This window comes from Myotis yumanensis, unplaced genomic scaffold (genome assembly GCF_028538775.1).
Source record: "Myotis yumanensis isolate MYYU_CA2020_CCGP unplaced genomic scaffold, mMyoYum1.0.hap1 SCAF_15, whole genome shotgun sequence".
Taxonomy (NCBI): domain Eukaryota; kingdom Metazoa; phylum Chordata; class Mammalia; order Chiroptera; family Vespertilionidae; genus Myotis; species Myotis yumanensis.
In genome coordinates, this window is record NW_027223766.1 from 17,329,634 (window position 1) to 17,617,991 (window position 288,358).

The 288,358-nt window shown below is 41.5% G+C and overlaps 1 protein-coding gene, 1 long non-coding RNA gene and 1 pseudogene across 6 annotated transcripts; 1 reads left to right on the forward strand and 2 right to left on the reverse strand.

The window, feature by feature from the left end:
* Window positions 1-4,437: 4,437 nt before the first annotated feature.
* LOC138993103 (uncharacterized) lies at window positions 4,438-10,232 on the forward strand. Its single transcript, XR_011468227.1, has 3 exons — window positions 4,438-5,534; window positions 7,386-7,444; window positions 7,584-10,232. It is a non-coding gene; the product is annotated as an uncharacterized lncRNA (long non-coding RNA).
* On the reverse strand, window positions 6,066-164,399 carry SULF1 (sulfatase 1). 5 transcript variants are annotated; one of them, XM_070392193.1, is made up of 24 exons: window positions 164,123-164,399; window positions 153,172-153,272; window positions 130,619-130,713; window positions 83,025-83,097; window positions 82,473-82,704; window positions 71,859-72,098; window positions 62,231-62,382; window positions 59,775-59,944; window positions 49,546-49,696; window positions 48,259-48,434; window positions 46,506-46,634; window positions 46,178-46,234; window positions 45,300-45,429; window positions 32,144-32,360; window positions 29,333-29,585; window positions 27,741-27,837; window positions 27,237-27,331; window positions 26,847-26,912; window positions 23,437-23,609; window positions 20,769-20,911; window positions 20,551-20,674; window positions 18,366-18,399; window positions 17,056-17,121; window positions 8,196-8,324 (listed from the first exon to the last, which is right to left on the reverse strand). In XM_070392193.1, the coding sequence occupies exons 5-24, from the start codon at window positions 82,642-82,644 to the stop codon at window positions 8,294-8,296; spliced, it is 2,676 nt and encodes an 891-aa protein (XP_070248294.1). In that variant the 5' UTR covers window positions 82,645-82,704; window positions 83,025-83,097; window positions 130,619-130,713; window positions 153,172-153,272; window positions 164,123-164,399; the 3' UTR covers window positions 8,196-8,293. The 5 variants fall into 5 exon arrangements, with proteins under 5 accessions (XP_070248298.1, XP_070248294.1, XP_070248297.1 ...); XM_070392196.1 differs by lacking the exon at window positions 17,056-17,121; XM_070392194.1 differs by lacking the exons at window positions 153,172-153,272; window positions 164,123-164,399 and adding an exon at window positions 138,099-138,435.
* A 47,173-nt stretch (window positions 164,400-211,572) lies between these two features.
* LOC138993394 (ribosomal protein eL42-like) lies at window positions 211,573-211,899 on the reverse strand (annotated as a pseudogene).
* Window positions 211,900-288,358: the final 76,459 nt, after the last annotated feature.

The window sequence follows — 288,358 nt, forward strand, 5'->3', positions numbered from 1 at the left end:
TGGTCATCTTTGCTGAGCAAGGAAAGAAAGAGCCCAGAGAAGGCAATGGCCTTTTCTCTTTCTCAGCCCAGAAGTGACACTTGTCACATTGCATTGTCTGAACCAGTTGCACATCCCTGCCTAACTTCTGGGATCCTGGATGTGTACGGGAGCAAATGGTGAGCATTTGGTAGGTATTCGTTTTTTTTCTTTTTGCCACACAGTTGGCCATGACAAATTAAGAAGAATTCCCAAAGGAATCCAATTCATTCTTCTAAAAATTGGTAAACAAGGGAAGTTCCAAGTCTCAAGCATAAAAATGAATGATTTCTGAAGGAGTGACTGTCCAAACTTTGCCAACAAAACAGTTAAAACTCCCTTTCCCCAACCTCCACGGATGGAGTTCATCGCTGCTAAAGCGCCCACGAACTGGTCTGAAATTGGAGCAGGAACGTGAGCTCAGACTCCACCCTTGGGGGCAAGCACTGGGTTTCCTGGTCTCTTCCGACGGAAGGCAGAGTTTTGCAAGGACACTGGCATCTGAGACTTTTGAGTGAGAGGCGGAAGGAGGTAAAGGAGCGTGGAAGTAACAGCTTGACCCATGGGCCGAAGCACAGAGTGGTTATATTTTATAGTTAGGAGGCCGCCTTGAGCACTGGATAGGTGGAGAGCGGCTAATCGATTTCCCTTTCTTACCTCGTCACCCCCTGCACGGCGGAACTGAAGAGTCACAGTGGCTCAAGATACATGCTATTGGGGAGTGCAGTATGTCTGTTGACTTCTGGATAAATGCTTATTTCTCACAGTGGCTTTGTGCATTCATCAAGGGAGCCATTATGCAAAGAGCACATAGTACCCCCTGCTCCAATCTACCAGCCTCTCCACAATTTTGTGTGCAGTTTAGGCAAAAGGTTCCTCTTTAATTCCTTTAATATCTCACACTTCCATGGGAGAGACAGAACCAGTCTGTAAATTGTGTTTTTTGTTTTTTTTGAAATAAGTACATGGGGAAAAGTTTCTTTTTGAGAAATGAGGGAGGAAAGATTATGAGGTAGCTACTGCTTTAGCCCAGACTTGGTCTGACCTCAGCGTTTTAAGAGCTATTAAAAAGCACCCAATTCCTCTCTTGTTTTTAAAACTGTCAGCTGGGCAGACAGGGCCTGTGGGAGCCAACAAACATTTTTAATTGCACAAAGTCATTGGAAAGCAAGGCAATCAATATTCGGTGCTCACTTTTGAATTTAAATGTCAAAGTTTGACATAGTTCCAACTCATGATATCCATATAAATCAGTAGAATGCTAAGACCGTTCATTGGCCTGCTGGCTTGGCTAGGATCCTAGGCACTGAAGAAAGAGCAAGCCTGCTGTGGATCATGCTGTTCTAGATGTGTTCTTGTCTAAGTGGTAGTGAAGCTACTTTAGAAATCAATTCAGTGGCAGGTCTGCCAGGGGCCAGGTCCTGGCTCCCAGCCAAAATGTCTTTAGTTGCATTACAGCGCCATCTACTGGTCGGTATGGAAACTACATGCTCTGCTAATCTCTGGGCTCTTCCGGTTCCTGGGCTTGAGTTGCCTGGGGCTCTTAGTTAACCACATACATATTGATTTAAAGTGGCAAATTGGATGACATCTCCCTCCTATTAGTGGTTGGATTGGTTGCACTCTGGTTCTGGGTCATGTGAACTGTTGGTTGTTGGGAGGTAATGTGGGAGAAGAGGATTGGGGTAGAGGATGCAGATTCTCCAGAGTTCTGGGAGGCCGACCCGTGTGAGGGCTGGTAATTCAGAACAGAAGGTAGATACCTCTGCTCACCACTCCCATTTGCCAGCAGAAAAATGAGGTGGTGCTCAGCACGAAAGACTTCAACTCTGTAGCTCCCTTTGTACCTACCCTTCTGCAGTGCTTCCCTAACATCTGGGATCAGAGATGTCCCAGCAGGAAAAAAATCTGATTTTTGAAAGTCATTCTATCTACTTCATACAACACTGGACTCACTCTGAGGCCAAGGTATTATGCTGGCAAACTGTTCAACATCAACAACACAACGAGGTGAGTTGATTAATACTAACCAATGGTCACATTGGGTACGTTTCTTTTATTATTATTATTTTTAAATCTTTACTGTTGAGAGTATTACAGATGTCCCCCTTTTCTTCCCCTTCTTCCCCCCTCCACCCAGTTCCTGCCCCACCCAAGGCCTTCACCACCCTATTGTCTGTGTCCGTAGGTAACGCATAGATGCATATAAGATCTTTGGTTAATCCCTTCCTGCCCTCCCCCCTTCCCTCTGATATTTGTCAGTCTGTTCCATGTTTCCATGTCTCTGATTCTATTTTATTCATCAGTTTACTTTGTTCATTATATTTCTTGTTCATTTATTTTGATTTTTAGATTCAATTGTTGATATGTATTTATTGCCATTTTACTGTTCATATTTTCTATCATTTTTTTTCTTCTCTTTTCTAGAATGCCCTTCAACATTTCATGTAATACTGGTTTGGTGGTGATGAACTCCTTTAGCTTTTTCTTATCTAGTTTGCTTGCTTCAATTTCATTTAGATATTTTTCTGGAGATTTCTTGTTCTTTCACTTGTGACATGTTTCTTTGTCTCCGCATTTTGGCTGCTTCCCTGTTTGTTTCTATGTATTAGATAGAGTGGCTATGTCTCCTGGTAATTAGTAGAATGGTCTTGTGTAGTAGGTGACCTGTAGGGCCCAGTGGCTCAGCCTCCCCAGTCACCAGAGCTGGGCACTCTAGGTGTACCCCTGTGTGGGCTGTGTGCACAGTCTTGTAGTTGAGTCTTGATTACTGTTGGCATCACTGGGAGGAATTGACCCCCAGGCCAATTGGCTGTGAGGACCAGCTGCGACTACAGTGGAAGAGCACCTGTGCAGGAGACACTCCTATGGAGCAGGACTTGCTTCAATGGGGCTTTGGTGCTCACTGAGCTTGCCCCTTCCCTTGAGTGTGTTGCTTGTGGGTGTGTAGAGTTGTAATCTGGTATGTTCTGAAGCTGGCCACTGGATGCGCTGGCTTTGGGAACTCCTGGGAGGTGCGACATCAACCACTGCCTGGAGCCACCCGGCAGGAGCTACAGAGATATCTGCAGATGGCTGCTGCTTGTATTGGGTTTGGAGTGCCCATCTGAGGCACAGCTTTGAAGTAAGGCAGGCTGGTGCTAGTGCTGGGTATTGGGTCTTTTATTGAAAGGTATGGGGTATGCTATGCCAGCTACTGCTTTTTTAAGAGAGATTAGCAAAGTCTGTAGCCTGAGGCCATTCATATGGCAAACAGCTTGAGTGGGGCTGCAAATTGAATGGGGTAGGGTCTCAGGGAATCACTAGGGCAGAGTGAACTGTGTGAGCCAGGCTGATGGAGACTCAGATATGGCTGCCTGTCAGCTCTGCGAAGGTGGAGGTGTCAGCGTAGGAAAAATGACCCCTGCAAACACCCCTGACTGGAAGAAAGCCACCCCCGAGTTCTTGCCCTGATGCCAGACAATCCATTTCCTCCCCGAATGTCCCTGGTTCCTTTCAAGCCGGCACCCCAGCACTGGAGCTCAGAGGGATTGAGTCCAAGTAAGTTCATGAGCCAGCCCTTTAAGAGGAACTAGGTAAGTTTCTTGGTCTGAAATGGGGGAAGGAGCAAGGCTATGCATGTGGCCAGTTATTCTCACTCTGTTGGCCCCAGACTTGATACAACATTGGTGTTTCTTTACCTGGGGGACCGTGTAAAATGGAGGAGATATTATATCCAGGGTTGGAGGAGAACAGGGAAATTTACATGGGAAGGAAAAGCAAAACTTCAAATAATATGGGAATTGAAGATGGGTGGGATTTCTATAGGTTGAGATGGTGAATGGGGATAAACCCCAGGAGGATAGATGGAAAGTGGAGAAAAATTAAGACCTGGGAAGATGGTGCCAATCCAGGGGAAACTGGTAGTGACGGGTGAGGTGGAGGGGGAGCAGGTGGGTGGATGAAAGGCTAGAGCAAACATGTCAAACTTGCGGCCCGTGGGCCACATGCCTTGTTTATTTGGCCCGTGTTAGCCTTTGAGTTTGACATGCTTAGGCTAGAGCTTCACAGAGGAAGTTACGAAATCATTGAAGATTTCTGAGTCAGAGGCTGAGATCTGAGCCACGGTAATGACAGGCTCACCTGGCAGTGGGTGTGGGATGTGTTGGAGGTGGGAGAGGCTAGAGATGGGAAAGGGGTCGAGGGGGCGATTGCAGCTTCCATAGCAGCTTCTATAAGTTCATATCCAATGCACCAGGCTAGTGGACCACATCATGGTATTAATTGCTCCAGATATTTTGATTATTAACTGAAGATCTTTGTTTTCTATTGAAATGAAATTTGAAAATATCAAGCAGAACTGGACTAATTTGGGAAATGGAAGATCTTCTTATATCTGAGACCATATCAGCTCTAAAGCAAGTCCTGAAAAGTAAGCATTAATTTTTAACTTCTTAAAAGGTATGTTTGGTGTGGAATGGGAGTGATAAGTATTCATTCCTTCTTTCTTAAAACACCCTGCAGATGTCGGTGGTTATAGGCGATTTCTTTATAGAAAGCTGGGAGGAGCCTCAGTCATTATCTGGTTTGGATAGGACAGGTTTCTGTCTTGCATGCCAACACCAGACCTGCAGTGTTGGTGGTAGCTGGCTGAGGCAGAGTGGGCATCGATGCTCTGGCTTAATGGCAAAGTGTCTACGCATTAGCAATGTCTTCCCTGGGCACATTTTGTGAAAAGCAAGCACATATGCTATGCATTTTCTATTTTAAATTCAAACCTCTCATTTTACAATTGAGGAAGCTATTTTCAAGAGGTTATGTGACTTTTCTTAAGCTCACACAGATAGTAAAAATTAGAGTTTGCCATGAAGTTAGGTCCAATTTCATGGTCATTGTTCTATTACTCCTAATCAAATGGGGTTCCCCTAACGGCCTTTCTTCCCTAATCTGGTATGTGTGTGTGAGAGAGGGGGAGAGAGAATGTGCATGAGCATATGTGTTGAGAAAGTGGGGAGGGGCTGGCCTTTGCCTCTGCTAGTCTCTTCGTCTTCTATGTCTGTACGGAATGGGCAGGTGGGACACTTGCTCAGACCTTCTGAGCATTAGCCTCCTCCCAGATCCAACTGAGGCCAGTTGGCTAGCCAGTCTGTAAGGGCCCTTTACAGATAGCTGGTACTCCATGGTTATCGAATTGAACTAAAATGTAATTTTCTCCAGGAGAGCAACCTTTGGCCTAGACACATTTTACAGGAAAGAAAGAGGGCACAATGACATGCCTTTGGACAACACCATTACCTGGGACTCTTGATGAAATGCTGGGGTTGTGGACTGGATTGTGTCTCCTCTAAATTCACATATTGAAGTCCTAATCTCCAAAGGTTAAATGAGGTCATCGACTGGTGAGAGAGAGGATGTGCATGAACAGGGAAAAGGCCATGCGAGGACGCAGCGAGAAGGTGGCCCATCTGCAAGCCAAGGAGAGAGGCCTCAAGAGAAACCAGCCCTGCCCCCAGGTCTTGCTTCCAGCCTCCAGAACGGTGAGAAAATACGTTTCTGTCGTTTCAGGCATCCAGTCTGTGATGTTCTCTCATGGCAGCTCTAACAATACAGATGGCTTCCTCAGTTATCCGAGGACTGAACTGGCAGCTCCCAAAGTCCTTTGCTTTTTCCCCCTTTACTACCAGAGATTTCTGATTTCTGGACGGGAATTGTTAGCAGCTCTTCCTGAGGGGGAAAGGTCCTCAGGAAATCTGGAGAAGGAAGTGCATGGACTCTGTCCATCAGAAAACTCGAGGTTTTGGAGGGTGGTTAGGTCCCCACCACAGTCCATGGTCCCCAAAGAACCCAAACTGCCTTTGGTGGGGGGTGTGCTCCTGTGCTGTCCATCACATTCTCCTGACAGCCATGAGACAAAAATCTATGCTGTGATCCCTGACCTGAGAATGTTCTGTAACACACGGACTTTCGGTCATTTTTACTGCTACGGCTACTATTCATGTCAATTGAGATCAGGACTTAGTTTTACTATAAGGAATGGGTGTACCTCAAGAACGTGGTCCAGTTCATTCCTCTGAAACAGGTAAAGTTTAAACACCTTTTATTTCAAGAAATAATGCTTCTAGACTTTCCTGAAGCCAGAATTGTTCTATAAAAGTATTACAGAATATTACACAAGATTTAAAAAAACAACATGGTATGCTTCTTAATAACTTGAAGCCTTTTTACAAAGCATATCATTCATGACCATAAATATGTTTCCTCTGTCATTCAGCCGGTGGCACACACATCTGATAAAGAGCTAGTGAATTTTAACATATGTACAGAGTCTACAATAAGGACTTAAAGTTATCGAAGATTCAGCTATACCATGGTAAATTATCTTTAAAAGAGTTTACCTTAAACACTTAAAGAAAACATAATTTACCTATGTGTTTGACTTATCTAAAAGGAAAATCACTGTTAAGCTATTACTGGGAAGTTGATTAGGATACTGATAACTTTCAATGAGGTAATCCTTTTGCTGGTCTTTAAAAATCTAATACATAATAAGAATGTTTTCAAGAACACGTTTTGAACTATGCCTTTAAAAAATCAGAACTTGGTGAAGGTCTTAATCATACAATATATGTGTTTAAATTATGAAACATTCACGAGTATGTTTTATTGGAAAAATTCCGTATATAAATTCAAAACAAAATATATTTTCTCAACACTTAAGCTTATTAGCCAGGCCGAGAAAACAAAACAAAGATGGAGGGGAATCTTTAGTCCTTTTATCCTGTTAAGAAAATAAAAATTTAGCTATCTTAAGTATATGATGAACACTTTGAGGCTAGGCACAGAGAGAGCAAGTGATCTTTGTTTTGCTTATTTATTTTTGCTGCTAACATTAGCCATGCCTTTCTGCTAATTAGTTTTAGCAAGTCAAGGGAAACCACATGCAATATTTTCTGGCAAAAGCGTATGTTAAACAATATGGGATCCATACTGTGTGTCATCCTTGGGGGTCTATTTTAATTTGTCACACTGAGAGCAAGCAGTGAGACTGTGACAAGCCTGTAAAAAAAAAAAAAAAAAAAAAAGACTAGCCAAACAGACGTGGCTTTTAGATCTCAAAGTGCAAAATCATTGACCTAAAAGTGATGGCATTGAAAAATTCCAGTGGTTAAAAATGAGTCCAAACCACATGATGCAGGCAGTGGGAAGTGTGTTGAAAGTTTCACCGAGGACATCCAGTTTCAGAAATGCAGGAAGGCACAATTCTAGCCATCTTGGTGGATAGCATTTGTATATGCAGGTCTCTACAACTTTGCAAAGTTAATACTGTTTTAGTATCCACTAAACCAACAAAAATCCACAAATTACCTTTCTTTCTCACCTTGACACAGTGAATTACAGCACCGGTTCCTTGTGCGTCCGCTCGCATGCGCACTGACGTCTACTGCAGGCAGGTACCTAGGGTAGCTTGGAATGTTGGTTGTCTCGATTGCCTTTATTTACTGATAAAAAGTTAATACTGTGTTTAGGGTAAGGTAACAATTTTGTCTAACCAGTCTCCCTTCTGTGACTTTTCTCCACCTCGTTAGACATGCTCTCCATGCCGCTGGCGTTACTAGGCTGCTCCGAGGTGGACACTTCGATCGTCTGAGGAGTGGAATCCGGGTCAGAATGCCCAGGAAGATACAGCTGATCTTCGGAAACATCTTCTCCCGGACCACCATCCCGGGGAAGGCCTTTCTGGTACCAGCTGATGGGCTGCAGCCTGGGGTCGAGTTTGAGCACCAGCTCTGGCATGTCACCACCACTGAGGTCAAGTTCAAGATGACTCACCTCTTCGTGCTCCATCCATTGGTCAGTTTTATGATTTCTCCAGTGTTCAGAATCCAAACGACTAACTTCTGGAATGTCGTTATTCCATTCAAGTTTACTCTCCGGACTGAATGTTGGTCGGTTCAAATGCAGGGTTTGAAGGTCGGCTGGCAACGTCAAATGAGGGGCTTCCTCAACCGTAGGGCTTGGGTCTTCTTCTGACTCAGCAGAGGCCATCTCTACCGGCACAGAGGGCTCAGCAGATACAGCCAGGAACCCATCACTTCGAGCAGTTGTAGTCTTATTTGTTTTCTTTTGCTCGTGGTGACTGTTCAGCAGTGCAAATACTCTATCTACATCCTCCAAGTAAGTAGTCCAGTCAGCCAGACTGAGTCTGTAGTTCTGTCTGTGCTCATAGATGCTTTCCTTTATGCTGTATAAACCCTCCAGGCCTTGCCCGCCGATGTCTGCAGTGGGACTGGGAAGGCTAACCTTCCCATCCATCCCATAACTGTCCTCTGTGGAGAGAGAGGAAGATGGATTATTAGTGGAGAAAAGATTTCCTACTTTCAGACAAGCAGCTGGCATTGTTTTTACAGAGCAAATCAATTTGAAGTATAACACTGAAACGTATCTCACCCTGGTAATTTATTATCAAGGAGTGGCCTTAGGGTACAAAAGTGATCGAATGAATGATATCACTTGTTTGATCTTCTTCCCAATTTTGTGTTAACGGCTACGACTAGGTGAAGTTAGAGGCTCATGTTTTACCCCTGGCTCTACTCAAGCCAACTCTGTAACCATGAAATTGTGTAAGTCTCTGAGTCCTGGTTCCCTCATCTGTCAAACATGGGAATGCTTGTGTGATAAAACCTTTATTTCTTCTGGGGTTGCTGGGTAAATGATGGATTTGAAAGTATTAGGCAGAGCTTAGGAAGATATTTTTATTTTATATCACCTGGTACTTTGTTTAACAAAATTGAATGCAACTAAACTCTTCAAATCAAATACTTAAATCTATTTCTTTGTGTGTGTTTTTTTGCCCTAAAAATCCTATGATAAATCAGTCTTTCAGTGGTTTTCACAGTATGCAGAGAATGCACCCCCTTTCTCTCGCTCAGATCTTTCTACATCACTGAGATGACCACAGTCCTGCAGAAAACACCATCTTTTCTCTAGTTGTGGCCTAGATTAATGCAGTAACTAGCAATCCAGATCGACAGGAAAAAGAACTAAAACTAAACAAAACCCCAAATCTCAGTTTAACTAGAAGAAAACTTACATAACCTTCAAATCACCTGTAAGCAAAAAATGTTAATACCAAATCTCAGCAGAACTGCATGACACATTTTGGGCACAAGCCCTAGAAAACAGTATGGACGAGAGCAGAAGGAGGCGAGGATGGAGCCAAGAATTGATTTGAAACCATCACTGGAAAGAATGTCACCTGAAGTATAAAATACGGTAGAGTCCTGGTACATCACAGAGGTGACCCCAAGGAAGGGACTTAAATGTGCATGCATCAAGGTGGCTGTGTGAAAGGCATGGCTTTTGGGAGAAAAGGATACAGAGGAAGGGAGATACACCCTTTGGAAACCAGATCATAAAGGAAAAAGGAAATAAAAGGAGGGACATTTCAGGTCCTGCAAGAAAAATAGGAATAAAAAATTGGAGGACATGCGATCTTTCCCACTCCCACCCCCAAATAATACACGAAAAAGTATATGTGGCTACACTGCCGGAAAAAGATCCTCTTAAATTAGAAATTGTAAATACTTCAAACTCGTGAAATTAGTAAAAGCAGCCTACATTTACACAAAATTATTATAACAGAAAATAAGGAATCCATCCTTTTATGAAAATGCCCCTGCCAAAACAAACTATAAAGTGAAAAAAGATACAACACAACACTGCCAAGTAAATGCAATCAAGCATCTGCGGAGGTGAAAGCCACATTCAGTCAGAAATTAGAGTATGAGCCAAGGCTGCTATGTCCAGACGAGCTCTCCTGCAAGTATCAGGCTCTAGAAAAACAGTTCCAAAAAAAATGTAAGCATGCACGGGATACTGTGCATGTCAGCTCTTCTCCAATAGTCTTCTAGCAGATGAGTTTCATTCAACCAAAAAAATCACTGGGGAAACCTCAGCCAAAGGATTGGTGGTGAGCATTTAATATGAGGGGCAGGCAAAAGTAGGTTTAGAGTTGTTTGTATGGAAAATAATACAATAAATAATAATATAAGAATAAACTCTGCAGACTGGTGCAGCCTCTGTGGAAAACAGTATGGAATTCCCCCCCAAAATAAAAAAAGTGGAACTCCCATTTGACCCAGTGATCCCACTTCTAGGAATATATCCTAAGACATTAGAAAGGATATATGCACCCCTACGTTCATAGTAGCGCAATTTACAATTTGGAAACAGCCTAAGTGCCCATCAGCAGGTGAGTGGATTAAAAAACTGTGGTACATCTATACAACTGAACACTACACAGCTGTAAGAAAGAAATCTTACCATTTGCAACAGCATGGATGGGCCTGGAGAGCATTATGCTAAGCAAAATAAGCCAGTCAGAGAAAGACAAATATCACATGATCTTATTCATATGTGGAGTCTAACAAACGGATGAACAAAAATAGAACTAGAGACATAGAAGCACCAAACTGACTGTCAGAGGGAAGGCAGGGCAAGATGGGAAGAGATCAACCAATTAACTTGAATGCATATATGCATAACCCATGGACAGACAATAGGTTGCTGGGGGGCAGGGGCAGGCTAATGGGGGAAACGGGATATATGTAATACTTTCAACAATAAAGATTTAAAGTAAAACCAAAACTCTGCTTTGAGTACTCAACTGTAAAGCTACTTTTGCCCCACCCTGTATCAGGTCTGGGGTAAAGCAAAGGTAGGAGTGAGGTAAAAAATATTTTATATGACAAAGTGAAACTAGAAATGAGAAGAAAAATAGGAAAGCGGAAAGAGACTGAGCTAATTCAGAGTATAGTTCAATAATAGTTGGGAATCAAAGAACTCTGTTAAAAACTGACCAAAGATGGAAAACTTGGATGCTAGTCAGCAAATTTAGGGTCTAGCTTAATTCATTTCAAGTTTTGGGATTATAAAATAAATGGGTTATATTAAGCTCGGCTGGTGTGACTCAGTGGTTGAGCGTCGACCCATGAACCAAGAGGTCCCTGGTTCAATTCCCAGTCAAGGCACATGCTCAGGTTGCCAGTTCAATCCCCAGTAAGGGGCATGCAGGAGGCAGCCAGTAGATGTCTCTCATCAATGTTTCTATCCCTTCCTCTCTAAAATCAATAACAAATAACAAAAGATTTATGTAGAAAAAAACTGACTAAAGAGATAATAAAAGATTAAATATGAAACAGGGACTAGGGACATTGAATAGGTATAAGTTCAAAGGCAACCGACAGGACCAAAATACTAACTCTATTAAGTTCCTAAGGGGGAAAAAGGGCAACCAGCTTTATAAAGAAGCAGCTATCTATTGAAAACACAATGAGAAATACACAGAGACATAATAGGAGATGCTCAATCCAAGACAGGTCAAGTGGACTAAAAATTAATACAAATAATAATCAGAGGTTTTAATAATGAAGGAAAGCCCTATTTATAATAGCAACAAAGAAGGTAAAGTACTTATCAATAAACTTAACAAGAACCGTGCAACACAGGTAAGAAAACACTTCAGAAACCTCCCAAAGACCCGGAAGTACCTGACCAAGTAGAAAGAGACCCTTTGTTCTTGAATGAAGACTCAGTATCTTAACGTTATGAACATTATCTTACAGCTTGGATGGGGAGCTTAGCTGGACCCTGATCCTGAGTGGGGTGGCCATGTGGTGTGAAGCAAGACTTACCCACCAGTTGGCGTGGCTTGTCTAGCAGAGCTCCTGCTGCATTTCCGTGCCTACTCGTCCCTCCAGGCGCACTTCTGTACAGGGTGCAAAGTGCACACGGTGGCCCGACCCACATCCTAACAGCTCAGACCCTGAGGATCCTCATCGCCTTGGGAGGCTGACCTCACTTCCAGCCCCTATAATCCCAGACCTTGACCCGTCTCTTGGTCAAGCACCTTAAACAGAAAAGCCCAGCAGTGCCAGCAAGGCAGCTTAAAATCAATGGAGTCCCGAGATGTGAGGGAGAGGAGACGCCAGGGAAGCTTCACCAGGGCAACGCGGGGCAGGGCAGTGACTTGAGTGTTTCCGGTGGAGCAGACAATGGGTTTGTGTGTGGAAACCTGGTTGCCAATGAGTGATGGAGATCGTGGTGGTGGTGATGCATAATTTCTCTGTGTTTCTTATAAAATATGGCAGCATGCTCTGAAATGAGAAGGGCACTATTCCCTTTCATATACTCTCCTTCATGTAAGTGTTGTACATCCCAGAGCACACCTTACTAATAATGCCCATCATTGATAGGGTTTGAGACATGCCAAACTCTGGTCTCAGCTTCTTACTCGCAAGGCTGGGGTTCGAGCCCAGGCTGGCTCCAGCGAATGTGCTCTAACCATAGTGTGAAACAGCCTCTAACACACAGCTATGCCACCCACATCCATCTGCCAGGCCTGGGCTGTTGCTATAGGGCAGTGATGGTGAACCTTTTGAGCTCGGCGTGTCAGCATTTTGAAAAACCCTAACTTAATGCTGGTGCCATGTCACATATAGAAATTTTTTGATATTTGCAACCATAGTAAAACAAAGACTTATATTTTTGATATTTATTTGATATATTTAAATGCCATTTAACAAAGAAAAATCAACCAAAAAAATGAGTTCGCGTGTCAGAGTGACACGCGTGTCATAGGTTCGCCATCACTGCTGTAGGGGAAGATGAATCAAAGAACCAAACGCAAGTGGACAGGAGCATGGTTGTCGAGGGGGAAGCATGCTGTGGTCCGCTGGCCTGCACAGAGGACCAGGGAGCAGACCTGTCGCTGTGTGTGCCCCGCCGGGTCCACACCACGGCCGCCAGGAGCTCGTGTTGGACACCAGAGGGCAGCAGCAGCAGCTCTCCCAGGCGATGGGAAAAATAAACACCCGGCCCCTGTCAATCTTATACTATTTTGCAACACAGAAATTATTGCTTTCAACTCAAGCCACAAATTATTTCCTGAGTTTTGGGGGCCACTTGCTGAGCTGTGTCCTTACTCTGAGCTTGTCCTAATGGCAACATGACCAGAGTAAGTAAAAGCCTTTCAGCTACCCCTGCCTCCCACACACACACACACACACACACACACACACACAGACCACAGCAAAAAACACATAAACAAGTAATGAAGCTGAATAGGAAACAGACTTGCTTTTTGAAGACCTTTTAAATAAGTCCAAGGATTCGTTTTTGAAAATACACACAACTGAAGGTAGTTTGAAAACTCTTATTTAGTCCATCTTGTACAAAAAAAATTTTCTAAAGTACACTTGAATTTTCAAATTTTAAATTCTTCAGGTTTGCTTGTCATTTTTCTCAAAGGCTTTTGTAATGATATTTCATGCTTAACAATGCATCCCAATTAGTTTTCTAAAAAAAAAAAAAAAAAAAAGATCTTAAAGAACCAAGGCTTATGGAACAAATATCTATTCTTCTCAAACTATTCCAAAAATCCAAGAGGAAGGAACACTTCCAATCTCTTTTTATGAGGCCAGCATTATCCTAATTCCAAAATCAGATAAAGACACTACAAAAAAAGAGAATTACAGGCAAATATCCCTGATGAACATAAATGCTAAAATCCTCAAAATATTAGCAAATTGGACCCAGCAATATATTAAAAAGATCATACACCATGACCAAGTGGGATTTATTTGAGGGATTCAAGGCTGGTACAATATTCGCAAGCCAACAAATGTAATACATCACATAAGCAAATTGAAAGACAAAAATCACATGATCATATCAATAGATGCAGAAAAAGCATTAGATAAAATCCCACACCCTTCTTTGATAAAAATTCTCAGCAAAGTGGGAATAGAAAAATTAGACCTCAATACGATAAAGGCCATACACGATAAACCTATAGCCAACATCATACTCAATGGGCAAAAACTAAAATCATTTTCCTTAAGAACAGGAACAAGACAGGGAAGTCTACTTTCACCACTCTTATTCAACACAGTACTGGAAGTCCTAGCCACACCAGACAAGAAAACATAAAAGGCACCCAAATTGGAAAGGAGGAAGCAAACCTCTCATTATTTGCAGATGACATGATAGTGTATATAGAAAACCCTAAAGACTCCACCAAAAAAACCCTATTAGATTTAATAAATGCAATTGGCAATGTAGCAGGATACAAAATTAACACCCAGAAATCCGTGGTATTTTTATAGACCAACAATGAATTCTCAGAAAGAGAAACTAGACAAACAATCCCATTTACCAGTACAACCAAAAAATTAAGAGACTTAGGAATAAACTTAACCAAGGAGGTAAAAGATTTGTACTCAGAAAACTATAGGACGATGAAAAAAGAGAGGAAGATATAAACAAGTGGAAGAATAAACTGTATTCATGGGTTGGTAGAATTAACAATTAAAATGTCCATACTACCCAAAGTAATCTATAGATTCAATGCAATCCCTATTAAATTACCAACAGCATATTTCACAGATCTAGAACAAATACTCCAAAAATGATATGGAACCATAAAGACTCCAAATAGCCACAGAAATCTTGAGAAAGAACAACAAAGTAGGAGGGGTCACAATAACAGTATCAAGTTATACTATAATCAAAACAACTTGGTACTGGCACAAGAACAGGCATATAGATCAATGGAAAAGAGAACCCAGAAATTGACCCAAGACATATGTTCAATTAATATTTGACAAAGGAGGAAAGAGCATACAATGTAGTCAAGATAGTCTCTTCAATAAATGGTGGTGAGAAAATTGGACAGATACATGCAAAAAATGAAACTAGACACCAGCTTACACCATACACAATAAATTAAATGGATAAAAGACTTAAATGTAAGTCGTGAAACCATAAAAATCCTAGAAGAAACCATAGGCAGCAAAATCTATCTCTCATAGTAATATGTTTGCAGATACATCTAGAGCAAACAATACTAAGAAGAAAATAAACGGGACTACATAAAAATAAAAACCTCTGCATAGCAAAAGAAACCATTTAAAAAAATGAAAAGGGAGCCACTGTCAGGGAGAACATATTTGGCAACGACACATCTGATAAAGGGTTACATCCAAAATATATAAGGAACTCAAACAACAAAACAAAAGGTAAATAATCCAATAAAAAAATGGGCAAATGACCTAAATAGACACTTCTCTGAAGGGTACATACAGATGGCCAAGAGACATATGAAAACATGCTCAAAGTCACTGGTCATCGGAGAGATGCAAATTCAAATGACAATGAGGTATCACCTCACACTTGTCAGAATGGCTACCATCAACGAATCAACAAACGACAAGTGCTGGCGAGGATGTGGAGAAAAGGGAACCCTAGTACACGGCTGGTTGGAATGCAGACTGGTACAACCATTATAGAAACAGTTTGGAGTTTCCTCAAAAAATTAAATATGGAACTGCCAATTATTTGACCCAGTGATCCCACTTCTAGGAATATATCCTAAGAAACCCAAAACACCAATCAGAAAGAAACACCTACATTCATAGCAGCACAATTTACAATAGCTAAGATCTGGAAACAGCCCAAGTGCCCATCAGCAGGTGAGTGGATAAAAAAGCTATGGAACATTTACACCATGGAATATTATGCAGCAGCGATAAAGAAGGATCTCTTACCTTTTGAGACAGCATGGAGAGACCTGGAGAGTATCATGCTAAGCAAAATAAGCCAGTCAGAGAAAGACAAGTATCACATGACCTCACGCATAGGTGGAATCAAATGAACAAAATAAACTGATAAAAAAAATAGATCCAGAGACACAGAAGCATGGAACAGACTGTGGACTCTCAGAGGGAAGGTGGGGGTGAGTGGGTGGTATGGAAGAGATCCACCAAAGACCTTGTATGCACATGTGCATTAACGCACACACAGACAATAGGGTGGTGAAGGCCTGGGGCGGGGATAGGAGTGGGGCTACAAGGAGTGAATAGGGGAAAAAAGGGGGACATATGTAATACAATAATAAAGATTTTAAAAAAAGCCAGGACCGGTTTGGCTCAGTGGATAGAGCGTCGGCCTGTGGACTGAAAGGTCCCGGGTTCGATTCCGGTCAAGGGCATGTACCTGGGTTGCGGGCACATCCCCCGTGGGAGATGTGCAGGAGGCAGCTGGTCGATGTTTCTCTCCCATCGATGTTTCTAACTATCTATCTCTCTCCCTTCCTCTCTGTAAAAAATCAATAAAATATATTAAAAAAAAAAAGATTTAAAAAAAAAAAAGAGCCAAGGCTTGTGAACCCGAGCAGTGCTATGGCTGGAGGGCGGCGTGCTGGTACACCCATCTGGAGACGGCAGCTTCCCGGCAGCTCCACACACAGTGGCTGCTTCTGCATTTGCTCCCTTTCAATCCCACAGGAGACAGCGAGCGGGGAAAGCCACATCCAGCTCTGCATTTGGGTGTCCAGTGAGTGCCCAAGTGTGAGAGGCAAATGTTCTCAGTAACCCTGTTCCATGATTTCCTGCCCGCAACACGGTAGCTGTGGAAAGGTAGCTTGCCTCCCCGATGATGGGATGGTGGCTTATGAAATGCCAGTCACTGTGACTTAGACAGTGTCCTTAGATCTGGCCTTCGGTAAGGAATTGAGGAGAAAAACCAGCAACAGGAATTCACCCTGCACACACGCTTTCAGTGGCCACAAGACCAGAGAGGGGACTCCACAGACTAAGGTTTTCAAAGCTGTGCCAGTCGACCTCAGAAACGATGGCGTTGGCCCCGTTTAGAGGTGGCGGCAGGGATGAGGGGAGGGAGAGCCCCAGGTGCTCGCATTTAACTCCAGCTGGAGAGCAGGTAAGCACTCTTCATCTCCAAGGTGTCCAGGGATGACGCGATGGAGAAGAAAGCTGATTCAGCTCTGACCAGACTGTGTCCTAAGTAACCTGTCACATATCCTTTACCTCTCCCATGAGAGACACAAAAGACGGCCACACCGAAAGCCCCTTAGCTGTAAAATCTGAGCGCATCACAAAATAACCATAAAGACAATATCCAGCATCAGGGCCACTTAACATGTCACACTTTGGAAGTGTCGTTAAGGGCCCCCGGGAGCAGTGCGGGAGTATGGGGTATTACCTCGTCAGCCCATATCCCGGGTGAGACCAGCTTAAGAGGGGGTTCTTCTGCTCGGTCCTACGTGGGCTACGGGTGATGCGGGTCGGGGTGGGGGCAGATCGAGGATAGGCGAGAGGACAGAGAGGGGAGAAAAAGAAGAGATACAGAAATGTTATCAAGTAGCCTCAGAAGTCCAGCTTTGCTTGTTTCATTTGTTTACATCTTCCCACCACCGTTCCTACTGTTTCGCTTCTGGTCCCACTGGAGCAGCCCTCTCAAAGGAGGGACCGGATGGTGGGGCTGGGTGGATAGGGAGCCCTGAAACACCAATGTTCTTTAGTTTCTGAGATGATACCAGTATGGATGGCACCAGTTAAGTCCACGTGCCTTTGATGGAAGTTTTTCTCCCCAAAGGATTCATTAACTAGGGTGCCGACACATGGCGCCTCACTTTCCCCGAAACAGAGGTGGTAAGGGCTGACCGTCTTGCCCCACATGGCACCTTTCTGACAAACTCACCTGAGGTCTATGCTTGGAGTGGAAAATGGGCAAGGAAGGGCTGACGATGCTGCGTGACCAAGTGACATGGCTACCAGGCATCTGGGGCCCTGGCCTGGAGCATGAGGAGGTACGAGGGCTGAGTGGGTGTTGGAAGGGGACAAGGTCAGTGGGCCGAGGCCTGTTTAGGAAGTGTGTGTGTCGGTAGCATCGTCTCCGAGCTATGGTGACACCTCCCTGCATGTCTTACTCCTGGTCACGTCCCCGTCCCCAGCACCTGCTCTCCAACCCCCCACCCCCTCTAGCAGAGCCTTGTGAGTCCCATCCCTGCTGCTTTCCAGCAGCAACGCTCATTAAGCAACGCTAACAAGGAACCGCTTCCACTTCCTCCCACTTCAGCTTGAGAAGGCTCCTCAAACCCCCATTACTCTGGCTGTGCTCCTGAGGTTACAGTTCATAAAGATCTCCAACCCGTGTCCATGAAGCCTCTCCAGTCCATCAGCGTGTAAGCACCACGAGGAACATAATCCCCCCACCCCCTCCTCAGGCCCCCGCTTCACATCACTCCACGCTCACAAGCATCGCTCAGCAAGCACGCGAGCACCGGAGTGAGTCAATGCTCCAGGCCGTCGTGTTGTGACAGTGAGCTGATGTCAAGACCCAAGGACAGATCTGGAACCAAGGGCGGGAGGTGGTGGCCAGTGCCGTTAGGAAAAGCATGCGCCCCAGCTATGCTCTGCGCAATGAGGTGAGAAACGGAAATTAGTCGAAATGGCTGGATCATGCAGTTATTGGGAAAGAAGCTGCCAGGGAGAATAAAAAAGGGTGAATACCTGTGTAGGTCATAGCTTCCTCCATCTTTATTCCCTGACGGAGGAAAATACAAGAGGAATTTATGTTACTGTGAGGACTCACAAAAACCGTTCACTACATAGACTTCCCATGCACAACACCCAAGTCCTAGAAAGAAACAAAATCTGTTAAATACCGACAGTGCCGAAGTCCAGCAGAGCTTTTCCACTGGGTTCAAAGTGAGGGTCAAAAGCTATAAATAAAGAGGTTTAAGATAAATCACATAAGAGCTTTCACATGAAAAGGGGGGGGGGGGGGGGGGAGAAAAGAGGAGAGGCCTTGTAAAAACAGCCAGAAAGTACTTCCAGAAGTCTGTGCAAGTCTCGGTAAAAGTTACATTTCGGTTATTTTTAGACAAAACACTTGGAAAAAAAGGGCCAATAATCACCTCCCTTAGGAACCGTCTAGAAAGTGGGGAGGACGACGTGAAGTCTGAGGGCAGTAACTGCGCCCACCTGGCGGGTCCCTTCGCCGTGAATCCGCTCGGTCAGGTTTCACTGAGCAGAGTTGTTATGTCATCACCAATAAGCGAGCTGTGCTCCTTGGGGGAGAAGTATCTGGGTGTAATGTTTCCAGTGCCTCTAAGAGTTGCTTTAGCTTCCAGGCCTTTGTGGGCTTTTTTTTCCCTTTCTTTCTTTTTGTAAGATTTGAAGAAAGGTTAACAGATAAGCAGGGGCCATGAAAAGATTTGAGCGGAGTGGGGTCAGTGACCAAAAGACCTAGTTTGTGAGTCAGGACTGGACTCTTCCGGCTGCCACTCCTTTCCCTGAGGTGCTAGCTGAGCGGTGTTGATGGAAGCTGACACAGGGCCCCTCTTGTGGGATTTATAGTTTCTTACGGGGCTCTCACGGCTCGAAAGCCTTCAGGACCAACGGTGGTGGGAATGTCAGGTGGGGATGTTGGCCCTTTTAGGGTTCCCCTCTACCCCCCACCTTTCAAGTCAATGACCCAGGGAGCTGCTCGGTTCCCACGGAGACACAGGCTGTGAAGGGCACAGAAAACTCAGCCTCACATAGAGGTTCCTGCAAATGGCTCCCTGCAGCCTGCGCCCAGCTCTTCACCCTTTGGGGTTGGTCTGCTATGCCGTCACCATGGCCTCGGCCAGCTTCTGGTGCTCCCCCTTCCTTCTGCGGACAGCTGCTATTTACATTTCTATGAGAAGCCTGAGAAAATAGGTATTCTCATTCATGGTGGGACGGACAGTGCATCCCCACGGGCCAAAGGAGAAATAAATTAAGCACTGCAGACCAGGGAGGGAACATCTGCTCGATTCCACGCAGGCCCTCTTATCCTTTTAGATCCCAAGACAATGAATGGCGGCTCAAGTAGCTCTAATTTCAGATAGAAAATCCCAGCGAAAGAAATCAATGCACGAGGTCATGGGCTTGGGTCCAACTGGGGGAGCTCCAAATTGTGATAAGCAAAAACAGGGCACGGTGTGCTTCCATCCAAATTCTCTCTCTCAAAAAAATAGGATCTCCTGGTTTACCTAGGTCAGCGATGGCAAACCTTTTGAGCCCGGCGTGTCAGCATTTTGAAAAACCCTAACTCAACTCTGGTGCCGTGTCACATGTAGAAATTTTTTGATATTTGCAACCATAGTAAAACAAAGACTTATATTTTTGATATTTATTTTATATATTTAAATGCCATTTAACAAAGATAAATCAACCAAAAAAATGAGTTCACGTTCACCTCTGACACGCGTGTCATAGGTTCGCCGTCACTGACCTAGAGTATATCTTATGACTGTTGACAGCAAAAATAAATGAGGAAAACCTAGAGAGAGCTCAGCATTTTCAAACAAAAAACCCAGAGGGAGCTCAGCATTTTCAAACAAAAAACCCAGAGGGAGCTCGGCATTTTCAAACAAAATACCAAAACCATGCTTTCATCCCAGGGAATGCTTCTATCCAGAACCGAGGTTTACTAACAGAAGCCCTGTGGGAGAGACTGGGACAAAACGCTCACCAAATCTCCTGGTGTGTTCCATTTTTCATTCAGGCACCCAGAGCTAAATTTACAGAAGAAATTGTGTTTGGAACTGTCTGGGCTCATCTCCCTGCACGTGTATGTTTCTATGCATATAAACATTTCCAAGGCAGGGAACTTGAAAACACAAAGAATTTTCCAGGTAACATAGAAAAAAAAATCGTGTTTCCTTACCCACGTCAAGGCCCTTAGGTCTTGGGTTGCACTGCTTATACCCTTGGCAGCTTCTGAGTTCCATGAGCTGGACGTGCAGCTGATTCAAAATGCCCCGCTCCACTGTGTGCACCGCGTTCGTGAGCTGTGGGCGAAGAGGCCAGGACGGTCCGGTTAGGCTCCTGTTCTGCTTATTCTGTTCTCAATCTCCTCCACGGGACGAAAACACTCGGACTTACCTGATAAGGATCTGTATTCATATCAAAATACTCCAAAAAGCCAGTGGCGAACTCGCAGAAAAGAAAATTATGCGTCTCATTAACTGTCCGCAAACACCAGTAGGTGTTGTTGTTAGAACTCGTGCAAGCACAGAAAGAGCCCACTGTGGGTAGAAAAGAAGATAGAATGAAAGGATGGAAGAACCGAGGCAGGCTAGCCATTCCAACGCTGCCTCATCATTACGCTGTAAGATTCACATTCTTTCTTAAAAGTCCTCTGTGGGTAGATAGTAATAATAATTAATCCAGCCCCCCGACCCCCCTTTTCTGTACAGATTTGCTGTGAGATGTGAGTTGATTTGACCTTGGACCAGGTGGTTTGCTTCTTTGTTTACTTGTTTGTTTATTCAGCTAATATTTATTGAGCATCTCACAGGCATGGTCTGGTCTCTTAAGAAACATACAGTCTAGTTGGAGAAACAAACGTTAAGCAAAAACAAAAGCAGAAATCTTAGAAAAAACCCCACACAAACCGTGTAATTACAGAAGTGCTAAGTTCTACGGAGAAAACGAATGGGCTGACAGTATAGAAAAGAGGCTTACGTCGCCCTAGGCACTGGGGAGGGCTCCGTGAGAAGTGACGTTACAGGTGAACTCTGAGCAGGTCTGTGATAGGCACAGGGCTTTGGCTAAGTGCTGGGTCAAAAGCCTTTCAGGGACCAGTGTGTGCAAAGGCCCTGAGGTGGGAGGGAGCTTCGGGTGCTTGAGGAAAGAGAAAAGCCGAGTGGCTGGTGTAGGTGAGCGTGGGAGGAGACGCGTCAGAGGAAAGCAGGAATGTGGACACAGGGCTTTGTTACATGATAAGGATTTTGCTCTTTCTCCTAAGAAAAACCGGATGTCATTAGTGATGACTGTAAATCCTCTGAGCAGAACAGACTGGCAATAGCCAGAGGAGAGTCTGGGAGTCACAGGTTTTGCAGAGGTTGAGGTAAGAAATGGTGGGATGGTCACAGCTCAGAAGGGTGCAGCTGATAGAGGTCTGAGTCACCTCCCGTGGGAGTTACAAGCAAACTGCAACTTCACATTTCTCAATACTCCATCTCTGAAGGGGCTTGACAGCCCTGACACAGCACATCTATCACTTCCTCAGGACCCCGCTCTTGCTTTTCCCTCTGCCTGGGGTGTGGCCCCCTCCTGCTCAGGACCCCTTCCACACCGACTGCTTCTTTGAATCCTTTAGGTTTCAGCTTAAATGTCACCTCTTCAGAAAGGCCCATCGGCCCTACCCTCTCAAAATGGTCCCTTTTAATAACGTCAATAACCACCTCCTTATAGCATCACCACACTTGGTAATTATTTCACTTTCTTTTTATGGTACCTCACCCTGCCCCCACTAAAATATAAGTGTCATGAAGTACGTCTTGTTCATTGTTGTGTCCGCAGGGCTCATCCCAGGGCCTGGCGGAGAACAGACCCCAGCCAGCTGAATGACCCTCAGAGATCCCCGCACCCGCTTCAGGAAAGCAAATTAAAAGTTAAATGCTGCACCTTGAAGGGTTTGCTCAGCCTTCATGCGACTGTAGACTTCAATGCAAACATGGACACTAAGATAAGCATCAAGGCAGTAAAACAAAAAGCTGCATAGGTAAACCCTAGGCCTCCCCCCCACCCCAGCCCCGCACTGCCCCTCACTCCCCGAGAATAGTCTGGGGTTCCTGCACATCTCCAAATCCCAGTTTGAGAAACACTGACCTACTGACCCAGGGGGTGTTTCAACTACTCCATGGGATGTCAGGCCTTCAGTCAGATAACATGCCACAGAAGTTAGGGTATTATTTCTCTGTGGCCCAAACCACTATAGCAATATAAGCATTCATTGAAAATACAGAAGTGTGGCCCTGGACGGTTTGGCTCAGTGGTTGGAGCGTTGGCCCATGGATGGGAGGGTCATGGGTTCGATTCCCAGTCAAGGGCACGTACCTCAGTTGCAGTCCCTCCCCACCCCAGTCTGGGCAAGTGCGGGAGGCAATCAGTCGATGTGTCTCTTTCACATTGATTTTCTCTCTCTCCTCCTCCTCCTCCTCCCTTTCTCCCACTCTCTCTAAAGATCAATGGGAAAAATATCCTCGGATAAGAATTAAAACAAACAAGTGCACAAGTGTATTCCATATCCTCAGAATCCTGTAAAACCAGACACTTTGCGGTGTCCCTAATAATCTGCAAGCACAGTGCCAGGTACTGAAGGGGTCTGACTCAGTAGGATGTGGACCCTGCCTTTGAGGAGCTTCACTTCCTGTGTTATACACAGAGTACGCACTTGAACTAGAGCAGAAACAACATATATTTGGGGCAAAGTTGTCATCGTTACTTAGTTGATTTGCTATAAAGCAGTCTTCTTGGGAGGCGGGGTACTGTGGGAAACATCAGGAGGAAAACCCAGAGAGAGCTCGGCATTTTCAAACAAAATACCAAAACAAATTTCTAAAAAATAAATAAATAAAAAGCAATGTCTGGCAAAATGATTCTAGTTGCCAGTATGGAAAATAATATGCGGCTCCTCTCTGGGATGATTCCAGAGTCCGGGTTGCATCTGCTGAAAGCCTCATCTCAATGCCTGCAGCTGAGTCATAGTGTCTCTGTGGCGGCTGTAGGGGCGGTAAGTGGCAGTTAGAAAGAACGAGGGACTCACGGTTCCAGAAGGGGGCCGTCTGCCAGTGGTTGTTGTCGTGAGTGAAGCAGGTCAGGCCGGGAAGGCTGCACTCCTCCCCCTTCCTCTGGCGCTTCTTCTCCTTCCTCTCCTTCCTCCTCCTCCGATTCTCCTTGAACAGCTGCAGCTTGCTGTCCACTTCTTGAGCGGCCTCCCTATTCCCAAAGAAGGGGATATATATATATATATACACACACACACACACACACACACACACACAGTGGGGCCTTGACTTATGAGTTTAATTCGTTCCATGATGGAGCTCGTAACTCAAATTACTTGTATGTCAAATCAAAAAGTGAACAAGTGAGACACGTGATGCTGGGCTGATGTTGTGGCGTTCACTGTGACGTTCGCTGCGCCAACTAGTGGTGGGGTATCTGAAGCTGGCTTGTAAGCCGAATTTTAGCTCACAACTCAAAGCAAAAAATCGGCTGAGAGACGACTCGTATCTCGAAAAACTCGTTAGTCGGGACACTCGTAAGTCAAGGCCCCACTGTGTGTGTGTGTGTGTGTGTGTGTATATATATACATATATATACACATATATATATTTTAACATTCCATCAAAAGACTACTAGATTTTATAAATGAATTCAGCAATGTAGCAGAATTATAAAATTAACACCAAGAAATCTATGGCATTTTTATACACCAATAATGAACTCTCAGAAAGAGAAACTAAAAAACCCCCACAAAATCCCACTTACCATTGCAACAAAAAAATTAAGATACTTAGGGATAAACTTAACCGAGGAGGTAAAAGACTTGTACTTGGAAAACTATAGGACATTTTAAAAAGAGATAGAAAAAGATATAAACAAGTGGTAGGATATACCGTGTTCATGGATTGGTAGAATTAACATCATTAAAATGTCCATACTACCCAAAACAATCTACAGATTCAACACAATCCCTATTAAAATACCAACAGCATATTTCACAGACCTAGAACAAACTCTCCAAAAATGTAGATGGAATCAAAAGAGACTCCGAATAGCTGCAGCAATCTTGAGAGTTGGAGGGATCATAATACTAGATGTCAAGTTATACTATAAAGCCACTGTACTCAAAACAGCCTGGTACCGGTGCAAGAACAGGCATATAGATCAATGGAACAAAACAGAATACCCAGAAATTGACCCAAGCCATTATGCTCAATTAATATTTGACAGAGATAAGAGCATACAATGGAGTAAAGACAGTCTCTTCAATAAATGGTGTTGGGAAAATTGGACAGATACATGCAAAAAAATGAAACTAGACCACCAACTTACACCAGACACAAAAATTAACTCAAAATGGATAAAAGACTTAAATGTAAGATGTGAAACCATAAAAATCCTAGAAGAAACCATAAGCAGCAAAATCTCAGACATCTCTGGTAGCAATATGTTTACCAACACATCTCCTAGGGCAAAGAAAACTAAGGAGAAAATAAATGGGACTACATCAAAATAAAAAGCTTATGCACAGCAAAAGAAACCATCAACAAAATAACAAGAGGATCCACTGCATGGGAGAACTTATTTGCCAATGATACATCCAATAAGGGGTTAATCTCCAAAATTTATAGGGAACTCATACAACTTAACAAAAGGAAGATAATCCAATTAAAAATGGGCAAAGGACCCTAATAGACACTTCTCCAAAGTGGACAAATAGAAGTCCAAGAGGTATATGAAAAAATACTCAAAGTCACTAATCACCTGGGAGATGCAAATTAAAACAATGAGGTATCACCTCACACCTGTCAGAATGGCTACCATCAACAAATCAACAAAGGACAAGTGTTGGCGAGGATATGGAGAAAAGGAAACCCTAATGGGAATGCAGACTGGTGCAGCCTCTGTGGAAAACAGTATGGAGTTTCCTCAAAAAATAAAAAATGGAACTCCCATTTGACCCAGAGATCCCTCTTCTAGGAATATATCCTAAGAAATCAGAAACACCAATCAGAAAGAATATATGCACCCCTATGTTCATAGCAGCACAATTTACAATAGCTAAGATTTGGAAACAGCCTAAGTGCCCATCAGCAAATGAGTGGATTAAAAAAACTGTGGTTCATTTACACAGTGGAATACTGTGCAGCTATAAAAAAGAAAACTCTTACCATTGCAACAGCATGGATGGACCTGGAGAACATTATGCTAAGTGAAATCAGCCAGTCAGAGAAAAATAAGTATCACATGATCTCACTTATATGTGGAATCTAATGAACAACATAAACCGATGAACAAAAACAGATCGAGAGACATGGAAGCATTGAACAGACTGTCAAACCTTAGAAGGAAGGCAGGGAGGGGGGTGGAAAGAGATCAACCAATGAACTTGTATGCATTCATGCATAACCCATGGAACAGACAATAGGGTGGTGAAGGCTTGGGGTGGGGGCTGAGGGAGGGCTGGGAGAGGTCAATGGGGGAAAAAGGGAGCATGTGTAATACTTTCAACAATAAAGATTTAAAAAGAAAAAAAGAAAACTTAAGGAAAAAAAACAAAGCTCATAATTAAAAAAAAAAAGAGGGGGGGATATTTTCAATGACCAGAAAGCAACTTCTTAGTTAAAAATAGGATTATTGCTATAAACCTTTCACAAGTATTTAGGCACACGATAACAGACATGCAATAACAGACCACTTTTATCTTCCACAGAGGCCCTCCAATGAACAATAGGACAAGTTCATTGTGAGAGCTCTCTCGGAATTCTCCCTCAACAACATCAGCGCTTTCTTCCTTGTTGAGCAGCAGAGTCTGCTAGCTCCCTCTCTGGACAAATGGCTTCACTCCCTGGTGGCTCAGAGCCGGCAGCCATGAAGTCAACGGTTGGATTAGATGGCTTGCATGAGAAGGTTTCTAAAATTCTCTGACCAATTCGACAATATAGGCTTGGGTAGAATTGTCGTCTTTTTATTATCTTGGTTTTTTCAGAAGGGCTCAAAATTTTGTTGAGACTCAAATACTAAATCCCTTTCCCTGGCCAATTTTACTTATTATTTAAAAAATATGTGTATTTCTTCCAACTTTCGGAATTCCCCATGATGGCTGGCTGCTCTCTAGAACACACTGAGCTTATCCAGAGAGGCCATCTCCCAGGCATCGTGCACAGAAAGCCGAGCCTACACGGAGTGAAATCCAGGTACCACGCAAGCATCAGCAAGAGCCCACACAGAATCAGAGCGGCACTCCGCTCGGCTGCCCCTAGAGGGGGCCATGGCACCGCCAGGCGCTTGGCAAGGTGTGGGCTTGCTTTCACCGTCTGGAGCTACATGCCTTCCCAGTTGCATCTACTTTTTTCCACGCAGGCTCACAGGAGTCCCTGCAGCCTTTCAGAAGAGCCTGGTGGACAGTCCTTCGCTCCCACAAATGAAGGAAACAGAGTCACTTACTTGAATGGGTGGAGATGGCTCTTTAATTTCTCTTGCTTTTTTACACCTTTTTCTTTATTGTAGTAGCTACAGGCAAGAAGATGAGAAAGTGAGTCTTCATCAGCATGCATTTGTAAAACACCTTATTTTATAACAAGAAAGCAAATAGAAGGCAGTTACTTTGTTATAACTATTTCAGCTAAATGGGACTTTTAAACGTGTTTTTTTTTTCCTTAACTATCTACTTAGGTTTATGACATTTAATTCGACCAAGATATTTTAGGCCATTACTAATATGTGACAATTCATTCTATTAAGCTTTCTGTTGGTAAGAGAAGCAGGCCTAATGCTAAACAGGCCTGTGGAAAAAATGAGTTTGGAAAGGAGACCACGGGAGGGGCCCACGCTCACCTCTGTTTACTGCAGACACACTCCTCAGGCTTCCTCCTCTTCAAGTGCCCTCTCACTTCTCTTAAATTCTTAATTTTATCCTGCAAAGCTTCAATCTGGGAAACAGGCAATTCAACAATTACATTTGCAGGATTTTCTGTGCTAACTACCTCCCTTCTCACCTTATTTCTGTGCTCCACAATCATAACCATTCACCTGAGATGATAATTTGGGGGCAAACTGAGCATAGAATCTATTTCCCTCTATATTCCAACGGATGTCTTATCATAAACATGAACAGAAGTCTCTTTTAGAACCGGATTATTTTCCCATAGAAATTTCAGAAGGTCATTGAGTCGGTTCCCATTCTTTCCTCACACCCTGTTTTTTGGCCAGGACTCTCACCATCTCACTGGAGAATGAGAAACACCTTGCTATTCTATTTTCCACATAATTATAAACAGATGGAGGGCACACACAGTATGTCCCACCGGTAGGACTTCCAATCCCGCGGCCATGGCTCACCTCTTTGTCAATGTATGCCTTGTGGTCCTTCCACGCTCTGGCTGACTGATAGAGTTCTCTCTCACAATGGATGGTATCGTTTGGAAGAATAAAGCACCTGCCAAAACAAACAAGAAGCATTAGAAGTAGGTTTATATTCTAAGATTAAGAAGAGCATTAGAAATAGCAAAGGGAACTTAATTGTCCTCTAAACCCTTAATTTGGGAACAAGCTATAGTTTGCAGCTGAGCCATGGTGCAGGCTAAGTGGGTGTGGGTAGAGCAGTGGTTCTCAACCTTGGCTGCACATTAGAATCACCTGGGAATCTTTTTAAAATCCTGATTTCTGGGCCTCATCCTCCGGAAATTCTGTTTCTTCGTTATGGGGTGGGGCCACAACATTAGTCACAAAGAAAGAGAATTTCCGGAGGATGAGGCCCAGAAATCAGGATTTTGAAAAGATTCCCAGGTGATTCTAACGTGCAGCCAAGGTTGAGAACCACTGCGGTAGAGGATGCTTAGTGATCATCACTCAGATCACCTTTTGAGGCAGCTCTCAACGTTCCCATCCCCATGAAAAGGTAACACTCAGGTTTTGAAAGCCCCACCAAATATTGTAGGAAAAAAAGGAGGCGTCCACAGCTATCATGGAAATGACTGGCTTGACGAGATGCAGTTCGAAGGGGCTTATTCATCGCATTCATTTCATTGCAAAGAGCCTGCCTGAAGTGCCCCGTTACATCTGAAGCAAAGCAGCAGCCCCAGGGATAGAGAGCTGGTGGGATATGAGGTCGACACATAACGTAAGAGAAACAAATCCTTGTCTCAATCTCCAAGCATAGAACTTAACAGCCACAGGCACCTGGGGACCAGTCCCAGAGATAAACATCTCAGCAGAGCTCATGGCATCCTGCCTCCCCAAAGGGATGAAATGAAAGACAAAACAAAAATTTTGCTAATAAATTCAGAGAGAAATTACTTCTCGGTCAAAGGAATAAGTCGTTTGGAACGAACTGAAAAACCAAGCTAGCCCATTAAAGCCGAGGGGAGCCATTCCCTCCCTCTGCCCCCCCCCCCCCCCCCCGCACCCCCCACCCCGTCTCAGCGACTCCCGAGGCCCTTGCCCTTCAGGATCCGGACAGGTGAGGTGTTCCTGCGTCGCACATCCATTCCCAGCCTACGCCATCTCTCTGGGAGCTTCTCCCTTGATCTGTGCCTCATTTCTGAGGCCGTGACTGCATCTACTCTGAGCCACAGTGACCACCAGCATGAGGAGCCCCTAACCAGTCTGGGTGACGGTTTCCCACCATTTTCTAGATGCCCACAAAGGTAGCTGCTGAACGCAGCACTCCACACCTGCTAAGTCAAGATGTGACAGAATCACTCTGGCTCAATTCCCAGCTGACCAGCCTTCAAGTGAAACTGAACCCAAAGCACACCCCCACGTCTACTATTGTTGGGGCTGCATGTTGCTTCCCTAACCCCCACTGTTATGGAGGAGGGCCCCGGACATCATCTTGCTGAATGACATTACTCTCCTTAAAGGGACCAAATGGTGGTCGTAGGCGGGGATGACTTTGAACTCAACCCTTTGAACACTCGAAGCCTTCCTACTTGTGGGTCACTCGGACGGTGGTGGGCAGGCCCACAGCATTGCCACTGGTGGCCAGCACGGCGTCCCCGTTGCCACCATTGGCAGCTTGGCGTCCTCCTGGCCCCTTGTGGCCTTCGTCATGACGCTTGGCAATGCTTCTCGGCTGCAACACTTGCAGTTCCTCTTCTTCCAGGTTTATGTCATATACTTCGCCTTCAAATTCGACGGACAAGGACCGTGTCTGCCGAGTGTGGACAAACCTGGGCTTGTACTCTGGAAATAAGGGAAGATACGTTAATACGGTGTCCAGATGTACCTTAGGAGAGAAGAAAATGATCACGTGGCTCGATGAGCATATTGGAAAGGGGCATACAGTACACAGAGGGGCACCATGGTGGTGTGATGGCCACCATGCTTCTCTGGCCTCGGGCCCTTCCTCACCACTGAGGGGGTAGATCTGAGTGATTGCTAAGACCCTTCCCACTAAGGGCAGGCTGTGAACTTCTACAGTGAGTTTCCAACATAAACTGCGAAGGCAGTGTGAATAAAACTATAGCCCCCATTATGGTATTAATAATGACAACTCATTTTTTGAGCTTTTGCAATGTATTATTCATCTCTAATCTTAAAAGACAGGTATTATGATAAATCTTTACATTAAAAAATATCAGATTATCCAAACAGGCTGATGAATTTGGTGTCCTTTTTTTATGGATGAGAGAACTGGAGCTTTGAATGTTATGTACATTTTGCAAGGTGATACAGCCAGTAAGGTTAGATTCTAAAAACCAAAGAGTCTTCCTACTACATTGAGATGCTCTTGCAAAAAGGCAAATGCTCTAGATTCCTGCTACTGGCACAAATAACAGAGGATTACCCTAAGGAATACTGAATTCGGCACATGCTTCCATCAGCCAACTGACTCTTAATACCCATCAGATGGCGGGTCATGCCAGGGGAGGCCAGCCTGTCCTCTGGTCACAGCAGACCACTGTCGAGGCTCAGTGTGCTGGGGAAGAGCTTTAATGTGCAAACGTTGGTCCCTGCTAACAGATGCGCTTTGTCTCTGTGGGGCTTGCTCACATGGCCTCCCCTTCCTAGAACAGGAAAGAGGGGAGGCTATTGGCTGCAGAATCAGGATCGTCTCTCTGTAGAATCCTGCTCTGAGGGCAGTTTCCAGATGCAGAAACACCCCCTGCTTTCAAATACCTAAGATTCCACGCAGCTTGAAAAGCGTGCCCCAGACTGTGGGAAACTGATATAGGGTTAAGCCTCGGACTGGCCTGCTGGCAAAGTCACAAACAAGTCCTAGCTTAAAGGGCACAGTCCTCTTAGCATAATTAGGCTTGACCTTATAACACTCCCTAGATCTTATCTGGGAAAGCTAATGGGATGAGGAAGTGCAGGAAGTGTAACCATGGTCAAAACAAGTGAAACTCACAAGAACTGTGTAACTATGGTAATCACTACCTTGTTTACCTCTCACTATAAAAGCTTGGTGAGGCCTGAGCACAGTGGAAGTCCTTCTCCCTGAGTTGGACTTGCCGCCTGGTCCCCCATATTCCCAAATTATCTTGTGTCTTTTCTATTTCATTTGTGTGCGGCTCCACTTCCAGACCCGAACCCTGAACCACGCGGGACGTGGAGGGAAACACTTACGACACCAGACTTCCTTAGTTTGTGCTCAGTATTGAAAAACCAATGCTCGGGAGCCACATCCAACTTCCTGGGAGAGAAAAAGCTGCCTCTATTTCTCAGCTGAACGTGATAATCAGTTTCAGTTAAGGGAGCGTCTCAGGGGTCCTTATCCCTTGTGGGTTTTACATGTGATATCTTCATAGAAATTATTAAGCCTAGAATTTTCTCTCAGAGAGAAAAGAAAATCTCCCAAATTAATGGTTCTTAGACTTCTGGGTTATGAACTCCTTTGAGAATTTGTTGGAAGTTATGAGCATCCCGAAAAATGTGCATGTACAGATAGAATATACTTAAAATTTTGGATATTAGAGGGCTCCTGGTCCCCTAAAGTCCACCTGTGGAACCGAGGATATAAAATCCCATTTTAAGGGCTTCCACTGTTCTACTAAATGATTTGATTTCCTAATTTCAGACACAGAATTGAATTTCTACATATCTTGGTTATTTCCAAACCAATATAGAAAGGAATGACCACAGAAACGAGTCACTGTTCATATTACACCACTAGATGGCACTAGACTCCCATTCTTTTATGGAGGTAGGAGACTGCGTTTTCATTTCTATATACTAGTAAAGACCATCTCATAGCTACCTGATAAGGCTTTTTATAAATAAAATACCAGGCAATGATTTTCCCACTTACTTCAACTAGTTTGACTCTGCCAGTCAAAAATAAGAATTAAAAAAAGAAATATTGTCCTAAAACAGATATGCCTTTAAAAATAGTATTTATGCTCCATGCTTCTCCTGTTAAAGGCTCAAGCACTAAAACTTTGCATTTTTCTTTTCTTTCTTTTTCTTAAAGCAACTTAAGGCAGAAAACATCAGGACATTAGCATTAAGGTAAAATAAAACTTACCGGAACTACATACACACCCTCGGCTCCTTGATCGTTTGCGGGCCTGTGTGTTGTGTCTGCTGCTGTTACTGAATACCTGTGCATTCTATGCTTAAGTGAGTGTTTACACAGCAAAAACTCAAATTATCTTAGCTTTCGTATTTTAAACAGAACTGTTATTGGCTTTTGGCCCTAAAGCTATGCATTGTCAATATGGAAAATGTAGCCAGAGCGGCCTTTGCTCTCTGGAGTGTAAGTCTAGCTGCCACCCGAGATGGCCCGGCCCGGGGCTTACTTGGAGCGCCCTGGTTCCTCAGGAACTGCCGCTGGCCCTTCCTCTGACTCCGGCCGGCGCGGTAAGCGGCCTCCCCGCAATGGCACTCCTTGTCCTTGTCGTGGAAGCCGCGAGGGTAGACGTTGCGCGTGCTCTGCCGGGCGGCGAGCAGGTCCCCGGCTCCTTTGCACTTGTGAATGCGGAGCTTGCCCGCCGTGTCCTCGATGCACTGCCACTTCTGCAAAAGCCACAGGTGTTTTCCATTACGCACGCGCTTCGGGGTGCAGCCGCGCTGGCCGCCCCCGAGGCGAGCTGCTAAGTGGCTCCCAGTCCTCGCTCACTGCAGCAAAGGCAGGTGACAACCAAATCACCGGCGATCAGAGCTACCTCGGTGACACCGGAGCCAAACATGGACACACAAACCCTTACCGGCCAGACTAAACAGAGCCTCGAATGAAACGCGGGGAAAGCCCTCCATCCAGCAAGCACAGGGCACAGCTGCCAGGGCTGCTTTCCCCAGACCCCTCTCTCCTTCTCTGGAAAAACAAACGTGGCTGCTTTGTTCTCTGCCCCTGAGTTCCTAACGGGAGCCGGAGAAGAGTGGCACACAGGGAAGACAGAGATGAGTTGAACCCGAGTCCATCCGGGGCGAGCCAGCTTTCCGAGCCAGGCCAGCTTTCCGCAGCGCAGACGCCTTGGGCCCGCCTTTCTTATTTATCCTGCCCCAGATGCCGCACACCTGGCAGAGCAGAGCGAGCTGCTCTTAAAGAGACATCGGCCACCTACTCAAGAGACGCGGGGGGAGCAGGCGCTGGGTTTTCTAGTTTGAGTTTTTGAGCAAGACTGGTGCATAGGAAATATAGTCAGTAACAGTGTAACAACTACCAGTATGTCCGGCGCCGGGTGGGTACTGGAAATATTGGGGTATATGATTGTGTAATCACTATGCTGTACACCTGAAACTAATACAAGATAATATTGAATGTAGTAAACTGTAATTAAAGAAAACTTAAGAAAATCTACCCAGCAGCTTTCAAAAGAAAGAAAGAACTGTTGCAGATGCTGCCGATTTAATTTTGGAGAAATATGACACAGGGGTGGGTCTCAGTGTCCCCCAACCCCCCCGTTTCTTGAGAATCAATCTGGCTGAAATAATAGTGCTTCCCCTGAGAGTCATTTCATAGGACCTTCCATATCTAAAAGACCTAATTACCTTCCTCTAACTTTTTATTTCCCCCCTTCTCCCTCCCTAAAATGTTAATTGGGGAAGCAGAAAGAATACTGACTTGAATTTTAAGTTGTTACAAAATGCTATCTGGTAGTGTTATCAAACTTCTTTTTCCTCTTCCATATATGAGTATCACCTGTGTGTAATTGTACCGAGATTTTTCTTTAAATGGACACATTTCTAAACTGCCGCCAAAGCAATGATAATTGTAAAATTATGTGTTAGTTGTGCCAGGTAGATATTTTCACACATATATGAAAACACATACAAAATTATTAAATAAAAGACGTTCTTTCATGCACCCCATAAAATATCTCATGTGGCCCCTTGTACCTGTACCGTGCTTTGGGTAACTTTTCGACTTGAGTGTCCTAAGGCAAGGTGAAGTTTGGTGAAGGGTCCTACATGGCTTGGTCAGCAGACAAATGACACTCACTCGTGTATAAAATGGTATGAACCATTCACAAACCAGAAACGGTTTGCTTTCTCTTACTGGAGCCATCTGCCTTCAGTGAGGGTTGAACTATCTCAGCTGCCTTTGCGTTTGTACGATATTGTTCCCAAATGCCAGCTACAGAGGACTGGCTCTGTGATTCTGCCTGAGCCCCCATACCCTCCATGGTGCTATGGAATTTGATTGCTTCAAGCCACATCACTTAGGCCACAGCAGGTCACCACCTTCCTCTGTGGCTTGGACAGAAAGCCTGGGACGTTCAACATCTCCATTCTGAGAGGCAGGAGCTCAAAAGACAAGGCAACTCACCACCTGCCTACAAAGCCATGAAAAGGCTACATCAGCAAGAATAGTCTACAGATGAACTAAATAGAGATGATGTAACTGAAAACAAACAGGCAAAAACCCCCAAATGTGAAGTCAGTTTGACCAGGCACACTGAGTTATGTCAGGTCAATGGTTCTCACACTTGGCTCTACAGTGGGATGTTCAAAAGCAGCCGTGGGCAAACTACGGCCCGTGGGCCGGATCCGGCCCGTTTGAAATGAATAAAACTAAAAAAAAAAAAAAAGACCGTACCCTTTTATGTAATGATGTTTACTTTGAATTTATATTAGTTCACACAAACACTCCATCCATGCTTTTGTTCCGGCCCTCCGGTCCAGTTTAAGAACCCATTGTGGTCCTCGAGTCAAAAAGTTTGCCCACCCCTGTTCAAAAGCTTCCCTAGTGATTTTAATGAGTCCTTGGCTTTTAGATTCACAGCATCTGGTTCCCAGGAGGAGGGCAGAAGGGATCTCTTTAGGTGTAAGTAGCTCAGATGCATGAATATTTGAGAGGGGTGTACGTATTCTTGGGTGTGGGTGTTTGAAATGTGTCTAGAAATGTAGAGAGAGTGACGCCAGTTGAACAGGTGAACGCTGCCAGCTCATCTCTACTGGCAAAACTAAGAGTAACCTGTTCTCACACTCTGTCCACAGTTAAGTTGATGAGTGACAGAACTGAGTCTTCCCCCGATCTTAGCTGAAAACTGCGTGTGTCCTTCCACAGTTCTGCCGTCTCAGGTGGAAATCAGTGCTGTCCAGGCCTGGCTTTTCAGCGCTCCCAGATACACCCAGTTAGCTTGAGGAGGTGCCATGAAACATTCTCGGAAACTCAGATACAACTCTATTAAGAAGTAATTAGGCCCTGGCTGGTGTGGCTCAGTTGGTTGGATGTCGTCCCCTGCACCAAGGGATTGCTGGTTTGATTCCTGGTCAGGGCACATGCCTGGGCTTCAGCCTCCATCCTTGGAAGGGGGTATAGGGGAGGCAGCTGATCTCTGTTTCGCTCATCTTTGTTTCTCTCTCCCTCTCTCCCTCTCTCCCCCTTCCCCCCCCTCCCTGTCTCTCTCTCTAAAAGCCAATGAAAAATATCTTTTAAAAAATAATTATATGCCACGTAGAATTCTTGCTGGTGAAAATGTCATAAAAATAGATGCTACTTTTATAGCTCCATAAAGTTTGGGAATCAATGGTGCTTGAGTGCCTGTCTATATCTGTCTTAAATCCAAATGGTTTAAAACGTATCCGTCCACCTGGGTAATCTCTACCTCAGTTTAAAACCTGAGAGTTGACTGCTTATTGTCTATAGAAGCAAAAGAAGTGGTCAGGGGACTCACAATCCAAGCCAAGCAGAAGCTTACAAAGTGCTCTACTTTCTACCAGTCAGAAAAACGTGGCTAACTTGATTTTTTAAAATATATTTTTATTGATTTCAAAGAGGAAGGGAGAGAGAAATAAAAACATCAATGATGAGAGAGAATCATTGATTGGCTTCCTCTTGTATGCCCTACACTGGGGATTGAGCCCACAACCCAGGCATGTGTCCCAACTGGGAATCAAACCATGACCTCCTGATTCATAGGTCGACGCTCAATAAGCCATGCTGTTAGGGCATGGCTGACTTGATTCTAGAAAAATGATGGCCTTATGTTTTTTGTGGTTCCAATTTATATCAACTTTAGTACAAATACTAATTTTAAAACACGCAACTATGGTGAAGACCTTCCTTTTAAATAATCACGATACATTAAAAAAAACAAACCTCTGCCTTTTTTTTTGGCCTGGAAGAGCTGAGAGTACAAGTAGATGCCTGTAGAACACAAAAGCGTAGGCAGAATCTTTAGTGACTTAGCCTATTTGGAATACAACCTGCATTTTCCATTAGCCAAATTCCTGCTAACTTCCTATGGGATAGAGATGAAAGGAACAGCTGTTTCCTTCCTGAAGAGCTGAATTTAAACACACCTGAGGCCTGGCACTGTCCTTGGCATTGATAAGGTATATGCAAAATCAAACATACATACATACATGCATACATGCATGTATATGTATAAACATGCACACCCACATGTACCCACATACACACAAATACCCACCCACATTCTTGTATAAAACAAGAGCCTTGGACAAAGATGCCAATTACTTTTCATACCATGTACCCTTTGAAAAAACCTTAGACCTCATTAGATAATTAGCTAAAGCAAGCATGTCAAACTCGTGGCCCGAGGGCCCCATGCCTCATTTATTTGGCTCATGTTAGCCTTTGAGTTTGACATGCTTGAGCTAAAGGCTTTGAAAATCTTCTTAGTGGCAAGCTTACTAGGAATTGTAATGAAATGTAATTGCCACACATTTGCCACAGTCATTTCAGTGTTCGATATCATGACAACTTTTTATAGCTGAGCAATAAAACCTTGAAATAGCTGCAGCTAAAGCGGTCATTTTACTGAGTGCATTTATCGAGGGAGGCGAAGAAAGAATCTTTTTTAAAAGAATTGCTCTGAAACTCACGCCGCGTGCCATTCAAATGGTGAAAATAATGAGCCGATTTTGCATTGCAGAAGTTTCAGAAATCAGATGGAGGCAGGAACTCAAGTGAGGCTAATGGGACTTAGAGATAGCCTCAGAAAAGGCCTTTGTTAAACAAGTGCCCTTGTAGAAATTTAGATGTCACAGGGTCTCACTGTTATCTACGCCCTTGAAGTTTATCAGTAAATCAGTTCATTTCCAAATCTGCTGGTCTCCAGCTTCCCTGACCACTCACTCCGTCTGCAAATTCTTTTCCTGCTCCGTGGGACGACATTGCCCGAACACTCCTCCTGCCTCTCCAACTTGGCCACTTAGCACGCATTCATATGTCTGCAACCCTTCTGTGGGTAAGGGACTAGATTAAACGATTTAAACCAGGGGTCCTCAAACAGGGGGCCAGTTCACTGTCCCTCAGACCGTTGGAGGGCCGGACTATAGTTTAAAAAAAATCTATGAAAAAATTCCAATGCACACTGCACATATCTTATTTTGAAGTAAAAAAACAAAACGGGAACAAATACAATATTTGTGTTTGCATGTGGCCCGCGGGCCGTAGTTTGAGGACCCCTGGTTTAAACAATGTCTTAAATTATTATTACTTTATTTTAGCCTTTCCAACGACACTCAACTTGGGATGGAATCACTCTGGTTAGTAATTATGTCTTAGCATTTTTTATTGGTTACGTACACCTGTAGGTAAATAACACCCGAGGAAGAAAAGGCTGGCTATATGGATTCCTGTGTGCAGCTGCTTGATGGAATCAACCCTAACGAGAAATATGTCAAATGCCTTTCAAATAATTCCATTTAATACCACCAGCAGCACCACCATTATCTGTAGCTATGAACTCTTCACTTGATGCCAGGTACTGGTCTAGGGCATGTTATGCAAGTTTATTCACTCAACCTTTACAACAACCCACTAGGCTGCCATAATTCACTTATTGGAGTAGGACTAGCACCCATTGTAGTAGTGACCATGATCTATATTCTGCCTAGGACTTGGGAATGGCATTTTACAACCATATGGATGTGGCTTAGTGGAAAAAAATCTAGACTTTCAAGCTAGAAAAGACTGGATTTGAATACCAGCTTTATCACATTGCTCTGTGGCCTTGAGCAAGTCAGCTAGACAGTCTAAGCTTTTGCAGGGTCACGAGCATTAGCCATGACCTAGAAGGAGAACTCAACACAGGGTGGGTACTCAACACAGGAGCTGCTATTATTCTCATCGCCACCACACACGCACACAGTTACACTGTTTATTACTCAAAGAATGTGACCCAATGTAAACTTGATAAGAAGTAGCCATTTTTAATGGAGATAAGTATTAGGTTAGGGATCTGAAGACCTCAATTTTAATTTTCTTTAGCTGCTACTTTATGGCCTTTAGCAAATTGCAGAATTTCTTTGTTCTTCCAGATTCCACATCTTGCTCCCCCTGGCCTCAAGGATATGTCATGAGAATAAATTGTTGAGTGTTTTTGGAGATCTGAGGAAAAGATGGCCTATATCAGTGATGGCGAACCTTTTGAGCTCGGCGTGTCAGCATTTTGAAAAACCCTAACTTAACTCTGGTGCCGTGCCACATTTAGAAATTTTTTGATATTTGCAACCATAGTAAAACAAAAACTTATAGTTTTGATATTTATTTTATATATTTAAATGCCGCTTAACAAAGAAAAATCAACCACAAAAATGAGTTCGCGTGTCACCTTTGACACGCGTGTCATAGGTTCGCCATCACTGGCCTGTATGAATACGGAGAAGTACCATTATAATTAATTGGCCCTTAGAGATGGTTATCCAGGCCCTGGCTGGATATCTCAGTGGTTAGAGCATCGTCCCAATATGATAAGGTTGCGGGTTCAATCCCCAGTTAGGGCACATACAGAATCATACAGAATGCATCAATAAATAAATGGGACAAAAAATTTCCCTCTCTCCCTTCCTATATCTCTAAAATAATCAATGAAAAATGGTTACACAATCCCTGGGTAAGCGAGTGTCTCCTGGGTGTAAACTGTGTATAACATAGTAATTATTATTTAGTGGGGAGGCTAGGGCTGTAGACCACATGGATCTCAGTTTGAACTGATACTTGTCACCTTTCCAGCTGTGTGACTTTGATCAAGTTACTTCCCTGAGTTTCAGTCTCTTCATACTTTGAGTGGACATAATGTCTATGTTATAGGATACTTTCAGGTATAAATGTAAAATATTAGGTGATGGTTGGACTGATTATTTTTCTTTCCTGAGTGACCACTAGATAATCATTTTGAATTGCATGTATTCCTCAGCTTGCTTCAGGCTGATCTATATTCTTATTTATACCACCTCATGCCCATTTTCATGAGTAAGAAATAAAAATTTGGCTATAAGTTTTTCTGAGGTACACTGCTATAAAAGCACACACACACACACATTATTTCTCTATTGTCATAAGTCCTATTATGTGAATTTGGCCATAATGTAGGTAAAATCATGTTTCTGAAATGTCACAACCATACAGCAATTTTCTGATGACCTGATTATCCTTCAGACCAGTACAGACAGCATGGAAAGCAGCTACCTGCACGTGGACATGCATTTTAGAATTTTTATCTCAACACTTGGGAACATAAGAAGACAATATATCTTTTTGTTCAAACTAATACTTAGCACAGACCACTATCAAATTTTCCCCCACAACATGCAATAGAGTTACTCGTGACAAGGTGATTTTTCTCCTGTTTCTCTGAGATGGGGTGACAGGGATAGGGGGAGGAAAAGTGGAAAGGAAGGAGAAGCAGGAGATAGAGAGCATTTCCTCCTCTATGTTTTAATCTGGATAAACATTTGTAAAAGTCAGTGTTGGACTGTTGGAAGAAGTATAGTCCTTGCAATTCAGGGAAAAGTAAAATCGGTGAATTGATCTTGGCCTATAATGGATAGCCAGCATTGGCTGAATGCTTGCTGTGTTGCCAGGTACAGTGGGGCCTTGACTTACGAGTTTAATTCGTTCCGTGACGGAGCTCGTAACTCAAATTACTTGTATGTCAAATCAAAAGTGAATGAGTGAGACACGTGATGCTGGGCTGATGTTGTGGCGTTCACTGTGACGTTCGCTGCACCAACTAGCGGTGGGGTATCATGAGCTGGCTCGTAACCTGAATTTTAGCTCGCAACTCAAAGCAAAAAAATCGGCCGAGAGACAGCTCGTATCTCGAAAAACTCGTTAGTCGGGACAGTCGTAAGTCAAGGTCCCACTGTATTTAGTATATTTAACAGGTCTAACCTTTGTAGCAGTGCTCTGAGACAGGTGCTATTATTAATGCCCATTTTACAGAAAAAGAAACTGAGGCAAAGTTAGATTAAGTAGCTTGCTTGTGTCCCGTACTAAGAAAGTGGTGAAGCTAAGATGCAATTCTAAGGCACCTTGACCAGGACACCAACCACAAAGGAGAAAGGTTAGGGAGAGGGTGTGAGGTGTCAGGTGGGCCTCAGTCAAGGGGCTGGCATTTGGAAGGCAGAGGCGACCACTTACACGCAGATGAGAAAGTTACAGTTAAGCGACAGGGAGGTGGGGGGTGGGGAGAAACCTGATCAATTGGGCTAAGCTAGGGAGTCCTGGGAGATAAGATACTGCAGCAGAAATCAAACAGGGTGGGGCTGCAGGATAGAGTTTAGTGTCTCTCCTTACATTTGTCTCTGACTTGTTGGGAACATCACTAAATATGGTTTGATGTTTAACCCTGCGGTCTGTATTCTGAAAAATGCACAGAAGCCAAAACATAGATTCTAAGCAGATGCACGGCTGTTCGGTGCAGGGGGAGGAGGGGAGGAGGCAGGGGTTAGAGGCTGAGCTGTCCACATGGGACTAGTCTGAACTCTGGGTGCAGACGAGAGTTCAGCCAGAGAATAGCACTGGGGCTCAGTCCTTCCGACCGCACCCTCTGGAATCAGGAGAACCCAGGAAATGTCTGGAAGCCTCGCTGTGATTTTAACCGGCGCTCAGGGAGTTCCTGGCAACAGGCCGTCAATTTCTGGCAAACGAACAATCTAGCCAGATCTTGCTGGTAAATGCCTCTTTATCTTTGCTCTGCAGCTGATCACAGAAGGTCTGAGGGATGAGTTTTGGATGAGACCAGAAATCCTGGAACTAAACCAGTTCACACTCAACAAGCTATCTTCTTATTTCCTTTGCTTGATGCTGGGATCCTCTTAGAATCTTACCAATCTTTGATTCTATATGGATACAAAGGTATAAAAGCGAACTACATTGCAAAGATGCTGGCACTCGACAACCCCACAAGGGGACATGGCATTTGCTGTATAAAAACAAAACAATTTTTCCTCTTAAGTGACAGAACATGTGTAAGATGTACTCTAGAATTGGAAGTGTAGGGAATTGCTTTTTATGTAACTCCTATTTGAGAGTCAATATCTATACCTAGGAAAAAAAAAAAAAAGGAAAACTATGCTGACCCCCACATGAATGATTCTCAATCTTAGCTGCTCATAGGAATCATGCAGGAGCTTGAAAAATAAAAACAAAACCAGAAACAACCACCCCTGATGCCTGGTCCCACCCCCAGAGGTTCTGATTTAATTTGTCTGGAGCAGGACTTGAATAGCAGCGTTTCCAACGTGTGGTCATGGTTGAGACCACTGTCTCAGGTGCTGGGTGTGGGTCCTACACCCATGCCTGCAACCAGGCAAATGCCATTAAGAATTTCCAAGGGAACATCTACTCTCTTATGTTTTTGCACGTTGTGGGGAAGAAATGATCAAACATGCAATGAACAGGTACAGGTTCTGACTTTGGGTTTGTAGCTTAAGTCCTCTGGCTCTAAATTTCCTTCTTAAGAAAATGATATCATCCAACTAGAAGATTTCTACTGTCCTGCCACCGCTGGCATTCTCTTATTCAGGGCCTGTGGTTCTTAACCCGATTGAAAAATACTGCTGCCTTGTCCTCCCCCTGAACGTTGTAATCTGATTGGTCTGGGGTGAGGCTGTGCATCAATATTTTCAAAAGCTCCCCAGGTGATTTTGATGTGCGGCCAGAATTGAGTATCACGGGTCCATGTTCTCTGTTGAACCAAAGTCTTTTCAGACGGATGATATTTGCACGAGAGAGAGAGAGAGAGAGAGAGAGAGAGAGAGAGAGAGAGAGAAAGTGTCGATGTGTGTAGTATCTTTGGACATAGATGTGCTAGGGGTGTAATTCCAGCTGAGAGGGTGCTGGGAATTCACACTCAGCCTCATATTAATTCAGGAACACAGAAGTCACACACACACACACACACACACACACACACACACACGGCCATGCTATCCTATCTAATCCCTGCTGATTGTTCTGTTCACATAGTGGAGAAGGGATGACAAATGTCTGGGATTCCAGCCCATTTCCATTCCCTGCTGGCTTCCTAGGAATGAAGACGACAGGTAAGACGGCCTGGCACGATACCACCGCCCGACATTCGCACACTGCTTTACGGTTCACCCAGCCTGTGCATGTACGATATCACTTTATCCTCGGAAGATTGAGATTGATTTTCTTCATTTTAGAGATAGAAATCCTGAGACTCAGGAGAAATTAAGCGTCTGGTCCAAGAACGCACCACTAAAAAGTAGTGGATGCCAATATTCTAACCCAAACCTGTGACTTCAATTCATCTCTTAAAAATGTACTTGACTTCATGCATCCACAGAATCCTTAGGAGACCTTGAGGGGTGGGGAAGGGAACGGGCTGATCGTGCTGTTTTTTCCTCTGTACCCCATGGAGGGTCAATGTCAAGAGGACAGATTCCAAGCTAGTTAGTTCTAGCCAACTGTCGCCTCGATCCTGAACAACATAATCTCCATGTTGTTCACCTATTTCCAACATGTGCTCCATCTACTTTTTCTTCTTTTTTTAAAAGTCAGTGATATTGTAACTAAAAAGATAATCTTCAAAGCAGCCAGATAGAGCAAAAAAGGCAAAATACCATGATCCCGTAGAACACAACTAAGCTATGTCAGGTTTGCCCGACAGGTTCAATAGTCGCCTTGAGGAGGCTCAACTTTTTTGAAGTTCTCAGACTCTTAAAGAAAACACCTTCAGGGGCAATGCCAGAAGCCGGTCCATCCTTGCTGCTTGACACAGTCACTGCAGGAAAGAAACATCTGCACAGCATATGTTTCAAGGGACCTGGCATATATAGCATATTGTTCTTAATATGTTTGCTCTCCTTAGTGCCATGTGTTTTAACCAAGGTCACCTCTCCGAGAAAGGTTGTTTCCCCAGGTGGGGATTTTTCCCTGAGGTTAGGGAGGAGATACAACCCCTTAATTAAGTGCCAGGCGGGTAGTTAAGCTATATAATCTTTACTCCCTGGAATGGAGATAAGAAACGCCTAACCTTTGTAATAGAAATTGACAGGATTAAAATCGGCTGGTATAAATACGGATGTAACAAGACAATAAACATCAGATCCTCATCAGATCCTAACCAGAACTTGGCTGGAGATCCCGACCAGAACTTTGGCTGGAGATCCTGGCTAGAGATCCTGGCTAGGCTGCTGATCAACTGAAGGCTGTCTTCGTGTCATTCCTTCTTCGCCGACTCCGTCCACACCTTTGGGGACCCCTGGACCTGCTGCGGTTGGACCCAAACAGGGCAAAGTCGAATTCCTTAGTCCATGACTTCGGGCTCTTTAAGAGAGATCACTGCTGAAGTCCTCATATATTCATGTGATAGAATCAAAATTCAGACTGCTTAACACAGAAATACAGCAGCAGAGGGAAATCCCAGGGAGCCAGATAGTGAAGCATCTCATGGGGGCAAGACAAGTCAAGAAAAATACGGAAGAACAAAGTGAAGTGGAGCACATGTGTGAAGAGTCTGGGCCAAAGTAACATAATAAATTTTATGCTCCATTTGCCCTTTAGAACATATATTCAAATTTCAGCATAAACTCTATAGAGAGGTTTACAGAATTATGTACTGAAAGGTAGGCAGTGCAAAATGGTAATAACGCCGGTCGCTTACAGGCCTAAAATAGTCACAAGATGACCCATTTGCATGAGAGATATTTCACACCAACCATTTCCAGCTACGGAACAGAAGTAAATTAGCCCATGGAGGCTGGCGCATGGAAATCATGCTAGAGCTACAAAACAATTCTGAGGTTTTAGTCACAATAATACTTAGAGCTTCCATAAGAAGGATTAGAAGAGTTCAAATTAAAATATAATGAATAGGCCTAAGCTTCTCCACTAAACACTTGAAAATGAAGACTTACTAGAATACCGGGAAGGCCTGGTGTTACCCCTTCCTTCAACAGCACTCCACCTCGCCCTGCTCTGTTTCAAAGGGATCCCTGTGTACAAAAGGCATGAGGAAATGCAGAGAGTGGAAGGATCAAGTTGTTTATTGTGAATGTCTCTTCAAGAAGCTGGATGCCATCTAAAAAGAGTGCAACAAACCAGGCCATTTTAATACTAACTAGGATCTTCATTTCATGCCTCTGATACCTTGAACTGGTGTTGGCTAATTGTGGGGATAGCTAGAGGTCAGGTAAGTTTTTTAATAAGAGGCTTAGGAGATTTAAACTTCTCTTCGCCTACTGAGGTTTTGAATCAGACAACTCATTTGGCTTCCACCTCTGCCACTCAGCAGCTGCCCATTGGTAAAACGGCGATGACTATGCCTACCTCACTCTGCAGATGTGAGGATTAACGTGAGCTAATGCATAGAAAACCCCGTGGACAGTGCCTCACATAAGAAAATGCTCAATAAATGTTATTTTTCTCTTTCCTCTGATCTGGGTCTAAGATGCAATGACTTCGGTCTAAGTAGGCAGAAATTCCGTTCCTCTCATTTCTACATAGCATTTCTCTGAGCTAGTAGAGATTTCAATGACAAGTGCTTAAAATAGTTTGTGTTTATATGTTTTCACTTTCCTTAAAAACAGGTCTGTGTTAATTCATCACCCTGCATTTCTTTAGTTCTTATTGGTAACAGATGGTGTTATAGGTAGCCCTGAAATCTATACTAATATTTTTATTAATGAAGATTCATTTTAATGAAATACTTGAGGTTGGAAATTTTGTGAGCAGAGGTAGAAACAATAAACAAACAGAATTTGGTTTCCCTTGTAACTCCCCAACCTTGGTCATAGAGTTTCACCTCCTCTCTGAGTTAGATGATGTCTGACTTTAGTCCAGGGTAGGAAGACTCCATCATGTCTCTTGGGGCTCAGCATCTGCCCATGAACTTGACTAAGTGGCTTTTCAACCCTCTCTTGATGACCAGTTAAGAAGAGTTCCAGGGAGGGTGCCTTATCCTCAGATGGAATGAGTCTCTGATCTTTCTAACGAGGCTACCATCTCGTGTATCTGGTAACCTGAATGGGTTTTGGCTAAGTGGGTGGATATCTAGAACTCTCTCTGAGAGCACCATCTCCTGTAACTGAAGGAAGCCCAAGCAGTGATGAGGAGGCCCAGCTTGGATGAGGTAGACAATTCTCAGTCAGGGGAGACGTGTAACTGTGAGCAATCCATGACTGTTATGAAAAATTGATTTATATGTAAATGCACATTATATGTTAAAAATACTTTAAATCAGAAATAGAGAAGCATATGCATGGTGGTGAAGAAAGTTGTGTACTCACCTGTCCAGGTTGTTCACAAGCTGTCTGGTACCTGGCCTGCTGGCACAGTTCTTTGACCCTCTCGTATTTGGGCAAGTGATTTGACTGTTGGATATTCTTGTTGGATTCTTCTTTCTTACGGAGAAATTTCCTTGGACAGAAATGGAAAAGCTTCTAAGTAAGAAGTGATTTGAGTTACCTTAACTACCACCTGCCTGTTCTCTTTTTCTTCCCTGTCACATGGCTCCACATTCCTCAAACAGCAAGAAATAGATGTTAAGGCTCTGATCACAGGTGTTCAACATTTGATGGGTCCCTCGTGATGAGCTGGGTACTATGAAGATGAGAGGTCAGGTATTGATTTCTCCTCAAAGCTTTGGACCTATATTTTAGCTTCAGAGACTCAAAATTCCTTTTGTTGAAAAGCAATTATAGAAATGCTTTCTCTCCATGTGTGTATGGAGAAAAACAAAGACACTGAGCATTATAAATCTAAAGGGGAAATCCAGAAGCAACTATGGAAATAATCACAATCTCCAATGTTTATGTATTTAAAACTAAGAATGGCACATCAGGAAAAGAAGTAGAAAGGTGCCAGATAGAACTTGGGAAGGAAGGTTAAGAAAGTCCATTGACTGGTCCAATTAGGAACTAAGGCTGAGAAAACAACAGTAAAATCCACAGCCATGTAACAGCTAATGAGAATTTATTCTTTACAGTTTTGATGTGACAATCATTATTCTGCTGGCCAGCGAAGAATGACTAGCAGACCATTCAATTTTGTTACTAGACTTATGAAATCTGTACGCTTAAACCCAAAATAAGGAGGGAGAGTACCCAGCAGGGAGCGCTTCCCACTAGGACTGGTTCCCAGAAGCACCCGAGCAACCAATAATTACCCTCTTTCCACGAGGAATGTATCACGCCAAATTTTGGCCTTCTTGTTTGTTCGAAACCTGCAAGCAAAATAATAATATTTACAGTTGGCAGCTGGACGTCTTTCCAAACGGGTCTGTGCTAACAGTTTGTTTAAAGGAACACCTCTCACTTCCCGCAGACCATGACTGCGTCTCCATCACATGCTACATGCAAACAACCGGGAAATTCTCAACGGGGCGTGATCCACGTGGGGGGAGAAAGCTATTTGCCTTCTACCTCCTTCAGCTGCTGGTTGGCTCTGCGAGCCAGTGTGCTTGGGGCTGGCTGTGGGAAAGAAAATGGACACACCTGTTTCCTGGCTTTTCCAGGTCCAGAAGTTTGAGGACAGACTTGCCGTCCACATCGGGAGGTGGGTCGAGTCCAGCGATGTCCAGGATCGTAGGGGCCAGGTCAATGTTTAGGACAATCTGCGGGACTCTGCAACGGTACAGGTGGTTATGCCGCAGAGCCAACGGCAGTGGAGGGTGGCACGTGGGGCTGCTTTCTCCACACCGTGACTCATTGGCCTGCAGTGCCTCTCCCCCTCACCTGGCCTCCGAGGGAGGGGAGCTGCATTTGGCCACAGCTGAGTGGTCAGCAGTGACGGCATGGAGAAAGATTAATTGACTGTCTCAGGGGTCACTGGGGAGATGCCCAGATCCCTGAGCTCTGGCCACACTGGCACACAAATGGAGGCCTGATAATGGTTTTTGTAAGGGTGTCTACTTTCTTTTAAAACCCGATAGCCTGGTCCAGCCGGCGTGGCTCAGAGGTGGAGGGTAGACCTATGAACCAGAAGGTCACAGTTCCATTCCCGGTCAGGGCAGGTGTCTGGGTTGTGGTCTCGATCCCCAGCAGGAAGCAGCCAATCAATGATTCTGTCTCATCACTGATGTTTCTATCTCTCTCTCCCTCTCCCTTCCTCTCTGAAATCAATTAAAAATATAAATATATATATTTAAAACCCGACAGCCTGTAACTTCTCTGTTAAACCAGGGCTTTAAAATCTATTTCTATATTGCAGAGAATGCAATATACAGATCATGTATTATTGAAATCTACACTTGAAAGGTGTATGATCTTAATTAACCAATGCCACCCCAATAAAGTAATAAAAAATAAATAAATAAAATCGAATTCTAAGGAAAGACAGAAGGTTTTTACAGATGAATCCAATCCACATCACCTAGACTTTTAAACGTAAAGCCTTCTAATTCTAGATTCCACAATGTCTAATGGTCTGAAGAGAATAATAATGTTTTCCCTAGAAACCCCTCTTTCTGCCATCACCTCCCAGGAGAGTCAGATATCTGGGTCTGGGCTCCGGTGCCACTACTTCTGGGACCCGGGACTCTGAGAGGGAGGCACTGTTGCTGTGTGTGAGTTTCTTCGTTAAATCGGGGGTCTAGGCTCGATGCTCTGGAAGGACCCTTGCAGCTTTTGAATTCTACTTGCATTCTTTTCTTCCACTTCCCATAACTGTTTCATGCACACGTTCTCATTTTATAGAAAACATTCTGTTGTGGTTGGCAGGGCACATGAACCCCTATTATGGTGAGAAAAGAGAGATGCAGTGGCTTGTCTAAGGTGACAGGAATGGAACACCAGTCCTTTAGGCTTCTTCTTTTTTTTTTTAAATCATGCTTTAAAATATTTAATTTTAAAAAGTTCTTTAGTATTAATTTAAGAAAACAAACAAAAAACTAAGAAAATGGATGGCATGCGTTAAAATAGTGTATCTCTGACTCAAACAAAGTAAGGATGATGTTTCTCATGCTCGTATCATATATCTGTGTACACAGGCCCACGTGACACCGATTCTGGTCAATTTCAGAGAATTAATCATCGGCCCAGTTATTTTTCCTCTTTAAATTGTATACTTTCGTTAAATTAACATGTGGCGAGGCAAGGGAGGTGTAGGATTTCGTCTTCTAAATTACCAACCTACATGCAATCTTTTTTGTTTGGATGAAAGGAAACCAGACACTGAGATTAGTAATCGAATTATCTCAGATGTACATGAGCTACGACAGCTGAACGTTGCACGTAGAGGAATACGTACATTGATCCGGGTTCTACACTTGGCCCACGAATAAAGAAAGGCACTCGGATATCAAAGTCATATGGCATGGACTTCCCCTTGACCAGTCCGAACTGCCCAATGTGGTACCCGTGGTCGGCTGTGTAGATGATGTACGTGTTCTCCAGCTCCCCAGTTTCCACCAGCATGTTGTACAGCTGCAACACAGCCCAGCGACAAGTCAGAAGCAGTGGTGATGGCCTATGGCAGCAACAGCATGGCAATGATTCCCCCCAGTTTTCCCCCCATTATTTTTAAAAGGCTAAGTGTTGCTTTAGTACAGCGGTTCTCAACCTGTGGGTCGCGACCCCTTTGGCGGTCAAACGACCCTTTCACAGGGGTCGCCTAAGACCATCATGCAGATCAGGTATTTACATTACGATTCACAACAGTAGCAACATTACAGTTATGAAGTAGCAACGAAAATAATTTTATGGTTGGGTCACAACACGAGGAACTGTATTTAAAGGGCCAGAAGGTTGAGAACCACTGCTTCAGTAGGACCGACAAAGGCAAATGTTAACTACACGTTCTTGCTGCTTATAATCTTGGAGGAAAAAAGTCCAATAATACAGTTGAAAAGTAACATTTTTTAATCTGGCTCATGCTCCGTAAATGTTTTTGTTCACCTATTTGCAAGGAAAAAAACACACAAAGCAACCTCCACCACCAAACTTATAAGTTTTACTTTGAAAAATTCATTGTTAAAGCAAATGTTAATATCATCACTCGTACAACTATTCATCAGGGGTTAAAAACAGGCTGTTTCTGAGCCTGACCCAGCTAGATTTAGCCTGTAGGCAGGTCTTGCTTAGCTTACATTGTTTTAAAATCAATGAAATTTCAAATAAAATGTTTGTATTTCTGGATCCACACTCTACATGCCAAAATTAGTTGGAGCTGAGTAGTTGCTCCTTGCTTTTTAGATGGAGCTTAATTTCAAGTTGATCACAATCCTCACCACTCCCTATTGTCTTCTGCTGGACCTGCTTTAGTTATATACACTATTCGCTTAATTCCTGAAGGTATTTGTGGGTGTAGCCCTGAATTTATAATGATTTGCTTTTTATTTCCTCTTTGCTATTGGCTCCATAAGAACCAAGCCTAGAGTGGTAATAGAAGGGAGCATAAGATAAGGGAGGGCTGACAAGTTTTCTCTTTCACTTCTCTTGAAAAAACAACAACACACAAACAAAAATAACAAAACAGGTCGGACAAGAATGGGAAGTTGGACAAAAACTTGTAAGTCAGGCAAGTTCATATGCTTACCCTTTCCACAGAGTCATCCACTGACATCAAAGTCTGAAGCCTTTTGCGATGTAGAACGTTTGTAAATTCCATGTGGATGGGCAGCATGGGTCCCGTGTACTGCATAATCCAGTGTTTATCCATATTTGGTGCATAGTTATAACTAGGAGTTCTGAAAATATCCAGAAAGGAGTCTTAGTATATATTTTTTAGCCTCTTAGAGAAATATCTCAAGTTAAAGATTGTGAAATTATCATTTAGGAAAGATAATTGAGACTCTGCTACATTATTTTTCTCTCCCATGTGTCTTTGTGAATTTAGGAAGATCTGAAGAATTCACCACCCCCAAATAGCACACATCCTCTGAAAGTATATGGATTCAACTTTATAAAAGCAAGACTGGCAGCTAAAAATCTAATTAGTGCAAGTTCATTTGGGTTCACTGTAGAAACACATCTAGATGATTATGGTAACATTACAAATCTACAGATAAAACTCGGTAATGTAGAAGGGAATGTAATGTTCCCAGGGTGATGTTAACTTGTAAAATTTTATTGCTAATTAGGCTATTAAATATGGTCACAAATATGTGGGATGATGAATCATAATTTCAACACATTTTTTCCTCTTGAATTTACTAGGGTGTTTTATAGATTATTAATTATATGGGGTGGGCAAAAGTGGGCTTACAGTTGTTTGTCTGGAAATAATATAATAATTAATAAATAATAATACAAGAATAAGCTCTGTTTCACATACACACAATTGTTAACCTACTTTTACCCACCCTTGTATATCTAGCCTCTACGAGTTTTTCTCATTCCTAACCTTGTATATATAGTATCTACCCTTAACATAATTGGATTTACTGGAATTATAACCAAGCCTATTCTGCAATATACATGCTTACCAATAAATACCAATAAAACTGTTCATTTTATAGACAAATCAATAGCGATGCAAGGCATAATTTTTGTTAACTACAGGGCAGGTCAGTGCAAGCCTATATTTAATCTATTGCAGAGATTCCCAGTGATATCCCATACTAGTACTTTCCACTGAAAACCCACAAAATAAGTCACCTTCTCTTTGAAGTTTACCCAACTCCTTCAACCAGGAGACGCTCACCGCACCTTCCCAAAGAACATATCTATGCTACAGCAATCCTCACACTATTATTTGTGTATATTTGACCTCTCCATCACACTCTAATGTACTTGAACCTTCTCCTTAGATTTTATTAAGCATGTAGAAGCAGTTTAATATTAAAACTTGGTATGCATCCAGTATTGTGCTGTTTTATGTACATTAGCTCCTTAATTAGGTTTATCATTCCCATTTTACAGCTGAGAAAACTAAGGCTTAGCAAAGTGAAATAATTTCTTCAGATTAACCAAGTTAGCAGCTGAAGAACCAGGATTCAATTCCAAAGCCCACTTCCTCCAACAAAATGAAAGAAAAGTGAAGTAAGGGCCACTTCCTACCTCCAAGGTTGCTTTTCATATGACCCACAACTTCACAAATAGTCTCACAGAACAAGCAACAGCTTATGTTGACTGAAAAATTTGGTTACCACCTCTGCCTGTTCTGGGAGTATCCTGTCAGTGAAAGGTTGTGGGTCATAATGACTGAAGGTGTCGCCGTGGCATTATTTATACCAGGGGTCCTCAAACTTTTTAAACAGGGGGCCAGTTCACTGTCCCTCAGACCGTTGGAGGGTCGGACTATAGTTTAAAAAAAAAACTATGAACAAATTCCTATGCACACTGCATATATCTTATTTTGAAGTAAAAAAACAAAACGGGAACAAATTCAATATTTGTATTTTCATGTGGCCCGCGGGCCGTAGTTTGAGGACCCCCGATTTATACTATACAAGACCAGAGAAACCATCAGTCACTGTGAGTCCATGGTTGTGCCCTGGGCATTTCCATGCACACTGAGCCCTACAAATGCCACCTGTTATTGTACATTTTCTTCTGCCAGGGGTTTTGCAGAACATCTGTTTTGGCACCACTGGTCTTCTTGGAACAAAATATGAGCCTGATGATCTGCAAGGATGCTGGTTAACATCAGAACTGCAACAATTTCAAAGCCAGTACAACACGGAGCACAGAAGACATTGTACAGCTTATGCTCATCTCCCTCTATTTTATATATATATATTGATTTCAGAGAGGAAGGGAGAGAGAGAGATAGAAACACCAATGATGAGAGAGAATCATGGATTGGCTGCCTCCTGCACGCCCCCTACTGGGGATCAAGCCTGCAACCCGGGCATGTGCCCTTGAAAGGAATCCAACCTGGGACCCTTCAGTATGCAGACCAATGCTCTACCCATTGAGCCAAACCAGCTAGGGCTCATCTCCCTTTTAAAGAGACACATTTGTAGAGTGCGAGAAGCTGGTGTGGCTCTATCTGCTCACCTGTAAATGGGTATAATGGCACCTCTTAAAAAGTTTTTTTGAGGAACAACTTGATCTGTCTGTGAGCCTGTATCTACAAATCTACACCCCATCTACCTACCTATTTCTCTACCTATCTCTATCACTTAAAGGGCCTAGAACAGAAAGCACATGCGTTTCCTACATGATCCATAAACAAATACATTTTATATAAGTAAGTGGGTGCAAAAAAAATCCCGTAGTATGAAAAAAAAAACAAACAAGCAAAAAAATAAATAAACAAACAAACAAAAAAACACAAGCGCTTCAGGTGTCACCTGCTATTCTTTTTAAGAGAAACTTTCAACATAAACTTTCTTCTCCTTTACCAAGTAAATGACTCATGATCCAAATGGTCCGTTTTTTGGCCTGAAAGGATACCTAGTATCTGAAAGGGAACCACTGGCCCAATCGGACCGGTATCTCAGGAGCCTGCGTGGTAGGAACGGACACCAGCTTGGAGTTTCTTGTTCTTCATGCAGCATGCCGAGTTACAAACAGGATTAGATTAAGTGGCTGAGGAGAAGAGAGGGGGCTTCTAAATCCCATTGGAAAGGGATTTTCGCCTGTGGGGGTAGGTTGAGGTCAGCAAGCTGGCTGTGAAAGGCCCCTAACCATTTACTGATACGTACCCTGAGAAAGAATACGGCTCTAAGAGATTACATGGGGTTTCCCCATAAAACCGAAACATCCTCCTCTGCCTGCCTTTGATGTTGGTCCGCCTTAATTTTAAAATAAATCTACTTGACTCTTTAAAAACCGCAAAACCTCAACACAAATAAAAATTACAATAGGGAACTGCAACTCGGGCTCACAGCGGGCAAATTATATCTTCCCCCGGTTACCTTGATGTGCTTGGCAAGGCTCCACCTCACTTGGAGGAGCAGCAAATTACAAGCCTCAAATTGGACTCCCGGATTTACAGAATGACATATGTTAAACCTGGCTTATATTAAAAGGGAGAGTTCAGGTCAGTTGTCAAAGCTATACTCCCTGCCCTTTTTTTTTTTTTTTTTTTTGCTTAATTTCTGGATGTGCGAGATGACCCCCAGCTCTGGGGCTGAAATCCCAGGTGGGATCTCAGCAGGGGGCAGGGAGGGGGAGGTATGCATTTGCCTTTTAAAAGAAGACAGACTGCCACTGCTTTCCACAACACAGCAGCTGTTCAGGGACCTGCAGGTGGAAGGTCAGGGGTCACTGAAATTGACAATGTTGTTGAAAAGTGATCTTTTGCCAAAGGCCTGTGGTTGCCTCCTGCTGGGGTCTCCCAAATTCCTGGAAGATGCAGCCTTCTGTCCTTCCCTCTCCCCCACCTCCCGATAATTAAGGACTGCTTCCCTAGCTAAGAATTGACTTAGAATTATTCAAACCCACTGGAGCGGTCAGCTGGAACAAAAGCCAGGGAAAGAAGCAGGGAATTGTTTTAAGGAAAAGTGGAAAACCACTTATTCAATTGTTCCAGAATGCTTTGAAATCAGACCCGAATTCTTATCCCTGCTCAGTTACTTATTAGTGTGTGATTGTGGGCAACGTTTTTTCTCTAAGCCTCTCTTTCCTCACCTATATAATGGGTATGACAACTTCAAAGAGTTCTTGTGAGGGTTAAAGGGATTTCAGAGACTGGAAGAACAAATCCTGGGACCACATGAGAGCCACACTTACAGGTGCCTGGGAAAAAGCTCATTGTCTAGCTCATTTGATGGTTGTGGCAACCCTGAGGGGCAGGCAGGGCATCTTAGTCCCATTTTACAAACCGGGAAGTGAAGTGGACATAAGGACATGCTGGGGCGGGTGCTCCTTCCACGACGTCACAAATGGCCACAGCCCCCAAGAAGCACCTCGAAATCCCAGTCAGCAAAAGGAGAACGGGTACAAACATTTCTTTCTATGGAAAAGTAAGTCCTGAAATCCTCCGCCTTCATCCTGATTTAAAACATGAGCAGTTCCTGCTTCCCATTCAGATACCTCCCACCAGATGCTGAGCATCTACTCTCGTGGCAAATACAGAATAGCATCTGAGCCTGCACGGCACCCTGGATGCGTCAGCGAGAAGGAAGGTAACGCTGGCTGTTTGCTTTAAAATTGAGAGGACAAAGAACCAACTTGTCCTTTTTGAGTTTCCGTTGCTTTTCTAAAAAACCCCCACGACATTCGTGTGAGTTATAGCCCCATGTGCCTGGGTTGGAGAGACTTTCTGTTGACTCTTCAGCTACGAGTTTTGCCCAGAACGGTGCGCTCCAGACCTCAGGCTCTCCAGAAAACATACCTAGAGCCTCAACAGACTATTCCAGACCCTGACAGTATTAACTTTCCCGGGTGAGTTTGCCTGCATCTTGTTTTTCTCTAGTCACTAGCCCCCGCATCGGTAAGTTCAGCCTTCCACATCAATGCCAATTCTCTTTGGCCTTTGATTCTCTTTCCAGTATTGCTTATCGATGGAACAGGAATAAGAATTCTGAAAATCAATACTGTCCCCTTTCTTTCTGATGGGTGGGTATTTTAGGAGAATAATTCTTATGAGCAAAGAAACAGTTTCAAGAAACGCATGCGCTGTAGATTAAATCCACACTTGGGGAAAGGCAAGGAACTCAGCAGTTCATTCTGACCACTGGTGGCCTTTGTTGTCACCAGTGAAAATAAAGATGTTTCTAGTGTGTTACAGTGGGACACGTGTTTTCTCCATTTGTTTAGTCTCAACCAACAACAAAATCCCCCAGTGGTCTAAGCCTTAAAAGGTATTGGTAGCGGAACCATCATTCCCTGAGAAATAAAATAGGTCTCAGTTCCCAGAATAAGCCAGTTACACAGATGGAAGACACACACTCAAGGCATTAAATTGGAAACTCTATACTTAATCTCCCAAGCCACACGGTCTCAGCTTTCACTAAAATTGAACTTACTTAATTGACTTTGTGGAGATATTCCCCACAAGAGTGCAAATGTCTTTTCTTAGGTAAAATTGAACACATGCAGAATAATAACAAATGATCTTGATTATAGCTACATTACCAAACTAATTTGAAGAGTTTTCTAACAATGTTGCCAACGCCAATTAGAATTGTGCCAATGCACACCTAGGAGCCGCTTCTAATATTAATTGTGACTTTGATGGGTACTGAGCAAGCCTGGTGGGAACATCACCTGGGTCCAAGAGAATCAAGTTTTGGCTCCAGCTTTGACCCAATCTACCTATGTGACCTGGGCAAAGCCATTTTGGGGTCTATTTGTTAAAAAAAAATTTTTAAGTCTTTTTTTTTTTTTTAATCTGAAAATTTATGGAATTATGCTATTTTTAGGTGTCCTTTTTTAATTCATAAAACCAATTATTTAACTATTTTTATACTAGGGGCCTGATGCACAAAATTCGTGCAAGAGTAGGCCTTCCTTCCCCTGGCTGCAGGCACCGGCTTCCCTCCGGCACCAGAGACCCAGAATTCTCTCGCAGCCCCAGCTTTGTCTGGAAGGTCGTCCAGAAGGACGTCCGGTCTAATTAGCATATTATGCTTTTATTATTATAGATTATTAAAAAAACGTTTTAATGTCAGCTAGTTGGAGGGGTTAGCACATTTATTTATTTGCTAACCAATGCACACCGGGCACTGGAAGGCATAGATGAGACACCTGGTTCTGTTCTCAGGACAGAGCCGCCTTGCATCCCCCCATTTACATGGTACTTGGTGTGCATGCTGCCCCCTAGAGTTGTGCACTTGGACTTCAGGGAACAGGATGAGCAGAAAAGATGGAGAGAACAAGGTGGGCAACTAGTTTGGCCCAAATCAGAAATTTTTATAGCGAATTAAAAATTCTCTGGCCTTGGAAAGGATTTCCTTTTACATATTTGTGGAAGAAATAAAGTAAGAACGTGCAACTTCTTGTTAAGGCAAGACTTTTTTCCCCCCCAACTTTAGATCACAAAGGTGTTTCAAAACCTTTGGAGGCTTACACAGAGATAGTTTCCCATTTAACACACCGTGTTCAGCCGAAAGCTCCACTTCCGGAACGATTCTCGCACATTAGCCGACACGATGGTTCTGCGGAGATTGGAGATTTCGCCTGAACCTGTGCGTTCACACACACAGTGACACATTCCCAGGTATGGGAAGAAAGGATGTGGAACTGAAACACGCACAGAAATATTTTCAGCTGATAGGCACATCGGTGGCAGGAAGGTGGTGAGGGAGCTTGGTCAGTGAGCCTCCCTGCCACGGGTGCCTATCCTGACATCCCTGAGGCCAGGGGCAAGAAGTTATGTCAAAGCCAGAGTGAGGTACAGCACTACTCGGAGGATACTGGCCAGGTAACTTACTGAGAAGTACAGCAGGGTCTTAGCCGTAGGGAAGGGCTCTGCGATAGGGATGCTCTGTGTGCTGTTATGATGGCGGCGCCCTCAAATGCCTGGGAGGCCAGGAGCGGCTGGGCTACTGTCTGCTTACACAGTGCCTCTGTCCCGAGTGGCCGGGAACCTGCTCTCATTCTCAGTCAGTGGGCATAACCTCTAGCCTCCTTTTGTAAAGCCAACAAGCCAGGGTTGGCCTGGCTTCATCCTTTGTCAGGACCGGCAAGCACCATGCAAACGTGATACATTCGCTCAGGGCTGAGTGGGTCACAGAGCCAGGACCCAAAGCCGATGAAAGGCGGCTCAATAACGCCTGACCACCAAGGAAGGCGACCTGGCGGAAAGCGTCCGCATTACTTGGGCCCCGCCGTGGGGGCGAGTCTGCAGCTTCCTGCTCTGTTGTCCCTGGGCCTGCCAAATCGTTCTGCAGCGCACGTCACTCCTGCCATCCCTTCGCTCCAATGTGTTGCTGATGTGCTAAGGACACCGGCCATTCAGCAGCTCCATGCGCCCCAAATGGCAGCTTGTCTTCCATTTGTCTCACTCCCTTTGTCTGCGGACTGAACTGTGAACCGGTGCTGTCACTCACAGTAACAAGAGATGCACACTGACTCTCTCCAGCCCCTTCCCCCAGCGGCAGCCGGCAGACCTTTGCAACAAAGACGCCAGCAACCCAAGGCCCTAAGGCCTGTGGGGACTAGGGACACCAGACCCCACAGTTTAGCAGCAGATAGAAGCTCAGTCACTCAGCCAACCCCACGGATTTCCATTTTCTGCGGCTAAGGCTGTGCTCCAAACTGGCGCTTGCCCGTAGCGCTGGTTTTGCACCTGGAAGAGATAACACAGGCCACCTCGGTGCTTATCCTGTCTGTGTTTTCAGAATGGCCAGGTGCGGGAGGCGCATCCCAAAGTGAGTCTTAGTGTGTCAGGAGATTTGTCATGTCACAGTGGGCAAGTATCAACCTGTCCTCTCACTAGCTGCTTCCCCTAAACATTAAGTTGAACCAAATCAAATTGCACTTTCCGTAGGTCAAACATAAAACAAGAAAGAGCAGTGTTGAGATGCATGCATACAAGCCCTTTGGTTGTATGCATCATATAAGCATAACCAATGACCACAGACACTAGGGGGGTGAGGGCATGTGCTGTGGGGTGGGAGTGGCTGGGGAGAGGTCAATGGGAGGGGGGAACTATATAACTCTTTATTCAATAAAGAATTAAAAAAAGAAAAAGAAAGAGCAGTGTTATATGGTTCATCTTAATAGAAAGAATCAACAAGAATTAACATCAATGAAGTGACTTCTATGCCCCAGGCCCTATCTGGGGACTTTAGCTATGCTGCTTCTCTTGATTTTCATGCATGACACCATGTCAAGGTGCTAATATTATCTCCATTTTGCAGATGAGACAATGGAACTTCTGAGAGGTTAAAGAAATTATCCCTGCCCTGGCCCGTGTGGCTCAGCTGGATGAGTGACATCCGTGCACTAAAGGGTTGCCAGTTTGATTCCTGGTCAGGGAACATGCCTGGGTTTCGGGCTCAATCCCTGGTGGGGGAGCATTGGGAGGCAGCCAATGGGTATTACGCTCTCACATCAATGTTTCTCTCTCTCCATCACTCTGCCTTCCTCTCTCTCAAAAAATCAATTTAAAAAAATTAAAAAAAAAGAAATTGCCCCCAGACTCAGTGAGGACAGCTGCGATGGGAACCCACTCTTGCGTGCCTTTAAGATCTGAACACTTTTCCCTCTGCCATGTGTAGATTTCACTTTATGAACTCACTAATAAGGCTTACAGGTGGTTCATCTGAACTAAAGAATAACTGACACTATTTTCATGTAAAAATGGCCGAGTCAGATATTATGCCATTACCCTACTAAATAACCCCCAGTGACTATCTGCTTACAGTTATGTTCAAATTCACTCGAACTCAATATTCTGCTCATTCTCTTTCTAGCTTTATCTCTCTGCACCGCCCCCCCCCCCCCCGCCTTACTTTCCTTGCATCCCATTCTCCACTTCCTAAGTCACATCTGAGATCACCTCACTTATGTGGTGACCACCTGTTCGAGCCACATTCTCTTCCTGAAATCATCAACCCACTCTGTAGAATCGGCTGCAGGAATTTTATCCATCATTTGAGGCCCATGTTGAATGCCTCCTGGTCCACGCATTTTTCCTGGTTCCCCCAAAAGATGTGAACACACGCTCCTCCAAATTTCCATAGTCCCCTCTACGCCTGCCTGAGGTCTTACCACTTCTGGTCCCACTGGTAATGTGGCTAATTGGACAGTTGCCTAGAGCAGGGATCTGGGGCAAACTTATTCTGTAAAGGACCAGATAGTAGGTACTATTTTAGTCACTCCAGGCCACCCAGTACCTGCCACAACTACTCAGCTCTGCTGTTGTATTGTGAAAGCAGCCATAGACAGTACCTAAATAAATGGATATGGCTGTGCTTCAATAAAACTTTATTAATACAAACTATTGGCAAGCTGGATTTGGCCCCCGTGTGCCAGCCAGTCCCTGTTTGGGCTTATTGGTTCTCCAATGTCAACAACTGTACCTTCCTCATGTCCATTTGCTGTGCAGCAGAGTATCACAGTGGCCCTCATAAATATTAGGCCAACTGCATAATCTATGTTTTTTTTTTGTCCAGGATCATGGGTAGAACATCAGTGTGGATAAAAACAGATGGTATTTAAGCACTAACAGATTAAGAATCAATTTTTGAGCTTTAAGGATAAACATATATCGATTCCTGTTCCCAACCTCCTTGAGGGCCAAACTTGCAGCAAACCCTGAGCCAAAGGCTCTGTGGGGAAGACTGCATATTATTACAACAGGTCGGAAGCAAACGTGTCCACAGAGTCAACACCAAAACCATGTTCTCTGCTGCCGAAGCACCCAGATGTTTCCCCCCTTGGCTACCGAGCACGCTCGGCATAACACAGCTTTCTGCTCTCTGCACAGCCCCTCCTCTCAAAAAGAAGCAGCAGGTTATTTTAAAGCCGTGACCTGGGCAGACCTCTTGGGCAAGGCCCCTCCTGCTGCTTTCTGGCGCAAACCTAACTGCACGCCTGCAGCAACGCTGTTTCACAAGTTTTCTCCTAGAAAACGAACCGTGTTTCTATAACCAGACCAGGTCACCACTCTGCTGCTATGAAAAGCAAACAGTTTGATCATCGTCATTATTAGACGATACTCATGAATATTAAGATAACAGAAGGGAACGCTTGATAAGAATCGCCTCATTCGCCCTGTGTGCTTCTTTGCTTTCCTTTTGGCAATTTACAAATGTTAGAAATGGGATTCCTAATCAGACGACCTAGCTAAGGCCCTTGGTTGCAAGCCTGTTCCACGCTGATGTTCCTGTCGTGTGGAAGGAAATGGGGTGAGGAGAGAGGCAGGGTGGGGAGCAAAGCAGAGGCCCATATTCAGCAGGTCCCAGAGCCGATGGTATTACTCACATGTGTTGGGAAGCATTGGGGTACAGTTTTGAAAACTGTGGGGCCGAGTCCTCGGGGCCGTGGGGCGCGGCGTGGCTGATCACCATCATAATGGGCCTATGGGGATACATTCTCTTAGACATTTTGAAGTAATTAATGCTCTCGTTAGTGATTAAGTCTGTGAAGTAGTCCTGAAACATACATTTGACACAAAACAGAAATTACAAAAGGTGACATTCATCAGATCACATTTGAATACTGCTTTCCTCAGAAGCAACTCACTGAATGACGAGGGAAGGTCTAAAGCGGGAAGGGGCACTGGACTTCCCAAGGCAACACGTCAGTTGCCAGGGACTTTCTAGGGTCACTAGCGTGGTAACTTGTATTCTGAGTAATGCACAACTTAGCAATTAGGCACGAAAAAAGTCAAGTCCTGTTTGCCTAAGATAATGATCAGATCTGGCAACCCAAATGCTAGAGCACATAAAACACCGGATACATATTTCATTCTCAGATTTCGTTGATGTAATCCATTGACAAAAATTTAATTACTTCAAGGGCAGGAAACACCAACACCCACTGCACATTCACAGTTCCAGAACACACAAACACACACACACACACACACACACACACACACAAGCAAAAGATCTTTTCTTTTAAATTAAAAATTCACCTGTAGGAATTATACAATAATTGCTAAAGAAAACCTTGGCCAAAATCTGGGTGCACAGGAAAAGCTGTAACATTTTATTAATTAATGTACTTGAAACACTAAATATGGGAAGCAGTTGATTTCCTGCAGATTATCCTCTGTTAATTGCACAGCTAAAATGATACAGCTGCTGGGATTAGAGCCTGACGTTAATAAAATGACTTAACCCCCAGTCCCAGGGGCTGATGCAAGTCTAGAAGGGAATGAAAAGGAAAGGCAAGATGAAAACTTAAATTAAACCACCTGCCCCTCTAAGTGTGTGTCAGGAGCCTAGAGTTGCAGCAGAAACGTCAGAAAGCGCCCGGGCAAGGTTCACAGCGGCAGGGGCGTCCCGGCCTGACGAATCACATGTAGATTTAAGGACCAGAACAGCTGCAAAAGCAGCGCCCAAGGGACGGAATCCGTGTCACATGCCATTGTTAGGACAAGCCCACAGGCTATCACCTTTTTCTATGGGAGTGTCTGTTTCATTCCTTTCCCCACTAAAAAAAAAAGATATATATTCTTTTTGGACACAGTTGTCTTTGACACTTAATCAGCTGTGGTAATGGGCAAGTTACGCTGATTTAGCCTTGGGAGGGAATCTTGATTACATCGCTGTCCTTAGGACAACAGGGGAAGAGAGGTTAATCGCTTGAACAAGGAGCATGAAAAGCATCCCCACAGATAAAAAATGATGGCGGTGGCAATCAGTGCGTTGTAGGATGCAGCTCAGATCTGCCTCCGAGGTCCCTACCAGCTAGCTCTCAACTTTGATGAGTCTGGAAACTTATTAGGGATGTTTGTGACCTCATTTGCATTCATTGTTTTCTAAAGGGTATGAAAGAGGAGACTTACATCTTATCTCCCACCAAGTTCCTTGTGCTTAAATCAGGCCAAGCAGCAAGGCAGCCATGTGCCCAAATTAAATCAAGTTCCCCCCTTCTCATGTCCACCAGCAGCTCTTTGGTAGTGATCTGTGCTACATAGAGCGGGTCCGAGGCTTCTTTTAGGTAAATGAGGAAGAGGTGAGTATGGCCAGAAGGGAAGAGGCTATTTTAGGCTCATGCGCAGGCTACATTCAAAGATATGTTCCCCCTTCACTCCTGTGATCTGAAAATTGTCGTGTTTACATTGGCAGTCACAGAACCCTGGGGAATTTTAAAGTCTAATCTAGGATCCATTTGCGAGGGGACCGTGGGGCATGCCAATTCCAGTTTCTACGAACTGATTTGGAAATCCTAGGATTGACAGCGTTAGAGACCCTCTCGGACTCGAGCTGCCCTGGGCAGGTGTCCTGATCTCATAGCTAAGGTTGGCCAGACAGGAGTCCAAGGGAGGAGTGTGGGTCCCCAACCTCTGATTATTCCACTTGTTTGCTCTTATTTTTACAGCTAAATCTGAAGACAAAATTGACTTTCATCTCAGTGAACAGCAAACAGTACAAGATGAACATTTGATTATGTGGACAAGTCCTCCGGGTGTGGGAGGGAAACCAGAAATTATCACAAGACAGAGTGGAGGCATCTATGATTTTCCTGATGATCCTTTCATCAAAGGCTGATTGCCTTGTGTTCTGATGAGGGGGAAAAATCACTACATAAAGTCAGTGTTCCTTGAGAGTCTTTTCTTGCCTGGAGTTTAAAATTACCTTAAAATTTCTCATTCTAACATTGTGAGAACATAGCAAGCCAATCTTGCGGATAGGTTAATTTGCTGAAAATGGCTGTTCTCCATTATGCACAAAGTAAATTGATGCCGTGTAAAAGTGCCTGAAAATTACCTTTGCATAATCAAATCCATGCTTTTCTTTGATGCCGTTGCGACAAACAGTGTAATTATAGAAACGAGAATTCTTGATTAATCCAAGCCATTCTCGCCACCCAGGAGGGATGTAGCTGCCATTATATTCATTGAGGTATTTTCCAAAAAAGGCTGCAATGGGAGGAAAAAAAGGATTATGTTCTCATGTGAAATGATTAATCATAAATAAATGTATAAATGCAAAAATATGAAACGATGGCTTGAAAAAGAGATGGTAGAAGAAAAGTTAACCCAGGTAACAGTGGATGTCAAAATAACATTAGTGTTATACCCTAATCCTTTGGCAAAGTGACATACATACACACATTTTCCTTTTGAGTAAATAAAAGTAGCCCCCAAGTACATGGATTATAATTCAATAAAACCTCATAATGATCATGGTACTCTGGGTGCAGCTCTGCTTGTGGTTTTACTGGGATACCAGCAGAACATACCCCTTTGTTAAGTTGATGTAACAACCAGAGAAGCAGTCAGTGCGAGACCTGGGATACTACCCCTGGGCACACACATATTGGAGAGGTGAAAGTTCAGTCCTTGTATTAAATTACGCTTTTTTAACTTACTGTTGGAGGGTTGTGCATTATAGAAACACTACTGAAAAGCGTGTCCTTCTTTTTACATATCCAGAGAGTACAAATCTTCTAAACCAAAGGTCTGAGGTACACTTTGTTTTTATGGGATGTGTTCAGGGTTTTCATGTGTCATGTATTTTGTGTCATCTGTGTTTACGTTATGTGCATTTTACAAATGTGAATGTCTATCTCTTCAAAACAAAAATAAAAAATTCTGGCAACACAGAGATGCTACATAGATGACTAATCTTCATAGAATGATAGGTAGTATGATTAAAGTATTTGCACCATGAATTCTCCATTCTCATGGAGAAGGCCACTGGAAGGACTGCACATGTAACTTCCACATGTCACATCCATGAAAGGCCACTGCCACACGGCTTACTGGTCCTTCAGAGAAGTAAGCCATGAACATGGTCCTCTGCCAAAGATGATGACTGGGGTGGGGGGGGGGGGTTGGTAGGTTGGGGTTTCAAGAACTAAATGGGTTCGATCTTGAAGCCAGACACCCTTTTTAATGATCAGAAGTGTATTGTTGGCATACTTTTGAGAGAAAGAGGGTGCCACTTGTAACTATTTTAATCCCATCAGGAAAACAGGTATAAATAAGCACTATTCAGAGTAAACCTAAGAGTTTGATTACCTGACTAGACACATACATAACCTTCACCTAAAGTATGAAGGACTAGAGAACATTTAATTTTATATATGAACTAGAGGCCTGGTGCACGAATTCGTGCATGGGTGGGGTCCAGCTGGCCCACCCCGATCTGGGCCAATTGGGGGCCGGGCTGGCTGAGGAGAGGGGCTGTGGGCGGTTGGTGGGCTGGCCCCACCCCCTGGTTGAACTCCCGGTTGAGGGGACAATTTGCATATTGGCCTTTTATTATATAGGATATATGGGAATACATATGTGTGTAGTGAAGTGTATGTGTACACACACACTTATATCTACACATACATACACACATGCATGCATGTTTTAATTTTTCTGATCTTTGAAAGGCCTCCCTCTTTAATTTAGGGAGAGAGCATGTCCTCTGCCTTCTAGGTCAAAGCCATTTCCTGGCTTCATTAGGCAGGTTTTACAATGAAAACAGGTGGTTCCCGGATGATTGGCTTGGGATGAAAACAGACTCTAGAATCCAGGCACTTCCCTGGTATTGTCTTAAAGCACGTATTTCTCTATCATCACCTTATCCACTGTACGTCATTTCCGTGTCTTTAAGGGATAGCTATTTACTTTGCTCTCATCTTTGATCTGCAACTACCTGTAGATTATCTCCATCTGAATGTTTTACTTGCCCTTTAACGCAGTCATCCAAATGGAATTAATCATTTTCCCTTCCAAATTTACTTCTCCGCTATCCTTTAATTCTCTGAGTGGTATAATCGCCCTGCTGAGTAACACGCTTGGCAACCTAGAGCCTTCCCTGATTGCACCTGCCCCTCACCCGGCAGTCGCCACCGCCTGTAGGTTCCACCTGGGTGATGGCTCTCGAACCTTGCCTCCCTCTCTGATTACGTGATCCCCCCACAGATACCCAGTCTCCTGGCCAGCTTTGCTTGCCAGGCTCCAGAGTCTTTCCACTCTCAGTACCGCCTTCCTGAAGACCAGCTCTGGTCACATCACCCTATTCTCACAGTCTAGATCAGCTGTGGGCAAACTACGGCCCGAGGGCTGGATCCGGCCCATTTGAAATGAATAAAACTAAAAAAAAAAAAAGACCGTACCCTTTTATGTAATTATGTTTACTTCACACAAACACTCCATCCATGCTTTTGTTCCAGCCCTCCAGTCCAGTTTAAGAACCCATTGTGGCCCTCGAGTCAAAAAGTTTGCCCGCCCTTGGTCTAGATGAACCCTTGTCACCTGCAGGATCCAGTTTAATTGGATAGAGTGCTATCCTCAGCCTTCCTTGGGTCTGCACAAAATCACTCTCTCTCCAAGTCCACCTGCACTTCTTGGATCATGTCCATCTCTGCAGCTCTAATTTGCATCTCTCTACCTCTCCTGTGCTACTGTCTTCATCTCCCTCTCTGTGTCAAGGCCAGAGCACATGCCATTTCACTCCTGGTCTTTGCCCCAATCCTGTAGCAATCTGTGTCTGTGGCTCTAAAGACATCCTCTCTTTCTTCCTAGTGGTAGAGTCAAGTTCATATGTGAGCCTAACCCTTCTTAGACTGTAAGGTTTTTGAGGACAAGCATTACCTTGGCCTCATCTCTGTACCCCCTCTCCATCCTTGCCCATAGTATAGGGGCTCCATAAGTTTTGTTTCTTGAACTGGGGTTTATGGATCCTCATGCATTCTGGGGATTCCACAGGTTCCAGACTTGTTACATTTCGTGTTTTCACTTAGATTATAATTTTAACACTGATTTGGTCTAAATATGTTCATACAATAGAGCTCCAGAGTTGCTGAAGTTGATGTTTCTCAGACTGATTTTTTTTTTTTTAAGAGTTGACTTCAGTCTGAGGAACAAGGCAATGTCTACTTATTGGTTGAGTGAATGTTTATCTGTTGAATCTGTGAGTGAGTGAATGGATCAAGCTGTCCCTTAGCCAAACGCCCACAGCCTGAGGATTCTGCCAGGGCCGCGGAGCAGCTCCGGGGGGTAGGACAAAGTGTCAGAGGCTCTCACGTCAGGTCTGACTCAGGATTTCCTCCCAGCTGACCGTGTAGTAGGAATTCTCCTAATGACGGGTTCTTGTCTTCAGAGACTAACCACCTTTTCACACAGAACCACAAGATGAGTTTCCTTTTCCGACAAGAGCAACATGACTTGGAGTCACAGGCAGCCGACCAGCACCACAGCCCAACAACGTCACTCCAGAAGGGGGCTGTTTCCAGAATCTTCCACTGAATAACCTCAGGCCCAGCTCTTTCCTCTGGCCTGCGCCTCATCCCTGGAGGTTTATTCTATTTTCCTCTCCTTTGGTTTTCAAAGAAGTAAAAGAGTATAATGGTTTGGGATATAAGCCCTGGAGCCAGCCTGCTTGGGTTCCAATCCTGGCTTGCTACTTGCTTCGCTATGTGTCTACCGGCAAGTTACTTAACTCTACCTCTGATTCCCTTTCCTAAAACCATGACAATAATAATAACAGCGGTAGCATTCTGGTCAGGATTAAATGAGTTAATGCAAATATCAAGTGCTCAACACAGTGCCCAGCACATAACAAGAGCTTTTTAAGTGCTGCTACTGCTGCTGTTGTTATTAGCATCACTATCATCTCTATCCTTTCGACTCTGTGTTCTGATTGTAAATAATTGACCATTCTGCGGTGCAAGGAACTCTCATCCCAGGTTTCTGCACTTGTGCGTTTGAAAACATTTCCTGAGAGGTTTTCAATATTTTCTTTTCCGATCTGATTGATTTTGTGGCAACACATGCTCTCCCATTTGGCTCCTTTCCCCCTGCTCGATTCGTTATAGAAGTGTTCCTATTCCTCTTAATTTTATTTTTTGTTTTTTCCTCCCAGGGCAGCCATGCCAAGCCCTTCCTTCAATTGTTTCCCTCGAAAGACTATTTTGTACTGTTTTCTACCCATTGCCATGGCTATTCACTGCCCTTTCATCCTCTTCTTATAAACTATTTCTACGAGTCTCTTTACTGTGCTTGTCATTCACGTCAGAACTCCCTCCAGGTTTTCGGTGTCTTTGTGTTAATGGAGTGTAAAGAATGTACTCAGTTTTCCAGATGTGCCCTCGCCCATCACACTTGTTCCAAGAAAGACCGGGACCTCATGCCTCACAGAGCGTGTTGGCAGCATCGAGTGACTCTGGCCTTTTTTGTTGCCTCTTGACGTTGAGACTCATGTGTAATCACCCCTGGCAACACTCTGCAATTGATTATCTGGCCTTCTAATGATTTCCCTCCAGATATATTAAATCTCTTCCTCTCTCCCTTAGGTGAATTTCATTTGCTTGTCCATATTGCCATTATATTATGTGGAGTTTGAAGTTTTTCTCCCCTTTGGTGCTGGCGTTCAACTTCACTTACTGCTGTGCTATCTGAATATATCACCAACAGGCCACCGACCCGCCCTTCCGTATCATTGTCTCTGGGAGGCCACTGAACACGTCCCTTCACAGCTGTTTAAGAAGGTGGTGGTGGTGGTGCCAGGAGAAAGATCACAAAGACTTGTTATAATTATTTTTTACTTTAGGCCATGCTACTCTGTCCAGGACTATTTGTGCCATAATACATAGGAAAGTTTCCTTGAGCTATTTAAAGCAAAGGTATTTAATTTTATTATTATTACTATTGTTGTTGTTATTAATCCTCACCCAAGGATATTTTTTCTATTGGTTTTTAGAGAGAGTAAAAGGGAAGGAGGCCCCAGCTGGTTTGGCTCAGTGCATAGAGCATCAGCCTGAGGACTGAAGGGTTCGATTCCTGGTCAAGGGCACATGCCTGGGTTGCAGGCTCGATCCCCAGTAGGGGGCATGCAGGATGCAGCTGATCCATGATTCTCTCTCATCATGGTTGTTTCTATATCTCTTGCCCTTCTCCCTTCCTCTCCGAAATCAATAAAAATATATATTTTTTAAAAAAAGGGGAGGAGGAAGTGGGAGAGAGAGATAAAGAGAGAAAAAAGATGTGAGAGAGACACATCGATTGGCTGCTTCCCACACACACCCCAACTGGGGCTGGGGATTGAACCTGGAACCAAGGTACATGCCCAGAATTGAACCCGTGACCCTTTGATGTGCAGGCCAACGCTCTAACCACTGAGTTACACCGGCCAGGGCAAAGGTATTTATTTGAAATCAGCAATAGTAACTACACAAAAGATTTCTGATGCTGTGGAAAAGTTAAATCTTATTCAATATAAAAAATGATGTGCTAACTGAGCTTTTTTACTCTATGTAACTGATAGATTTGGGTCACAGGATTTCACGGGTCGTAACTAGTAATACACATCATTTTAAACAAAGTAAAAATTATGATTTCCTCTTATGTCAACCCATCTGGTTTCCCCAGTTAGGTTGTAAGTCTAATGAAGACAAGGATCTTATTTTATATTTCTTCTCAGCCCAGTGTCTAGTGAAGTTCTAAGAATGCTCAATAAATAGCATACTGTGGAATGCTAGGTCTTCTGTTATGTACTCATAAAAAGAATATTAGTTTGTCTTACTTTAAGTGAACTCTACCTTTATAAAATCCTATATTAGAGAATAAATATACTTGCCATAAGTAACATAAATAATTTCTATAATATAAAAGACATGAAATTAGAAAATTTGACTAATTTGTATAAATTGTTTTGTTACAAAAGAATATTCTACAAAAAGTGGTACTGCAGATCTCTGTTAAATATTGCCCTTTATACTTCAGTGATAGGTAGAATTAGCAGAACTAAAATTTAATTCACATGTGATTTCAGGTATCATGTGTTCTGATTATAATCTGAACACTACAATTTTTTTTTCCATTATTCTTTTTTTTTTTTTAATAATTTTTATTTCTTAAAGTATTACAAAGAGTATTACATATGTCTCCTTTTTTTCCCCCCCTTGACATTCCCACGACCCCTACCCCCCGCCCCCCCCCCCACCCCGTGTCTTGTGTCCATTGGTTAATCTTATATGCATGCATATAAGTCCTTCAGTTGGTCTCTTAATCCCCCCCCCCCCCCAACCCTCCCCAGGCTTCCCACTGTAGTTTAACATTCTTGAACACTACAATTTTTAAGTGAATCAATATAATAGCTGCAGTGGCCATAATAAAATGACAGTATAATTTTGGACAGGAAAGAAAACTTAGGAATCCTTCTAGTCCAATCTCTACATTTGATCGGTTGGAAAACTAGCCTCTTTACAAGTTCTCAAAAACAAATGAAAGGCCGAATGAGCTAGGACGTGACACCAGGTGGCCTCAGTCTTTGTTCAGGGTTTTTGCTAATACTTGATGCTACCTCTGAAACATGGCTTATCCCCTTTACCTTAAAACTAGGCCAGGTTTCACATGCATGTCTATCCCCTCAGAAGAAATGCAAGCTAAAGAAATTTTGAGCATAGAGTCAGGCAGGATATTCATTTTTATGATCGATAACCCAATGTCATTCCCAGTTCACTTGTCAGAACATAAAATGCAATAGACATGTTACTGTATTTTCCCTTTCTCGAACATTTAAGCAGTTGTAGACTCATATTTTCCATGAGTAAGTTTAGAAAAATTTAGGCTATAGCCAGTCCAAAAATATGCCTCAGTTCTGAAAAAGAAAAATCATGTCATACAACAGTAAATATAATATTGGATCAATTCGATTCATTTAAATCCATGTATTCTGGATTCTTCCCAAAATAAACCTCTTAGTAATTTGTCTTCTCTGAGCTGTTCTTCATAAATCTAATTGCTGCTTTGTGCTTTTCTCTCGATGGATATTTATGTCTAATACATATTTCAGTTTCCTTCATTATTTTTCTTCGGTTCTCAGCTAAATGTTCCAAATAATATATTCATTATTAAGACAACAATAAAATCTTTATATGCTGGCTCTTTTCCGACTAGTCTAGTGGCTCATGAATAATTATGCTGGTTTAATACCTACTCACCAGTTCTCTTAATTTCCTAAGGTGCCTGTCATCTTGATATGCTTATTTGTTTATTTTCAAATGTGTCACTGTCCCTGGTTAGATCAATAATTATTGTCACAAAGACATCTTTGCTTCCTAATTGTCTCAGACACTTCAATATGCTCCCATCAAAGATAAATTTAAACTATGTAGATCCTATCACTGCCATTTTAGTCTTCCATTTATAATTTTTCTGATTTACTAATGGGCACATCAATATTTGTTTTCCACACTAAGTATCTGGATGAGTCCTTATTACCCGTGAAAAAATGCCTTTAATTTTGCAGGATGACTCACTATAAATTCCACTATTACCTAAGTGTCTGGACCCCCAGGGAGAAGGCTGGCTTCAGAACCTGTCTTAGTTTCCAAGAACATATCTCCTCTCCCTGAATGAAGCAGGCCTGCTGGGCTGAACAAAAGGTCAGACGCTTGTCATGGGCAAAGCCTTATGATGTGCAATTTCATCCTGGACCGAACCCATGAGTTAGAGTCGCACACTGGAGAGAGCCCCGAGGACCAAGGTCCTGACGCCTGGTCTTCCCATTAGAACATCGAATGTACCACTTCAGCGAGTCAACTTAATCTTGTGGGTCTAAGGGAATTGAATGAAATTATCTCTGAGTTTCATTCAAGTTCTTGCAACCCATTTTAGGGTGGATCCAGCAGAGCATGATTGAAACAAGTACATGTACAATATTGTCAACTATAGTCACATTGCTGCATACCATGCCTCCAGAACTTATCTTGTTTTCCCCCTTTCTTTGTTTAGCCCCGAAACAAATTAGCAAACCCTCGTTGGCTGCTCTCAGCCCTGCAGGATGCTATGACTCACCCTGCATCTCTACTTATCACGGACATTGTCCATATTGCTCTGGATATGGTGAGAGTCCCAACCCTCCAGGCTGTATGTACGCTGCTGGGAAAAAGTTATAGGGAGCCTGGGAGTTAAAAGGAGCCTGATCTCACACAATACTTTCCAGGAACAAAACAAAATTGGGTGGTTCAAATCAGGAACCATTAGGCATCAGGGGACCATTGCTGATTTTGCTTCTGAGCTGGTCACACAATTTTTGAAATCCCCACTTCAGTTATAAAACAGAGCCAAGTACATTTGCTGTCTACAAAACCCTACAGGGATGCTTGATGGATTTGCAAATTGCTTCAGAGCTCTCGGATAAAAGGTGCTATAAATTTAAATCACTTATGTGAGAAACAGGATAAGGGCCTCGGAGTAACCTAGTTTCTTTCCTCAGCAAAAGCAAACACCCCTGAGATTCCTGGGAGGAGCTTCCTCTGTGAGTGGCTATCTTGAAATGTCTGCGAATGGCAATGCTGTCGTATTCACAATGAATAGTTTCATCTACAAATAAAAAGTATTAAGTGCCCACGGGGTGCAGAGGAGCCAATGGCCACATGTTTCCTGAGATCAGTGGGAAAGATTAATTTCACTTTTTGAAGAGATTTAACAGAAAACATTTATCTGAAATCCTTTACTTTTAAATCTTTGGGATAGAGAATTTGTAAAATCATTTCCACTAAGCTTTAATGATAGGTGGTTCTGAAAAACCTATTTTGCATTGTAGCCCCTCTAGAATCATTCTTACTTCCTTTCATGAAGAAATGCTGAAAGCATCTAAATGTTGGAAGAATAAAGGCTTGGGTGAGGGTGGGGGTGGGCAGCCTTACTAGAAAAAGCCTTGCTTCTTTCTTAGAAAGACTGGCATGATGCTTATGACCTCTCTTGAAAGCGGTCCCCAATTTTCAAAAGACCAACTAACCCAAACCTTCCTCTTGCCCTATGTAGGTTAAACAATGATAGCAGGTATAGCAATTGCCTTCCTTTCTTGGAAGGTGGAGGTGAACATCCGAGACCTAAAAATGACCACAACTTAAGCTAAAGAAACTCCAAATCTTACTAAATTATGAATGAATAAATAAATGCATCAATAAGGTACACATCATTGATTTATGCATTCAATGATTTATTTATTCACTAAATGATTGCGATCATCTACTGTGTGCCAGACCCCGAGGAACAATCAACAGAAATTTATCAACATCTAAAACAAGCCTCAGGCTGTGCCATGATGGCCTGAGATTCGGGAGGTTGAGGTAAGCAGGCAAATGGGAAGAAAAATCATCTATTGTAGGTTCTCCTGGAAAATTCCAATTGCTGGCTCCTCTGATGAGCACAACATTTTGAGAACATGTCCACTGAGAATCATTCTGTCTTCTCTCTAAGGGGCCTCTCATTGGTATATCCTTCAGAGTGAAAAGTGAGGGAAGGGAAGGATATGATACAGAAGAGAATACCCTAAATACTTCCACTTAGGAGCTTATTGGATCTTCATGTATTTCACCGGGCACTGCGTTTTCCTGTGTCTAAGACGTTTTGTCAGAGGGTCACGGGTCAGAAAGCTCACCCTTTACCTGTTCTGTAGCCAGTGTTGTTGAGATACACAGCAAAAGTCCGAGGTTCGTGCATCGCCTGCCACGAGGGTGAAGAGCAGTTCTCGTTGTTGGTGTAGACGTTGTGGTTGTGCACATACTTCCCCGTGAGCATGGAGGACCGGGAGGGGCAGCACATGGGCGTGGTCACAAAGGCGTTGGGGAAAGTGGCCCCCCCATGTTCCATAATCCTTCTCGTTTTGTTCATGACTTGCAGGGACCCTGAAAGGCACAATTCCAGTGTTGTTTAGCCATTTTTGTCTTGTCACTCAGTGACTCTGTTCCCTTGATTTATTCATTTCCTTCCCTTGGCTTGAAGAAGTCTATAATTTCACCAGCTCTCATTTCCAGAACAAAATTAAAACATTTGGGATGCTACTATGTCAAGTATTTTGCAGAATAATAAACACACTTCAGCTTCTCTCCTCCTTAATCACAAGGGGGAAAATGCAGGCTAATCTGATAATTAAAGCTGGAATTCCAGATACGGAGCAGATTCAAAGGCCAGCCGCCCTTTGAAGAGCACAGAGAACGGTAGGCTCTTACATAACATCAAACCCCCCGCCCACCACACATGCACAGAGCTAGTGACATTGCAGCGATGCCTACAGATTGTGCTTTAATCTATGAAAAAAAGAGGAAAACATTTTTTTCTACTAAATAAAAGTCCCTCCAAAATGCCTGCATTTAATTAAGAAAACAACAAAAAAAGATGAATGGAACTTGGTATCCTCTAGCAAACTCCCCAAATGCCTGCCCAGTGTTCCTCTGAGGATAGCACTACCAGCTTACATTTTCACCTGTTTGCATGTAATTTCAAAAGACAGGTTGTTTGCTTGTAAGAGAGCCATGATTCTAGTGCACTCAAAAGTACTTGCGTGGTAGAAAAATATTCCGTTTTCACGGTCAAAGATGAAATTGTAACCTAAGATTGCTGAGGAAGAAAAAAAAAATCTATTTCGATTACTCTATCCAGCCAAACACTGCAGCTGAAACCCATCCAAATACTGCAGAGAAAAGCACAGGCCAGAATTCAATAGTCTTTTCAGGACTTGTCAAGAAATGCACTACAGAGCGCCACAGCCAAGCCCACTGCATTTGAATCCTGGAGCCTCACACTTCCAACAGGTCCCACTTCTTCCAAAGAAAGGGAGAAAGTCTGTGTAGTTTTCCAGCAAGGAAGGGAATCGTAATGCAAACCAGGCGAGCATTCACAGCAGAAGAGAAGCGTGCCACCGTCCAAAAAGCCACAGTCTGCCTGATTTTTTTTCACATACCAGCTTTTACCATTAGGCAAACAGGAGGAAGGTTTCTAATTGGGTCTCATTAGAGCTCCCTAAACTATGCTTCACTTAGGGGATCCCAACTGCTTCTTCCCCTGTGGGTGTCTTCGGGGGACCCCGCAACCTTTTTGTAATCAGTGAATAACATGTCATGAGCACCCATTTTATGCTGGGCATTTTTATCAGCCTTGCACTCTGGGCTGGGCCCCAAGTGAAGCATGAACAAAGGAAATGGAAAATTCTCTGCTGCCGCTGGTCTTCAGTAGTAAATGATCTAAAAGAAAACCTACATGACAAAAATCCTTGGGGTTAACTGCAAAGCAACATACACCTCAGAATGGAGGTACAGCAGTAGCAGTACCTCTGCGGTTAGAGGGGACCTAGAGAGACTGTTCAATAAGGGTTCTGAAACGAGAGTTGAGAACAGAGGGAGGGAGAAAAACATGCGATGGGCGAAGTGGATTGTTGGGAGAATGGGGAGGGTGCTAGGAAGTGGAGTGATGAGTACACCATAGTGGTTTCCTGGAATTGAAAAAAATATGGAGAAGTCTCTTGAAATGTGGGAGCCAGAGTGAGCAAAGAGCTGGAGGCTGGGTAGAGATATTTGGATGGGATAGAATGGACAAAAGAAAGGCAGAGTAGGTTATTTGCCAAAGGCATGAAGAACATGGTAAGAAAAAAGTCTTTGAGGGGTGTTGCTGTGGCAATGGGAGTACAGGCAGAGGAAGGAATAGGCTGGTCCATCACGGGTACAGCCAAGAGGTCACTGAAACCATCAGGCCACAAGGTGATAAGAACCTGAACTGGATTGTGTTGCTAAAATAGAGCGACTCTATGAAGCAGATCCAAAGACTTCATAATGCATCAGAAGGCCATGAGTTAACTAATATCTCAAAGATTTCAGCATGAAGAAAAAGACTGAAAAAATAATTGTTTCACTGTTGGCCAAAAAGTAAGTAAAAGGAAATATGCCCTATGGATCAAAGAAGTTCATTTTAAAAATGTTGCATTTTGTATTTGTGTTGGTTGATCCTACAGAGGGAAGCATCCTGGAGATAAGTAGATGACTAGGGACATGGCGTGGGAGAGAGTGAGAGGTACATGCTGAAGTCTCTCAGTCCCCTCTCTTCTTCAGACATCCTCAGTGCTTACTCATTGTAATATCCTGAATTCTGGGAAAATTTTCATTTCCTAATAATCTCTTTATTTCAAAGAATGAGCTCTCAGAGTTTTCTTTATGAGATTATCTGGATTCAAATTTTTAAAAATGCAGCTGGAAACCATCTTTCACGGTCCCAAATAACAAAGCTACAATCTCTAGTTTATAGATGCATTTGGAGTGAAAATATGGGATGGTAGGTGGAAATCGGATCTAAGTTCAAATAATATGAAAATAGGCTAAAACTTAGCCCAATCGAAATCTTCGGAATTGCCCCAGCCAGGACTCACCTCATTCTAAGTATCCTTAACAATTCCTGCCAATGCTCTGCTTCCAACTAGTCCCATGTCAAAGGGATCCATAAAGAGATTTGGTCGCCACCATCACTGTGACCACCACAGCTCCATCACTGGGGCTCCTGAAAGGGGCACCTAGCTTGAAGCTTCTTAGTAAAGAGAAAATTCTGAGACATCCTTCTCCAAATTTAAACATCATCTGGAGAACACATTAAATCACAGAATTCTGGGCCCACCCAAAGAAACAGACATAGTAACACCAGGGAAGGGCCTGAGAACTTGCATTTCTAACAAGCTCTGCGTCCATAGACCACACTTGGAGAAGTATTCTAGGTTGGACACAGAATTAGGGAAGCCTAAAGCTGGAAGTGACTTTAGTGGTTGCCTTGTTTTAAGTGATCTAAGTGGTTTCGGCCATGTTCAAGGCTATCAGATGTTGTGTAGACAGAAAAAGAAAACACTGATTTTATACTTCCTCTCAGGTTCTCCTCTAAGAGCTCCACTTACATCATCTCATTTAATCCTGACAACAACCCTTCGTAGTAGTGGTGCTGTTTTTATTATTCCCAATTTATGGATGTTAAAACTGAGATGTAAAGGCTTAAATAACATACATGGGGACACACAGAGCGCAGATGCAAATACAGGCAGTCTGCTCCAGAGACTGAGACTGAGCACAGACTCAGTCACGAGACTGAGCACAGACTGACACTGATGTTTTCAAGACAGAGAAAGAGAAATGATGTCTGCTTGTGGTCAAGATATGCCTCCCTTTCTGTAGTCTCATATTCTGCTCCACCTGGCCTTTAAGGGGAGATACTGACAGACACTAATGCCTGCCTCTTGCCCTCCCAAGGGTTGAAGAGATCTCAGTAGCTTAGGCCCAGGAGAAGGGTGAGTGGGCTGAAGACCGGTCTGTCTTTCATAGCTGACAGCCACAATGGTGTCAAGCTCAGCTTCTGATCTCAATGGATTCCCTGGTTAGACTCAGAGGATAGAGTGCAGGAATCATACCTCTTCTCTCTGTAAAGCAAGCTAGCATGCACCAGCGAGGTAAGCACAAAGCATCTTCTGTTTATGGCTATGCAATGATTAATATTGGTCAATAACACTTGCTTGCACTGCATCTATTGCCATGTGACTGTACCATTGATTTTTCATTGGGAAGCTCTATAAAAAAGTTTCCTGTAATAGAACTCATAATTATGCATTTACAGCTATTGAGAGGAGTGGGTGGGATAATGTCCTGTAGGAAGGGCAACAATGTCCTTTTTTTTAAGCTGAAGCTCCTCACCTCTCTGGGTTTCAGGCCTTTGGTGCCTAAAATGCAAACCATGCTGGTTCACAGTTATCAGAACAATTATTTCACAGAAATGATATGAAACTTAAGATGGAAGACTCATGACAATATTACCACAGCAGGGCTTAGGAGGATAAGGAAAAGAAAAGAAGGAGACTTGAACTTGTGGGACAACATCTGATTTTGCCACAGATTGGCTTGAGCACGTCATTTCTCTCTTTTCATTTGTGCTTTTCATCTGTAAAATGGAGCTAATAACAGTTCCCCTGCCCAGTTTACAGCATTGATGGGGAGCCAATGGCGCAGGGCCACAATTTCACTTGGTGCTCACCTCAACCCCACGTTTAGTTTTCTCATGCCTTTCCCATCTCCCTCTCTGTAACCTACATCTCAATTCCAAAAGCTGGGTTAAGAGTAGAGAGGTTACCCCAGCCTGAATGTATCCCTGAAAATTCGTACATTAAAACCTAAGACCCCAAGTGATGGTAGCAGGAGTAAGACCTTTGGAAGGTGATTAGGTCATGAAGGTAGAGTCCTCATGAATGGGATTAGTGCCCTTATAAAAAAGACTGCAGAGAGCTACCTTGATCCTCTGCCAAGTAAGGACACAGTGAAAAGACAGTCATTGATGAACAGGAAATGGGTCATCACCAGGCATGCTCTCTGCTGGTGCTTTGACCTTGGACTTCCCAGTGTCCAGACTATTTATAAGTCACTATACCCCCCAGTCTATAAAGGGTTATAACAGCCCGAATAGACGATGATTGAGGTCAACTACTTTTTCTATTCTTTAAGACTTAAAATGTTAATGCTGGCTTATAGTTAAAAATATCAGTCATCCCCCCTGCCACACAAACTGCCCTTCCCCCTTAAGCTAAAAGCCTGACTTTATTATCATTTACAGTTCTCCTGTGAGGTGGGAGCCTGACAGGGATGCAACGAAGGGACTGAAATTAGGTCCAGCAGCTGGCATAGGGGCACTGCTGACTGGGCTGGCTTGAGGACAGGGAAGGTCCCAGCCACAGCTGAGCCTCAGGATTGCCAAGAAAAGCTGTCCCAGTGCCAGAGTTCCAGGTTGGGACTGGGGAAGTCTGCTCCTGCTGTCACAGGGGCGGGGAGGCTGTGACAGCATTCGGCCGTGGACCAGAATGCTGCTTGGGCAGCGGTGACTGGGAGGGGAGAAGCGGCACCCTTTGAGAATCCTACAGGGTCCACTAGGTTAGCAAGCTTGGTGGAGTTACAAATCCAGCCTCCAAGACAAGTCCTTTGGATGGACTAAGTGATAGGATACTGGGGCTGGATGGAACCACAGCTAGGAATTTAGATTATTCTACACACGCTGCCTACTTATCCCCAAATCATCTGTGTGAACAGGTCATAGAGAAAATGTCCTACTAATCCGAATGACTTTACCAAAATCACTTTGAGAGCGTGAATCACTGTATTCACATGTTAAAGTTTACAGCAAAGCTTTCCCTTTCCTGATTCAACTATTGTAGCATTTGATTGTTCAATATTTTATACTGTCAAACATTAAATTTTTTATCCAGCCTATTTATCATGACCAGGAAATCTCACAAAACCTGAAATTCAGTAATGACCATTGTCATCACCATCCCTTACGGAAATCTCAGGCATGTGGGATTCATGCACACCTGGCTTCCTAGGGAGACACTTCCCCGTGTGGATCGTAATGGTTCATGTTTGATGAGTGACAACAACAAGCACACACAGCTCTTATTAATTGTACAGGGTTGTTTCTTGATGTCATTGTTTTGTGATGAAGAAAGGCTAGTGCTTTAAGTGTATAAATGGTCAGTACATCACTGTTAGTTCCTCATGCATTATGGAACCTTAAACAGTGACATTTCTCATATTAAAAATGGTTTTACTCGTCTATTGAATATTTTAATTCTGAAAGTATGAGAAAAAATAACATGATAAAACAGCATAGTGTCTTCTATCCCAACTATAGAATGGTAGAAAAAAACCAGATACTTCAGCTAAAACCAGAGGAGGGAAATCAAATTTGGGGAAGAAGGGACCAAGAAGCAGATAAGGAGGCAGGATGGGAGAGGTCAATGGGGGGAAAAGGGGACATAGGTAATACTTTCAACAATAAAGATTAAAAAAATAAAGAAATAAGAATGAATGAATGAATGAATGAATGAATAAATAAATAAATAAATCTATCCGAAATGTTTCCAGTCACTAGGATTCATTATCCCCCCCCCCCCCCCCCCCCCCAAAGAGCTAAAAGGCCATTAAAAGTGGAGACTAGTTTCTTAAGGGGATGGAACTTAAATGTCTACAGAGCTAAACAGAGAAGGTAGGCAAGTGAAGCCAGCCAGGTACAGGAAAAATCACAAGGCCTTTGTAATTTTCATATTCGATAGAAATGTGGGTGTACAGAACTCTTCCCTGACCAGAAGGAAAAGTACAGTATGGGTGTGATGATAAATGGCAGCTGCTCCTTGGTCTAAGTGTTGGGAGCAATGGAGAGCTGGGACCGTGATGACCTGGGGAGGACATGCGCACTTAATGGGGTCGGCTTCAACGCCCCTTCAGGCATCTAACAGAAGGCTGCCTCATGGGAAGGCAAGCCCTTATTCTTCTGGATTTAAAAAAGGTAGAAATCTGGATTTTTTAAAAAACATAAAATTACCTGATTTTTAAAATGTTGCCTTGATCTGAAAAAGTATGCTGGTCAAGTAAAACGAATCGATGGGCTAGCTCTGCACTATATATCCCATTTTTGATCTCTACTTTAAAGAAACAAGGTATTTCCATGTATTCATGGTTTCTTGATTCCACTATGACAGTGATGGCGAACCTATGACACGCGTGTCAGAGGTGACACGCGAACTCATTTTTTTGGTAGATGTTTCTTTGTTAAATGGCATTTAAATATATAAAGTAAATATCAAAAATATAAATATTTGTTTTACTATGGTTGCAAGTATCAAAAAATTTCTATATGTGACACGGCACGAGTTAAGTTAGGGTTTTTCAAAATGCTGACACGCCGAGCTCAAAAGGTTCGCCATCACTGCACTATGATCTAAGAGAAGCATTGGTGAGGTTAGCATTACTAAGATGTTAGCATCAGCCAAATTTCTTAAGAATATAAGGAATGCCACAGTGATTCAGATCAATGGGCCAATCAGTTCAAGATTTTGTTTCTCAGAGTGGCTCCCAGGAAGCATCTGGGAAAGATTTAACTCTCATCTCTTTGACTCAAGTCCTCAAAAATGAGGGTAGTTCCACAAGCATTTCTGATTTTCTTGTTTTTGATTCATAAAACATCTCAAGTGCAGAGATAGTATAGACAACACATTTCCTAGTTTTACCAAAGCTTAATATCATAGTCACTTCAGATATATTTTTTAAATTTAAAAGTAAAATGTGGACCCTGTCAATGCCCTTGGTTACCACTTCTTCCCTAGAGGTACCATCATCCCAAACTTCATGTTGATCATGTCCATGAATGTTTCCCTAGCTTTAAAAAGTGTTAATCTGCCCTAGCTGGTTTGGCTCAGTGAATAGAGCATCGGCCTGAGGACTGAAGGGTCCCAGGTTCAATTCCAATCAAGGGCACATGCCAGGTTGTGGGCTCGATCCCCAGTAGGGGGTGTATGGGAGGCAGCCAATCAATGATTCTCTCTCATCATTGATGTTTCTATCTCTCTCTCCCTCTCCCTTCCTCTCTGAAATCAATAAAAATATATAAAAAATAAAATAAAGTGTTAATCTTCTATCCAGTAGCTTAGTCTAAAAACCTGAACTATTTATAGGTATAGGCACAACCTGAACAACCTCTTAAGTTCTAGGAAAAAAAAATCCAGAAGTAAGACCAATGACCTTATTTAATATTTCCACATAATTAAGTTTTCTCCTGGAATAAAGATCTTTGTTTCTCCCACCCATCTTGAGTGAGATGACAACAAAATGTAATAATGAGAACAAATATTCTTTGGATAAAGATAAAGCGTTACCCACATGCAAGGTTCTAGCACTTTTATTAATGAATTCCTTATATGTCTTACTCCCTTCACAAAGTACTATTTTATTTTATTTGTTCTCAGACTGAATTGAGGGAGTGGCCCCCCATTCTTCCTGAATAAGAGTTTTCCTGCCAGCCTGAGTTCATAAACTTTGATTAAAACCCTTCTCAGCCTTTGTCTTTCCAGACAAAGAGGTAGAATTGTCTTATTTCCCCCCAAATGAAAAGTATTCTATTGCAATTTTCCAAATTGTTTTTTAAGCCTTTCCTAAGTCTGTTTATATTTCTGGAGGCACAGTAGCCAAGATTGCCTACAGTATTACAGGTGCAAAATGTTTTGCTTCGGTGAAGATTTATTCAAGCATTTGAACATCATTACATGTAAGTAAACAAAAAACAAAACAAAACCCATCCATATCAAAACACAATGAGATACCACCTCACACCCATTAGGGTGGCTACTTTCAAATACCAAATGTTGGTGCAGATGTGGAGAAATGGATACCCTTGTACACTGTTGGTGGGATTGTAGAATGGTGTGGTTATTGTGAAAAATATTATGGTGGTTCCTCAAAACATTAAAATAGAATTATCAAATTATCCACCAATTCCACTTCTGGGTATATACCCCAAAGTATTGAAAGCAGGGTCTCAAAGAGATGTGTTGTTTATACTGTCTCTTGCACTTGAGATGTTTTATGAGCCTGTATTCATTTCTGGGAATGATCTTAGCTTTTTCAGACATTTCTGGGTCTACTTCAAGTTTATTTCGCACCCACTGTATTTCCAGCACAGTCTCAGCATCAGGATTGCAACACAAACAAGCACACCTCTGCCCTCTAGTTGCTCTCAGTCAAGTGGAAGAGATGGGTATGGAAGCACACGGGGGATGAAGGGCCACACTGGCAACACGTCCATGGTGGTGCCAAGGTAAGTTCTGTGGACCCTGCTGGAGGGGAGGATGGTTTTGGTGAGGAAAGGTCCCTCTAGGGCAAGGAATTTGAACTGAGTCATAAAGAACAGATAGGGCTTCTCCAGGTGCAGAAAGGGGGAAAAGACAGTGGGGACCAGATGTGCAAAGGCATGAAACACAGGTGAGGGAGATGAAACCACAGGATTCCTTCAGGGAAGTGTCAGTTATCTCCACAGAGCAAAGTGGGGGAAAGGAAAGTAGTCTCACAGACACAGGCAGGAGCCAGATGGCCCAGAGCTCATTTGCTTCTGGAGAAGAGAGAAAAAAGCTGGGAGGGGAGGTCTATAGATCTTGGCTATAGCAAAAAGGATGGAGTTGAGAGATGTTAAGGAAGGCGCATTCAAATGTGTTTACATCATTTTACTTGCTCTGCAAGTGATTAAAACCTGAAACCACCAGCCACGTACATCCTAAAGTCATACCTGCAAGATGTTTCACGTTGGCATCATGCCTGAAATCTATACTCTCGTTTAAAAAGTGAAGTGAGAAAGAGCAGACCCTGTGGCTCATTACCCCTGCTGGCTGCTAGTGCATTTGCTTCCCGCTGAACCCAAGGAGTTAACTTTGATGGAATTCCATGGTTTGGTTTCCAATTGGAAATCAAAGTTCTCTTCCCTGGAGATCAAGTTCCCGCATGGAGGGTTTTCTCCTCGAGAGCACTAAGTCAGAGGACCTCTGTCATGAAGGCAGGTACCCTGCTAGCGCCACGTCTAGAAGATACCAGCGATGTTAAGTTGGGCGTGCTGGACAGATAAGCCTAGCTGAGTGATGCCCAACAATGAGGAATTTGGGTCCAGGAATGGAAATGAGAGGTGGTGACAACTCGTCAGGTCGAGTTTTTTATCTGTCCTGGGTCACCTGGAAGAACTTGACCCTCGGCATACAGACAAGACCATGGGGCTGGGCCAATAGAGAAGGTGAGAAGATAAGAAACCCAATCAGCTAAGACAGAAGCTAAGCTGGTATCCCCGGATTTGGGCAGGTTCTCTAAGTGCCCTAGAGTTAACCCAGCAGAGCTAAGTCTTCAAAAAGGCATCACATCTTAGGTGGTAGTAGTGAACTACTGCCAGAAAGTATATAAAATACTGTAAATTTCAATTTCCTAACAATTATTACAAGCTGTGAATAAATCATTCACTCTAATACTAATAAACCATTGAAAGTTCCTCAAGGATCTATCTAGGTTCATATATATTGCATTCCAGTCAGAATGTCATACTCTTTGAAACAACTTTGCCCAAATATTTAAAAAAAAAAAATTGACCAAGAGTTCCCAAGGTTCACTATCAAATCCTTGACTTCTATAATATTTAATCTGGGTTTCCTCCCTTCCTCCACCCTCCTGTTCTCTGAAGCCCCTCAGACTGTTTCAGAATTCTAAGACCAGAAAAGTCCTGTTGAAACACAAACCGAGTGCCTTATCCTCAATACAAGTTCATTTTTATAATCTAGGTAATTGGTTACGAAGGTATAATGAAGTGCCAAACCCCCAAATGTTCACTGACGGTTACTGATCGTGAGGAAGGTCAGCGAATCATTTGAGCAAAAGAGACTTTAACAAGTGAAAAATCGGGGGTCTCACCCAGCTCCACATCCTGGTCGTCGGTGAGCACAAGGATAATGTTGGGCCGGATGTTCTTTCGCTCCTGCGGTATCCGTCCTCGGAACCTCGGGGACCTGACTGTGGATCCGAGGCTCCCCAGCAGCTCCGCGCCCAGCACAGCCAGAACCAGAGCCCAGCAGGAACGCTTCATTCTGTGTGGTCTGCTGTCGCAAGCCCGGCACAGCGTCCCAGCCTCCTGGCTTCTGCAGGACTGAGCAGTCAGAGAGAAAGCGAGAGGGAGAGACTGAAATGAAATCCAAACCCCAAACACAGTTGCAGAAAAAGGGCTTCAGCTAAGCGAGACCTGGCACATTCGCTAGCAGGGAGCAGGCTGCACAGGAGTCAGAAGCCGCAAACCCTTGCAGGCAGGCGCTGGGTCTTTTTTTTTTTTTTTTTTAAAGCACTTGATTATTTTGCAAATTCACTTTCGTCCTTTAGTCTCATTCCAACTTTTCCTATTTCAGTTCATTGCCAAGATATCACTTCCAACACAGGGCTCGAATGCAAACGCTTTCTGACAAGGGCTAATACCTTGACTTAGGTATCCTGGTGGAAAAATCAATTTCTCTACTCAGAGGTGTTCAGAACATCTGTAGACGGGGTCCTGCAACATAGGAGAGAAAAATACAAAGAAAACATCGGTCAAGGATTTTGAAACAGGTTTTTGATCTGAAATAGTCTCTTAAAACAACATAATATGTGTGTTATATATTCATATATTCTATCTATCTATCTATCTATCTATCTATCTATCTATCTATCTATCTATCTATCTCATCTGCAAGCCAAAAGGGAGAAACAGAATTAAATAACATTCACAACTGCTAACAAATGACTTAAACATCTTCATTCCCATAATCAGCTCTATGAATGGCACTAAGAGTACCATCCCCACTCACACCCTAATTGCACTTTAAACATCCCCCCAAAACTAATGACGGGTCAGGAAGAGCCAGCGGTGCCTGTGAAACCACAGTGCATCTGCACAGCGCATCCATGGGGGGTTTGGGGAGAGGGGGCGTCTGGCACGAGGGGTTGTGTTGGAGGAGCGTTAACTCACCTGCATAATAAGATATTGCGCACTTATCAAGTAGAATGCAATGCAAAGCTGTCATCTGTCATCTGCATTATGTCACTCACTACCCAGGAGAGTTCTTTTTTGCTGACAAAGACTTCACAGAAAGGAGGGCAAATGTTCCCAGCCTCTGAAAACCTCCTAACTGTCCTCCATCAATCACCAGGGGGAGAGGCGCTTCCTCCGAGCAAGGCTGGTCCCTCTGTCCAGCCCGCGTCCTCAGCGCGCTGGCGCCTAAGGGGACAGAGCCCTCCTTTGACTGTCAGCACCAGCCTCACTATTATCAAGACCCGGTGCAGCGCCGCCAGCACAGAGGTTGCGCTTTGCTGCCGCAGATCTAAACCTGCAAAGCAAAATGATTGATGGGCTCCGAGGCTGGGGGTTAGAGGCTACTCTCCCACGTTAAAAAATAAATAAAATCCAGAGGGAGCACTGCAACATCTTGGCCAGCCTGTCCAGGAGGGGAGAGTTTGAAAGAGCTGGAAAGGCTCCTGTTGCTTTGGAACACAAACTCGCCACAAGCTTTTCTCGTGGACTTCTGAAAGATGGCAAAAGGGCTCATTAAAAGAAAGAAAAAAATCTGTCCCTTGGATGTCATGAGGCAACATCTGTACGGGAGTTCAGGCTGCCCTAACATTAACTAGGAGGCAGCCCCCTTCATCCGTCCCTCTGTTCCCACACACCTGAGGGTCTGTATTTTGATCTGCAACAATAAACTGGCATCAGATAAGTAAATATAATGAGCTAAGTGTGAGGATAGCGTAGCAGGAGGGAAGGGCCTCCATCGCTCACTTCTACGCCTTAAATTCTGGAGGGTGGCGAAGGCCGTGGAAGAAGAAAGGCCCTGTATTGTGTACCCCAGCCACACACAGCATTTTGTTTACATAAACACCCCCCCATTATTTTAAACTTTATGAGCTGTTTTGTAAACAGTTCTAATGCTTTTCACTCTGCAGCCTATAATTAGAGAGAGAGAGAGAGAGAGAGAGAGAGAGAGAATGCAACTCAACAAGAAATAAGCTTTTAAACAAAAATCTAGTGTCTGCAGCAAGGCAGTCCTGACTCCATGATCTGCCAAGCAACCAACAAGCTACCTCTGATGGCGCCTGTGGCTCTAAGAGTCCATGTGGAAGGGTTTTCTTGGTAACAGCCCAGGGTTATTTCCATCATTGCTGGGCATGCTGAACACTGGAAGCCACAATTGTTCTGCACCAACTCTTTGGTTTCTGTGCATTTGTTTTAAATCATGAGAAAACTGATACGAGCACAAAGGGACAGGAAAATGAAAGAAATACGGTGTCAAACAATGTCTTTCTCCCAAAGAGCGTGCACCAGGCTCTGTTAAATACAGAAATGTCTTAGAGGGTTGGTCCTTTAAGCAGCCAAACTTTTCCCACTTCTCAGACTGAGCAAGGGTGTGTGAAGAGAGTGAGCAGGGCTTTCTTGCATATTCTATCTTAGAAACCAACCTCTGCTGACGGCAGTGACTGGGAAGGACAGTCAGACTCACTGTGTGGGGTTTAGTCAGCCACACAGGCAACTGAAAATTCCGACCATTAAGATGCTGATAACATTCCCTGGAACCCAATCAACATGACTATTCTTCTCCTTATCTTATTTACTTTACTTCTTCCTTTAGGAAAAAAGGAAATTAGTATTAATGGTCCCTTATATAAACTACATTGAAAATCATTTCCTAATAAAGAGAAGGAGACAGAGTAGGTGGCTTCTTTTCTTTTCCTTCCTCCCCTTTTCTTTCTTTCTTTCTTTCTTTCTTTCTTTCTTTCTTTCTTTCTTTCTTTCTTTCTTTCTTTCTTTCTTTCTTTCTTTCTTCCTTCCTTCCTTCCTTCCTTCCTTCCTTCCTTCCTTCCTTCCTTCCTTTCTCTCCTTTTTTTTTTAACCTATAAAGTCACCTTCCTTTCTGGAGAGCTGAAGGTGCAGAAGAGACCTACATTTCTTCCACCACCGTTTATAAGCAATTGAGGGGATTTTCTGTAAAAGTCCGGAATTGAGTGGTGGAGAACTCCCTGACAGGTCTGGCCAGCAGGAGTGCTCAGTCCTTTATCTCCCCCCCTCCCGCCCCGCCTTCGTTCAAACATACAAAACACACCACTGTGCACAAACTACACACAGACAATTCTTTATTCAAAAATGACCTTTTAAAACCTGTCATCCTCTCACTGCCTGGTTTCCAGCCCCAGAAGGAAAAGAAGTAAAGAAGCAGAAGAAAAACACCATCAGACAAAATGCAGAACTGGACAAAGGAGACAAGGACGCAATGTTTGAATTGGATACTTTGTGGTGGACGGCAAGTGTCCTTAGAGACTAACAATTTGTCTTGAGAAAGAGTGGGAAATGGGAGAAATGTAAAAAGAGGGTTTTCTCACACATGGGAAGGGAGCTCGAGGACCGGTCTCCAAGCCCTAGAATGAAAACAGCAATTGTAGTTCTGGCCAATCGTGTGCAGTTTACAGGACTTTGTTCAGGGCAGGAAGCCAAACTCTGAATGTGACATTAAAAGTTTCAAGTCACATATAAAAGAAAAAAAGACTGGAGGACTTTAAGCCACTTAGAAAGTTGAGTTCACATATGCTCGGGTGCTATACCCCACACTCAATGTCCCTCCCAGTGGGTTTAAGGGGATCTCTGACTTCACCAAGCCCCTCTTGTCCTGGCAGCTGGGGCGGAGCTGGCCTTATGCTGACAGTGTCCTGCTCTGTCCACCGTAGCAGTTCTCAAAGTGTAATTTGAGAATTTGGGGGGACCCTGAGATCCTTTGGAGGGGACCATAAGGCCACAACCATACTGATAAGCATACTGACATGTTATTTGCTTTTTAAAAAAAATTGTTGATATTTACACTGATGGAGTAAGAGCAATGGTAGATAAAACTGCTTTTGTCTCAGGCCTAATGAAGGGAGTGTCATCTACAGTTTAAAAAAGCCAGTTTTATGTAAGACAAAGCAGTGAAATGATTAATTATATTAAACCTGGACCCTTGAATGCACAGCTTTTCTTTTCCATTTTCTGTGTCAGAAGATGGGAGGTACATAAAAAATAAACAACATATTAAGGACTTTGCCACCCGGGCAGGTGTGACCGCTGTCTCAGGGGAAAGCACCTGTGTGACTAGGTTGCGAGCTGAACTAGACACGAATTTTTCTCGTAAACACTATTTTTACTTGAAAGAATTATTTGGACTTAGATATTTGGCAGGCATTTTCTCCAATGATGAATGAAATGAGACTGTGTTTTCAAGGAAAACAACTGGCAGGATTTGTTGTGTTTGTTGCCAAGGATAGAAAGCTTGCTTTCAAGTTAAAATCAGAATTTTGGAGAACTTGTATCCGCCACTGTGAGCTTGGCAGCTTCCCGATACATAAAAGTTTGCTGATGACATTGGTGTTGATATTAGCATATTAACAAGTGTTATTTTTTCAGATGGTAAAATGAAGTATGTCAACATTTTAGAATATTTATGTAATTCAGGGACCCAATATTTTCCAAATGACCAAATACAATGCTACAAAAGTCATACATGAGTAAAAATGTCCAATCAAAGTGCAAATGACCATTGAGTATTGGAATGTTTACTGGTATGGTTTCAGATTTCTTACTATTTCTAACCTTTAATACATTTTTAAAAAAATTACTACTTGTCAAGTCTGGGTAGAGTATCAAAGAAGACCTACAGGTATCTGCATAAGCTATTAATTTATTTCTTCTCTGCCAACTCTTATCCATGTGAGGCTGACTTTTATTACTGTACTTCAAGAAAACAACATATTTCAAAAGACTGAACATAGACGCTGTTATCAGAACCCAGCCTTCTTCTATTCAGATAAACATGAAAGAGATTTGCAAAAATGCAAGGCAATGCCACTTTACTCACCAATAGTTTTTTGGCTTGGAAAATATAGGGATTTTTCATAAAATGTATTATTTAAGTTAGCATATACCAGGTAATAGATTTGTTATTCTTTTCAAAGGAATTAATAAACATTCTTCAAGTTTCTCAGCTTTAATGTCTAAGTGTCAATAGCTAGAATCCACACAAGCAAAGGCTCCTGTGGTCTTCAATAAGTTTTAATGTAAAGGGATCCCAAGCCTAAAGGGTTTGAGAGTTGCTGGCCTATAGTTTACCTGCCTCCACAGTTCAGCCCACTTTCATGTCGAAGGCTGGAGATCTGGCCTCATTCAGACTTCTCAGTCACTTTTTTCCCCCTAAAAGCCTTGAAACTGCCCTAAGTTCTAAATGCCTGGTGTCATACAGGAGTTATTAATAATGAATGATGACATTCTGTGTGTGTGTGTGTGTGTGTGTGTTTTAATCTGAGGGTAACACCAAACTTCACAAATGAATGCCCACACAGCTAAGCATGTGAGAGGCAGGATCAGAACCACAAATCAGCACAGACATACACCTCCCAGGGATGGGGCAAAGCACTGTTTCTAGAACAAAGCAATGCACTCCATAGTTAGGACAGAGGGGAAAAAAAGAGAGACACCATAACCAATCAAAATAGCCGGGGAGATCAGGCCAGCAGCACGAAATTGTTAGAAGCGGAATTTAGCCAGAACACACTTAGTTTCTGGTCAGAGTGAAGCAAAATAGGATTGTACCAGCAAAGAGTTGGTAATCACATCGGCCCACATACACCGCCAATCTACATCCTCACATTTCTTAACGCCAGTTTACATGGCCCTTTTCCCTTCATTCTGGCTTTCAGATTTCCCCAACATCACTCTTTTCTTTAGTGAAAGCCTTCGGGACATGCTGTCTTCTTTATGATATATGTGAAATGGTGAAGGAGCTAATTTCTTCGTTTAAAAAACCCCCTCACTTGCAAAGTTCATCTACGGTTAATCCCCAGAAAGCCTGTTTCCCAACCTAATTTATTACAACTCCAAGCAAAGAAGAGAAACAACCGTCTTCTTCTGGTGCAGCAATAATTTTTAGAGCCTCTAACCATAAATCTCCTCCAACAACTGGTGTCGGCTGGAAAGTGTGCATCTGACCTGGAGCACCTTTGAGAAAATACGTGGCGAAATGACGAGCGCCCCCGTGAACAATGTTTGCTTTTCTTCCTTCTCTTCCTCCCCCCAACGTTGCGAAGGAACCTTGAAAAGTCATTTATTCAACAAAACTGTTAGTGTCGGTTATCTGTGGGGTATGGTGAGGGTGAGAGACGGATTTTACTTTTTACTTCATTCATGCCTACATTGGATTTTTAAAAAATGCTTTATAAAGTAGAAGTAAGTAAATTTGAGTTTTCTAGGTTTTTTCTCTGTCTTCTCAAGAAGGAAGAAAATAGGAGGTGGGTGGTGATACGAATGAAGTGAGAGGCTAGAGCAGGAAATGCAGTTTTGAGACGTGGCCCCACAAAGGAAGGAACCCAAAGCACGTAAAAACGAGTATACCAAGGGCATTTAAGAGAATGCAAAAAGTCTAAGACTGAGATTTGTCCCACTTCTTTCAAATCAGATTAGCAAAACAAAAGAAAATGAAGTGACCTAAAAATTATAAAAAGAAACAGAAGCAGCTGATATCTCTGAAGCAGATGCTACCAGGTGTCTAAAGCAGTGGTTCTCAACCTTCTGGCCCTTTAAATAGTTCCTCATGTTGTGACCCAACTATAAAATTATTTTCGTTGCTACTTCATAACTGTAATGTTGCTACTATTATGAATCGTAATGTAAATATCTGATATGCAGGATGGTCTTAGGCGACCCCTGTGAAAGGGTCGTTCGACCGCCAAAGGGGTCGCGACCCACAGGTTGAGAACCACTGGTCTAAAGGGTAAAGGGCCTGACGATGGCCACTAGTTTCAATGGTGGCAGTGAGATCCAAGAGAATGAGAACAAAGAGATTATTGGAGTTTCAAAAGAGGGGGCACTGGAAACTTCAGTTAATATGGGTTTGGTGACTAGACAACAATATTGATGAAAGAACTACCGATGTGATCTTAGGCATCTTAGCGAGGGTCTTAAAGTGTATGGCTTATTACATTAAATGTCATTAAATTTGCCATTGGTTTTACATACTTAGTTTATTTGTATTGAAGTGTCTCGAGGTATTGCATCAGTGAGCAGTAGTTTGCTGTAATATCGATGGCTTAACATAATAAAAGCATATCAATCACTCATACTACAAGTCACACATGGGGTGCTGTGGTCGTTGGCTAGTGGGGGTCACTGTTGTCTTGTTGCTACAATAACTGGACCAAGAGGCAGAGGAAGAAAAAAATTGGAGAATCTTGCAGGAGGTTTTCTTGGCTTCGACTTGGAAGTGACTTAGTCACTTCCAACATTTCATTGGCTGCAACTAGTCATGTGGCCCCATCCAGCTGCAAGGGGGCTGGCAACCTGGTGGAGAGGATGAAGTGTGCTGAGCACTAGTGACTATGCCACAAGCATCACATTTTATTAGTACCTTATGAACTTATCTTTCTCTCTGAAACACACACGTATATATGCACACTTAAGGTATGTGTATAAATATTTTTACACACAGACACATATTTCAAGTAGCAAAGAAACATAGACTTCTTCGCAGCTTAAAGTTCAACCATTCTTAGGTACTAAAAATGTACTTTTAACAAATTTGGGTGTTGTTTTTTTTTGACATGTTTCCTTATAGTTTGTTTCCCTGATATACATAATTTGACATGTTTCCTTCTAGTTTGTTTCCCTGATATACATACACTTGTCACAAGACAAGTGTATTTTAAAGTTCAGCAATTCTTGTGATACATTTAAGTTGAAGAAAATATTTTGAAAAAGACACTTAGATGCCATATTTATATTTCAAAAGCATTCCTCCAAATATTGTCTTGTGTTAAAATCTATGTGAGGAAAGAGTAACATCTGACTTGACTGTAAATCAATCCACAAAGAGAATTTCACCAGGCGACTTTCTGTCTGGTCAAGCTCGCCACCAATAATGCTCTTTATCGTTTCTGAGGGTTTAAATACAGAAGATGGAGATAGGAGTTCCTTCTGAGGGATCCTGCTGGCCGCACACGTGATGACCAACAAAGGGAAGCCTGGGCAAGGAGAGGAAAGGAGGAACACTCATTTCAAAAGACAACGAAAGATTCTACTTCCTGGTTTAAGATTCAGGGGTAAAAATTATGGGAAAATAGCTGTTTCTTTTTTTAAAAATAATACGTTACTTACAGGAGAACCTTTAAAAAGCACACATCCACAGTTTACTCAACTCCTTAGCTCAGCGACATTTCCAAGGAAACCTTAAGGTTTAGATTAGTTCATGTAGTGATATTTCAAAAGTACTCCTTCATAACTTGTACTGGAAAATATTGTGCTGCAATTTTGTGTTATCAATTAAATATATAATTCCAAGTCTTTTTGTTGTTGTTGTTAGTCCTCACTTGAAGATATTTTTCCATTGTTTTTTCAGAGAGTGGAAGGTAGGGAAAAAGGGAGGGAGGTAGAGAGGTAGAGAGGTAGAGGGAAGGAGAGAGAGAGAGAGAGAGAGAGAGAGAGAAACATTGATGTGAGAGAGACACATGGACTGGTTGCCTCCTGTAATGTGAGAGAGACACATCGACTGGTTGCCTCTCATACACACCCCGACCCAGAGCAGAGAGTGAACTCACAACCCAGGTACATGCCCTTGATCGGGAATAGAACCCAAGACCCTTTGGTGCACTGGCTGATGCTCTAACCACCGAGCAAACCGGCCAGGGCTAATTCCAAGTCTATTAATGACAAAATCATCTTAAACGTGTATATGTACCCTGTGCTATGTACCTAAATCCCTGTGCTATGCTCAGATAATCATCTCTCCTTTAGCTGTATTCGCATCTCTCAATGATTAACTTGCATACCTGTACATTTACCAAATAAAAAGAGCAACTCTATGAAAATTTCAAGTGAAATTCAGGCCTGCAATCTTGGAAAATATAATTTTAGTAAAACAAAGTAACTAGAGATCTTTCTAGGGAAACTAATTTATTAATCTTAGCCATAAAGCATGCATAAAGCATACAATGAATGCTAATGGTCTATTTTTGTTGCTATCTTTTTGGCATTCTTGCCCAATTAAATTCATCATCTTACCTTCAAATTATTATGTATCAATGTCTTTAGATAGATTAACACCTGAAGAGATAAATAGGAGATTTTTAGAACCATAAATTCACTAAAATTTACTGATTCACAAGGTGCTACTTGCATCAAAGGTTTGTAATAACTCGAAATTTAAAACATGACTTCTGTCTTAGTTTATTGTCCAAACAGAAGTTGGGAAATATTTTAGCTAATGAAAGCTAACATTTCCCTCTATTATTATAAAAGAGTAAACTTTATGAAACTGTAAGCTGTGGAAATTTATAGAATGAAAATTTTAAGAGCCATACTATCATCCTTAACAGTTATTAGTCATATTTGTGAAATAATCTTCTTGAAAAGGCTCAGAATATGATCTATATTTATGGATGTTCGGGCAAGTTTCTGTTTATTGTCTGTATTTTTATAATTAGGAGGCTACAGTTGGACGAGTCCTTACGTTTCATCTAGACCTCTATTCTACAAACACACAAGCGTGTTCTACTTCTAGAATTAATTTTCCCACTAACTACTTTGTTTTAAACTTTCATTTCTCAGCGCACACATGAACAGTACTTGTCACACAAAAAGCTGATATAATTAAACCAGAGAATGTGCCCCACAAGTAAAATCAGCCATTCATGAAAGCTGGTCACCCGAGGCTCTTTCAAACAATGCATATTTCAAAGTAATCTACAGTAATCCCTTCTCTCCACTGATTTGGTTTCCATGAAATCTTAAGCACATGTGTTCTGCAAAAGAAGGTTTATTAAAACCTGATGTAATATTAGAGATTATAATGCAACAGGGTTGGGCTGATTTTAATATCTGAGTCTTCAAAAAGGAAAACAATTTTCAATTATATTTGTAAGCTTACTAAAACATATGCATACAAAGGTAGATGGTGTTGACTATTAAGGAAAAATAAAAGAATGTTACCTGAATTTTAAATTTACATATAAAAGTGTGTGTGGAGGTACTTGAACAATTTTCACTGTAAGATGGATTAGTAAAGCACATAACTATTTTGTAACTCTAAACAGTGAGGAACTTTAGAAAATTCTTTATAAAGTTGTGAATTTCTAGTTGATAATTCCTTTGGCTTGCTATAGTGAAACATTATCAAAATGTGTCATGAACAGCATTTGACAACTTCAAAATATCAACTGTCATTCTTTGTAGAACTGGATTCTTACAATTACTAAGTAAGTCTGGTTGCCTAAGAAGTTTACCAAGACCTCCAAGCTTGCTGGATTTCTGGATGATCTGTTTGTTTGTTTTTCTTGATCCTTTTTTATTTTCTATTTGATCTTAGCTTCAATCTTGGATGAGAATACAAAGGATTAGATAATTTATGTTTCTGGTCCTCCACTTCAAGATCTCCTGCATAGAGCTTTATATCCTTGAAACACACACACACACACACACACACACACACACACACCATGTACATGTTCATCAGCTGGCTTTGAAATTAGCAAAAAGCAACACTGTGGCACACAGATGTTCCTCATTGAAAGATCACTTCACAGACCAGATCACATATGAGAAAGGAGATTAGCAACCTCCACCTTAGCGAGCTAATTTGAGGGGGACATTCTAGAAAACACATTATAGAATCTCTGAGTTAGAAGATGTGATGGACTGAATGTTTATGCTCGCACCCCCCCCTCCCCCCACAAAAAAGTTCATATGTTGAAATCCTAACCCCCAAAGTGATGGTATTAGGAGACGGGGGCATTTGGGAGGTCATTAGGTCATTGGGCTGAAGCTGTTATGAATGGGATAGTGCCCTTGTGAAAGGGACCCCAGAGCATGCTCCCATCCCCTTTCTGTTGAAGACACTGAGAAAATGGCCATCTATGAGCCAGGTAGTGCTCTCACCAGACACTGAATCTGCTGCTGCCTTGATCTTGAACTTCCAAATTTCAGAACTGTCAGAAATAAATGTTATTTAAGTCACCCAGTTTATGGTACTTTTGTTATAACAACCCGAACAGGCTAAGACAGAGGGATCTTAAAGTTGACATGGATCACTTTTAACTTGTGAAGAAAACTTCTCTAGAGCATTGCCCTTCTAGGTAACACAGGACTTGTTTAGTTTTGGGACAGCAATTAAGGTTAGAAAATTCTCCCTTTTATTGAACAAAAATCTACCTTCCTATCTTCTCTATGTTTAATTATGCTCTCTTCTAAGCCATGCAAATTAAATCTATATTCTTCTATATATAACAAATGCTTTAAGTATCTAAAGATTGTTTCTATCTAACTACTAAATCTTCCTCTCTCACAAAACATACTTATGTGGTTGTTCAGTGGTAAATTACAGGAGAGTGGTAAAGGAGTTATTTTGGATTTGGCCACTGATTAGCTAAATATTGGATCAATAGATGCTATACAGTTATAGTTACAGAAATATGAAGCCAGCATATTTAATGCCCATCTGGCTCAAAAGAATTTGGACTACCAGATTAATCCATGTTTTCCAAATTCACTAAGAAAAATTTTCTCACAAACTACTACTTTCATGTTTGGACTAAATTTAATTTTAAAATGTTCTAAAATTTGCATAATTATCTTGTTAACCAGTTTTATTAGAGGGTTAAGCCAGAGAAGAAAGAGGAAGACCCATCCAGGCTAAGAGTCATAACCCAAGTACTGGATTTTTGTTATTACTTGACCATTTAATCATTGACTTCTCTCTAGATTTTGAGAAAGCTTTTCTTTCAAGAAGAAATATCTTCTTTACCACACTTGGCTTCCAATTTCAGAATACTGGCTACTTTACAAGAGCTATGTAAGACAATAACCATCATTCCATCATTAAACAAAGGCCAACTTCAAGTATTTAATTTATAAGGTAGACAGGGGTCTATCATACTTTTGTTACTTACTCTAGAGTTCAATTCAAGGGTGGGGCCTAAGGAATTGCATTTCTAACAAGTTCCCAGGTGATTGCTCTACCCTGACAGTACTGGGCCAGGGTGGAGCAATCAACCCACTAGTACTAGCAAAGGAAAGACGGCTACAGCCAAGCGGGGGCAGGTGCTTCAAGTCTTTTCAGGAAGGTTGATCTTTCAGGCCTTTGCATTGGCTGGAGCAGCTGAGCATTCACGAGACAAGACAATTGATATTGCCAGTTATGTCCCAGCTGAAAGGACTTTTGTAAGGCCATCTTTGCACAGTTGACAGGAAAGCAAACATTCCAATGCACTCAGTCCTCACTAGGCATGGGCAACTGGAAGAGTTATCCATTGAAGACCATTAAACTTCCCTCAGCAAATAAACAGAAATGTTCTTTTGAGCGGCTTTAAATGACCCTTTAATATCCCTTTCTAAATATTCTCCCTCAATGTCTGAAGAAACTAGGTTCCACAAATCCTCGACATCCATGAACTAATGGAGTCTGGCAGTGGCCCAGTGCAATTTTAACATTTATTAAGCAATTGTTATGCACACGGATGGTTTACCATCAGCACATTTTCTTTTATATCTTTAGGCAAATTATTCCTAGAGATTAAGGAGGCAGAGTGAGTTACTTGCTTTTGTTTTAATGAAGCCCTTCCTCACTCTTCCAATTCTGTCCCTATCACCCACGCTGGGCCTTTGACCCCCATCCATCACCTCCTCTGAGACGCTGGTAGACAAATACAGTTGCCATAAAAAACAAACTCTGACTCATTTCAACAACATGAACCAAAATATATATCAACCCACTGTGATGCGCAGGAGACATTAGGGGTCCTGGGGACTCTGCTTCTTACGCTGTGGAAGAGGCGGGAAAGGTGGGTGGCCACACAAAGTGAGCTGGAGAGTTGCACAGAACTCACGGGGGCTAAGTGTAGCAAGGGTTGAAACAGAGCAAAAGTCAGGTTTGCAACCTTCCCAACTATTTCATGCACCTGAATTCCTGCAACAGCCACTTCTCAGAGCCCCAGATGGGAACCCACGGTCGGAGAGCCCATTGAGAAGGTGCAACAATTCTGAAGTTTGGCTTTGCAGTTGCCCAGCTTCAGAGAGTGTATTTCAGGACCACGTGGACTGCTGCTGGGATCTGGACACGACTGAGAAGTGGCACATCTTGAGTGTGTGGCCTTTTCTTCTTTTTCCTTTGCCCCTTCCCCATCTTATCACCGGTGTCTCCTGCATTCCTCAGATACTACCACCCCAGTCTTCCTCCTTCATTATTCTCTTCTTTCCTTCTGCACTCGCAAGTCTCCACATTTCCACAACTTCCAACGTGTGGAGGAAACCTTACGTTTTATCAGAAAGGTAAAACATCTTTGTGAATATCCACTGAGCATGTAGTATGCTTTAAACCTCTCGGTTCATCAGTTCACTCTATCCCAGTCACCTACCTATGGCGTCGGTACTAACATGACTCATTGGAAACTGAGATTCAGGGAACTGAAGGAATCTGTGAAAAATCACATATCAAGGGCGGGACTGAAACTCCCTCCCACCAGAAACTTTGTTCGAACTGTTCTGTGTCTGTTTTCTCTCCTGAAGTGCGTGTTCACTTTAAGAGATCTTGTATGCCTGAAGAATTCCGAACTGGCAGACTTAATGGGAAGAAATTTGGGGGGTGAAAATGGGAGTCAGGTGTTGCTGGGTTTCCAGGCATCTGCCACTGTGCCTGACGGTATCTGGCCAAGGAGAACAAAACAGGGCATCAGTATTGCAGCCACACACCACGGACAGGTCCCTTTTCACCTTACAAACAGAAGGGGACCCCCAGAGCTCGGTAAAACAAAGAGTCGTTGCTGGGTGAGGGGGTGGACTGGCGTGGCTGAACATGAATATTCAAGACCACGAGTCACAACTCGGTGAATTCGAGGGTCTCCTCTATTTGTATTTAGCATTGTGTAGTCGCGAGACAACTTGCAGTGATTAATTAATCCCTGGTGCCGAGGCAGAAGGTGAAATAATTTGTGCACAGTCACGCAGTTGGTCATTTTCAGGCTCCGAGTCAGTTCTGGAGGGCTGCGTTCTCCAGACACAGAAAGGAGACTGAACCTGACTTTCAGCTTTGTGCCTGTGATCCCAGAGATTCCCCCCGCAACCCCTGGAATTTTCTATACGGAGGGCAGGTGGCTGCCAGCTGTCCTTAACACATTACCTCATGACCTCATTCTCAATATCCCCAGACCACGGAAATCCCCTCCTGAGTCCCCACCCCCAGCCAGCAGGCCTGTTCCCCAGCCTGGGGAGGCATGCCCACCAGAGCCCTCCCTGAGCTCGGCTTCCTGTCTTGCTGGGTGGAGGCGGCACAATCGGTTAATGGATTGCATGTGGCCGCTTGTGGCCATTTCCCCAACATGTCCTCAAGTGCAATGTTAACTCAGGCTCGTCACAGAAATACCTCAATTATCTACCACAGTAGGGGAAGGAGGAGTCCCAAGTGTGTGAATTTCCATGATACCTTACTTGAACTATTTAAAGGTGGGTGCTCCAAACAAACAAACAAACAGGAACCAAAAAAGCACACTGGGTTTGCACAGAGGCCTGCCAAAGTGCAGTGGCTTATAACTTAAAAGGACGATTGCTCCCTGTGTCCCATGGTGGCTGCAGGGGTGGTGGGGCCCTGCTTCAGGCTGTAGCTCTTAGAGTCTTCTCACCCCAGGACTGAGACCTCTGACCTCAGGACAGCAGCCCCTATGTGAGATGCGCCATCCTCATGACCGACACCAGGAGCAGGAGTGGAAACTGGAGAGAGCCACTCTACACAGCTGCTTGGACATGACGTCTGGCACACCTGCTTACCTGTCATTGGCCAAAGGAAGCCACGTGAGGGAACCAAGAGAGGGGTAGCTCCCAGGAAGGCTTTTTAAGTCCCACTGCAGTGGGTGAGGATGTTAAAACTATGTTCATTTCTCTGGGGAAGCGGGGGTGGGTGGACAGCAGCACTTTGGGAGTGTGATTTAATCTACCCCATGCACTTGCAAAAAGTTAATCAAGTATTTCCTCATCTTTAAAGACTACGGGGAATGATGTCACTGTTCTGTTTTGTTTTATGGCTCCAGGTCACCACTGTTTATATAAATATTGCACTTGGTTATAATTCAGACGTTCCTTTAGGAATACTGTACTTGGGTGTAGAAAGCTGTTTGCTCAACACAATGGGCTAATACTGTTCAGAATTCTTCATGGATGCTTTTCCTAACATTGCTTTTACTTCCTTTGTTATCAATTCTCTCTTCTGGTTATTATAAGTGTATTTACCTGTCATAATTCCACCTTCTCTCTTCTGATATGCTAGAGAGATATCAGGGAGATTATCTTGTTAGATCCATGTTTAAAATAAGAGCAAAGACATGAGGGTCTCACTCAAGTGCCATCTATTGGTGGGATTGGTGCATGGACTCTGTGACAAATGTTTGGGTGCTTCGTAGGATTAGATTTCTTTGTAGTTGTTTTTTTTTTTCTTGCCCGAGTCTGGCTGATTGAGGGTGTTGGATAAATGAAGTTAGGAGAGACCAGGTTTGGGGTTAAGTTCCACAGGAGCGCCCTGTTTTGCCATTCCCCATATTTAACAGGAATTCTTTCCTAGATAGTTGACTAAGCGTTGAAACTACCTGCCATTTCTTGTTCAATTCCATTGATTTTAATTGCCATACACGTTTAATTGAATAACCTTTGGCAGAACACCTGTGTGAGGCACTTTGTTCAGCACTATTGGAGATAATGGGTGAATGAATGAGAAGAGAACCCTGCTTTCAATCGGATAGTTACATACAGTGCTGGGTATAACGCTGTTCCAGACTGTGCCAGCAACTGCCCTCTTTGTGAAGGTAGGGCAGACAGCACAGTTTTAAAGGCCCCAGGGTGCCCTAAAGTGTGCACGATGCTCACTTTGGGTTGATATTACCCTGAATGTCACAGTGGAGTCTGATGAAAATAAACCCCAAAGAGCCATATTAGCCAGTCAAGGTATAGGGCAGTCAGATGTTTCCAACCTGGTGAGTGGACACCTATTTTAACTAACACTTTCCTCTACTATATTTTCCATTATCTTCTGAGTTCCTGGTCTTACACTGATAATAACTGTACAGTGAACAAGATTTTTCATATGCTTAGGTGGTTTCTTGTATCTGAAATCCCATTAGAAGATATATTTGTTCTTTCATGGATAAAATAACCCCATCTATGTTCACGATGCATCACAGCTCAGAAAATGATCAAATTTGCTCTTCAAACAACTTATTTAAGAAGGTAGAGCAGGCACCATTATTCTTTCTCCAATCCATCTCTATCCCTCACAGGAGGTTCGAAGTGCTGAAGCTGAAACTCACACTCAGATCTTCTGTTCTGAGGCTGGTGGTCCTCCCTCTCCCAATAAACCAATTCTTTTCCATTTTTATCTTGCCATTTTGTGAATAATTGCCAACTCGAGCACCCATGGACATAGGTGTTAAAAACATATAGACCAGCGGTTCTCAACCTGTGGGTCGCGACCCCTTTGGCGGTCGAATGACCCTTTCACAGGAGTCGCCTAAGACCATCCTGCATATCAGATATTTACATTATGATTCATAACAGTAGCAGCATTACAGTTATGAAGTAGCAACGAAAATAATTTTATGGTTGGGTCACAACACAAGGAACTGTATTTAAAGGGCCAGAAGGTTGAGAACCACTGATATAGACTAATGTACAAGCAGGCAAAGAAAAATGCATTGGCACTAGTTTCAAACTTTTCATTGCTGCTTTTCACTACAACTCAAGCAAACAGAATATTGGTTTTAGGTTTCCTTATTCTTTCTGCACAAACCCACCAACCACTAAAAATAAAAAGAAGTCATAATGTCCATAGTCATGGGAGTGGAATGAGTTAAAGAGTTAATGCCATTTTCTAATAATTTTAGCAATATTATTATGTTGATCAGAGTATCCTTATTAGACTCTTAGGTTAAAAAAATGGGAAAAACAACTTTTTAATTAAACTATGTCTATGAGATAATTTGGATTAAGTAATTTAAGGATTAATAACTTGAAGGAAGCCTTGAAGATATGTTGGTTTTTAACATTTTAATAGTCTCTTTACAAAAACAGACTAGAAAGTTAGATTCATTATACTGGTGAAAATGCATTCGTGTGTGACATGAACTGCCAACAGGAAAGGACTAGCTTGTAGGAAGTTAGCACCTTTCTCCGTGGACAGCGGCAGGAAAACGTGTAGCTTTCTAGGTGGGAATGCAGGAGAGGGCTGGTTATTCTTGGAAATTCACCTCATCTGGAGTCATTGCTTTGCTCAGCCATAGGGTTAAATGTAGAGGCCAAAACAGTATTTGATACAAAAAAGATAAGGCACAACTTTTCTTTATTTTGTCTGATGGAAACAACCTATTTTTCTCCAAATTCAGAGCTTATATAATTTCTGTTACCACTTATTGAAAGGAAAAAGGTATTTTTACTTTTGACGGATGTAAATAGTTCTAAATCATATGGCAGGGATTGCTCATTGCCTACTTCATCATTCATTGCCTTCTTCATATATAACAGGATCCTGACTTCGTTTGCAGTGGCCATATGCCCAGCTTTAGGTGACATCTCACTGCTTCTTTCCAAACTCTACATGCCCATGAGGCTGAATTCTTTCCAATGAGATGCAACAAAAAGACTGAGGAACATCTGGGATAGTTCCGTAAGAGTGTGAGTACCCCTGGCTGCTGTGGCTCAGTTGGTTGGGGTGACATTCTATACATCAAAAGGTGGCAGGTTCAATTCCTGGTCAGGGCATGTTCAAGAGGCAACGGATCAATGTTTCTCACAGAGAAATTTCTCTCTTTCTCTCTCTCAAATCAATAAAACATATCCTCGGGTGAGGATTAAAAAACAAATGTGAGTGACCATCCTACATAATAAAAGGCTAATATGCAAACTGACTGAATGGCAGAATGACCTGTCGCTATGATGCGCACTGACCACCACGGGGCAGACGCTCAATGCAGGAGCTGCCCCCTGGTGGTCAGTGTGCTCCCACAGGGGGAGTGCTACTCAGCCAGAAGCCAGGCTTACACCTGGTGAGCACAGTGGCTGAGGCGGGAGTCTCTCCTGCCTCCATGGCAGTGCTAAGGATGTCTGACTGACAGCTTAGGCCCTAAGCCAGGGAGTGGGCCTAAGCCATCAGTCGGACATCCCCCAAGGGCTCCCAGACTGCGAGAAGGTGCAGGCTGGGCTGAAGGGATCACCCTCCCCCCAAGTGCACGAATTTCATGCAACGGGCCTCTAGTTTGTCATATAACATGTCCAGAGCTTCTGCAGCCATCTTGGACCATTAGATACTCTCATTGATGGAATGCTCCATGGAAGAGCAGAAAGAAAAGAAGTCTGGGTCCCTAGTGACTACTGTCCCTGCCCTGAAAACCTGACTATGGATTTTTGTTTTGTTTTGTTTTGTTAATCCTCACCCAAGGATATTTTTTTCCACTGATTTTTAGAGAGTGGAAGCAAGGGGGAGAGACAAAGAGAAACATCAATGCGAGAGAGACCATTGATTGGTTGCCTCCCCACATGCCTTGACCGGGGCTGGGATGGAGCCTGCAACTGAGATATGTACCCTTGACTGGAAATGAAACCGGGATCCTTCAGTCCTTGGGCTGACACTCTAACCACTGAGAAAACTGGCCACAGCTGAATTTTTAAAAATTATTTTTTAATGTTTTAAAATTTATCTTTATTGTTGAAAGTATTACAGATGTCCCACTTTCCCCTCCATTGACCCCCTCCACCTGCTCCTGCCCCCCTTCCAAGGCCTTCACTGCACTATTGTCTATCCATGGTTATGCATATATGCATATAAGTTCTTTGGTTAATCTCTTCTTACCCTCCACCCTCCCCTCTAAAATACATCAGTCTGTTGCATGCTTCAATGTCTCTGGATCTATTTTGTTCATCAGTTTATTTTGTTAATTAGATTCCACATATAAGTGAGATCATGTGATACTTGTCTTCCTGTTACTGGTTTATTTCACTTAGCATAATATTCTCCCTGACTCTGGATTTCTTTATTTGAGAGAATAAACCTTTAGTGGCTAAGGTACTATTTTGATTTCTGCTATGTGTAGTCAAATTTCCAATTATATCTCCTAACTAACATTCTTGGGTTTAAAATGTTAAAAAAAACATAGCCTTTTAAGTCAAAACCAGAAGAATTTGATTTATATTCAGAATAGGAAAAAACAAAACCTGTGGTTAATGAGAGATTTGAAGAAATAAAGAACTACACAAATAAAAGTGTAATTACAACTTGTGATAAGTGCTGTGAAGTCCATGGGGACAGGTGGGGGCATGAAATTCTCTCAGCAGGCATTAATCTCCAAACTAATATGTAGCTAATATTTAAGCCAGTTTAAGGTTTTTGGGTCAGTTAAAGAATGTTAGAAATCTCTCATTAGCTATGGAAATAAAAAACAAATGGATTCCTTTATGTTTTGTAATTTCCCAGGATTCAGGGAACTTTATTATGGCATAAATTGCTCTTTAGCTTCTTAAAAAAAAAGCCTGCAATCTTTATGTAGACAATATACTAGTAGTTACCTGAGGCTTTTCCCCCTCAGCATGAATATTTTATATAACTGAGGGGCAAAAAGCCTCATATTTTGAAGATGAATTCATGGAGAAGATAATAGTAAATTATAAGAAAGAGATTTCTAGAATCAACTGACTAGTCCATTCACATTAAAACACTCAGAATTGAAGTTAAAAAATTTTTTATGTACAAAGAGCTGCTAACATTATTTCTTCAGCCAGGTAGTTATACTGGATGATCATTTTAGGATGTTCACTTACTCCAGCTCATGAAGCTAACATCCTTTGCATTATTTTTAGATCAGACTATGCCAGTTTGAGCAGATGTTGCAAGAGTGAGAACCCTGCCGAATTTTCTCAAATGGCTCCCATAGCGCTACTGGTAACCCATCTTGCCTTATGGATGCAACAAAGCAAAAGGCTACCTGAGTTTTCTTGAAATAGGTTGAATGGTCACCACCAAAGATGGATTTTCATATTTCATACCCAAAGGAGGAATTTCCATATGTTCAGAAAACATTGCTTAAGATATTATATTATTTTCTTATCTAAATGCAAAATGTTAATGTTGGGTATAAAGATAATAACAAAATAACTCTTCTGCAGGAATGAATGCAGGGACATGTTTATTCTTAATAATTTCAATTCACCTATAAACCTCTTCCCTTCTAACTCCTGCAGATATGACTTTTTTGGTTGAAAATAGGATTGATTCTGCCTTTACTTGAATAGCAAGAATTTCCTAAAAAATTCAAACTCCTAAAACTCAAGGTCTCTGTGCTTAAAGGAATGCAAACATGATCTGTTTCATGGATATGTTCCGGTTTTATCTGTTATTCCTTAAATTAAGATTTTGAAAACTCAAATGAACACGTACACACTCAAATGCTTTTAGGAGAGGCCAAGTGCCAACCCCAGATCACTGTTTCTCAAAGTGGAGAAGGAACCCCACGTCATGTGCTTTCTTTCCTACGACATCACATGATCGCCCCCTCTCTATTGCAATTGATGCAAAACTAACTGAAGGCGGTTTCCTTCTAGTTCCATGGATGTTTTCACTGAAGCCAGCTCTGTCTCAAGGAAAGGGATTTGCTCCAATGAGCAAATTGCATTTGTGCTGCGAAGAAATATCTTCTGCCCCCACCACACCCACATACCTAAAATGTGTGCAATCCTCCCCAACATTCTTCAGAGCATGTGGAACTCCCCTGGTTTTAAAGCAGGGACTCCCAAGAGAAGCTATGCCAATGAAGAAGGTAGTGAGGAAGAAAAGGAAATGACTATATCTTCAGCTCCCTGGGCAGAAGGTGTTAGAGAGCATGTGTATCATCTACTCCTTCCAATAAATGGCTCTGTGGTGAAGGAAGTGCATGATCACAAGTCTATATGCCCCAAGTTCAAGGAAGGACACCCCTTCCTCATACTCTTCCTTCTGCCCCCTCCATAACTCCTCCCCATCAATGGCTTGGATCCAGAAGTGCTGAGGAAGAAGGATGGAAAGTCAAATGTTTTCAGGGATCAACAGATTTGGTGGATCAGTTCTGAGCTTGAAACATTTCCATCTCATCTTTTAAAAAAAATCCATTGCTCTGGAAAACAAACCTCACTATTTAGCCACACATGTATCTACGCATAGTACCCACATATTTTATCAAATGGCTTGTTCCCCTTAACAAATATTTAGAAGGAAAGACTCTCTTTCTAGGTCCTCCTTCCTTTGAAAGCTGGGATTCTGTGACACCTGAATGCACAAGACCATTTCTGCTTTCAAATCCATGTTCAGGGATTTCTGTGCTTGCCTTAAAATATAACTGTTAGGCCCGGCTCAGTGGGTGAGCATCAACCCAGGAACCAAGAGGTCGCTGGTTCGATTCCTGGTCAGGGCACATGCCCAGGTTGCTGGATTGATCCCCAGTGGGGGTTGTGCAGAAGGCAGCCAATCGATGATGATGCTTCTCTCTCATCAATGTTTCTATTTCTCTATCCCTTTCCCTTCCTTTCTCTCTAAAAATCAATAAAAACTTTACATATATATATGTACACACACACACACATATATATATAAAACTGTTAGGAGTGAGTATCTCTCCTGCCTACTTTTTTCTTCCTTCTCATTTATTACATCTGATTGAAAACAAGGTCAGCAGAGCCAGGTCTATTTCTCCCCTTTGCTAGAAGAGTAAATATATAATAGTAAACCTTCAATTTCCCTTGGTTCCATTGCCTCAGTTTTTCTGAGTCAAGACAGAGACAAAGTTAGATGATCTTTCAGACTGCCCTCCACACTGGGCAGGTCGCTGGCATCATCTTCTCAGAGGAAATGCCCTTATGTAGGTTAAGGCTACTTGGGGGTGCTGTGTCTCACAAATAGCAGTCATTCCAAGTGAATATGCTTTACCATCACATTTCTGTATAATGTGGATGTCATTTCCATTCGATTGAATTCAGTGGCGGATTACTGCATAGACCTGGGGACTTTATCCTTTCTTCCCTATCATGGCCCTATTGCTAAACACACCATTTAGGTCCAAGCACTGCTGGTTCCCAATTATAATATCTGCCCAACTAATTCCACTCCCAACATTAAAACAATTTTTTTTTTATTGATTTCAGAGAGGAAGGGAGAGAGAGATAGAAACATCAATGATGAGAAAGAATCATTGATTGGCTGCCTCCTACACACTGACCACTGGGGGATTAAGCCCACAACTCAGGCATATGCACTGACCGGGAATAGAATTGTGACCTTTTAGTTCATAGGTCGATACTCAACCACTTGAGCCACACTGGCTGGGCCATTTTTTATTCCTTAAGACAGTTCACACATCAACAAAGTCTACCTTGACCTCCCTCTGCCACCTACCCACTTACTTCCTTTCTCCAGAAATTCTGTGTCCCTCCTCCGGAATCTAGCAATATCCATGCATCTGGACTGTCATTGTGCCTTAAGAGCCCACCCAGGATCTAGCACAGCACAGGCGTTTAGGAAATGCTTGTGGAATACAAGAATAATGGTCTCCATGGTAATATACTCATAGCTATTTCTTTAATCTAATGTAAAATATTTTAAAAAATGAATTGGCTATTTCACCCTTTGGTATTTTCAGTCACATCTAAATAGGACCAGATCTTTTCATATTTGCATATCATAGTGTAATGTGAGAACAATCAGGACATTTAAATGCCTCTTTCACATAATGTGTAATCTTTTATCTTTAAAGCCTTTCTTTTTTCAATGAGCTTCAATTCTAAAAGATCATTTTTATTCAGCAGACTCAAAAAAGAAAAAAGAAAGAAGAAAAAAAGAAAGAAAGGAAGAAAGAAAAAGGAAAGGAATAAAAAGCTGTGAAAGTCTGACTTTTCCCCCAATGGATTTGAAAGCCATTTCTGAGGCCTTAGATTGACCCTCCTGAGAAGAAAGGCTCAGGTATCTGGTTCCAACGCAGCCCCGCAGCCTGACAGCAAGCTGGCTGACAGTGGGTGAGTGTGGGCAGTGGGATGGATTCACTGAGAGATGTGCCCCTGCTCTTTTCAAAGACAGCCCTGGGCATGACCAGGCACCGAGCTGCAGGCGCAATCCTGGCTCACCTCACTTTGTTTTGGAAATAAATTGAAACTTGCAAAAGAAAAGAAGACTAGTGTTGGAAGGCTTAGACAGGACAGGATTTTCTCTCTTCTCTCATTGTCTCCTTTTCGCTCAGTACTTTGTTTCTAAACTCCTCTCCATAGAAACCACTATTAAATATCTCTCCCTCACCTTCTAGACAAGTGCTTTCAAAACTCACTAAGTCAGGGAAGACTCCTGCGTGCGGACGTAGCCTAGAAATGGGTTGTGGCCTTAGTGCCGTACATTCCTTTTCCTTCAGCAAAAGTGATTGTTTCAAAGACATACTTAACCAACACCAGGTCATTCAGAGCCAGTGACTCACTTCAGAGGCTTTGTTGTGTGAGCTGGGAGAAGGGGGCGCCGGGGGCGGGGGCGGGGAGCCAGTGCTCTGCTGTCCATCCACTTAAGACTGTGAGCGTGTGAATCTGGAGCTGCAGCAGCCACGTTGCAAACATGAGGATGTAAACATGCCTATACAGTGAGCCCTCCTCAGCAGGCAGAGACCAAAGATGTAGGAGAGGAAGCAGAGTAGGTGATTTAAACTCTTAAACTGAGCTCCAGGACAGCCCTGGCTGCAGAAGCCCTATTCCCTGGAATTAGCATTTGTGACCCAAACATGCACTTGTTGCCTAAGGCAATTTGGACCACTTTTTCCTATATCAACTCCAAGCATTCTAATACACACACACACACACACACACACACTCACACCATGTAAAACTTTAATTTTAAAAACAGCTTGCTTTTGTTATAGAAACAGTCCTTATGAAATCTAATACTCTTCCACTTCCAATCAGCACATTCTTATCTGAATTATGTAAAAAGTTTTCACTTAAGTGTTAATGAATTATGAATAGTGACTTTTGTGTTTAGAACAACTTAAAAATAGAGTTCGTGTTAACTGTGCATGACATCAATTAAATCAATGTCACACATTTATTTCATGGGGCTGAGAAATTTGTAATCTTGCCAACCTCTCATATTGGCTCTTGGATATCACTATCTTGTCTCATTTCTCTTACGTCTCAAAAGAGTGGTAAAATAAAGTCTTAAAATGCATGCATTTGTCAAGGAAATGCAGTCCACGACGTATGGAAGATCAAGCTGATTTCATTAATGTTGAAATTTGAATTGGTAATAAAACAGATATAAGTAAAAGGAACAGACTATTCCTGCTCTTCTGGCACTTATTCTTATGTATTATAAAACTTCAAATGACTGGTGATGCTTCTAGAAACATATCCCTATTCTTCAGATTGGTATCTTCAAGTGCACTGGATTCTTATTTCTTCTGGCGTATAAATAATTCCCTTAAAAACTGGTAGTAAGTCACCCAGAAATTAACCATGCACGATTTAGCAAAAGTAGCTATTGTGTAATTCTTAACTAAAGAGTGTCTCAAAGAGCCATTTGGCTCTAAAGATGCAATATTCCAATATAGACATTTAAATCATTGGTAAATGCTTCCTGAATTTTTTCCCATTTTCATCTGGACTTGGAGATTATCTATTTAATTAGCAGCTACTTCCTGCAAGAAATGCAAGTAAGCAAACCAGGGGTTGGATAATGTGAAATGTACATTAGCAAGTGTATTCAGCCTCAAGATGAACTTCCATCGTGTGGCTCTCACTAACATCATTAACAGGATATTTTCCCCCAAACCACTGACAGCTTCCTTATCACTCCCCTTCCCTGTCAGGAGGTTTTGTCACTATCATAGCAGCTAAGAACAAAACTCCCTTAGGCCATAGAAAATGATCAGCGTTACAAGTGACCCTTGCAAATATGTTTCTCCTAGTCTGTTGCTTGCCTTTTAACTTTGTTTATGGAGTTTTAGGTGATTCACAACAAGCCTTTGATTATTAATATCACAAGAGAAACAGATTGGGGAAAAAATAACTACATTCTTTCCAACTTGCTTGGTTTTGGAACAAGTGGCCCAAAGGTCTTGAGAGTAGACCTTACCACTCTGCACAGCCCAATGTGACCCAGGCCTCTCTGGGAATATAGATATCAGAGATCAGGTTTTTCAACTTGTTCCTCGTGGGGTCTCAACCAAGCATGTAGAAGACTGTATTAAAGACAGTAAGGACCAAATAAGCATTCTGAATCACTTGGCCATCAGGGTCCTAATTCATGATTTTTTTCTTAATATTTGTATATCCCGATTAATCAATTTGCACACTTAAAATCTTATTTGTATTCACAATTGCTCTAACTAATCTATGACGTCTACAGGTCAAATGGGTAGTTGTCCACTTTCCTCTCTATTATTTTCTTCATTTGCTTACTAGAGAATGCATTTAAAGATCCTGCCCTGCATTTTCTTCTTTCAGTGGGTTGTGAAAGCACTAGGTCTTTTGTTTATGACAGTTATTAATAGCAGCAAAGTATCTGTTGTTTGGGGAAAATAGGAAGGAGTTAGTGGCCTGTTTTTCACAAAGCTAATGCATCTATTCTATTCCTATTGCTGCCCAGATTGTTTATTTCCCCCTAAATACTAAAAAATTCTTTTAAGGCTCAGTGAAGCTTAAAGCTTTCTCATGTGTCTGTTTATTTTGAAACAATTACTTGAAGACACAGAAATGACTCCTGTTCCCTTGCAAGACCCTCGGGCAAAAGACTTTTTAATGGAAAGATACCAAGTTTGAGGTTATAGGGTGACCTGAAGACCAATTTTGTAATCTAAATGGATGTGCTCCTCGAAGGGCTGGTTTCTCAAAGTTCCTTAGTGGAGAAGCAGTAACTTCATTAATGCTTCTGCTTCCTAACCTCAACTTGTTCCTCTTGGAGTCTCAACAGAAGTAACTAAAAATTATCCTGTCACAGGTTAGCAGCGGGCAAGCGCGTCCCAGGTCTTCAGCTGGGGAGCTGGCACTGCTGTGAAGGATGCGAATTCCTGAGCTTGGCAGCAAGAATCCCCCCTCTCCCCCCCAGATGGGTGGCAGGGCACTTAATCAGCTTAGAATTCCCTTTCCTGTGGCGATGCTGAGCTATGGAGCCACCACACAAACAGAAACAAAGAAGAAAAGGTCTTCTTGGTAATTACAGACGAAGAGGAAAAGAAAGCACTGATTATAATGTGCCTGCACTTAAAAAGTGATTCCAGAATAAACAACACTTCTAAGATGACATTAAGATGCAGGGTTCCTTCCGTAGGGATCTGTCTTGGTCACAATACAATTGAATTTTCAGCTTCCACGTTAATTACTATAATCACAATTCTGAAGCAGACATGAGCGCTGAAGATAGTATTTGTTCTCATGGCAAATTTTCACCCAAGCCACTACCCTCTCCATCCATCTCCATCCCAACCCATGGAGTGTTCCCTTCTGGTGGAGAAAAAAAACGAGGAAAGTGGGGAATTAGCAAGGAATACTGATGAAAAGGAGATGGCAATATATTTGCAAAGTCTTCATTTGGACACGTATGCAAACATAAAGATAAAATCATTTTTTAAAGCTCAGCACTTACAAAGCCACATGGGACAATCTGAGGACAGCGCATAGGAGGGAGCTGGGCCTATCTGATGAGAAGTCGGTTTTACGGTGTACGAGTAGCTCCCACTTTTGAAAGTTCACTTTACACCACTTCATTTTTACAAAAAAACCCTACAGTAGTGCCTGTTTTCTGTAACCAAAAGAAATTCAAAGAGAATTTTTACTTTTAAAAATAAAAGGCAAAGCCCGGCCAGTGTGTGGCTCAGTGGTTGAGCATCGAGCTATGAACCAGGAGGTCATGGTTCAATTTCAGGTCAGGGCACATGCCCAGGTGTGAGGCATGCAGGAGGCAGCCGATCAATAATTCTCTCTCATCATTGATGTTTCTATCTCTCTCTCCCTCTCCCTTCCTCTCTGAAATCAATACTAATATATATATATTTAAATAAATAAATAAATACATAAATAAATAAAAGGCGGAAAGTAATAAAGTAGTGTTCAGCCCTGACCGGTTTGGCTCAATGGATCGAGCGTCGGCCTGCAGACTCAAGGGTCCCAGGTTCGATTCCGGCCAGGGGCATGTGCCCTGGTTGCAGGCACATCCCCAGTGGAGGGTGTGCGGGAGGCAGCTGATCGATGTTTCTCTCTCATTGATGTTTCTGACTCTCTATCCTTCTCCCTCCTCTTTGTGTTAAATCAATAAAATATATTTTAAAAAAAAAAGTGGTGTTCAGCATTTGTTTGGCAGTGAGCTCTTATAGAGGCAATATGGACCCAGAGCAGGTGGCCCCGCCAAGCTCCTTTCCTGGGAACCACACACAGCGTCTCAGCATCAAACCACCAGACCTCTAACTATCTGTGAAATCTGTGCTCCTCTCCGTGTATTTTGCACATCCGCTGGTAAGATGTGCTCCATGGTAATTGCTTCTGTGCTTTAAGCCATTTCAGCTTTCCCAAGGTTCCAGAGGTTCCACTTTGGGATAGCGGGGGACACCTGTGTTTGGACAGCTTGGTTGGGAAGAACACAGGCCCAGGCAGACCTGGATTTAAGTCCCATATCTGCTTCTTGATCCCCGAGTGTCCTACTCAGTTTTCTTTTCTGTAAAATGGGATAATAATCACACCTATTACCTCTTATCACTCCTGTAGGGAGTAAAGAGTTGGCATGGGTATGAAGGAGCTAGCATTCTGCCTGCCATACAGGGGACCCTCAAGAAGTGCCTTCTCCTCTTCTGGCTCTACTCTCCCGCCCCCCCCCCCCCCCCCCCCCCCATCGCAGCACCCACTTCTGCAGGATAAAACAGTTTCAACCTCTTTGGAAAATAAATGTTGTCTAATTCAATATGTGGGTTAAAGAGGACAGAAAGTGTTTACTGAGTTATGGGCCAATGCCAGTACTGAGGTTTAGTGAGACTTTCCTCTTTCTGAGATAAAGCAACCAGCTTATGTGTCCATATTTTAGCGGAATTCATGCGCCCTTTAGGCAGCTAAAATATCTTCCAAAATGAATTTGTAACTGAAATAGACAAGGAAGTCCTGTGTGAGAGAACCGCTGTGGTTCATCAGCATCTTGTCTGCTCTCCCCACTGCCTCCCCAGCTGACAGTACGTCTCATCAGTAGCTCAAAAGCTATGCTGTTATCTCAGTTCAGTCCCTTACCTACATGACACCATCTCTCGGGATACACTGACATGACTCTGACATGACTGTCTTCTAAGAGCTGTTGGGTTTTTGAAAGAAAAATTTACAGAACCAAATATTCCAGTTTTCTACGCAGTATTGTAAGAAAAAAAAATCAAGCACTTCCGTTCCAAAACACAATATTATGTTGACGTATCTTTGGAGAATTTGGTGTGACTTTTTCACTTTTTCTGTGGGAAGCAGAAAAGAGAATCTACTTCTTTCTATAAGATCTTTCACTCTCATTCCTATTTGGGTAATATTGGGAGAATTATGAAATCTAACCTATCACTGCAGGTGACTTATGGGAATTGCTGACTTGGGGATTTAGGCTGGGTCAGCATATTAGCATATTTATACACTCTGCCATTCTCTTTGAATTCGGGCACTGGGGAAGGGGAAAAGAGTAGAGTAGAGCAGCAGGTGGTTTCATCAAAAGCTCCCTGAAACTCTGAAATCCTCATTTTTAAGGTTAGGAGGCAGGGTGCCAAAGGTCATGTGGGGGGCAAAGGGCAAGAAGACTGAAAGGATTAGAGGAAGATAGAGGCCTGCTGTTGGCCATCAAGGAGTTACTGGAGAAAGCAAGAAATTGGCTGGATATATCACCTTTTTATTATTTAACTTAAAAATGTTATCCTTTCAAAAGTCGCCTTCCTTTAGTTGGTTGCATTATATTGGGGGTGGAGTGTTGTTAACCAAACTATTTTACAAATTCCCTCTTTCTCATCTCCCTGATCCTTGTTTCTCTCCGCACCTCTACCCCCGTGAAACACATGAGGATTTTGTTAGTCAAGCATCATTTTTCATCATGCATTTTTTCCTGCAATTCTAAAGAAACACACACACACACACACACACACACACACACACACACAGTCAGAAACCACACAATGAGAATCTCATTCACTTTTAAGTCTTCAAATCTGTATGGATAATGGTTGTTTATTTTTCGTTTAATCTGTCTATCCTTCTGTCTATCCTCTATTTACTTAGGAATGTGTGGAGAAATGCATGCATTGGCAGCACCTGCAATTCTGGTTTTTTTCATAACTGGTATTTTAAGTAAAGCAAAACCCTGCGCCTGCTTAGTCACAAAGCTGCCACCAGCCATCACCGGTCTCGGAGCCTCTGGAATGAAGTCTTTCGCTCTCTGAGCAGGGCCCTTTGTCTTTCTGACCTCCAGTTCTCTCCTCTTGCTCTACTGGTCATTCACCTTGTCTTTTCACTTGCCCTCAATGACATGCTATTGTAAGGTTTTTGTATTATTTTGGTTTCTACTACGAGGTCTTCTAAGAACAATCTGCTAGCTAGAGGTTTTCCCCCTCTTATTTTCTCTTTATGTCTTTTCTGTGGACAGCCAATTTACAGATTGAGAATATGGCTGTAAACCGCTAAAATAAAGCTCTGAAAACAAGCTACTTTGGCGTGTGAAGTGTCTGTCCTAAGAGTGCCCATGCGCTCTGCCTGCCTGTGATGGAGTCCTGGGAAAAGCAGAGTGGTCTGAGAACCAGACACGGGCTCTCAAGAACATCACTCACAGCTGAAGCCAAACAGAACTGGTCACGCTGACATTGTATTACTTGTATTTCTAGAGCATTTCAAATACTTTTGGATTAGTCCTACCTTTCAGACACTTGCAAGAAACTTATTTATTTTTTGCTATCTTTCTCATTAAGTGAACCCTATAACTTGAATGGAACTCAAGAGGCCTCTATAAGCTTTGGGAAACAAGTATTTTGAAATAGAAGACTTTTTAAAATTTTTAAAAATATTTTTATTTAGAGAGAGGGAAGAGGAAGGGGAGGAAACATTGCTTTGTTGTTCCACTTATTTATGCACTCATTGGTTGATACTTATGTGTTCTGACCAGAGATGGAACCTGCACCCTTGGAATATTGGGACGATGCTTTAACCAACTGAGCTACCAGCCAGGGCCTAGAAACATTTTTTTTTCAAAAAGGTTAGTCATTGTAATAGACTGACTGGTAAAGTAAAAGATAGGTTGGTCTTTGGAAACAAAAGTCCATAAATTTAAACTCTCCTTTGCACAAAAGCACAGCCAAGAGCCTTGAGGGGAAGCCCTTTATGTTTGCAGTGTTGAAGGAGAGCTCTCTGCACAGAATATTGTTGGCATTTCTAACATGGCCACTCGAGGAAAGGAATCTCGTTGGACTCAAAACACCTGGTTGGTGAGGTTACTGGGAAATACTCCGGCCACTTCCTAAGCGTCCCTAAGCTGGTAAGGGTGAGCAGAAGCCTGGTGTTTGGTTATGTAGCAGTTTGTACTTACAAAATTGACAGTTAGGGGCAGGATTTGGCAAATTTTCATGATTAAATCTAATCTAATCTTTTCTGACGTATATTCTAGCAAACAATGGAGTTGGAGTTATCATCCACTGAAGAGCTTTAAGAAATATGTACTAAGTGCTAAAGACTATTCATTGTCCCTTTAAAGATACCTGGTCTTTAGCAGTCATTTTGACAGGAAGCTTTAGTCTTGTGGTCACCCTAGAATGTAAGTTCCCTGAGAACGGAGCCTGCATGTCACATCGGTCATTATAGCCTCAGTAATGTCACTGGCCTCAGAACAATATCCTGAATGTGTAAGGCATGCATTGATATCTGTTAAGTGAATGAATGATTGACAATGGCCATTTTAGGCGAAGCCCACACATCCACTCTACATAGTATCGGCTGCCTGGGAAGTGCACTGCAATTTATAATGTTATTGCTATTTATAATAAAGTACTGGCAAGATCCTAATTTACTAAAAATCCCCCACTGAATGTTCTTTTCCCATCTGAATATTGCTTTTCTCCCCACCAATTGCTTAGAAAAGTGCAAGGAAGAAGGTCTCCCCCAGTTGACTGATTTTCAAAATGAGTCATTGAAATTGTTAAAGATTTTGCTTACCTTGGTTCAGTCATCAGTTGAGATGGACACTACAGCAAGAAATCAAGACAAGACTGAGACTCAAAAGGCAGCAACAGAAGAATTTGGGAGGATCTCCAAGAGCAAAGATGTGCCATTACAGACCAAAGCTATACCCTCGTACTATCAATTCCTATGTATGGATGCGAAAGTTGGACAGTGAAGATGGCTGATAGGAAAAAATGGATTCATTTGAAATATGGTGTTGGAGGAGAGCTCTACGGATACTCTGAATCACCAAAGACAAACAAGTGAGTCCTAGAGCATATTAAGCCTGAAACATCACTGGAGGCAAAACCGAAGCCATTCTACTTTGGGCAAATCATGAGAAGAAAGAGGTGTTTGGAAAAGACAATAATGCTGGAAAAAATAGAAGACAGTGGGAATAGAGGAAGACCAAATATAAGATGGATTGACTCCATAAAAGAAGCCATAGGAATGAGTCTATAGGAGCTGAGCAGGGCTGTTGAGGTCAGGACACTGTGGATGTCATTCCAGGAGTTGAAGCTAACACAATGCCACATAACATACATACCTGGTGTCATCCTCGCCATCACTCACCACAGGCAAAGAGATAACTTGTGTGAAAAGGAAAATTACTCCCGGGGAATTCTACTTGGCCATCTTTCTCATTTTCAGTCCAAAGAAAATAGGATTCATTTCCACCACAAAATTGAACTGACAATGGGATAATAGGCAAGTGACTTAGTGCCACTGAGCACTTTCTGAGTCTCTGAGGGGTCACATTGGGACAGAATCTGGCCACGGTGTCATTCCTGACTTCCAGGAATTTTTCCCCCCAAATATTCTTATGGCATCAAGAATGAAATGTGGCTTAACTACGAAAATATAAAAATTTGATCATCTTCTCTGAGCAATCATCAGGATGAATACTATGAATTACTTTTTTGCAGGCCTAAAGTCTGTACAGGGATCATCATCAAAATAAATTCACATTGGAATGATCTTCTGTCAAAGTAGGGACAAGACATAAAGCCATAAAAGGGGTAATAAAGCCACCACTATACATCTGAAGCACTCTTCATCGTCCTTCGGAGATTTCAGATCTTTTTCCCAGGGAAGATATTTGGTTTATTATTGCCATAAAGCAAACCTGGACCATCTATACTTCTTCAATGGATTCCTTCTTCTACACTATTGTTTGACACTTTTCTAAGGATTTTCTTATTTATTTCACTAGAAAACAAGAAGCAGCATCTTGATAGTCTCTGGTGGGGAAGGAAAAGAATCTCATTTTGACAAAATGTTCCTTTACACAAAATGTAATGATTTGTCCAGGTTTGTGTATAATTATCTTTAAGTAATATAATTCTAGAAAATGGAGTGCAATTTTGGGTAATCCATTAAATCAATGTTATGCTAAAATCTTTCTTAAAGTCACCCTGCCTTTCTTCCTTCCTCCCTTCCATCCTTCCCCTCTTTGCCCCTCCCTCCCTCTCTCTAATTTCCTCCTTAAATTTGTGTGTTTTCTTATTTCTTGCCTTATAAAAAAATTAGCTTGAGTCATCAGATTACATAGCCTACCACTTCCATAGTTATCGACTGACCCTAGGATATTCCTCCTCATTTATTAAGTGACTTTAGCTCCTGCCTCCCTCCAATACTGTATTAAACCTGTCTGAATTTTTGGAGATTTCAAAGTTCATGGATGTGAGCTCACCAGCATTATAGCCTCATCCTTTCTGGACCCTGGATTACCCTTTCTCTAATCTCTAGGCTAATCTAGTCAAACCCTAGCTCTTAGCAGTACTGGTAGCTGCCACCCGTCCCATCATCTCAATTTCTGGCATCCTGCCTTCTGATGTTATTCTTGGTCGTTCCATGTGCCAACCCCAACACTTCTTTGACACATCAGGGTGATTCAGGCCTTTGATCCTACCACTCCTTTACTGGCCCTTATTCCCTTAATGTCCTCACTTCCCTCATCAGATTAAATCCCACAGTTAGTCATTATGATCAGTCCTTTGTGAATACTCTCAACTCCCTTCCTCCACCATCACTTTGCCATCCTTGCTTGGCACACCTCAACCCTAGTTAAATCTAACTCCCTGCCTACGCCACAGCTGCACTTGTGCAACTGAACATGCCCGGGGACAAACACATCGCCCAGAATGGTCTTATGTCATATTCAGTGCTATTCACCTCAAGGAGGCCCTAAGTGCTGCCAGGCAACGACACTTGCTATCCCTAGTCCTGTTACTCCTCCTTTCTCCCTTTCTTTTGTCCATTTCACACCACCTCCTCCCTTCTAATGCCCATAGCACTCTTCCTTGACCTTCACCCTTGGCAAGGTATAACCCAGTTCATAATTTTCTGAGGAAATAAAAGCAATTGGAAGGGAATTTCCATAGGCTTCCCCTCAATCCCTCAGGCTGCTCATCTGCCAGCATCTGCTCCCCTATATTCTGCCTTCTAATTTTTTAAGTATGTGAATTACTCATATTTCCTCTGTCTGAAGCTAATTCTTCCACCTGTGTACTTGGTTCTATTTCTTCTCACCCATTCAAATACTATACTCCAGTAATGCTCCCCTCCTTTGCTCACATCATAATTTTCCTCTAAAATTATATCAGCATATACACATACTGTTATTTCTCCTACCTTTCAAAACCATTCTTGACCTAGCTTCTCTCTCACCAGCTGCTGCCCCAATTCTTTTGCTCCCCATGCAGCAAACTCCTTGGAAGAGCCATCATATCTCTGTCTTACTTTCTCCTCTCCTGTTCTCTATTCCAACTGCTACTATCAGGCTCTCTCTCCCTCTGCTCGACTGAACTTGCTCTCATACATGTCAGCACTGACTACCAAAGAGACAGATCCAACAGTTAGTTCTCAATCCTCATCAGACTGGACATAGTTGGTCATTCTCTCCCGCTTGAAACCCTATCTTCATTCAACTTCCAGGAAACCAGGAGCTCCCCCACCCCTATGTGTTGCCCATTTAAATTTAACTGGGCTCCTTCTCAGTGTTGTCTGCTAATGATCCCTCCTCTTCTATATGACTTCTTAATGTTGGAGTACCCCAGAGGCTAGTCTTTACTTCTTTTCTCTGTTTATATGGCCATCTTTGTTGATGCCATGCTAATTAATGACTTCCAAATGCAAACCTCTAGTCTCAAATCCAGAATCATCAATCCAACAACCTACTCAATGATACCTCCACTTGGAGGTCGAGATATCTCAAACTTGACTTCCAAAACTGAACTCCTGCTCAAGTTCTTCCCCAGAACTCTTCCAACTGTAGCCTTTCCGATCTCAGTCCATGGTGACTCTATCCTTTCAGTTACTTGGTTCAAAGCCTTGACATATCCTTGATTCTTTCCTTTTCTTTCCTCCACCCCACCTACCACATTTAATCAATTCGTCAATGCTGTTGCCTTTATCTTCAAAAATAGCTAGCATCTGACTCCTTTTTGCTACTTCCACTGCTATCACTAAACATGAACCACTCTTCTCTCAGTCTTGTAATAAATCTTCTCTTTTTACCTTTGCCCATCTATAGTCTACTCTCAACATGACAGATAAAGAGAGCCTTTTAAAATACAAGTCAAAATGCAGGGTTTCTTTACACAAAACCCCTCAATGGCTATGTTTTCATCTAGAGAAATAGTCAAAATCCTTCTCTTGGCCTACAGGTCATGTGCTGGCCTACTGTTGCTTGCTTAACCTTATGTTCTACCACACTTCTGTTTGTTCACTCCATTTCTGTCTGTCCTAATTGTCTCACTGTGGTTCCTCTAATATGTAGGAATAATTCCATGCTGGGGCTTTGCTCTAGCTGTTCTCTCTGTCTGGAATGTTCTTCCTCAAGATATCTGGTTGCTACTTCCTCATTTCTTTCAAGTCTTTGTTCAAATCTTAGCCTTTGAATGAGGCTTTCCTTGTGAATTATGTTCAATGCTGCAATCTACCCTGCTCTCGAATTTTACTCCACTTTCCCTCCCATTTTACTATAAATGAATACTCAGTACGTTCTAATATACTACCTACAATTGACCTATATATTTTGCTTAGTTTTATTTTCTGTCTTCTGCTATTAGAAAGGAAGACCCACAAAAGTTGGGATTTCTACATATTTTGCTCACTGATGTATTGTGAATACCTTAGAACAGGGCTTGGCATGTCACACGGTAAGGTGCTCAGTGACTATCTGTTGAATTAATGAATGCATAAGTAAAGGAAGGGACAAAGAAAAAAAGTGGATTGACCTGGTCTCTCTGAGCTATTTACTTGAAAACCCTTTTGTTGAGACTTCAAAAGAAATTCTTTCCCCTAAATGTTATGCCCGACACTAGAGCCTCTATTATTGAGTCTGTCTGGTTTCCCAATTAGAATGGGTTCCAAGTAGCTGAGAAATTCTCCCCCACATTATACTGAAACAAGGTGTTGCCACGCCTCAGCCTCTAGTGACGATTATACACACTCTGGGGACATTATAATAAGAGCTTTTAGAAAGACCGAACTAGGACTAGGTGAGTGGCCTCATTTTAGGGTCTGATATAAAAATCAAAATTCAGAGCAGGTTCATCTAAAGCTTGGCCAAGTTTCCTACAAACCTGGCTCACACTGAAAAAGAACCTAAGCTGATATATCATTTCAAATGGAAACTATGCAAAATTCAGTGGCTTCATGTGGTTTCAACCCCAAACCAGGTGGAACCTGAGGCTTTGGCAAGGGTTCACTTTAAATTCCTAACTGGGGAATGTAAACCAAGGGGGTAAATGCTGGAGAAAAACAAAGTGAAATAAAACCTTTCGTTCTGAACAGCTCTGGGACCACAAACTTAAATCACTGTGCTTTAAACGTCACCGCACGCAGGCTTTAAATAAGTACAATCATTTTGAAAGCGTTCCCTCGATAATGAACCAGTTTTTTGTTATCCTATATTAGAATTTCAGGGGTCTTTCACTCTCATGTGGAGATCAAATTATTATTTCCACCTGGTTGGTTGTGTAATCAAAGAACAAAGATGAAAAGGTGACTTGCTGAAGGTAACTAGAAGAATGAACCAACCGATTTGCTATCTCATTCACAGTTGAGTTCCTTAACCCAAAAAACTGCTGCCTTTCATTGAAATAAACCAGAAATACACTCAAAAAGAAACAAAAGGGAATTTTAAGAATCCTGTAGATCAAATGAGAGTAAGTATTAAAAGACCATTTTTGATAATAAAATACTGTGCAATACTGAACTGACTTATAGAGTAGGAATAACTTATCAGTACAGTAAGAGTGATTTGTGTGCATGTGCGTGTGTATGTATGGGGTGAGGAGGAGGCTATAATACTTCAAAATGTTGGAACTCTTTAAATAATTAGTAAAAGTATTCTAATTATAAGAAATGTACCCATATTCAAAGATTTTAAGCATCATCAATTTTTAAGAGACTCCACATACAGATATTTCTTATGTACAACTTCCTGTACAGGTGTTGCATTAAGATTTCAGACAGAACTCTCTACCATGTAAAGGCAGGACTTCTTTCCCACTCAGTTTGTGTATTATAAAGCAGTTTGATCATAATTTTAATTTGTAAATCTCCTTTTCAAACATAGGAAGAAAAACTAGATAGATTTAGAAAGACCAACTCAATGCGCCTCTAGCATAATGAAAAGCCATCATAGTCCTTTCAAAAGACTAAGGTAAGTAAAACTATAACCTAAAAGTTTATAATCTTGGTATATGCGTAGAGGGATATACTATGAAGGGATATAACTGCATTTGTCAACTTCATGGACTGAATATTAAAATCAGGCAACACTATTAATTCTAGAATAACTTGTCAGCACTGTCCTATGGGTACCTGAAAACCCGTGATCTCTGTTTCTGAATACTGGCATTTTGCAGCTGAAAGGAATGTTAAGTAGGCTCAACACAGAACTAGTCTACCCTAGCATTGATCTCTAGCTCCTATGAATTCAATTGTTTAACAGATCTTTCTCTGGTGCTTAAAAAAACACATTCTTAGATAGTTACATCAATATCTCAACTAAATATAGACACCCTACATACTGTGGATCAATTAAACAATAGTCATTCATTCTTTCATTCAACAACATTGATTATGTCTGCTATGTGCTAAATTCTATATCAGGCATTAGAAACAGAATTGAATGAGATCCTGTCACTGCCTTGAAAGGTCTTACTGACTAGTGGGGGGGGGGGGGGGGGGGGGGGGAAAGAACAAGAAACAAAGTTTGAATAAGCATGTGGGACTCCATTCTCAGTCAAGATGGAGTAACTGGTATTGCACTAATCCTCTTGCTATGAACAGCCAGAAAACAAAATATATGAAGCAACTGTCTGAGACATGGGACAATAGGCTGTGACCCCTGAGAAAAGAGACACGAGTGAGATGTGTTCCACAAGAGACATTTTTCTGGACTATGACACAGAATGTGGAACCCAGGTAGGGATGAAGATGGAGTACAATTTGGGGACGCGAGGTAGAATTTGTGGGGGTAGAGTATAAGAGGAGAGAGCAACACAGGAAAAAGCTCCAGAAATCTATATAGGATCCCCTTGAGTCCTCAGCTAAACACTAAGCTACAGATGTGTGGGGTGAAATTTCACAATCACCAGGGGGCTGTAAGATGAACAACTCGCATTACATGTGGTTGGGAGATATTCAAGTTCTGATCAGCCAGAGTGGAAAGAACCTGTTGAACACATATGCAGCGTTCATTGGAGCTATCAGAAAGGGCAAGCCTTAAAGGGAGGGTCAATTTGCCCTGGAGTGCTTTGTTCACATAAAATCACCCCATTTCAGACACTGACCACCAATGTGGCTTTTCTACTGCCTCCCCCTTGGTGTTTCTCAGCCATGAATGGTGGTACCATTGGGCTTGTAGTTGTCTCTGTAGTGTTCCATGTCCAAAGGATTCTGGTCTTTCAGAATGAGCCTTTGTAACAAGCTACTTTTAAGAGACATTGATGTATGGCAAAGAGATTTGGGGGATTATCCATTCATTATTCCATGAGGTTCTTGCCTTTCATAACAGCTCCATGTGTACCCAGTATCTTTCACTAAAACTCTAAGAGACAGATGCCAGGCCACAGGCTCCTACTCAGTATTTAATTCCGGGTTTATTTGCACAGGAGCCTTGTAAGTATTCAGATACTTAAGCAAATAGGGGGTGGGGGGGGTGGGGATGTAAAAGTGATTTTTACAATTTGACCTGAACCAACGCATGGATGCCTCCTTTTGACAAAGCTCAATATTTTTAAAATCAGAAGTTGCAACTTTGTCTTTTTAAATTCAAAACAAGCTTTTATTGTGCACTGAACTTGCAAAACACTGTGTTAAAAGCAGACAGAAATGGACATGTAAATGCCCGGGTGGTACAGATAAGATTTAAATAAATATGAACCATAATTAAAGTTTAAAGTGCACAGGAGTTCAAAAGGAAAAATGCTGGCTGTGAGGGAATCAAGGCATGCTTTACAAAGGTTATGTATGGCATTTTGGCTTTGCTAGCATGTGAAGGAAAGAGCGTTCTGTTCCTATGTAAATTACAGAGCTCCATCCATGAAGCATGTGCTTGAGGAAGCATGAGCAGCCTGGGGGAGGGGATGGGCGGGGGGAGTAAGGGCACGGGGATCCCAGCAGGGACAGGCTGGAAGTTATGCAGGGTTAAGTCGTGAGTGAGGAAGGAGGAGGAAGGCTACGTGCTAAGACGAGATGAGGAGAGAAACAAGTGCTTCTCGACTACATGCTATCCACGGGACCGTGGGCTTGGTATCTGCACATACCTGCTCTTTGGGTCCCTCACAACAACCCTAGGAGCTAAATGCCATTACCCACATTTACCCAAGGGTAACCTGAGACTCAAAAGGCTCTGCAACTTGCCCAGTTCCACAAGACAGTAAAAGGGCGGAGTATCTCCCTTGTCTTTTCACAGCACCATATTCTTCTCTCCTACTGAGATGGCCTGATACAGGTTGACACCTGATTCTTTACACAATGGGCCACTACTGCTCATTCAGTGCCATGTTAACAACCACCTTTAATGTTCACTCGGGGGATGCTGAGGGGAGATGATGGGATGTACGTACAATACTCACTCACAAAGCACTTTCTATACTATCTTCCATGAAGCAGGGGCCTGCCAGCTCTTGCTACACCTACATGCTTCGAAATAAAGAGAGAGAAGTGGAAGAAAGCAAAGCCCAAGTTTGTAAGATTGTGTCAATTAGGATTTTGGATTTTATATATGAAATGTTTTTCTAAGAAGTATAAAATACAGGCAGAATGAGTGCTCTCTACTATGTGGAAAAACTACAAAATGCGCAGGAAACCTCTCGTTGTGAGACTTCTACCCATCATTTTCTAAGGATATTTTTCTCTCTCCTTTCAACAAGGACCTAATAATAGCACAAGCAGAAAAGTAGGGTGCTTTATAGTTGTCGACCTGGAGCTTTGAAGTTACATCATCATTTAGACAGGGATAGCTTTAAGAAGTCATCAAATGTATGTACGACACGTTTTCATGAGGCAAACCACAATTCACACTTCTGTGGATCACAGCATCCAGCTCTGTGAAGCAGCCAGAAGAAGAGTCAAGACTAGAGAATGAACACATGTCCAGCCTGTTTGGGGATCGGAATCTGGGCCCAATGAATCATCAGAGCCTCTGTAAGGAGAATCTTTGTACTGGATTTAGTGATTATTAGTTTTCATTTGTTAATGTTAGTCACACCATGGTTGAATGGTGGGAAAAACTGAACCTAAGGCTAAACAAACCTAAAGGGAAATCAGGAATTAGAAAATTAAGAGCTGGTTTTTAAAAAGTTTCCCATATATATGCTGACAATATACTCCAAAAGTACTTTCCCATTCATCCTGTCCTCGACTCTCTCAAAAATGGTTACAAGTGTGCAAATGTACATTTTAAGTGTGTGGGTACACTACAGTTTAAAATTGTTACTGCTATTGTGGGAAGCATTTATGTCCTACTCCCGACCAGCACCAGTTGCCACAGGGTAGATACTGTGGCCTGTGACTGTTTTCTCTACAGTGCCTGGTACACTGACTTGTGTGTGTGTGTGTGTGTGTGTGTATGTAAGTGTATGAATTGTAGGCAGAATAACATTATGAAAACTTATCTACTTTGTACATTTCTGGATTTTTAAAATACCCACGAATAATAATAGTTAGCATGCATAAAACACTTTGCTAAGTGCTAGGCAATGTTCAGAGCCCTTTGGACATATGAAGTCATCTATTCCCTAAGCAGGTAAATGAAGTCGGTATTATTACTAGCCCCTATTTTTCCGATAAGGAAACTGAGGCACAATTAAATTAAATTACACAGTTAACAAACGGCACAGCAGGGACTCAAACCCAGGCAGTCTGGCTCCCAAATCTCTGCTTCTAACCACTATGCTACACTTCTGTCACGTGTCATTATAAATTAGAAAGAAAAAAAGAGTTTTCCATTTTAAGAAGCAAGATTGCCTTTGCTGGTAATAGCACTTGAACTTCTCCCAAAGGCTCCCTAAGGTAGGAAAGGCTCTTTTTACTTCATGGAGTACGTTCTCAGACTCCCACAAAGATCAATGGTTCAGCCTCATGATAGCCAGGAAAATGCGTGAACTTACATGAGTCACAGAGGAAAAAAAATCAGTGTTTTGATAGTCAGAGTTACTGTCTGTCACATTGAGGAACTGGTGTCACTGGAATAGTTATTCATACATATATACACAAGGCGCACCATAGAAACTCTGTCTTAATGTTTCCAAACCAGAGAGAAAGTCCTTTAAACGAAGAAGAACTTCCAAGTGAGAAATGTAAATTGCATTCCTCTCCTCTCACCCAGAAGGGACATTTCAGCACTTACAAACTGCTAAGCTGAGCCTGTAGCTGACATCTGAAAGAAATTCCTCTATAAATCAATGCTTGAGGGTGGAAAAAGCAACCAGAAAATTGAAGACTTCCCTACGAGAAAGGCTGTCTTGTGACAGTGAGCAGCGTGATGTCAACTTCTGTCTCTGGCCCCTGCCTGGGGAACGCACAGATGATGACACTGTCTGCATCCACGTTAGGGCAAAAAGGAGACAATCAACGCGACACTAACAGCAACAGCACGTGTCTGTGGTGAGTTGACCTTACACATCTCTTTTCTAGTCATAAAGATTTGGAGTCGATCCGTAGCCGAATTCCAACATCTACAAGTGTATGACACAATACGTGCTAATTTTTTTCACTTCTATGTTTAATGCGGCAGCCAGTAAAGAAACTTCACTCTGAAGCTTTTCTTTAAAATGCACTGAACACATAGCTATCACCTAAGTGATTCCATAGCCTCCCTTCCTTGCAAAAAAACATTTTTGAATTTTTGCCAACCACCAAAAATACACATTGGGATTAGTTTACTGGCAGAGACATAAAACTAAAAAAATAATGAGGGAGAAATGAGGTGCTGGGAATAGCACAGTGTGATGGGAACTAATGATTACCGTGAATACCTTAGCCTCGTAATATTACAACCAGAGTGATAGGTCGTGTTTGAGTGGCTCCACACATCTGCTCCCTCCAAATGGGCTCTTACTTTCTTTACCTGACATTTACCACAGCCCGGTGAGGGCAGTGGAACAAGTACATCTTAATTTTGTGCAAAGTTACATAGTAAATAAAATGTCTAAAATTGGAGCCAACGCGCAGTGCATTGTTCTTTGGACTGGTTTCATTATGGCATAGTGACCACCAGGAGCGATGCCCCAAACCCCTATAGCCCTTTAGCCCTTCTCCCAGGGCCACGGGGCCTTGCTGAGCACCATCATGTTGGGTTAGACCAGTGGTCGGCAAACTGCGGCTCGGCAAACCATGGCCCGCGAGCCACATGCGGCTCTTTGGCCCCTTCAGTGTGGCTCTTCCACAAAATACCGACTTCTGCACATGGGCCACGAAGTTTCAATCGCACTGTGCCTGCGTGCCCGCACATGGTATTTTGTGGAAGAGCCACACTCAAGGGGCCAAAGAGCCGCATGTGGCTCGAGAGCCACGGTTTGCCAACCACGGGAGACCCACTCCTAGGATTAAGTAGGATGGATTGAATCTGCTGGGCAGACCTACTTAATGTAATAAATAAGTACATCTTAATGCAGAAAATACATCAAATCTTTTTTGGAGGAGAGTAAAATGTTAAAAGCAAATAATTTTAAAATCAATTTTATGGTGAATCCCATTGTAGGAAGTCATGCCTGACTTACTGGCTTTGTATATAATGGATTTGCTTAAAGTAACACCTGCATTTTAGAAGCTACTCTCCACTGGCTGTGGACAACGGACTTAGATTTCTTTAAATTCTACTAGAAAATAAACAGAAAAGAAAATTAAACACTGTCTTAAAATCCTGGGAACTTTTGATGGGGTTGACCATTTGTTTGAAAATATTTTGGTTACCTTTTTTATTTTTAAATAGTTATTCTACTTTGAATGCCAATATAGCCTAATTACCTTTAATTTAAAAGGGAGGCAGAAATCACTGAAGTTCATGTTAGAATCTGCCCCCCAAAAGGCTCCTGCAAGATATGTCTCTTTCCATTTTGATGGCCACAATCTACCCCTTCCTTCCTCTTCACTCTAGATTACCATACAAAGTCCCCTAATAATTTGAGAGGAAATTGTAGAAATATGAATTCCCACTATATTCCACTTTTATTTTTACATTTTTGTATCGTCTACAAGAGAGAGAAGGGCCAGGTCAGGTCCCTGAATGCACCTGAAAACCAGTGGTTTCCCAAAATTGCACATTAAGTTTTGCAAATTCTCTGCACTGCAGATGCCAATGTAAAAAGCCTACACTGTTCCAGTTCTACTATTATAAAGGCTCACACAGCCAAAATATCCTTTAAAAAAGCCTCCATCAATGACTTACTTGTTTTAAGCACTATTAATGCAAAAACAACAGAATCTTAATAACAGGATTTGACCCTGTGACCTAACTAGTCCAGGGATAACATCTTAGAAAATCTTCATTTGTAATGATGATGCCCTCGTGTGAAACCTAAGTAGATGAATGAGGTTAAGTTAGGACACCATTGAGAGAAGGAACCTAAAATTCAATATATCTGCTTCCAGTGGCTCTAAGAACTCTGATCAACACAGATCAAATGCTTCCTCTGTCAGCAGAATTAATCAGCCCTAAAAGTGCCCTAACATGATACAAGGCAGTATTTTTTTTTCCAGGAAGTGCCAACTTTGTATTGAGAAATATATTCTGCCTTAACTTCAGATTCAAAATGATCCTGCAAAAAAAAAAAAAAAAAAAAAAAAAAAAAAAAAAAAAGCACCAATTTAAAATATCTGACCTGATACCATGTTGTGCAGTTGAGTTCTGCTTCATGAAATTCATTATGTTATAGGAATCCAGACACTTTATTTATCCTCAACTGTGGCTTAGTGACCTTAAACAAATGTTGCGGACCTAGTGTGGGCCTGCTCAGCCCTGGATGGAATGATGCTGCCCTTCATAGGGCTCTTAAAGGTGCCTTGAGGCCCTTTCATGTGAGCAGGGTCCTTAGACCCGTCCTAAAAAGCATTACCATGAAGCAATCTCTTGTAACACTTATGGTTCAGGGCACAGAATCAGACCATTGTGTGTGACCTGATTTCATTTCAGCGACTGTCCCAGGATAAAGAATGACATCATCCCATTCTTTTTTTCTTGATCTCCACTTGTGACTATCCCCCTCGCCCCTCCCCCCGCCCCCGCCCGCCCCTCAGCAGAATTAAACTGCTGGCTCCCTCCCTCCCACTCCCCAGCCCTCATCCCCAGGGGAATGGCTATTTTCTTCTTCACTTCCTGCCTGAATGTGTCCTTATGGCAAGAGCAAAGGGTTTTCCTCTGGTCGGTCCACATCCCTGGAGTTTGCTCCCTCGTCCTATTAGAGAAAGCGCTATTCTACCAGCAGCCCGAGCATACTGAGAGGGCCCATCTGCTGGGACAGGCCTCAGTCGGAGGAGACTGGAGAGGATCCCACTAAAGGCGCGCAGCCTGGTGAGGACAATGCTGCTCATCCCATTGGAGTTCGGTATTTTCTTTAAGCACACACTGGCCGGCTTGGCGGATGTATTGTCTAAACAGACCCATTTAACTGTGTCTGTACATGAGCGCAGAGTTGAATGCCTGTGCACGCCAATGTTGGCTTCGTCACTTAGGTTTGTATGCAGACTCACATGTGAAAGTATTTAGGTGCAGAGGGAAGAAAGGATGATGCAGGAGAAGACACTGGTTTTCGCTAGTTTAAAAACTGGCATTAAGAAGCAATCAATGAGAACGGCTGTGTGAAGGAAGGTATTAAGTGTGGAGTTTTCTGTTCTTTTACAGGAAAAAAGCAACTATTATGTCCCATATCCATCGTGAACATGACACATGAATGTCAACCATGAATTATGCAGACAATGCAGAAACGACACAGGTTTGATATAAAGGTAAATGAACACAAGCAGAATAAAATTGTTTTCATTTGGTGGTGCCATATGAAACTGCTGCTTTTGTAGGTCAAAAATAGTCTGATAGCAGCAATTTTCTATGATTCCACATAACATATAATCATATAGGAAAGAATTATGGGCTTGGGTAAAGTGTGTGTGGTTTTCTGAACTCTTAAAAAATTACGTATTAGGTGGATACTATATTGTTTTTACAGCAAATACATTATCTTAACTAACATTAGGACTCTGGGTAATAAATTGCCCTCTTTAATGAGAAATGTTAATGAGAAGTGATCACAAAGTTAAGACACTGCTTCTTAGCGCACCCCAATTCAGCTCCTAATATTCTGGACCAAGATTTGAATGCTCACTGGATACCAAGAAGAATATAATTTTAGTGGGTTTAATTATCCTTTTGGTGCCTTATTCTCTGTGAACACACATTTGAAATCAATTTCTTGATGACATTTAGTTTACTATTAGACTGTGAGAACTATTTTTAAAAAATCACTTAAATTGAAATGAATGTATTGAGTATAACTTAAATAATTAAAGTAACATAAAAAAAAGAAAAAGTGCCAGGGAGGCACAGCTAAGGCGGGCTTAGGATAAAATTTTCCATCCCAAATCGGCATCAACAGGGCTAGGAAACGTCTTAATTTCCTTACAAACAACATAGTCGCTGTTCTAGGTTATATATTTGTGTACACCTAACCTTGTCTGACAGGGCCATGTTTGAGTCCAGAAGGTACAATAGTGGCCATTCAGATTTTGGCAGGTGTATCTCAAGCCAACAACTAACGAGGCTCCACAAAAATAGCAGTCTGCTCCACAGGTGTGAACATTTTTGACAAGAACCCTCAAAATCTCCCCACAAGCTGTGAAATTTAATTGTCCTTTTGGTGCCTTGTTCTCTGTGAACACAACCTATTTCTGCTTGGAACAAGACAGTATCTTCTGGAAGTCGAACAGTCAGGAGGCCCTTGGGCAGCTTCTGAGATTTGCTAGTAACATCTCCTGGTTCTGTTTTTTGCGTTATGTATTTTGGAGATGAGGCCAAGTTCAATGAACTGCAGGTAAGCAGTTTTGAAAGCTGGAAAAATGTTAAATGAAAGAACTTTATACCCAGATGACACGAGCAGACAGGCAATCAAAAATGCACAGGGCAGCGTTTTGAAACCCGAAGGCCCATTAAAGTGGTCGTTATTCGACAAGCCTGACTGTCGGTGTGCACAGAGAAAGGCTGATTTCTTTCTACAGAATTGACCCACTGGGAGGACTGTAGGTCTATGAATACAGATGTGATGGTGGGAAGGAACTCGGCTACCTATCCAATCCTTCTCAAAGGAGAGATGAGGAGGGGCAGAGACCTCTGATGCTGGCAGCTGGTCAGACTTTGAATTTTCCAGTCCAAAGCCAGAAAACGCAGACTGGAGTCTGTTCTCGTAGGAGGCACACAGATTTTTAAGAAAAAAGGTGTCAAGAGTGTTAAATTTGAACAAGAGATTCCAACTTGGTCCAGTATTAGAGTAAACACATTTCTGTTTTCTCAAAATAAGGACATGCTAAGGAAGGGAAAGCACATAATGCTTAAAGTGGTGAGATTACCCATTGAAGGGAGAAAAGTGTGAAATGAAAGATGACTGGCCAGGTAATGAACAACAGGGCATCCCAGAAAAGTGGCCTCTCCACACACAGAAGAAACTAAGGCGGATGGCATTGAGAAATCAGGTCTTCAGTGACCTCCTGAGAAGACACAGGGGAGCTCCACTATGAAGGGTGTTCCAGACTCTTGTGTAGTTCATTTTGAATGGCACGATTTTGAAGGGCAATTCCTTTCTTTCCTACAGAAAAAGTGATGTGTTGGGCTAGAGCAGCCATGGGCAAACTACGGCCCGCGGGCCGGATCCGGCCAGTTTGAAATGAATAAAACTAAAAAAATAAAAAAGACTGTACCCTTTTATGTAATGATGTTTACTTTGAATTTATATTAGTTCACACAAACACTCCATCCATGCTTTTGTTCCGGCCCTCCGGTCCAGTTTAAGAACCCATTGTGGCCCTCGAGTCAAAAAGTTTGCCCACCCCTGGGCTAGAGGTTCACAAAGAAAAGGTTTAGAAAACTGACACTAGGAGATGAAGAATTCTTAAGAAATCACAGCTCTGTTCACTGACCTTATTTCTAATCAAGTATCTTGTTTTAGTTTCTGTTTTGGAATCATTTCCTCTCCTGTTTAAAGTTCTGAAGTAAGGAGACCTAAACTTCAGCTTATCTCCTCTTCCTGTTTTTGGGGCTTGTGGCTAACCAGCGTCCAATACATTACTGGTGATCCCCCAGACCACCTGCAGACAAAACTCAGCGAGTTATGGAAAAACTGCCAATGATCATGATTTTATGTCAAGGAACTAACCACAGTCTCCCATACACTTCCAGCCATTTCCTGTCATCACTTGCCATCTGTAGTTTGAAGACACAATGTTTAATTCTCTAAGTATTAGAAAGAGAAGTTGGTTAAATTCTTAAAAGACAAACCTGAAGTTCAGGCCAGACTTGTTAAAGGTTTTGTTTTGTTGTGTTGTGTGAGGTTCATGAACTTTTCAGTAATTAGGGGACTTTTTCAAGCCAACCTGAGCCAATACAAGGCTTGAATAAAATCAAGCCAAGGGCAAAGATTTTGAAGAGGTGCAGTTGGAAATCAAGAGAAACTCAACAGTGCCCATTGGGTTAGTTTTGGTTGGGGGGTGGAAGTGAACTACTTTCAAAGTTAACATTTGAGAAAATACTCTTGGGGGTGTAAAGTCATGTGACTCAACATCCCTAAGAACATTTCTGCAAGCAGGTTTGTATTGCTGAGGTGGGTCTCTATAACTCTCCCTGGCCCCACAACAGTCTTGGCACTAATATCGACATGGCCAAGGCAAGAAACCGTGAAGGCAAGCTGTGAACAAGACAGGTGACCACTGTACAGTTTTTACTCCTGAGAATGTCAATGATTGGGAGTAGCTGGTCTGCCATTCACTGTCCCTCGAATTCCCCTAAGTGTCCTGAACAGCTCATGACATGTTAATAAAGTTATGTGATTCTTTAGATACCCATTTTTCAGATGGTTCTTTTGTCATTCCCGAAGACTAAGTTCATGAAATCGCTCTGCCACATGGAAGGCCCTTTTTAGCTCTCACCCAAGAAGGATGACACCATAGGAAGGTGCAAGGCTCTTCAGTCTTAGAAATTGCCCATCTGTGAACCATTCCCCTTGTCAAGGGGCATGGAGTGCTCAGGTTTAATCAGCGCCTTGGGTCAATTACTCAAGAGATGAATATTTGATATGAGTACCTTTGAAGGTTTTCTATAATGACTCAGTCTTGGAAAACCTGCATATCATTTGCCAAATTCCCCTTCTTCAGATGATGGTTGGTGGCCGTTGGCACCTACAATGGAGAAACACAAAAGTGCTGTCAGTGCATTTTATCGATGATTTCTCGTATCTTTCAGATGTTGCCCTTTCACAACTTCAAGGGCGGACATTGGTAGGAATAATATTCTCCAAATTTCACCCAACCTGATTCTTTTTACAATCACTTGCCAGAAACCTTGAAGAATTGTGGGCAATTTAGTCCTTTTGTAGAAGTTTTCATTGGACTCTCTCTTCAAGGGAAAGACTAGCCATTAGATTCATTTCAGATTATTCTTTTGACTGGATTTCATAAAAACAATTAAAAAAGAGTTTCTTTTTAAAAGTTTACAAAGTGTTCCAGGTTTAAAAGTTGAGTGAGGTCTCATTTTAGGTGATGAGATCTATTTTAAAGGAAAATGGGCTGATAATAAAATCTTCTAATGCTGCAAGCTATTATTTGACGAACTGCAATGTAAACATTTGCAGGTGGTTAAATTTGTTTCTATTCTGCATTTATGGCAGTTGAAAAAATGTGACTAAAGCCAACTTAGATAGTTTGAATAAGAGGAAACACCTATTTTAATGCATTAAGTATTTCATGAAGCAATCTTGCTGCCACAAATAGCCCATTTTAACATGTACACATCATATATAAATGTGGATATGGTATATGAGATAGAAGAGGAAATGTAAGATATATATCTTATACAGAAATATAAGATACAAGAACAGGAAAATGACAAATATTAACAACTCAAAATCTCCTTTACATTTAAAAAATATTTCTCTTGCCCATGTAAATGTTAAAGCATTTCATTCAGAGCATTTATTTTTTATTTTTTTACCTCTTCACTCCCCCGGTATACAGCGGGGGGATCTCAGAGGAAACGAGGTCATGGGTGGAGATTGCTTCCCTCGGAACCGAGACCTGGAATCTCCTCCTGTTCTGAACTGGCCCTGGGGGTTCAGGATACACGTGGGCGGTTCCAGGTCCTTCCCTCTATCCCAGAAGCTTCCCTCTTACGGGGATTGTTGCAGCAGGGCCTCCCTGGCACTGGCTTGTTGCTGCAGGACTTTCTCTCCCACATCACTCTTATCACATCTCTTCCCATTCCCAACAGAAACCGACTCCTCCACCCGCTTACGCCACCCCCTGTCATCTGGCACGCCCAACCCAGGCGGCCCTTTGATCACTCCCCTGAGCTTCTTCTCTCTTGGGAGTGGATGAGTTCTAGTTTGTTTATATTCTCGATTTCCACGTCTCTGAGAACATTACAGATTATTATAAGCATCACGCAGATGTCCACTTTTTAAGTATGTTCCAGGACGACATAGAAATGTTGGTATTTACAGTTCTGCGTGGCCCCTCGTGACCTCCCGAAGTGAATGTACATTGGAAGCGACACTGTGAGCGCCCCAGGCCAGTAGAAACAAGCTGAAATCTGTGCCACACAGTGTAGCACTTAGCTATGGAGTCTCCACTCTCTCCACGGTGAGTGACAACCTGTCTCTCTGGGCAGGTCTTAGGGGTCCTCAGCGCGAGGGTTGTATCCCAGGCTCTGTCTACATGTCATACGCTCATTATAATGCGCCCCGGTAACTTCCATGAACTGAGCATTGCCGGAAAGTCAGGACCTAGTCACACAGTGATCCTTCGTTTGTTTTGGAGTTTACTCAAGTTTTGGCCAAAAAAAGCTGATCTGGGACCCTGAATGGTTCCTGAAGCAAGGATAACTTGTAGGCCCCCAGCTCTGAAGCTGGGCCACACAAACCTGAATGGATCAGGGGACCACTGGCCTAGCTCTGGGTCACTTGCCCCTTCTTTTTCTTAAGCCAGACCTGTATTTTCTGTAGGCAGTGACTCAGTGCATGACTCAGAAATGTGTGCGTGCGTGCGTGTGTGTGTGTGTGTGTGTGTGTGTTCAGAGAAAGAGAGGGAGGGAGCTCTTGAGTCTCAGTTTCTCTGTTGGTAAAATAAAATATAAGATTGGAAGACCTCCAGATCCTTTCCTGCTCTAAAATTCTATAAAACTTTGGCACGTATGCCCATTGATTTGACATCATCATCCATAACCAAGTGTGGGTGTGCGCCAGAATTTCACCTGCTGATACTATGGCGGGAAGTTAAGCTTGATGGTTTAAGAGCTGCACTTTAAAAGTTTGGTTTGGCTTCTCTCTCTGTATTAGTGTTATTGCACTTAGCACTTACGAACCCATGCCATAAAGCAAGTGGATGACTGAACTTCGCTCTCTTGGCTTTCTCAGTTGTTCAGAAACTGAGCTGCATTTCCTGGCTCTCTAACTTCGTAAACTCATCAGATTTTGCTGCAAAAAAAAAAAAAAGTCACTAAAATAACAGTCCTCAGTGTAAAACACTAGCGCCATTCAGAGGGAACTGCTGAACCAGTAACTGATATTTTTAAACTGTAAACTGGAGGCATTTTTCTATGCTGTACACACATATACATTTAGACAGATGTGTAAAGTAAAAGTTTATTTTTCTTAGGCAGCCGTCCTTTATTTGTCTCCTACAAATGGCATTAGTCTTGCTGCAGAAGTGCACGCTGTCCTTGCTCCCTTGTCCTTGTTAAGTAATAAATAACCAGTTCCAAACGGCCTTCCCTAAGGAGTTGGTGGAAGGTCCAAAGTGTCCTCGTCAGAAAACTTGCACTGAACCACACGAACCTTGCCATTGTGACGATGCACGCATGTGGGACTATTACTTCATGCACAATGACATGAGACCAGAAAACATGTGGACAGGAAGCCAAACCCAAAAGAGAGTTGGGGAGCTTCCAGCTTTCCTCAGAGCTCAGAAATAAAGCCAAATGCAAAAATATTCTGAACTCAGGTGTCTGGGGACAGCACGGCTGCACCCTATCCACTCTTCACTGTGTAGAGAGCACAGTGGCTCAGGCAGCACCAGCCTGGAGGGAATCATCATGTCAGCAAACCCAAAAAGCTTGTGAAGTTGCAGCACTTGTTTAAGAAGTTAAGACTTGAAATGTGGAATGGCCAGCACCATATATGGAAGCTCAGTACATTCTTCCTACTCTCAGCTGTGAGAATGGGAATTCCCCAAGTCTCTCTTGCTCCTTCTTTAAACAATAACCTTGCCCATGACGCAAGCTCATCTTCTTCTAAAGTATGTATTTGGTGATTATTTTGTATAACTGAGCTAGTAAAAGTTCTCTTTTTGGGACTCTTCATTTTTTGTTGTTTCACGGAGGAAGCGTTTTACCAACAATAGAAACCTTTTTCAGAGCCAAAGATAACTTCTGGAGTTTGGGAAATTTTGAAGTAAGCCATCAGAAACCAGATAGAATTCAGATTTTAACCAAATACTATCTTTCCCCCCACTCCCTTTTTATCCAAACACTATCTTTCTGATGAGCGATGAAACTCTCTATATTTCCAGGTTCTTAAATCTATTTGTAAATGTGTTGATACAGTTTACCCATAAGAAAGGAATATTATATATATGACTTTTCAAGACTAGCCACTAAGTCTGGGGCTAAGTCCCTTTTGTAATAAATGGTATTTGCTTTGAAGTGTTTAGGTGGGGTAAGAACTCTGGAATCCAGGAAACCTGATAGAAGCTTTGCCATAGAAGATTAAGCGCTGAGCGGAGGTGGGTGTAAGGTTATCAGAAAACTAAGGTTATCAAGTAATCAGACCTCAAAGACTTAAAAAGTCACAGCTTCCTGTCTGCTAATGAGATTGTTTTCTATTCATTCTAAATGTTAAAGTTCTATTTGTCATCCTTTAAATATTTGCAAATGTTACCCACCCTTCACTCCCTATTTTGCACCATTCAAGCATATGGGGAAAACTTCCTACTCACACTGAAGAAGGAGGAAATGGTTGTAGGCTAAGCAATGCTTTGGCTTAGAAATTACCTCCTTTACTGTAGTCTCTGACTGGGTCCCCCAATTCAAGGGAAGTGAGAAAGACCGGCTAAGGAAAAGACCGCTTCTTGATGAATACGCATTCTCTAGGAATATGTGCTCTTTATGAATAAATATTCTACTGGCCCACAGATTTTTTTCCTACTCTCTGCTCATTTCTGAAGGCTCAGTGGAAGTAACAATTATTTTTTTTGAGAGTAGACATAGTTATTGTCAAGACTGCCCCAGACATGGCCTTCCTGTTGAAATGTTAATGGGAAAATCATCTAGTCAACAGCAGGGATACAAGATGAAAGCTCAGGGGCCAGTGAGCCTGGATACTGACATTTATTGGGGACATTGAGCATAATGGGGAGAGTCCAGCTTTTCTCTTTAAAATTTCCAAGATATTTTCAATTTTATACTAAAAAAAAACCCTATTTTTGATTTTTACTCGGTGTTGCAATCTCTTGTGACACCTCAACCCAACAATAACTCAACTAACTCAATGTTCTTCTATAAACTTGTGATCCCTCTTGTTTTATGGTATTCCATTATAGTGCCCAGTTGCTCAACCCCAAACTAGTATCACAGATGTTTCCTTTTCCTTCATTCCCAAGTTGAGAATGTTCTGCCTTCTAAATATCTCTGGATCTGTGGCTTAATGTCAATCTACCCTGCTGAGGATCTCAGCATTTCTCACTTGTACCCTATAATCCTCTTTTAACTGGTCTCCTACCTTATAGTATTGTCACCTTCACACATTTGTCAAACCCACACTTCATACTGGATCATACAAGATCTATATAAAATCTTCCCTAAAACTTGGATAATATCTACTCTGCACCTGCTCAGCCCATGCAAAGTCCTCCCTTGTCTTCCCACTGATTAGTGATCCTGAAAGTGCCCAACCTGGGTGAGTTAAGGAGCTTGTGTTATAATGCTTGCATCACTTGAGATGAGTTTGCGACAAGCGAACCATAAATAAACAACATAGTCTATTGAACCAAATAATGTCTTAGCAAAATAGTTGATTTACATTTCAGCCTAAGCTTTGGATATAGATGTAAACCTACAAAACAAACTTTTTGTGAATCATGAGCTGGCCCATGCATGAGTTTGAGTTTTACTAGAGTAATTGGTCCAAACATCTTAGCATTAAGCACCTAGAAACACCCTCGATTGGGTCCCTGATGAAATCTCCAGCCTCCACTAGGTTCAATACTGGAGCACCAATTGAAACCAGGTCCTGTTCCCAGGCTTTCTCACCACTTTTGCTCCTCAAAGCTCCTCCCCTCTGGAATGTCCTTTGACCACCCTCCCCCCTTGCTGATCCTTTAAAAGGCACACAATCAACATCATCTTTGTGGAAGTTCCTGACTTTCACAGAGGAGAGATCATCACTCTGGCCTCATCTCTGTCACTTAATCTTAAATTATCTTCTATTTTTGCAGGTATTACACTGTTAAGAAAATTCCCTGTCTCCTCTTCCAGGGCAGGATATTAATCTTATTCACCTTCAAATTACCAGTGCTCAGCACAGCATGTAGTACATAGTAGATGCTCAATAAATGAAGGAATTGAATTGAAGATGAAAAAATAGAGTTAGTGATAAAGCCCTAAAGTTGACTGAAGTGCTGCTATTTTCAGACACTGTGCTGGATTTTTGTAAATATTACTTTCTTTCATTCCTTTCAACAATCCTCTCGTTGGGGTCAATAGTCTTCATCTTATTTAACAGATGTGAAACTTGAGGCTGAAAATCTTAAAAATCTTGATGCTGGTCATATAACCAGATGATGGCAAAAACAAGCCTCAGATTGGATCCCATCAGAGTTTGTGTTCTTTCTACTATGACCAAATATGCCTTTAAGGCTAACGTTGAGATTATGTGGCTGATTTGGTAATTAAATCAGCTAGAGTATAGAATTTAGTGTTGACAGATCACTTTTAAATTTAGGGGTAAAAACAACTAGAACCCAGGCTCACTTTCAACTTTAATTATGCCTTAGAATTTCTTGGAAGCCCCAGAGAATTCTAAGTGGAAATGTCATATAAACAGACTCTTAAACACAGACATAATATTATTAGGTTTCCCGTGTTTATTGGGTAAATAATGAAAAAAATAACTACTACATTCTGAAACTTGACAGGAAATCTTCCCACTTGGTCCATTTTGGATATTATACTATTAGGTAAAATACTGAGCTTAGACAAATTCAGCAAATGGAAGAGTTCAGGATAATTTAAAAATATATATATATACACATACACATATACACACACACATACATACATACATATATGTAGTTTGCACATCTGTTTATCTAAAGAGAAAAAACTCAGTGCATTAATCATAGCACTTATGTTACTGAAAGTGAGAAGTCTTGCGTTTCTACATTACCAAATTATATTCCTTACCTGAAATAAAGATAGTAATTTTCTGTATCTTATAGTGCACCAAGTTATAATCGTGGTTTTATAAAGGCAAATTGTACAACTACCCAAAACAGAACTTTACTTTCTTGGCTTGTTCAATTAGCAAATCATACTTTCTTTTTTTTTTTTTTAAATATATTTTATTGGTTTTTCACAGAGAGGAAGGGAGAAGGATAGAGAGTTAGAAACATTGATGACAGAGAAAGATCCATCAGCTGCCTCCTGCACGCCCCCCACTGGGGATGCGCCCACAACCAAGGTACATGCCCTTGACCAGAATCGAACCTGGGACCCTTCAGTCCACAGGCCGACGCTCTATCCACTGAGCCAAACCGATTCGGCCAAATCATACTTTCTAAGTGTGTAGAAATTACACCTTTCTCAGTATTATTCAAGAGTTTTTAAGTCCCCCTTTTGTTGAAAGACAGTTTCTCAAAGCAATGAGCATCATCCCTGAGAAAATTACTGTTAAATTAGCATTCTTTGCAGAGACTTAAAACTATGGGTTTTGCCAGTCCACGTTCTTTTAGTATCCAGACCCTTCGGCTACGCAGTGAAAAACTTAATAATTCACAAGTCCACTAGCGTTACAGCGTTTTGTAGAGTTTACACAAGCCAGTGCAAGTTTCATGCCTACAAGGAAAAGTGGCATCTATTTCATATTGTGAAAAGAAATTTCCACCAGTTATGTTTGTCTGAAATTGTGAGCACGAAAGCAGGGAAACTGAAGATCAAAGTTGTTGCACTGTTTGTCGTTGCCTCTAACCAGCCAGGTGAACAGTCAAGGCTCCTCTCTAGGCTGAGACGTGTGTACAACAGTCAGACACCCCCAGGACTCGGAGAAAGGGGCCAATTCCAGCACCTCGTCTGGACTATTTGGTTAAGTGTACTATCACAGGAACCTCATACTCCTCCTATGATTTTTAGGAGGGACCCCATTGGGTGGAGAACTTTGGCCCAAAACACACTTTCCATCACCTAAGAATATGGATGAGGGAAAGGACTGCAGTGAATAAACAACATGAAATGCACTAGACAGCAAGGAAAGTCTGCTTCCTTCATTTTTAAAGAAAAAGCAGAGCATCATACTTACAAGGGCTGCCTTCAAAATCTTCTCCAGAGGACACGCTCTGGGCACTGGCAGCCTGCAGAGCAGCAGAGAGAAGGTGGCAGCGGGACCGCCTTCCTCCTGAAGGCCAGAGTCATTGTTCTTATCTCCCCTGACCTCCCAGCAACAGGAGCCAGGAAGGCCTGGCCTCTGACCCTCGCTGCCCTCCCTCCTGGCCCCCTGGCCCCCGAGCCTCAGGCTGGGGTTTCCTATCTGCCGCTATAGCCACCAGTCCTGACACTGCCCCCAAACTTCATGCGGGACTGTCTGCCAAGTGCTTGCAAGATGAAGGGAGTTATATAAGCCGGAGGATTATTATCATCACACACCCCCACAGAACCAAGGCTGCCAAACAAAAGGCAGTTCCAAGAAGAGGAGGAGCCGAGGCAGAAGTTACACTGGGGGTGAATTTCGGGACACTGCTGAACTGACTGGAAAAAAGGCAACTCAATCTGAGTATGCAAACCTCCGCAAACAAACAGGGAGCTGCAGCTGGCCGCAGGCAGCAGGGGGGACAGGCGGGAGGGCTGCTGGGGGAGGGGAGGAGGGAATAGAGCTGGGTTTCCAGGCACATGGTCCGGCCCCTGCCCCTGCGCCCCACACAGTAGCTGCTTGTGGCAGGATGGAGTAGATGAGGAAGACGTGGTATTTGGAAAGGCAGGTTTTCCAGACACCAAGTGCTTAGTAAACACTGATGTTTCTTAGAGTCAGACCAGGTGCTTCTGCTGCTTCTCTGGATTCCTGGTCTCCTGTTTTCTTAATGACAGTTTGTAGGGAGTTCCCTGTGCCAGGGCCAACCCTCTATTTTAATCCTCCAGCCGTCTCTGCTCTTTCCTTGGTGGCAGCAACAACCCAGAAGAAGGGTTCTTTACCCCAGACCTTGGGTCACCTCTGCTACCTTCCCGCCCCAACCGTGGACCTCCTGTTTTCTTTAGATTATTATTATCCTGCCCTGTTCTGGGCACTGCTCCCTAACAGCAAGGAATCTCCTCCTCCTGGCATTCAAAGCTTCCTTTAGCCTCCACACTGATTTCCTGCTGCCTCACCTACCCCAGCACATTCAAATAGGAGGCAGTCTCCAAAATGGCCCAGCAGTTGACTTCCCACCCTTCCTCATGTCCCCCTCCTCTGCCAGGAATGCCTTCTTCACTCCCACTTCCTTCGAAGTTCAGTTCCAATCCCATCTTTCCCACAAAAGCCTTCCCAAATACCTTCCCTTTTCCCCTGCTGACTCTGCTTTTCTGTTGTAGTTCCTCACCTGTTGTCTGGCTTCAGAGGTTTGGGAACCTGGGTGATTCTCCAAGGTGGCTAGCCCAGGGGTCTGCCTAAAGCTGTTGCTTAACATGAGTAGGCTGAGTTTAACTGGCAGTCAACCTGACCTTACCTTGGCCATCAGTCTTGGAGTGAAAGGGGCTCTATGTCACTTCCTTGGACTTAGGTGAAAGCCACCATGTGATAGTGAAGTATTAATGTTGACACTGTGTTGTAGCCTTATGGGGGTTTGTGATATCCTTCACTTTTGTGTGTGTTCACAAATTATCATAAATTAAAAAAATAAAGCTTTATAAAATGTGGCAAGGAGCATCTAAACTTGGTGGTGAAGAATCAAGATGGCAGTATAGGTAAATGCAGGCACTCACCGCCTCCCATAACCACATCAGAATTACAATTAAAATATAGAATAACCATCATTTAGAACTGCCTGAAATCTGACTGAATGGAAGTCCTACAACTAGAGAAGTAAAAAAGAAAGCACATGGAGACTGGTAGGAGAGACAGAGGCATGGAACAGGCTGGATCGACACCCATGTATGTTTTTTTTTCAATCAGGAGAGATATCTCAGCTGTGGCGGCCTCCTGTGAAGAGCGATGGGTCCCATCCCCACACCAGCCCCCCAGCCCAAGGTTCCAAAACTGGGAAGAGAAGTCCCTGTAACTTTGGGCTGTAAAAACCAGTGGGGATTGTGGCTGAGTTACACAGAAGCTGCTGGAGACCCAGGCATTTCCTCTTAAAGGGCAAGAACATGAACTTACATGGACTCACTCCCTCTGATTTCCAGCACTGGGGCAACAGTTCAGGCAGATTCAGGGACATACAAGGAGGAACTGGATTGTCTAACATCAAAGCAAGCACTCAGAGGTGGCTTCCTCCCAGACAGGGACGCTTGCAGGGCACACTGTTCCTGTGCTGAGACCTCCACCTGTTGCTGAGCTGCCTGGAAGCCATATTGGAATTTACATCAGCCTGGCTCACATTGTTCACCCTGCCCTGAGACCCTGCCCCCATCCAATTTACAGCCCCACCCAAGCTGTATACAGTGGCTTTTCTATATGAATGGCCTGTCCTTGCTCAGGCTTCAGAATTTGCTAAAATCTCTCAAACAAGCATCAGCTGGCATCAGCGTTCCCCATACTTATCAATAGAAGCCTAAGACAGCTTGGCCTTGCCTGGGCACTTCTAAGTCCAAAACAAGTAGCAGTCATCTGCAAATCACTCTGTAGCTTCTGCCCAGTGGCCCCATGCAGTGGCTACTGTGCACCTCCAGGGAGGCCCCAGAGCTAGTGCACTTTATGGACAGCTTCAGACCATACCAGGTTACAACTTTTCACATCCATAAGCAACACATTCAGTAAGCACCAAAGCCCCACTAAAGCAAGTCCTGCTCCATAGGGGTATCTCCTGCATAGCAGCTCTTCCACTGCAGTTGCAGCTGGTCCTCACAGCCAATTGGCCTGGAAGTCAATTCCTCCCAATGACACCAACAGTAATCAAGGCTCAACTACAACAATCCTGTGCACACAGTCCACACAGGGATGCATCTAGAGCAGTGGTTGCCAACCAGTAGTCTGCGGACCACTGGTGGTCCATGAGGTCCAAAAGGTTGGCAATCGCTGGTTTAAGGAAACCTTTGGAGCAGCAGTTGCCAACTGGTGGTCTGCAGACCACTGGTGGTCCATGAGGTCTGAAAGGTTGGCAACCGCTGATCTAGAGTGCCCAGCTTAGGTGACTGGGGAGGCTGAGGGGCCCTTCCAGGACACAAGGCCATCCTACTAATTCCAGGAGACATAGCAGCTCTACCTAATATATAGAAACAAACACAGAAGCAGCCAAAATGCAGAGACAAAGAAACATGTCACAAATAAAAGAACAGAAGAAATCTCCAGAAAAAGAACTAAATGAAATGGAAGCAAGCAAACTACTAGATAGAGAGTTCAAAACAGAATTGCTCAAGGACCTTATGAGAACTTCAAGGGACTTAGTGAGACTTTCAAGGATCTTAGTGAGAATTTCAAAGACATGAAAAAGGACCAGTCAGAAATTAAGCATATACTACTTGAAATAAATAATAATTTACAGGGGTTCAACAGTAGAGTACAGGAAGTCAAGAATCAAATAAATGATTTGGAATATGAGGAAGCAAAAAACACCCAATCAGAGGAACAAAAAGAAAAAGGAATAAAAAATATGAAGATAGTGTAAGGAGCCTCTGGGACTACTTCAAGTATACCAACATTCTCATTATGGGGGTGCCAGAAGAAGTGAGCAAGCTATTGAAAACCTATTTGAAGAAATAATGACAAAAATCTTTCCCTACCTGGTGAAAGAAATAGACTTACAAGTCCAGAAAGCACAGAGAGTCCAAACAAGAGGAACTCAAAGGGACCCACATCAAGACACAACATAATTAAAATGCCAAAGGTTAAAGACAAAGAGAGAATCTTAAAAGCAGCAAGAGAAAGCTAAGAAGAAGAAGGAGGAGGAGGAGGAAGAGGAGAAATAAAAATATGAACAATAAAATGGCAATAAATACATATCTATAAACAATTGAATCTAAAAATAAAAATAAACAAATGAGGGATCTAATGAACAAAATAAACTGATGAATAAAATAAAACCAGAGGCATGGAAACATGGAACAGACTGATGAATCTCAGAGGGAAAGAGGGGGGTGGGAAGAGATTAACCAAAGAACTTATATGTATATATGTATTACCTATGGACACAGACAATAGGATGGTAAAGGCTTGGGTAGGGGTGGGTACTGGGTGGAGGAGGGTGATGGGGGTGGGGGGGGGGGAGAGAATATCTGTAATACTCTCAACAATAAAGATTTAAAAAAATAAATATATAAACTTTGGTGGCAAAGGGTTTCTAAACTTTGAGTCAGTTCTCTTTAGGATGTAAGGTGGTGAGGGTAGCAGGAATGTTGGCATTTACTGTATTGCACATTAGAGGACTGTAAAGTAGTGCTCGCTTAATAGAATGCCAGGAAAATTCCCCAAAGGTATGGTTTTCAGAAATCACAGACTTCTGGGATGGGATGCATTTTCTGGGGGAACTCCTCCACTGCAGAAAGAATGCAGGCTATCACAGCAGCTCGCCAAATGAACAACAGCTCCTCTGCTGAATTGTTTTATGACATGGAGTGAAATATCGAATGTGAGCTGTTAGGTACTGAGTGTCTTGTGGTTTAGTATTAAAAGGTTCTTACTGACATTTCCTCTATCATTATATGGTGAAAGCAATGTGCTTTAAATTCCATCAGTGGTGGTTGGATTGACCAGGGTGTCATTTAAGAGACTTGGGGTGTGTCTACACAGTACATGCTCTCCAAGGCATGCAGAATGTTCAGTGAATTAGGAGAATTTTCCCACCCCCACGAATTTGGAACAATAAAAACCAACTCAGGTTCTAAAGAGGAGTTTTAGCCTCAAGTTCTTGAGGTTTAGGCTTCAGGAATGACAGGGGTTTCAGTGTAATTTAGTAGTTCAAGTATAGGGTCTTCCCACACTTTGTTCTGCTCAAGTCAGGTTCGTAACCTTTATGATAGCTACTCCCCACTGGGTCGCGGGCACTGGTGAGAACTAGAGGCTTTATGTACATTCTTAACCTAGCAATTGTCCTACTAGAGAGCTGTTGATATCTTCACTTGACAGATGGGGAAACTGGACATAGAGCTTAGGAAGTAACAGAACTAAGGTCTGAGTCCAAACCTGTCTCACTCCAGCCTACGATTTTCTCCATTCTGCTGAAAGCTGGAAGGAACCTTGGATAGTATCTCACCTGCTGGCTTTCAAACTGGTTCCGAGGAGCCCTGCGCTTTCAAGAAAGTGTTTCAGGAATCTTGGGGTGAGGGGGCAAATGTGAGGGGGAGGCCAGGTCATTTGGGCTTGGGCTCCGTTTATTGGCTTCAAACAAGGAAGTTTCCCTTCTGCCTGTTTTATAGAGGGACTTTAAATTTTGTTTGAAATAAGGGTTTTCTACTAAAAATGATGTAAAAACTCTTGATCTAGTTTAATTTTCTCATTAAAAAGGTACAGAAGTTGGGGTGCAGAGAGATTATATGCTTTACCTGCGATTTTATAACCATCCCAACATTAATTTCAGATGCCTAAAACTACTGGCCTCTCCATGTTATTTCTCCTCACTTGTTAAATCACAGGGAAAGTGAGAGATAGTCTGACCCAGTTGTGTTTCCTGACAGTTTTCCTTTTAAAAAGTGGGAGGCAGGAATACCTTCACCCGGGCAAGCTAGACCATTTTATGGCCCTTGGCTGTAAGTCTGAAGTTGGTCAACATTCACAACCGTGACAAATTAAAATGGAGTAAAGAGTTAAATATGCAATTTGTCTGGGTGATTTAGGTCTCCCTGTTTTCATTCATGTCAAATCAAGTAGCAAAACTTCTGCATGAATCATCTAGCTAATTACATAGCCTTGGCCTGTGAGTGCTCTTGCTACAAAAGTGCTTAAGACCCCATGTTTACCAGCCGTCAAAGGCGACTCCTTTCACTCTTTTCAACAGGAGTGCAAAGACATTATTCTTAGAAGTCAGGTAGAGGCAGGGAACAAGAACAATGTATAAGCCCATGTAGCTTGTATGAACGACAAGCTTGTAAGGCCTAAGATTTCATGGGCTGCCTTCACATCTGGGAGCCTCCCGGGGTCCTAAAGGCCTGTGATTTCTCCTACTTTTACCTGACACACACCCCTCCTGCCCCCCATGGAAAAGGCTCCCCACCTGGCTAGTTCCTCTACAGCTGGGCGACCTGCACTCCAGCTGGTCTTCAACCAAACAGGTTTCACTCCCCTGACAACCCAAAGTCATTGAAAAAAGCCAATCACACGCTCCCCTGAAAATGGGGACATCTCACCCACTTTTTCCTACAAAGCATGCCCGAAATCGCTCCTTTTTGTTCCCTGTTCTTGAATTCATCCTCTGTGCGGCCCTCCATGGTATGGAGCGTCCTCCTTCCTTGGCTGTTAGTATAGGTGACTAATAAACTGCTGTTTATCCCATGTGTCCAGTGTCAGATGTCCTGTGTTTGGTCATCTTAGAACCCAAGAGCAGGTCTCCCTCTCTCACCATCGAGATGACCGGGAGGTGAACCAAACCATGACCAGACATTAGTGCGAATACTCAATGGAATTTTCGGAGAATGAGTGCCAAACACCACATCCTTTGGACGTTTGCTAAGTGTCAAGCTATTTGTAAATAAAAATGACTTTTAACTGGAATTATATCAGCTGGAACTTTCATTAATTTCAAGGCCCCTGGGCTTTCCCATCTGCTCTGTTTAATTTTTATCATTCTCACCTGGATATTTTTGGGAACAAGGCACTGTTCTCTTTCCTGAGATGGCTTAACTGCAGTCCTGCCTAAAGGCAAGGGAATGAAAAGTTGACCCTTTCAGTCCTGTCACTTACATCTTTACTAACTGCATTCTTTCAGTTAAAGGTGGCGGAAAGGATTTTTCTCATCTCCACAGACAAGAGATTATAATAAACAGATCTCTTTTTTTTCCCATTTGAAACACCCTAATACTGAAACATTTTCAAATTCTCAGTCCTTAGGAACAAAGCTCTAAAGCTGTAATTTCTTTCATACTCACGAGATTTACAATAAGAAGGTCATGTTTGTACTAGATTCTGGTTTGAAATTAATCTTCTTTTTTTCCTCAGAATTTCTATAGAGTCCAGGCACTTCATTATTTAGCCATTTCCAAATATTAAATGCTTGTCATTCTTGAACAACAATCTCATCTTCCCGTAATGGGTGGAGAAACAAAGTTGTGGAACTTGCAAAGCACTGCCAGGACATACATCATTCGAGAAGTTGTGGCTCTCCATTCAATTGCTTTTCTCCACACACTCTTAGACTACGAAACACTGTACATTTTTTCATGAGCAGCACATATGGCTTGCTCTGACCCCTAGAAACTATTAATTACAAGCTCATTTGCATTCTGCCTTCTGAGAGAAGCTTTATGGCGTAAATAACTATATTCAAACTCCACAACCGGCCTCAACACCAAGGTCATGCCATAGTCGCTTCCCCTCTTTTCTGGACTGTGCCTCATACAGATAAAAATATATTCTTAGTTCCACTGAACAAGGGTTTATTTGAACCACATCTGCTGCTCATCAAACGTCTATTTTAGAAGTGGGGAATTCTTTTTCAGAGATAGATTCTGTTTGAAAGGTCTATGGCAGCAAATAGTTCTTATTAAATTTCACAACGTTTTCCAACATATATACATTGCTTGTCTGATTATAGGATCCAAGCAAAACCCTGCACCCCTACTTCAAAGGATTCCTCACTTGACTAATTCTACAGAGTAAATTGACTTTCTCATCATTTGTTGTGTTCGACAATAGAAAAGCTGACGCAGCAACGGTGCTAAAATGACAGCTCATTTCCATTCAAGGGGAAGGAATTTGTGTTAATATTCTTAATGACTGGCATCTTTATGAGAAATGTGAAATCGTCTATCCCTAAGCAATAACCTGACTGGTATTAAAAAGCACTTGACACTCAGAATGGAAGTCATCTGTCAGGAAAAAGTCTTTAGACTGATGCGAATTAATGGAATAAATTGGCTTCCTGATTCTGGTGTGGATATTCAAGTTTGTTAAGAATTAGTTTGAGTCGAAGAAGAATTTGGAAAGGATCTTTCAAGAAGTGAGCTGACATTCTGTTGGAGGAAAAGATAACACATTGACTCGATACATTCCTTTCACATTTCCTAAGAATTTCTGGAAATGATTTAAGAGGCAAGGACATGTAAATCGACGGAAAACACATTCAGTAAGTGTCCGTCTTGTCTTGCTTACTCGGAGCAGCAGTAATGACGCCTCCCAGGAAACACCCAGCAGCACGTTAACTGTGATGCCCTAGCTTCTCGACAACTAACAGTGTTTCCATGGGGGCTGGTTCCACCCTCTCGGGGCTGGCTGGGGCCTGAGCCCAGGGGACACGTCTAAGACGAGTGCGTAGGCCAGTCCTTTACGAGCATCATATAGACCAGTCTGTGTTCTGGAGCGGTTGTTCTGGCTTAACAGGCACCGTGTTGTACACCAGTTAACACGTTTTTATTGGAGTCTCCGTCTTCTCCTGCTCACCAGCTTCACAGCCAACCTTCATTTAGGTCTTTACCCCGAAGCCTAGTAAACTGTGAGAAGAAGCACTTCACCGGCTTTGGAAATTAATTAGTCTGGGGGAAAAAAAAAGGTGTGAATTACAGGGAAATGTAAACTGCCTCCATGTAATTAATGAGTTTTACTGTAGAGCATTTACGTGGAACTTTCTTCTGAGACATGGCATTGGCTTTTGAAGACAAAGTGAGTTGGGTTCAAATCCTAGCCCCACTGGTGTGTGATTGTTCTTCGTCTAAGTCCTTTTCTTCTAACTGGAATGACCAGAACAGAAATAACAGAGTCTGAAAGTGAATAGCAGTGTCCAGCGTGTGGTGGGTGCTCAGCGACATTCAGCTTCTCCTTTTTCTGAACGTCCTTTGGGACGTTCATGTCCTAAGCGCTAGTACAGGACTGTTTGTCCTGAGTATTAAAAAACATGTTCCTTTTTTCAGTGAGCATTAGCCAAAGGGTGACTCTGACAACAGTTGCCTAGGTTTTCTGTGTTTAAATATAAACATTAAATGACATAAAAGAAAACTAATAGGGGTCTTTTAAAGAAGACAGTGATCGGTAATTATTAACAACTATTCGTGCACCGGTGGGGTCTCTCGGCCTGGCCTGCAGGGATTGGGCCGAAACTGGCTCTCTGACATCCCCCAAGGAGTCCCAGATTGCGAAAGGGTGGTTCTCGGGTAACGCACTCCAGAATCAGGCTCCCTCCTCTCTGGTTCCGGGTGTGTCACCCGAGAACCACAGCTGCCAAGTCACCACAGCTTGGCAGCTCCTGTGTTGAGCGTCTGCCCCCTGGTGGTCAGTGAGTGTCATAGCTACCGGGTGGACGGTTGGACAGTCGGAAGGTCGCTTAGGCTTTTATATATATAGATAACATAGACATCAGCCCTGGGAACAGTTATTCAGAGAATCAGGTAAATTAGGGTTGATGTTAGAAATCCTAATAAAGCTTTCACTAGGAAACAATGGGTTAGAGAGACAGAAAAAATGAGCAGAGGAAATAACATCTAAGAAATTATGTATGTACCAAATCCAGTTAGAGGAATAAATTGCAAATGAAAGAAAAACCCAAAAAACTAAGAAGTCAGAGAGGGGGAGCTGAGGCAATGGGTAGGAGCACAGACTGGGCAGAGAAAATGAAGAGAAGGCAGGAGATGTGGGGACAGGGCCCTGGACTGAACTCTGCTAGAGGATGTGCTGAGACCAGACAGGAAAAAGCCTCGTTCTGCAGAACCTGCAAGTACCCCTGTCTGAGGCTGGCAGGTACATTAGTAAGAAGAACCAGAGGCTAAGAGCCCGGGCCTGAGGCAAGGGTGATGGACAGCGAGAGGGTGATAAGGGGCAGCGCCTGAAAGGAATTGCTTTAATGCTTTAAAGCGGTGCCAAGCTGAGTAACCTGAGACTGATGTGCGACTGACTTCCACGAAAGCAGGTTTTGCCCTGAAATTCCCTTACTCTGCAGTAAGGTTAAGCTGTGCATGTCAGGTGTCTGCTGCGCTGGCATGCATGGGGCAGGATGGGGCTGTATTACTAACCGAGGAAGGTGGTAGTGAACGCGGTCCTCACAGCTCACCTAACCATTCTGGTCTGAAAAATGGAGACAAATGAATATTATCAGAAACGATGGAGAGGGAAGAAACCACAAACGGGGTGGCTGGAAGCCTCGGTTGTTTTGTTCTTCGAGAGAATGTCATTTTTTTCTATTGCTAAATACAGCATGAGCGCTAGAAGTTTTAGATATGGCCATTAGGGGTCTGAGAAGGCATTGGGATGTCAAGAGGATGTATTGGAAATACCGGTGCTGGAATTTGATACTTGAGTATCTGTCTGGAGAATATGACTCTGCCACTGGGTAGCTATGAACAATAATGATACAAGTAATTTTCATAGCCTGATTTTAATCTGTAGAGTGGGTCTAATAATGCCTGTGCTAGCTACTTCATTGAAAGTGCTATGAGGATCAAATAAAATAGGGTTACAAAAATGATTTGCAATGGTAATATGATATATAAATAAAAATTTTAGTTAAATAATAATTATTCGTTTCCCTGGGCTATGGTATTGATTATGAATGACTGATTGGCAAAAGGTATAACACCCTTAAGTAGAAATTACTTTTTAGTTTGTACAGTAATGGATTACAGGCTTGGAGGAAATGTGGAGAAATAGAAGACCTGGATTCTGGTTCTTCATTTTGCCTATAATCAGCTCTATTAGCATTTGCAAATTATTTAATTCCCCTGTGTCTCCGTATCTTTTAAAAATTTTTTGTATTTGAAAATAATTACAAAATACCCCTGAGGCTTGGAGAGTTGAGCTAACCTAGAGGAAGGTTGCAAGAATAATAGAAAAAACCCTCATATACCATTCATTATGGTCTTATACCCCTAAATATGTTTCAGTGCGTATGTCCCCTAAGTATGTCCTGTTTCTTATCCTTTAAAAGGGACTTAGTTGTGTGACATGCTCCACCGGGTTGTCAAAATGTTTGGAAGCACTTTGGAAAGTACACATTGTTATATAAAATTAAAGGACGTGGGGTTTATAAATTATGAAAAATCATATTACACAAAACTTTACAGTATTTACAAATTACTTCATTTGTAAATTGCAAACTAAGAAAGTCCATTGTTGCACAACAAGATTAGAGCTACTTAGGAGTCCCTGTGATGAATGAGAAAGACAAGAAAGATGCTCTCAGACTGTCATATCTTTTGGGTTATGTTTCTCTGCCTGGACTTGTATCTTTTTTTGTGCTGTTTTTTTCACTTGAACAACTTGCCATTTCATGTGGTATTTTGGGTGGAAATTTTGAGTATATTTGAGGAAAGGTTATAGAAACTGACGGGCAATTGCTACTCACTGTGAAGAGTTTAGTAAGAGCTCAGCTTTGTCCTTCTGGTCCTCCCTTGGAGTAGTGAAAGTATCCTGTTTTATTTTCATTAAAGACATCAACCAGGATACAAATAGGAAATAGGAAAGCAAGTCTTACAAAGTATTCAGTGCAGAAAACAGTATGAACAAAGTGTTCTATGGACCAAAGATGTGATTATTCATGGAAGCCTTTTTCAGCATTCACTGTAATAAGTTTAGCTAGATGACAAACAGATAATAATTCTGCTACATTATCTTCACATTCTCAACAGAATCCTTCCCTTTCATCAGAAGAGGTAATACTATTAAGCCTGATTTCGTTCTAATTCTAACCAGATTCATAATCGCATTCTCCAGTGGATTGAAATATGACCAATAACTTTAAAAATATGAATGAAAATCCTGTTTTTCCTGTGACATATTTCTTTCATGCCCTGACAATCATAATGGCTTCATTTAGATACTTATAATAATAACAAAAAGGGAAACATAGAGCATGTTATAAAAACAATTTTTCAAAGAGTCAAAACCAAACAAGTAATCTAAGTTAATCTTTGATTTTGAATTATTAAATTGTTATTCTTTTTAGTGCAAAATGTAAGTTAATGGCTATGAAATACATTTATAATCCAATAATGATTGCTTTTACTTCCTTGACAAAAGGAATCTGTTTTAAACATAAATTATATAGATACATAATGACATATACACTCATGTAATTTATGAAGCGATGAAGAATATTGCTCTTATACTTCTCTTGGGAAAATTCCAGTCCTTGAGAAAGTATTTCAGGTGTTTCTCAATGAGGTGACATTATTGAGAAATAGCTGAACTATCCTAACGGAAGAGGTTTCCCTAATATTGAGAAGATGCGATATATTTTGAGTCACTTGAAGCATGGGGCAGTAGGAGTTAGAAGACATAGTTGTAATGCGGATTAATCCACTCACTAGCTCTTTAGACTCAGGCTCACCCTCAATAAGATTGAGTTTTCTGGTGTGCCGAAGGGATGTATGAGTAATGGTCAATATTGTCATCAATATTTGGGTAACATTTTTTGTTGTTGTTATTTTTTTTTTTTTTTTTTTTTGCATGAGTCAAAAAAATGCCTTTACAAAGAATGTTCTCTGTGATAAAGCCACATACTTTCAGACCATCCATAGCAACATAGGTGTTTGTGTTAGAATGGATTTTCTGCAAGGAAGCCATATGAACAATAAATGCTTTTCCTAATATTTGTTTCAATCCCAAGAATTCGCTATAGTACCTAATTATTCATCCTCACACTCAGTAAGAGGGTCCGTGGTCACAAAGAGAGCTGGGTTCATACCTTCAAGTTCTTGTTAGGGCCTAAGTACAAGTGACACGTGAACTCCCTTTAGTCCGGGTAGAATTTCACTGATTTGCACTTTTTAAAACAAAGTCCAGCTTGTATAACTCTCTCTGGTGAGAATGAGTTTTGTGATTTTAGGCAGGTCTCTGAACAGACACTCCCCTCTTCTCCCCAGAAGGCCTCAGTTTTTTCAGATGTAAAAAAAAAAAAAAAAAAAAAATTTTTTTTACTTACATGACCTCTAAGGTATACCTTTAACATTCTGTGTTTCTATGGTATCTTACATGCCTTTCCTGAAAAATCATCCCTAATTCTAAATTATTTAAGGAAACTATAAGAAATAAGATCCACTGGCTTTGGCAGAATGTGTGGTAATTTCCTTTTTCTTCTAAGTAACTTAAAGCCTCTCATCTCATTGGCTGATTGTCCTACAAATGAGAACATGAGTCCTCGCCAAAAGAATTTTTACAATCAAAGCCCACTACAAAAATGTGATATGTAAAATGGAGTTTATAGGGCATTTAATGTTTGCTATGCAGCTGACAGTGAATATATTCTTTCAGGTCTATGATCTGGTGCTATCTCTGAAATTCTGGTCTAGTCATAATTTTAAGGTCCTTAAAAACAGAACTGTCAAAATCTCCTCTGTTCAGCTCTCAAGAGAAATTAATTGATAACATAGGATCCTGGCATGTGAGTGACACCCAGTTATATCATTTCACATCTAATCAAGGAAGATGGGGATTTAAGTTAGCTTATTGTCTGTCTGAATCTGTTGGAATCCAGCTGGCTCAAATTCAGCCTGGCGAGCAATGTGGACAGAGATGAGAAAAAAAAAAGACGTAAGCCAGAGAACCAGTGCGTGAGATAGCGCCTTCCACATTGTCAATAGAATTGCCTGGTGTAGCTGCAGATTCACTGCTGATTAGTTTCCTAAAATTTCTCAGTGACTAAGATGCAACTTTCTATCCCAGTGGCCCTTAAAAGTCTATGAAGAATAGCAATAAATGGAAAACTGTACCTGATTAAGAGCTAAAATTATATGACAAGCTTTTAAATGGTGAGAGAGGACTGTGAGAAGGAAGTTATTGATGGTTGGAATTGTTAGGAAAACAAAGTTCGATGGAGGTAATAACGAAAGTAACTTCGCCTTAAGGATGGATGAGATTTGGACACTTGAACCATGGTGGGAGGGCAGCCCAGTCCTTTTAGAAAACAGTATGAACACTTAGTAGTGTAAGTGAGTGATGTCAATTCAGGAGGTGCTGGACCAGCTTAGTAAAGAGCAGACAGAGAGTGTTATGGAAAAGGTGGGGTGGTTATAGGGGAAGAGATTATCCAGGTTCTTAAATGCTGGTATTTTATTTAGACTGGATGCTGTAGGAAGTTGGGAGATTGCTGTTTTAGCATAACAGAATGACAGGATGCAACAATGCTAAAGGAAGGTACGTTTAACAGTGGTATCTAAGAAAGAGAGAAAGTATAAAGCTCAATTTAGAAGCACGAGTGATGCAGAATTGGTTCAAGTTCTCCCCCATTTCCCCTTCAGCATGATTTTTAGTCTCAAAGGGATGCTGTATTTATTTAGGCCTGTCTTGAGGGAAGAACAGAATTCCCATGTAGAGGAGAATAATGTAATCTAGATGGAGAGAACGCAAAATAAAGGCAAAGAGGTTGGTGGGTGGCATTTTACCGAAAGGTTAATGAAATTGCTCAGTATCACACTAGTAGAGGCCCGGTGCACGAATTCATGCATGGGTGGGGTCCTTGGGGGTATCCTGTGGGGATTGGGCCCCAGCCTCGCACCCTCAGGCTCACAGCCCTAGCTTGCGCCCCCAGCCTCGCAGCCCCGCCTGGCACCCTGCCGTGGCCTGGTGCCATCCCCTCAGCTGCTCCACCATCCCGCCTGCAGGAAGATCGATTGGGGCTGGGCCCCACCCGGCTCCCTCAGTGTCATCTGCCGGGCAATTGGCAGGGTGATTGTTGGGGCAATCGGGTCCCCGCTTGCACCCACCTTGGCCTGGCACTGCCCGCTCACCTGCTCCACCATCCCACCACGGTCCCACTCTCATTGGGACCCATCAGGGCCGGCAGCGCCTTCACTGCCGCCTGCTCCCAGCTCCATGTCTCCAACACCTGCCATGTTCCACACCGCCCCCTGGTGGTCAGCGCACATCATAGCGAGCAGTCAAAGTTTCAGTCTCCCAAATGACCGCCAGAGGGGACACTTTACATATTAGGCTTTTGTTATATAGGATTAATGGTAGCCAAGTTCTGGAATCCAGGTTTCCAATGTTTTCTTCACTGTACCATCCTGCCTCTTTCTCCTAACTATAATACGACTCTCATTAGTTAGCACATTTTATTTCATTGCTAGTAATATTTTAATTTATAATTTACCCAGCATGAAGTATGATTTACCTGAAGCCACTGAGGTCCAGTGGGTGTCCTAAGCTTCCAAAGGAGTTATGACAGTGGCAGAAGCAATTGTAGGAACACCTCCAATTCCACTTCTGAGACACCTGTGGGTGGACCAGAATGGCACATCAGTGGATTGCTGTTTTGGGAGCAAAATGGCTAAGGAGAGTAACAATTACTATATGTGAAGCATACAGCTTATTTTCTCTGTTTTTTAAAAATGTATCTTTATTGTTAAAAATATTACAGATGTCCCTCTTTTTTTTCCCCATTGACTCCATCCACCCCGCACCTGCTCCTCCCAGGCCTTCACCACACTACTGTCTGTGTCCATGGGCTATGCATATATGCATCCTGTGGGTTTTGTTTGTTTGTTTGTTTGTTTTGTCCTTATGCTTATGTCAAAAAAGTGACTCCCTGCCTGGCTGGTGTGGCTCAGTGGTTGAGCGTCAACCTATAAACCAGGAGGTTGCTGGTTCAATTCCCAGCCCAGGTTGCATTGCATGCTTGATCCCCAGTAGGGGGCTTGCAGGAGGCAGCCAATTAATGATTCTCTCTCATCATTGATGTTTCTATCTCTCTTTCTCCCTTCCTCACTGAAATCAATAAAAATATATATATTTTTAAAAGTAACTCTCTGACAGAACATGTTTTGACTGCATTGATATTCTTTCCCCACCTTCTGATCCACACCCTAATCTCCGCTTGAACACATTAGGCCATTTGACCTCAGTGGGTACCAGATGAAGAGATCTGATCTAGCACTAAGCTCCGCACTAAGGCCAACTTTTGTGCTGGCTGCAAATGACATTCATTGCTCTAACTCAGTGGTTCTCAACCTTCCTAATGCCGCGACCCTTTCATACAGTTCCTCATGTTGTGGTGACCCCCAACCATAAAATTATTTTCGTTGCTACTTCATAACTGTAATTTTGCTACTGTTATGAATTGTAATGTAAATATCTGATATGCAGGATGTATTTTCATTGTTACAAATTGAACATAATTTAAAGTATAGTGATTAATCACAAAAACAATATGTAATTATATATGTGTTTTCCGATGGTCTTAGGCGACCCCTGTGAAAGGGTCGTTCGACCCCCAAAGGGGTTGCGACCCACAGATTGAATAACGCTGCTCTAACTTGTGGATATCTTTCCCCCTTGGTTCCTTGAAGTGGATATCTCAAGAACTACCAATTTAGTCATTAGCCATTAGTAGCTTCCAAATATAGACTGGCTCATGCCAATTAGACCCTCATGCATGGCAACCACGGATGAGAAATAGATTACAGGTACTGATACTTAGGCTGGCATCTCTCCCATAGGAACCAGGGAACATGGCTCAGAAAACTCAGTTGAGTTAAACAAATCAGGCCAAACTCTTCATTAAAAACTTGAATGGAACCCAAGTCTCTTTTGAGGAACCAAAATGCTGTCAAGTCTCCGCAGGTCAATGCTATTCCCACACATTTCTAGAAATAGGACTACATCTTAATTCCAAATCTTGCTGATTCAAGCAGCGTATGCTTTCAATCATGCTGCCTCCCAATATCTAGTGCAAGAGTTTGAAATGGTAAATATAATCTTTGACCTCTAATAAAATAGTATAATGAGGTGAGTAAAAAAACGACTGTCCCATTTTGAAGAGGATCTTAAAATGAAGTGTGACTGAAAGAGATATAAAAGAATAGCCTGGCTGGCATGGCTCAGTGGTTGAGTGTCAACCTACGAACCAGGAGGTCATGGTTCAATTCCCAGTCAGGGTATATGCCTGGGTTGTGGGCCCGATCCATAGTAGGGGGAGTGCAGGAGGCATTCATCAATGATTCTCTCTCATCATTGATGTTTCTATCTCTCTCTCCCTGTACCTTCCTCTCTGAAATAAAAATATATTTAAAGAAAAAAAGAAATAATAGAGCCAAGCAAGAGGTCATAGAAAGAAAAGCAGGGGGGTGGGGAAATCTTTTTTAAACTTTAAAATTAGGAATGATTTGTCTTTATGGCTAGTGAAGAAGGAAGTGCCTTTACCATTTGTAAAATAAGTTATTCATATATTCTACAAATGGATGCCAACCTATCTCTTCCAAAGTAGAAGCTGAAGGTTCATGAGCAGAAGCAATTTAAATATTTCATCTCTTCTTGTCTCTAGACTCTCTTTAAATTATATATCCCTCTCCACCACCAACTTTTCTGTATTCTATGATGTGGACAAGTTGCATTTTCTTAGTTCAGAGTTGGCTCCCCTGCATTTGCCCACATGGCCCACCATCATATGGACCCCACACACAATGGACTAATGGGCTATAACTAGCCTGATGCTGAACGGGACCTGGATGCAACACGGAACGGAAACTCTGGACACTGGCTTTGCTTTTAGCTCTACTGAATCCCCAGCTGTACTTCTTCCAGGACTGGATTAAGGGAAATGGGGCTTTAGAAACACAGAGATGTAATTCTACACAAATAAAAATCACCCGTCTTCCCATGCGAGTCTCAGAAAATTCTTTCTCTCCAGATATCGTAAGAACTCCACTCCCAGCACTCACTGGGGAAAGGGATCCCTCAACTTCCCCGATAACAAGAGGACCCTACTCTTTCTCCTCCTCCTCCTTTCTCTTCTCTGTCTTCTTGTCGTCGATCACTCTTTTCTCCCAGTCCTCCTACCTTTCCTCCTCCTCCTCTTTGCCCAGTGTCTCCCTTCATTGTCTTCCCAAACTGCATCTCTGCCAATTCTCTGATTTAAAAAATACTGTGTCTTTATTTGAAAATGTCACGCTCAGTTTCACTCCAAGCCCTAGCTCACCCATTCTTTTTACTTGTAAAAAAAAAAAAAAAGTACAGCTATTTGAGTGCTTACTATATTCTATGCTCTGTACTAAGCATTTTATTTTTATTATCTCATTTAACCTTTATAACAGCCTTTTGTGATAAACACATCTCCATCTTAGAGGGAGGAAAACAGTGAAAAAGAGGGTAAACACATTGTCCGCACGCAGTTTATAGGTGATGAATCACTGCTGATTCGTCTGCTTAGGGACATTGAGCAAAGTCTTGCCCAGCTCAGGTCCCAGCTCTTCCAATAGGGGGCTCTGTTGACATCTTTTACTTAATTAGTACTAATAATTGATATTTAACCACAAAATCCTTTTCATGATTACTAAGAGTTGTCTTGTGTTCATGTCTTTCCCCCACAGGTAAATTATATATATTTTTCAGAGCAAGGAGAATGTCCTTTATTATCTTGTATTCCTCCCTGCGCTAGGACAGAAATACCTACACAGGAAGTGCTAAAATCCATATGGAATAAATGAATTAACACATTGATGGAGCATTCTTAAGCCTGTCCCTTTGGGCTCTGATTATATTTAGAAGGTGCAGTATGGTTACTCCTTAGGGCATCAACTCAACTGCTAAAAAGTAATTTAAGCTGTTTGATATTGAGTAGGTTCCCCCAAGTCCCTTTAACTAAATAGAGATGTCATATATGAAAAAGAAGGTGATAACACACGTGAAGCCTCTAGTGTCTTAAATAAAATATATTACCTGCCCCGTGCTTTTCTTCATCTGCTACACTCAGAACACTTTCCTTTCTTTTAGCAGCATGAAGCTCTCAAGAGGGAAAAAGGAGCATATGATTTGTAGGGGCCTCTCTTTTCTGGGATGCATTTCTTTTACATGGAAGTTAAAAGCTGAGATTTCCAGAATATCTGGACGCACTAGCAAGCACATCTGTTTACTAGGACGTTCTATTTAAGGGGAGATTAATTATTGGCAGGTGAGGGTTAAGGGGGAGGCTTTAAACTGGCAGGAAGTCTATTCAGAGGACATGTTATATTATAGAAAGGTGATTTTGGTGTTAAGCCTTATTAGTGATCCGAGCTTGAAGATAAATCCACAGGTGCACACTTCTAAATTAACTTATCAATAAAAGCACACTCAGCATGCAATTAATCATTTCTCACCAGGACTCTGGGATATTTCACAAGGGTCTAACTTTCCGTTTTATTTTAAATTAAGGTAGCAGGCGTTGCCTCTGACTTACACCGCCATACTACAAAATTGGACAATATACAAAACTCTCTGTAATTCAGATTTCCATGTTGTTTATTAGGAATGCTGTGTCATGGCTCAGGAAGATGGGACGATGCTCACATTGGTATATTTTGGGCCTCTTTCATCATGGGAGAGGGTTCTGAAGGATTTTCCTGAGTTCTTGAGACAAATCTGTCCCAGGCCTTTTCCGTATTCTATGGCGTGGACAAGTTGCGTGTAGTTTAGTAGCCCTCTTTGCCGATGGGAAAAACCGTAACACAAAGTAATAAACGGCTGGTTCGGGGTTTCAGTTAATAGTGGCAACATAACTCATCTCTAGCAACAGCCATTTGTAGCTGAACTGAAGATATGGGCAATTCCAACAAATGATGGAAGCGAGACTGAATAGAATGCAACAAAAGCAAAAATACACAAAGGTAAATGGAAATCGCCATCCATTGAGCAGAAAATTCAATAACTACAGCTTTATAACATGCTCGGGTGTGTGATAAAACAAGTCCCCTTGTTGCTATGGCACTCTTCCCTTGCAAAGGCGTCTAGGCTTGCTCCTGGGTTTATTATCCAGATGAAACTTAACCAGAGCCATCTGGGCTCCTCTGGTTCCCAAACTGCTTCTTTGCAGCCACCTAACCTTGTGTGAGGATTTGATTAGTATTACCTGAATGAGTGTAGATTAATTTTGGGAGAGTCTACCTTTTCTCATGAAGATTTCTTACCCAGAAACATGATGTGACTGTTCATTTATTCACCATTGCACTTTAATATCAATGTCACCCACTACTGTTAAACAGTGACATGTCCAAGTTCCTTAGATTCACATCTTAGAAAAATGTAGAAATAGTTTTCTACTGATTTGTAGCTGTATAGTTTTAAAAACCAGTATGGGAAAGGATTTACCTTTGAAGGTAAGTGGAGAGCCACATTTTTGCTTTAATTAACAAAGTTTGAATGCATGATTGAACATGGATCACGAATTCTGAGGGCAAATGGAGCTAGTTTAGATGCTACAGCTGAAGACGAGTTCAAGCAATAAACTGTTATGCTTCGTTTTGAAAGGTTTATAGACACGTTTGCTGGGGAGAGGGAGGGGTCTTCCGAAATCCTGCCTTGCCCTTCATCCTAGCGGAGTTCCGTTCCGTTCCTCTCCCGGGCCTGGGGCAGGTGCAGACCAGATGATCAGGATCAGAGAGAATATTCTTTGATCTAACCCTAGATCCTGAAAACTGAAATTGAATGACTGGTGTCCAAGGACCTAGTTGCTCAGTGGCATTCAGGCTCTGTTAGGTGACTTCTCAGCCAGCTGCCCTGGTGGGGAAAAGCCACGGGTTGAAGGCATGGTGGATGGTGGATGGCGAGTTTGGGAACCGACCAGCTCAAGCTGATTGCTTTCAGCTTTCTGTTACATTTGGTTTGGACATGAGGAACGGCAAATGTCCAAGCCCCTTTGTTTTGTCTAAATGGTATCTTGCTTTACCAATTACTTCTGGAAGCTTGACCTGACTCTCTACAATGTTTTGCCAAGTTATTATTTCTTTCTAAATAGTGGGCCAGGAGGAAGGAAGAAGAGCACATGACCTTTGACGAATTCCACTCCCCGCTGGGGTCCACCGCTCAGTCCTTTGTTTCCCCAGCACTGCGGCCCAGCGCCTGCTCTTTATTATCCTCTCATGCAGGACCCAGGACTCTGCTCCTCCCAGCAAAGTGTATTCAACTGTCACCATTGTCCCTACAGATCCATTAACTCGGTTGCTCCAAATCCCTAAATGCCCAAAGCAGCACTCTCTCGCTCTCTCGCTCTCCCCCCCCTTCCCCCCCCTGTCTTTGGTGGCAGAAGATACGGCTAAAGACACACCATAAATAGATAGAATTAATGACTGACATACTAAGTTGAACACAGTCATGTAACCTAGATCCGTATCTCTATATGCACCAACCAGCCTTCTTTCTCTTCCATGTATTGCACGTGCAGCTGAGCCAGGTGCTTAATGCATTTTCTGCATAACATCCCCAAGGAAAGTATTCTTATCTCCACTTTACAGACTTTAAGACCTGAGCGGTGAAGTCACTGGTCCACAGCCACACAGCTAGTGAGAGGTGGTGCCTGGATTAGAACACCAGTCTGTCTCAACCCAAAGACTGTACCTTCCTGCTTCCAAATCATATTTGAAATTTTATAACATAGAAGGGCAGCTGATAGGTGTAATTTCTACCATAGTTATAGGAAACTGAAGTAGATAAGGATTTTTCATATGATACACACGCTTAATTTGGGGCAATAATATCATATTCTGTTTAAGAGGCATTTTTCCTAAGCTACCCCATTTACAACCATTCAGGTTTCATCATCCCCCTCCCCCACCCCCCCACCCCTTTCCTCTTGTAGGTAGAACTAGAGGGGAAAGTGCCTGGGATGTTTGAATGTCCCTGTGAGCTTGTCAACCTACAGATCCATTAACTCAATTACTCCAAATCCCTAAATGCCCAAAGCAGTTTCCTCTCTCTCTCTCTCTCTCTCTCTCTCTCTCTTTCTCACTCTCTCTTTTCTATCTCCCTGTCTTTGGTGGCAGAAGATATGGCTAAAGACATACCATAAATAGATAGAATTAATGACTGACATACTAAGTTTTCTGTGGGGCTCAAAGTGGACCAGGCCAGTCCATGTTTTAGGAGACTTCCCCCTATCTAAGGAGTCAAGGAATAAAAAGGCAAAGTAGAAAGCAGGATAAAAAAACAGGGTGATTTTGCTAAGTGTAAATCATAGGTAACTAATGCTCATCTTCAAGCTAAGGAAAATATCACCAGGAGATGTAGTAGTCAGGGGAGGCTTCTTGGAGGAGGTGGAATTTAAGCTGAAACTTTGCAGGACGTAGGCGTAGACGTGATGAGGACGTTCTACACACAGTCTTGTAACACAGAACTAGGAGAAACCACGTACATGATGATAAATTCTCATTTGGCAGACAACCAGATAGAAAACTGGAATGGTTAAGGATTAGAGAAGAGATGAACGGGGGACATTAATATGGCCACTTTAGCTGCAGGCAAAGGGGAGATTGCTGTTGCTATAGGAATTTGGTGGGAGATAGGGTCAGAAAGTTGGGGCCAAATAACAGAGGGCCAGCCCCTCAGACGGAGAAATTCAAACCGAGGGTGCATGTGGGACTCCCCAGCTGGGAAAAGCTTTGACAGAAGAAGTGTTTGTGGAAGCTCAGTCTGCCATGGTGGACAGAAGAGGCAGCGGACCAGTTAGGAGGTTGTTGTAATGAGCCACATGTGATACGCTCATCACACTGGAGTGGTAGCTGTGGGCCAGATGTGGAGGCATTTGAAAGGAAGGACTTGCAGAATCTGATGACAGATTAGCTATGGGGTGAGAAGAAAAAAAAAATAGCTACCAGGCTAATTCTTCTTCTTCCCAGCATATTGAGATAGAATTGAAAATATTTTAAATAGGAAACATATTTAGGACAAACTTTTTCCCAAAAAAATCTTTCAAATACCAATCCCCCTCCCCTCTCCACCATGGATCTAACCTAAAGTAGGTAAATTTACCATATGACCAAAATCTTAATTTTATATATGAGCCTCTTTTTCTTCAAAGTCAATAATTATGATTTTTTAAAAAGAATCTACTTAGAAACACCTTCTTAAAATTTTTAACTCCCTTAAATTTGCTTTATGCTCTCCATCCAAAAATATTGCACAGGGCAAAAAAGACCAGATGTCTTGACCTGACCCATTGGTTGGCCCCATCCACATGGTGGTGGTTGGGGAAAGCTCAATACTCAGTATCAGAAATCCACTTCATGGATCTTTAAAAAAAAATAAAACCATTTAAAATCTAAAACACAAAAGAACCAAGCTCCTACCCGTCCCCATGTGGATATACAGATATACTTAAGAAAAGTAATGCCAAGTGTCACATTTGCCATTTGTCTCTATTATTACAACGGCAATGACCACAACAATGTCCCTGACGTCACTTAAATTTCCTTGGGGAAAAAACAGAGTAGGACCCTTTTAGTTCTTTGATGAAGGTCCCTACTCATAATTTACCTTGAGTTCAGTGACTACCTGAATTGATGTACCCTAGTTTTCCATCCCACCGTAAACATGGATTTTGTAAATGACTGAATCCAGCTTTCAGGTCGCGTTCCACCTAGCAGATGCGTCCCCTTATGGCATGCCAGGATAGCGGGACGCATCAATAGCGCAAACTGAGATCTGCACCCCAGTTGTTCTTCACTCCCTGAGCCAGAGACCCCTGGTGCTCAAACACTTTTACAGCTGTTGGAACACTGATGGGAAATTCATGTGTGCTACCAGCCCAAGCGCTGTCACAAAGAATCCCAATGTCAAACTGAGGTATGCAGAAGTCACCATAAATATGCCTCTGCATGTGTACCATCTGGAACAGTCGATTCAGAATGTGACAAGGGACTGGGCTTGCCCTGTGGGCACTGTCTTTCAAGCAGACCCTTTTAAGTTTTGCTCAGTGACTTCATATTAGGGGGACTCGCACACAATGAGGTCTTCTCAAGGTGTGAATTGATTATTCCTCAACACTTCCTTTCTTGTTTCCATCTTTAAAAAAAAACATTTTTATTGACTTTTTTGTTTTAGACAGAGAGGAAGAGAAAGGGGGAGAGGGGGAGAGAGAGAGAGAGAAACATTGATGAGAAAGAACTTTGATTGGCTGCCTCCTGCATGCCCCTTGTGGGGAATGAGCCCACAACCCAGGCATGTGCCCTAAGTGAGAATCAAACCGGAGACCTCTTGGTGTATGGGTCAACGCTCAACCACTGAGCCACACCGGCTGGGCTCTTGTTTCCATCTTGCCTAGTCCTGTGCACAATTGACTTGGTGGCAGTGGTGGTGGGGTCGGGGTGGGAAGGTTGGTGATTGCCCCATGTTGTCAGACTCCCTGGGCAGGTGGCCTGGTGGTCAGTCTGCAACAATAGCAACATATGCTTGTGGGGCTCCTGTGGCCAACAAGCGACTTGCCTTTGTAAGATGCCATCACAAGGCACCTCACGGAGAAGCGCAGCTGTGAGGAGGAACATTTTCTCCTGAAATATTTCTGCGATAGTGAAAAATGGCATCTCTAGTCAGCACCGGACCTGCTATCTGCAGTGTGTAGTCCGAACCCGGAGGCAGCATGGGCCAGTTTCCCAAACCCCAGTTCCACTCACTGTAAAGCCAAAATGGAATGACTGGAATTCCAAAAGACTCCAGCTTCCGAACTGAACTTAGTCCTATTTGGGTTATGAAATATTGGGAATCGGATAATGCTCAGTCATAAGAACCGCCTGGCTACTCGTGAGGCTATGTTCTCATTGAACTGCACAGACCATATCCGGAGCACTTTCTGAATCACGAGTAAACACTACACTAAAATAGTGTCGGAATCATAACTTTTTAAGAAGGGAATTCAACACATCGACTATCTGGTTGTAAAAAGTGTACATAATGCAACTTGAAACATAACTTTATGGGCATCTTTATTCAGATGAATATAAAAATCACAAAGCACGAGCCATAAATCCTGTTATGCAACCTATTCAGCAGCTCCTATTTCAGAAGAGCTCGCATCCAGTATTATTCATTGAGCCTCTTCACCTGTGGCGGGTGAGAATGGTGTTGGGTTTCTCCACCCAACGTGAGAGTCCGCTGGGAGCCAGACTCCTGAGCACCGCCGGTACATGAATATTGATGAGGGAGGCAAGTCTGTGAGGGCGCAAAAGGAGTCCCTCACCAACTCCCCTAGCTTGATCAAACATTTCAACACTGAAAATTTAGTTTTTGATCCCTGTAAAAACAGGGCATCCATTTGGAAGGCCTTCTCTATACCACAGACTAAGCATAGTATGGAAATCCCACTGTTGTTTTCAGTTCGACTTAATTTTGGTGGGTGCTTTGGGCAGAGTGGTTACGTTACATATTAGGTTGAAAACTCATTATCTGTTGCTCAAGCATCGGGATGACCATTCATTTCCAATGATTAATTTATAATGAATACCTTTTTTTTAAAAAACAAAGAAAACACGCTTGTTTATAACTTAGCCAGAAAAAAATCTATTTACATTTAATTAACACTTCAGATAGCCCGTTTAAAACCCATAAATGTAGTGGCTTTAATGGTCCATTACAGAGATGCTGCAGCAGTTTTCAATGACTTGTAAAACTTTCACAAACAGATCTGCAAATGAATTACCGCCCACTGCTCCTTGCAGCTGCTGAGGGTTAAGTTAAAGAGCATGTTCCCACTTCCTCCTTTTCTGTTTCTCTTCTGGCTCTGAGCATTTTTGTTTTAAAGCTCTCCTATCAGCTGCTCGGAGGGCTGCGGCTGCTCTTAAGGAGTTTTCCAACTTCAGAGCCCCATCCCCAAGACGGTTTAAAAACACCGCGGCCCATCGTAAATCAGACACAATCAACATTGCAAAAATCAGTTAAGAAAGCATTTCATCTCTACCAGCCGCTCAGTAATAGACCCTGACAAGACTCTTTATAAATGGAGCGGTAAAATGCAACAGTTTGGAAGTGAATTTTCATTTTGAAAGCTAACACGGAGGCTTTCTTGGCCTCATCCATCCTGGGGGAGCAATGTCTAGCTCCCGCTTTGAGTCTGCAACGAGGATGTTAAAGGGCACACACACGGCTCCACAAGGCATTTCCTTAGCTACACCTTCGAGAGCAAGGCAGCAGGAGTGCTGGTTCTGCAAAGACAGCCAAGCCCAAGCGACGCTCCCTGTTATCTGTCAGCCGCACAATAGCAGCATTGAGAAGATAGTAACAACTGGCTTTGACAAGTGCGCTGTGCTAGCATTCCATTCAAACGAGAGAGAGAGAGAGAGAGAGAGAGAGAGAGAGAGGCAGAGAGAGGCATTCTTTGACTTTACCTGGGGGGACAAACCCTGCTTTTCCTGGGGCTGCAGAAAAGGAATCCCTCCTCCTGCTCCACAAGCAAAGTCGTTCTGATGCCTGCAACTCTCCCTTGCAGGAGACCACACAGCTCCAGCGAGGCAGCCTTCCTGCTCCTAATCCCCACTCGAACGTGATGACACACACTAACCCCAACCATCTGGTGAAACACGTCCTCGAGCACTCAGCACAGTGGTGTGTCAAGACGGGCTGCCCAATCCAATTGCTGGGGCCGGTGCCTCTCACCGACGGAGGCTGAGGGCAGGGCTGAAAGTGGAGGTCGGAGAACTCCCGGTCCGGTAACCTGAGCTTGGCTCAGAGAAAGGGCGGCTATAAAAAGAGAAGTGGGAGGTGCTAGCGAGAAGGTGGAGGGAATGGATTCTCCCGGTGGCCAGTTGCGCGTTACTTTTCACAACTCCCTGCGCTCCCCGGGGACGCTGGGGACCCTCCGTGGGACGCATAGAACCCCCCCCCCGCCCCCAAATCTTTTCCTGCCGACCTAGGGAGGGCAATCCTCTCCCCCTCGCCCCCGAAATTAAAGATTCCTCTTGACATCCTGGTAAAGCGTTCACGTAGGAGCGGTTTGCACGGAAATGTGTCATCTACATTTTGAAATCTAAACTCCTACCTTCCTTTGATTAAATCGTGGCTGCCTCCAGCATTCCTTGGGAGGAAGGGGGGGTGGGGGCGCAGCCTGGAGCAGAAACTTCTCTGATCCCACACACGGCTTCACTGTTTGCCACAGGCTCAACTTCAGAAACAGTCAGTGGAATTCCTTTTCGTTTCTACGCGTGGAAAATAGCACGCGCGCCCATAGGTAGCGGTGGCTTGAGCTACATCCCTTGCTGCGCCCACAGACATCGCTTTGTAAAAGCACCCGGTACCGGAGAGCTGCTCTCTGTCATTGATTATTTTTATGGGCTTCTAGTTAATTGCACTTATAACGTCCATATCGCTCAAACAGCTCATTAACAATTTTGCTTTGAAATGTTTGCCATTTTGGGTCATTTCAATACCACCTTCTTAGGTGCATTTCTTCCTTTCTTCTTTTCTCTAAACTGTTTTATAGAACTAATTACTTTGATAGCAGCCTGAACTAGAAAATGGCTATACTTGTTGCACCACTTTTAGGAGATACATGAAAATAAACTCATTGCCGCAAATCTCAGCTTTTGAAAAAGTTAATCAGACCTCGAAGGAATTTTGAAAATCAGGAATTTGAAATATTATCAACTCCCTGACAGTGTGTGTGGGAAGCCAACATTTTAAATTTTGAATTTGTTTGAAATGTGAGGGGGACTACTGGAAAAAACCCCCACCCCCAAATTTTAAACATGCTTAAAGCACTAAAATCTAGACTATAAATAGATAGCTATCAAATACTCAGAGCGCCAGTATCACAAACAAGTATTTCAATAGCTAGCAAAACTGACTTGACTAGCATGTTGTTGTTTTTTCAGGCATTTTTGTGTGATAGTATGTTACGATACTTAAAAATGACTCCTGGTACAATTTTTTCTGAAGCACAAGATTAGAGAACCATAATTTTCAGATAGTGAATTTTTCCTATCACTGGGCTGTGGGGAAGGAGAGAAAAATAGAACTAGAAGCTGACGTCCTGATTCATTTGCTCAGTTTCTTCCCAGAAGTGATTGTGAGGTGTCCGTTTCACAATATATAGTAGATTCACTAAACCACTGCAACTCATCAGCTAAATCCAGATACATAATCAACACAGAGACATTCAGCAATGGCAAGGGGTACCACAGGGCTAAAACTTCTCTTGGGCACCATAAAATTTTTAATTGTGCCAATTATTGTAAGGCAATTTTTTTTCATTTAAAATATATAGATATATATATATTTGTTAATCCAACCAGGCTCACGTCTGGAAATCTGGACTACCTCAACTGCATAGATTTTGAAGACCCCGGAGACATTATTAACGTAGTTTGCATTCTCTTAAAACTGGAAATTAACTTACAAAAGTAAAACCTAAGAAACTGTGAAGGTGTTTTATCAACCCTGTGCTTGTAACACACCTTTTTAAAGACATTTCCCAAGTGTCCCCGGCTCTGACCCACATTGTTGCTGAAAGTGCTTTTTAACACACTTTGCTTCTAACTTAATTGTCAACCTTTTCATTAAATCTCGGTCACGACTTCTCTTTGAGAACTTCAGCTATTTGTTCTGCTTAGAACTTGCTTTAAGAAAAGTACAAGTTGAGCAGTAGCTCCTGCCCATTTGCTAGGATCTTAATTCTTGCTCCCTGCAAGTGTCTGTAAACACTACCTTTGGAAAATGAGTCCACAAGACACTTTTTTGCGTGTGTGTTTTTGTTGGGGTTTTTTTTTGGGTTGCTGTTCTGAAATGCTTTTGTTGGGGAAAATCAACTCAAAGAAAAACCTGAAGCTGGTGCTGTAGGATAAGGTCCCAGCTTCCCTCTCCCTGTAGCCAGCTTCAGTGCTCAGCAGGGTCAGTTTAGAAGTTAAGAACTTTCCATTCCCTCCCTTCCTTTCTCCTTGCCATCTGAAAACAGTTTATTTTTTAAGGAAAAAAAAAAGTGAAATTGATTCTGTCTTGAAAGATCTAAACCTGAAATACAGCACATTTTAAAAGACTATATTCAGCATTTGAACGTAATGTTTGTTGATGAGGGTGAGGCTGTGTGCAGAGGGAAGAGCTTCATCCTAGGAATTAAGTAAGGATACTCGTACAAATGAAAAAATTAATTGTAGGTAACGGTGATATTGAAAAATAGGCCCTCCTATTCTGTTCCCACAGTTAAAATGTCCCTTTACTTATTAGCGCCAATTAGTTTCCATGGTAACCGACCAGCCCTTGTAAACCCGCACTCTGAGTTTCACTCATCTTTGTCTGGGCTGAGCTCACCACCCCTCTTCCCCCACAGATGGCCGTTTAGCTGGGTCTATATCTATAGCCATATCTTTTGCGCACACATAACTGGCACAACAGTGCCCACATCCACTTTATTGCTAGGACAGTGGTGGCCGAGGGAGAATGCAAGTGGCATTTAATCCCCAAACTGCACCGCCTGCATCTGCTGCCACACTAATTTCCCTCCTCTTGGTTATTGTTTCTTCCCGTCTTGTTCTATTATCAGCTGTTTGCTGCCCGTAATTTCTTTTCAGGGAAGCCAATACAGTACAATAAAAACCTCATTAAACAGACACACCTATCAGCCTTGGAGAAAGCCCTAAACTACCCCTTTTTGTTTAAAGAATCATTAAAGTTGAAAAAGAAAAACCACTTGTTTGTCATGCTTGAAAAAAAGAGAACAAAGCCAACACAAAGGTGGACCAAGCCAGGGGGCTAATACGAAGATTTAATGCACTTAAGACACCATGGTTCCCCCTTGGGCTGCCGGTTGGCCAAGAATCCTGACTTAGTGCAGTAAACAAATGATCAGCGAGGCTGAGAGCACTCCATGCACTTGGTGGGAGGGGAGCAACCTGGGTCTGCTTGTCACAGGCTGCCCTGTGCCATGGGGCTGTGGGCAAGCGATGCTGCTGAGTCCCCAGAAATTAGTGTGACCGGGAAGGATCTGCTGTAGGGGGTTGGGGGGAGTTTAGTAAATGGTTGGAATTGTGAGAACTCAGCAAGCCACGGGCTCTGATAATGTTGCTGACTTTAATTTGGACACAACTCGATTGTATTCAGTGTTATTTTGAGGCAAACCATCTCCTTCAAGAATTGAGAAGATATCGACAGCTGAGAAGCCCATCTTTTGTGATGGCCGTGTTTCACTGTGGATATACCTCTTGGGACATACAAATAATGCTAGAGAAATAAGATTCTCCTAATTCTGGTGAAATGCTTTATTCTTAAAAGTGTGTCCGAGGTTGACCCTGAAGTCATCTGTGATCTAAGTATTAACTAAGGACAAGTTCTGATCACCGGTGTTTTTTCTGCTAGAATATGGGAATCTGTGAGGCTTCTTAAATAGATAAATTCTTTGATGTTAACATTCCCTTCAATTTTTTTTCCTTTAAAACAAATGTCATCTAAAATCCAAGGTGCTAAAAATGTAACAATTAGCCCATCGCTATTCATATCATATAAAGTGTCTGTAGATACACAACAAATCTTGTCATTTCAAATATCATGCACTTCTATCTAAATCACTCACATTAGTGTCCCTCCACTAAACTCTACTGCCTTTACTCATATTGAACCAAATCCTTCTAAGAAAGAGAGGATAAGTTACTGCTTGTTAAAAGAAGTCACATGTTATGGAACAAGCATTAGATTTGCTCATGTTTTTGATGACTGAATAAGCTATATGGGAGGCGACATGGGAGCCCGTGGTGGCCATCATGCCAGATGCATGGTTTTATCACTGAAGTAATGTTTCCTCCAGGAAGCACAAACGTAAGAACGCTGAAGTCATGTGTAGCTGCCCTGTAAATGTTAGAAGGGTGACGTGGAGTGCTCAAGCACTTAGAATAAAAGTGACCCATAAATAGGGTCATTTAATGAAAGATAGTAGATACAATAGAATATGGCAACAAAGTAGCAAAAATTTTTTAAATTCTACTTAAAATACCTATTTGTGGAAATCGATGTTTGGGGCCTTGGGTATTAGTCCTCATTTGAGCAGATAACTAAATTTATGAGACATAATATTAGGAAGTATGGATAGCAAGTATGAGAAAAATGTGAGTTTTGGTAATAAGAACTGGATGTTGTTTGGTCTCCCTGGAGGTAGCATTGCAGATGTTTGAGGTGGAGTATACACTGAACCTAATGAGTCAAATACAGATAATTATCTTTCATTTTTAATACATATATTTCCCAGTGTAAAAAAAAAAAAAGGTAAATGGTGTGGGAAAAGGGTAGAAAACTGAGATGCAAGCATGGACATCACTTACGTCCAGGGAGTACAGAAGGATTTTGCTTCTGGAAGGAATAACAGACAATATTGAAGGAAGGGGCTGAGAACTTGCCTCCCCAAGATGTGCCACTCTGGCATTGGATTATTTTGAGCTGAAGGCAATCGAGACCCTGTGGGCTCAAGAGAAACTTTTACCTCTCCCTTAAAGAATTCAAATTAGGTGCCTTGCCTTTAAGAGTTATTAGCAGAAATAACTTTTTTATGACCTATCTATAGGGTAGAGCAAACTTCTAATTACTGAGCATCTGCTCTTATCATCCTGAAAATGACCTTCCTCCCCTCTGAAGCCCCAAGGGGCATTACCTCATCCTTGGCTCAGAATGCCCTATATACCTCATCCTCCTTTTCTGTCTCTGGCTCTTTCATGTATGTGGGGTCTCTAACTCTCTCATGTATGTAGGGTTTCCATACGCATGTATGCAATTAGATTTGATGCTTTTCTCTTGTGAATCTGTTAGATGAAAATTTAATTATTTGACCAGCCAAAAGTACCTTGGAGGGTAAGGGAAAGTCCCCCCCCACCCCCCCCAAAAAAATCTAATCCCTACTTTAGATTTAAGAAAAGCAAGGCTTGGAAAGGTTAAGGAATGTCTAAGTCATTGGAATAGGGAATAAACCCCGTGATTCAAACTATTTGTTCACATGTTTTTCTCTCCATAGTAACAAGCACTTTTATTAGAAACAAAATTAAAAATGCAAAGATTTTCTTAAACTGGAGTACTTATGTTTTATTGGTGTTACATTACATAACTTGAGAAGTTATGGTGAATTCATACGCATAAAATACCTTTAGTTATGCAGCATTTCTTCTTTAAGCTACCAGAGTATTTAAAGACATGAGAGTTGTTAGGTAGATATAATTATAAATTCAACAGAACTTTACTTAATAATTATTAGAGAAAATTATTTTTCTTGTGGCCATGCTTTATTGTAAAAAGTGAGATAGATCCTATGGGACACATCATCTTCATTTCTTACTTTCATGTTTTTTGGGTGAGTGTTTTTTCCAATATACAGGATTAGAGATTTGGGGATATGTCAATGACATTTTTTTTTTAAAATATATTTTATTGATTTTTTACAGAGAGGAAGGGAGAGAGATAGAGAGTTAGAAACATCGATGAAGAGAAACATCGATCAGCTGCCTCCTGCACACCTCCTACTGTGGATGTGCCTGCAACCAAGGTACATGCCCTTGACCGGAATCGAACCTGGGACCTTATAGTCCGCAGGCCGACGCTCCATCCACTGAGCCAAACTGGTCAGGGGTCAATGAGATTAATGTTATATTGATTTTGGAAGAAATGGACATCAGATTCTGAATTGAAATTTTTCCTTGCTAGGGCCATAAGACAATTGGCACTTAGGGCAGGAACATGTTCCTGTCATTTGCCTAATGTCTAGAAAATTAACACAGGCATGTTGGCCCTAAACCAGGATCATATTTTAAAAAGTAGAGTTCACTGCTTTTCTGACATTTATTTTAAAACTTTAAAGTGTAAAGCTGAGCCTCAAATTGAAGAAGTAAAATAATTTAGTGGCAAAATAGTAATCGCTGAACCAATACAACAGAAAACAATAAAATAATAGATGCATAGGGCAAAAGTAATTCCATAAAATAAAAATAAATTACTATTGTTAGAGGGAAACAAGGGGGAAGAGTTTTCTTCTCTTAGGTCCCAAACTATCCATTTTAAAATAACAAATTCTTTGGGAGCAAAAACTGTGTCTTATTCATCCCTTCTCCTTAGGACTTTGCACAGTGCATTTACATAATAGTGTGGACTAAAGAGGGGCCATATATTGAGCCTGACAAACTCAAGGATGGTCTGAGTGGTGGGCCTTGCAAACCCAGAGACCACAGTAATTTCACAGGGTGCTGTGAATGTAAGAATGTCTAACTAAAAGCCAGGCGTAGTACGTAGTCACGTCCTAGGCCTGGAGATTCTTTACCTTTGAAATTATCTAATGTCTTTGTGCATCTAAGATAACATATCTTTGAAATGTTAAGAGTAATCTCCTTTTTCAGACCAGATCTCCCACCAGAGCAGATCACATTGTTACCTGGTTTCCCGAATTCCATCTCTATGTGCAAGAAATGTGAATTATTAACTACTCTATACCCATCAATGTAAAAGAAGTAATTGCCTCTTCGTTTTGCTTTTTGTCCAGTCCGAGAGAGCTCCCGGCTTTGCTCTCTGCTGCCTCCCTAATCTACCATGTAACCATCTTCACGTCTCCTACTTTGATGTATAAAATGGGCTACAAAACTGCCATTCTCCCGAGCATTTTGTTAACCTGTTGAGATTTTGCTTCCCGGCAATTGTCGTCAGTTTGGCTCATATAAACTCTTAAACTCTTATCTGAGGCTGGATGCTCTTTCTTCGATAACAGATCTTCAATAAAAAGATTCCAATGCTAGTGGGTTGCTTGTCTTGGTAAAATTTCCAAGTACTGCTTGAACAACATAGCTCAGTTTGTCTAAGGAGATTAAGTAGTTAGCTTGAAGGCCCTTACTTCTGAATACACACAGACCTGCTGAGTATATAGCTGTTCAAAAGCAGAACATAGTCCCTTACATACCTGTCTTTCTCAGTTTAAGGAAGGTAATGTGGTTCTAGTACTCACTTAACATTACTGGGAAGTAAGTACTTGTGTCAGAGTTTCTGAGTAACAGCTGGTAAACAGCTGCACATTCATACTTAATACTCTTACGGTCTTTACTGAGAAACCAAAGCTTACAGATGTTAATAAAAATGTTTATTTCCATAAATATATAGTTTTTTAAATGAGCTGCAATCTTCAGATACTTACTCAATAGGCCAATGTAATTTCTGCAAGCTAAATAAAAGCTTAGATTTTGTTAGACCTTTTTAGGAATATATTTAACAAACTGACATTATTCACCCATCCTTAATGCTAATTTTTCTTAGTTATCACACAGTAAGATATACAAAAACCACAACTGTACAAAATCGAAAACTGTTTCTTTTTCTCTTGATAGTTGCAAAATGTAGTTTGCTTATTATTTTGACAACCACGTTTTTTTTTTTTTCACATCGGCTAAGTTTCCTAGGAAGACTGTCAAAAGAGCAGTCACAATATTTTTGCAGTTGCTTTAAAAGGCAGATTTGTCAAGTATTTTCCAACAAACTTTTTTTTTTTTTTTTTTTTAAATAGGACATCCCTAAACCAGTGTTAACTCTTTCTTATGCTAAGTGGCTCTTTCTGCTTTAACTTAACAAAAGCCTTGATTTCAAGTGTAAATATGTCAGAAGCTAAAGTTGAAGTAGTTTATTTCCTCTCTGATTTGCATCAATGCAGATTTCCAATTAATGGTTTAATTGACTTTCATGTCATCAATTACAACACTAAAGCCAGAAGCTATAAAACAATACACTGTAGAGATTTATTACTATGATTTTTTTAAAAAAAAACTATATTTTTTTGAAAGGATTTTATTTTTCAAAAGTATTTATTTAATTATTTTTCCGGTTAAAGTAAACCTTGCAAGCATTGACCTATCTTTTCATTTAAAGGAATTGCTCTTTATTTAGACTTGCCTTTTCCCCCTGATCTATACCGTTAAAAGGATTTTCTTCTTCCAATTCTTTTTTGTTTTTTCTTCTCCCAATTTTTACCATAATAATAATAGCTAATAGTCTTGGAACACTCACTACCAGTGAGGCTTTTTAATATATTCACGAGGTTAATTTAATTAAACATCACAATATGCCAATGAGGAAGAGCCTATAGTATCTGTATTTTATAGAAAGGGGACTGAGGTTTAGAAATATAAAATGCTCTACTCTAGGTCAAACATCCAGCAAGAAGCAGATCCTGGTTATGAACTCCCACATTCAGAGTTTATATCACTAATAACTTCTTCCTTGTTTCAAATTTCTAATTCCTATTTATGAGAATTTGAAGATGGGAGGGTCACTCATCAAAAGTCTCTATCAGTTTGCTAACTAAAGCCTGAGTCCTCTCATGTTTCTATATGTTTATGATGTCTAAGAGTACCTTAATCCAAGGAGAGGTTTCTATACATTGTAGAAATAACTCCCCATGTAAATGGTACAAGTAGGCCTCAGAACTTGAGTTCTGGTTCAGAAAAAATTCAGAGACAAGACCCAAAGTCACAAGAGAAAGTTTATTCAGAAAGCAAAGACGAACACTGGAAAGAAAGTTTCCAGCTGGTGTCTCAAAGAGCTCCCCTGGGTTTTGGGCTCGGGCTCCTTTTAACCTCTTAAAGAGGGTTAACTGCTTTTTTTCCTTTTTTTTTTTTTTAATGGCGATAAGTCTTAATTTTTCATGTAAGGTGCCACTGCTGTTTTCAGATATACGGAACGGAATAGAAGCATTCCAGGGCTGCCCGAGTGATTACAGTTCTGCTTCCTTCTTTAAGCTGACCTATCGGGGCCTGTCCCATCATCCCCTGTCTTTGTATGGAAGTCAGATGGGGCTTTTCTCCAGGCCCCTTGTTCTCCTCAAAGGAGGTTCGGGGGTCTATCACGTGACTAGCTACATGCCAGGGGAGAAAAGATCAGGGGGAGGATCTGACTTATGTGGCCAGGGATCATCTAGGGGAGGAAAGAAGCAAGGTCCCGTAACAATACTTATTTCCAAGGTCCTAGTTAACAATACTTGCTCTCCCAGTTCTGCCCGTTGCCAAAAATTCGTTGCTAGGTGTCCAGGACTTTCTGTCCTGGTGGCATTCTATACCTGGCCTATTGTTCCGCTCTGCTCATGCCTATCTGACTGCCCACCATAACCATTATTGCTCTGAAAGGAGAGACAACTGAACCCTGCTCAGAAAAAGACAGCAGGCCCCAAATGGAGTCACTTATGCTAAGCCCCATAGCACCAATCTGAGACTTAATTACAGTTTTGGCCCTTTCAGAAATGGAATCTTAAGCCAGTCTATTAGGAGTCTCCTGATCAATACTAGAGAGTTAATCTGCCTGACAGAACCCTGCCATCTCCTACAGAAAAGTAACTTTGCAATAACCAACCTACATTTTTTGTTTAGTTTAATTTCCTGTTCCTGCTACCTTTTGCCTATTAAAAAAATCATTTTCACTCTGGCCAGTGTGATTCAGTTGGTTGGGCATCATCCCATGCACCAAAAGGTTGCTGGTTTGATTCTGGTCCAGGCAAATGCCCAGGTTTAGGGCTTGATCCCCCATGGAGGGCATGCAGGAAGCAGCTAATTGATGTTTCGCTCCCACAGTAATATTTCTCTCTCTCTTTCCCTCTCCTTTTCTCTTGCTATAAAAATCAATGAAAAAAATCATTAAATAAAATAAAAACAATAAGATCAATGTTTTGCAGCTCCTTGGAGCTCCTTTCCATTTGCTAGATTGGATGCTGCCCAATTCATTAATTGTTGAATAAAACCAATAAGATCTTTAAAATGTACTAGTTGAATTTTCTTAACAACCTTAAAAAAGAATTTTCTTACAATGAATGATCTATCTCTTGCATTTAATGAGAGGGATTTCATTCCCCCACCTAGCCTACCCCAGGGCACTGGAGCATTTAAGACCCAGAAGATGCTCAAATGATAGATAGTACGTAATGTGGAGGCAAGTGCATCTGCCTATGTACACCTGCCCTCTCTATATCAGATCCTTTGTCATCTTTCATTTTTCTAAGCCTCAACATCTTTGGCAGGACCTAATCACCACATGCATCTGACATTTTAAAACATGGTAAATATCCCCATGGCAGTCCTTAAATCCCATTCTTAATCATCCCAACTCTTCATTAATCCTAGGGGAATTTTAATTGCATGCATTACTTTCTCAGGACAACACCATGCGTGATGCTTCATTTGGACCAGGAGTGCGTTCTAATCCCTAAAAGATGTTTGATAACAGTTTAAAATATTGTGAACTCAATTATGGGATTAGACATTAGATTTCAAAGTAGCCAAAGGGTAAATGTAAAGGGTTCTAGCATTTAAAAACAAGAATGTTTGAATGCTTCAAGTTCCATCTGGAAGTTTTCTGGTACCCCAGGGGCACTCAAGGACCCTCCACTAGGCAGCCATATATTACCAAAGTGTGGCTCCCAAATAACCCCCAAATAATCCTGGGAACTTTCACTTTGGATCAGATCTTCTATTTCCTTTGTACTGATATTGCTGCCCCATTTGGTGGGAGGAGCACAGAGAGTGCCTGGATTGTGAAGTTCTTCAAACCCCACACAGAGATGCACTTGAGTTCCCTGTTGTGTGATTCCATAGGACTCTGTGTCGGTGTAGTCCCTTCAAGCAAAGACTAGACCTGCTGACAGTCTGGGGTCATGATTATCTTGAGATTCATCCCTTATTACTTTTTCCTCCCATATCTTAATAGTCGGGGAATTGGCATGGACCTAGACAGGATATAGAGGTTTGCTCTGGCTCACACACTCTCTCTGCTTAGTAAAACAGATCTGATGATCTCCCAAAACCTTTCTACACAAGCCTGCTGCGGTTTCAGGCATGCTCCTTCGGCCACACAGTGCAGGGTGGATTTGCAGGCAACTGCCAGGAGGCCACCACAGGCAATGAGGCTGGAGGTGTTGAAAACCTGAATCTGGGACTTGGCAGTGGGGACGGAAGGGTGCAGGTGGATACAAAGACCATTTGAAGGAAAGATCAACACCGTTTACTGACTAGTGGGAGATCCTGGATGAAGGAAAATACTGCGTGAAAGATGACTGCAACCTTTCAGAGTTGAGTGCACCAGCTGTCTAAGTGGCTTTAACAACTCACATCTCCTGGGTTTTGGATTCTGTAAATTCAGATGACTAGCTAAAATGGTCCAAGAGAAAAGCAGCAGATGGAAGATGTTTTTAGGGAGAAATTATGAATGTGTTAAGCATGAGATGATGGTGAGAGAGTTGGAAATATCCATCTCTGAGCCCAGGAGAAAGGTGAGGACTGAAAACGCCTGCAGGATGATTGCATGTAGACAGCTGACGCTTCTGAGGGAGGTAAGGTAGAAAGAGCAGGCCGCTGCCCAAGGACTAAGATTAAAAGAAGCATTTCTTTTTCATATGGGAGACTATAGAAAAGTTTTAAGAAGCCCTGATTACCAACAGCATCAAATATTAAGAGTTTCCCCAAAAAAGGAGGATGGCTGGGCTTCACAGTAAATAAGTAATTTTTTTAGAATCCTTTTATATTGGTTTTTTGTTTTCATCTGTGTTGTTGTTGTTTTGTCTCCCAGCCTGTTTCTTTTCTTTCTGTTTCTCCCCCTCTTCTTTAGTTTTTAAATTTTTGTATAATATACATAACATAATACACCATTTCAACCATTCTAAAATGGTATGATTAAGTGACATTAACTACATTCATAATGTTGTGCAGCCATTGTCACCATGTAGTTCCAAAACATTTTCATCATCTCAAGAGGTAGCCTCTCACCCATGAAGCAAAATAGCACAAAGTAGTCACTCACCATTCCCCCCTCTCCACAGTCCCTGGCAATATTGAGCTGCTTTCTATCTCTGTGGATTTGCCTATTGCATATCCTATCTAATAATAGACAAACATGGTAATTGACCGTACCTTTGATACAGCTCTCATTGGCTAATCAGCGTGATATGCAAATTAGCCACTAACAAAGATGGCGGCTAATTTGCATACTGCAGGCAGGGCAGGACAGCGCCATCCCGCCTGCCCTGCCCCATCCGGGCCTGCTATCTGCGACCCGGGGTGACGGGCATCCCGTATGCCACCCAACCCAGGGCGGCCGGGTGGTGCAGCAGCGATCGCCCCCCCACCCCCCCGCCACTATCCGGGCATCCCGTGTGCGACCCGACCCGGGGCAGGTAGGTCGAGGGCATGCCCTCCAGCCTCCGTCAGTGCCTCAAGCCCCAGCAGCAGCAGCAGTGGCAGCAGCAGTAGTGGTGGCGGCAGTGCCCGTGACCTACCCACCCAGGTGTGAGTAGCCCCAAGTGGGCAGCGCGTTCCATCAGCAGCCAGCCAGGTGCACACGCATGCAGGTGAAGTCACCGGTGCCTGCTTTCCCACAGACCTGAACCCCCAAGCAGCCTGGGATGAGCTGGTGATCCCAAGGGCCTGATAGCCTGGCAGTGGAGGTGGTGTTGGGACTGGGGACTGGCGAGAGGGCAGAAGATGGCCCTGATTGGGCCAGTCGCTATGACGCCCACTGTAGCCAGCAAACCGCCTGATCAGGGGGTGGGGCCAGCAGCCAACCTCGCAGCCCCTCCCCCCTGCCGGCCTGCCCCTGATCGGACTCTCCCATCCCAATCAAGAGCAGGGCACACAGAGCCTGGACCCTTCCCTGGCAGCCCCGAGTCGGTGGGGCTGAGAATTCTGATGGCCCTGCCCAGAGAGTAGAGGCACCTGACGGTCAGGGACAGGGACCACAGGCCTCCAGGGAGCACCTCAGAGTTGGCAATGAGAGGAGAGGGCCTGCGAAGAGGGAGGAGGCGAAGCCAGCCGACATCAGCCCGGAATCCAGCCCTTCCCCTCCAGAGGCAGCAGGACCTAAATCCAGAACCCCAGCCCGAATTGGAAGAGCCTGAGGGAGCTTCAGGAAGCTCTATGCAAAGCTGCACATTGAGAACGAGAGACTTCGTGAGGCCCTGACCCAGACCACGCTGTGGCTGGAGCAGCTCAAGGTGGAGCTAGAGCGCACCACGCAGAGGCAGGAGCGCTTTGCAGAGGGGCCGGCCCTCCTGGAGCTGGTGAGATTTGAGTGCAGGGCCCTGGAGTGCAAGGCCGCTGAGCTGGAAGAGGAGCTGAAGGGCCTGTCCAACCTCCGAGCTGACAACCAGCACCTCAAGGATGAGAATGTGGCCCTGATTCGCGTCATCAGCAAACTGTCCAAGTGACTCTGGAGGACCTGCCCCTGCACCCGCATTTATACAGCTGCTTTTGCCACATGCACCTCTTCCCTTGTGTGAACACGAGTGACAGGACTGTCGAGGAGTCTCTGAGAAGCCATAACCTCCCTTGAGATCTCCAGGTTAGGAGGGGAGGACAGAGCCCCCAGGAGCCAAGGGGGCCATCTGAGGCGAGGATGGAGATGGGAGGCTGAGCCAGGTAGGGGGACCAGGGCTGCAGGCAGGACCAGAAAGGAACTGAGGACCAGGAAGTGCCAGGACCAGTAGCCAGGACCAGAGTGGTCACCCAGAGGTCCCCTCTCACGTGTGCTGCCACCAGTCACCTCTCCAGCCCCTGAGCAGGGATCTGTGCCAAGCATCCCGCTGGCCTGGGCCAGGTGGGCCTGTATATAGGGTCTGTGTGCAATAGGGAGGGACATCTTCTATTTTTTGCTGCCCCCTCCCCATCACTGTCTCGGGCAGGGGGAGAAGGTATTTTTCAGACATAGCACAGGCACCACAAATAAAAGTTATAAAGTTGCCAAAAAAAAAAAAAAAAAAGAGCAGGCCTGCTGGCCAAACACCCCCTCTCTTCCCACCACTCCCTTCCGGCCAGCCCTGCCCTTGATCAACCTGCCCCACCACAATAGGCCCACAGCCCCTCCCCGTGGCTGTCCGCCCCTGATTGCACCCCCCCACCCCAAGAGGGGGCAGGGCTGGGCGGCCAACCTCCTGCAGCCCCTCCCCAGACTGGCCCCACCCCTGATCCCCCCACCCCAATAGGGGGCAGGGCCGGCCAGCCAATCTCCTGCAGCCCCTCCCCCTGCCTAGCCCCACCTCAGTTCCCCCCCCCCCCCACCCCAATCAGGGGCAGGGCTGGCCGGCCAACCACTCATGGCTACTCCCCCAGGCCACTGGCCCCGATCACCACCCCCCACCCCATTTGGGGGGGGTGGCCGCCCAGCCCACCGATCACAGCCCCTCCCTATGGCCAGCTCCACCCCCAATCGGCCCCTCAACCTCAATCAGGCTGGTGGGGGGGGGGGGCAGTTGGGAGCAATCAGGCCGGTGGCAGGGGGTAGTTGGGCACAAACAGGCTGGCAGGGGGGGCAGTTGGGGGCGATCAGGCCAGAAGTTGGGGGCGATCAGGCTGGCAGACAGAGTGGTTAGGGGCAATCAGGCAGGCAGGCAGGTGAGTGGTTAGGAGCCTGCGGTCCCAAATTGTGAGAGGGATGTCTGACTGCTGGTGCAGGATCGGGCCTAAACCAGCAGTCTGACATCCCCCAAGGAGTCCCAGACTGGAGAGGGTGCAGGCCAGGCTGAGGGACACCCCCCCCCCCCCCCCAGTGCATGAATTTCGTGCACCAGGCCTCTAGTTTCATATAAATGGCTTATTTTATTTAACATACTGTTTCCCAGATTTATCCATGTTAAATGTATCATGTATTAGTACTTCATTCCTTTTTATGGCCAATTAATGTTATATTATATGGATATACCACATGTTATTGATCCATTCATAAATTGGTGGACATTTGGGTCAGCTACCTTTTGGCTGTTATGCATAATTCTGTTCTGAATAGTTATGTTCCAGTTTGTGTGTGGACATATGCCTGTATTTTGTTTCGTTATTTACCTAGGAGCGAAATTGCTGGATTGAATGGCAATTCTTTGTTTAACGCATTGCAGAACCACCAAACTGCTTTTCACATTTTATACTCTTGCCAACAATGTATAAAGGTTCCAGCTTCTTTTCATCCTCACTAATGCTTATTATTTTGGTTTTATTTTTTTTTTAATTCTAGCCATCCTAGTGGGTGTGAAGTAGTGTATCACTGTGGTTTTGATTTGCATTTCCTTGATAGCTAATGACATTGAGCTATCAAGGTTTATGTGTTTGTTGGACAACTGAGATCTCCTTTGAGTGTGTATTCATGTTCTTTGCTCATTTGTAAATTGGGTTGAGTTGCCAAAACCAGTTTGGCTCAGTGGATGGAGCGTCGGCCTGCGGACTCAAGGGTCCCGGGTTCGCTTCCGGTCAAGGGCATGTACCTGGGTTGCGGGCACATCCCCAGTGGGAGATGTGCAGGAGGCAGCTGATCGATGTTTCTCTCTCATCGACGTTTCTAACTCTCTATCTCTCTCCCTTCCTCTCTGTAAAAAAAAATCAATAAAATATATATTTTTAAATATATTTTTAAATATATTTTATTGATTTTTTACAGAGAGGAAGGGAGAGAGATAGAGAGTTAGAAACGTCGATGAGAGAGAAACATCGATCAGCTGCCTCCTGCACATCTCCCACTGGGGATGTGCCCGCAACCCAGGTACATGCCCTTGACCGGAATCGAACCCGGGACCTTTCAGTCCGCAAGCCGACGCTCCATCCACTGAGCCAAACCGGTTTCGGCAATAAAATATATTTTAAAAAAAATTGGGTTGAGTTTTTGCTGTTGATTTGTAAGAGCTCTTTATATATTCATGATACTAGGCCTCCCCTCCCCCTTTCAAACTGGGCTCTGAAGGAAAAGTGGTAGTTAACTTGGTAGAGAGTCATGGGAAGATCTTTCTGAGCAGAGAGTACAATGCATACCTGCTGTCTTAGTCTGCTCAGGCTGCCCTAACAAAACACTATAGACTGGGTGGCTAAAACAGTGGACACGTATTTTATCACAGTTTGGGGGGCCAGAAGTTTGAGATCAGGGTACCAGCAATGTCAGGTTCTAGTGAGAGCTTTCTTCCTGGCTCCAGATGGTTGCCTTTTCTCTGTGTCCTCACATGGCGGGGGGGGGGGGGGGGGGGGGGTGTGGGGGGGGGGGGAGAGGAGAAGAGAGAGAGAAAGAAAGAGAGACTATGCTCTATACAGGCATTAACCTGATCATGAAGAGTCAAACCTCATGACTGCCTCTAAACCTAATTATCTCTTAAAGACCCCATCTACGAATACCATCACATTGAGGGGTAGAGCTTCAACATATGAAATTCGGAGCACACAAATATTCAGCCCATAGCACCTGGGAAGGCTCTGTGGGGAATGAGGCATGAGAGTGAGGCTCTGAGGGTGTATGTCTCCCGCTGTATCAGAGGGATCCCTGAGAAGGCTGGTCTCAATGAGGCAGGAGAGCCAGATCACAAAGACTAACAGGTCTCAATCCTAATGTGCACAAGAATCAGCCAGGATCTTGTAAAAATGAGGTGCTGATTAAGTCTGGGAAGAGGTATAGATTCTGCATGTCCAAGTAGCAAGGACATAAAGCCCCAAAGAGCCTGCTCAGGATAGGATAGTGATATTTCCTAAGAGCAATTAATTAGTTAGCAAATGGCTTTAAAAAAAGGAGAGTAACAAGATCAACTTCAGGTTTTTAAAAGATCACTCTAGTGGCTCAGTGGAAACTACATTGGAATAGGACAAAGGAATGGGGGAAGAGTAGCTGAATTAATTATGGTTAAGTGAATTAAGGTCTGTATATTCATATGACAGACTAGTCTATAAACATGAACAACAATGGTTATGAAGACATTTTCATGACATGTGAAAATATTTATGATGTAACACTTAATAAAAAGGCATAAGTCAAAATTATGTATACAAATTGGTTTCAACTTTGTAAAACAAAGCATGGTGTCAGAGGAGGCAAATGTACCAAATTGTTAACAGAGCCTCTTGGGAGGGATGATTTTTATTCTTTATTTATGTTTTTCTCTGTATCATTTTTTTCTACCATTTTCATTCTGATATTTTATTTGCTCAAATTGCTTTCCGAACAACTGAATATTACCAAAGCTATCACAGACCCGGACATTCTCTCTAAGAACCTTGAGTAAATCTCTACCAGAACTGCTGCTCTAAAACAGTAAATAGAAATTCTGGTTGAATTCATTTCCTGGCCCTTCTTAAGGTGCCATGCTGTTGCTGGTTGTCAATTTCACACATGCTATTTTTGTCCATTCAGAGCTGACAGCTTGGATTTCCCCCTCCATTGTAATAGCTGCTCTCTCTTCTGGCTTCCCCAGGCTTGCATTTGGTAACCTTTGCCCTTTTATTTGGTACAAGCCAAAATGCCATCTTTGGAAAACTAATGTACCAGAGAAAATGGTAGCATGAAGCCACATAACCTACTGTTTTTTTCTTTCTGTTTGTAAAGGTTATTATTAGAGCTCATTTTAGAGAATTTCAAATCCATTCAAAGTATCATGGATTTAATTTTTTCTAATGGAAGCAAAGCTTTTGATGTTTGCATTTAGAAAGCTGTCTAGCCTCTTTAGAGTTCAAATTTTCATACATTGGCACAATTGATCAAAGACTTTATTTTAAGATGGAGAGAAAAGGCAATTTACCTATAGTTGTTTTGTATTTTCAACATTATTATTATACTCCTTCTTTTCTCAACCATCTCCCCGTTTGAAGATCTACTTTTTTTACTAACATATATTGGCTTCACCTTCTTTTTGATCATGAGAAACCATCTGGAAACAATTGAGAGTGACGTCACAAATCCAGCATTATGATTTCAATGCAGGATCAAAGAATAGGAGGAAAAAAAGTCGAGGAGTGGAGAAGCTTGATTTAACCTTTAAGCACAAAGGCTAGGAAGAGGCAAGAAAACGTGATGAAATAAAAGGATTATTGATGGGCACTCAAGTTAGGATAGTTGGTTTACCTTGAGGTTCAACTTAGTTAATTTTTATATTTATTGTAGGAAAAAGAAAACAAAACAAAACAGTCATCCAGGGTCAGTCTGACAAGGGATGCCTAAGTTAGAAAGACTTTGTAGCCTTTGGGTTTGGCAGAGTGTCCTGAAGCGAAATGCGGGGTTAAAGGTCATAAGCAAAGACAATAGACCTGGAATTTGGAGGAATTCATACTCTACTGAAGAATTCCTAGACCTCTCATGAAAATAACAGATTGCCTAGTCACCAGAGAAAAGGAAAATTAAAACTGAGGCTAAAACTAAGCCACCCTGGAGAATAAGCAAATGATTAAAAGGGGGAATTAAGGAGTATGAAAGGGTGAGGACCTAGAATCTTGATGTGAGTGATCCTGAAATTACAGTTCACATAGGAAGTGGTGTCCTTACCCCTCTAGAAATGGACTGACAGTATGTTCTGAAGAATATTAGCTCATTCTGGAGAGAAATGTGTGTTTATAGCGAATCAGAACATTGATCTTCTATGTATGGATTTCAGCCAGAAGCTAAAGGAGACGAGTGAATTTCAGGGAGGTGATGGATCTGGCAAGGTATAAGGACTTTTCTTTGGGGAAATCAGAGACCAGTGGTTCGAAAATTCTTTTTCTGTTATTTAAATCAACAGTCCTGCATTTTCCAGTACCTTTCCCAAATAGAATATATTTGTATATCTTTTTAATATTACCTTTAATATAAAGGTGATTTACTTAAAAATATCCTTGAATGCTATTTAATTTTAATGTCTTTGCAAAATATCTTTATAGCAATACATTTGTCATTCACTTAAAAAATCATTATGGGATTGTATGTTCCAATTTAGGTTAGGAAAATATGGTCACTGTACTAGTTCACAAACTTCCTTTGACAACCAAGCTATGCCTAGACAGATTTTTCACTAAATAGGTTGCTGTTACTCTTATCACTATAGAAGTTATTAAAATATTCCATTGAAGGTATTGTTATCTAGTATACTATTTATTTGCGACCCTTGATTTTCTTGTTTTTCTTTATTTAACTACAACATGCCCCAAATGAAATGCCAGTAGAACCTTATTTTTTAAAGTAAAAATACAAGTGGTTATACCTATGGAAATATTAACATTTAGAAGAAATACATACAAAACCACATTCTACCATCCTTAATTTGATGTGAGAATTTTTTTAAACACTAGGGAGAGGCGAACACATGTCTGGTGTGCTCATTCCTACACCAATAGAACTTCATAAACAGATTGCTGCAATCTTCTTCTGAACTTGGTCAAGGCGTCAGAATCCTTTTTAACACAATATTCCAGGAGACACTAACAAGTGATCATAGTTTGCCCTTGAGTTTAGAAAACATTTGCTTATCTGGCTTTAGATGGAGAACATTCCATTTCTGTTGATAATTTTGAAGAAGGATATGTGTGATTTTATTTAGAAATGGAATGCTTTCATATTTTTGCTTAAACACAATCATAACTGTATAGGCAAGACATGCCCAATTACAAATGTCCCATGTGTAGGTCGCTTAACTCTCATGACCTATGGGAACAGCAGTTGGGAGTGGAGGACAGGAAGGCAGGCAGAGGTTTCCCCTATTTCTGGCAGCATAGCAGAGCCAAGTTGTGCAGAATGAGATGCTTCTGGCTTCAGTTTTCTTCTTCATCATGTATTGGAACTGTGTAAATTCTTATCTTTAACCCTTGGTTTCCTCATTTGCAAAATGGGGTTGTATGAGGATTATCATAATAATATAAGGCTAATATGCAAATTGACTGAACAGCAGAATGACCAGTTGCTATGATGCGCACTGGCCACCAGGGGGCAGATGCTCAATGCAGGAGCTGCCCCCTGGTGGTCAGTGCACCTCCATATGGGGAGGGCCACTCAGCCAGAAGCTGGCTCATGGCTGGCCAACCCAACGCAGAGGTGGCAGGAGCCTCTCCCACCTCCGTGGCAGCACTAAGAATGTCCAACTAACGGTTTAGACCCGATCCCTTGGGGGCCTAAGCCTTTAGTTGGACATCCCCCGAGGGCTCCCTGGCTGCCAGAAGGATGTCTGACTGCAAGCTTTGGCCTGATCCCCGGGGAGTGGGACTAAGTCTACAGGTGGACAGCCCCCAAGGGGTCCTGGACTGCAAATGGGCGCAGGCTGGGCTCAGGGGGTCCCCCCCCCTCCCCCGCCCCCAGTGCACAAATTTTTGTGCACCGGGCCTCTAGTAACTCAATAAATAACTCAGAATTAAAAATGGTAGCTTAAGCAAAGCATTCTGCTGGGTACGTGGTACATAGTAAACCTTCTGTAAGTGTTGTCTTTGATTGACAGAGAAATTTGTTATTTCTCTTCCTGATGAAATGAAGACAATCCTACCCAATTCCAGACTTTTTCCTCAATATGATCCTTGGCAAATTTGTCTCATTGGACACCACCTGGATCACAGAGCGTGCTGATACAAGGCAGATGGGACAAAAGGCAGTGTTCTAGGAACTAAAAACCGCAGGCCCTGGGTCCTGCTTGGCCTTCAACAAACTGTTGAGCAACTTACTTAACTGTACTGGGTCCTCAGTTTCCCACACATGAATTTGCGATTCTAAGATATTATGACTTTAGATGCTATTATTTTAGCGAGATTTGGAAATTGGGAAACCAGTGAACTAAGTGTCATCCACTTGCTCACTAGTACTCTCCTTTGAATCCTTCTTCTCACTCTTCTCAGGCACTTACTCACTCCCACACTCAGAATATCTGCCCAGGTCCTTCAGAATGAAGTCTAGTCTCTATCAAGTTAAAATTTATATGCGAACCCAAAAGAAATGAAAACATATGTCCACACAAAAACTTGAATACAAGTGTTCAGAGCAGCATTGTATAATAGCCAAAGGTGGAAGCAATCCAATTGTCCACCAATGTATGCCTGGATAAATAAAATATTCGTACAATGCATCGTTAATCGTCTATAAAAAGAAATGAAGCACTGCTATATGCTACGATATGGTAAAACCTTGAAAACATTATGCGAAGTGAAATAAGCCAGCCACAGAGGAGCACATACTGCATTATTCCATTTATATGAAGTGTCTAGAATAGGCAAATCCATAGAGACAGAAAGTAGATTAGTGGTTGCCAGGAGCTGGGGGAGGGGAGAGTAAGGAATGACTACTAATGGGAATGGGGTTTCTTTTGGAGGTGATTAAAATTTTCTAAAGTTATTGCGATGATGCTTGTACAACTCTGTGACTATTCCAAATAGCTTTAAAGTGTACATTTTAAATGGCTGAATTATACAGTATGTGGATTACAACTCAATAGAGCTGTTATTTTTAAAAATGTAGTTGAAAAAGATGCTGAGAACAAAATGGTGACTCATTCAGTTTCTAAGGAGTTTCCTGTGACACAAAACAAGTTTGTCTCAAAATGTCTGTAAGTCCACACCGAGCCAGGGATATATCTTTAGTGTCTTTTATTAAGGACAAAAGAAATCATTTTAGAGGGACAGAGATAAAAGAAAAAGTATATCAGCAACTGAATTGTGTCATAGTGTAGGTGGCAATCCAAAACTTTTACTTTAAAAATTAAGGTGACTAGCCAAACAAATCTATATCAAGGTTCTTAGATTTTCCCTAGAAATAGGTAAAAATATATCTGGTCTGAGGATCCTGACCATTTACAATTGCTCTTCCCTGAATTAAAAAATTCAAAATACTTTATTGTAATTCCCAAAGACAAAATTCTCTACCAAAAAGACCAATGCAAGTAATCTATGAGCTTATAAGGCAATGATTAGTCAACTTTCTCCTTCTACCTAATTCTGGGACCTCTGACTTCTGGTTTAGAATAGATTTTTGTCTTGCAAACCTACTCTGGAGACTAATTTTAAACTGATTTTATCAATATGTGCATAGCAGGTAACTGCAGATGATCTACTAATTAATATTAAGTGTCTAAACATTCTTCCGTGATTCTTAGCATTAGTATTGCTCTAATTGTTAGGCACGGTGAAAAATCTTATCCATGGTGGTTAAAGAAAACCAACAAAACCCCCTTAAAAACAAAATAAGTCGCACCCAATCAACAGGTAAAGGCAAACAGTGAGAAACAGTGAGCTAGCAGAGTCCTTTTACTGTCACTTTTCTCAAGAAAACTCGAGGTGGAGGGAAGGCGGGGAGGAGTCCCACACCTGGTTGCCAGCTCTGGTGTAATATGAATTCCCAATAACCGAGGAAACGAAATCTCTCTCTTCCACTTCTGCTGGTCACACATAAGCCATCACTCATCCTTAGCAATCTTGCCACTGGCCAGGAGGCCTCGCTGCTCACCCCGATGAAGATGGGTAGCTCTGGCGACACACAGAGCATGTAGATAACCCCCTCTTCCCAAAGCAGGGGACAGGGAGAGCACCTGGGGCTCCAAGTGCGGGATGTGCAGCCCCAGGGGAGCTCAGAGGCAGAGCTTTACTTCACCAAAGGCGGGGAAGAGGAAGTCGCCTGGGCAGGTGAGGGGTGGTGGCGGCAAGTAGGCAATTGGGACTTCTGACAGAGGCATGGAAAGGTGAGCTACTCCTTCACTTTTAGTGTGAAATCCCCATAATAGAACATTGACTATTTTAACCGTTTCAAATGCACAATTCAGGACATTAAGCAGATTCACAAGGCTGTGCAATCCCACTGTTCGTCTCAGAAATTTTTCATCATTGCTGCAAGAGGAGCCCCTGAATGCGTTAAGCAGTCACTCCCCAACCTCCCTTCCCCCAGCCGCTGGCAACCACTAATCTGATTTCTGTGTCTGCGGAAACCTGTACATGAATGTTCATAGCACTAGTCACAGTGGCCAAATGGTAAAAGTAACCCAAATGTCCATCAACCGGTGAATGGAGGGACAAAGGTGGTATATCCACGCAATGGAGTAGTATTCAGCCATTAAAAGGAACAGAGTACTGATATACATGCTACAGCACGGATGACGCTTGAAACATTGAACTTTCTATTTCTGTACTTACAATGAATAAAGGCATCAGCAGGGAAGTGGTAGGATATCACACAGAGGTCCACAGGCCTGGGCTACAGGAAGGGTTTCTTCTCCACTCTAGGGTGCCAATGAGGTCTTTCATTTAGCACCATTCAGATGTCAGAGGCTCAAGCTGAAAAACCAAGAGAGGCAATCCTGCTTCTGTACAAGTTCATTTTTAGAATTTGAATTGTTCTTTTAAATGCCTGAAAGCAGGCGGTGAGTAATTTAGGAGTTAGAGGGCATTGGGAAAAGTAAATCAAGATGCGTAAAAGTATCAGAGCTTACCTCTCTTTCCTTAATTTTGATGACTCACCCTCCTGAGCTGCCTGTCCTCTCTCCCTGCCTAAACCTCACCCCACTCCCTTCTAGACACCAATCTGAGGGCTCTTCTACTTTTTATATGTGATCTGTTCTTCTGTCTATACATAGGGAGACCAACAACCTGCCTTTTCCCCCCAGAAAAATATAAAAGAACTTTTTGAGAACAAAAAGAATAAATTTATAAAGGGTATAGCATATTCTTTACTTTTAAAAATTAAAATGGCATATTTATTGAATTATTCATTGCTTTTTTGAATTATAATCCCCCAAATTACTTTGGAATGTGATTTGCCGTAATAGAACGTCAGCAATCTGAATTTAGAGAGGTAAAAAAAAAAAAGGCACAGCTATGTGTGTATATGTTTATGTACATATATATTATGAAGCTATGCATAGAACACACAGTCCCAAGTAAGAATCAACAATGGATTTAGCAGCAGCAGGTGCTCAGGGTCACTGATTTCGAAATCTCTTCTTTTGAAAAGTCACTTTAATCAGTAAAAAACGGATCATTTTCATTTTCTTTAGTTTATCCACTCAGTTGATGGGACTCTGATTAGGCCATTTTCCCTTTTTCTTCACTTTCTTTATCACTGAATGCCCTGAGAATGGTGAGAGAGCAGCATGTCCTGGAACATGGGCTCTCCCTTCCTCCTGAAATGATTTCTATTTCATTTGTGTTTTTTAAAAACCCCCTCCTTACAGAAGAACAACAGAAGGACCACATTTCTGTCTTAGCACTAAATGCCTCTCAGTGCTGCGGAAATACTTTGTTTTCTGGCGATGTCAGGGTCTATATATTCCCTGCTGTTATCATCTTCATCGAGATAAAGAGAAAGGAAAAAGAGAAGAGAAGAAATAAAGGAAGAACACGGAACCCCAAGGGTGGTTCACTTCAATTTTGAAGTCTTTCTTCACTCCTGCGGGGACACGTGTGTCAACGTCTTAATAAGGAAAGGAAAGCAGTTTACACGCCTCAGAGCACGTGCACTCAAACCAGAAAATTGGCGTGAAGGGGAGAAGGTCATGGCCACCACATACTCAGGGGCCTCTTCTGGCCAGGACCAGATGACACAGTCTACAGAGGGCAGGTTTAACATTGCCACTATTAGGTCTGGAAGAAAAACGTCTTTGGAGAAACATTCATTTTACCCTTCTCTCCCTCAAAATCTTGAAGTCATCTCATACATATGTTAAAAATAACTCAACAAAATTGCATTTTTATACTGTTGCAATCACTGTGCACCACAAATCGAAAAGACATTTCTGTAACTTGGAGGAACTCTGTTGTCACGAGAACCACCATATCAGGCATTATATTTCGATTGTGAATACCATGAGTTATTCTATATATAAATCAATAAAGTATACAATATAATCTATCAACGATTCCATCCCATTTGCATTTTGAAAACATAAAAGCAAATGGAAACTGGAGAGCCACTAGTTTGTTTGAATTTTAAATATTTCAGGAGTAATACTTCATGATATCAAATTTTATGACCACATTTTTTGCTTGATGTTATTTAGGCTTTGAGGTTCTAAGACATGGCAAAAGTGTGAAAATAAAACAAACAGACTTATCCAAGTATTTTTTAGTGTATATTTTCTGAAGTAATACTTTTTTCTCCATTTTTTTTAAATTATGAAATCTGCTTGAATGAAATGACCTGAAGTTTCAGGATAGCTCACTTAGTTCAGACTTTTATGTGGATTTTGCCTTGTGGATCATAATTAAAAAGTTCAAGAATTATTGACAATATCTTTAAAAAATAGGAACTTAGCCCAGTTGGTGTGGCTCAGTGGTTGAGCATCGACCTATGAACCAGTAGGTCATGGTTTAATGCCAGGTCAGGGCACATGCCCAGGTTGTGGGCTCGACCTCCAGTGTGGGGCATGCAGGAGGCAGCAAATCAATGATTCTCTCTCATCATTGATGTTTCTACCTCTCTCTACCTCTCCCTTCCTCTCTGAAATCAAAATAGCAACTTATATAACCTTGGATTGTCAGAAGACCTTCAATGGTTAAGTTCAAATACAATTTTGAAAATAATTTTATATATTAATGAAAGTCAACATACATATAGTAGCATGCCTTCTTTCAGTTGCAAGTGACAGAAAGAAGTTCAAACTGACAATGGCAAGAAAAGGGAGACATGTTTTTTCTTTTCATAACTATGAAGTCAAAAGGTTCAAACTGGCTTCACTATTGCAGGTAGAAACTTTCTTTCCTCCTCCTCCTCCTCCTCCTCCTCCTCCTCCTCTTCCTCTTCTTCTTCTCTTTTTGATGTGTGTTTCAGTTTTAATTTTGCATTTTCCCCCAGTAGTGATAGAAAAGGCCTTCAGCAACTCTGGGCTCATGTCTTTAAATCTTAGCATCTCAGGAGAAAGCTTCTTTGTCAACATTTTCAGCCATTTATTCTGGTTATGATAGATTGGGGCACACAACTCCTGAATCAATTACTTACACATGTTCAGAGGAATGGAATATTCTAATAGGCTAAGTCTGGGACAAGAGCTCACCCCTGAAGCTAGGACATAGGTTCATCTCCATGTGATCCATGAAGACTGGGATAGATGAGAAAATAATATTCTCTATGCATAATACAAAAAATTGCACCAATGAGCTTGATAGTCAAGGTCTGTTATCATTGTTCAAGATCATTAGGGGAGAGAGAGAGAGAGAGAGAGAGAGAGAGAGAGAGAGAAGACCAGGATCCTGAAGACCAGAGTCTTTATTACCTGATAGTCTTTAGCCAAATAACTATGAATTTTATTTATAATTATCCTATATAATAAAAGGCTAATATGCAAATTGACCAAACCACGGAATGACCAGTTGCTATGACGTGCACTGACCACAAGGGGCAGACTCAACGCAGGAGCTGTCCCCTAGTGGTCAGAAGCTGGGCTCATGGCTGGCGAGTGCAGTGGCAGTGGCGGGAGCTTCTCCTGCCTCCGCGGTAGCACTAAGGATATCCAACTGCCAGCTTAGGTCCTCTCCCTGTTAGCTGGACATCCCCTGAGAGGGTGCAGGCCAGGCTGAGGGACCCCCCCAAGTGCATGATTTTTGTGCACCAGAGTTCTAGTATATTATAATTATTATAGCATATATTATAAATAATTATAACTTTAAAAATTTATGACTTATTTATGAATTAAGTTTTCTAATTTGTGAAATGGGACTTATCTTTATTTCATTATTTCAATTGCAACCTACATGGTGATAAATCCCCAAACTTAATTTATAGATCTCCCTCTGACCTAGAGTATTCTAGAATTTTCTCTATGGAGGATATTCTCCAGATCTCTGAATCTCCAGATCCACCTTCTCCCTTCCCTACCCTGCTAAGGGCCCCAGAAGGCCCACCTTTGCAGACTCATGAACAGGCTCTCTTGCTCTCTCCTTCCGTTTGTGTTTGGTCAGTGAAAACCACTGACAAGAAATTGTGGGAGAGCAAAGAGGAGAGCATATTCATCCCTTGATGCCCTTCCTCTTGGCCAGTGTGTTGTTAGTGGTTGTGTTCCTGTACCAATGGCCACAGTTCGTGTCTACTAAAGACCTCTTTGGATTGGTGACTGCTCTCTTCATTCATTCCCTCCAAGCCTGGGCATGGTGGAGCCTTACCTCTGGCTACTAGACTCGGGTGCTTCAACATTTCTTATTGGTTTCTTCTATTGCTACTCAAACCCTGTAAGTGGTTTCTTCATTAAGTCTATTCAAACACTGTTTTTTTGAGCACACCACATATTTTGTGTTGTAACCCTGACAGAAACAGCTCTAGACAAATTTTCAAAGGCATCTCACTTTCAATATTTTGAAAATAGAGACAATTATCTCAATTTAACTTGAGAGTATTTATTTTCTTCATTAGGTGCAACACTATCCATCAATCATTTCAAGTTAAAACCCCGATGATACTTTCAAATATTTATTCTCTTTTACTTTCACATTAAATATTGTCATTTTTAACTCATAATTATTTAAAAAATATACTCGCCACCCCTCATGCCTAAGTGGCCTCTGTGACAGTCCTATCTTTCACATGATCGCACATTTGACCATAACCCTCCTCCTCTATAACAAGTGCGTGTTTCTAAGACATTTGGCCAACTACAAGATCACTCTGAGATCCTTGTAAATACTACCAAAAACTTTCATGATATGGGTTATCCTTACCTTCTAGGATTGTAAAACTATGTGCAATACCTTGAACAGTCCCACTTCCTTTTATGTTTCCATGTCTTAACACATGCTCTTTGTTAAAATGCTCATTTCCCTTTTCTTCTTAAGATATGCTGACTCATTCTTTAAATCTTACTTTACCTTCTCTGTGAAGAATTATTGATGACCTTGTTGGTTTTTATGCCAAAAATTCATTGTATACATATTTTTAAAGCACTATGTCATTGTAGTGTAGATATTTGTTATTAATGTATGTTCCCCAACTCGATTATGGACCCTTTGAAGAAAGGTGCTATATCTTATCTATTTTTGTAAGGTTGGTCTCTAGTTACAGAGCCTGGTACAAAATGAATTCTTAAAATATAAAGGACTTTAAGAGAATGAAAGGCCAAATCACAGACTGAAAGAAAATATTTGCAAAACACATATCTGATAAAGCACTGTTATCCAAAACACACAAAAAACTCTTAAAACTCAACAATAAAACAGATATATCAATTAAAACATGAGCATATGATCAATGATTCTCTCATCATTGGTGTTTCTATCTATCTCTCCCTTTTTCTCTGAAATCAATAAAAATATATCTTACATAAATAAATAAATAGCCCTAGTTGGTTTGGCTCAGTGGATCGAGCGTCAGCCTGTGGACCAAAGGGTTCTGGTCAAGGGCACGTACCTTGATTGCAGGCTCCTCCCTGGCCCAGGCCATGTGTTTCTCTCACATCGATGCTTCTCTCTGTCTTTCCCTCTCTCTTCCACTCTCCCTAAAAAATCAATGGAAAAATATCCTCAGGTGAGGATTAACAACAACAACAAACAAACAAATAAATAAAAAATGGACATAACATTTGACTAGACACCTCATCAAAGCAGATATACAAATGGCAAGTAAGCATATGAAAAGGTGCTCAACATTGTAAGTCATTAGGGAATTGTAAATTCAAACAATGAAATACTACTGCACATCTATTAGAATGGCTGAAATACAAAAACCTTACAACCCAAATGCTGGTGAGGATGTGTAGCAACAGGAACTCTCATTTATCCGAATGCAAAAACGGTGCAGCCATTTTGGATGATAATTTGGCCGTTTCCTACAAAGCTTAACATAGTCATACCATTTGATCCAGCAATTATGCTTTTAGGCATTTACTCCAAAGAGCTGACAACTTATGTCCACACAAAAACTGGAAAACACATATTTACAGCAGCTTTATTCATGATTGTCAAACATGGGAAGTAGCCAAGATGTCCTTCAGGAGGTGAATATTTAAACAAACTGTGGTACATCCAAACAATGCACTACCCTTCCATGCTAAAGAAATGAGCTCCCAAGCCATGACAAGACATGAAGGAACCTTAAATGCATATTACTAAGCAAAAGAAGCAAATCTGAAAAGGCTACCTATTGTATGATTCTACTCATAAGATGAAACTATTCTGTTTCTATTTTATACTATAATGGTGCCTACATGATGTTATGGATTGAATATTTGTGCCCCCTCCCCCCCCAAGTCCATATGTTGAAGCCCTCACCCTCAATGTGACTGTATTTGGAGATAGGGTTTATAAGGAAATAAATAAGGTTACACAACATCATAAGGGTGGGGCTCTGACCTTATAAGAAGGGCACTAATCCTATCACACCAGAGAACTGAGTGCTCTCTCTCTTTGGCACCCTGATCTTGGACTTTCAGCCTCCAGACTGTGAGAAAATAAATTTCTGCTATTTAAACCTCACAACTCATTCATTCATTCATTCATTTCAGCATTTAGCAAGTAATGAACAGCTACTATAAACAAAGCAAAAGTTACAAAACTATTTTAAATGATACCATTAGAATACACGTGTAGTTTCCTAATAATATTACATTGATGCGACTGGCTTCATTTTTTTCTGTGTAGAATGCACTCAGTATATTGTCATTTCTCATAAATAAGTATCATATCTAGCTAAAACAATTTTAATTATTGTTAGTTTAAAATTTTCAGAGTAAATGTAATGTAGGAATAAAAGGTAGTATTATTTCAAATAGATTAATATTTGAAATGAATTCTTATTTGTGTGACAAAATTTAGTGAAACTTACTTTTTTTTTTTTGACAGATGAAGACATTTCGTGAGTCCTACGAAAGAGAGGTCTGGCAAAATGGTCTAAATTTCAATGGTAATAGAGAAGTGTTTCTTGGTTCCAGTTTGGAACATAAGCATTCATATCACTCTGAAATGCAAATTGACAAGGAAAGGAGAAGAGAAATGAGTCTTATTTATTTTTAAATATACTTTATTGATTTTTTACAGAGAGGAAGGGAGAGGGATAGAGAGTTAGAAACATCAATCAGCTGCCTCCTGTACACCCCCCACTGGGGATGTGCCTGTAACCAGGGTACATGCCCTTGACCGGAATCGAACCTGGGACCCTTCAGTCTGCAGGCCGACACTCTATCCACTGAGCCAAACCGGTCAGGGCAAAATGTGTCTTATTTCATTAAGATACCTCTTCTCATGGATGTCACATCGATTTGGCAATATTTGATTTTGTCATGTACACATATTTTAAATACCAGCCCTGCTTGATGACATAGTTATTTGGCAGACTATAAAATCCCACTATTTTTTTTTTTTGTCAAGTTATACCTGGGAAATAAGTGTTGTTACCCAATGCAGAGTGTGCAGGGTTAAGAGCACTTCTGACCTGTATTAATGAAATAATTCTGGTGACTGAGGTAAGTTAAAATAATGGGAAAGTATCCAATAATAATAGTTCATAGAAATTCACCGAAGAGTAAGTGGATGTTTTGTGTGTCAACACAGGCAGCCACCAATGTGGCCGTGTGAAGCACACATACTGTGAATGCTTTGAGGCGGGCGCCCATCCACAGAAAGCCTGGGTTAGAAAAGTAATGAAACACAATGAAAACAATAGTGCTGCTCTCCAACCAGTACATCCGCATTACCAAGCTTCAAAGCTCGTTATAGATGTTAGAGTATTTGCTCACCCCCTCTCTATATGGTGGGGATGTAATTCCCAACCGGAAACCGAGGAAAAGGGATTAAGTGATTTGTACAGACCTCAGGGAGCCAAGCTAAATCCCTGTGATTCTGTAGTAGGAAAATAATTTTCTTTGCATACTTTCATCTAAAGTGATTTAGAACTTAATTAAAATTTTACACATTTTGAAATACATAAAATTCTACATGCCAATCAAGGCTGACCTTGACCTTGTCTGCTTAAATTCTTGGGAGGATAAATCAATTCTATGGTTACTGTTTTAAGTTTTTAAAAATTTCTTGGATGATTTTGCCCTTAAAAAAATTTCAAAGGTTATTTTATTTTAATCCTCAGCCGAGGATATTTTTCCACTGATTTTTAGAGAGAATGGAAGAGAGAGGGAAAGAGAGAAAAACATCGATGTGAGAGAAGCACATCGATGCGCCCTGACCAGGGCCTAGGCCAGGAAGGAGCCTGCAACCTGCAACCTGCAACCAAGGTATGTGTCCTTGACCGGAATTGAACCTGGGATCCTTTGGTCCCCAGGCCGACACTCTATCCACTGAGCCAAACCAGCTAGGGCCAGAAGTTATTTTTATTTACTGAGGTGCATAAGCCATTGATTGGCCGGACCTTTTACTGTCATTTTCACCAACTGTCTGAGTGTGAGTGCATATGCTTATGTGTATTAAAACTTTAACTTTCTAAACATATTCAAAAAGATAAAACAAATTGTGGTAGTTTGTGGATAGTGTTATGTGCTCAGTAGGTGTGCTTGTTCCTTCAATAATATATCTACTGTGTGTACTTGAACTCTTTGGAAAATAAGTAAAGTAAATTAGAACAGTTTTCCAACATGTTTGATTAGTGAATTCCTTTCACTGTAATATATAATAATCTCACAGACCTCCTTTGTGAATTTTTGTAATCATTTCATCATTTTTATGAAGTGATTTATAAAGAAACTATTTTAAGTAAAAAAATATTATATATCACATTATTAAATTGTATTTATGAAGTTTATTTAATATAATATTTAATATCCATAAATTGAGGTAAATTTCAAAATTTCTGCAGTTCTTAAGTGACCCATGCTATTTAATTTAATTTAAATAAATTTAAATATGAAAGAAAAAGAATGATTTGTAAACAAACATATTACTTAAAATTTAGTGATTAACCACATATTAAAAAGTAGGCTGAAATATAATTGCCATATTCCAGCATCCAAAATATTTTTATAACATCTTTGAAATGTAAACTTTAAATGATTTATTTTTATACACTAAAATTTAAATTATAGAAATTTTTAAGAAATTTAAAAATTTTGCATGAATTTTAAACATTTTCAAAATGTTTAAAAGAAATTTACATACATCTATCTTCAAATTATATATTGTGCATGTAAATCATTTTCACTTACAATAAATGTACAATTTAGATATAGTAATCACTATATTTACTCTTTTTAATCCTAGTTGTGAATTACCAGATATAACTTGGTGTAAACAATTTGATTAGCTAAATTCATTGTACAGGTCCAATGAATAGTAAGTATATTAGGATGACTGCACAGAATTTTTATTCTTCAGACATTTACACTGAAGTATTGAGGGGTGAAGTATCGTATCTGCAACTTACTTTCAAGTAGTTTAGCACCAATTAATCTATCGATTTACCTACCTACCTACCTACCTACATACCTTCATGAGAATGACTAAATGTATCTCAACTGGCGAATCTAGATGAAGGGCACATGGACTTTTCATTGTCCTATTCTTTCAACTCTTCTTTAAGTTGAAAATTTGTCAAAATGAAAGGAATTGAAGTGGAATGGTAAAATGTTCTTGGTTGGAAAGAGATAATATGTAGTTAGCAGTTTTACAAAATCTAGACTCTGAAAAATAATTCCTGTATTTAAATCTTGGCTTAAATTTAAATTTGCTACCCATGTGTCTTTAGCCAAATTATTAAGGCAGTGACTTCTTACTAAGTGAGTAATTTAGGAAAATGTAATCAAATGGGACATATTTTTTTTCTCCTATATCCTTGCCAGTGCTGAGAAAAGAAAAAATACCAAATAATTGCTGATATATTGATTCTCACTGTATGTGATACAGGATTTTAGTGGTGAGGTGAGGGAAAGGTGGGCTGGACTCCTCTGACATTCTGGGATTTTTTCATAAACTTTTATTCTATTATTGTGCTGAAGAGTAAATGAAGATAAACACCAATGTCAAGGAGTGTTTTTCCATTGTAACCATAGTTTTTCTTATTTTCAAGATCTACATTACTTAGGATTTAGCATGAGTGTGTTAATTCTGTTTTAATTGTAAGTGACAGAAAGCCATCTTGAAGTAGCATAGATAGGCAGAGGGTTCAAGAGCTAAACCACAAGGGTAAAGATATGACTGGGTCCTAGGAAAACCAGGAACTAGGGACATGGATGCTGATTTCTCTACTAGAGGCCTGGTGCATGAATTCGTGCACAGGTGGGGTCCCGAGACTTCGCTAGCGATCAGGGCCAAATCGGAATCGGGCTCCCTCCTCCCTCCTGTCTGGGTCCAGGGTGAAGGTGAACCAGATTCAGGGCTGTCAGGGCCCCAGCAGCAAGGTCTGGGTAAGTGCATATCATAGCTACCGGCTGGTCATCAGGTAGTTCTGGTTGTTCGGTTGAAATGGTTGCTTAGGCTTTTATATATAGACTAGAGGCCCAGTGCATGAAATTCTTGCACTGGAAGGTGTGGGGGGGAGTCCCCTCAGCCCAGCCTGTGCCCTCTCACAATCCAGGAGCCCCACAATCGATCGCCCTGCAGAGGGAGGCCCCGCTCACCTGCCAGAGCCCACCTGTCAGTGGCCTGGGCCTCCCTCTGCAGGGTGATCATGGGGCGATGGCTGGCCCCTGACCAATTGCATCACACTGGCCTTGGCTGGCCTGGAGCCAGGGGGGGTGTCATAGCATGGTAGTCCAGATGGTGGTTGCACTGTTCGGCCATTGGGTCGATTTGGATATTACGCTTTTATTATTATAGATTAATTTCATCCCCTCTATCAGCTGATCATATTCTTCTATGGGACAGGGGACATGAACATTAAAAATGACTGTTTCCTATTATGTAGCTTCTACCACTAGTAATAGACGAACTCTCCACATTATATTCAGTACAAAAGGTCTGGAGAAGGAATCTGATTGGTTATTACAGGTCAGATGCCCACTCCTGGACCAATCAACTGTGGCCCTGTGTTTGACGGGGCTCTTTCTTGGATCCATGTGTTTGGATTTGGGAAAGGAGGAGTTCCCCAAGAAGTGGTCTGCTTGCCAGACAGTGGTGTACATGTTTACCAGAATCTTAAGTTCATTCTAATTTTGACCATCTAAATATACAAGATAAAATTTAATTTTTTTATTAAAAAAATACCATACTAATGTTCACTTTTTCAGAAAAAAATGAAAATCTTACGAATCTGAAGAACTCACTGAATTTCCAGAGAAAATGTAAAAACCAAGGACATCAAGTTAACATAAAAAGTAAGCAAAATAATTATTCTAGTTTTCATAAATGAGGTATTGTATGAGTGTTTCTAGGGTGAGATGGAAGGCAGTGTAATTTAAGTACGCATCTGAGTCTGAAATTTAGAGTGAAAACACATTGCGACATCATTATGACTAAGAAAATTGCAAGTCACACATAGCGTAGAGGTTAAGAGAGGTTAGACTGAAGAGTTACCACTTAACTGTCCTTTTAAATACCAGCTAACTCAAATTCGCAGCCACAGTGTTTGCTTTTGACTTGTACTTGACTCCTACAACTGACTATCTTTAACTCCTATATAACTGGAATTTTACCAAAAACCTTCTGGGAATTATTTCCATATTATTAGCATTCTTAACTGGTGAGCACATCTCCGACAAACAAGTGAAAATAGACTTTGCCTCTTAGGTTTTTTCCAACCTTCAATGTGTTTAGCGTCCCCCAACTCTGGCACCCCCCGGATGAGAGCAAAAGTGAAAATCACAATGTGACAGATGGCACGTACTACTTTCAAAAAGTAGTTAGGGGTAATTGTCCAATTATGAGGCAGTGGAGTTGTGGGTAGCAAAAGGAGCCCAATTTGCTCAGTCTAAGTAGATGATGATGAGTGTAAGGTTCCCTTGGCACGGTGAGCTGCAGTTTGCCTGCTTACAGAATTCATGCCAGGCACCTGGGTGTAATCGGGTAACTGTGCTGTTTTAAACAACTTTTGACAACGTGACTAGATTCAATGTTATTATCTCCAGTTTGGTTCCCAATGAGAGAGTAAGAAAATAAAAGAGTGAGAGACAGGAACAAAAATGTCCAAAAGGTGTGCATTTAGAAGCCACTTTCATAAATAATTTATGGTTCTAGGTCATTAAGTATTATATGCCATGGGTGTCAGCGCCATTGCAGAGGTGTAGATGGTCAGAGCCAAAGCATTTCTGCCCAGAGTTGACAGTCACATTGTTCCAAGAGAGGAAGCAGCAAGAATTCAGTGCACTTACAGGTTTTGTGATCTTGGGCCTAGAGTCAGAGGTATGATAAGCATATATTCTTTTTCTTTTTTAAAATATATTTTATTGATTTTTTACAGAGAGGAAGGGAGAGAGATAGAGAGCCAGAAACATCGATGAGAGAGAAACATCGATCAGCTGCCTCCTGCACATCTCCCACTGGGGATGTGCCCGCAACCCAGGCACATGCCCTTGACCAGAATCGAACCTGGGACCTTTCAGTCCACAGGCCGACGCTCTATCCACTGAGCCAAACCGGTTTCGGCAAGCATATATTCTTGAAGAAATTAGAATATTAAAAACATATTGCTTTGTTTTCTGGAAATGACTGGTGCAGAGAAATAAGAGCAAATATTTAAATAAATTGGAATTTGCTACCCCTGCCCTGGTGACTGACATGGTATTTGCAAACTATACAATGTTTTTAATTTTAAAACAGAATAAAGAAAAAAAAAGAAAAAGTAAATGCCTTTGGCAAATTTTTTAATCACTCTCAACTTTAGGCTAATAGGTGTGTGAAAATACCTAGATATCTGAATTATAGTAGATACTAGAGGCCCGATGCACAAAATTCCTGCAGGAGGCTTGGCCCCCCAGTTTCATCCAGAAGGTTATCTGGAAGGACGTCCAGAAGCTCATTCGGCTGTCCAGTCTAATTAGCATATTACACTTTTATTATTATAGGTAGTATATGAATTAGACAATTACAATATATGAATTAAATTCAATAATAAGTATTTTTTACAGGTTACATGTAAGTGCCAGTGGCATCTCTCCAACTCTGGTGTTGTATAGAGAATTCACAAGCTTGTCTTAGCTGAGACAGAGCCTGGGGAAAGTGTAGGGCTGGGGACGGTTAATTACGAAGGGTCACGAGTCCTGGATCTGTCCCTAATGTTTGCTATTTGGTGTTCATGTTCAAGTGGGCCACAAAATGTGTTTGTTTTATTTGTTTCCTTAGCAAAATAGAGAGACCAACTTATAACATACGGAAACATTTCCACACTGCAAGAGAAAAAGAATGAGATTTTGACATAATGTCATATGGAATACACAATTCCAATGGAGAGTTCTAGATAATATTTCATACAGCAAAAGTAATAGTCAGTGAAGTTTGTATCTCTCCCCCTTTTCTTCCATTCATTCATTCATTCATTCATTTATTATTGACTCTATTGGGGTGACATTGGTTAATCAAATTATACAGGTTTCAGGTATACAATTCTACAATACATCTTCCGTAAATATATTGTGTATTTACCACCCCAACTGAAGTCTTCTTTCATCACCATTTATCTCCACTTTACCTTGTCCTACCTTCCCCACCCCCTCTTCCCTCTGGCGATAACCATACCGTTGTCTGTATCCAAGAGTCTTTCTTTTTTTAATTTGCTTAATCCCTTCACCCTTCTTTTTTCTTCTTTTTTTTAAGGGCTAAGAGAGTTTATTACCACCAAACCAGCAATGCAAGAAAAAATCCCTTCACCCTTCTTACCCAGCTCCCAACCCCCTCCCCTCTGACAGCTGTCACTCTATCCCCTGCATCCATGAGTCTGTCTCTACTTTGTTAGTTTATTTTGTTCATTAGATTCCACATATACGTAAAATCAAACGGTACCTGTCTTTCTCTGACTGCTTATTTCATTTAGCTTAATACTCTTTTGCTGTCACAAAAGGTAAGATTTCCTTAATTTCTACTGCCATGTAGTATTCCTTCGTGTAAATGTACCCTTGCTTTTTTATCCACTCATCAGCTGACAGGCACTTGGGCTGCTTCCAAATCTTGGCTATTGTAATTAATGCTGTAATGCACATAGGGGTGCATATGAATTAGTGTTGCAATTTCTTTGGAAATATTCCCAGAAGTGAAATTGCTGGGTAATAAGGCAGTTCCATTTTTAATTTTTTGAGGAAACTCCATATTGCTGTCCACAGTGGCTTCACCAATCTGCATTTCCACCAACAGGTCCCTTTTTTTCACATCCTTGCCAAGACTTGTGGTTTGTTGATTTTGTTGTTGTTGTTGATTTATTGATGACAGCCATTCTGACAGGTGTGAGGTCATATCTCATTGTGGTTTTAATTTGCATTTCTTTGATGATTAGTGATGATGGGCATCCTTTCATATATCTATTGACCATTTGTATGTCCTCTTTGGAGAGGTATCTATTCTGGTCTTTCACCCATTTCTTAATTGGATTGCTTGCTTTATTTGGTGTTGAGTTTTATTAGTTCCTTATAAATTTTGGATATTAATCCCTTATCAGATATATCAGCAAATATGTTCTCCCATTCAGTGGGTTGTTTTTTCATTTTTGTTAATGGTTTTCTTTGCTGTGCAAAACCTTTTTATTTTGATGTATTTCCACTTGTTTATTTTATCTTTTGTTTCCCTTGCCCGAGACGATATATCAGAAAAAACATTGCTATGAGAAATGTCTGAGATCAAATCCATTTATTTATCTTAAAAAGTGCTTTCTGAATTCATTTGATACAGTAGGGTTCATTTAAAAATACTGATTCTTCTCTATTACAGTCTTGGTTTGCTTCTCATATTCTAGAAAAAGTTAAGTAAAAAAGAAGTGTTGGATTCTATAAAGTTCAATAGCATGAGCTTCTATTTATTAAAAAAAAAAGGGAAAGAAGAAAATAAATTCAATTAGTAACTTTATGCTGCCTAATAAGACGGATTTTAAAATTTAAGTAATGAAAGGGCGAGGGCTACGTCCTACTCTGCTAGCCACACCCAGGCGGCAGAGCACAGTTTTTTCTCCTCCCCTTACTCCAACCCCGCCTATATAACCGGTCTTCAGGCGGGGTTCGCTCGCTCAGCCACTTGGTTTGCCTTGGTGTCGGTGAGCCTGGTGGATGGGGAGCCTAAGCTAGCTTGAAATACAGATTCTTATGCTTTTGCATCGAATTGGCTCCCTGATGTGGTTTCTTGGGAATCTTGAAATCTGGGCACAACAAGTAATAAATATAATTTTGTAAGCTAACCAATTTCCACATAATATAGGTAATATTCATGAAGTAGCAGAGTTATCTTAGATCTAGAAAATATGCTTGACTTTAGTATTCCCACTAGCTTCCCTCCTCCCTCCCTTCCTCCCTCCCTCCCTCCCTCCCTCCCTCCCTCCCTCCTTCCTTCCTTCCTTCCTTCCTTCCTTCCTTCCTTCCTTCCTTCCTTCCTTCTTTCCTTCCCCAGTGAGAGGAAGAACAAAAAGATGGGAACAGTGTTCCCCCCTCATAGCTTCAAAATGACCAGAAATGTTCAGTCTCTGTTTACGCTGTCACTGGCGTTGGTTGCAGCTGTCTGTCGGATTTGGGGTTTTCCTGTACTGATGAAAACTTGGCCAGTTGGTGAGGTTTGTGAGGCTGGATGAAAAGATTTATATTCACTTGTGTGAGAGCATTATGCCCACTTTACAACTGTTTTAATGATTTAGTTTTTAAACATCTCATTCCCAATGCCTTTCTTTTTCAGCATCAATCATGGCAGTTACCTAGTTTAACATCAGGGAGCAGCTCCCTGTATTTGCAGGACATTCACTTGAAACTCTCATGTTCAGCCTTTAAAAACTTTGTTGCGTAGCAATGAAAACCATTGTTCTACTAAAGACAATTTGGCCCCCATATCTCTAATGGGGGAAATAAAAGCTCCGTCCTGTTTTTAATTAGTGTTTGGCCATAGAGCACACGACTATAAAAATGCTTATTTTATTGTATCGGATAAAATTTGTGCCACGTTGGTGAATGAAGGCACAGTGGCGTGCTTTATAGTTGGTACGTGGAAAGAAACTACAGCTTCTTAAGTCTGTGTCTGAAAACAAGGAAAGATCGACAAAGATAAATTGAGCACTTGCTCAACCAATAGAAACAGACTAAGAAAAAAAATCAAGTGGGCCACATACGGAGTTATAGTTTTAAAAAATGGAGAGTATAATATTTTGCATTAACCCTCAAACTTTCCACTGTGAAACAGTCAATAGGGCGATTTCTTCAGGTTTGTGGCTAATGGGTACAATCTAACAAATTACATGCTACATAATTTTGAAATAAAAGCCTTGCCAGAAAGAAAAAATGTAATCAGCCTCCAGCCATAGGACACCGTTTTCAGCAGTAAAGAGAAAATAATTAGTGAAGCAACCAGTGGGTTGAAATGTGGAAATAGGGAGGGGATAATTATCAGTTCGTAATCGCTGTGACCATTACCCTATAGTCTCCTCTTGAGCGAGGCTTCTGCACCTGGCCCTTGTGTGGGCTTGCAGCTGGGAGGACACAGAGGCCAGGCCATAATGGCCTGCTTGCCGGCCCCTCTGAGCCGGTCGCCATCTCAATGGCTGCAGATGTTCGCGGAGAATGATCACTCTTAGGTAGCCTGCTTCAGTCGTAATCCCAGAGCCCTTGATGCAAACAGCAGCTCGAGCTCTTTAACATAAAGGCCAGGCCTGAATTAAGGGTCTTGGGAAACCTTTGATAGGCCAGGCTTTAGATGTTCTAAGCAGATTGTGCAAATAATTTACAACAAAGGGCCAGGTTAATTTAAAAACGGGGTTTTTGAAAAAACATTAAATCCATGTTAGGCTGCCTCTGATGAGTTTCTATAAACTGATAAGCTTGTCTGATGTAGCCTTCTGAATTTTTAACACGTAGGCACTAGCTAGCTAGGCTATAACTGGTTCGTATTAAGCTATTAAAAGGGAATACTAAAAGGAGGCTTACACTCAGGTGCATTCAATAAAACTCTATTTGAGTTGGCACAGAGGCCGTGCATATGTTTTCTAGTTGGGCCGGTGCTCAAAGTTTATCACCTGTATTACCTATGCTTAAATGGTATTTTGCCTCCATAAAAGTACCATTTATAATATCTATCAACTATTATTAGGGCATATTCATAGTTGAATTAACTTAATGTTAATACACCCATTAGGTTTACTGTATTTGAATAGTGACTTATATCTGTTGATGACTTTCAGTAGAAAGAATATGAGCTCAAAGAGGAATCTTCAGGGTAGAGTAAGTGCTCCATTTAAGTTAATAGATTAAAGATGTTTTTTATTCTTCTCCATGTCATCCAACGGAGACAAGAAACGGTCTCCAATAAAGAAGGCAGTTAATATCGTACTTTAAGGGCCAAATTATTGTTCTTTCTTTCTGATTCTAACGGAAGGAAAATCTTCATTGTTCATGGAATGATTTTGAGAGTTGGCTTACGCTGGGATCACTGACCCGGTTTTGAGTGCCCTTCACTGCAATGCCTTCTGGGAAAACGCTGGTCCTCCCGGGAGTTTGTGAACACTCTTCGAATTGGTGAAGGAGTTGCCAAGAGGCAAACTGGGCTGCATGAGATGGCAAGATCCAAGAACGGAATCATGGTTTCATCAGCACACATTCTGTCCCTGGGACCAAGAAAACACCATCTACTCTGCACCGAGTTTCAGGCGTAGCTCAGATAATTTTTATTCAACATAATATGAATTCCTTCTAGAGTGTACACATTCACTTCCTGGAGAGACTAGTTATCTAACTGAATAGGAAACCTAAGCCCGACTAGATATTAATTCTGTACAGTAAGTGCTATTTTTTTTAAAGCCAAGAACCTTTCTCCTCCCACATTTTTGGAGAGATAGTGGCAATGGCTTTCTCTCTGGTATCCCAGTCACAGTACTGTAACAACACATTCCCAGACACACATTTCTCACGACCATTTCTGAAATAATGAAATTAAACTAGATCTCAAAATTGTGTTCATTATTTGGAAAAGATTGTTATAAGGTTTTAATTAGAAGTTATGTGCACTGAGAGATTTATGGCTGTAAATTTCCCTGGACACATGGTTTTCATTATAATGGCAGTGAACCAATAACTTTTAAGCGATTCCCATCACCCACTCCTCCCCATGCCCCCACCCCCATGAAGAGTGGACATTTATAGATTTTTCTTGAAACAGGAATCCTTCTGTTTAAGAAATAAGCCAGAAATATCATAGAAAAAGATTAGCTACATTATTCTTTGTCTTGTAAGTGTGGGAAGATAAAAACTATCTGAAACTCAGGCTTGTTCTAATAGTAATACTTTTTTCGGGGAAATGAATATTTTCCTATGAAGAATATCTTACTCAATTCAGGGTTGTGGTGGTAGTCACAGACTGATTAATGTGCCCCAGTCATTTCACCATCACATTACATTGTTAAATTAGAGATCTGTACAAAAACATAGCCATTGCCCTTTTTGAAACACCCTACCCCCCTCGCCGCACAAGTTGGATTGTTGCAATATGATGTGGCCTGTTATGAAATAACTCTTGCTTTCCCTGGGTGAAAATTGTGAGTATTATGTATGGTTAAGCAATCTTTCTATTAAAAGCTGTAATTCTGAAATCTCCCTGGTTCCCTAAGGTGACTGACTGAATCCATCATCTTTAACACCAGAAGGAGGAGAAGGGTAGAAATGACACTTGAACTTTCAGGAGCAGAAACACCCTTTTTATATAGAAAATATTTACTGTGTTCCTATATTATAGTTATTACATTTTCAATAGCCATTGGTTGAAAAAAATAAGTTTTGCTAAATCTATATGAATGAATTCAGTAGCACTTTAAAATAAATTGATAACTATAATGCTATCTACATACACTTGTGGGATAAAAGAAAAGCTGTATGCAATATTACTTAGTCTAAAAATTTGATGGACCTATATACATTCAAGAACTTCCCTGACATGGCCCCTCTCAAGGTTAGTGACCACAGATTTGAAACCATTGCTTTAAAATTATATTTAAAGAGTCAAGTCCATTTTATAACAACAATAATAAACAACATCAATGACAACAATAAATAATAACAATGATTCCTTCAGGACCCTGAGAACATGTCTATGGACTTCTGGTCCCCTATAGGAGAAGTGGCATCTGAAGAAATAAAAATCAACTGTATAAAAATTTCTCTGAATTCTGCATTAACACTGCAAAATAATTTGATTTATAAGAGCATCATAGTGCCGAGAATACAATATTTAATAATGTGGGTAAACTTGTGTGATCCTCAAAATATGTTTGAAGATCCCTCCCCCCACACCAGGTTAAAAAATTATCCAGATCCAACACTAGTGACAGAGCGTGATAGTCATTTTGGCTTTGAAAATGGACTTTGAACTTAGAATATTACTTTGATTAGAAACAAGAATATTCTGGAAGATCCTTTGGGAACTTAAGACCTTTTGAACTAGAGATGAGAGGGTCAAAAAATTATTATGTGTTGAGTACCTACAGTGTGCTGGGCAATGTTATAGGGGACATATGTGTCCTATTGACCCCTCAAAATAATCCTATAATGTAGTTGTAACTATCCCTCAATGTAGCCAAAAAAAAGCAGTGAGCATGTGGAAGCAGTATGCTGGACAAATAAACTCCTGGGAACAGAGTTTCTCCATCTGGACCCAGTGACAACCATGAAACTTTGGCTTAGACATTAACTTAGAATAATAGGTGAAGAATCCTAGCGTCACTGGAGGGTAGGTCAGCCTTAGCAACCACATAGCTATTGTGCTACAGACAAACAACACATAATAAGACAGAACTGGTCCCAGAGAAAGACTTTCTGAGGACTAAACCCCAATAGACTTATAGCAATGGAAGAGGCAGCTGCAAGTCCTCTGAGGACCAGGAAGAGAGCCTTTTAGATCAGTGGTCCTGGCAGGGATTAAAAGTGCCCATCTAAGACATATTAGGAACTCAATACGGTTTTTATTTTAATGGATGAACAGCTGATCTGGTAACTAGATGCTTCTAAAACTTAGTGGGATAAAACAATCATTATGTTCAAGAATTTGAGGGTTAGGAATTTGCATAGGCCACAGTGGGGATGGCATATCAAAGTCTGGATGACTCAAGGGGTGGTAGAGGCTGGAATCATCTGGAGGTGACTTCACTCTCATGTCCAGAAATGGCTGTTGGCTGGGGCCTCACTGGGGTTGTCATTGGGACACTCTACCTGGCCTCTCCATGTGGTCTCTCCAAGTAGGTCACTTTGGCCTGCCTCACAGCATGGTTTCCAAGAGCAAGTGACCCAAGAGACCCAAGCAGAAGCTCTATCCCCTTCGATGACCTAGCTCCAGGAGTCACATGACATCACTGCCACCACAATTACGAATTCAAGGGGAGGAAGCATACACCCCACCTAGAAGAAGAGTCAGAATCATATTGTAAGAAGAGCATGTAGGGTAGGAAGTTATTTTTGCAGCCATTGTGGGGAAATTACAATTTGCCACAAATGTAGTAGCTTCAGGTGCTAGGGAGGAGCGAGACAGGCGTCTATAAAGTTGTTTTGAAGCATCCATCTTATATAAAAACTGTTGTTTGAAATTTTAACCCTGCTATTTCTGGCTTCTGTAAATGCTTGCTGGCTTAAATAATAGGGAAAATAAGACTACTCCCATTTCAGAGAGGCCATTAAACCTTCCCCAGACGAAGTTATCAGTGCTGGCGCCAGGCCAAGCCTTTGGTTGAGGTCTCAAAGCCCCAGCACATAGGGCCCTTTAAGAACTTGCAAAGGGAACCGGGAAAATCCCATGTTTGGGAGACAAAGAAGGCGGAATAGTATAAATACGGGAAACTTCGTGTGTGATTTCGCCCAGAATTTGAGAGACATTTTTCTCTGGGCCCGCGCGTACTAATAAATGTAACTCCATCCCTCTAAGCGTTGCTTGGTTCTTCTCCGGTTTTTCTGTAACAGTTTGGAAAGGTCTAAAGAACAGGGGAAGAATCTGTGGTGTGAGGCAAGTACTTTCTCCAGGTGATCATGGCCAGTCTTAGCATCAATGCTCTGCTTTGGGCTGGAGATGACTGTAAGCAGTTTAGCTCCAAATCTGAGATCAACTGAGAGAAGGTTCTAGCAGAGAGGGGCTACTGCATATTAGGTAACAAATAAGGAACTGGAGAAAAAGGAACAGTGATGAAGCAAACTTATTAAGAACCTAGAACTTTGTCATTTTCTCTTATTTGTTGTTATGATAAAAGGCACCAATCTTTTAAAGGGGAACAGCAAAAAAAAAAAAAAAAAAAAATGTGAGGCTGGGGAGACTGCTCTTCTCAATCATTCTTTAATTAATCAATTCAACAAGCACTTGAGTGCAACTATGTGCCAGTTGAGGGGAAAGGAAAACCTCAAGAAAAAGCCTGCTTGGTAGCTAAACTGAGCGGTAAAGAAAAGCAGCTGAATCTGGGAGGTCAACAGGGGTAAGAAGAGAGGTTTCTTTTGCTGTGGAGAAGCTCTTTATTTTGATGTGGTCCCACTTGTTCCTTTTTTTTTTTTTTTACTCTTGCCCTATATTCCGCTATATAAGATGTCTTATATTTCGCTGCCTATGTTTTCTTCTAGGATTTTTATGGTTTCATGACGTACATTTACACCTTTTATCCATTTTGAGTTTATTCTGTGCATGGTGTAAGTTGGTGGTCTAGCTTCATTTTTTTGCATGTATCTGTCCAATTATCCCAACACCATTTATTGAAGAGACTGTCTTTACTCCATTACATGTTCTTACCTCCTTTGTCAAATACTATGAATTGAGCATAATGGCTTGGGTCAATTTCTGGGTTCTCTGTTTTGATCCATTGGTCTATATGCCTGTTCTTATGCCAGGACTATGCAGTTTTGATTACAGTGGAAATGTCTCACATTTTTAATGTCTGTCTTTTTCTATAATCTTAACTATTTTATTGTTGGTGTAACCTCACAGTATGGAAACATTCAGCCAATGCTCAAACTTTCCTTGGCTGATTATTCAATAAATGAGGGATCTTGTTTCTGCTCTGGACCACTGCCTTCCTTTCAGCTCTTTTACTACTTGTGCATTGTGGGAGGAGGGGTGCAGAAGCAAAAATAAAACTCAAAACACTTGCTTTAACACTGAATTAGTATTTCCACTAAAATGATCAGAAAAGGAGATTTTAAATGCTAGTTAAAATGGCTTTCCTCCAATTACCCATCGACTTCAGTTATTCATGCTACTTTGGTCTAGCTCTCCACTCTAGTAAACAGCATTCTTTTGCAATCAGTGTAAATTTGTACATCATATGATTGGCAGCTTTCTGACGGTGACAGTAGTGGTGTGGTTCTAGATTTTTCCAGTCTTGTGGGTGACTTCTTGATCGCAGGGGAAGCTTCTCTCTTTGTAATTTAGAGGAATATCTGTCTACCTAGACTTATGTTTCTTTGGCCTTCCCGACAATTCCGTATGCCATTAATTAATCTTTCAATAAAATCTTTCATAAACTAGCTAGAGTGGTTCTCCTCTCTGAAACAGATTCCTGACTGAAACAGGTCAGAGATTTGGCTGGACAAAGTAGAAAAATCAACTTCCTACAGTGTCCTGAATATACAGTAATATTAACCCAGTATTATACCTAGTATTCAGAAAACTGGTTTTAATATTATTTTTCTAGACAAAGTCAGTGTACATATCAATCTAGAGAGGCTTGTGGTTCTTTAGAATTTGTGATGGAATTGACTCTAACGACCTAGTTTCCTCCAAAGTAAGAGAAGCCTGACTTGTTTCCAAGAACAATGAGGCCCACATTTCTCCCCTCCCTTGAATCTAGGCATGGATGTGTGACTGAGTCCTGTGCCATCAGATGTAAATAGCAGTTATTTTCCATGGCTTCTTGGAAATGATTTTAAAAAGATAACTCTCCTATAGCTACCTGTGCAGTAGCTGGAGCCAACAGGATTTGCTAAAAGATTTGTTGTTGGGTGTGAGAAAAAGAAAACTGGGGAAACTTAATGGATTTTGGTCAGAGCTACTTAGGGATGAATATGTTATCAACTGAAATGGGGAGGGAGGTTTGGGGAAAACCTCAGTTCAGTTTTGGACACATTAAATTAGAGATATATATTTGAGACCCAGGTGAAGATAACAAGTAGGCAATTACATATAGAAGCCTGGAGTTCAGGAGAGAAGTGTGTGTGTATCGGGGTGAGGGGTAGGCGGGGTGTGTATTTTTGAGTCTTTGGCATGTAAGGCCATTGACTCTTTTGTTTTCATGATTTCAGATTTTTGTTCACTTGCTCTAGAACAGTGGTTCTCAACCTTCCTAATGCCGTGACCCTTTAATACAGTTCTTCATGTTGTGGTGACCCCCAACCATAAAATTATTTTCGTTGCTACTTCATAACTGTAATTTTGCTACTGTTATGAATCATAATGTAAATATCTGATATGCAGGATGTATTTTCATTGTTACAAACTGATATAATTAAAGCATAGTGATTAATCACAAAAACAATATGTAATTATATATGTGTTTTCCGATGGTCTTAGGCAACCCCTGTGAAAGGGTCATTCAACCCCCAAAGGGGTTGCGACCCACAGGTTGGTAACCGCTGCTCTAGAACTTTTATGCTTACACCGATCAAGTAAGAAGTTAGTAGGCTTCTTATCTATTTCACTTTTAGAAACACTGTGATTAAAGTAGCCAACACCACAGGTCTGTGAGAGTCAGACTATTCCAATTGCTGGTTTGACCCTGCTGTCCATTCCAGGAATCACACCCACCTTGCCTTTGAAGGTTGAGAGCCACTCCTTGGCTCCTGTCCTTCTAATTATTCCCATTGCAGTTAGGTTTTAGAGATGAGTGGCTATGGCTCCCACTGTAAGTAAGGTGTGGCCTGCAGAGAAGACCAACCATAGAACTCTTCAAGGATGATGGGGCTTCTCTCACAAATTTATTTCTTAAAGTATTGGTGAAAGGGATGTCTTTGGAATGCTCCTAGTGTATGGGGAGTGTGTCTTAAATGACAAATCCACTCTAATATTTCAATCTAATGTGGCCCATTTCCTCTACATTAAACCAAAAGAGGTTGGTGAGGGGAACCAAAATTCTGCCACCCTGACACTGCCTTTTTGAGACAGTGATTTTTTTTATCCTCAAGGTTTTATTGTCACATAATAAAACAAAATATGAAGCTTAGAACTGGATCACTTGGCCCTTTCTCTTCTTATCGCCTCCCAGTTCAAAATGCTTGCATGTCTTAATAGCCAGCATTTTCTTAGATCTGCAGTTGGGCTTAGGGCATTCAAACCTCAGCACAATCCTCTTTGTAGTTTTAGCCTTTCTGAGGCGAACCGGCTTAATCTGCCCACCGTAGTCCCTCTGCTTTCTATCATAACACCGCCTTTCCTCGGCATACAGGGAATCCTTGCTCTTCTTGTCCTGCTACTTTATGGGGTTGCTGCTTGCCACACTCCTTACAGAAAGTCTGGCGTGTCTGAGGAATGTTCACCATGTTTGCAGAACGCTATCAGCATGGAAAGGGAGCAAGATACTGACTTTAAGCTCTTTGTTAAGAAATAAGACTCAGGGGGAACCTTTGATCCTCAGCCCCCAGCTTTCCTGCCCAAGAGATTCAGACAGAGAAATCTGTTTCAGGAAAGAGAGTTTAGGAGAAGCATGTCAAACTCAAAGGCCAACATGGACCAAATAAAGGAGGCATGTGGCCCGCAGGCCCCAAGTTTGACATGCTTGGTTTAGGGGTGGGCAAACTTTTTGACTTGAGGGCCACAATGGGTTCTTAAACTGGACCAGAGGGCCGGAACAAAAGCATGGATGGAGTGTTTGTGTGAACTAATATAAATTCAAAGTAAACATCATTACATAAAAGGGTACGGTCTTTTTTTTTTTTTAGTTTTATTCATTTCAAACGGGCCAGATCCGGCCCGTGGGCCGTAGTTTGCCCACGGCTGGTTTAGGATGTCACCTTAGCCTAATTTAAATTAAGTATGATTTATAAGAGGGCTTAGGCGGTGGCCTGTTCGCTACATGTATCCTGGATCTCATTGTTTCTGAGTTGCCAATCAAGGATGTTCCTGTCGTGTTTTCCCTTCTTCCTCAACTACCAGTAAATCATCCACTCTCAATTCTGAAATCTAATACCCTATCCTGCCCACACTCCCACCTCTTCTCCTTTGTCCAAAAATATCTTTTATACCCAACTAGTAGCCCAATGCACGAAATTCGTGCATGGGGGTGGGGGTGAGGGGTGGGGCCAGACCCCTCAGCCTGACCTGCACCCTCTGTCATGTTCCGGGACCCCTGCCGCTCTGGGCCTAGGCACAGGCCTACAGGCTTGGGGCAGCCTGGCTCCGGAGGCCCCATTTTATCAAGAGAACAAAGTCGGCGTTAGTTACAGCCCTCACCAAACCCAGTACAGTGCATCTGTGCGTACAACTGCCTTGTTCATGTGCCTGCTTCGCCCTACTGAATTACTAACATCTTGAGGACATAGCTCTGTCTTATCCTGCTTCACCTTCAGTGCCTGGCCTGGTGCCAGGGACCTGAGAGGGTTTGCTGAGTGAGTGAATGAGTGAATGAATGAGCGAGTAAGTGAATGAGCAAGCAGCTACGGAGCGGGAACTTCTGCTGTGTTTCCATGGCGACATGGCAGAAGTTCCCGCCCCTCTCCTAGCTGCATAGTTCCCGCCCCGCTCCCAGAGGCCCAGGCCCCTCTCCTAGCTGCATAGTTCCTGCCCCGCTCCTGGCGGCCCAGGCCCCTAGCCACTCCTTCAGCAGAGGCCAGAGCAGGCGGGAACCTGCATCGTGGGGGAAACCAAGCCTCCTGCTTGCTCCAGCTCCGTGACTGTCGGCCGCCATCTTGGTTGGGTTAATTTGCATATAGTCGCTCTGATTGGCTAGTGGGCGTGGCTTGGGGCGTAGCAATGGTACGGTCAATTTGCATGTTTGTCTTTTATTAAATAGGATGTTGCCTCACTGTCTCTAGAATTTTCATACTTATATGAATTCCCTATGCACAAGCATGAAAACTTTGATTTCCTCCTGTTAATCTGTCTCTGTTAATTTGATGATTAGCCCAACAACAACTTAAAAGGTGGGAGGAAAAGTGTTCATGTTTTTCAGCCCCCACATTAGACATTTCCAATTTGCTAATAGTGGGCCATCTTTTAGTCCAGGTTTCAGCCAACTAACCTAACCAACTGTTAGAGTCTTTTCTAACTCCCAAAGCTGCACATTAAAGGAAGGATCTCGCACTGGTTCTCAACCTTCTGGCCCTTTAAACACAGTTCTTCATGTTGTTACCCAACCATAAAATTATTTTCATTGCTACTTCATAACTGTAATGTTGCTACTGTTATAAATTGTAATGTAAATATCTGATATGCAGGATGGTCTGAGGCGACCCCTGTGAAAGGGTCGTTCGACCGCCAAAGGGGTCGTGACCCACAGGTTGAGAACCGCTGGCTTCGTGAGTCCATATCAAATTTGGCCTGATCCAACTTTATGTTCCTTCCACTATTATCTAATACCTCTAGTATCCATTCCCACATGTGTTCCCCAGATTTCTGCTTCTATAAATGTAGAAAACTCAAATAGCTATTTTGGAGTGGAGTGTACCTCCTCATGGGTCACACTCTGTACTTCATGGGGAGAGAGGAAGTGTGATGAAGTGTTTATAGAGATATGCAAGGAGCAGATCTTGAGGAGAATCAGCATTGTCTTGCTTGGCAGCAGCCTCAGGGGAAGCCATAATTGTTTCCTTAGGCAATGCAGGATGAATCCCCTCAAACTGAGGTGGAGAGGCCCATGTCACTGGGGGGTGGGGAGGTGGCGACCCCTGGAGGTGGAGAGGGCATCTTCCATTGCCAAAGAGGACTAGAATTTAGGGGCTCAATGTCCTCAGCTTCATCGGGGTCTTACCACTTGCCCCCATCCCACCTTACAGGATCCCATTCTTTCCTAATCAATGCCTTTTCTTTAACAGCACATACCCTATAAGGCTGGGAGTTCAAGTTGTGTTGAAATTCACATTCCCAGGATAAGGTTCTGCATTTGATCTTCAGCAATTTTAGCCCTGCAGCTACAGCAGAGAGGCTCTTCATCAGGGCACTCAGAATGCCCTTGAGCTGGGGATTCAATCTCTGACCTCTTCTTTTATTTCCTTGTCCAACAACGTTAGGAGCAACTAGTAAATGTTATTATAGTCCTCATTTTCAAATACTAGTAATGTCTGAAAGTATCATATATAGTCACTTAACTCCTCTCTCTCTCTCTCCTTCTCCCTTCCCCCCGACCCCATTGCTTTTTATAAGTGGTTGATTAGGAAGATCCAATGCAGATAGTTTGCATATCTCTATAAACACTTCATCACACCATGGATTAGTGCTCTTTTTACTACTTGAAATAGGTTTAAACTACTTGAAATTGAATCAGATCACACATCCAATTCCAGAAACCCCAGAACCAATTCAGAAAACTTGCCCTTAAAATTCTGTTCAGGATGACTTAGGTTCTTTATTCTAAAGAAGACTGAAGCTTTCTTTACAGCACCTTTCTTTTCCTTCTGAGACCTCACCAGAATAACCTTTCAAGGTCTTTTCATGGTGAAGCAGGACAGTAAGAAGCTAGGAAAATTCCTTGGCAAATGGAATGGCGAAAATGAGACAGATAGCTGAACAAACTGGCTCAGCAACTTACAGTCAGATACAGAAAGTCATCAGGGCAGAAAGCCCCAAAATGCCTAGCAATGGGCAAACCTGGTAATGGACCTTACCCCCAGGGTGGCCTGTTGCTGGCCTCTGGCATATTGCTGGTCATGCTGTTTAGACCCACATGATCTTTCCTTCCTAGAGATAACATCTAGGCCTCAGTTGTATTTCAACTCTGGGCCCAGAAAAGCAGTAAAACCAGGCAGGCGATGCCAGGACCAGCTACAATGACTAATGACCCTCTGCCCTGGCATTGACCAACCAGTGGAGACCATGACTCTGAAAGGGTACAACTGGAAAAGCTGATGAATATTCTACTGAAATCTCCCCTAAAATCCCCACCTTCGAATGTAGATAAAAGCCCTCAAGACAGAAGCCAGTGGCACGAACTCCGTAGGGCACCCCTACTTGAATCTCTTTTCTGAGTGAATTTTCTATCTCTTAAACTCTAAGGGTCCCCATGAGACTTGCAACCAGGGAAGCAATGGGCAGCAGCAGCTCATCCTGGGCTAACCCCCTGAACCTGTCTCCAAGGCCCTCTTTTCTCTGACTTTCCAGTGAGCTGATAGCTGCCCTATTGGAAATGTTCTTTTCCAAAACATTTCTATTGAGCCAAAGCGACCCTGCCTAGGATCTCTCTCCTGTTGCTTCTTCTATCCTAGGCCCTTCTTTGTTTCACTCTCCTCAGCTTTAATAAATGTGTTCTCAAAATCACCTGGACCAGTATTGTGAAATCTTTTCTGCATGGACCAACACACTGCAGGCCAGACCGAGGCAGACCCACTCCGGGCCTGCTCCCCCTTCCCATAACAATGGCAATGTAAATTTTTCTAGCATGCACCTCAAAACTCTTCCAGTCGTCACCCATTACCCAGTTCCAAAGCTGTTCCCACATTTTTAGGTATTTGTTATAGCAACAAGCCCCTTCTTAGGCTTAGTCCATTCGTTTCTGTTTCAGTTTGTTCAAGCTGCTATAAAAAAACACAACAGACATTTATCTCTGTTTATAAACAACAGATATTTATCTTTCACAGTTCTGGAGGCTGGGAAGGCCAATATTAAGGTGCTGGTGTCTGGTGAGAGTCAATTTCTGGTTCAAAGACGGTCATATTTTTGCTGTATTTTCACATGGGAGCTCTCTGAGATTTCATTTTGTAAGGACACTAATCTCATTCCCGAGGGCTTTGTCCTCATAACCTAATCACCTCTCAGAGGATCCACCTTCCAATATACTAACATTTGGGATTAGCTTTCAACAGATGAATTTTGGCAGGGACAAGATATTCAGTCTATAGGAAGAGCTAAGGTCAAACCCACTAAAGAGCAGAACTAAATCTCTTTTGAAGTTTCAGGGCTGACAGAATAGAGACTCATGAGGCTGTGGGCCACACCCAAGGAAAGATAATATGCAGAGGCAAAATGAGTCTTACTGAAACTGGAGTTCCTTCTTGACCCAGTTAATTTTTTTTGATTGAATTGAGGAAATCAGCTATCTAAAGTCTCTACTCTTCTTTTATATAAAACTAGAGGCCCGGTGCAGGGATTCGTGCACTGGTGGGGTCTCTCAGCCTGGCCTGTGCCCTCTCGCAATCCAGGATGCCTTGGGGGATGTCGGACTGCCGGTTTTGGCCTGGTCCCCACAGGCCAGACGGAGGAACCCCACCGGTGCACGAATGTGTGCACCGGGCCTCTAGTATGCATATAAGATATTTGGTTAATCTCTTTCTGCCCTTCCCCCTCCCCCCTTTCCTCTGAGATTCATCAGTTTGTTCCATGTTTCCATGCCTGTGCATTGAGCATCTGCCCCCTGGTGGTCAGTGCATGTCATAGCTACTGGTCGAACAGTTGCTTAGGCTTTTATATATGTAGATTCTGTTATAAAATTCCTTGACATACTAAGAAGTAGTAATATGTGACTGCCAATTATGAGAAAAGAAATAATAGAAGAAGGCCAACCGATGATCTAGATCTGAAGTCAACAGACAAGAACTTTAAAATAACTGGGAAATTTTTACATTATCTCTCATAGTGATTGACAGAGCAAGCAGGAAAATCTGTAAGAATATAGAAATCATGAGCAAAATAATGAATCAGCTTGAATTGATATATGAAATATTGGACCTACAACTGCAGAATGCACATTCTTTCAAGTGCATATGAGACATTTACCGAAAGAGTGCAACATGAGTGCAACACTGTAAAACAAGTTTCAATAAATTAAATCATGCAGAATGTGGAACTAAATTAGAAATCACTTACAAAACCCCCAAGTGTTTGGAAATTAACACACTTCTAAGTAATTCACTAACCATGGGAAAAAACTCACAATGGAAAAGAGAAAATATTTTGAACTAAATAATAATGACAACACCACCTATCAAAATTCATGTAGCTAAAGCAGTGCTCAGAACAAAATTTATAGTTCTAAAACTCATGTGTTAGAAAAGAAGAAAGGTTTAAAACCATTGACTATGCTTTCACCTTATTAAGTTAAAGAGGAGCAAAGTAAACTCAAAGAAAGTGGAAGGCAGAAAATATTAAGTGTAGTAATCAATAAAATAGAGTGGAAATATAATACTACAAAAAACAACAAAGCCAAGGATTGATTCTTTGAAAATATTATGAAAATTGATATACCTCTAGCAAGACATCAAAAAGGAGAGAAAATACTAAGTGACCTGCATTAGGAATGAAACAGGGACATATCTATCTGATACTACAGATACCATAAAATAACAAAGGGATATTATGGACAGCTTTATTCTAAGGTGGGAAGAAAGCTGAGAGTCTCCACCCATGGTAGGTAAAATTTTACTTAACCCCCCTCACCCGAGGATATTTTTTCCATTGATTTTTTAGAGAGAGTAGATGGGTGGGAGAGGAGGAGGAGGAGAGAGAAAGAAACATCAACGTGAGAGAGACACATCGATGGGTTGCCTCCTACTTGAGCCCCCACAGGGATCAAACCTGCAACCGAGTTCCATGCCCTTGGTTGGGAACTGAACCCGCCACCCTTTGGTCCACGGGTAGATGCTCTAACCACTGAGCACCAGCCAGGGAACCCCCTTTTTTTCTGATGATATCCCTGCACTCTGTTGTTCCTGCTCTCTTCAGGCCCTCTTTCTAGACACTATACCTCTAGTCTTCTGCTGCAGTGAAGAAAAGACTAATGCTTGCCCCCTAAAATGGGGAGGAGATACAGGACTTGGTTTTATAGCAAACTTCCAACTGATCTTGCTGTTTTCGGTCCTACTTCATCACTAGTTCCAGAAATACATGATGTTTCCATTTCTTTAGATTTTCTGGGATCGGTCTGTGGTAAAAATTGGCGTAATTCTTGATTTTAACCTGCTGGTTAAGGATTTAATTTTCTTAGAGCTGCTAATTTAATTCAGTTGTCACTCATTCTTCTGCTTTCTCGCTTCTGGCATTGGGTAGCTCTCAATTTCTCTTCCATTCTCTTTGTTCCTGCTTCTCCTCATCTTCAGAGCTCACTCCGGTCATCTCTTCTATGAAGTCTTTATTAACACCTCATTCCTTTCTCCTCCCACCAGGCAGACTGGACCACCCCCATTGCATTCCTACCATATACTGTATACACATTAGCTACAATGCTGGATTGCATTTTTAAAACATGTCCTTCTGTCACTTATTGGCTCTGTGATATTGGGCTAGTAAATATACCTTTCTGAGCCTGAATAGAATCTATAAAGTAGAAATTCCTACCTCAGAGGGTTGTTTTGAAAGGTCAGTAGGGTGGTGTGTAGAAGAAACTTGTGTGGTATAAAGTAAACACAGTGTCCTTTGATATGAGCAAAAGCTTGGAGAGAAGCAGACAAGAATGTGTTAGGGGAAAGGGAGAGGAGTGGACAGTCACCCAGGAGGCTCTGTGGAGGACAATGAGGAGCTTCATCCCATGGCAACCGGAAGCCATCGCCCATACAGCACATTCCTAGTTCCTAAAATCTGTATTTTCCTTTTCTTCCTCTTCAGTTTAATTAATATCAATACCAGAAAAATATGACACCAAATGTATGAGGCTTAAATCAGCCTTACAAAATTCCTTAGAGGTTTAAATCAAACATGGAAAAAGAAAAAGGATTTTATTTTATTTTTTCCATGAACACTTTCTATTGAAAAATCTACAACTGACTTTTTAAAGGTTAAACCAGACCCTCATTTTCTGACCACAAGTTTTACCACTTGTATATGGAATTATGAAAACAGAATCTGAAAACATTGAGAAAGAAAATTATTATGTTTAAGAAGAGTGTCCAGGAGTGAAATAGTTTTAAATTAGTTTATTGCTGATTTTGGTCATGTAGTTTTAAATCATTTAAATTTAATGTTTAGCTTCATCGGACTCTATATGAAAATTTTGTTTCTAGCCAGAGATGCTCATGAATGAAAAATAGTTAATAGATACATTTATGGCTATGAAAACCATAAACCAGCATAAGGAATTCTCTGTTTGAGTCTGGTAAATGTAGACATTGTAAGGTAGGGAATATGCACCGAGGAACTGAAATTTAAATTGCTGGGAGCCCACAGACATCCTGTAGTCAGAAAAAAGTCAGTTGATACCTATGTAGCAACCATTGAAAACTTGAAACTTCACTCATGATTTTCATATATATATATATATTTATGACAAGGGAAAATGACAAGAAAAACACACACCCTTTTTCCCCTCCGCTGAAAGCTCAGAGACCAGTTCATGCACTCAACCTGTGAAAATGGTGAGGTGTAATCTCTTGAGAAGGGGGAATGGATTGACAACCTAAAACTGAGCAGAATGATGCAGTGGGCCACCTTTCTGTCTCTTAACCATCTTCTTTAGACTGAAATTCAGCCCCTTCCTCAAAGATCAAACTTTTGTGATATATTTTGACCCACAATTATTAAATCAACTTGCTTATACACCAACCGAACAAGGAATGTTTTACCTTGTCCTTCAAGAAACCTTTCTGCATTTAAGTAAAAAGGAGTCATTCAAAAAAAGAACTTCATTAAGACCTATTGTTCCTACTCAGACAGTGCAAGCCTGGAGGCCCTGCCCTTTTTATGTCCATAAGGAGGGTCACAGTGAAGATCCTAACTGCAACTGAACTCATCTGTGAACTCCCCGGGGCTCCTGGAGAAAGGCAGACATTTGATTTGGGCATTCATTGTCATAGCATATCCACAACTGTGCAGGTTAATCAGCGCTTCTATTGGGTTTTAAATATCCATGTAAAACCCACTCCAGAGAACTCCCAAGTCTTGCCTTCTTAAAAAAATCAGTCTCTTCTGGAACTGATGAGCAGGGCTTGGCGGGAGCTATAGCATTCTCCATGATGCTGCTTTTTCTTAAGGAGGGAAGAGAACATGGGAAGTTTTTTATGCTTTTCTGAGTTTATAACCTCTGATTCAGGGTTGTCCTGGCCAATTTATGGCCCTGATAAGCAACTGGTGCAGGTCCAGCCGAGGAAAGTTCTGGTGAAGAGCAGAACCAACTTAGCATTTGAGAGCAGCAGCCTCTAGAGCCCCAAAATTGCTGTAATGTTTTCAGCAAGAAAACCAGAAAAATGGAGATAGGAAATTATTGTGATGCCTCTTTTACTATATCACCAATCCTTTTTGTTATGTGTGTGTGTGTTAATCCTTGCTTGAGGATATTTTTCCATTGATTTTTAGAAAGAGTGGAAGGGAGGGGGAGACACACACACACACACACACACAGAGAGAGAGAGAGAGAGAGAGAGAGAGAGAGAGAGAGAGAGAGATTGGTTGCCCTCTGCACGAACTCCAACCAGGGCTGGTGAGAACCTGCAACCAAGGTACGTGCCCTTGACCTGAATTGAACCTGGGACTCTTCAGTCCATGGGCCAACACCACTGAGATAAACCGGCCAGGGCTAAATGACCAGTCTTTTAATCAGACAGAGAGATGTAGATAGGCATGCCAGGCAAGAAAAGCAGTCAGTACCTGAGTTTTTCCATTTATTGAATCTAGTGTTATAATTCATAGTGGTGTTTTTTTGTTTGTTTGTTTGGGTTTTTTTGTTTTGTGTGTTTTGTGTGTTTTGTGTGTGTGTGTGTGTGTGTGTGTGTGTGTGTGTGTGTGTTTGTCTTAAAGCTCCCAAAAAGGAATAGAGAAAAGGGAAGGGGAATAGGGAAATAAACAAGCAGAGAGAATAGCATATGTGGATCTATCTCCTCTTTTTAAACCAAGAATGGCTTGTAGAGAAATGCTTATTAATCGGAGCCTGCACACTTCCTCACAGGGTGACTGAAAACTTAACTGGGAAATATAAATAGCTTAAATATTCATTCCTAAGCAATAAGCTAACTCAAAGCAGCTAGATGCAGGAAAATCGTGGATATCATCTACTGACCAGACTCTTTCTCAAAGTACTGATGAAAATGTAAAGGAAAAAGCAGATCAAGTTTTACTTTTAAACACCATTCAAATTTCTGTGGATCACATAGTTTCTAGAAGGGCAAAAATTCAGACTGGCATCTGAAAACTGAATTCCATTCTTATCTCCTTACAGATTTAACAAGCCGCTAAATGTTAAACAAGGTTATCACAAAATATACTTTTCAAAAAACATACTCTGTGTTAGTTAAAGAGTGTAGCCCATGAGCATTTTAAAGAGATTCATCTGAATTTTTTATCGTTTTTTTTTTTTTTTTTTTTTTTAAAGGCCATTCTTATCAGTTCTGCACCTGGAATGAGAAAGGTCTTTGTTCTTCAAAGAGCCACAGTCTCAGGGGTAGAGATGGGGCCGTGGTGCCTCTGGCCACCTTTGCTTGCTGGGAGGCACCCGAAAGTGCCATCACACGGCCACATGGAAGAGATTTTTTTTCCTGCGTGGGAATTCCAGAAAATGGGAAACCAATCTGAGTATTCCAGGACCTTTTTTTTTTTTTTTTTTTAACAAATCATGACAAGATTAATATGGAAAATGCACACAAGCGCAAACACAGGGTCTGGCTTATTCCCCTGAGGTAGCAGAGGGGAAATTTCTAGGGCGATCAGGTTTCGTTTTTGTATAATTACACACTCCATTGAATTTAATTATTTCATAGTTAAAATCCTAGAAGACAAATGGTCTCCTCAGTATATATACCTTCATTTTCTTTCTGGTGTAATCACATATTTCCAGATCATTTTGAAGAGAAATTGTGTTTTAGGTCATGTTCAAAGTCGGGTCTGAAATAAAAGGGCTCTCTCTGCACAGTGCTTTCATTGTTATGTCGCTGAGTGCATTTTATGCGAAAAAATTGGTTCAGGCTCTTTATTTTCAGGTACCTATTCCCATCTCATCTGGCTTTCAGAGGCTGCTGTTGGACTTTTCAAGGTCTGATTCTGAGGCCTTCTAAAGGGTCAGCTCCTGCCAGAGCCACCCCACTGAGCTGGCAGCGCACCGGAAAGGAGATGAGGTTTTGAAAGATTTATCTCAGAGACAGGAGATTTGCACCCAACATCAGACATTCTTGTGACTTTTCTCCGTGTGAGTTTGACAACTCCGTCTGGCTAAATTAGGTCCCAAGTAGATTGTTGCCAAGTGTGGTCGTGGGAAGAATGCTGGTGGCGAGACCTGGTTTCTCTCTGGGCCTAGCTTTGCCTCTAATTTGCTACGTGATTCAAACGTTCAATCAACATTTACCCAACCTTTGCAAATGACTCTTATGTGGCCGACTGAGGGTGTGTTGCTGGTTTTCTTCTTCTTTTTTAAAAAATATACTTTATTGATTTTTTTACAGAGAAAAGGAGAGGGAGAATTAGAAACATCAATCATCGATCAGCTGCCTCCTGCACAACCCCCACTGGGGATGTGCCCGCAACCAAGGTACATGCCCTTGACTGGAATCGAACCTGGGACCCCCCCAGTCCGCAGGCCGACGCCCTATCCACTGAACCAAACTAGTCAGGGCTGGTTTTCTTCTTAAATGTGGGGACGGACTCTAGCATAGTAGCAGGGAGCTGATTTTGAATCCCAGCTTTGTGACTAACTAATGTGTCCTTGTTCACACTCTCTAGGCCTCAGTTTCCTTGTTTATAAATTGGGGATAATAACTTATACCTCTCATATTATTGCGATTTAGAAGAAATAATGAAGGTGATGCACCCAGTACAGTGCCTGGCCAACTGGAAGTGTCCTTGGCGTAATAGCTATGGCTATCCCACTGAGATGTAGAAGCCAGTAGGGACCAGTGGATTCTCAATGGAATGAGAAGCAGATGATCTGGTTTGAGTGCTCTGTCTACCACGTGGCCTTGGGCAAGTAACTTCACCTTTTTTACCCTGAACCATATCTGTACAGAGACAGAAACCTTCCTCAGACTTCTTTATTGGATTAGAAGAGATGTGTGTGAAAACACTGCCTTTAGTCTGTCTCTGCCCCCTACCCCCAATCTGGAAGGAATGTTGTAAAGAACAATTTTGGTCTCACTTAACATTTGTCAACGACTCCCAATTTTCTCCTGAATTAAGTCCAAGTTCATTAGCATGGCATGCTTAGCTGTGCACCCCTACTCCTTAGGCTACATCTGCTATTTCAACTCATCTTCCCATGGTCTCCCACTAATTTCCAGTCACATGGAACCAATTCGCATTTCCTTGATCACACTTCGCCTTGACACAGCCTGCTCTTCCTGATTACTGTAAATGCCCTTTCTCTTTGTTCCTTAGCAGACCCCCCTCATCATTTAGCATGGCTTTCGTGTGTTCTCCGCAGGCTGTCCTGACTACTTCAGTGGGGACTGAGCTCACCACTTTCTCCTCTTCTCTGATGTAGCCATTTGTTGATGCCTTCATTCTGGAACGAACAAATAACCTGATGATTTTTATCAACACATCTATTTTCTTAAGAATCAAGAAGAGTGTTTTATTTGTCTTTGCATCCCAAGGAGCTAGAACAATGCCTGGCACGTCTTGGGCATCCAATACATTATGTTTAAACAAAAGAAAGAAGGAAAGCAAGCAAGCATGGAAGTTATTATTATTGTTGAGTTCATTTTGACTATAACAGACAAACCCATAGTTTGGGTTTTTTTTTTTTAAGTTAAAAAAAGAAAAGGCCCCAGGCACTTGGAACACATGGCTCCAAAGTCAGTCTGAGCTGAACTGACACCCAAGCAAGAAGAAGCTCCCAAGTCAGCTACTTTTAAAAATTCTAATTTCAACATTTATTGATATTAAAACAGTGGTGAGCCTTTTCTTTCTTCTAGTGCAGACCAATAATACAAAGGTATTCCTAAGCAAAAAAAATCATTCACTAATTTAGAAATGAATTAAATGTGCCTGCGTAATCAATATAAGGCTACTTATTGGTTTGGGTCTTAATAGAAAAATCCTAACTGGGCCTTATATGAATTGAAAACAATTCCTGGTAAGCCTTACAAAAATTCAACATAAATGACTGAAAAGGAATCACCAACTCAAGATGGTAAAACAAAAATGGTGGGAGGGAAGGAAAAGAGGTATGTCTGAGGAGAAATAAACAAGATTTTAGGGCTTTGAAGTTTCCTCATTATGGCGGCCACAGTGCCTAGGCCCGACTTCCTGACTCCTCCAGGAGATATCCTCAAGTGAAGTTTTGGAACAAGATTGAGTTTGCTCTGGGTCTATTTCTAGTTCCTTTTCTTGTTTCCTTCACATCGAAGTGTCCGGATAATCTTGCTATTTGGTCTCCCCATGGCTTCCTGGTCTCAGCTGGTCTATGACCCTCTGAAGTGATGCAGGTCCCTAAGTTCCCTCCTCTGCACTATGACCATGTGGCTTCAGCAGCTCTGAACTAAGGCAAATTGCTAAGCAATCCACCCTAGGGTGCAGCTTTCCCAGGGGGTTTCCCCTTTGGAAAGAGGTCAGCAAGTTTACCAAAATGCATATCTGAGGCACAGGCTTTCAAGGGGTGTGAGAGAGGGAAGTGTGGAATTTTGTGCTTCTTGAGGAAGACAATTTTAGTCTTGGGAGTCTTTTTAGTACCTTGTTACTCTGCCGTAGATTGTTGTTGTTGGGTTTCCTGTCACACAAGGAAGTGGAAGGGATGGGAAATGGTGTTGCTGGGGCTGGTGGGGCAGGGCAGGAGCTGGTAACAAATGGTTATACACAAGTGTTAGGAAATGCCAACATCCCAGAGAGGACCGCAGCGTTTAATCTGCGCAGTGTTTGCTTTTCACCTACACTGCTCCATGAATAATATTCCCTCCTACCCATTTTTATTAGTATAAACTATTGAAACTTCACTGTTTTCCAAGACAGGTTCAATGAAAACAAAGACATTAAGTGGTCAGCTTCTGATTGTGAGTCTGGAGCAGAGGACATGATTAGAGAAGGGTCCTACACTTTCATTAAGACATTCACTTTGGCTTTAGCCAGTATGTAAACTATGCTTCTTTAATGCCAAGCAAGTCCCTTATAGCAAAGCATTATAAAAAAGACCTCTAGGTGTTGATGAGGATAAAAATCATAAGATCTAGAGTTGGGAGGAAATTGAAAGATCAACCTTCCTCTGACTTTTACAAGTTGCTATAACATGAAGAAATGGGAGCACAGGGTAGAAGAAATAAAACACCTCAATTATCCTCTCAATGTTGCACTCCTGTTGGCAAACTCCCATTGGCATGATGTTAGACGAATCACGTTTTGCTATAAGGGGGTGGTAAGCTGGGAGTTAAAGGCCAAGATTCAGTCCAAACAGAGGTTTTCTTTCCCCAACAGCATTTAGAAAACTGAAAGATTCCACCTGAAAATCTGGATTTCCAGTTTCTCTTAGGAAAAAAAATAAAAAGGATAAACTGTTGATCTTGGGCCTGAATTTTCCATGACACTTGATCGAAGCTGAGTAGTACCGACGCCTTGAGCTGGAACATGGGCTGTTTCAGTGACCATTGTCCTCACCACTCTCTACTGTCTTATCCTGCCCCCCTCGCAACCCCCACCCCCGCATCTCCACCCCCATTCATCATCCGTGTCTGTATGACCCTGAGTCCTGAGTTTGCAATCTCTGAGCTAGTATTCATGTATCAATATTATTATCTGTAAAATGGGCATTGGGGAGGGAGGGTGACAGGTGATGCTGGAAAAGTAGTTCCCAAATTTGGTTGATTATAAAAATAGTTTGGTTTATCAATAAAAATACACATTCTTGGGCCCCACTCCTGTGGATTCTGACTTAGTGGATATGGAATGGGGTCTCTGATTCTGTGTTTCAGTTTGTTTCTTCAAGTTCCTATGCTTAGAATTCTGACTTAAATTATCTCTGAAATTCTATCAATCTAACTAACCCCAGAATTCTAGTTTGATAATTCTTTTTCAGGTCAATGGACTTCAATGCACTGAAGGCTCTGGTGCAATTATCAAATCCAATTAGCCACTGAGTTAAATTATTTTCAATCAGCCTTAGGCTATTTACCATAACATCCCCCAACCTGTGATCTTGAATAGGAACAAAGGGACATGCGGAGTAAATACTGCTCATCTATCACTTCTACATTAAAGTGACTTATTCTCTTACGTAAAAGTAGGTAAAAATTCCCACAGCCTGGTCTCACTCTTCTGAAAATATACATATTTAAAAAAAAGTTAAGGAAGGGAGGAAATTGTTATCAGTGCACCATTTGAGTGTAAAAACCAGAAAGGGATATTAGAGATTAAGGGCACTATGTTAACAGGCACACTTCATATGGGCTTCTTACACTTATGTTAGAGCCAGTTCATAAGACACCTGAAAAAATATATACAGGAAGGGTTTAAATTTGATGTCGTGGAGTCTTTAAAAAGTTGGCATATGTCTTTTTGTTCTTTCAACTCACTCTTTAAGGTATCGCAGTGTGAGGGAATGCAGGCTTTGGGCTCAGACTGCCTAACATCAGAAAACTGTGGACTGATGTCTGTAGACAAGAGGCTTGGGGAGCCGAGCGGTTTCTATGGAGATGGGAATTAGTGAGGAAGTGCTTTCCTTTGATTATTCTCCACCCTAAAAGGGACCATTGCAACCATTTATCTTTTTCTGAAGGAATAAGGGCATCTTTCGGAACAATAGCAAGGACTCGAGTGAGACTGTTCCATGTTAAATATCCTAGAATATCACCCCCCTGCTTTTTCATTATAAATTATAAGGTCTTTGAAGGTGTCATTTGCCTAAGAGGTACGGCTTTGATTTTGTCAGAGGACAAAATCAGGAAATCCAAATGAGTTTATTATGTTTTGCAAATTATTACATCATTTTAAAACTAAGATACATACTAAATTTTTGCAATAGTAAAAGCTTCGAATCATATTTAGTCTCTGAACAGAACATAATACTTTCATTTGCATTTAAAAAGTAAGACATATAAACCATCCTTCCCATTTTTCAGATGGAGAAACTAAGGCATATAAACAACTTAAGTGAATTTTTTTTTATAATCTGTAGAAAAACAAATGTTCAACTATATATAATGCCTCTGGAATCCCAATCTAATGACTTGTTTTTGTATTTCCACAATATTTTTTCTTTTCTTATTCTTTGTTAATACGTAACTGTAACACAGTTGAATTAAATAGAAATGTATAGAGTAAAAAGTGAAAGTTACACAAATTGCACTACCCAAAGCTAACAATTATCTCTTTAATTGATATCCTTCCAGATATTTTCCTTAGCTTATTTATACATACACAGATATATAGATGATTTATTTTATTTTATAAAAATGAGCTCCTATAAGTTATGTAGTTTTGAAATGTGTTTTCCTTGACAATATATCATGAAACATTTTTCTAGGCAGCACATCCAGATATCTATATAAAATGGTTGCATGGTAATTTATTATATGGATGTGCCATAATTTATATAATTATTTGCTTATTTGGGACATTTAAGTTCTCTTTCTTTCTTTCTTTTTGTGTGCACATTATATCTATGACTAGCTGGGGGAGATGACAGTCCAGAGAAGCTACTGCTTCCATTCAAACCAGAAGTTATTTCAAACACAGAAAGAGGGCATTGATATTTTACGATCTACAAACGACCAAAGAATCCTATCATATCCTTTCTTACTTTTGTTATTTTACTATACTAGCCACTTCATTTACATGGAGACTTTCTCTTACATGGAAGGAAAGAAAAGAGGCAAATTTTTTCTATTCAGGCCTTCCTTATTTATCAGTAAGCCAAAGAGTGCCAACTATATAGCAGCTGCTCCATACGTATTGCGGAATACATTAATCACAAAGCTTGCAAAGACCTAATGTTTTTATATCTGCTGGATCACCCACTGTCTGATAAGCACTTCATTTGACGAGTGTTTTGCTGGGTGTTCTTAGTTCTTGCTCTGCATCTTGGGATAGCTTTATTAACTCTTGGTTGACACTATAAAGTTCGATGGCTCACATAATTGTCCTTTGTGCTTGGGGGAAAGCAGTCTTCCAGGAGCCTTTTCCAATGGCCTTATTGGTAAAACCGAGTTGTTTATTTGAAGATCTGTGATGAGCTTGGAAATCCCCAGCACAGGAGAGTCAGAGGTGTACTATGAACCTTAGGAATGTTGTCCAGAGAGAAGTCATGGGCCTGACCACAGGTGGCCTTGTCATGAACTTGATGTATTTGAAAGGCCTGGAGTGGAGGCAGCCAGGTAGACCTCCCTATTGCTACTCTGGGCCTGGGCCTGGTGGAGATGCTTCCTGGGAGAAAGGTGATAAGGATCTAAAGTGATGGAAATTGGTGGGAAGTGCATAAAACAAATGATAAACTTAAAAACAGTGAGTTATTTCCAAAATTAGGAAGCAAAAAATTAAAGTATTTCTACATAATATTCTGCAGACTGCCTACTCCTGAGAATATTTTCAGAACCTCCTTAAAGAGAGAGAAGCTTAATTATTGTCCAAGACTCTGTGAGCATCAGGACCCAGAGGCGCTCTGCATCTGGACAGTGAACTTGAGTTTTTGACTTTACATAATCAGATCAAGTGGTGCTGGCCTCATGGAAATTAAAGAGAAGAGGATTATATTTAGCTTATTTTCAAACTCTTCTTAGTGAGCATCACAGGCAGAGATATTAATTTTTAAATGAAAAAGTGGACTGTTTACCGTGTACAAAGGATCGTTTGTGCTACCCAAATCTATGCTAATCTCCATTCCAAATCCCTTAGCAACTGGTACTTGGTTAAAAAGGTTCAATTTTCATGAAAGAAAAAAAAAACACAAAACAACTTTCTGAAAGTGTTGCAGCAAAATTTGGTTCTGGAGTATTAAGTTATTAAAAATATTTAAAAAATCACATAAAGTAATAAAATGGTTGTTTAAAATGAGTTTGAATTATTCTTTAAATGCAGTAAAATCTTTCTAAATCTGCTGCTCAAATTAAATGTTTTTCATTCCTGCATGGTAATAAAAGATAGTAAATAATAGAAATAAAAAAGTATATCAAAACAGTGGATGAACTGGAGATAAAAAAAGAATAGTTCCAGTACCTGGCCTGAAGGACTTTATAAACTAGTAGAAATATGAATTTATAAACTTATAAATGTATGAAACATTATTATTGATATATTGCAGTTATAGAGAACCTTATTCACACATTTAAAAACAAGTGAAATAGAAAATTTCTAGGAAAAATATAACTTACTAATATTGAATCAAGAAGAAATAAACCAGTAAATATATTGCACACACATATCAGTAATTAAAAACATAACAACAAAACCAAATAAAGAAAAACACCCAGCCCAGCCAGTGTGGTTCAGTGGTTGAGCATTGACCTATGAACCAGGAGGTTATGGTTTTATTACCGGTCAGAGCACATACCCAGGTTGCGGGCTTGATCCCCACTGTGGGACGTGCAGGAGGCAGCCAATCAATGATTCTCTCTAATCATTGATGTTTCTATCTCTCTCTCCCTCTTCCTTCCTCTCTGAAATCAATAAAAATATATTTAAAAGAAAAACACCCACACAGGATCTAGTTAATTTTTAGGCACATTTGCTAGACATTTAAGAAATAATTCCTGTATTTTATGGCACATTAGAAATAAGTATTAGCTAAATAAGTGCATTACTGAATAAATAAAAAGGATAAGCAAAGAAGGCATGCTTCCCATCTCCTTTTATGAGGCTAATACAATCGTTTAAAATATATATATATTTTTATTGATTTCAGAGAGGAAGGGAGAGGAAGAGAGAGATAAAAACATCAATGATGAGAGAGAATCATTGATTGGCTGCCTCCTGCACACCCCCTACTGGGGATCGAGCCTGCAACCTGAGCATATGCCCTTGACCGGGGTCGAACTTGGGACCCTTCAGTCTGTAGGCTGACGCTCCATCCACTGGACATAGCTAATATAATCTTGATAACAAAACCAGAGAAGAAAGGAAATTTATGATCTAATAACATCTATAAAACAAATGTTCATATTAGAATCATATGAATATTTGTGTATGGGTGCAAATGAATGTATGTTGTTATAATATTACAATGCAGTTTGATCAAGTGGGGTTAGCTCAGAAATATAAAGAAGGCTTAAAATTAAAGATTTGATGTGATTCTCTACATTAGATATTAAGTGACACAAAGTATTTGATTATCTCAATAAATGTAGGAAAGTCCTCTGATAAAACTCTACTTCCTTTCATTAGCAACATAGAAATAACAGTGAATTTGTTTTAGCTGATAACAAGAATTCATCAAAATTCTACAGCAACTAGCAAACTTAGTGATGAACAAAGAATTCCCTTTGAAGCCAGGAATAAGAGCAGGAACCTTGCTCATCATTGTACTGGACTTACAAGCTAGTTATGGTCAGACCAGGAAAAACGGCATAAGGATTGAAAAGATAAAGCAACACTTTTAACATTTATCTATTATGGTCATATATTTGTGATTAAAACCCAAAAGAATCTAAGAGATTTAGAGAAAATCTTATTAGACCTAATAAGAGGATGTGGCAAAAATTCTGATGACAAAAATCAATTATATTTACATACCATAGCAACAAATATAATTAGAAAATACATATTTTCTAATAGCAATAAAAGCTCTAATGTGCCTAGGAATAAATCTTATAAAAGTCATGAGGTGGTTTTAGCTGTTAGGAAAGAAAATAAGAGTTAAATCATGAGGACATTTATTGTTTAGTTAAGAAAATGTCTGAAGGTGGTTTGTTTTGGCAGCTCAACAATGAGGCAATGACCTCGGCTCTTTGCACTGTTTTTGCTCTGCCATCTGGGCTGGCTTCATGGGCGTGTGACCCGTCAAGTCACACAGGGCTTCACGCTCAGGCGGGCTCCATGCTTGGCTTAGTGCTCTGCTGTGGCTGTTTTGAAAATCTTGACAAATTTATCTTTGAACTTGTGTTTGGTAAATGGAGTCCAATGGGACATAGGGCCATGCGTGTGGGCAGCGGAGACGCATGCAATGTGTGTGTCTGTCATTCCTTGCCACTCCACTTACATCTCATCTTTGTGACAGCCTGTGAGCACAGAATTGAGGGGACCCATGATGCATGGGGGGGGGGGGGGGGCGTTCAGTGAGACTCAAAGTAAGTGCTCATTAGGCCTGCTGTTACATCTATGACGAAGTCGGAGAGATGGCAGCCCAGAGAAATGACAATTTTCCATTCGAACCAGAACTTGCTTCAAATAAGAAAAGAAGGCGCAAATGCTAAGAAACATGAACAGCCAGGGAACCCTATCATATCCTCTCTCATTTAGGTCACTTCCCTATATTAGTCATTTTATTTATGCTGAAAATGATGACATAGAAGGAAAGGGAAAGATAGGGCAACCACTGTATCTTTTCCTTTCAGTCCTTCCTTACTTATCGCTAAGTCCATGGTACAGAGTGCTGGTTGAATGTGTGCAAATCAAGACACTAAATAAAGACAATGGAGTTAGCACTGCTATGGTTCTTCCAGGAATGAAATACATATGCATGTATGAAACACAAGTGTAATTTTGAGATTCTACAATTGAGTCGAATGCTCTTATTTTGCATTTAAAACTGCCATTGCACAATATAGAGAAAATGGTAAAATTCATGCTAACAAGTTGAGGTTTTATTTTTTCTTTACTGAGAACATCATTAAATAGCAAATAAAAAATGGCAAGTCAAGAGAGACACTATGGAAAAAAGGGGAAAGGTTTATATTTTAGTACCTTCAACGTTACCTTTTTTCCTGCTTTTTGAACAAGGGGCCCTGCATTTTCGTTTCGTATTGGACCTTGCAAACTATTTAGCTGGCTCTGTCTGCCATTCTCACTCAGCTTACTGCTTGCCCCATAATTGCAAGATCACTCAAAGTTCCAGACACCAAGTCTGTATCGGCGGCGGCAGGAAAAAGATGGAAGAGTTGGTGACAGCAAGCTTTTCTTTTATAGCCATTGCCTTTATCAGAAATTTAAAAGTCTTTCCAGAAGTGTTCAGCTAACTCTGGGCTCCATGTACACTTTAAGTTGAAAAATAGAATGGAATAGTAAGCATCTGGAAAAGAGGACAGAATGGTCCAAGCCAATATCTGGCTAAGAATCCAATTTAAACCAGGAGTTGGCAAACTTTTCCTGTAAAAAGGCCAGGTAGGATTCAGTGGCCTTTTGCAATGGTCAAGTTTTCGGCTGTAGTGTGAAAGTAGATATAGACAACATGTAGGGAGAGATAGGAAGGGGGGAGAGAGAGAGAGAGAGAGAGAGAGAGAGAGAGAGAGAGAGAGAGAGAGAGAGAGAGAGAAAGAGAGAGAGAGAGAGAGAGAAGGAAAGAGAGAGGCATCAATCAATCTTTTGTACCACTTATTTATGCATTCATTGGTTGATTCTTGTATGTGTCCTAACCGGGCAGGGATTGAACCTGCAACCTTGGCCTATCAGGAAGACACTCTAACCAACTGACCTACCCGGCCAGGGCCCCAATAAATATTTCTTTACAAAAACAGGAAGGGAGAAAGATCTGGCCTATGGGCCATAATTTGTCAACCCCTACGTAGAGCTTTATTTTACTTTGGTTATGAGGTGGTGGACCATAGAGTGATGACAGTAAGTAGCTGCCACTTACTGAATACCGGTTCGTCACATGAGGCATGCTGCCATCTCTAAAACAAATATTTGTATTTTGTTATTGAGGAAGAAAAGGAAGGAGTTTGTTGGGAAGGTAGAGAGCCGACCCTGCCATACCAGAAATGAAGACTTGATTAAAAGAAAGGAGATAAAAATGCGTCAATGGAAAGGCTTGTTATTGTAAAGCTGTCACTTTCCTCTTTATCCAGCAGTTTCATGCAATTCCAATGAAAATTCTTGTGGATTTTTTGTGGAATGTGGCTAGCTGACCTTAAAATTGATGTGGAAAAACTAAGAATTAAAATTCATGCTAACAAGTTGAGGTTTTGATAGCCTGACCAGTTTTGAAGATGGGTAGTAGAAAGTACAGGGGGATTTGTCCAATAATACTTGTTACAAAGCTGAACTAATTAGGATAGTGATATTTAGTGACGGTGACATTGGTTTTGGATTGGAAAGAGAAACTAATCAACAGAGGGAGGGTTTTGTGCAGAGTTGATGGAAGAGGCATTACAAATAGGTAAAGGATGAATAATTCAATACACAATGGTGGGTAAAGTTAGTTATTTCATTGGAAGAAAACTGAATTCCTGCCTCATCCGAATCACAAAAATCAACTCCAGGTAAATTAAAGACATACATGTAAAAAGCAAAATGTTAATACTTTTGATAGAAGTTTAAACTTGAAATAGGAAAAAAAATTTTAAAATGCAAAAAGCATAAAGCAAAAGAGACATAGTTTGATGAATCGGTTTTCATTAAAATGGAAAACTTTCATAGAATAAAAGACATCAAAATCAAAGTGAAAAGAAATTCCAGGGAGTGGTGAGCATTAGTAAAACATATTGAAAAAATGGCTAGGGCTGGAATATATAAAAGCATTTGGAGAAAAGTGGGTGAATGATATGAACCAGAAATCCTCCCAAGAACCCTGAGAGGCCCACAAATATGGAAATTTGTTTCTCAGTCGCTCCAGTATCAGAGAAATGGAAATTAAATAACAATCAGGTTTCATGTCCTACCCTTTAGACAGGCAGTAATTTTTTTTAAAAAAGTGAAAACTCAGGAGTTGGCAATTTTGTGGAGCAATTAAAGCTCTCACCACGCTGGCTGGTTAAGCAACCAGCACAACTGTCCTGGCAGGAAAATTAATGAATTACAGTGAAGCTGAGGATGCAGGTGGTCCTCACTGGGCAGCATATTCAGTATGGGAGCCATTCTTTGCCTATCAGAGCCATCAGGTTCTTTTTCTAACCGATATTTTGTAACCTCCCCAATAGAAGCCCTGTTTTAATTCCAAACAGAAATCAGTATAATTCCATCACATAAATATAAAGGAGAAAGAAAGTAACACAGTGAAAGATGTACGTGTTTCAATATGTGCATGTGTGGGCCATGACTGAAAGAGAAGAAAACGAGGAAGGGCGTGCCTGCATATACCACGTGAATGAGCCTTCTAAAAATGCTGACCATTGTTTTGGTCACTCCAATAGTTTGTTGCTGTTGGTGATGTCACTTTTCAAAATGGCAAAAAACTACTCATGAGGCTGAAGAAGTGATTTGCCTTCCCTGCCACTTCACTGAATTCTCTTGGAGGCATAAAAACGGACGCAGAGCTCCAACAACACTGGAAACCAGGACTATCGAGTAATGGATTGCCAGACACTGGGAAGAATGTCAGTAACCACCACACAGATGGGGCTGGCCTGACCCATTAGTGGTTGACACATACTTTGAAATTGCTGAAACCCAACAGCAGGGTCAGACAGGAAAAGCTTAGGGCACCCAGGTGTCCCGCTTGGAAGCTGACAGTCTGTATGAGGTTTCTGTTGATGAAATAAAGATGAGATATAAAAATGCCCATTAAAAAAATTAAGAGCATTTTATTATCACAGGACCTACATCCAGTGCCATGGAGAGCATATTGTTTTATTTTGTCTATTTATAAGCATATAAGATATGTTTATAATATGTAATAAGTAGTATTTTCTATAGAAGTTGTAATCTGGACTGCTATTAACATAGTTTGCAGATTGTGTATTTTTGATCTACACATTTTGACGGTTGTATTTCAGGCTACACATTTTATCAGGTGTGTCTGGTATTTTGGCTGAAACCACATGGCAACCCTAGGAATGATGAGAAAAGATTGCCAACCATACCATGTCCTGGGCCAATTCAGAGATGAGGCTAAGCAGGGAAGCCTTCCCTGGACCACATGGCCAGTACTTTCCATGGGTGGCCACATGTGTTTTCAAGGCCAGCTTCTTGGGCATGCAACCAGTACAACTGCATAGGGCCTCATGCTTACAGCACTTGGTTCGGTGCTCTGCTGTTGCCATTTTGAAATTCTTAACAATGGAGCATTTGTGTGAATAGAGGAGATATATATTTCTTTTAAAAAATATATATTTTATTGATTTTAGAGAGAAAGGGAGAGTGGAAGAGAGAGATAGAAACATTAATGATGAGAGAGAATCATTGATTGGCTGCCCCCTGCACACCCCACACTGGGGATTGAGCCTACAACCCAGACATGTGCCCTCACCGGGAATCAAACCGTGACCTCCTGATTCATAGGTCGGTGCTCAACCACTGAGTCATGCCGGTCGAGCTGCTGTTTTTTGCTGTACCATTCTCATACAGCCTTCTTAATGTCCTTGGAGCACAGAACTCCAGTGGACCCACGAGGAATTAGAGTTCAGTGAGACTCAGAGAGAGTACAAGCAAGTGTGCTATGTTGAGTAGGTGGAGAAGATGACAGCCCCAAGAGCCACACTTTCTGTTAGACCCAGAGTTGACTTCGAAGGCAGGAAGAAGGCAACGGCATTCTAAGAATAATGAACAACCAAGGAAACACCATTATATCCTTTCTGACTGTGATGGGCTGAACCGTGTTTCCCCAAATTCATATGTTTAAATCCTAACCCCCAATACTGCAGAACATGATTGTATTTGGAGATTGGGTCTTTAAAAGGTGAATTATGTTAAATGAGGTCATTAGGGCCCACACTAATGGCCTTCTAAGAAGAGGAAATTTGGACACAGAGACACACAGAGGGAAGACCGTTTGAAACACAATAGCCCATCTACTAGTACACACCAAAGAGAGAGGGCTGAGAAGAAACCAACTCTGACAACATCTTGATCTCAGACTTCTGCCTCCAGAAATATGAGAAGACAAATATCTGTTGTTTAAGCCACCCAGTCTGTGGTACTTTGTTACATGGCAGCCCTAGCACAATAATATGCTTATCATATTAATTAACTGTATTGGCCAGTTACTTACATTGAAATTGATGACCCAGAGAAAAGGGGAAGATAACGCAGCCCATAATTTCTTTTCCTTTAAGTTCTTTCTTACTCATCAGTAAGCCAAAGGTAGAGAGTGCTGGTTGAATGTGTATGAATCAAAGAGTAAAATAAAACCAGCTGAGTTAGTTCATCAGTGCTGTAGCACACATCAGTATTTTATTCTCTTATGTGGCTGAATAATGTTCCATTGTGTGGATATGTCACGTTTTGTTTATACCAGTGATGGCGAACCTTTTGAGCTCGGTGTGTCAACATTTTGAAAAACCCTAATTTAACTCTGGTGCTGTGTCACATATAGAAATTTTTTGATATTTGCAACCAAAGTAAAACAAAGACTTATATTTTTGATATTCATTCTATACATTTAAATGCCATTTAACAAAGAAAAATCAACCAAAAAAATGAGTTCGCATGTTACCTCTGACACGCGTGTCATAGGTTCGCCATCACTGGTTTATACCTTTATCATAAAGCACATATTGTACCACATTTGTGTGATGATGAACATTTGGGTTGTTTCTACCTTTTGGCTGTTGTGAACGGTGCTGCTGTGAACATTTGTGTACAATAGTTTTTTGAACACTTGTTTTAATTCTTGTGAAAGTGTCCCTATGGGTGGAATTGTTGGGTCATATGGTAGTTCTATATTTGACATTTTTGGGAGGTCACCAAACTGTGTTCCACATAGGCTGCACCATTTTGCATTCCCATTAGCAGTGCACAGGGTTCTGAGTTCTCCGCATTCTTGCCAATATTTATTTTTCATTTTTTCAAATTATAGGCATGCATGCAGATGGTATCTCATTGTGGTTTTGATTTGCATTTTCCTGGTGATTGGTGTTGTTGTTGGGCATCTTTTCATGTGTTTGTTGCCCATTTGTGTGTCTCCTTTGGAGAGGTGTCTATTCAGGTCCATTGCCCTGTTTTTAATAGGAGTTTTGCTGTTGAATTGTAAGAATTCTTTCCATGTACTGGATAGAGACTCTTATCAGATAGAAGGAAAACAGCTGAGTTAATTTTTAGCATTTCCATTGTTCTGGTAAGAACAAAATACATATGAGTGGATTGCTTTGTTAGCATTAGTATTTAATGATGCAATAAATGTAAAACACTTCCTTCAGTGTTGGTGATAACTGAAACTATTTTAATTTGAGGTTGGATCTAAACAATAAAAATAAATGAAAACAAAAAAAGTGTCCCTTGAACTCAAATACATATAATGTTAAGTGATGCAATATTAGGTTTAAAGTCATATATCAAGTTAAGAAAGATCTGGAAGGTGATGGAAGGGGTAGGTTAAGGAAAGGGTCTAACATTTCTCTTCTTATGTTAGGACTACCAAAGATACCTTTTTAAACCTGATTCAGATAAAAAGAATTTTTACCTGAAAATAAAATATGGATCCTCTTTTGTTCTGGATCCATACCTTCTTGTCTTTCAAGGCATGTGACTTTATTTCCCCTCTCCCCTAAATCATCAGCTAACCTCTCTCTACTGCATCATTTCCATCAGCATGAACAGACATTCTAGTGCCCTCAACATCTTTATCAGGTGGCTCTTCCACCTCTACCAACCTTTAAAGTTTGAGGCACCTTGACACCTGGTCTTGAGCCATCTTGTCTTTCCTTCTTTCTTCCTTCTCTTCTCCCCTCTCCTCTCCTTTCTGTTTCCTCTCTCAAGATGATTTTGGATAGTACCGGGGCTTTAAGTGGCATCTAAAGGCTGATGATTCCCAAGTTTTCTATGTATCGTGTGTGCTTCTCCCCTGAGCTACACACCTGATATATGACTGATAATGAGTAACTCCACTTGAAAATCACAAGGCATATCAAGCATAATATGCTCAATGCAGAGCTGTTTGTTCCATCTCTACCTTTATCTCTTCCTCTTCCAGTGGTCTCCATAATAACTAATGGTACCATCATTTACTCTCTATCTTATTACTTTGTTTAGTTCCCATAGCATTTTGTTTACTTTCTCATTTGTTTACTCCATGTCCATGTATATCCCTTCCTTGAAGGCAAGTTTCGCAGGGTAGGACCTTGTCTTGTTCTCTCTTATAACTTTGACTCCATATTAAATAGAAGATAGAGAAACATCCTTAATATGTGGGTTCTACAATAAAAATGTTGCTATGGAGCAAAATTTAAAACTATAAGTGTACCTTTCATTCCAATAGAGAAAAAAACAAAGAAAACATAGATATAGTAAGAAACAGGAAATAAAGGTAAGGAGAAATGAGAGTAAAAAGCAAAAAGTACAAAAATGTGATGCATCTGTAATTAAACATATTAATCATCACAATGAGCATAAATGGGTTAAGTTACTTAAGTAAAAGTTAAGGCTCAGAATGAATTTTAAAAGTTTTCAGTTACATTTTGATTATAAGAGATACATGCAAAACTAAGTGGCATGCCTGCTTACTTCCTTTTGTTCAGATTGTAAGGCTTTTCAACTGATAGATATTTTGGAAAGGTTTGCAGGACAATTTCCCTTTGGAGTCATGACTTCCAAATATATATTTTATTACAAAATTTTCTTCAGATCCTATCAAACTGTTTCCTAAAATATTCAAAGCCAGTCGGCCATAACTAAGATTGGTTATAGTAAGTAAAAATTCAGACATGAATATATTTTTGACATGCAAAGGTGTAACTGATTTTCAGGTGTATAATTTCCAAGGTTTAGGAGCGACTTGAGAATGGGCAGCCCATCCCTCTTTCTGGGCCACTCTCCAGTAGCTCGGAGGAACCTGCCATAAACATCACGCCGTGGCTCTGCAGACAAGCCTGCGCTCACAGGATTGGCCCTCTAGCCCGGGCAGTTGTGTTAGTCTGGCTTGTACCCACAGGAAATATTTCTTCCAATCCCTTAACAACAAGCTGGCCCAGAATCTTTCAGGGCTTAGGCTGCCTCCCTCAATCACCTCTTTCTAAAGTCATGGGACCTGGAACTCTCTCCTGTCCCCTGGATTCTAGTCTTCTTCTGCCTGACCCGTGGTTAGGAAGTGACATTGATCTTGCTTTCCTTTTATTACCAACTGCTTCTCTGCACAGGGACCACTAAATTAGAGGAAATAAGGTGTTTTTAGTTGCTATTTTGAAAAGAATGATAGGCGGAATAATGCTCACTGCCCCCACGCCCCCAAAGATGTTTATGCCCTAATCCCGGAAACTGTAAATATGTCAGGACACGTGGCACAGGGGAAGGGAGATTGCAACCGGAATTAAGGTTGCTATTTGGCTGATCTTAAATAGGGAGATCATCCCGGATGTTCTGGCTGGGTCCAATAAAGATCTTTAAAAGCGAAAGGAAGATGGAGGAGTAGAGGAAACAGAGTCAGAAGGCGACGTGACACGAGAAGGCCCGAGTGATGCCCTGTTAGAAAGACTCAGGCCAAAGTTGCTGGCTTTGAAGATGGAGGAAGAGGCCACAAGTGCCTCTAGAACAGCGGTTCTCAACCTGTGGGTCGCGACCCCTTTGGTGGTCGAACGACCCTTTCACAGGGGTTGCTTAAGACCATCCTGCATATCAGATATTTACATTACAATTTATAACAGTAGCAACATTACAGTTATGAAGTAGCAACGAAAATAATTTTATGGTTGGGTCACAACATGAGGAACTGTATTTAAAGGGCCAGAAGGTTGAGAACTACTGCCCTAGAAGCTGAAAAGGGCAGGGAAATAGATTCTCCCTGAGAGTCTTCAGAAAGGAGTGCGGGTGGCCCCACTGACACACTGATTTTAGCCCTGTCAAAGCTGTGTTTGACTTCTAACCTACAGAACTGTTAACTAATAACTTTGTGTTGTTTCAAGCCACTAAGTTTGTAGTCATTTGTTATCGCAGCAACACGAAGTGAATACGACCTAGAATAAGGCAATAGAAAATGCCAGTTTTCATTAGGGAACATTCCCAGGCTCCATGGTTAAATTTTTACCATAAAAACTATCACTTAGTTTTCACATGCTTTCTATAAATGGGTAAATAATCATTTTGCAAAGACTGATGCTACCTTCCTGTCAGAAAACATGATATTGTGTAAGGCTTCCCTTCACACTTTTTGATTCCTCGTGCTCTGATAATATGTGGAAGTGGAAGTGTTAAACTGAGGTTATGATCTCTAAGTTTCAGTTTTCACCTGGAGTGTCTTGAAAATTGAGAAAAAGATGGCTTCCGGGGGGCCTGAATGGTCAGCATAGGCACTATCACTTGAACTCTTTATTTTATCTTTCTAAGTAGAAAGTCTTCCGGAGGATAGGAAAAATAAAGGCAGCAGATATTATGCAAATTGTTTCCAATGGACATATTATGTCCATATCCTATTATCCCCACAGGACCACACCTGGCCCGTGGAACAGCTCTAACTGCATTTGAAGAGCTCCAAAGAAGGTCGCACAGCTCTTGGTACCTGAGCGGATTCTATCCTAATGTACCTCTTCTGCCCCAAAGTGAGTGAGTAAACATGTATCCAATTGCTCTTGGCATCCTGTGGTGGGGGCTTCTGTCAATAAAAGGTCATGCTTAATGAGAGTAGCACAGACATGGTATTAGTCATGGTCCATTGGAAAAAGAAGGATAATTCATGGACAATTTTTTTTTTTTTTTACAAACAAACAAAATGTTGTGTGTATAATGGCACGTTGCCTCTACTTTCAAAACAGCAAATTAGCTACCAGAACCTATCTATCCACAGTCTCAGGTTTCTCTCTTTTCTCCTCCTGACGTGGCAGTTTATGATCAGACACTGTTCTCAAATTCTTACAAGTTCACTTCTTCCCAGCTTGACTCTGAGTCCAGGTTCCCTTTTTCTTCCATACTTGCTCCTGCGGGGCAGCAAGCAGAGAGGGCAATGCCATAATTTAAAACGTATCAATTATTCATTTATGAAATTCTCCACTTAATATTTTTAGACTGTGGTTGACTGTGGGTAACTGAAACCATGGAAAGTGAAAGCATGGCTAAATAAGAGGGGACAACTGTATATTTGTCCCCCCAGGTCTGTCTGGCTGTAAACCCTATACTCTTTCTAGTGGGACACGTTGTCCTCATTCTGCCAATAATTTCATCTTTCTCTGCTCACTCCCACCTGCAACTCTTTCTTTTCTAATGATTCCCATCCGAGGGGGTCATGTTAGAGATAAATGAGAAAGTATCAGATAAGCATGGAAGAAACACTTGTTAGACTTCAGCCTTGACAATTACCATAGGTTTGATCTGATGGGCAAGATGCAGTCAGGGAAGTTCTTGAATGAAGGAGAGATGAAATGAAAGAGATTTTAAAGATAATCATCTCATGTCATAAGCTAGGCATGAAAATCTAAAAAGGCAGGAGAAATGACTGTGAGAATGGAAAAAAGATCAACCTTTTGGTTGAATCCAAGATACATTATGGAAAACATTTGCAAAGACTGTATTACTGAATAATTTTTGAGGTATATGGGAAACCATTTCAATTTTATTGCGACACAGTCATCTGTAACATAACATTTTAAAGACTAAACCCCTACTACTCTTTGAAAACTTAACTAATGCTATGATTCCCCAAATAGCATCACTTTTTAAGATCTCCAGGTTATGAATTTAAGAGACTAGGGAAATAGTGATAAAATTAGCAGTAAAAAGTGGTGGGAAGGAATGCTGATCTGGGGAGAAATAGTGCTTTGAACTTTCCACATGCTGGGCTCCATATTTTGGTATATTCCATTCATATGAAGTATGACGCAGATGTGAAAAGGCATGAGAAGTAGAGATGTGGGGTGAACACAAACACGCGGACTCATCTAACCATCTTTGAAGGAAAGACTTGGGAAGCTCATTTTCAGGCCAGCCTCAGTGAGGCGATGTAAAGATGAGGAGAAGCCAGTAATGGAAAAAGAGGCAGAGTAATCAGAGAAAGACAGCGGAGTGGAAACAAGATTGGATTTGGAATTAAACCTGATTCTGCCACTTCCTGTTTGACTTGGGCCGTTTCTTAGGCTATCAGTGGGACATAAGGGGTTGGACATGGTAAACTCTAAGTTCTTTTAGAACAAACACGTAGATTTGATGTTCCCAATTAAAAAGTATGGGGGAGTTTCAAGAATGAAATATTGGCTCAAAAGGCTCAAATATCATGACATTCCACCTTCCTCCTGCTCCACTCCTGTCTTTTCCACCCATGCCAAAATTCTCACATCACAAAAGAAACCTTGATGAGCACGTCAGTAAAAGTAACTGCATAATAAATAATGTGGGAGACTCCATCAGAATTTGATGAGAGAATTGATACATTTTATAGTCTGACAAATTTTGCTTCCGTCATTTCCTTCCTAAGTTTAAATGCCTCGGTCTCAGATTGGCAGGCATCACATTCCAAATGCAAAAAGAAACGGGGCACTATGTTTCCGAGGCACAGGGTACTGTCCACTTTGAGATGTAGCAGGGTGTCAGAGGTGTAAAGCACTTTGATGCAATAGTACTTCTGAGGAGTTAAAATAGTACCTTTCGATTATAGAGGATTTTGGTTTTACCAGTACATGAATGGATTTGATCTTTTGGGCTATCTCTATTTGCAGGAGTTTTCCAGATCTTAGCATATTGGTCCCCCGCCCCCTGCCCCCTTTGCAAAATAAAATTCAAGGGCCTAATGTGTGAACATGATGTTGAATCTACCTACTGCCAAACGCTAGGGCTCTAACACATTCATCCAATTCCCTCACCAAAGGAAAGAAATTCAAACTTAGCCAGCATTAGTATTTCATGGAAAAATAAAATTGTTCTCAGCTGAATGAAAAATAAATCTTGTTAGCAACTGATTTAACAATGATTAATAAAGTTCTTATGAGCCATTTTATTCTTAATCTTTTATAGAACGATACTTTTTCAATTTATTTACTTTTTTTATTGGGGAAGAGAAATTTGACTTTGGTTTCTCTGTTTAGTAAAAGGGTCTTGCTAATTAAAGGAAATGTTTCCCTCAAATTTATAGATATTAACTGTTTTTTTTCTATAGGAGACAAAAATCCTATTTTTTTGTGAGTGTAAAAATTAAAATTAACAAACTCCTATTTAAAAGATTATTAAAAGCATAACTATTGGGAATTAAACCGTTATGAAAATATGTTAGGATTGTGATTATATGCTTCTCGGTCAGCGATTCAAATTCTGACTCCATAACTTTCAAGTTGGGTGACATGAAGAAAGTTATTTAAATTCTCAGTCTCATTTTCCTTATATATCAAAGAAAGATAATAATAGCATCTATCTTATTGGCTTGTTTAGAGAATTAAGTAGAATAGAACATGTATGTAATTGGCACATAAAAAGTACTACAACTCTAATGCAACTCTCCTGACTATTATTCTTATTATCTTAAGCAGAAAATTATTAGGCAAGTTATAAAACCCACGCAATCAAAGCTCAAAGTAATCTCTTCAAGCTAAACTGAATATACGCTGGACAGAATAGTTTTATTTTCTGATAAAATATCTAGAATGGTCACAAATGAGTAAATGTTTCACACTTAGATTTCTTATTATATTTGTCACTAAGTCTTGTGAATTTCTGGAGAAAATTTTAAAAATCATATATATCTGGGATAGAGAGAGAAAGGGTAGTTATGTAATTGGTTGGAAAATGTTTTAATAAGGAAAATATTTAAGTATATTTACCTGTTCTGTTTATTTATATATCTATTTATGACTAGCCTCATTCTAAAAATAATGTGAGGCAGTAAATAAAGATTAAAGTTTGAACAGTTAAATTTAATAACCAATGTAAACAGAAATAATATGTTGCACATAAAAAGGATGGAATAAGGGAAATATATTAGGAATATAACTGAAAAATTCTAATTCACTTAGGATAACATAGGTTGAATGATAACTCATAAAATTATAAAAATAAAACAACAAAAACTGAAGAAGTATCTATCTTAATAATGCCTTCTTATCTTTGTAGCTGTAAAATTTAATTTGGAACAAGACACAATTTTCTTGGGAGCCAAGGAAATTCAATATTGTACCAAAATGCTTCACTATTAATCCTCAGATAAGTGAGATATCAATGTAATAAATATTTGTGGAAGACAAGTTTTCTATATTAAATGAATAAAAACAGATATGACAAGAAGAACTTCATTGCATACATATTAAAGATTTGTGTCATCTTCAACTGTGACCAGTGAGTACTATTTTTAAAAAAAACAATGATGAGTGATCTTATTTGCCCTAAAAATGCTGTGAGATTCTTGGCATATCCATATCATGTATGTGCTTTTGTGGAAGACACTGTGTAGATGTTGGGGAATGCCAAGATGAAAAAAAGACATACTCTATTCCAGACTTACTGAAAACAATAACAAAATAGTAACAAACAGTTACAAAAGTGTGGTAAATGCTATAACACTGAGGCAGGTACAGCGTGCGTCATAGACACACACACTCTCTCTCTCTCTCTCTCTCTCTCTCTCTCTCTCCCTCACACACACACACACACACACAAGTGCATATATGTACAAATAAATTATATTGGTTCTGAATATAACCTTATTTGAAAATTTGAAGGTAAGACAGTAGAATTTTTTCTCACAATACTTTCAGCCAATTACTATTCTATATATAGCAGATAATATCATGAGAATAATTTGTGAGGACCATTTTTTTTAATACAAAGCTAAACAATTAATTCTTCATGTGGTGACTTTAGATGACTTCTCTTCCTGGTAAGATTTCCTAAAATTTTCTAGGAGGAGTATAAAGGGCAGACTTTCTACTTTAGTTGAAAACACTGTTACTCAGACTAATTTGCAATTTCTCATCACTAAGCTAGTGTGTGGGTGGGAAATGAAAATCAATTAAAATGTTAATTAAATACTATCACATACAAAGCACTATTAAAACCATTTTTAATACTGTCCCAGACCTAAGTCTAAGTTACTGTTTTCCCAAATTGTCTTCTGTGGTCACATCATTTGGCAAACATTCCATACAACCTATCTCTCCACCTCTAAAGATGCACAAAGCACATTAGAATATTAAAAGCTTGTCTAAGTATTTATTTAAAAAACCTGTTTAGCTTGGGGTTTCCCAAGCTTAATGAAGAAACAGTTCTCTAAGTACAGCTGTGAACATGTTATTGGATCCTGGAATAGAGTCTAGGATATTTTTTGCCAAAGAAAAACGGTATGAAAATACCTGTGCGGCTCTCCAAAGTCAAATATAAATGGCCTTTGGAAAACATGCCATTCTATATGATGGGCACCCCCACCCCTCATGGTTGCAGTCAATCAAATGGGAACATGCATATTGCAATATATCCAGATTACAGCTTCAGATTAACGAGCAGGCATCCTGGCTACTGGGAGGCTGGTAGAACCTTTGAAGGCAAGTTCTTTGAGCAATTGTGCAAGGAAGAAACGTCTTCCCTTATCCTCCACTTGTGAAGAAGGTGATTCACTTTGCTTGGTCATGAGGGATCATTTACTGTTCAAGGCAGGACAGTCCTGAGAGTGAGAGGGACACACTACTCCTAATTGCTCAGGCCCACGACTGCCCTACGAGAAGCACAACCATTCTTTCTCTCTGAACGTGCGGACTATGCACTTGTCATAGGGAATTGATATATATAAAAGCCTAAGCGACCGTTCCGACCACTCAACGGATTGATCCGTCACTATAACACACACTGACCACCAGAGTGCAGTCTGCCCCCTGGTGGTCAGTGCGCTCCCACAGCCAACCTCCCGCAGTTCCACCCCCACCCCCCACCCCCCGGCATGAATTCGTGCACCAGGCCTCTAGTATAGTCAATAACATTGTAATAACCATGTGTTATTAATAACCATGAAATAACCATGTGTGGTGTCAGATGGGTACTAGACCTCTTGGGGGATCACTTTATAAGGTATATAAATGTCTACTCAATAAGTTGTACACCTGAAACTAATGTGATATGTATGTCAATTTGTAATTAGAAAAGAAATTAATTTATAAAGTGCGCTTGTTATTTAGTTCCAAAAACTTATTAATGAAAGAAAAATCAGAGTAAATTATGAGAAAAGCCTTTACAATGCATGCCTGTTCTTCGTTCAGCAGCTCATAGTTCCCACAGAAAATCTTTGATACAGTGACAACGTTGTTAGATGGAGCCTATGAAGGAGGCATGCAATCAGGGAAATGAAAAGATGAGGAACTAGTGGAGTCATAAAATAGAGGTTTTTGAGTTGATTTTAAAATGCAAAAGAAAGCCTGGAAACAAAGTTTCCCAAGAGCTCCCGAGTTGAAGAACGACCCGGGTTCTTCTACGTGTGGTATGGCGACACAGTGGAGAGAGTACGGACTGAGAGACGCAGAAGCTAGGCTCAGATCTTATTAGCTGTGCACTTCGGCCAAACCTTATCTGCAAAATAAAGCATTTCATGATGCCTCACGGGGTTGCTGGGACTGCATGAGGCAATGTATGTGGACATGCATTGAGAATAGCAAAGGGGCATCATAGTTATCATTTTACTCAGTATTTCACTAGTAAACCAAGCATTTGCACCGCCACCTCTGGGGATTCCCAGCTTGCCCTTGTAGAGCATCTGCTTTCATGAGGCAAGCGAGGAAATCGAGAGATGGTATGGAACCAAGTTCTACATTTCTGTCCCTGGTTTCCCTCAGAGAGTGGCCTTTAAAAAATGTTCTGTGCCTCGGGGCTTGAAACAAGCTCTTAAAACTCGGCCACACCAAGGGGGCCTAGCAAAAGAAGGGCTCCCTGGGCAGACTCTACACTGGCAAACTGGAAATGGGCGCAGAAGAGCCACAGTCTAGATGGCGGACACACCACGTTTCCACACTTGAGGATGGCCCCACTCGGACGACTCAGCGTGGCCCGACGCTTTCATTCCCCATCGCCTGCCAAAACTTTGCTCCTTGTTGTGCAGAGCAAACCGAGGATTATCTTTAATGACTTTGCCCTAAACAGCTTGATAAACATCAACATCATCTTAAAAAACAAAGGAGCAAGCACACTTTAATAGATGAGTATAAATGAACTGGTTTCAATCACGTTTGGCTCTTTCTGTAACATGTGTGTCTAATACTCAGCCCCTCTCCGCCGCTCCCCTGCTCCCCACGTCACCTACCTCTTCCTCACCAAGACAAAGAAGCTTTGCATTAACTCCGTTTATTCTATCATTTTCTACTTAACCTCTGCCATTTTCCAGATCCTGGCAGATATTCTTCTCTGTCTTCCTGTTTGATTTGCATTTCTAAACAGGATGAGAGTGTGCGTGATGAGTGAGGATGAAGAATTATTTCCTTTCACCTCTTTTTTTTATGACTCTGGAAGGAAGGGGCAGCATATAGGGGATGCCATGTGGAAATAAAAATAAAAAATACTAACGGGTTGTTTTGGTTTGAGATGCTGGAAAATACTGTCACTTCCAAAGTGTAATATCTGTTTATTTTTAAATTTCAGTGTTACCAACTGCGAAAGTTCTGTGTTTGGCTATTTGCAATCATCGTAAGTAAAATGCTAGCAACATCTCCTCTTTGCCTTAGCTTTCTACCAGTCTCTGGTGCTATTGCCCTGAGAATGAATGTATTTTTAAGTTCTTAGGATTACTTGTATATTAAAAGGAGACCAATGCAAGGGAGACTCAAAGTAATTAAGTTCTAAGCAGAATTGGGATTTTTAAAAACTGGACTACTTAAAGTGACATCACCCTTAGGTAAACACTAATTCTGCCCTGTAGGTTGATGGTTCAGGTTCCACAACAGAACAGATAGCATAACAGATTAGGTTTAAGATGTTGATATTGTCCAACACTGGGAAATGTACCCGGCCCCAAGCTGAGGGACAAAGATTTAAAAATGAATGAGGCATAGTCTCTGTCTTCCATGGATTAAAACTGAATTAAATAGTAACACGGGGCTATAAATATACTAAATGATTCTTGTAAAAACTATATTCCAGGGAGGCAAGGGGCAACGAACATTTAGTGAAGACCCAGTTTGTGCTAGATGCTCCAGTATATTGTCTCACAAAACTCCAAAAACCATAATGGAGGTGTGCTTGATATGTACTACTGTAAATTCCCATGTTCAAATATGATATTTAGGACTCAGAGAGCTTCAGTTTTTTATTTGAATTTTATAGCACAGTTATGAATGACTTAGGCTCAATGAACAAAATGCATAGGCTTTGAGTAAAAATATTTTCAAGAGTAAAGAGTTGGGCTTTCAGAAAAAATTTTGAAAAAAATGAAAATACTACTTATTGTCTTCATGTCTTTAATCTGGTTGCAGACATCAAAGTGTTCTCCATGGAAATGCTACAATGCCTGCAGTTATAGTCAATAACCATGCTTAACTATTGGGGGGAATAATTTTTTCTTTAAAAATTCAAATTTCTATATTTCGATTCTATATTTCCACAATATTTGACTAATTAAAAAAATTTAAAATGATTTCTTTGTAGTCCCTTTGCATAGCAAATATAATATTGGATGTAATAATATTGAAAAACAATTTTATAAATAACATAGCTGTTTAATTAGTAATGTCCAAATATTTAAAGTTACATATGAAACTATTAATCTGTCCATTAAAATATATTCTAACATTCGACCTTGATAAATAGGACAATATAACAAAATAACCATATGTGTCAAGTTACTTTATTAACATGATTGAAATTAGGCAAAATATCAAAGATGATGAATTTTTTTTCTTGTATTTGCCTAATGTTCTGTTGATGGGCTAATGATATTTGGAAGAGTGATCAAATAAAAAATACACATTTTATAAGTTATTATAAACTTGATCCATGTGACTTATTTTTTCTTTCCTTTGAGCAAAATCACTAACTTATGCTATTTTTGCTCAAATTATGAAATGTCTTTATGTAAGAATCTATTGCATTTAGGCTATCAGAGAGGATTTTTTAATTGAATAAATTTGACATGTAATATTGTGTAAGTTTAAGGTGTATAGCATGTTACTTTGATACATTTATATATTGTGATATAATTCCCAATGTAGTGATATTTATCACATTACATTATTATAGTACAACTAGAGGCCCGATGCATGAAAATTCGTGCAAGAGGAGGCCTTCCTTCCCCCGGCAGCTGGCACTGGCTTCCCTCCAGCACCCGGGACCTGGGCTGGCTTCCCCCAAGCTGCCTGCAGGCACCCAGGACCCAGGCTGGCTTCCTTCCAGCCCCAGCTTCGTCAGGAAGGATGTCTGGAATGACATCCAGTCTAATTAGCATATTACCCTTTTATTATTATAGATATAACTAGAGGCCCGGTGCACAAAAATTTGTGCACTCGGGAGGGGGGCGGGTCCCTCAGGCCGGCCTGTGCCCTCTCGCAGTCTGGGACCCCTCGGGAGATAACGACCTGCTGGCTTAGGCCTGCTCCTGGGTGGCAGAGGGCAGGTCCAATCCCTAGGTGCAGCCCCTGGTCGGGCTCAGAGCAGGGCTGATTGGGGAGTTGGGGCGCCGCCCTGTCATGCACAGAGCAGGGCGGATTGGGAGGTTGTGATGCCACCCTCAGTCGCGCTCAGGGTGGGGCCGATTGGGGGGTTGGGGCACCGCCCCCTGTCACACTCAAGGCAGGGTCGATGGGGAGGTTGCGGCGCCACCCCCTGTCATGCACAGAGCAGGGCCAATCAGGGGGTTGGGCACTGCCCCCTGTCATGCACAGAGCAGGGCCCATCAGGGGGTTGAGGAGCTCCCCCCTGTCACTCACAGAGTAGGGCCGATAGGGGAGTTAGGGCACCACCCCGTCACACACAGAGCAGGGCCGATCAGGGGGTTGGGGCGCCGCCACTGTCACACTCAGGGCAGGGCCAATGGGGAGGTTATGGCTCTACCCTGTCACACACAGAGCAGGGCCTGTGGGGGGGGGGGGGGGGAGTGGGGCACCACACCCTGTCACACACAGAGCCGCAGGACGATCAGGGGGTTTGGGCGCTGTCCCCTGTCACGTTGATCCAGTGCCAGGAGGCCTCGCTGCTCCACTGATCCCGGTGCTGGGAGGCATATTACCCTTTTACTATATAGGATAGAGGCCTGGGGGCTGGCTGGTTTGCCCTGAAGGGTGTCCTGGATCAGGGTGGGGGTCCCCACTGGGGTGCCTGGCCAGTCTGGGTGAGGGGCTGAGGGCTGCCTTAAGGCTGGCGATTGACTGAAGCTCCCAACCACTCCTTTTTTTCTTTTTTTTATTCTGGGCCAGCTTTAGCTCTGGCTCTAGCTCTGAGGCTTCTGCTGCTGGTTTGTTTGCGTTCTATAATCGAAACAATGTATAACTCCAGCTCTGAGATCCCTGTGGTTTTGTTTAGCTTCTATATTTGTTACAAAGTTTCAAACTGCCAGCTCAGAGGCCGGCAGCAGCAGGCGGGGAACGTTGGAGTTCTTCTTCACTGAAGCAAGCAAGCCTCACGTTCGCTTCCAGCTGCCTGGCTGCCGGCCGCCATCTTGGCTGACAGTTAATTTGCATATACTCACTGATTAGCCAATGAAAAGGGTAGTGGTCATACGCCAATTACCATGTTTCTCTTTTATTAGTGTAGATTGTCTATATTCATTATATTATGTATTAGATCTCTATGGCTCATTTGCTACTCATTACAAGTTGGTACCCTTAAACACCGTCAATCTTATCTGCTTTCCCCCTATCCACTGATAACCACCATTTTACTCAGGTTTTTTGTAGGTTTAACTTTTTTTAGATTCCAGATATGTTATCATATAGCACTCAGCCTTCGCTGACTAATCTCCCTTAGCATAATGTGCTCCAAGTCCGACCATGTTGTCACAATGGAAAAAGATTCTCCTTTCTCGTGGCTGAATAATATTCCATCACGTATATGTACCTTATCTTTTTTTATTCATTCATTTGTTGATGGGCATTTGGGTTGTTTCCATAGCTTGGCTATTGTGAATAATGCTGTGATAAACATGAGAGTGTAGATATCTTGTCAAAATCCTGTTTTCATTTCTTTTGGATATACTAGTATACCCAGAAGTGAAATTGTCAGGATCTTATGGTAGACCTATTTTTTGAAATTTTTTTCCATAGTGGTTGAACCAATTTACATTCTCACTAACAATGTAGAAGAGTTCCCTTTCATCACCTCCAGAGAGGACTTCACAAGCTAATTAATTTGTCCTTTTTGTTATGTAAAACTTTCCACCTCTCAAATCTTCCCCACATTACAAAGCAGGTATTTCCTTGGATGGCATCAGAAACTAAACACAGAAAACGTCATGCCACTTGGACACAGTCACCTTCTGTTTAGCAGCCACAGAGCAAGAGATATGGAAATATCCTGGCTATGTTGGACACTAGAGGGAAGGTCAAGGTTACAGGCAGTGCTCGGGCTCACGTGAGTCTATGGCATTTTTCTCAATTCTGAGTTTAGTGACATCATATCGGGAGCCTGAAATCCACCATGGGTGGGAGAATGTACACCTTGGAAATCAGTACATGCTACAAAATCAGGTTCCCTACCCACTTGAGCAGGTTGTTAACCATCAATCAGCACTGGCTATGACAGAGGTGTGCACATGTCATTTAATGAATTGATTTTGTGCCTGGTTTATGCTATGTAGAGCTCTGTAAAACACTCTTGCCTCTCTTCCCTGAGTCTAAGGCAGCCCTGGTTTCATTCGATTGTTCTTTCTCTTTGAAGCCTTCATTTTCTGTAATTCTCTGAACCAAAATATAATTTTAGAGAGATCATGATTCTTCCCTTCAAAGAAGACTGTGCATTTTACTAATTTGATACTCATCCTATAACAAAATAAAGGTATAGAGTTCTATATTGGGCACCACATTGTGAAATAAATATCTGTTTAATTAGTCTAAATTGACATAATGTTCTTAATATGTTTCTTCTTTTTCATGGTTAACAAAGCAGGTTTTATGTTACTGAGCATGGATCGATCCAAATAGGAAAATGAAATGTTTCTGGATAAAAATACCTAAACAAGTTATGTGTGTGTGTTACTAGACTGGCAAATGGCATAATTATATAACTCTTAGAAAGATGGGTTTTTAAATTTGAAATATTCTCAATTAGGAAAAAGAAAAATATTCATAAAGAGATGGAACACTGTAGGAAAAATGTAACTGGTCAGATTAATTGTGTTAAATTACATTAACACAGTACATAAAAATGCAAGAGTTCACCATATAATTTTTGTTCTAGATAATATAAAAAAGGCAAAGTAACTCGGGTTGCCAAGAATTCAGCATGGTAATTAAGGAACTGATATATGAAGCAGAGAAGGAATTCGTGTAAGTGCGCAACACAAAGCAACTCTTCCCATGTACAATTATTTCCATCTTGTTCTTTATATGATAAGTATGCTTAGACCAGAGCCCTGTCAACTCTTATAACATACTCAACTATTCATCCATTTCCCTCCAAGGCAAATAGATTAGGAACTCATTCTTGGGCTTTATGAAAATACTATTGCAAAATTATGCCGACATATGTTGACTATCAAAGCCAGGTACTGTCTTCTTTTCCTCTTACAATGAATTCAACTCAGTTGATTAAATATGTTTAATATACAGTGGGGTTTAAATTAATTCAATTCAAATTGTTTTTGTGCATATTTTTGTTCATAAAAATAAGCTTGGATAAAATTCTGCTTTATGTTTAAAAAGTCGGGTATGAAATGAGTGTTTTCTCAGTTGAATCAGGGATTTGTTTTCTTTTTTTTTTTTTTTTTTTAATATATTTTATTGATTTTTTACAGAGAGGAAGGGAGAGGGATAGAGAGTTAGAAACATCGATGAGAGAGAAACATTGATCAGCTGCCTCCTGCACATCTCCCACTGGGGATGTGCCCGCAACCAAGGTACATGCCCTTGACCGGAATCGAACCTGGGACCTTTCAGTCCGCAGGCCAACGCTCTACCCACTGAGCCAAACCGGTTTCGGCCAGGGATTTGTTTTCATAGTTGAGCAGGAAGCTAGTGCTTGCCCATGAGAAGGAGGGCGACTTATGAGGAGTATAGGTGCTAAGAAATATAACAGAATATACAGCTGTGCCTTGGTTTCCAGGGTAGAAGATAGCAAGAGCTATTTAGCTATACATTTAATAATGCATATGTACCCAAGCTAACTCTCTGATGTCTATTTACTCAAGTGTCTGTCTATGAGCTCAGCCATTTTTGCTGTAAATTACGGGCTATGACTGGGGACTTTGGGAAGGACTTTGCTATGGGCTGCATAGTATTGAGCTCCAATCAGAGCTCCCCACATAGCACCTCTCCCACTCACGGGAACCATTTTCACTTCTCTACCTGCTTTGTCTGTTGTACCTCAGTGCCGTGTGGCTTAGTGCGACTCTCCACCTGAGACCCAACAGGACCGTCCTGCAGGGCCTACCTGGTCGCTCAACCAAAAGGGAGGACGGAGCACTGGAAAGGGCTAGGGTAGGAGTGCCGTGTGACATGGACGATGATTTGCAAAGCTGCATTGCAAGCCTTTTCTGGCCCCAGTTTTATTATAGGGCTGGGATAGAGAAGGGGCAGGGGCAGCTGCCTTCACTGGAGTAAAACAGGAGGAGGTAGTGGAGTGGATACAGGGTGAGTGAGTGGATGGCGCGTGAAGCAACATGGTGAGCATGGCATGTTTCCCTGGAACAAAAATTCAGGGAAACTATTACTTTTTGTAAAAAACAAGCAAACACACACACACACACACACATACACACACACCCCTATGCCATGAGCTAAGATATACAGGCGACTCTAGAAGTTGGAAAAGGCAAGGAGAGAGATTCTCCCCTAAGCCCTCCAGAGGGAACACAGCCTAGCTGACATCTTGATTTTGACCTTGTGGCCATGAGGTTTGTGGCAATTTATTCCAACTTTGTAGGTAGCCAAAAGCTATAATGCTGTATTGTTTATTTCCAATATAATTTATTTGTGAGGGATCTAGAAAGACTAAGAAATCTTTTGAATTTATAAACTCTGATACATGGGCAAGTAATTATTAGCGAGGTTTAGCAGTAGAGAAAGATGAAATATGTATTTATAAACAAGAAATTTTAGCCATCGATATCCAAATGAATGTGATATTTTGAGTGATCATATTCCGTCAGAGAGTGCAATGTAGTTAACATTCCACCTACAAGCCTAGAGATTAATAAAATTATGTGATTTTGCAAGAAGCTTTTGCTGCTTAGAGAAGGGGATTTTCTAATCTCTTCATTAGCTGATCGAGAATTAAATTCACGTCGGCTAAGCACTGCTATGTGTTGACATTTCTGAATTAATTGGATGAAAATATGTATTCTAGTCTCAGGGTGTTGAAATGATTAAAAATATGCAGGTAATAGAGCGCTTAGCAAATCCTGTCTGCTGCTGGGCTCTGCATCTGTAGACGGCAGGAGGGCCTGGAGGCTGCGTGAGTCTGTGCCTCCACCCCATGGCACCCGGTGTGAGGTGTCAGCACGGCAGAGTTAGTGGAGGTTAGAAAGGCAACCTGGGGGACATCTTAGAAGGTCAGGGAACATAGAAAAGAAAAAAAGTAACAGGCAGAAAAAAGCCTCCTGGAAACAAAAACACAGAGAGTGTATAGAAAACCTAAAAAAAAGATAGAAAAAAGACGGAAATATTTAAAACAGAGGTGTCAGAAAAGGTACCTGTAACTTAAAAAAAAAATCACTTTGGTGTTTTAGGCTATTGAGTTTAGGATGCGCTGTTAAAAACCAAAGTGCTTTTAGGGTAGGGTTTTTTGTTGTTGTTGTTGTTTTTTTTTTTAATGCCTCGCCCGATTTTTAAGGATCCAGTCCTTATCTTGGGTAAAATAGCAAACTGATAGCTAACTAACATTGATTGAGCACTTACTAGGTGTCAGAAAGGCTTGATTGCTTTGTCATTAGTTCACACTGTTATTGAACTAAAGAGATGGGGTTTGGTTCTAATTCCTCCTGACATTCAGTTCATTTGATTTTAACCACGATACTGTAATTTTGAACACATATAGAATATAGATTTGCCTCTAGTCAGGATGATTAAAGGCTTTCGCTTATGTCCCTGGTGGCATCTTGTACCAGCAGCCCTCAGTGGTTGGGGGATCTGTTACAGGCTGAATCCATTGGAGATGAGAGTCAGAAAGCACACTTCTGTGGTTCCTCCAGTTTGGGAAGCAAATGGGAAGGAAGTGAGGACTCGAGCCTAGGTGAGGCCACGGCCAGCCCGAGGCTGGAGGGTGGAGAAGCCACCTCTGCTGCATTGAACTCTGACCTGAGCCACAGCTCAGAACCACCAGGAAGAGCAACACACTGCCAGACACGTGAGGCTCATGAATTCCCTACAAAGGCTATAAATGGAAAATGTGCTTTTCCTATTGACTTGCTTGTATAAATAGCTTAGAGATGTTTTCCAAGTGCAAATCCCTAACACTTAAAAATTTTTACTTTACCCAGTGGAAGAAAATACTCATTAAAGAACCCACAAACCTCAGCTTCTTGGCAGGAATGTTCAGCTCATTACATGGTAATTAATACCAATCTATATGCAAAAAGGTTAAAAAAAACCCCACTTTTTTCTTTGTTTTAATTTTTATACTGCTGCTCTGCCAGATAGTCAATAAAGCTAAAACAGAATCGTTTTGTGTGTGTGTGTGTGTGTGTGTGTGTGTGTGTGTGTTTTAAGAGGCTTTAGTGCAAATGAAAATTTTCATGCCTCTGCTGAAGACATCTATACATTTCTTGGCTCTCAGTGATAAAGGTTGATTATTATTTTTTAAAATTGCTAATGTTGCTACAACTCTAGACCCACAACCAGTAAAAATAATGTAAATAGTAGCAGGAATCCACAAGCTCTTTTAGATATGGCTTTATCTGGATCAGAATGCTTAGTCATGGGATCTCATTAACTGACCTCATATCTCATATTCTATCTGGTATCAGGTATGCTGGGCTCATTATGGAATTTAAAAGTATGATCTCTGAAGATTATTTCAAATTAAACCATACAGAATCATCAGAGACACATTGTCTGCATCTTAAAAATGTGAAATATAGAATGTTTTTGCTTGCTCTACTGCATTCATATTTTTGGGAAAAAATTATAATAACAGAAGAGAGCAGAGAAAGGAATACACACACACACACACACACACACACACATGAGGTAATTCTTTGTGTGTGCTGTCATACAGCATCACTAAGAGAAGTTAGCGCTTCTGTAAATTTCACTGGCAGAGGACTAGTGGAAACTTGTGCCTAGCTTCTTCTAGTCTCTGCTCTGTGTGTTTTTTACCTTTGCTGATTTTAATCTGTGTCCTTTCACTACAATAAACTGTAACAGTGAGTATAACAGCTTTTCTGGGTTCTATGAGTCCTTCTCACAAATTTTTGAGCCCAAGGGTGGTCTTGGGGACCTCTGAAACACAAGTAATCACTTGGATAAGTAGTGGTGTTATTCATGGAGATAAGAAATATATGAGAAGAAACAGATGTGGAGGAAAATTCGTTTAATTTGAACATGTTGAGTGGAGGTGCTTGGGGAACACCCCGTGGAAATGTCCAGTGGGAAGTATTTATAATCTTGGAATGGAGCAGAGAGGACTATGTCAGAGCTAGGAATCTGGGAACCACATTTAAATCCATGGTAAGGATGAGATTACTGGGAACAATAAAAGAGTTAAAGACAATATTTTGGGGAGCCCTAATCTTTAAGGGAAAGAGAAGACACCATCTTAGAGACAAGAAGAAACATCAAGCACAGTGGTATCTAAGTTAAAGGGAAATAATATTCCAAACAGGAACTACTGTCTACAAATCAAAAGCCACAGACAAACCAGGATTACAAATACAAGGAGTGAAGAACATTACTGGATTGTAAATGATATGTCATCTCTACTTAACAGATGAAGAGGCAGAGGCTCAACGTTTTATGGTAACTAGCAGAAGTCGCACAGACAATGGCAGAGGACAGATTAAAACTTGGGATGGGGTGACAGCCCATATTATTCTGACATCTCCCCACCCCCTTCTGCCCAGTCTCCTGAATAGACAGAGACCCCCACAGACCAGCTCTGAGTCTCATTTACTCTTCCAGATGGACTTGGCTCTATTTTCTGCAGGAAGCCCTCCCCGGCCACGCGGTCACCCTGCCCTCTCTCCCGCCTCCACTTCTGAAGCACACGCCCCTCTGCACCTCTGCCTGGTTTGGAGGTGTGCTCTCTCTCACAGTGAGATTTCTACGTTCTCGAAGGCAGAGAACTACAGTTCAAAGTGTAGCGATACCAAGCAATGAGTCATGGCGTAATTCCTAACGCCCTATTCTTGTGATGGTGCTTTGGACATAAAGAGGTACACCTTACCCCAGGGGATGTATATTCTACAAAGGAAAAAAAAATCAGTCTGCAGAGGTGTCACTATGGATCCAATTCATAGGTTATGATAGCATGTTTGTTCTTTGTTTTCTCCTTCCAGGCATAGGCAGGAATGATATATCTACACAGCAAAACTAGCAAGGGAGTGGACAGAGAGTTAAACTCCATCCTTTTCCTCCAGAGGAGGAAGTTGAGGGTGTGGGTGGGTGGTGGGTGGGGATGGGTTGCCGGGAGGTTGACATGAGGGAAGTTCTCAGGATGACCACTGGGCACCAAGATAGATTAAAATAAAAAAAGATGGTGGTGCAATTATAAATGTTACCTGTGAGATAAGTAGAGAAATTAGTTCCTGGTAAATAGGAAGTTATTTTTTTCTTGGTTAATTTTGGTCATTGCTGGGAACCCTGAGTGTTTGCAGACGGAGCTGGTGAAACCTAATTATTAGTAATGAAGGCATTTGCTCAGAAGTGATTCCTAGGATTAAAAATATTCCCTGTCCTTGCTGACCTGCTCCTTCTCGTTTCTCCCAGGCTGAGCTTGAAGGTTCTGGATGCATCCAGAGAAAACGGGGAAGGGGGAGTTTTAGTCTCAATATGTTACCTACAGAGTAAAGGGGTTTTGTATTTTGTGTTTAATGACCGGCCGCTTTTACTGAACGCCTGTGTTATCAGTGCCTACGAGGGTGGTGGCTGTAAAGTAAAACACGACCATTTCATTAAGCATTTCTTCCCAGCAGTGCTAGGAAGGGACAGGAATCATTGCCCAAAGCTGGTGACCTGCCTCCCGTGAAATCACTCTCTATAGTTTCAAATATGAGAAGTTGATACTCAGACATACTGATTCATTCAAGGTACGTTCTCTCCTCAAAAGATATTCATAAGTGAGTTTGGCAAAAATGAAGGGACTTGGATGTATTAAAATAATTGCAGGATCCTCTGCAATTTCTTAGGCAAACAGTTTAGCAACTTGCAACTGAATCACCGGTGACTTCCCAGAAGTGGAAGTTCGTATCCCCGAAAACAAGTTATTGGTATGAATTGTACCGTTACAATTATTCTGTGATTTTAGGTGCTAAATTAAGGTTAAAGTTTCTCAGAAGATATTAACATGATTAAATTACAAGGGAATTTTTTGGGCGAACTTTCAAAGCAGAGTGCAAGTCATGTCACCAATATCAGCTTCAAGCTTGCAAAGAATTTCTAGAGAAAATTTCTTTTTAATGTTTATTCCTAAAAATGAACTGGAATATGATATAACTCAATGGACCAATGGACATTCAAATATAATGGTTTTTCTTCCAGATCTTTTTGCTTAGAGAAATTAGAAAAACACAGAAACATTTCTGAGTAAAAAATTTAAGCAAATTGTAAACTCTTTAGAGTTATGTATTCTAACCATCTCACCTTGCAGATGAGGAAACTGAGGCAGCAGGGCAAAGAAATTATTCAGGGCAAAGAGATGTATTCAGGCCTCCACTCCCAAGCTAGAGGCCTTGCCGTTAACTAATTTCAGCTTCCATGATCCTCGGGAGACTGAGCGTTCTTCCCAATTCGAAAGGCTCTGTTTTTCCATCATCTTAGAGAAGCCCTTTTATTGGGGTTGGCAAAATCGTTTAGCTGCTTGGACAGCTTGGGAAACACGGTGTGAATTTTGATCTTTAAACATTTACTGGGTTTCCTTTGGAAAGGGGTAAAAATGGCCCAGCTTTATGCGCTAGACCTCTGTAGCTGTGGGCATGAATTTTCCTCCACGAAACGGGGTAAGAGATACGTCATCTTACCTTTATACACAATGACATTTAATTTGTTACAACCCCCCATTCTCTCGGGCTGTCAAGTAATTAAACAGTCATTGCTGGGATCTTCACAGGCCAGAGCCCAGTGAAGGCTTGAAGGGTCTTACCCAGTGGTTCTCGACCTTCCTAATGCAGCAACCCTTTAATACAGTTCCTCATGTGGTGGTGACCCCCAACCATAAAATTATTTTCGTTGCTACTTCATAACTGTAATTTTGCTACTGTTATGAATTGTAAGGTAAATATCTGATATGCAGGATGTATTTTCATTGTTACAGATTGAACATAATTAAAGCATAGTGATGATTCACAAAAAGAATATGTAATTATATATGTGTTTTCCGATGGTCTTAGGCGACCCCTGTGAAAGGGTCGTTCGACCCCCAAAGGGGTCGAGACCCACAGGTTGAGAACTGCTGGTCTTACCTATCTCAGAACATTCATCGAAGTTCCCTTGACTCCGACCCTCCCACCCCATTCTTGGTCTTTGAGAAGCCGTATATTAGGGTGGTTTGGGGAGCAAACACCCTACAGCCAGATTGCTAGGCCTTGAAATTTAGCTCTACTTCTTGATAGGTTTAGTGGGTTGAATGGTGGCTCCCCAAAGATATGCCTGTGTCCTGGGACCCCAACCCTGTGAATATGGCCTTATTTGGAAAGAAAAGGTCTTTGCAGATATTATTTAGTTATGGATCTCGAGATGAGACCATCCTGGCCCTAAATCCAAAGACAAGTCTCTTTAGAAGAAGAGAAGACACAGAGGGAAAGTATGTGAGTGAAGGTGGAGGCAGAGATTGGCGGTGTGCAGGCATAAGCCATGGAACCCGTGGGGCCGCCAGAAGCTGGAAGAAGCAAGACTTCTGCAATAACGACTGCGAAGGGAGCACAGCCCTGCCGACACCTTCTGTTCATACTTCTGGCCTCCACGAACTGTGAGAAAGTACATTTCTGCTGTCTTAAGCCTCTAAGTTTGTGGTAATGTGTTACAACAGCCACAGAAAACTAACACAGTGGGGAAGCAGTGGGCGTCAATTACCTTCTCTGCGTCCATTTCCTCATGTTGGTTATGAGGATATAATATTAGTGCTTAACCCACAGGGGTGTTATGAGGATAAATAGTTAAGAGCCCAGCAGACATTCAGTCTTGTGTTAGTTCATGCTGATCACGTCCGATGAGCTCATGTTCCAAGGCTACAGGAACTTTGGGGGGCTGCTTCTCTGCTTTTTCTGTGCAGGGCTTGAGGAACCCACCTAGGACCCTGCAAACCCCCTTCCCTATGTGCCCCATACATTCCTCCTGGTCTGAGGAGGTGGGATCACCTCTGGCAATGCAGAGAGCAAGCAGCAGGATGGAGCTACAAAACTGACATCCTGTTCCCTTACCTGCTGTAAAAGCATAATGCTTCTCTCTCTTTCCTAGGGCAAAGATGTTAGCATCCATCAATTCTTTACTAACTCACCATGCTATCCATCTTTAATTCACGAATTAATCAGTTCCCTCTAAACTTGGTAATATTTTATGTCTGATAGAAAAGGGTGACTTCTTTCTAATTTGTCTTGCTGTTCTGGATGGCTTATTTAAATCGTGACTTGATTGAGGGCAGTGGCTGTATCATGCATCTTCGTACCCCCGTGCCCTCCCTGTTCCTTGAACATGGCAGGTACAATCGATATGCAGTATGTGATTGGCTAGGGGGCGTTAAGTGTAATGCTTCTGAGCTGAAGACATAAAAAGATTTAGAGCACAGAAAAGAGACTGTCCAAATCTTTTCCTTGTGCTGAGTACAAGAGTAGAAGCAGGAGAAGCTCTAAGGAGCCAAAGAGAGATAATGGTGCTTTAGGACAGGGTAGTGGCCGTGGAAAGGAAGAGAAGTGCAATGGTTTGGTGTATGTTGTAGAAGAAGGGCCAACAGACCTTGCTGAAGGATTCTATATGGGACATAAAGAGAATAGTTCAGCCGTAACCGGTTTGGCTCAGTGGATAGAGGGTCAGCCTGCGGACTGAAAGGTCCCAGGTTCGATTCCGGTCAAGGGCATGTACGTTGGTTGTGGGCACATCCCCAGTGGGAGGTGTGCAGGAGGCGGCTGATTGATGTTTCTCTCTCATTGATGTTTCTAACTCTCTATCTCTCTCCCTTCCTCTCTGTAAAAAATCAATAAAATATATATTAAAAAAAAAGAGAGAGAATAGCTCATGGAAATTCCTAGGTTTTGGTCTGGGCAACTGCGAGGAAGGTGATACTCTTTAATAAGATGGATAAAGCCAAGACAGAAACAGAGTTGTTTTGATGTGTGTGTTTGTGTATGTGTGTGTGTGTGTGTGTGTTTGTGTGCACATGTATGTAGTGAAGTTGAAAATTAAAAGTTCTGCTTTGGACACGTTCACTTCAAGCTACATGAGAAATCATACATCAGAGATGTCAGGTTGGCAACTAAGCACACCAGTTTGGAGCTCAGAGAGGAGCTCAGATGGGGGGATATTGAGTTGAGGATTCACCAGCACATATGTGACTTTCAAAGGCCCGGAAGTGTTTGAGATCATCTGGCGAAAGAGAAGAGAGAGAGAGAGAGAGAGAGAGAGAGAGAGAGAGAGAGAGAGAGAGAGAGAGAAAGAGAGAGAGGAGGCCCTGCGCCCTGCCCTGGAGAAGTAACAATGCAGGCGACATTTATTATCTGTTATTTCCAAAGCATGTCTTCAAGTATCAGCAATCACTTTCACAAAACCTGGAACTTCTATTTTATAGGATTCCCAGTCTCAGAGAGTTCAAAAGAATTACACATTCCATATAATTTAGCACTGCTTATTTTGCCAAAACAAAAAAAAAATTTCCGTTAAGATATGCAGCTATTCCTTGCCATTGCTTTATGAGAAGCCTTCACTTCTTAAAAGACCTGTAATTTTCCTTTGCATTTCTGATGCGAAGAGTTTGTCGATAGATCTTAATCTGTTAATTACTGAAGCGTCCTGCTGGTTTCAACTTGCTAGAAAACATTTAAATTTGATACCATTAGGGGAAATGCTTTCTGTGTCTTTTCAGACTTCCCTGTTCGCGAAGCATTCATAAACACAGCAACTGAAGTTTCTTATCCAGGGAATAGCACAGGTTTTATTCAATAGGGTACTTTATTTTATTTTATTTCCAACCCACTATCAACATCCCCCCAAGCGCCGGCATGGTTTAGCTTACCCCACACTGACTTCTTGTTGACACATGAAAATGCAGTTTATAAAATATTGGCAGAATTCTACAATGCTTTTACACACACACTGGTTTGATGGAGCCCCTCGGGGGAAAACACACACATACAGCAAACAGAAAACAAGGCATGCACAAATGGCTACGTGCTCTGTTTCCCAGGCCTGTTTCCCCACCGCCATGTAGTAAGTCCATGTACAGAACATCTATATGAAAGAACATAAACGCACTGGGTCGATACCCCTGACAGCTAAGCCAGCTTTGGAATCTCACCACACCCTCACCGACACCACCACTGTGCAGGGGAGAAAAAGAACTAGATCGAAGCCTCCGTTTTACTCCCAGCCACCAGAGAAGATGCTTCAGGCGTAGCCATGTCTTCTCTTTACCAGGACGAAGGGCCTGGCTGGGATTTTGCCAGTGCCATTCCCTCCCACTGTAAATCTCCTAATGCCATTGTAATGCTTTATTTTTCAGATTTCCTCCTGATCTTCTTCTCACTGTGATTTAGCAGAAAAATCCACACGCTGCCAAAGGATCCTATACAATTACAGGATTTACAGGGTGCTGAAACAGCCCTTGGGCAGGGCCATCAAAGGAAAGGAGCTATTCATTTATTCTGCAGTTTGTGGCTCTGCAAAAGGAAACAGTCAAAATGGCAACTGTTTATTACCAAATCTAAAGAATTTAAACAGTTCCCCAGGACAATCTGCTGAGTAGGAAGAAACACAGGGCTACACACAAGCGGGAAGTGTGGTTTACGGATTTTCTCTCAGTGGATGGACTTCCGGAGACATTTGGCCCATTCAAGCCAGGGCACCCTTGTGCCCTAGGCGAAGAGCTACTCCTTTATCTTGTCTCAAATTCTCTACTTGGGAGAAGATGTGAACAAAATGCAGATGTTTAGAACTATAAAAATCTCATTAGTGTGAGTACTTAGACTGGAAAGAAAGCCAGTGAAATCAACTAATTCTGTTTTTTGATTTGTTATGTTTACTGAGAGGTTTTAGAAGAATATAAAATATCATTAAACAAAACTTTTGATAAATGCTAATTTTTGGAGTCAAAGTTGTTTGGTTTTTTTCTTTTTTTCACAGTAGAATGGAACATTGTACTCTCCTTAACCAAATCTAGAGTTTTCTAATTATGCAAATCAGAATCCATGTTGATTAGAAATTGTCCCTCATTAAAAATATTTTCCCACTGAAATATGAATGCTCTGAATAATTTTGTCCGACTTCCTAGGGTTGTCATTTTCTCATTCCCCCTGATTCATCACAGTAATGAATAAACCCAAATATTGTAGCAATTACTCCAAAGAGCATGCTCTCGTCTTGTGGAGATGGGCATGGTTCACTGCTCTTTCAGTGCATGAGCTGAATCTGCTGCTGAAGTTTTTGCTCACCATTATAACCCTACTAGTGGCCCAGTGCACAAAATTTGTGCACTGGGGGGGGGGGGGTGTCCCCCAGCCTGGCCTGTACCCTCTCACAGTGCGGGAGCCCCATGATCAATTGCCCCAAAGAGGTAGGCGAGAGCTGGGGGTCCCACCTCCGAGGCACGCACAAGGCCGCGGGAACCCCGGCGGAAGCCACACGGAGCAGCTGCCAGGACCCACCACTGCACCACACACACACACACACACACACACACACACACACGCAGCGTCAAGCCCCACCCACCCTGGTGATGGACTGTGACAGTGTGATGGTGTGAGGGCTTCACAGCGTGAGGGCATGAGGACCACCTAGGCCGGTGGTCGGCAAACTGCGGCTCGCAAGCCACATGCGGCTCTTTGGCCCCTTGAGTGTGAGTCTTCCACAAAATATCACCACACTCAAGGGGCCAAAGAGCCGCATGTGGCTCGCGAGCTGCGGTTTGCCGAGCCGCAAGTTTGCCAACCACTGACCTAGGCTATTATTAGTATAGATAACTCAAAAGGCCTTGGATATGTGCACTATTTTTTTTTTTGATGGGGGGTTATATGGAAATTTAAAGGCAACTGCACTTTCTGCAGGATTGGTAAGAACATGTCATGAGTCACTATTTACAATGGTCCCCAAGGTGGGTAGCATTATTCTAGCCTACTCTGCTGGTCTCTGTCCCACTATACTTTTAAGTCAAAAGGGGTGTGTATGTGTGAGTGTGTGTGTGTGTTTGTGTGCACATATATGTAGTGAAGTTGAAAATCAAAAGTTCTACGGAGGAGTGGGCAGTCACATACACCCAACTGTCCCTAGTAAAGGCCTGGGAAGAGAACATTTGGGAAGGGTCTAAGGCTGTACCATAAGCCCAAGAAAGATCTGAAGAACATTTATGGAGTGATGTATTGGAAGACGGAACAAGCAGAAACCCAGTCCTTACTGTATGTTTCTCAGGGAATTTTATTCAAACCTGTTCAAAAAGAGCTGTGCCTCGCTTTCTCATTAAAAATCTGGATGGAAGATTATTTAAAATCTCTGCCTGTGGAAGCCTTCCAATGTGTCCAAGTAGAACGCTAGATTCTGACTTTGAATGTCCCATCCAAAGGAAATGGAGCGCCTGAGAGGCACTCGTGTATATATCCTACTGTGACCTATGCAGTTCCTCCCAGCCTTTGCGGCTCGTGGTGGAGGGTGGCTGGATCGCATCGCAGCAAGCCCAGGTGCTAGCTTGTGTTCATTCCCAGGATCATTAGCATCTGCAAAAGCTTGTGAGACTGCAAGCAGAGGATTGCTTTTCATGTAATTTCTATTATTTAAAAAAAGGTCTTTCTTCATGCCAGTTTCTCAAGCCTAAAATTGAGAGACCTCTCCAAGGCTTTTAGGGGTGGTTAGAAAAGTAGCTGAGACATGTCCTTTTGTTTCCCATTGAAGTCAGTTCAGACAAAAAAAAAAAAAAAATGACATTAATTCCAACTCAAAGTGTGCAGTACTAAAGTTAAGACGTCGAAAAGCTCCTTGAGCCCTAACCAGTTTGGCTCAGTGGATAGAGCGTCGGCCTGCGGACTGAAGGGTCCCAGGTTTGATTCCGGTCAAGGGCATGTACCTGGGTTGCGGGCACATCCCCAGTGGGGGGTGTGCAGGAGGCAGCTGATCGATGTGTCTCTCTCATCGATGTTTCTAACTCTCTATCCTTCTCCCTTCCTCTCTGTAAAAAATCAATAAAATATATTTAAAAAACAAACAAACAAAAAGCTCCTTGAGCATGCAGGGGTAATAATGACTCTCATGTACTAAGCACTGCCATGTGTGTCGCCCCTCACCAGCACCCCAAGGATCAGGTGGTGTTTACTCCATTTCACAGACAAGAAAATGGAGGCGCAGAGAGGTCCAGTACGTCAGCCCGGGTTCCAGGGTCTGGGAGGACCAGCCTGCGTTGGAAGGAAGGGCCCGCGTTCCCCTGTTCTCAGCAGGCCTTACAGTCTCTAGACTCCTCCTCTGAAATCCGCACCTAGAACCTTGGGGAAGGTCTTCCATCGGACCCTAACCCAAAATGAAATGGAAAGCCGAACAATAACAAGCAGTGTATCTTGATAAATCTAGGTAGATAAAAATGGGATTTTCAGATTATAAGACTCTTTAGCTAGGTTTTGTTTGTTTAATTATCCATATAATTGTCTTAATTCATGACTCAGTTCTGCCTTTCTAGAATTTAGGCACTGTGAAAGCATTGTGTGCTTTCCCCGAGGGTACTGTGGTTAGCTGTGAATTCATAATTTAAGCAACTGATGATATTGGTTAGCAGCTCTCTGTGGTTTCATTATACTTCACACTGGGCATTTTTAGATGACTAATGTTGTCATCTAAAGGCTTTTTATCAATATACCGATATATCTGGATGCATATATTTATACACTTTCTCATTCTCCACCTCTCTCCTTTTGGTAATGGTTCTTGGAGCCTCCTGCTAAACATTAATATTTTCTGGATGGTTCCAGCTTCCTTGTGGGGCCCTTGGAGAATGCACAAGCCGGCCATGAGTTCAGCTGCTCTTTCTCCAAAGATGGTAAAGAGTTTCAGATGAAAGAAGTTCAGCTTGCACCTCTTTGCCAACAAAAACAAATCCAATATCTCTCTTATGGGTTTGCTTTGCCAAACTCTAAAAGGAAGACGGTATTAAAATGGTGGCTTTTACATTAAGTTTTCAAACACCACTAGAATGAAAATAATGATAAACTTTCCCCATTTCTTTGGATCTCATAACTGTTGCAGGTGGCATGTGAAGACATGTCAGGAGACTCTTCAGGGGCCTTCTCTGTTTCACAGGCACATGCCGGCACCAGTCCCTCTCCTTTATCCCCCCATCCCACTGTCCTTTACTCTGAGGAACTCTGTCATTTAAGAAACAGATTTTGCTTTTAGACTCCGAAGTCAAATGCTCTCCATAGAATTCCGACAAATGTTTTAAATTTACCCTGGACAAATTTTCATCTACTTTGGATTATCAATGATTCCATTTTTTTTATTGCAGTTCTGGCAAGCCAGTGAAATTATTATGAAAACATAAAAGTTAAAAGAAAAATTTATGTTTTAAAAATCTATATCCTCCAAGAGTTCCATCAAATGCTACATCCACTAAAGCCTTCATTGATTGCCCCAGGAGGAATTGAAGGCTCACATATTTGTTCCAATGATGTGTTTTGTTCTTCTTTGTATTATTAGTTTCTTACATTTCTCTATTTTCTTTTTTCCCAACAGTGATCTGTACAAAATGATTCAATGAATGTTTTTTTGAATAAACGTATGTTAAATACATTTTAGGGGCAAGAAACAGTGGGTACATGTGAGTACAGCTATGTACTAGTAGTTGATATGATGTGTAACATGAAATTACTTTCTGAAAAAGGCAATTAATTTTTAGGAGATTATAGAACTCTTAATATTAATGTATGGTCAAAATTAGGTCAACATTTGTAATAAAGAAGAATTCCATCCACTTTTAAATGTCTGCAATGAAGGATCAGGAAACTCAAAAGTTTAAAACACAGACTTCCAAGGTTCTATGGATTTAAACTCTGCAATGAATGCAATTTGGAGATGGTGGAGGGAGGGGAACTGAAGAGTAATCTATATAATTAAAGCTTTCTTTGTCTGGTAGCCAGGTTTAAATTCCATGATCCTGCATTGAAGAAGTGGTAGTGAAATGTGGGTTTGAAGGCAGTCTTCATAGATAAGCTCAGGATGCAAAGTTTTCAACAACAACAATAACAAAAAATATATCAAAAGAATTATCTGAGACAAAGATTCATCTGAGAAAGTAAAAAATTGCCTTTGTTTTATAAATGCTGCCATGTCTTCACATTAATAATGATTAGTAAATTATAACTGTAGAAAGAAAACACCTGCTCACTGAATGCCATCTGTGGCTCAGGTGCTAGTGTAGGCCCTTTACATATTCATAATGAATGAGACACAAGTGTATATGAACCTGGCTGAGCACCTAACATTTTTCTAACAGCTTTACTTACATGCACTCCTGCCATCTTCCCCACAATCCTATACTTAATTTATTGTAATCCCCATTTCACATTAGAGGAGATGGAGGCATAGAGAAGTAAAGGGACGCCCCAGATCACAGACCTAGTAAGTGACAGAACAATAGGTTGTATTCATTCCCCAGAGCTGCTGTAACAAAGAGACACAAACTGGGTGACTTAAAACAAATTGCTCACAGTTCTGGAGGCTAGAAGTAGAATATCAAGGTGTGGGTAGGGCCATTTTCTCTCTCTCTCTCTCTCTCTCTCTCTCTCTCTCTTGCATGGGAGTATCCTTCCTTGTTTCTTCTAGCTTTTAGTGTTGCCTGCAATTCTTGTTATTCTTTGGCTTGTAGATGCAACACTCCAATCTCGCCTCCATTTTCAATGGCTGTCTTCTCCTCATGTGTCTCTTTCCTTTTCTTATAAGAACATCAATCATATTGAATTAAGGGCTCACCCAGCCCAGTGTGATCTTATCTAAACTAAGTACAAGTGCATGGACCCTATTTTCAAATAAATTCATGTTCAGAGGTACCTGGGGGTTAAGACTGCAATGCATCTTTTTGGGGACATCATTCAACCTAACACCTCCCCACATCCATGTTTGTTTTTCGTTGCTTAAACACTGCACAATGCTATGTCTTTTTCCACAACATAAAGTTTTCCTTTTCAGTCATTCTTTACTGAGCTTTGTTGTGCCTTTTGTATTATGAAAATGGTTTAGGTGAGTAAGCGTTTTAAAAAGATATTTGATCCTTACATGGAATACAAATTAAGAACATAATGACTCTATTATTACTTTGGTGTGCTTATTAAAAATTAAAATCCCCTTTTCCCTAGTCCTACTCTGGATATTTAACAATAGGCACCAGAGTAGGCTTTGTTGCTTTTTTAGTGCCAAAGGCAGTGGTTACCAACTAGCTGCTCTCTTCCTTAACTCACTTGGTGGATATGGCGCACTCCAGTGAGAAAATAGTAGCTCACTGCAACAGCGATTCACTAGGGGACCCGGGAATGAGAAGAGTCTCTGCCAGGGGAAGCACATCTAGGAGAGGTTCACTCCCCGAGGGATCCTGAGTTGCCACCCTCAGCAGAAACCCTGCCTGTCCCACACATCCCCTACCCTGAGCAGAACCGCTGCCTTATAAGCTTGGTGCAGGAGTGTACAAATCAAGTCTCATCTCATATGAAAAAACATGGATGAAAATATCCACCTTTTTTTCTTAGAACCATTTTCACTTTTCTTATATTGAAGCACATGAATTATTTTTCCACCGACAAAACTATTAGGTAATGGGTATTGGAATGAAAGCTTTTTTCTTCTACAAAATTTAGAGTATCAGCTATGTATAAATGAAAAGCCACCTTGAAAGAGGGACGAAATAGCACTATTATGTGATGAACACATAAGAAATATTTTTAGTCTAGGGAAATGCTCCTTCTCTAGTATTTTAGTTAATTTTCACATTTAATGAAACTGCACTCTCCTTATTATCTTCATCCTTGGATAGCTTTCCTGTTTCTGCCCAATAGATCATCACAGCAGGCTCGTTACTGGGATCCCACCTCATCTTTATGTGTGTACTTTCTCCATGTACTGTCCCCCACCCCATGGTATAAGAAACTCTATTTGTGCCAGTTTCTCCCAGATTTTTTTCTTTAGCCTTCAGCTCCTCCCTAGTCATCGGACTGATATAAGAAACTCCCTTCTTGGTTATTTCTGCTTGTTTGTTTACTAGACAGTTTCAAAGTTAGTCAAAGCAGGATTCTTGATTTTTTCTTCTCTCACATATTTTATTTTTACAGTTTTCTCATCTCAAAAAATGACATCCTCCTCATCTGGACAGCAGCAATCGCCTCTTAGCTAGTCTCCTGCCTCCAATAAAGGCCCCTCTCCCAACTATTTTTCCCTCAACAGCTAGTGGGATCCCTGAAAAACATAAATCAATGATGTTCTTCCCCTGAGTGAAACCCTCCAATGAATGGTTCTCTATCTCATTTACAATAAAATTCAGAGTTTTTATCTTTGCCTTAAAATCTTTCTGAATCTGGCCTCTGTCTACCTATATCTTCAATCACATTTCCTACCATGTTTCTCTTTTCCACTACTCTCCAGTCCACTTCTTTTTATTCATTGAACACTAAGGTTTTTTTCTGCCCATGAGCATGAATATTGGGTCTTCTAGATCTTTGTAGGAGTGGCTTTTTTTGGGGGGGTGGGGCATTCAGTTCTCTGAGTTTAGTCTCAATTCACTGTAGATGCGGTTAATCCAGGCTTGGATTCTCTGGCAATACCCCTGTTCCCCCTTTTTATTGAATTTATTGGGGTGGTACTGGTTAACAAAATTATATAGGTTTCAGGTGCACAATTCCACAACACATCATCTGTACACAGTATTGTATGTTTATCACCCCAAGTCAAATTTCCATCCATTATCAATTATCCCCCCCATACCCTCGTGCACCTCTCCCCATACCCATACTTCTTAATACCTGGTAACTTGTTTATTTATTTAGTTGTGTATTTCCTCTTTCCTTCTTCTCCCCACCAGCAATAAGATCTTGTCTGAATTCTTACCATAGACAAACTGTCTACCACAGTACCTGGCATCAGAGAGGCACCTGATAACTTTTCAACCATGAGTTTATGAATAGCTACCAAGTACTCTGTACCAGGTACTCTGTTGAGAGCTAGAAATCAATGGTAGAAAAGATCTAGTTCCTGCCATCTCAGAGGGCCAGAGTGAGAGAGACAAATAAACATGCAATTATTAAATAGTGTAAATGCTATCTTAGATACAAACACAGGGTGTATATAGCCTTTTCCAAAGTCAAAATGGATAGTCTAGAAGACTCTAACAGGGGTGGGCAAACTTTTTGACTCGAGGGCCACAATGGGTTCTTAAACTGGACCGGAGGGCCAGAACAAAAGCATGGATAGAGTGTTTGTGTGAACTAATATAAATTCAAAGTAAACATCATTACATAAAAGGGTACGGTCTTTTTTTTTTTTTTAGTTTTATTCATTTCAAACGGGCCGGATCCGGCCCGCGGGCCGTAGTTTGCCCACGGCTTCTCTAGAACCTGTCATCTTGTAAATGTGATTGGGAATATATTTCCCTAAATGCATTACTTTCCACTTTCCACACTGAAACTTCCTTGGACCACTTGTACCTCTTCCTAAGTGCCTTTCCTCCTTTCCTTTCTGGAGAATGTAATTCTCAACTTTGATTATAGATTGGAATCACCTAAAAAATTAAAAAGAAAATATGCCAGAGGTATATTCTGTAGAGTGTGAGAATTTATAATGTCATATGCTCTTTTGTTTTAAACTTTCTATTTCTCATAAATTATAAAATATTTTTTATTTCTATAGGACTAAACTTTTAAAATTCAATTGGTATTTTAATATTATGAAGTAAAATTAACATATTTTGAGGCACAATTTTGAGTCTCTGTGTTCCTGGTATTGTACACTGAGTCCATCAATGACTTTCCAATTCTGAACTCTACAGAAGTGTTTTCCTGTCCTTATTTATTTAATTTCATTTTTAAAAATGAAAATTGTATATATTTAAGGTGTACAACATAATGATTTGCTATACATATGGGCTGTGAAATGATTGCTGTAGTCAAGCTAATTAACATATCTTCTCTTCACATAGTTACTATTTTTGTGTGTGATGAGAGAGCACCAGAAATCTACTCTTAGCAAATTTCCAGAATTCAATACAGTTTCTGTCCATTTTTAATGTCCAACAAAGGAGATTTCAGAGATGGTTGGCTTCAAAGAGATTAAGGTGTTCTTTAATACTTCATCCTCAAAAAGAGTAATTATTCAAAAAGGGAAAGTAACACAACTTTCCTTTTTTTCAAAGTCACATCACACGTGGAAAGTCTGCATATTTATATATTAACAATTACAAAAAAATATTACCAATAAAAAGACATTACTCAGTTTGTCCACATATTCTCATTAGATTTGCTTCTCCAATTACAGATGAGACTCAGGGGAAGAGCAATTAGGAGTGGATGGCCAGCATTTCTGAGACAGGCAGAGTTTCAGACTCTATAAATTTTAATTCTGTGTCTGAAGGCAAAGGGGTTTTTCTATTTAAAAAAAGAAAGCACCAGAAAGAATGGTTCAAACCTAGAGACATTAGAAAAGGATATTAAATATTCCAGGGAAAATGATCAATAATGAGGCAGTTAAATACAGTGAAAGAAACCCTGCCTCTGAAGCCTTAGGGAAGAAATTGAAACCACATCTGAAACCCACAGCAAGAAAAAGTTAGCCGAGAAAAGCACCTGGCCCCAACAATGCTATGACTGAGCTCATAAAAGCGGCGGGCAATTATGTAGCTAGTACCTTGTAAAATTTGTCAGTGCACATGGAAAAACAGAGAAATAGCCAGAAGCCTGGTACAAATCAAACGCTGAAGACTGCTAAATAAGGGAGAACCCAGAGCAAGGAAGGATCGCAGATCAGACCTGGGAAAGCTTCCTGATTTCCCATCAATCCAGCCAAATGCCTCAAATGCTTCCATAAACTATTTTAAGCACAAGATGTACAAGATAGTCCCAGGAGGAAAAAGGAGAAGCAGGGGGACATTTTCAGAAAGAAAGCCAAACTATCTAACCGCAGCGATGGAGGTGGAGTCTTCTTCAGGTCTTGGTGATCTTGACATGACTGGGGTTCAAGTCCTCCCTCAAGAGAACAAGGTTACAATTGAGAAACGGATCTGAAACGACACCATTTAGCCCACGCCCTCTCTCATAATGGAGTCAGCACAGAAGCTGTGGGTTAGGACGCATGTGGGAATTAAGACTGACTTCACACAGATTATATCTGTCATCTGGAAACCCAACCCTGTGTTACGAGAATCAACACAGGAGGGGGTGGCACAGAAAGTGACCCAAACAAACAGTGCCTGGCACAATGTATTGATTGATTGGATGAAATTAATCAATTTCCTCTTGTTGGGCACTTAACTCACTTCCAATTCACATCATTTTAATTAATGCTGTCATAATTGTACCCTAAAGTCAGTTTCCCCACATTTAAGATCCTGTCTTACGAGATAAATTCCTAGGAGAATTCATAGACTGAAAAATGTTACATTTCTTGAAATATTTTACTAAAATTTCCTAAGTAGGTCTGTGTCCACTGATAACCCCCCAAAATGTCAAAAATGTTTCTTTCCCCTAAATTCTTGTAAACACTGCATGTAATTATACAGTCAACTGAAAAAAATACATCCTTATTATGCAAAAAATATTACATTTTTTAATTTAATTTGCTTTCTTTTCATTGATTGTGAAGCTGAACATTCATTTTGTCAATTGGCCCGTGTTTTTTTTTTAAATATAGGGGATGTTCTTCTTTTACTTATTGATTTGTAAATGTTCTTTACATGTACTTGAAATGCCTGGATATGTAATAGAATTTGTGAGGACTTAGGTGGGTTTATTTAAAAAACAACAACATAACATTTGTGATTTAGGGGTGCACTTCTCAGGGGATCATTTATGGGGTTATCAAAAATCATCCTTAGGTAGGTAGCCTAGGAGTGGTAGGATGGCTTTGTTTCAGAAGTTGTCAGTATTCAGCCTTCTCTGTCTTTTTTAGGGCTATATGATGATTTTGTGGGTCTTAGGCACTTTTGCTTTTGTGGGCCCTTTTTTTCATTAAAAAAATCAAAGATTACCTTTTACGATTGCATTGGCACAAAGATAAAATAAACCATGTTGGATGTTTTATTACGTGCTCACATGTTTAACAATTCAGTAACATTGATCTCTTCTCTTTGGGAGACTCTCAGTGGTTGGGTTTTGTAAAGAGTGTGGTGGGAGGTGTGTGCAGTGGTCGCTTTTTGACTCTTTAGGAAAAAAAAATTCTCCTTTTCAATTTCATATCGTGTCTGAATTATATGATACAAAGGAAGCCAAAAATGACTGCTCTCAAGGCATTTAACTAATGCTGATGTAATTAGTCATTCTCATTCTGACTCCTTAATTGGATTATGCCAAGAGAAAAATCTATCAAGATATCTGTGGTTTAAGAATGCCTTTTATTTATTTTTTAAAAAATATATTTTATTGATTTTTTACAGAGAGGAAAGGAGAGGGATAGTTAGAAACATCAATGAGAGAGAAACATCGATCAGCTGCCTCCTGCACATCCCCCACTGGGGATGTGCCTGCAACCAAGGTACATGCCCTTGACTGGAATCGAACCTGGGACCCCTCAGTCCACAGGCCGATGCTCTATCCATTGAGCCAGACAGGCTAGGGCAATGCCTTTTATTTTTATTATATTTTATAATGAAGCTAATTACGTTCATAGCAAAACCCTGTAAATTGTAGAAAAGTATAAGAAGGTAAATTTAAATCTCCAATTCTACCTCTCAGGGAACTCTACCTCCCAGTGAAGTTCCTGTCTAGGATATTTCACGAGAACTGCACACTGTAGGACCCAACACATTTTAACAATATATGGCTCTGATTCATGTACATGGCTTTTAATGTACCCTGCTTCTTTCACTTTGCATTATGTCCTGGTATATTTGTAAATCATTAATTTTATTTCAAAAACATGATTTTTATTAATTGCTATCTTAGTCAGTTTGGGTTGCTAGAACAAAACACCATAAAGTAGGTGGCTTATCAAAACAGAAACGCATTTCCCAGAGTTCTGGAAGTTGGAAATCTGAGACCATGGTGCTGACATGGTTGAGTTCTGGTGAGTCCTTTTCCAGGGTGCAGACTGATGAATTCTCCTTGTATCCTCATATGGTAGAAAAAGAGCCTGCTAACTCTCTGGCCTATTTTTTTTTAAATTTATCCTTATTGTTTATATGTCCCCCCTTTTTTTCCCATTGACCGCCTCCACCCTGCACCTGCCCCTTCCCCGGGCTTTCTTACAAGGGCACTAATCCCATTCATGAAGACTCCTCCCTCCTGACCTAATCACTTCCCAAAGACCCATTCTCCTAATACCATCACATTGGGGATTAGATTTCAACATATGAATTTGGGAGGAAAACACACATTCAGTCTATAACAACTGCATTGCTTCATTTTTTGGTTCATTTTTTAATACATTCTTTAATGTACTGAATATTTTCAGGGCCTGATTATCATTACAGGTAATAATGAAGAGACAGAAGGAAGCTAGGTAGATAGGGGTGGGACCATGGGAAAGGAAGGCAGAGTTACTAAGGCACCCCAACTGGGCAGGGAAGGAAGGGCACTCAGGAGAGAGGCATGAACTTTACAATGTATGGATACTGTTAAGACAGGCAGCATGCAGATAACCAATCACAAGGCAGTAAGGCATATAAACCAATCCAAGGATATTGCTAAGGCAGAATTCTTTGAAAAGACCAATTAGGAGCTAGCAAGATTACCCACCCTCTAAATTAAAAGCATATCCCTGCGCCCACGTGGTTTATGGCCATGTGGACCTCCACACATGGACTATTAGACTTTATTAATTAGCTTGGAAGCTAAACTACTCCCAACTGTAACATGGAAAGGAAGCTCCGGACACTGGCCTGCTCCTGCAACCCCAGCTACACCTTTGCCAGGACTGGCTTCTCCCCATAAACTCTGCTCCCATTCATTGTTTTTGTATGTGACTTCATTCTTCGATTTTCATGAGACAGGAACTCAGATTCAAACAACACCCACATTTTTTGGTATCAATAATGTGATTAATATCATGGTACATAAACATTGGTCTAACTATCTCATTGTCTTTGGATTGCTAAATTACTTTCCAGGTAAGTTCTATTTAAATTAGCAGTCTGGGATGTAGTAATCTCAGAGTACTCTGATTACCACTGAATATTATGATTTATAAAAATATTGATTTGATGGTGGAACTAAAGTATCATCTTATTCCCTTAATTTGTGCTTTTTCAACTATTATGAGGTTGTGTTTCTTGTCCTTGCTTATTATGCCCTTGTATTTCCTCCTCTTTTGTGAATTATTGTCCTTATCTCCTGCTATTTTTCTACTATGACAGTAATGTTTTCCTTATGGGTGAAATGGATTTCTTTGTACTTTAACTCTTTGTTGTATCTTTAGCAAATATTTCCTCCAATTTTCTCGTTGGATTTAGTTTTGAGTTTTTTTATAGGTAAAGGTTTAAAATGTGTAGGCAATCACATTTATCATTCTTTATTTCCTGAAAACTTATTATTTTTATGCTACCAGAGTCTTTTCTCACATAGAAATAAGATGAATATTAACCTATGCTTCTTTTAGATGTTTCTAATTCAATTTAATTTTTTTTTTTCATTTACATGATACAAGGTGGGGGTCTAAACTGATATAAACATTAGTTAATTAAAATTTTCAACTACTCATTAAATGATTTTATTATTTTCCCCTTGATTTTTGTGTGCTTTAATTACAAATACTATTAAATACTAATTCAAGTCTGTTTCTGAGCTTTTGTTTTATTTACTAACTAAAGGCCCAGTGCACAAAATCGTGCACTGTGGGGGGGTGTCCCTCAGCCCAGCCTGCACCCTCTCCAATCTGGAACCCCTCAGGGGATGTCCGACTGCCTGTTTAGGCCCGATCCTTGCTGGCCTGATTGCCCACAACTGCCCTCCCCTGCCGGCCATCTTGTGACCACATGGCGGTGGCCATCTTTTGACCACATGGGGGTGGCCATCTTGTGCAAGGGTGTGATGGTCAATTTGCATATTACCTCTTTATTATATAGGATTTGTGTGTCTTTTCTTATATCAGTACAATACTGCCTTAATGAATGAAGATTTTAATTTCTCATAATCCTTGTGGGATCGGGCCTAAACAGGCAGTCGGACATCCCTTTCACAATCCAGGACTGCTGGCTCCTAACCGCTCACCTGCCTGCCTGCCTGCCTGCCTGATTGCCCCCAACTCCTTCTTCCTGCCAGCTTGATCGCACCCTAACCGCTCCCTGCTGGTCTGATTGATGCCTAACTGCTCCTCTGCCAGCCCGATTGCCCCCAACTGCCCTCCCCTGGCAGCCTGGTCACCCCTAACTGCACTCCCCTGCCAGCCTGGTCACCCCTAACTGCCCTCCCCTGCAGGCCTGGTCCCCCCCAACTGACTTCCCTCCCCTGCAGGCCTGGTCGCCCCCAACTGCCCTCCCCTGCTGGCCTGATTGCCCACAACTGCCCTCCCCTGCCGGCCATCTTGTGACCACATGGCGGTGGCCATCTTTTGACCACATGGGGGTGGCCATCTTTTAACCACATGGGGGTGGCCATCTTGTGCAAGGGTGTGATGGTCAATTTGCATATTACCTCTTTATTATATAGGATTTGTGTGTCTTTTCTTATATCAGTACAATACTGCCTTAATGAATGAAGATTTTAATTTCTCATAATCCTCTTTTATTAGTCTTTTTTGAAGTTTTTAAAAATATCCTCACCTGTTTCTTTTTCAGAAAAAAATTTTCTCTTGTTCTAAAAATATCAAAATGGAATTTTGATTAGAATTATATTGTATAACCAAAAAATTATTTGGGGAAACATTTATATCTCCTCAATATTTATTCTTTCCATTCATGTATGGCTTTTCACTTACATCTTTAGCTGATATCAAAATTTTATAATTTTCTTTGTACAGATCCTACACAATAAAAAAGTTCATTTGCCTAATTCTTTTGCATTCTTCTTCAGCTAATTTTTATGCTATCAGCCAGTAAAATTGTTAATATTGAGAATCTTTTGTTAAATCCAGCCATAATAATCTTTAGAGTAAATATTTCAAAATAAAACTGTTTTCTAGAAATGGTATAGCTTGTTTCTTCTTAAAGCAAATGAAGTTAATTAGATTTATTGTTTTCATCCGTTAGTGATTTGAATGCCTGAGTTTGAATTTCCATCATATGGAAAGTTTTATGCTAGTTACATAAAACCACTACAGCTTTTCCATTCTTAGCATTGTCCCATGGTAGCTATCTGCCACTCCTGAATAATAAACTTTTAAGTTAGGAACACTTAGCCACCCCACAGAATCCCTCTGGCAATATCTACACAATGATAAACAAATGTTTTTGAAGAAAAGAATCGAGTGCATGAGATGGTAGAATCTTAGTGTACAAAGCATTTTCTGATAACCTCATTTATCAGAAAACTGCTCTTGGAAATGTGGTGTATACTGCCTTATATGGACCCAGACATTGCTTTACTGTGAAATGGATGACGAAACTGATGGGGTACAACAAGTCATTCTATTTTTCTCCAGGGCCAATAGCTGACTGATGCGTAATGATTCTGTGCATGTCCCAGGGATGTTGGCCCAAGTCACAAGAGTACCCAAGAAAGTTTTATTGGTAATCCTTAGGGCAAAGCCAGGGCTTTGCTGTGACATAAACCTTTATTTTATTCCGTCTTAATTGATGGCTTGATGATATAGTTTAACCAGTATGTCTCAATCTACGCTGCAATTGGAGTCATTTTGAGAGCTCTTAAAAAATATCATTGCTGCCCTGACCGGTTTGGCTCAGTGGATAGAGCATCGGTCTGTGGACTGAAGGGTCCCAAGTTCGATTCCGGTCAAGGGCATGTACCTTGGTTGCGGGCACATCCCCAGTAGGGGGTATGCAAGAGGCAGCTGATTGATGTTTCTCTCTCATCAATGTTTCTAACTCTCTATCCCTCTCCCTTCCTCCTCTCTGTAAAAAATCAATAAAATATATTTTTAAAAAAATACCATTGCTTTCCCTGGCTGGTTTGGCTCAGTGGGTAAAGCATTGGCCTGGGACTGAAGGACGCCAGGTTCGATTCTGGTCAAGGGCACATGCCTAGGTTATGGGCTCAATACCTGGTAGGGAACGTGCAGGAGGCAGCTGATCAATGATTCTCTCTCATCACTGATGTTTCTATCTCTTTCTCCCTTTCTCTTCCTCATTAAAATCAATAAAAATATATTTTAAAAAATACCAGTGCTTAACCTACACAAGAGTTTGCACACTGTGGTTGGGGTAAAGTATCCTCCCAGTCAGCCAGCCTGAGGATTGATCCCACACGTGAATGGGCCAATAGCAGTCAAGACTCAGTTACAAGCGGAGGACCCACATACCCCACACAAGGGAGATACCTGGAGCATCCAGCGCAGGTGATCAAGGAGACTGCACCACTGGATCCCACAGGATACCTACTACATAAAGCCACCTCACAAGACCAGAAGTCGTAGTAGATCTATCTAAGACAGACACAAGCACAAAGAGGCAGCCAAAATGGGGAGACAAAGAAACATGCCTCAAATGAAAGAACAGGAGAAATCTCCAGAAAAAGAGCTAAATGAAAAGGAGGCAAGCAACCTAACCCAAGTCAACCAGGAGATATGTGACTAAGGGATGTAGCAGGTTTCCTAAACTCATCAACTTCAAGTATCAGGTGAAGGAAGCCTGCTTAAACATCGACTGCTAGCATGAGGTTAGTGACCATTCTTTTATTTGTAATAGTCTGTGTGGCCTCCCAATATTTCCACCCTCCTGCAATGGTGCTTATTTTAAAAAACGCTTTCTGAAATAACTCAACTGCAATGATTTTCTACACATATGTATTAAAATGATAAAAGACATACTGTAGGATTTTTTCCCATATGGTGCTAGTAATTTGGAGTTCAGTAGGACTTTTTATAACTTGCAGCTCACCAAGAAAATGTCAGGACCCATGAGAATAAAACAACTTCTATTTTAGGTTTTCAATTCATTTGCTCTGATCTCTCAACCAGAAAAAACGGACTCTACAGGCCTCTTTATTCTGAATGAATTTAACGTTCAGTCCTCTACTACCTTCTCAGTCTATTAAGGCTAAGAGTATTCTAGTATCTCTTGTCTTTGCTCACTTACTGACATTTATTGAACATGTGCCATGAAGGGCAAGCTGACACCACAGTTAACAAACTGACCTTTATGGCAATGGAAACCAGGGTAAGAGAAACCATATTAAAAAAAAAAAATCACATTGCTAGAAGCCCAAGTACTCAAGCCAAGCAAAGACTCCTCATTTTTAAACCGATTCAAGAGATTGAGAGAAAGCAGTGTAGACTAACTTGTTCTGAGAAAATTAATAGAAGAGGAATGTGGCTCTCAAATCATCATTAAAGCATCACATTGACTTAAGATGGTACTCACTATAAGATATCCCACTCCTCACTGTCAGAGACAGACATTGCCATCTCTGAAATTAGTATTGTCATGTGAAAATGCTTGTAAGTTATGTATCTCTATTGATATTTTCAGGTATTTCAAAACCACCCAATGATTATAAAATGTGTATTCATACAACTAATATTTACAAAGTACTTACTACTAGTACGTGACAGGCATTGGACATATTGAGTATATACAGTAGTGAGCAAAACCCAATTTCTGTCTTCAAGGAGTTTTCTGTTGACTGCAGTGTTGTAAATGCTTCTAAAAAGGGTAACTGCAAGGTGGTGGAGGAGATAATCATAAAAACATGAAGCCCAGAGTGGTAGTGGAGATGATTTGGGTAGGCAGTCAGCACAGGCTCAGTGGTGGAAGTCACACCATTAGAAGAGGCAGGTTTTCTCACTTGTGTCTGTTTTAAATTAACCCAGTATTTTACATAAAAACATATGGGGCTAGAATATCCTCACTCAGCAATTCTTGAAAGTTTACAAATGATAGAATAAGTGGAGTTTATTTACCCTCTGACAAGTCCTGTAGTTTGAAACATGGCAGACTGGTTCACAAGAATAAAAGCAGCTGGGTAAATATTCCCTCTGAAATTATTTTTTTTCTGGTTTAATTAATAATTAAAACACTACCAAATACAGAACTTACGTGGCACTACTTCTTGACAGGCTGGTTGGGAATGGCCCATTAATCATTGACTATTGTTGAGAGGGTGGTGTGTTGGAAGGAGTGTGGGCTTTGAAATCAGACAGGAGTTTCAGTTCTCTCAGATTTTGAGTAAGTGAACCCTGAGTCTAGTTTCCTCATTTATAAAACTAGGAAATTATAGTTCCCAAATTCACGTATGAAGACAAAATGATTATGTAAACCACAACCAGTGTTGGTATATAGTAAGTAGTAAATAAATTATTAACAATATCACTTGGAAAAATAATAGATTTGAAAGAAAATGTTAAGTGCATGAAATAAGAATCCTATATAATAAAAGGCTCATATGCAAATTGTCCCCTTGACCAGGAGTTCAATCAGGAGTTCAACTGAGATTTTGACCAGGGGGCAGGGCCAGCCCAATCAGCCCGATCGGGGCAGACAGGCTGGACCCCACCTATCCATGAATTCATGTACCTGGCCTCTAGTACCATATATAAAAGTATAAGTTTGGTTATGGAGGGGAGAAAAAGTGAAAAAAGAATGTACAGCTAGATGATGCTAGAGATGAGAGTCTACGAGTGAGAAGCAAGAGGATAATTTCATTAGGTTTTCTGAAAAGTAGTGTTTGTGAAATTCCTTTTTATTCTTTGAAGGGTTTGGTATCATTTTCACCATCTGGACCTAGGGTTTTCTATGTAGGAAGTTTTAAGTAATAAATTCAATTGCTTTAATAGGCATAGAACTAGTCATACTTTTAAAAATTCATATTTTCTATTTCTTCTAATGTCAGCTTTGAAAAGTTGGGGTTATAATAAATTCATCCTAAGTTGTCAAATGTATTGTCATAATATTTTTTTATTCTCATTTTAAGGTCTTTAGTGTCTGTGGTAATGTTTCCCTTTTCATTTCTGATATTGGTGATTAATGACTCCTCTCTGTCTCTGGATTGAGAAATTAAATTCTTATTTTTACAGAGTCACAGTTTGGCTTTATTGCTGTTTCTCTATTGTTTATGTTTTCTATATCATTAATTTCTATCTTATTTTTTCTCATTTCTACTTATTTTGTATTTCATTTTCTCTTCTTTTTCTAGCTTCCTGAGCAGGAACTTTGATTATGAATTTTAAATCTTTATCTGTATCTAGTATGAATATTTGTATAGTTCCCTTTATACACTGTTTTGACTATATCTCACTAATTTTAACATGTTCTATTTTTAATTATTATTCAGTTTAAAATGTTTTCTAATTGCCATTATGATTTCCTCATTGACATATGGGTTATTTAGATGAGTGTTGTTTTATTTCCAATATTGGGATTTTTTTCACTTTCTTTTTGTTATTGATTTCTTGCTTAAATCTATTGTCATAAATATTCTCTATAATTTTAGTTTTTAAAAATTTATTGAGACTAGCTTTAAATGCTCTAGGCCAGTGGTTGGCAAACTGCAGCTCAGCAAACCGCGGCTGACGAGCCACATGCGGCTCTTTGGCCCTTTGAGTGTGGCTCTTCCACAAAATACCGGCTCTTCCACAAAATACCGACTTCTGCGGATGGGCCACAAAGTTTCAATCGCACCGTACGTGTGCGCCCGCACGTGGTATTTTGTGGAAGAGCCACACTCAAGGAGCCAAAGAGCCGCAAGTGACTCGCGAGCCGCGGTTTGCCGACCACGGCTCTAGGCCCTAGTATATGGTATAATACATGGTATAAGATTTCACTTCCACATGTCTATAGATGGAGTTCTACAGATGTCTGATACACTTTACTGGTTTTTAAAATTATTATTATTATTCTTTTCATTCCTTGTGGCTCATTTTGGATTATTTTTATTGACTTCTCTTCAATTTCACGGATTCTTTCTTCTATTGTATCCAGTGTAATATTGCGATTGTTCATTTATTTTATTTCAGATATTGTACTTTGTAATCCTAAGTTTCTTTTTTCAGAATTTCCATTTATTTTTTGTAGAAATTCTCCATTATAAAAATCATTTGTCTATTTTTCCTAAACTATTTTTATATTAATAATAATTTCAAATTACTTGTGTGCTAATTTGAACATGTGAGTGATCAGTGAATATGCTTTTATTGGTTACTTTTCATTGGTTATGGGTCATATTTTCTTGCTTCACATTTTTTTTTTTTATTGTATACCAGACATTATATACAAAACATGGGAGAAACTGAAATAGACACTAATTTTACTCCAAAAGGGAATTTCCCTTTCTTCTGTGAGGAAGGTAGGGTGAGGGACAATTTCTTTCAATATAATAAAAAATTGAGCTGTTATGGAGCTGGATTATCACTTTAGTTTGTTTCAGTTCAGCTCTAATTTTAAGTGTTTGGAGGATGGAATTAGTTTCTCTCTTCAGTAGGGTTTTGAGCCCAAGAACTATAAGCCTGTCTCTCTGTTTTTAAATCCACCCTCACTTTCCATGATGCTGCAGACTCAGAAAAAGTCCCAGAAGGAAGAATTTATAGAAGGCAGGCAATAGTAAGTTTTTATGCTCCTTCATATTTCATCACCTGCTCAGTACATGTATGGCCACTAGAAGTTTGACTAGATTCTGCTTGTCCAAGAAAAAGCCCCAGCCTTTATAGGCTCCTGACTCTCCTTACCTGTCTCCTTGGACATTTCCAAGGCTAATGCCCCTGGAAATAAAAGTGAGCAATGGTTTCCGCTTACCTAGAATGGGCTATTCCCCCTCTGGAATTTATTTACTTTTACTTATTTGCATCCAAGCATTTCAATAGCTATAAAGGAAAAGGTTACTTTTTAGTTCATCCTGTGGTGGTTTTTTTTTTAGGTTGGGAATGATGACCTTTTGCAAACTTCTACCAGAGAAGGAATTGGAGAAATGTTTAGGTGCCCGGGAGGACCGACCAGATTTTTGACTTCCAGAGGTCTTCTGTCTTTACCTTAACAACCACACACAATTTTAATTAAGAACATACCATTTAGTTTGGGAAAATAAAAAAATATTTGTCATCTTTATAAGTATGATGTTATTTTCTATTACTAACACCTTTTCTACAGAGAGTTTTTAATTTCATAAAACAGTAGTAAAATTGGATTTGATAAAATAAATGTTGTTTATCATAATATTTCAGGAATATTCTTTTACAAACCCAGATATTATATATGCCCAACAGATTGCACACTGGAATATTCCAGGATGTCTACCCATGGTCTAAGGTTTGCATGGCCTTTGGGTTTTGCAAGGTAGTGTTTCTTTATAACCCATAGGACAGTTATAAAAATCCATATATATTTTTTTGAAATATTAGTTCAGTTTAATTTCTTTTTTACATTTTTTAAAATTACAGTGTACATTTAATGCCATTTTGTATTACTTTTAGGTGTAAAGCATAGTTGTCAGACAGTCATATACTTTACAAAGTGTTCCCCTGTGTTCCCATTATCCACCTGGCACCATACATAATTATTAGAATAGTATTGACTACATTTCCTATGCTGTGCTTTATATCCCCATGACTATTTTGTAACTACCAAACAGTGAAAAGAAAACCCATATTTTATGTGAAATTCCTGCTTTAAGTATGGAATAAGTAAATGCTTGTTACTTTCCTTTTAATCAATACAATATTTTGATGATGGTCATCTTTTTAAAATATATATTTTTATTGATTTCAGAGAGGAAGGGAAAGGGAGAGAGAGATAGAAACATCAATGATGAGAGAGAATCATTGGCTGCCTCCTGCTTGCCCCCTATTGGGTATCAAGCCTGAAACCCAGGCATGTGCCCTGACTGGGAATGGAACTGTGAACTCCTGGTTCAAAGGTCGAGGCTCAACCACTGAGCAACACCAGCCGGGCAGATGATAGTCATCTTGTTTCAATAAAATTTTTACTTTAAAATTTATTTCAAAGGACTGAATTGCTTTTATATTCACAACTAAATGTTTTTGGTACTTTAAAATATTGGTTTGACTAATTCAATATTGTATTCCATAAAGTGGTGAAGGGCATTGTGTTTGCGTGATAGTGTGTGCCGAGGGGTTATTAGATATATAGTATGTCCTCCAAAGAATAGGGACAATAGATAAAGTCTGCCCCATAGTTGCTTCCTGGACAATTGCCACATACTGATTTGAAAATATGACCAGAACACAAGGACTTGGAATTTTAGGTCTTTTAAAAATATCATTAGAGAAACTTTTTAAAAAATGAGCCTCAGGAGGAATTTCTAGCCTGTCCCAAACGACTCATCTTACCGACAGCAACGCTATCAAAACAAACAAGGGCCTCAGCACTTACAGACTATCTACCATCAACCAGCCACAGTGTACACACCATCTCATGTGAGCCTCACTACACATGGTGAGGTTGAGCCTCACTAACATGCTTTTTTGCATATTATAGACTAAAAGAAGCAACAAGCTTTTAGAAGGATCAATACTTGTCCCGAGACCACCAAGCAAGTTATCAGTAGAAATAGAATTTGGAGCCCAATACCTCAATCTTAGTTTATGTAAACAGAAAGAAATAAAAAAAATATATATTGGATTTGAAGTACAATCACTATTCTCTGAATTATGAAGCTCCCAGCTTCAAATATATAAATTAGAGGATGATAACATTTTCTCTATGAATTAATTTCTTGTCAAATTATAGTGTTTTGTGCCATGTAGGCACCTAGTAAATCCTACTTTGAGCAAATAAAGGGATTATTATAATTATTGTTTACATATTTAGGCATTTACACAGAAAACAATTTCTGTATTTTCAGATATCAGATTACATTATTAAGGTTTTTCAAAGCCAGAATTGGAGCACCTTTTCCAAAGCTTTCTTTGCTTTGAAAAGGAAAGAATCTGTAAACTCAAGTATATATAACCTGTGAAGGAAAACTTCTGGAGCCCCTGAGTGTGTGTCACAGAAAATACTTAATAGCAATAGTTGAATGGCGCAATCTGACCAATGCACTCCCAAGCTGATAAACAACTTGACAACAGGGGATGGGTTTCTGCCACTCTATCTTTAGAACCCAAAGCTATGCTGAAGATTTTTAATAGGGTTCTATTTAAAATTATATTTGTCAACAAGTGTTCACTAACTCCTTAACTTTAAGGAAATGAAGAACACGATGTTGTAAAACCAAAGGATGTGTTTTAAAATATGAAGAATGCAAATAGTTGAATTTTGTTGAATACATATTTTGTGACAAGCTTTGGGCTCAGTTCTCTGAATACCTATTTTGTGAAAACCACCCAAGAAAGGAGAGGTCCACCCATTACGTGGACAAAGAAAACTGTCTTGCTCAGAGCCAGCTGAACAGTAACTGGCATATCTGACGCTTGAACCTTTGCCAATCTGATTACAAAACCCATGCTTTTAACTTATAATGCTTATAAGGCTTAATTGTCTGGTTCTCAATTCTGCTTTGTCTCTCATCGACTATCATTCTTGGAGAAAATCATTTAAACTCTGTGGCTATCAGTTATATCTGTCACGGCTGTAGTGAGGGTCATAATTAAAAAGTCCCTCTGTAGCCGGGTGTTTTAGGGGGGTTCTTTAGATGAGTTTGTGGAGGCAGGGAATACTCCGCATACTATGAGGTAGTTCCCTTTTATATAATATTTAAGGAACTTAATTCGTTCATGGAAGTCCAGTGCATTTTAAAAAGGCTGTCAAGGAGCCTGGAAGCTCTGTGACAAAGACTTTGAGCTTTGTCCATAACTAGGATTCAAATGCATGCAGATCTGTTGGGTAGACTGGAAAGGTGATCTGGAAGGACATACAGATCCCTAAGAAAACCACCAGAATGAAGGAGGGATGTAGTTGAAGGGTTGGTCTGTACATGTGAGGAGTGAGATTTAGGAAGATACTTGTGCTCAGTTATGACATCAATATCCTTCTCTCTTTCTCACCTTACCCTGTCCCTGGAAAGCACATGTGGTGGGGAAACATGCCTATGCTATAAGGAAAAAGACAATGTCACTCATGGTCCAGATAGCTCTATTGAGGAAATTCAATCTGGAACAGCTCACAAAGGGGAAATCTTTTCTTGGTCAATGGGGAGGTGAACACCAGGGCTTGGAGTCTAGAGCCTCCGGCAGTGAACAGGATGCTGATCCACTTGTGGTGCAGAGCAATGTGGTCTACTGAGAAGGATCTGGAAACCACGAGCGGGGACTCTGTTCACATGTGAGACAGCGTGCTTTTCTCTGCTCCTATGAGGAGCTCTGCTAGAGAAACAGTCCTCTCCTAGAACCAGTACTGGTTCTGGTCCAGGGACATTTGCACCCATGGAAGATTCTCAGACCGAGTGAAAAAGTCAAATGTCAAGAAAAAATGTAACTTGAGAGTAATTTTGAAATGCTAAAATGTACTATGATAACTATGGTCTGTTTTCATTAAGTAGTAGAAAGACCTTGGGCCATATCAGTTTTATATATGAAAACATCTTACAAATAATAATGTACTATGAAATGGGTAAATCCACAACACATTTCAATGAATAAGTTTTTCCTTATTTGTCAGGCATGTGGCTAGACACAGAGGCACAGTCTAGTATCGGGGGTATGTGTATGCAGATGTCTGAAAGTATTGAGACAGGCGCTGAAAGAGCCATATGGACTTGTTGGTACAGTGGGGCAAGAGGGGTGGGGAGAAGTGAGGGGAATCTTACAATAGGAGCAAAAGCTCCTTGAAGGAGACAGGTTCCAGATAAGCAGGAGTAAGTTAGGTGAGCTATGCTAAGAAGAGCATTTCAGAGAGAAGGAACAACACATGCCAAGATAAAAAGAAGTCAAAGAGTATGGCTTCATTAGGGGTGTGCAAGGTACCTGACACTTAGGTGTGACACCTAAGGCACACCTGGACATAAAGATAGAGCCTCCACACCCAGAGGAGGATAAGCTGCCCTGGGGAGGGCACCTGTGCCCAGGGAAGAGTGACACTGTAGGGTCATGATACTCCTTTTAGGGTCTCCTAGAAATATGTTCTTATAAACCAGTGGTAGCTAACACATTCACTCACAAACCAGCACAACTATAAAACATCTTGGAGAAAAAAAAATACCCAAGAAAAGAATGAAACCAAGGAATCAAAAGAAAATCTGAACGAGGAAGAATACTTTTTTCCTAGATGGGAAGACACAATATTTAAATATTTCAGCACTGACCAACCACAATCAGCCCAAATAAAAACCCTCCAGGATTTTTTACAGAAACATGATAAGGACACTTAAAATCTTAATGATAGAATGAGAAAAATTTTGAAATGTGAGATTACAAAAACTGCAATAAGGGTATGGTAATCAAAACTTTATGG

Excerpts from the sequence above, each read along its gene's own strand:
- SULF1 (XM_070392197.1), bottom strand. The coding sequence starts at position 82,644 with ATGAAGCGTTCCTGCTGGGCTCTGGTTCTGGCTGTGCTGGGCGCGGAG. Across the intron at positions 49,697-59,774 it reads CCCAATGCTTCCCAACACAT|AACTCCTAGTTATAACTATG; the intron begins GTGAGTAATACC and ends GGATATTTTCAG. Across the intron at positions 27,838-29,332 it reads ACCGTCCGAGTGACCCACAA|GTGCTTTATTCTTCCAAACG; the intron begins GTAGGAAGGCTT and ends TTGTTTTGGCAG.